This window comes from Dipodomys spectabilis, unplaced genomic scaffold (genome assembly GCF_019054845.1).
Source record: "Dipodomys spectabilis isolate Male_0828 unplaced genomic scaffold, ASM1905484v1 ptg000059l, whole genome shotgun sequence".
NCBI lineage: Eukaryota > Metazoa > Chordata > Mammalia > Rodentia > Heteromyidae > Dipodomys > Dipodomys spectabilis.
The window spans coordinates 1,786,289-2,030,081 of record NW_024870736.1 but is presented as its reverse complement, the minus strand read 5'-3'; the positions used below and the strand labels follow the sequence as shown (position 1 = coordinate 2,030,081).

Sequence of the window (243,793 nt, the reverse complement as noted above, 5' to 3'; positions counted from 1 at the left end):
CAGATGAGATTGGGGAGGATTTGGGGGAAGGAGACAAAACTGAGCTTCCCCGGGCAGTGTTAGAACCAGTGGATGGGGCCCTGGTCTCTCTTAACAATGTGTTCCTCACTTGCTAGGTACCAGTTTTGCAACACAATTGTCTTGGAGAAGTCACAACATCTGCTCAAATAAGTGACAAAGAAGGTATATGTGGCTGGGGCCTGATGTCACCAAACACATGTTCGATGCACATTTGTGTATTTACCAGTGAAGACAGCACGAGAAACCTAAGTAATGAACTGGAAAAACATTTTCAAATGTGTTAAGAAATATTAGTTTTATTTAATCAGTTTTCACAGCTGAATATTTATTCTATAAAAACTTTACAGATTGTACAGTTTATATATAGTTCAAACTACTGAACAAAAAAGTGGGTCCCACAGATGCAAAAGTACTGTACCAATCCATCCTAGCTAAAGGAAGATTTACATACTGTACAGTTCTCCATGTGGCTGGGGTGATGGTCTCAGTACAAACTTCAAAACTGTACAAAAATAAGGTCTGGTTTTATTTCATTCTTCATACATTCAATGATTGCAAACCCAGAAGCCTAACTATAGAAGAGGCTTCTTGGAGTGAGGAATCAGCTGCCGCTCCTGAGGAAGGCATAGTCCATCCACATGGGGGCGCTCTAGACACTGCACTGTACTCAGCATATGGTGAACAAGACCAGAGACCAAAACAGTAAATGGAACTGTCCTAACGAGAGTAGTTCTCTTGTTTTGAATCAGTTTTTAATAGTGTGCCAGAAGAATTTTAACTTATTAAATAAAGCATATTCTAAGTGCATCTAAAAATTGCATTTGATAAACAAAAATACTTTTTTTGGTGTAATACATCAATCATACCTGCAGACAGAAAACCAAAATTGTATACAAAAGTAGTATTTCTCACCCAGCAACAAGAAGCACGTATCTAGTTATTTTTCAAAAGGGTCAGAAAAACTACTTAAAACCCACTAAGACTAACTTATAACTTAGCTACTTATACTTAAGCTATTCAGTGATTCACTAATACTGCAAAGTAAGTTCTCTTCCAGACAGTGTTTCTTCATGTTACCTGGGTAAGACATGGACATATTTTAATCAGGAAGAACTGGCTGATGTCTTAGCATGAACACTGAATGTGTGTTGGGATTTCTCATCAGGACTTTTCACTCTGAATTTCCATAGCTGAGGTTATGTGTGCCTCTCTCCTTGGAGGTGAAGGAAATATTACAATTTTTTTTTTTGTATCTGTCTGGGGAAGGGAGGGAGGTTGTCTATACCCCTGTATATTCTGTTTCTAGAAGGAAAAGAATGAAGAAACAACGTTCCTGACTTTTCTGCCACTCAAAATGAATAAAACACAATAGAAAAAAAATTACAGTACTAGCCAAAGGAAACAAATCAGACTTCCAAGAGCAACACAGTGCTCATCACTGCGCTTTTACACTTATGTGTGTATGGGTATAAAATAATGACGTTTGGACAAAGGAGCTTTGTAGTTATTTATTTTAAAGTTACAGTACTTAAAAACTCCTTGGTAATAAATAACTTGCATGTCTCCAGCCCCGCTACCACATGGAGTATGAGTGAACTTGTTTCTGGCTGTGAGGCAGCTGGGAGCCTTGGATTTTCTGCTCACACCAGTTCCAGTATCACCAGCACTCAGCCGTCCATCAAAACTCATCAATTTTCCTCTGCAAGTATTTTAACATAGAATCCATGCCCTGAGCTGAGCCCCAGATTTTCTTCAGCACCTCACACTCCCTCTCGTTGGCCTGCTCCAGCTCTATCTTCATATTGCAGCGCACCAGGGCCTTGGACTCCTCCAGGACCTGTAGCAAACAACAAAGGGTCAGTAGCATGCCTCCCTCCCCATATGTATGGGTTGACCACAGGCATTATTTCACAATTTACACCAGGCCTAGCATTCAGAAAGTATTAGCCTATCAGCAGGCTCCACATTTGTGGATTCAATTAACCTAGGATTGCAAATGATCAGAAAACCAACACCCCCTCATGTCTATACTGGACAGTCACTCCTTAAACAGTATAATGTAACACCTAGTAACATGGCATTCATGTAGAAACAATCTGAAGCCCATAGTTGGGTAGTGTACGATGCAAACATCACACCCTTTCACAGAAGGACTGGAGCATCCCTGGAGTTTGGGGTCCATGGCAGAGGCAGCTGGAACCATCCTCATGGATTCTGTGAGATGCTGGAGGATCTCACACTACATGGTGCTGGCAGTCTCAACCTTGAAATGGCTCTTACACTATTTTCAGCAAGCTGAGTTTTAACAGCTGGCCCTCAGCTGCCACTGGATCAGGCTTCAACCCAGCATGGCTGCCATGGGCCTGTGTGGAGCAGCCTTAGGATATGTTCATCCCACTGATGCCCAATGAAACCACTCAGATCAGCGTGAGGGGGTTTCCTAAACAAGACCTAATGTTCCTTATGAAGGTTGCTCATATGACTGTTTAGAAGAGAGCTGTATGTCTTACTAAGAAACAGTATCTCACCCTATAACTTGATAAATGCAGTTTTCTCAGAAGACTGACTATTCAGCATCAAACACAGGGAATGTAAAGGGTGATTCTGCGAAGTAGAGAATGGTGCAAGCGTTGCTACTGCAGATGCTAGTGTCTACTTTAACTCTCAGGTTTGGACCTGCAGTGGTGGCACTGAGAGCAGCCTGGGTCAGCAGCTCAACCTTATGCATGGCTGTGCTCACACCAGAGTGAAGCGTGTGGCAAAATGTAGTCTGTGAGCTCTCTGGAGAAAAACATTTATTTAGCTATTTATTTTCCCGTCCTGGGGCTTGAACTCAGGGCCTGACACTGTCCCTAAGCTTCTTTTGCTCAAGGCTGGCACTCTACCACTTGAGCTACAGCGCCACTTCCAGCTTTTTCTGGGTATGTGGTAGTAAGGAATAGAACCCAAGACTTCATGCATGCTAGGCAAGAACTCTTACCACTGAGACACCTTCCCAGCCCAAGTTTTAGTTTTTAAAAAGCTAGCATGTACAAGAATCAACTAGACGTACAACTGGATTACAGGAGGCGAGCTCCTTGATTCGAACCATGACTTCCTGGGTGAAGGTCCCTGGCCAGAACACCTGGGAGACCAGGCCCTTGCCACATGCCTCCTGCGCGGTCAGCTTCCGCCCACTGAGCAACATTTCATTTGCCTGAAAGGAAGCAGAGTGATGCGATATAAAACACGATGGGAACAGATAGAGGGGGCCTTGCCCCGCAACATCCACATTGAGGACAGGTACTCAAAACCCCAGAACTTGTGGCACATGTGCGAATGCGCACTAAGAATGAATTGTATATGGGTAGATCCAATAGGCAGATGGGCTGGGTGATTAAGAGAAAGACAACCTCATTCAGAATCACATGGACTCCAATAGTATGAAGTAGGAAAGGTCTACTTTGTGTTTGAGGTTATTGGTCTAATTTCCTTTATCTGCATTGTCTGCTAAAGCCAGGTCCCATGTGTGTACTCTTCATATGCAATAAAATGAGCCACAAATAAGGACAAGTAATTAGTAATCTTATAGAAGTTAGCCAAGCATAGAATGGCAGACACGGTGGTTACTTTCCCTAACTGTGTGACGAAAAGTAACGTGCTCCTGAGACACAGAGACTATGTTCTAATGCTACTGGGCACCACCTTAGAGATCACATTTCACATGTATATACATATAAGAGACAAAGCAGCCAGCACTTTCATGATCCCAAAATTATTACCATGTTAAGTGGGTCTGACATGTGGCTTCGCATGACTGCATGGCGGAAGTCAACATACTTCTGTTTTTAAAACATGTCCTTGTGTATACATCTATACATGTGTATACACATTACACCAACATTAACTTTGTCCTAGGTTGCTTTTCAGGTTTCAGAGGAAGGTGTCTGGATTTCACCATTCCAGCAACAGGCTCACAGATGCTCAGGCAGGGTGAGAAGGGGAGAATGGGTCAAAACAATGACTTCCTTCTGTGTTTCTCTGATGGTCCCAAATACCAGACTAGAGCTTCTGGGGTTCAGGTAAACAGACTGTTGGTAGAAGACTCCTTTCTCAAGAGATGCAATCTAATGAAAAATACCCAGAGTGACTAAGTGAACACTACAGTTGCCAGTAGTTGTTTCCTTCCAGACAGTGCACAGAGCACACACGTGAGTGCTGGAGAGCACAGGTGTGGCTGACTTGCTGCCCTTCAACACAAGTAGGAGGGATGAACACAGCGGCAGGGAACCTGCTTCTCAGCAGAAGGCCTGGCAAGATTCTGAACATCACCCTAAGTGAGGCTGGCTATTTGAGCACAGTCTTGGACAAGGTCATGAGCATCTGAAGAGTGTAGAACGTTCTGATAAGCCCCAGGTTGACTAGGCAGCCTCTTCTAAGGATGGTCTATAAGTAAACACTTATTAGAAATCTCACTTCATCTTGTTCTTCATATTAAGTCAGTACTTCAAGGGAAACACGTGAGAATGGATAAAGGAGAAGGGCCCTAGGGCAACTGAATTTTCCCCTCTGAGATGATCATTTTCCTTCTCAACACACAGTAGAGAAACCACAGCCTAGTCCCTCCAGGTGAGTGGGAAGTATATTCTCAACAGAGTGCATGCCAACATGTTCAGGCCCAGAGAACCCAGTGAGTAGGGTTTCTACTCTGTTCTCCTCAGTCACTTCTCTCTTCTTTTTTGAGATAGTGTCTATTCTAACTAGGCCTTTGGTGTCAGCTACTGTGTATGGGCATCATAGGCACATACCACCATGCCCAGCCTCATTACTTCTTTTCATGCTTTCTGCCCTTTGAAGGTCAGCCAATAGCTCCAACATGTCTCTCTTCCATTCACCTCCTATTGACACCCTTTCTTGGTTCTCTCCATCTGGACTAACTGGAGCCATCTGTCTCTAGCCAGTATGCTGTCATGGTGGTCCACTTTGCTTTTTCCCAGCTATCTCCATACACATCTGCTTGTTACTAGGAAGTCTTTTCTGACTTGTGCTTTTCTCTTTTACAAATGGCTGGATGTGCAGGACATTGAAAGGAATTCTTCACACCCAAGAGTGTGAATGAGATGACGGACTCAAGGCTGTTTATGATTTCCCACTTAAACACACAAGCAGTGGGCCAGGATCAGTGGCTCCTACCTGTAATCTTAGCTACTAAGGAGGCTTAAGTCTAGAGTTTGGTGGTTCCAAGATCTGCCTAAGCAGACAAGTCTTGAGATCCCACCTTCAAAATAATCAGAAAGAAAGGGCTGGAGGTATGGCTGAAGCTGAGCATAAAATCTGAGGAAGAGCTTGTGTAGTATAGGTCTCTTTGTGCTGCTTGTAGCACAGCATCTTTACTCACAGAGGTCCTAGGGATACCTGGTACTCCCTGGTCTGTACCAATAGCATCTTTTCAGTTCCAACTTGGTGTATGGTGTGTTGAGTGCACGCGGGTGTGTGCGCACTTGCACACAATCCTTGTTGTATAGATTGATAGAATTAACCAAGGTTCAGGTGTTTATCCTGCGGAGACTTCAAACCACTTTGAATCTTTCCAAACGCAATGAACTCTTAAGAAGTCTACCACTGCTGGACGTTGGCGGCTTGTGCGTGTAATCCTAGCTACTCAAGAGGCTGAGATCTGAGGACTGAAATTCAAAGCCAGCCAAAAAGTGAAGTTGGTGACTCTTATCTCCACATAACCACCAGAAAGCCAGAAGTGGCGCTGTGGCTCAAGTGGTAGAGCGCTGGCCTGGAGCTGAGGGACAGCGCCCAGGCTGAGTTCAAACCCCACAACCGACAAGGAAAAAAAAAAATTCTACATCTGACAACATTCAGCACAAAGGCTCCACCTTCAAAATGCCGTTTGACTACAAGGTGTTTGCCTTTCCAAATTTACTTAGTATTTCCTCTAGTTGGTCCTCATCCTCCCACACCAATGCACATCTATACCTTCCCTGGATTGTCGCTTAAAATGAGCTTAACATGTTCCTGGAAATAAGGATTCTTTTTTTTTTTTTTGGGGGGGGGGGGGAGGGATACGGTCGTGAGGCCTGAACTCTGGGCCTGGAGCCCTGTCCCTCAGCTCTTCAGCTCAAGGCTAGCGCTCTACCACTTGAGCCACAGCGCCACTTCCAGCTTTTTTTCTTTTTGCTTATGTGGTGCTGAGGAATCAAACCCAGGGCCTCATGCATGCAAGGCAAGCGCTCTATCACTGAGCCACCTTCCCAGCCCGGAAATAAGGATTCTTTAGTGCCCAATTTAGCATTTAATTGTTAGCAAATCACCTTCTTTAGTAATAACTCCCGATGAGCTTAAAGATCTACCCTTAATTAGGTAGGACTAGATGGGCACAGCAGGGCAAAATGGACAATACAGCAAAGATGTGATCCTACTTCATTCTCTATCTGCAACAGATGGTGACACATAATCTACCAAACTCCACTTGCCAAAATCCATTTTGGCTTCCACGGAAATTGGTGACAGGTAGGGGTAGAAAGGGATTTGGGGCTGGAAGGCCGCTTCAAGGCCAGGTAGAGCACTATGGGACCTGGCCCAGTACTATCATGTGCTAAACTTGGTCCTCACAGGTGAGGGCAGAATACTCTCTTGTCCTTTGTGGGACTCCTGGGTATCAGAGTAGTAGGAGGTGGAGACTGTGCCCAGGTTACTGGCCAAGGTTACTTCTCAGGTTACTGGCCAAGTTTCAGAAAAACTCAATAATATGCCTGAGGATGGCTACAGGTGAAGAAAAGGCAGGAGCTTAAAACTTGGCATGGAATTTCTGGGAAGACAACTTCAGACTCACTCAGACTTGATGGGCTTACAGAAATGGCTCATGACTGGGTGTGGCTAATCAGTGTGGGGATGCAAGCCAATAAGGGGACCAGTAACTTCTCTACAGTATTATCCTGTAGTGACAAAAAGAGGAAAAGAATCCCTAATAGGGATATAATGGTCATCTACCTAATGTCAGAGTATTGGGTCTGACCAGTACTGAGTGGTAAACTGGACTACTGGTCAGAGATATGGACAAGTAGGGCTGAGGTATGTGAATTGAGGGATGAATGAAGGGATTGATGGATGGACAAGATGTGATGTAGACTGCTACATCACATTCACATCTATCAGGGAGCACTCATAAAGGGACAGGACACTCAACCATATGAACCCATTGGCACTGTCCAGTCTTGGTTGCTGGCCAATCGATTCCTGGCATAACAGACATACATGCCAAGTAGCTAGGGTTTGGTGGACACAGAGGGCTAGCATATTAAGGTCAGTGAATATCTGGCTTCTCAGGAGAGTACCAAGGTTTAGCCATCTTGCACAGCTCATTCCCAAGGTTCTCAGCCTGCTCCAATGGGAACAGCTGCTGCCACCAGGCCTGCCTGTCTTGTCCTCCAGTCCTCACAAGTCCCAGAAAGCGTGGTCTCAGGAATGGGGGCCTAATGCAGGCAAAGAGCCAGTGTTGAAGGATCCCATTCATAGCACCAATAAGGTGCTGCAGAGCTTTGCAATGTGTTGAGCCTCCAAGGGAAGGAGGCACTGTTGACACATGAGTACAGCAGAGCTTCCTGATCCTCTCTGCCCAACAGCAGGTATTTTGGCTTAAGCAGCACACAGGGATGGGGCATGCGGACTCCTGGGACAAATACCCACCAGCAGGGGATAACTAGGGGAGGTACATCTACAAAAAACAGTGGCAATACTAGGGGCTGTGATCTTTTATCAACTTCTCCACATTTCAGTTTTCAAAAGCAACTTAGAATTTAGAATAAGTTTGGACCTATGAAAAATTTACATAAAAGTGTTTCTCTGGACTGCCCCAGCTCTCCCTCGATTCACATGTTATAAAACATAGTAATCAAAGCCAGAACATTTCCACTGAAGCCATATTAGTCACTAAACACAAACCCATACCAACCTCACCAGAGCCTCCCTCTGACCTTCTCTCACTCAGGAGTCCATCTGGTCCTGCAGATGCCTACTCTCCTCCTCTTTGAGGGCCCACAGTTCCCACCACCCGTCCACCATCCTTGGCTACTGCGAGGGGTTCCGCCTAGCATTTGTTGTCTTGGTAGGTGTAGATTGAGGAATGTCGACTGACTCTTCTTCTTTGGCAGGAGCCCACACAGCAACAGATGCTACAGCTATCTCAGTGAATCACACTGGGGCACCGAGGTCAACAAGCCTTACACTTGTTGGTGGTACTGGTGTTAGAACACAGGGTCTTGTCCTTGCTAGGTAGGTGAGCTATGCTTTTTTGGGCTGGTCATTTTTCAGATATGGTCTTGCTTCCTATCAAGGGACATGCCTGAGTCAGGACTCACATATTTTAAGCTTCCTGTTGTAGTTAAGATGATGTGTCCCTAGCTTGAGAGGAGGTATCACCCACTTTTTGGCTTTGGCTGGCTCTGAAGAGTGATCATCCAAATCTCAGCCTCCTATGTAGCTAGGATTACACAAGCGGCTCCCAGATCCAATGAGCCTTCCTTCTCAACCCTACCTACTCAGCAGTGCTTGCCAATTTCTTCTCCTACAGTTAGTCTTATGCTCAGAAAATACAGAAAGATGACACACATTTTGTTCTTCATTGTACTCTAATTGTTCCCAAGATTGCCTGAAATTGTACTGTCTATCTCCCCTGTCTGTAGGCTTCTGAAGGAAGAGAGAACCCTGGATCCTAGAGGTTTCTTCATGAGAAGGTAGGTCCCAGTGACACAGAGGGTGAACTGAGCTGTGAACCCCTAAGGGAGGTCCTGCTGCTCCAGCTGTGGGCTGTCAGCTCCTTCTGCAACTCCCTAAGCTACAGTCATTGTACATGCCATAACGGTCTTCCTGCACTCCCCACACTGATGGGGAAGAAGGTAGTATCATGCCAATTGGCCAAGTCAAAATATGGACACTTAGTTTTGCTGGAAGTTGAGGATGTGCAGAAGAGGTTGACTTGTCCCTTTGTCCAATCTGACTTTCAGGCTGTCTTTTCAACATGGCTCAACCTGAGGATTCTACTCTGTGCCAAATTCTCTCAGTCTATCTCTAGAACTAAGGAACACGGTCCATATAATAGAGAAAACACAAACACAACCTCTCCTAATTTAAATCGTGTGTGTGTGTGTGTGTGTGTGTGTGTGTGTGTGTCCGCGCGCATGCGTGTGCGCGCGAGCATGGGCAGGTGTAAGTACTGGGCTTTGAATTCAGGGACTTTGTCTCTTATCCTGGCTCTTTTTGTTCAAGCCTGGCACTCTATCATTTCAGCCTCAGCTCCTGGCTTTTTCCTGGCAAAATGTAGTAAGAATCTCTTGGATTTCTCTATCTACACTGGCTTCAAACTGCAATTCTAGTATCACCCTCCCAAGTGGCTAGTATTACAGGTGTGTGTGAATGGCTGCTACATGGTCTCTCACTGCTACTTTTAAAGGGCAGCTTTTAGATTGTGAAGTAAAAGCACAATTCCTGTTTGAAAACTGGGTATCAGTGTGATTTCTGCAGATCTGGAGGCTCATCAAGGGAGGAATGGCCTTCTCCCGGGAAGGATCACAGCGCTCCATGAACCAAAGTGATTTGATGGAAGGTCCCCAGAGAACACACTGGATACATTGAGTAGAACAACATTGTCTAAAATAATTTTTTAACAAAGGTACTCACAGATGCGCCTCCCATAATCTTGGGAAACATAACAGTAGAGCAGCCATCTGGACTCTGTCCGAAGGTGGTATAGGGTGTTTGGAACCAAGCCTTTTCATTAGCCCAAACCACATCACAAAGAGGCAATATGGACGCTCCTAGTCCAATAGCTGGGCCATTTACTGCTACAATAATAGGCTTCTTAAACTGAATGAAAGTATTCACGAAGTTTCTAAAATAAAAAAAAAGGGGAGAGGGAATTACTAAAAACATTGCATGTATAAGCAGATGAGAAAAATCTATTCTAGAATGCAATTTGCCAAGAAGAAAACTGTACAAAGTAAGATGTAAAGATTCCTCCCAAAAGCTGTAGACTGTGGATCTACCTGCTACAGGTTGTAAAGGCTTAACCACAGCCTGCATCAGGGCTGGCTGCTTCCACTAGTTCTAGGTGACATAGCCAGAGTTGCTTTGGTATTTGCAGTGGATCTTGGGCTCACTGACCATTATATCCAGCACTTCCACTTTTTTCTCTTTGAACACCCAAGGATGCTGCTAACTATGGATTTCTTATGCCCAAGCAAAGAGAAAGCTTGGGAGTGAGCCTTGCACCGATATTGCCCAGTGCTGAATGAAAAGTAAGTAACAGTAAGGGATATGACCGGATAGCAGTCTTCAAGTAGTGAATCTGCAAACAATAGGTATTTTGTAAAATCATATAAACTGGACTAAATCAACTCAGGGACAGAGAATTAGGCTAAAGACATGAGGTTAGAAAGAAAGATCAGCAAACACTACAATGCCTGTATCCCATTATGTGTTGGTGGATGCTACTGCACAGGACCTTGGAGAGCAAAGCAGGCAAGGGAAGGGTGGCCTTCACAGGGGATAAGAAATTGCCATTAAACACAGCCAGTACTGTGCTGGAGTTTGTTTTACAGGCTTCAGAGTTCCAGGGAGGTTGATGCTGTACTTACTACATTGGGAATCTGCTTCTTTTTCCCCACCCCAGCTGACTCTGAGTTCAGAGGTGGTTTCTTGTACTGATTCAACACAGTGGAGAAAAGCATAAACTTACACCTACATAAATATATGGTTATTATTCTTAAGTATATTGAGTCTGACTATTACAGAATGAGTACAACTTTTCTTATGCAGAGTTCTAAACTTGGGCCTGACCAACAAAAGCCACTGAGACACTTCCTATTAGTTCCCATTATCAAGATGAGAAATAGTACCACATCTACTATCCTCCCTCCCCTCCCCCCCTAACTTGCCCCGGGGCAAATATTGGGGGGGGGGGTGACTCAGGGTCTTCTACGTAGTTGGCTAACACTTGACTACTTGAACCACACTTTCAGTCCTGTTTTCACTAGTTAGTTGGGAGGCTGAATTTTAACAAACTTGTCTGCTTGAGCTGTCTTCAACCAAGATCCTCTGGATGGATCTCAGTCTTCTGAGTAGCTAGGATTACAGCTAGATTGTATTGTAAGGAGGGAGGCTGGGAGGTGCATAAGGATCACAGGAGAACAGGGCTTGCAGACGCAGAGTCCAGCAACTGGTGTGAGGTGAAGTCTGTGAGGTGAGGCCGCCCTCACCTCAGCCTTGTCATATGCCCCCAAGGTTGGTAAGGTTTTGCACTAGGCAAGAATTAATTCTTTTAAATGAACCAGCTACACTAATATCTAAGACTTCTAAATGAGAAGGACTAAAGGCACTGTTAGAAAGATCACATTGGGGTTTAATGATAAAGCTATGGTACATGAACACAAAAGAATTAAACTGTCCTCGATATCATGTTTCTCCCATGATATATTTGTACATATATTTTTTAAAAATCTGCTCTAATAGTCTATGAGGAAAATCAACACCAGGACTTCAACAGGCTAGATACATTGTTTTATAACTAGAATTTCTATATTTACCTGGGATGAAAATAATGTCAAATGAAATTATGTCTCTATCTCAGGGATCCATGCTAAATTAACCAGCACCCCTGCTCAGAGGAAGGGGCCATGATGATGTGTGAACTCATTTATAAAATATGAGTGAACAGAAAGTCAGTTTGTTGAAACACAGCCATTCACCAAAGCTTTGTAGAAATGACCTCTCAGGAGAGACCTCCCAAGGCCACAGAGGTACAGTATCATGAGCTACAAAAGTTTACCCTAAAGCAAAGAAGCTCAGGTACTGTGCTCAGGCCCTGAGTTCAAGACCCAGGACTGGCAAAGAGGAAAAAAAAGTAAAGCCCTCAAACTTTAAAACATCTACAGTGCAGCACACTGAACTTATCATGTGTTCCCATTGGATTATCTGTGAACTAAGGTAAAGGCTGTGTTAGGTATGGTAGGAAAGAAAAGATTTGCTACAAAGTTAGTTTTTGAAGACATTATTATTCAATAGAATTTTTTTTGAGAAGAACATTTACAAGGTCAGATATCAAGTCAGACCCTCATGGAAGGGTGTAGGAATTGTCTGGGGAAACCAGACAATTAGAACCAGAACCAAATTAGGTGTTCGTTTGCTGCCTTCCTCAGTTTATTGAGCTTTAGTATCTGAAGGATCGAGTAGGACAAGGTCAAGTTCTAGGGGCAGGTTGCTGGTTAATTTTACTCTCTCTCCAAATCCTCTAATCTAGGACTGCTGAGTAATAGCCTCTTCCTTTGGAAACTCCCCAACTTATCTCCCTGCATTATGAGAGGAGACCTCCCTTCCATGGAGAGGAGCTTGCTCTTGGGTCCTTCAGACACTTAGTATGCAGACATCAAAGGCTCAATGATATAGATGGATCCCTAGCCACTCAGTTTTTATCAATGATATAATGTCCATTTCATGACAATGAATCTGTAAACTAGCCATCATCAATTCCAATAGTGGAAACAGCAGCCCTAGAGAGTGGACAATGTCAGGTGTTAGTTGGCCTCCATTTTCACTTTGCGTCTCTTTTGGATATTTGTTACATGAGGATCTTTGCCTCAAAAGGTTTAAGGAATCTGAGACATGACACCACAGAAACAAGCAAAAAATGTAGGCAGAGAAAGATTTTTTTGTGTAAAGTCCATCTTATCCATATAAAATTAATTTAAATAAACTGAGTAAGAGAAAGCTTAAGTGAAACTGCCCTAACTAATTACTTTTCTGATTCTTCCCTATTACATTAAGAAAAACTCTCTCTGGAAAAATACATTCAATCAAAGCACCAGCAACGCAGGTTTCACAGAAACAGGATGTGTCTGTTTCCTATAATATCAGCTGAGCCTTTTGTGGGGAGCCCAGAGAAGAGCAGGAAAGTGGGAGGCTGGGAGCAGAAACAGGAATGAGGAGCTGGTGAAAACAAGCATCTGTAAAGTCACCTCAAAGTGCACGAGATGAGGTTGCTACTTCAATGTCTGGATCTATCTTTTCTCTTTTTCTTATCCCAGTAGGACAAGCCTCAGCACTGTCCAGGTCAGTGACTGGACACTGGAGGGAGGAGCAGGCTGAAGAGCAGCAAGATTGGTGAGAGAAGCTCCAAGAGGCTCAGGAGAGGACTCAGGTGGTCTCATGGAAGATGTACAACGTCACCACAGAAGACAATGGTGTGTGTGTGTGTGTGTGTGTGTGTATGTGTGTGTGTGTGTAAAATGTGAGGCTTAAAATTCATGTAATTCATCCTGGTATAACAATGAGCAGTGTCCACAAACACAAACACACACATAGATACGATTTTCTGATTGTCTACAGCAAAATTCTGTCCACTGATTAAGGTTTTTAATTCCAAGTCAAGGAAGAAGTCAGTGCCTTCTGGTACCACACCACAAAACTGAAATTAAAAACCCCAGAATAATATTGGAATAATAACATTTCAAACCATAGGCATGTTATTCTGGAAGCAGAGATGGGGAAGACTGAGGTCCAAGGCTAGTCTAGGCAAAGTGTTAGCAAGAAGACCTTATCTCAACAAACACTTCTGGCTTGGTGGTTCATGCTTATAATCCCAGCTATGTGAGAGGTATAGGTGAGGGAACAGGAAAGCTCAAAAAATATTTTAAATACTTAAAGCAAGAAGAGGGACGGAAATGTGGATCAAGTGGTAAATAGATTGCTTAGCCATTATGAGGCTTTCAATTCAATGAAATCCTAGTAATACAAAAAACTCACAAAACAGATACAAGATGTGTTCATTAGTTTGATGTAGTTACTTATACAATATATACAGATTTGAAACAAATTGTGTGTATATGGTAAGCATATGGCTTCTTTCCTGTCATATAAGGAATATTTAGAATTCGGAAAAGATAGAAGTGAGCACTAGGTTCCTTGCCTAATAAATAAGAGTAGGGAGAATTTCATTCATTTGCTACTGCATATCTTCAAGTTCTCTCAGCAGTTTCTAGGCTGAACTTGAAGAAATTATACTGGATGTAATAAAAAAAAAAATAAAACTCTCTCCATATGATCTATAGTAATTGGCACAAAACCTACACAGTTTACTTTAAAGCTCAGCAACAGCAGTTACTATTTGGTAGAGAAAGCATCTCTACTTCAGGATTGAGGTCAGCAGGTACAGCACAAGTACCAGACAGCTGTACATTATCTGTAGAGCACTCTTAGCCAACATGCCTGAGCATGTGCTGGGTGTCAGCCTTAAAATCAGTTATTTGCCTCTGATAAGCAGTCATTTATGTCAGACCCGTAGAAAAGGCAAATGAGTTAGTTGAGTTAAATGATAGTCCTTGAAGCCTGTTCAGGGCTGTGCTTTTCAGAGCTAGTACTTGGAAAACCAAACCCAGCCCTGATGTAAACATACTGGCTTTACAACATACCTGATTGCATCTGCCATCTTGGTGCTTTCTCTCTTTCTGTCATCTGTGAGACGGCGTATGAAGTAAATGAAGTCCAGGCCACAACAGAAGACGCTGCCCACTGCACTGAGCAGCACCAGCTTGCTGTCATCAGCAGCGGCCGTGTTCAAGGCACTCTGGACTTCTTTCATCACCTGGAAGTCACCACAAGTTCCAGTGATAAGGAGCACTTTGGGCACAGAGTACTATAAGCAATTTACTAGTCGACAACCTCGACTACAGAAAATGCATCTCCAGCTTGATGTGCTTTGCTTCGCCTAGCACAACAATAAACTGTCTGCACATTGCTTATTTTCTGTAAGCAGAGACTGAGGTGCTGGGCACAGAGTTCACTGTAAATAGGTATCATAAAGAACAGCATAGGACTAGAAAGACCCATGCATCTCCATCACTGGAGAACCTGTGATTCTGTAAGCTACAGCACTGGGTATTTCTACAGTTTGTACAGCAGGCGGCACATTCAACCACTTTGAAAAAGTGAGTCCAGTGACACTTTTTTTCCCCTTAAACTTAGGACAGAAACCTAAATGACTTGGTGCCTAAGTACATGAAATGGAAACCCATCATGGAAAGGAAAACGTGAGAGGGCACTAAATCATTTAAAACGATCTTGGAAAAAATAAGAAAAAAATCACCAGTGAAGGGACAGAAGTCTAAAAATATACCAAGGATAAAGTCCAGAACTGCTTGTTCTGTGTGAGCATGGCTAGCACACAGACCTTCTATAGTTTGCTTTCCTTGTCTGGAAACCACCTGCTCTAACTGTGTACAAAGGAAAACAAGCAACACTAGAACTTAAAACTTTGGGGAGTCCCAGTGCAAGTGGACATGTATCCAATTCTAGAGCCTTCCTAGCACCGGCTTTTGAACAACAATCCCGTCAACAAAGAATTCCTGGCCTTTTTGCAAGCTGCCTTTTCAGGTACTAGACAATGGACATGTGTAGAAAGGCCCCTTGCTGTGTGCTCTGCCACAACACTAAGACCATCAGTGTTCTAAGATGGCAGGGAAACTCCTCACAGGACAGAACCCGGTCATTGTTATCTTGCACAAACAAGAAACATGTCAAGATGAGAGCTACAGCAAAGCTGCAGCCACTGCAGATGAAGAGCTACTGACCTGGGAGGTGGCCCGAGGACAGAGGCACTGCTGCCTCCTCCTGGTAAGAGCCAAAGTTCCCACACCAGTAGACTGAAGTAGATGCCCAGCACATGCCTACTGCCCCATGTCAGTGCAGCCAGAGTTGTTAGCAGCCAAGCTGCCAAGTCCCCTCTGCTTCCCACCTCCTGGGCACATAGTGGACTAGCTCAGAAGGAGGTTTCAGAAGAGCATAAAGAGCCACTCAGCAAAGCGGGCGTGGAGAAGCACAAAGCGCATAGCAAGGCGCATCTCTCACCTCTGGGTTTAGAGAGTTATTCTCAGATGATTTTGTGGATAACAAGATGTGGGTGAAGCCATCTTGCTTCCTGACGACAATATCTCTGTATCTGTAGGCACTCTCTGTCTGCCTCACACTGAAACGCAACCGCTTGTCAAAAGGCTGGTCTCTTCTGTCGTCAAGAAATTTCCTTTTCCCAGCCGTCACTCCTGTAACAGACGTCTGTATGTTGGTTGTTCCATTGGCTGTTAGTGCATCCATGAACGGAGATGTACCTGCCAAGAGTTTGAAATCACAGTGGTCTGTGATGTCCTATCACCAGTTCTCTCCCAGTGTCACCTCAGAATTAGACCAGAATGCTGGTCACAAACCCAGGACTTATCAACACCAGACTGTCCAAATCAGAACCTTGACAAAGGCTACTTCAAAGATACCTTTCAGTTTCAATCTATGTCTGACAGAAAATCCACCCCCTACTTATTTGGTCTAATATGTACAGCTCTAAACTTGGAGACTTTTAGAGAATGAGATTAGAGAGAAGGGGTCTCCTGTAGAGGATCTGCTGTAGGTCTGACAAGTTGGAAAGAAAAAGAAAACAGCCTAAGGAAATATGAATAGTAAGGCCAAAGTGGTCAAAAGACTTCTCTCTAATGCAAGAAGGTCCTGTGACAAACCTGTCCTTGCTGGGCCATGGCCTGCTGTGGTGCTGCTGCTTTAGATTCTGGTCTCTGTAGAGCAACATATATGTCAGGGCTTCTTCCTTCCCCTGTCCAGGAGGTGACTACCAGAGGGTCATCCCCTGTTTCTACCTCTGCTTTCGAAAAGGGTACACACACATCAAAGGGCTGTCTTCTCTCCACCCAAAAACATTCTACCAGTGATCCTCATGTCACAAAACTTCTCAATGTCAATCTGGGCACTGTTTTTCCATCAGTCCTAATATATGGTCTCCTGAGACTAACATTTGTCTCCTTTCCTTCTTTTGGTGCTGGGGACTGAACTGAGAGCCCTGTGCATGCCAGGCCTGTACTCTACCACTGAGCTGCATCTACAGCCCTCATCTTTGCTTATCATAATGGTCAAGGACTATACTAAGTAAGCGATATACAGTTACCAAGGTAGATGAGAGTAAGAGAGATGCTGCACTTAGCATTTACACAAAATAATCACCCTATCTATACGAGCCACCTCAGTGTTGGCTAGTGTGGCAATAGATGCAGAGCTCTGGCTAGGAGAAAGCAAAAGCCATGCCTGAGAAATACATGAGGGTCTACTGGTAAAATTAGCAACAGAAGTGTTCTGAGAGGGAAGGTCATGAGTCATTAATTATGAACCAAGAACTACTTCTTCAAAAGTGAAAAGCAATAAGCCAAATCCACAGAAAAGACACATAAATGGTATTTAAGAGAAAACAAAAGTGTTCCTGGTCAATCGCTGGAAAAATATTATATATTTTAATTTCTGCTATTAAAAACTCCAAGATACCAAGATGCAGAAACCACTTTGTACAACTAATGAACAAAATTTAAAAAATTAACACTGGAATTAAAAACCTAGACATAATGCCACATTTTCTCTCATATATTTTTTGCTTTGTCTATAAGAGTCGGCAGCCTGGTCGTTATGAGGGACCCTTATTTTCCTCTAGGGCTGCTGGGTGCCTGTATTAGAATTCACTTTTCCAAACCACATGGGAACCAATACTAACATTCAAGCTTTCACTACGCTGCACTTGCAAACCCGTGGCCCTTTTTAGTTCCAGTGTTGGCAAATCCACAAATGGTGCTTAGTTTTAAAATCCTTCAATGTGCAAGGATTTCAAATTGAACTTGAACATGCTGTTCATGGAAGATCAGGAGTAAAAATTTCACTCACTATGCTTAATAGATTCATAGTACAAAGGAAAAGGTTAAGGACTATTCAAAATGTTGCATCAAGAGAAAGAGAAACAACAATGAAGAGAGCCCAAGTGAGCTCTGTAGGCATAAATCAAGCAGCCTAGAGTATGTGTAACTAGAGCCCCAGAACAGAGGCATGTGTATAGTGCATAAATTATGGCATATGTTATGAAAGTCAAAAGCCTATGGCTAAAGTAATTTGACAAAGGATATAGATGTGTGTGTGTCACACACACACACACACACACACCCCTATCAAACCAAGACATATTGTGTTGAAAACCTGTAAAAGATACTACAGACAGAAAAAATGCATAATTATCTTCAGACAGTACACAGACCAAAAAAATAGAACGATAGCAAGGGAAGTATATAAGAAAACAAACTACCTGAATAGCATAAACACATCCTATATATCCTTCAATGTCAGGAGGTAAAAAGAATTCTAGACAAAAGAAAATTGAGAGAATTTGTCATCAATTGACTTGTACTAAAAAAAAATGTGAAAAGATGTTCTTCTTGGTAGAAGAAAATGAGACTACACTGAAGCCTGAATATATTAAAGGCATGAAGAACATTAGATTGGCCGGGAGCTGGTGGCTCACGCCTGTAATCCTAGCTGGTCAGGAGACTGAGATCTGAGGATTGGGATTCAAAGCCAGCCCGGGCAGGAAAGTCCGTGAAACACTTATCTCCAATAAACTACCAGAAAACCGGAAGTGGCGCTCTAGCTCACGTGGTAGAGCACTAGCCTTGAGCTGAAGAGCTGAGGGACAGCGTTCAGGCCCAGAGTTCAAGCCCCATGACCCACCAAAAAACAAAACAAAACAAAAAAAAAAAACAAACATTAGATTGGTAACTGTATGATAAAAGTGAATTCCCACATGGGCTGTATATGAATGAAATAATTAACTCCAAACAGAAAGTATTAACAACTTGGGTTAATAATGGAAAAAAAGTCTCTCTTATTTTCACATCAATTTAACAAAAATAAATTAAAGCCACTCTGAAGACACTATGCAATATAAATTATCTTCAAGAAAAGGACAATTTTGGAGAAATACTCAATTTTAAGACTGATTTCTGACATAGCAGAAAGAACAACACAGAAATCATCATCATCATTGTCAGCAATCAAGCAAGGAAGACAAACAACTAAGCTAGCAAAGATTACTTCTCTTTTGGTCAGTATTGTGTTACTACAATAAATAATTGTTAACTGACTAATAAGAAGAAAAGGTTTATTTTGGCTCACAGCTACAGAGTTCAGTCTGTGATTAATTGGCTCTGTTGCTTTTGGGTCTGCAGAAAGGCAGCACAGAATGGTGGGAATATACAGTGGAAAAAGCTACTTATCCAAAGAAAGTAAGAGATGGACATATCCCCAAAAGTTCCTGCTAGAAGCCACCTCTAAAAGACAAGGACCAAGCGAAGACTTTAGAGAACCTTCAAGATTTAACCCACAACAGCTTGCAAGCTTTTTTAGGTTGGGCTGGTTAATGAGTAGTGGACTGTAACAAATACTTCAGAGCAGAGATAAAAGCATCCACACAAGTTTTTGCAAAGATATCCCTAATGTCAAAATATGACAGAGAACAAACCATGCAATAATTTTCCTAATTGCTCAAGTTGCATAATCTCAGTTGATTAACTGTTGATAGTTTATGCTACAGGGCATTTGAGAAAATTGTGATATATTGTAGTATAAGGGCAAGAAAAACAAAAACATACTAACAATACTTTATTTACATTTGGGAAGTACTTAGAAAATATAGTCTAAAAACATATGTATAACAAAACTAAAAAATATATCTAATCTTCAAGGAATATACAGAAATGATTAGAAACACTACATTTTACTAAAAATATGAAAAAAAGAAAATCATGCTTCTGAAGAATATAAAATACTGTAAAACTACCTACTGTTACCAATTGTTAGCAATTTATACTACCATAGTATGTTTATTAGTGTACTACTAAGTCTAATAAAAATTTCTAGTTAAATCTAATAAGGAAAACAAACAAAGAGATTTTTGGAAAGAATGAATCATACTTTACAACTTATGTAAGTCAACATGAAGAACACAGGATCTACTGTGTAGAGAAAGAAAATGAGCTTGAATCAGTCTGAGAGGAGATCTTAGATGAGTACTCACATATATTACAAACCAGTATTGGCCATACCATGCATGGGAATGAAAACCTAGAAAGTTGATTTTGCTTTTCTAAAAAAGTCTTATTTACTGATGGGGCATGGTGGCTCATGAGGGGCAGAGATGTGGAAAGGAGAAATTATCGACAAATAAAAGATGGATAGATGATATATCCTAGCTATATAAGAGGCATACACAGGAGTCACTGCAGTCCAGGCTGGCTCCAGAAAAAACAAGTAAGGGGAGAGGGCCAGAGTGTGTGGCTCACTTAATAGAGTGCCTACCTAGCAAGTATGAGTTCAAAACCCAGTAGTACTGCCTGCCCCCACAAACAAGGTATTTTAAATACCTTTAGCATAGAAAAAAAAATGCTTTTTACATAGAAAACTGCAGACAGCCCCATATTCAGGGGTTTAATATTAAGGAGATGTTAAAATTCATTAGGATTTGCAAAACACAGTATTATGTAACTTATTTATGTATAAAATATGCCCATAAATGCACTGCAGCAGCTGCCATTTACTTTACCCCTGATATATGGCAGTTCTCCAACTATTTCTGGGTTTAGAATAGTTTAAATGCAAGTTTAATGTTTTGCCAAGGCAATACAAGTCTCAATGTGATGAATTCAAACTCATAACCATCTCAGACATTCATGGCCACTAAGGACTAAAGTGTCTAACAACTTAATAACCCATGCTTATAGTTTAACATTTCAAAATACTATTATTTACACCTATCTAAACTCACACAGAAAACCAATTTTGAATTATATAATCTCCAAACCAAATTTATCAAGGGACAATTTTTCTCATGAATGTGGGATTTAAGGGTAGGGTTTCAACATCTGCACTCTTTTTCTCCATTAAAGTGCTGAATGAATTTATTACAATTATAAAGAATTATAAAATGACCTTTTTCTCTAACTTCCTCAATTACTAAATTTCCTTACACAGACACAGGGATTTCCAGTGGCATTCAGCTAATGTAAACTCATCCTAAGCTCTCTTTGAGGAGATCGTACATTGCCAGAGCTACTAACCCTTTATTCCACTGCAATTGGCACACTAGGAGCAGGGTAAAGATGCACATGTCATGTTTTTATGACACATGAGAAACACAAATCTGGACAAAGTTGGTGAATGCACAGCCTGTCCAGCTGAGTGTGGCTGAGCAGGAAGTCAGAATTCACACTGCAAATCCCTCAATAGCCACACCACCCACATCAGATATGGTGGCCCTGCACAATACCCAACCCCCCAAACTTCTACAAGCAAACTCCTATTGCTTTTCAAAGTGAAGAATTATAGTTTTAATGTGCCAGTGACAAAGTTTGTCTGATAGAGCCAGAGACTGAACCCAGAGCCTTGAGCATGGTAGTAAATGCTCTACTACTGACAGTCAATCTGTAACAATGTTTTGAGTTGCTTATCCCTAAGACATTTCCCCCATAAGCTATGAAGTGTAAGTGAGACAATGTTTTGCTATATGACCCTCCTTGGCCTCAAGCTTGTGGTCTTCCTTTCTTTGAGTGCCTGCCTCACGCTGAGGGACTTTTAGGAAACAGTAACAACAAATCACACTATTAATTTCCTTCCTACTGCTCAGTATCAGCCATTTATTTTTGGCGTTAGTCAGTTTATTCATAGCTACATTTTAGACCTGGTCCTAAATATGAGACCAGCTAATCAATGATGTATTTCAAGATGGCACATACTCCAAAACCAGCAACAAGAGAAGATTGGGAAAGATCACTCTTAAATACCACATGTGCTTTCCTCTTCAGGAAGAACAAAATGCTATCAATAGGGTCAAAGCAGACACAGCTGTTCCCTCCCGCAGTGTGGAAGCCCAGGTGAAGAACTCAGGACTGAATGGCTTCCACAATAGAGGCACCAAGGCATTTCCAAGCTGAATGAACACTCTTCCAGATACTAGGGAGAGAAGGCATCACGTGTTTGCACCCTACAGAAGTGGGCATCACTGCTTTCTCTGCCCTATATCTTCCTTGGTCCTCACTGCTGTGCATAGTCTGGCCACTCCTAAGTTATACCCAAACATCAAACAGCAGGCCATTCCCCAAACTTATCTCTCTTTAGTTTCAGACTCACTTCCAAGTTATTTATATCCTTGATGCCAAGAAAAGCATCAGCCACCAGCACCAGTCTCTGCAGATTTGGCCACTCAAATATATCTCTCTCAACCTGGATGGCCTGAGGGGATTCCTACCTTAAACCCTCAAGCCTAAGTCACTGGCTGAGGACAAGTAGTTTTTGAACATCAGTTAGGGCATTATCTTGTCCCTGCCTATTCCCTAGGGTACAAACTGTCTTTAAAATCTGCCACCACTTCCTGCCTTAGGTTTCTCAGCCCACAAAGAGCCTGGTGGTTCCCTCACCATAACCAACAGTACAGTTCCCCAACTCCAATTGCATGTGCCTGAGGACCACCTATAGCTCTGGACTAGGGACTTGGAGACCAAGGAAAATTCCACCTTTACATCAGCACTGATATGGCTTGGAGATGCTCCAGCATGATATGGCTTGGAGATGCTCTATTTTCATGAAGTCTATTACAGAAAAACCATAAAATAGTCCTTTAAGATATCATACCTCTTCACATACAAAAGTAAACTGAAATGCAAATGCTCCTTAATTGTAGATGGGCAAAAGTAAAACCTGTACTTTAAATTTTGGATTTGGATCTCTTCCTGGGCTAGCTGTATGTGGTCCAATCTTGTTTCTGGATGCTGGGCAGCAGTAACCATCACAGCTCGTGTGGTCATCCCTGCATTCAAGGGGTGAAACACCAGGTGCTGCACAGTGTACTGATGGCTTAGCCAGGATGGTCAGCACATGAAGTTCAGTCAATGCATTTTGGGCTTACAGTGTTTCTGAACCTACCATTCAGTGGTTATTATTTATTATTGGGACAGAACCTCATCATTAGTAGGGGACCATGTGTGTAAGAAGCATTAAGAATGAGCCTGTCCTAATCCCTCTCCCCATTCCCAAAACTTGGCCCTCAGTGTGGAGCATTCTCTGTACCTAGTCATAGGTTCTGCCCATCAGGGCAGATACAACACAGCCAAAGGGAAGGGAGGGTGCTGGTTGGTTCTTCTGCCCGACTAGCAATTATAAATAGAAATACCAGGCAAGCTCCTTCCTGTTCCGGTTGCTACAGCCATTGGTTTCCTTGCTGGGTCCAGATTACGTCTTTTCTAATGACTGTTTCAGTGTACTTACCCCATACATTAACTATAGAGCCTGGAGGTGATAGTTTGTGGTGTAATGTTCTTTCTCCCTGGTACAGTATCTTGCAAAATGTTACGCCCAAGCAGGCCTTAAAAAATCTAACCCCCTTTCCCCAACCAGCTAGGATTACAGGCCACAATGCTTGGCTTAACTAGGCTTTTATACAGCACTTATATCATTTTGTCAAACAGTATATTAAATGATACAATCAATGCCTAATACAACAACTTTTATAGAGCTAGGAAATAAATTTCTAAGAAAGATTTTACAATTTCTCCCTTTTATACTCACTCCTATAGTCTAACTGGAGATAGGTAAAGAGTCCACCCAAGAGCTGAAGAATAATGTTGCTTTACTATCAGAATCTGTATTTCTGATAAAATAACATTCAAATACACAAAGTACATTGTGGTGGCCTATTCAGTAATAGCAAGCACTGTGTTCTAGGAATTAAAATAATGCTAGCCAATTTCAAAGGCACTTTCTCCAAGATACAATTGTTAAAAAAAAAAGGCAGGAAAACTACCATGTAGCTACCAGCACAGTAGCAGCAATGGAATATGAAAATATGTATAATACGCAAATAAAATTCTTTTATTTTTGGTGGCTATATAATTTGATCTCAGGGTCTTGTGTTTTCTTAGCTTACTTGGCTGGAGCTCTATTACTTTCACTTTCAGGCTGGAGGCATACCTCTAGCCTTTTCTATTTTTTTGCTGGTCCTGGGGCTTGAACTCTGGGCATAGGTACTGTCCCTGAGCTTCTTTTTGCTTAAGGCTAGTGCTTTACCACTTGAGCCACAGCAGCACATCCAGATTTTTTTCTGTGATTAATTAGATAAAGAGTCTTTCTGGTTTTCCTGCCCCAGCTGCTTCAAACAGTGACCCTCAGATTTCAGCCTCCTGAATAGCTAGGATTATAGGTGTGAGCCACTGGCATTGGGCAAGCCTGCCTTTCTGATGTTACTTTGATGATGGAGTCTCAAGTACTTTTCTTCCCAGTTTGGCTTAGAACCTTGATCCTCCAGATCTCAGCCTCTTGAGTAGTTAGGATACAGGCATGTGCCATTGATTCATGGCAAATAATTCACTCTCTAAAAAGCAGGACATCTAGCCGGGTGCCTATGGTTCACTCCTGTTATCCTAGCTCAAGGTTGTAGAGTGCTAACTGTAGGCAAAAAAGCTCAGGGATAGTGCCCAGGCCTTGAGTTCAAGCCCCACAACCAATAAAAACAAAAACAAAAAAAACCAAAAAACAAGCAGGACACCTGAGAATGGAGGATGTGTAAAAGCCATGTTAGTCCACGAAGCATACTAATAATTCTAATTCTAATATAACAGCTAAAACAATCCAGGAGTGCCAGAAACAGAATGAAAGCAAATGAATGGAAAATTCCAAAAGAAAGACATTAAGAGCATATAAACTCACAAACCATTACAGGAATCAATAGGAAGAATATATAAGCTGTGGTTTCTTCAATTAAAATGATCAACTTTAATAGCTAAGTTTTCAGAGAACCAATCTAAAAATATTACGTACAGAAAGCAATAAGGAAACTTAAAGGGAAAAATACTATTTTCCGACAAAAGGAAAGTACTGCTTTGCATGGTTCCTGAGGCTTATATTTCTATCTACCTGGGAGGAAGAGACTGGGGGACTGAGTTTCAAGGCTAGCCAAGACATGTTGTAAACATTCACAAGTGTCATGGAAAGCACACACAAGAGTATAGTAGTCCAGGCTGGCCTGGACTCAGAACCTACCTCAAAAATTACCAATGCAAAAAGGGCCTGGAGGTGTGGCTCATGTGGTGGTAGAGCACCTCCCTAGCAAGTGTGAGGCCTGAACTCAATCCCCAGTATCACCTATTGTCAGAAAAAGGATTATGCCCATCTTTGGCCCTCAGTTCCACCCAGACCTGAGCTCCTTCCGGCCTTGGAGTTCCTGCCTTACAGCTGGCCCCACCCTCTCTCCACCCAGAGCCAACTGAGCTACCACCTACACCTCTCACTTCCTACCCCAAGTCCCTCCTGCTACCTGGATAGGGACAGGTGCCATATGCTCCCTTCTCCAGGGGAAATATGGCTCCTCTAATAAACGTAATAATCTTACTCCTGTGCCTGCCCTCCCTGCTTCCACGTGGTCCCCTGGGATGGCTGTGACAGATCCATTCAGGAAGTACCAATCAATGAGACCACATAATCATTGGGTGGGTGGGTGGGTAGGGTTGAAAAAGGTGATCCTTGGGTTGCCTAACACCTTAGCTTTGTGGAGTGAAACGCAGGCCCCTTGCCCATTTGATGCCAAGGACCCCCATTCAGACTCATTGTGTTTAGTATCTATCACTGATAGAACATAATGAGTTCTGAAGCAGAACAGATAACAGTAACATAGATCTGTTTTTTTTACATGAGTGTCATAACAGCTTTATTCACAATAGCCAAAAAAAGTAGAAACAACCCAAATGCCAGTGACTGATAAGGAAACAAATTTTGATGCCTACATAGTAGAATATTGTTGAGCTAAAAAAGGAATAAATTACTGATTGATATATGCTATAACATGTATTAACCTTGAAAAGAAGGCAAACACAAAACCTAATATGCTATATGTTTCTACTTACATGAAAATGTTACTGAATTAGATTATTTTTGGGGAGTACTTGGTTTAACTCAGCCTACAGAATTTACTAGACAGATATTCTTTTTTTTTTTAATTTGTCAGTTGGGGGGCTTGAACTCTGGGCTTGGGTAGTGTTCTGTAGCATTTCAGCTCAAGGCTAGTGATCTACCACTTGAGCCACAGCACCACTTCTGGCTTTTTTTCTGTTTATGTGGTGCTGTGGAATCGAACCCAGAGCTTCATGCAAGTAACATAGATCTATAACAAATTAGAGATTGTTAAAACTCTTTATAATAGTTATATTAGGTAAGTAATGGGATGAAGTAAGTGGGGAGATGGACAGCTCAGGACCACTTTCTTGTTAAAACTTCTTCGCATTAGTATTCCTGGGATGGGCAGGAAGGGGAGAAAGTATTGCAAAATCCTATAAAGACTAGTGAAGGGTTACTATATAGAAAACTCGGTCTTGGGGGGGAGGGGGGGGGCGGGGCGGAGGGAGAAGGGGGTGCCAGTCCTGGGGCTTGAACCCAGGGCCTGAATGCAGTCCTGAGTTTTTTTGTTCAAGGCTAGCCCTCTACCACTTGAGCCACAGTTCCACTTTTGACTTTTTGTGGTTAACTGGAGATAAAGAGTCTCCTAGCTTTCCTATCCAAGCTGGCTTTAAAGTTTGAGCCTCAGATCTCAGTATCACATGGCTAGGATTTCAGGTATAAGCCACCTACACCTAGCCATAAACCATTTGGAAACTATCTTTTGCCTAGACAACTGAGTGTATGGAGGCCACACTCTTTCCTAAGAGGACAGTTTTGCCTCATTAAGCCTGTTCCTATCGTTTTAAAAAAGATTCAGGGGTTTACAGAATAACTCTTGACAACAGGATAAACAAGAACAGAACAAACACTCCCACTGACAATATTAGTGTGAATTACACAAAATCCTGAGTATAGCTAGAGATGACCAAATGTCATTGCCCTTGGTTTTAAGGTTTTGTAACATAAAGGTCAGTACTCTAGATATCTGGGTATCTTCTGTCCGCTTTAATCTGCATTCTGTGCTATGCTAAGCTCCTCAGAGAGAGCTAATCCCTAAGGGGATTTAGACTTCCAAATCTATCAAAGCAAGCACTCTTCAATAGCCTGAAAGACATCTAAGTGCCAATCTTTATAGTTAGCTCTTCAAATCATACACAATGAAGCAGTTACAAAGCTACTGGTTAAAAATCAACATTTCAGAATCAAAGTTAAGAATATTGAGGAAACTTAATTCCCTAAAAATGAACTGTGTTATTTTAAAAGATTAATGGAAACTTTTATTCAAGTAGGATCAGTCTTTTAATGACCGAAAAATTCAAACTATTAAGTTTAGGTATACATTTGACAACTCAAGCAAAAACATATTAGCAATATAAGCCATACCAGTCTAGCCAAGCCTTTCAGGACAAATTCCCCAAGTAAATTAAAAAAGACAATATTTTAGATTTAGCCTATTTCCTCATTAATATTTCCACAAGTAGGTCCAGAGGGAGGAACAACAACAACAACTATTTGTATATTACAACATCACCTTAAAGTACCAAAAAAAGGAACAGAAAATCAGCAGACATACACTTTTGATTAGTGTGAAAAAAGAGAAATTAAGAAGAAAAATGCAGACAACAAAAATAATAGAACATTGGTCTGGGAAGGTGGCTCAGTGGTACAGCACTTGCCTTGCATGCATGAAGCCCTGGGTTCTATTCCTCAACACCACATAAGCAAAAAGAAAAAAAGCCAGAAGTGGGGCTGTGGTTCAAGTGGTAGAGCACTAGACTTGAGCTGAAGAGCCTAGGGACAATGCCCAGGCCCAGAGTTCAGGCCCCACGACCGGACCAAAAAAAAAAAAAAAAAAAAAAAAGAACAAGAATGAGTGGCTGGGGATACAGTTAGGAGTACACATATACCCACAAGGCTCTGGGTTCCATCCACAGCACCACTAAAAAATATGGTAACAGTAAGAATTACATCAATGTAGCAGGTGCCAGTGGCTCACAACACCTTTAATCCTAGCTACTAAGGAGGTGGGGATCTGAGGATCACAGTTCAAAGCCAACTCAGGCAGGAAACTCCATGAGACTCTTAGCTCTAATAAACTACTAGAAAACTCAAAGTAGCGCTGTGGCTCAAGTGGTAGAACACTAGCTTTGGAGCTGGAGATCTGAGGGACAGCACCCAGGCCAAGTTCAAGCCCCATGACCACACCCCTCCCAAAAAAAAAAAAAAAAAAAATCAACATATAATTTCCTAGCAGTGGCATCTTACTTTAGATCACACCAGAAAATTTTATTAACTGCAGAAATGATGTTATTTGGTCATGGGATTGAATTCTCTCAACACTTTCTTTATAATGACTAACTTGACTTTTAGAACCAACTAGCTTTTGTAACTACTGCTTTTGTAAGGTAATTGACTACAATGTAGTTTCTATTTTATTAGTGGTGCATAGCCATTAGTTTCAAGTTCTAGATATTAAAGATACTATCTTGGTTAGATACATGTACATTAGCTATCATCAAACTTCTACTCCTAAGAAAATTAATTCACAATTTCTATTTACTCTGTCTGGTATATACTAGACCAATATGTTCAGTGCCATTTTCCACCCCTAGTACAAAGACATCCGTCTCAAAGGAGCAGATATTAAAATACTTCTTTTGGAAAGTAAATGGTTACACGGAATAAGAACAAGTTCATCATACTGATGATGAACCAAGTATCATACTGATACTCCCACCAAAGTTTATAAGCCTTTCAACAGGCTAGGAGTGAAGACCTGTTTTTGTTTATACTTGTGAATTGCCATTTGATAACTTCATGAGTGTTCAAACACCTGCACACCACATCATAGTATTGACTTTTTCCTTCTGTTTCTACCTCATCTCTAAATCAGAAATAGTTGACTGGAATAATGTTTATAGGTGGAATAATAACTATGCTCTCAAATGCTTTTACACTAAGCACTGTATTTCCATGTTACAGACCCCAAAAAGCTGAACGACAGGTAACCCCAACAAGAGGAAACCAGAGATGAGATCCAACACCAAAATGGCCAAATCTATAGTTAGCTACTAAAAACAAGCTCCAGGCAGCAGGCCTCTGGTGGCTCACACCTGTAATCCTAGCTATTCAGGAGGCTGAGATCTAAGGATCACCGTTCAAAGCCAGCCCGGGCAGGAAAGTCCTTGAGACTATCTCCAATAAACCAGAAAAACCGGAAGTGGCACTGTGGCTCAAGTAGTAGAGCACTTGTCTTGAGCTGAAGAGCTGAGGGATAATGCCCAAGACCAGAGTTCAAGCCCCACAACAACAACAAAAGCTCCAGAATTGCTTCTGGGGTTTCTGAGCAAAACAAAGAACTTCACATGCACACACCACCACTACTACTACCACCACCACCACCAACAACAACAACAACAAAAACCTCTTGAGATAGAAACAAGCGTAAGGCTTAAAAAGAAGCCCGATACTTAGAATATCCAAGAGAAATTCCTCCCTGAAGGTCTTTAAAAACCAAACAAAAACATGTGAATACATATAAAAGAAAGTCAGTCACTCAAACCCCAGGAGGACAAAACAGCGACAAAAGCCAAGGACTCCACTGACACAGCAGGCCACAAACTCAACAAAATCTACAAAGTTCATAAAAGCAATGATTTTCTTAGCATGTTTCACAGCAAATTCTTCCCTGGAACTTTAATGCAGCACTCAGGTGGACTTTAGGGTTAGCCTGCTGGGGCAGTGAAGGCCCGTGGAAGGGTGCTGGCGCCTAGAGCTGTGTGGGCTGCAGAACCTTCAGTAACTGGGCCAGCCCAACCTCCTTGGGTTTATAAAATACTATAAGAAAAGAAATAGTCAGAAACAGGCTTTACAGGCTGAAGAAGTTCCTGGAGTGAATCACCCTCAATATGAATGGGCAATCATTAGAAGGGGAAAGCAAGCCTGGGAAACAGGAACTGCCAACTCCAGTTCATCATTTTCAGGCATTCTTTTGCCCATCTTTCTAATAGTTTTCACATCACTGGATCAAGCCTTCACTTAATCCAGTGAAGCCATGGAGAATTATTCTTGGTTATTTGTGACATTTACTTAGTCTTTCCATCCATTTCAGGCCAGATTTTGTAACAGTATGAACACATTAAGGAATTTTACTCACAAGAACATAGATTTTATATAAAGAATACCCTCAAAGTTGTAAGTTTTACTTTATAAAAGTAAAATCTTTTGTCATTTCAGGAGAATAAAAGTAGCCCAATGAATTTGTATCATTTCAAACATGCTGGCCAAATTGTTTTCTCAAAAAGACTTTAAAGTTAAATTTTTGTGCATTCAAAGTATGAAACTATCAGTTAATCATTGTAATAGTAAAAGAAATACCCAAGCTTATCAAACCCCTAAAACAAGTCCTCTAATGTCAGGGCCACACAGCATGTGCATGCTTGTGTGTTCATAAATATTCAAAACAAATATTCAAATATTGAAAACAAAATTTTGAGAAATTCAAATCTAGGGTTTCATTCCAGAGAAATATACAAAGTTTTCCATTAGATCTGGCAAAAAGATAACTTTGTGCAGTGTGTTTGAACAGTAGGGTGTACCTGACCCATGGAGATAATACAACACTCAGCATGGTGAGATGGAGGGAGATCCTTGCACATAAACTACACACAGAGCAGTGTTAAAAGGAAAGGGCAGAAGCAAGAACCATCAGCTTCACAAACTGGCTGTCATATCCTTATTCACTCTCACCTATGGACATCTACTTCTGGTTCCCAACGCTGAGAAAATTCCTAGAAGTACATCCCCCCCCCCCCCCCCCCGAAACATATGGAGAAGTAAAAAATCAGAATGGAGTTAAGTGAAAATGATAAAGACCTCTGAAAGCTCACTCTATGGCATAATGAGAACACTGTCAAAAACAGACACAAAAAGGAATGAAGAAAACCTCAGCAATCTGAGCAAGTCATTAAGCATGTCAACATATATGTTATGGAAGCCCAGGGGAAAGAATGAAAGGAGCAGAAAAGTATTTGCAAAGATAATAGCCTAAAACTGAAAATTTGATGGAAAGCCATGAAACTGTACATCTAAGAAGCTAAAGCAAATCCAAAAAGCTATGATACTATTATCTAAGAAGCTAAAGGAATACCAAGCAAAATAGATTCAGTTTCCCTCCAAGATACAAAGACAAAGACAAGATCTTCAAAACAGCAAGACATGATGTCAAGGATTCTGGGTAAGATTAACAGCTGGTTTCTCAGAAACTACAGAAGACAAATGGTTTTGTGACAATCTACTTACAGTGCTGAAAATAGAAGAATGCCAACCAAGACTACTACATATAACATAAATATTTAACGTATTTATTCCTTAATAATGAGGGGGGAAAAAGACATTTGCAAACAAAAACAGGTAATTCATCATGGGCTTATTTTCTCTATGACTAAAAACTAAAGGGGAGTTTTTGAGCTCTTATGAGGAAGTAGATAGTAACTCAAATCCACATGAAGAAATAAGGAGCAGGAGATAAAGGAACCATAGGGCTAATTACTAAATACAGGATCTATAACATCGGTCAGTTATTCTTCTACCTGATTTTAAAGACATGATATTCAGAGTAGTCACTGAAAACAAGTAAAACTGTATACTGCAATTTAATACAAAGGCAAACACTAATGGAAGAATGGGGAGAGACATGAGACACAGAGAAAATGGTAGATATACCATTATACTACTAAGTACAGCCACAAATGACTTAATAGGGATATGTTCTGAGAAATGTATCATTTGCTGATTTCATCATAGAGCATCATAGAGCATACTTACACAAACCTGGAAGGCAAGCCTGCTACACATAAAGGTGTTCATTATATAATATACCTTTCTGTGCAATAAGCTAGACCATCCTACATGACACAGAAGCAGAAATACTTACACATATGACCATAGATTCAAAAATGCTCAACAACATACAGCAAACTGAATCTAGCAACATACAAAAATTATTATACATCTTGCAACTCATCTGCAATACAATTCCTTCATTGTCTCAGGAATTTAAGGCTAGCTTAACAGAGGGCCTGGGCTTAATTCCCAGAACCACAAATAAAAAACGCATACAAACACAGAAAAGGCAAAAACTTTAGTATAAGGGGGAAAAAGGAAATAGACAACAAACAACCCCCCCCCAAAAAAGTGGTACCCATTCTCAAGGACTACCCATGAGTGGAGAATGCTCTGGGTGAGTGGAGTAGAAAGTGACCGTGAAAGCCCAGAATACTGCAACGTACTGCTGGAAAGTTGACAAACATTCTATACTTAGGCTACACAAGTTTAAAAACAAAACAAGAAATTAACCTTAGTCTGCTGTTAACATTCTAATGTTTTTAGATTTTAAAAAATCTTTTGTAATGATATCAATCTAGAAACACAAATGTATTGTAAGCAATAGAAATTTGGGGCTCCATACACCATCATATGTGGCTCATCATGAACTGAAATGTTATGTGACAAATGTACCTCCTTTTTCAGTATGATGATGCAAGCCCTCCATTGAAAAGGCAGAGATGGGGGGAAAAATCTATGCTGACTACTAGAATAGAAAAATAGAGAGTGAAAATAATAACCAAAAATTGGAATGGCTATCTATGCGCTACATATAACAATGAGAAAGGAAATTCTGTAATAGAAGGTTAAAATACCAAGAAGACATACCAATTAAAAACACATGTGTATGTAAGAACACAGACCAAAAACAAAGCAAAACTATCAATTACTGGGGATTTCAATGATAACTAATGATTCCATAGAGTAATAAACTTCCAACAACAAGACATCTTTTCAAATGCATATTGGGAAAATCTCTAATGTGTAAAGAAGGTAAGCCTTGAAATATGTTGGAGACAACTGAAATCTACAAACAATAATATGGGAACAAAGTCAGAAATCAGTAGCAAAAGTGTTAATGTGAAAGTAATCAAAAGAGAGAGGGGGGGCCCAAAATAGCAACAGAACAGTAGGGAAACATCACAGCTCTCTCCAACCAAATAAGAGTTTGAGTCCCAAAGCTGGGGTTTCCCCAAGAGACCAACAACAGCAAAAAGGAGAACAACCACAGAAATATAGGAAGTGAAAAAAGAAAAGGAAAAAACTTCAAAACCTACACAAAGATGGAAAAGCGTGAAGAACCTTCTTCAACCCCTCCTTGGTGGAATAGCTCTGTGCCAAGTTGCCAAAGCAGCTCGGCCAGCAGCCACCAGGGACCTCAGAGCCACAGCGGTCCATAGAAGGCCAACACAGAAGACTCCCATGGACACAGACAGTATAAACAGAAACAGAAGCAAGAGATAAGGTACTGTGAAACCCAGACCTGGAGCTCCGACCAGACCAGCCCCCACTCATCTCAACAGAAATGGAACACAGTGTTGACCAGAAACCTACACAGCACTACAAACAGCAATCTGCTACAGCACCACTAACAGCCCCCCAAACAGTTCCAGTACAAAACTGAGACTGATCAGAGTCTCAGAGAACAGGCTTCAACAATTGACCCAGGAACTAACCCAGAACCAAGCAACGGCAGCCACCTATTGACCAAAACCATCAGAGTTCGGGATTTGTCTCCAATAATCCCAGAAATCTCATGCAAAAATCACAAGATTTATCAAAGCCAAGACAGCAAACCATCCCCTAAGGCCAGCAGCTACCCAGGGAAGAACACCAGTGAGAGCAAAATAAAAGTGGAAGACAAATGCTACATCCAAGAGTTGATAGAGGCAATGACTCAAGAATTAAAGTGAGAAATGGATCAGAAATTTAAAGAAAGAACAAAGAAATGAATTATCAAAAGGGATCCAGGATTTCAAACAAGAGATGCACTCAAAAATAGATTCAGTACATACCTAATTAAAAGACAAAATTACTGCTTTGAGAACCCACATAGAAATCATAAGTGGTTCAATTTCCTCCATGCAAACCACAATGCAAGCCATAGTTAATAGAGTGAATGAAATGGAAAATAGAATATCAAGTACTGAAGACAAAATGGAGCAACTGGAAGAAAAAGATATGGAAAAAACATTCAAAATATGCCAAAGAGAAAGCCAAGAACAAGCAGAGAACAAGCCAAGAAATTTAATCTTCGTATAGCTGGGGTTAATGAAGGAGAGGAATGCCAGAATAGAGGGATGCAACACTTATTCAATGAGATTATCACCCAAAATTTCCCCAATCTTAAAAGATAGAATTTTACCTACACAACAAAAGCATACAGAACACCTACCAAGAGGATCCTAGGAGGAACGCTTCTAGGCACATCATAGTAAAAACGCTAGGTTTGAACAATAAAGAAATGATCTTGCATGCGGCAAAAGCAAAGAAGAAGCTATACTATGATGGAAAAAAAAATCAGAATCACTGCAGATCACTCCATACAAACACCGAATGCAAGGAAAGCCTGGAAAAGTATGATCCAAGCCCTGAGAACTAGTAACTACCAACCCAAACTGGTATATCCAGTGAAGCTTGCATTCACATTCGACAGACAAACTAAAATTTTTAACAGTAAAGAAAAACTAAATGAATTTATAAACAATAATCAAGCACTGCAAAGAATATTAAGAGGGGAATTACAATCTAAAGAAAACAATCAAGATCGGGGATCTACACCAGACATATATCACTAGAAGAACAAATTAGTAAGCACAGGAGAAAAGGAAAAAGAAAAACCTAGGAAAACAGGAAAATGAAACATAGTATGCCTCTCTGTAATAACCGTAAATATTAATGGACACAATTCACCAATCAAAAGAAAAAGAACTGTAGATTGGATCAGAAAACAAGATGCATCCATTTGTTGTCTTCAAGAGACCCATCTTATAGCCAAAGGTTAAAAACAAACTCTAAAGAGCTGGAGGAAGATCTACCATTCAAATGCTCCCAGCAAGAAGATAGGAGTTGCCATCCTGATATCTGACAAAATAAACTTTTCACTGAAATCAATACAAAAAGACAAAGAAGGCCATTAGATATTAATACAGGAAACAATCCAAGAAGAGGCTATCACCACTATCAATTAATACTCCCCAAACATTGGTGGATCCAAATACGTTAAGCAAATATTCTCAGACTTAGAGGAAAGCACAGATCCAAATACAATAATACTAGGGGACTTCAATATTCCAAACTCACCAAACAACAGGTCCAACAACCAGAGGATTAGCAAAGACACCTCCAAATTAAATGATGCCATATCTCAAGTGGACTGAATTGACATCTACAGAGTTTTCCACCCAACAACCCAGTACACATTCTTCTCAGCAGCCCATGGAACTTTCTCCAAAATAGATCATATCATAGTTCATACAAAGAATTTAAGCAAATACAAGAGGATCAACACAATCCCTTGTATTCTATCTGACCATAGTGGAATCAAGCTAGTTCACAATAACAAAGCATACTGTAGAAATTACTCAAATACATGGAAACTGAACAGCATACTCCTCAGCAACACCTAGGTCATAGAAGAAATTAAGGAAGAAATTAAAAAGTTTCTACAATTCAATGAAAATAAAAATACATCCTAAAGAAACCTGTGGGACATGGCAGAAGCAGTCCTGAGGGGCAATTTATTGTTCTCAGTGCACACATCAAGAAAGTAGAAACAAACCAAGTAAATCATCTCATGATGCAACTAAAACGCTAGAAAAGCAAGAAAAAACTGAACCCAAAGATACTAGATGGAGCAAGATAACCAAAATAGGAGCTGAAATTAATGAGACAGAGAGTAAGAAAACTGTAAATATAATAAAACAAACAGCTGTTTTTTTTTGGGGGGGGGGGAAAGATGATAAAACTGATGGACTTCTGGCAAGATTAGCTAAAAAGAGAGGAGACCCAAATCAATAAGATCAGGGATGCCACAGGAAAAATTACAACAAACACCGAAGACATCTAAACAATTATATATATCCAGAATCCATACTCACTAAGCAAGGAAAACCTAGTAGAAATTGATGAATTTTTAGAGAAATACAAATTGCCCAAAGTGAACCAAGAAGAAAGAAAGAAATAAGATAAATCAATTAAACTTATAATGAGATAGAGGAAGCGATCAGAAGTCTTCCAACAAAGAAAAAGCTCAGGACCAGATGGCTTCACTACAGAATTCTATATGACCTTTAACAAGGAACTAATACCCATACTCCTCTCAAGCTCTTCCAAGGAATAGAAACAGAGGGAGCAATTCCAAACTCATTCTTTGAAGCCAGTATCACACATCCCCAAACTAGGCAACTCTTTGATGAACACAGATGCAAAGCACCTCCATAAAATTTTAGCCAACTGAATCCAAAAACATATAAAAAAAATCATATATTCTGATCAAGTAGGCTTCATCCCAGAGATGCAGTAATGGCTTAACATACATAAATAAATAAATGTAATCCATCACATCAACAGATCCAAGGTCAACAACCACATGATTATCTCCATTGATGCAGGAAAGGCTTTTTTTTTTTTTTTTTGGGGGGGGGGGGTGGAGGACGGTCATGGGGCTTGAACTCTAGGTCTAGGCGTTGTCCCCTGAGCTCTTCGGCTCAAGGCTAGCATCTACCATTTGGGCCACAGTGCCACTTCTGGGCTTTTCTGTTTATGTGTGCTGAGGATCAAACCCAGGGCCTCATGCATGCGAGGCAAGTGCTCAAACGCTGAGCTACCTTTCTGATAAAATGCAACATCCCATTCATGTTAAAAAGCTCTGGAGAAAATAGAGGAACATTCCTTAAAACAAGAAAAGCCATATATAACAGACCAATAGCCAATATTATTCTAAACTGGAAAAAACTACAACAAATTCTCCTAAAATCAGGAAAAAAGGCAAGGATGTCCACTTTCTCCACTCCTCTTAAATATACTTCTGGAATCCTTAGCCAGAGCACTAAGGCAAGAAAAGGACATTAAAGGGATCCACATAGGGAAGGAACAAGTTAAACTATCCCTATTTGCAGATGACATGATATTATATCTTAATGGTCCAAAAACTCTACTCCCAAACTCTTAAGAGCTTATAAACCACTTCGGCAAAGTAGCAGGATACAAAATTAATCCACAAAAATCAGTTGCCCTTCTGTACGCCAACAATTTACAAGCACAAAGGGAAATAAAGCAAACAACCCCATTCACAATAACCTCAATAAAAAATAAAATATCTAGGAATTAACCTACCTAAAGAGGTAAAGGAACTATTTAGTGAAAATTAAAAACCTAAAGAAAGAAATCAGAGGACTCCAGGAAATGGAAATACCTTCCACGTTCTTAAATAGGCAGAATTAATAGTGAAAATGGCCATACTGCCAAAAATGATATACAAATTCAATGCAATTCCCATTAAAATCCCGATGACGTTCTTTACTGAAATAGAGAAAACAATCCAAAAATTTATATGGAACAGCAAAAGACCTAAAATAGCCAAAGCAATTCTAGGCAAAAGAAAACAACATAGGGGGCTGGGAAGGTGGCTCAGTGGTAGAGCACTTGCCTTGCATGCTCGAGGCCCTGGGTTCAATTCCTCAGCACCACATAAGCAAAAAGAAAATAGCCAGAAGTGGCGCTGTGGCTCAAGTGGTAGAGCGCTAGCCTTGAGCTAAAGAGCTGAGGGACAGCGCCCAGGCCCAGAGTTCAGGCCCCACGACCGGACCCAAAAAAAAAAAACAAAAAAAAAAAAAAACCAGAAAACAACACAGGAGGGATCACAATACCAAATTTCAAGCTGTACTATAAGGCTATAATAACAAAGACTGCTTGGTATTGACACAAAAACAGACCCAAAGACCAATAGACTACATTAGAAGATCCAGAAATAAAATTCACATACCTCCAGTCAGCTGATATTTGACAAAGGAGCCAAAGACATACAGGGCAATAAGCACAGCCTCTTCAACTACTGGTGCTGGGAAAACTGGGCGGCCACATGCAAAAAAACTGTAAGTGGACCCCAGTCTGTCACTTTGCACTAACATCAACTCAAATGGATTAAAGACCTTAACATCAAAATTGAAACTCTGAAACTACTGCAAGACAGAGTAGGACAGACACTTGAACTTATAGGATTTCCTGAACATAGTCCCAGGGTGGCAACAAATTGAAGAGAGACTTGACAAATGGAGCTACCTTAAAATAAAAAAAAATTCTGCACAGCTAATGACATAGCTAACAAACTAGAAAGACAGCCAACTGATTGGGGAAAAATATTTACCAGCAATATATCAGACAAGGGCCTAATATCCATTATATATAGGGAACACAAGAAACTAATCCCTCCCAAATCAAACAAACCAATCAATCATTAAATGGGTCAGGGTGCTAAAGAGAGACTTCTCAGAAGAAGAGATAAAAATGGCAAAGAAACACACAAGGAAATGAGCATCATCCCTGGCTGTAAAGGAAATGCAAATAAAAACAACTTTGAGATACCACCTTACCTCAGTCAGAATGGGCCACATCCTAAATTCAGCCAATGACAAATGCTGGCAGGGATGTGGACAAGAGGAACCCTACTGCACTACTAGTGGGAATGTACACTAATACAACCACTTTGTAAAGCAGTCTGAGGGTATCCCAGAAAGCTAAATATATACCTCCCCTATGACCCAGCCATACAACTCCTAGGCATCTACCCTGAGCATCAGGAACCAGGATACAAGAAGGACACATGCACCTCCATGTTCATTGCAGCACTCTTCACAATCGCCAAGATAGGGAAACAACCCAGATGTCCCACTACAGATGAATGGATCCAAAAATTGTGGTGCCTATATACAATGTAATATTATACAGTCATTAGAAAGGACAAAATAATGGTATTCGCAGGGAAATGGATGGAACTAGAACAAATCATTTTGAGCAAGGTAAGCCAAAAACAGAGAAACAAATGGCATATGGTCTCCCTGATATACGGATATTAAATAGAAAATGCAAGGAGATATGAGAAAGTAAACAGGACTCGAGAAGACCTCCATTTTGTTGTATCATTACTAAATGACCCCATCTTGTTGACCACATATATAGTATATACATGCACACATCTGAAGGAAGCTAGGACAAACAGAATCAGAGGGAAACAGGGGAAAACATAGAACAGAGGGGCCGATCAGCTGCACTGGACACTGACGAAAAGGGAAACACTGGGCCAGGAGAGAATGAGAAGGAAAGAGGGAACAGCTAACACTAAGCAAAAGGGAAGAAATAGTTGTCAAAGCTCATAGAATTCACAAACGTTATAGACCATGATAATAACAATTTGCCTTATCCTACAATACTGTGAAATTTATGTAATCACTTAATCTCAATAAAAAATACTTTAAAACAGAAAGTAAACAAAAGAGCTGAATATAGAAATAAATGAACTAAGAGTGCAGGAAAATGGCAAAACAACCCCAAAAGAAACAAAAGGCTGGTTCTTTGAAAAGCTCAATAAACTCAAGAAATAGGTATACCACTCACTAAAAGAAAAGAGAGTATCTAGCAGTACTATATCAGGACTGAAGAAGGGGACACTGCCACCAATTTTACAGAAATGAAAGGATTAAGAAAAAGCCAGGAAGAACTTTACAATAATAAACTGACAATCTAGGGGAAATGTACAAATTCCTAGAAAGAAAAACTACCCAAACCAACTTTAGAATAGAAAATGGGAATATACTGAAATAGACCTATAATGCCTACAGGTTAAATAAACACAAAGCCAAACCATAATCAGATGGCTTCAGTGGTGACTACTACCAAATGTGTAAAAAAGACATAACACTAACCCTTCACAAACTCTCATATGATACAGTAGCAGAAATCCTTTTAAATTCATTACCATGATGTCAAAGCGGAAAAACAACAGAGGAACACAAGTCAATAGTCCTTATGAACACAGATTCAAAAATTCTCCACAATATACAGCAAATTGAATCCAGAAAAGTACAAAATGATTACACATCTTGAGCAACTCCTCTACAATGCAATTCTTGCACTGTGCCAGGAATGCATGGCTAGCTCAACAGACAAATAAAATGTAGGAAGTTATCTGATTCAGCTAAAAGCCACACAATCATCTTAAAAGCAACTGAAACATCCCAAACCCCCTAACTTTTATATGGACATATGGCACTGCTAGCCTTACTAAAGTACTGTGCATACAATTATATATAGTACTTAATGTGGATGAAACACATGACTGCTTCTGCTTTGTTGTTCTATGTTAAGACAGCTTTCCTTTGTCGTGACAAAATAACAGAGCTAAAATACATACACAAAGAAAGGTTTTAGGAAAGTGTTTCAGTTTATAGTCCAGTGATCCAGCCCTTATGGCCTGTGGTGGCACAGAACAGGACAGTAGTGGAAGCAAATTACAGAATATTCACCTCAAAAAGGCTGGGAAAGAGATGGGTGCTGGAGACCCAATCTTCTCCAAGGACACATGTCCAGCAACCTAACTTCCTTCCACTATGTTCTATATCTTAAAGGATCCATCACCTTCCAGCAATGCCATATGCATGCTACTAAGCCTTAGCACATGGCTCTTTGAGGACCATTTACATCCTGAACTGTAACATTTGGGAGGGGTAGTTGTTTCATTTTTGAGTCAAGGTCTCGCTGGTAGTCCAGACTCCGCTCTAACTTTCCATCTTCTTTTTCCAATCTTCCGAATGCTAGGATTACAAGGAATGTATCACTGTGCCTACTTTAATATAATTTTAAGGGATACTATACTGTATGTTTTATTGCTACAATCTGCCATCTAACACCAGCAGCAGCCTCACACATCTTATGATTACATCACCTGACTGCTTCATGAGGCCACATTGAGGGACCTAGATCTACCTATAGCATCTATGCTTATGTATCTGTGCAATGTGACTTTTATGCCACAACAGTCACCTAAAAATACATTTCCCAGGACATCTCCCTGTGTTAGTATTGTTATCCAAGGATGAATCATCCCCAGTTCAGCCATATGTATGTTGACATGTATGTGCCATTTGTACTCTGCACAGGTGCCTACCTTAGAGATAAGGTACAAGCCTCACCACAATCTCCAGCCTTCAACATCTTCCTATCCCTTCCTCACAAATTCTACCACAATTTTTCATCCATTTTAAATGTCCATTTATAAACAGTCCAGCTCTTTGAGTTATATACTTTATTGTATTTGAAATTTCAAAATAAATGTGATTAAAAACAACAGTAACTTTAGGAGAAAAAAAAAAACTCTTGAAAACCATGTAATTTCTACTTTAATCATATGATATCAGTGTGATTGTAAACCTGCTTGCTTTCCACATTTAAAACAAACTAATACCTCACCTCTATACACAGGACAGCATCACACAGGTAGTTTTCAGTCCTCACATCCTACAGTCCATTACAACTATCTTCTCACTACAGTACCTTCGAAAAAGATAGGCTTCCTGTTTGTAGAGATATATGACAACTCAAAGTAATAATTGCTTATCCTGTCATATTAACAGGCACCTCATCTTTGAAGATGCAAATCCACTGCCTGGAAAGAATAACAAAGTGTCTCTTGGATTTAAAAGAGGCTCTGCCAGATGGACTGGAAACTCACTCTTAATAGGGACTTGAAAAAAATTGGCATTCATCAACATCACAATTAACCCAGTGAGGTGTCTTTAATGCTGGCTGTAGCAAGTCCTTTGATGCAAATTTTAAAATCAGTAATTTTGATGCAGTTATATCTACAACATTGTGGGCTTGAAAATCTGATGTGATACAAGCTATTTTTATATTAAAATGCATAATTTAAACATCATTTTAAAAAATCTTGTGAACTCAAACTTTTAGTAGTTTTTTTTTTTAATGTGCCAACAACTTTAGGACCAAAAGCAAGCCAAAGGCCAGCAAGCATTTATTTCGTTCCTAAAGTTCCTCAGACTAGTGTCATAGCCTTTCCAAATTTAGGCCATGTTAATTTTTTGAAAAGAATCGCATTATTTTCATTATATAGTTCTTTAATAACTCAAGGAGCACTTAAAGAAGTGGACTTTGTGTATAAAGCATCAGAGTGGTTAACTTTTATTTTGGTGAAAATACTGGGAACTTAAACTTAGGGCCTGGTTGCTGTCTGTCCCTGAGCTTTTTCACACAAGGCTGGTACCCTACCATTCTAGTCCCAGGTTCCACTTTGTTTTGCTTGTTTGTTTAAACTTGCTAATTGGCGATAAAGAATCTCACACTTTCCTGCCTAGGCTGGCTCTAACAGTGATCCTCAGATCTCAGCTTCCTTGCTGTGGTAAACTTTTTTAAAAAAATAGTGCTAGGGATGGAACACAGAGCCTCATGTGCACCCTTCAGTTAACTTTTGGTTCTCCATAGTAACAAAGTTAGCTATGATATTTACACACTTGAAAATGGGGAAGCGGAGGCTTGCCATTCTCTCACTTCTTATTCACTGGCCATGTGATGGCAGAGCTTTTAAGGACTATCTTCCATGTTTCTATTCGGTGTGGTTTCTTTCCTAATATTTCTCATATGCCAACTCCTATTTCAAGGTTTATTCTATCAGCATGATCTTGGTAAGTTCTAGTCTCTGGCTGCTCAGTCCCCATGGCCCCAAGATCAAATGACAAACTGAGCTGTACCTTCTCCAGCACAAGGCCCTGATGGCTTCTCCAGACACCAGGTGAGTGTAGGTCACATGAACAATCCTGCCTCACTCAAGAACCTCCCTTACCTCATTTAGTTGTAGATAAACACTGGGGGGTGGGGAGGTAGGGGGAGAGGCTGGCTCTTGCTCATCTCCTCTCCCTCTTCACCTAGAAGTGAGCAGATGAGCAGCTGGCCTCTCGGCTCTGTGTGGATACCTAGGGAATAAGCAGACTTAATGGCCCTGTAATAGTGGAGATTCCTGCAGATCCCCTACTCCTAAACCATACTTAAACAGCCACTTCGGACCCTATCTGTCTTTGAACATGACCCAGTCCCACTGTCTAAACAAATACCTCTCCCTCAGCCAGTGTGGGTTGTAAGGGAGAGGGTGAGGACTGAAGATTCCCTATATGTGACTGCTGTGGAGCTTTACTTCCCAGTTCCACTACTCCAAGGCAGATTTACTGCCCCTGAAATCTTCGATAACAAGGCTTCAATTTTCTGGATTAGTAATACCTTTGAACTTACTATGTTTACATTTCTACTTGTCTTGATGTCTTCCTTAAAATAAAACACTGTACTTCCACACTGTAAGATGTCTTAAATCCTTTTTCAAGAAAGGTCTAGAGGTAGATAACTTGCCAGAAATACTTCATGATTCCCTTCTACACAGCTCATCTCTCCCAATACTGCCACCTTACAAACCCAATCAATCCTTCCCAGAACTCAACCAGACACAACTTCCTCTCCAACCACGAGACTCCTTTCTCTCCAGTTGTACTGGGGCACACACATGCTATGCTAAGTTACAGATTCTTTGTAGCTGGTTTCGACTTGGGAAGCACCAGGCTCTGGGGACAGCATACCAATGACACAGTCATATTTGTGACACCAAATGGACCTCTGGATACTTGGCACATAGTGGTCAAGAGTGTTTTGATTCAGGCACTCATTCATCAATGAGTAATTCTCCTGGCAAGGTACATAGGGATAAAACCATGGAGTTGGCTTTCTAGAAACTTAGTCCAGCAGGAAGAGAATAAGAAAATCAGCACCACAACTTAACCTGAGCAGGTAACCACAGGCTGGCATAATTCAAGATGCTGACCCTATAGGGCTGGATAGATAGTATTATTTTATGGATTACAGCTTAAATGAACAGCTTAACATGCTAGGCATGCAGATATAACCACAGGTGAATGCTGAGAAGCTGCAAGATAGAGAGGAAGAGGGGATGGAAGGGAGCAGTCAAGGGAGGCTTCTTCTAGAAAGTACCAGTGATCTGACAACAGGAATACAGAGTTAACTAACCAGATAAAAAAGAATGGGAAGGAAAATGGATATATGTGCAAAACCATAAGGAAATTAACATGTTGAATTGAAATCCTGTTGTACAACTACTTAAAGATAATACTAAAACAAAATAAAGCCAGTTGGGCTGAGGATTTAGCTGAGTGGGAGAGCAGACCCTGAGTTCAGTCCTCAGCTCTGAAAAACAAAACAACCCCATGAGGGAGGAGAAACTGGCCAATTCTAAAAAGTGAAGAAGCTGAGTAAGCAATGAAGGACCAAACCTACAGATCTATAGATTATAGTATGAAGTTTGAATTTTATCTCAAGCACATCAAAAACCCAAGGAAGAGTCTTAAGATATATATGATACATAATTTACATGTAAGGTACACTTCAGGTGGCTAACTGCAAGAATTGACTGAAAAACGGCAATTAAAAAAAGAGACATCAATTGCTTGGCCTGGAGGGTAGCAATGATTGGTCATGGGGTGGTATGAGCTTGATGATACTAAGAATTTGGGGCAAGGAGCTGGTGGCTCACACCTGTTATCCTAGCTCCTCAGGAAACTGAGATTTGAGGATCAGTTCCAAGCCAGTAAAGCATAGGAAAACCTGTGAGACTGCAATCTCCAATTAATTACCAGAAAACTGGAAGTGGCTTGAAGTAATAGAGCACTAGCCTTGGGCAAAAAAGCTCAGGGATAGTGCCCAGGCCTTGGGTTCAAGTTCCACAACTGACAGAGGGGGGAAAAAAGATTATGGGGCAAGGTAAGGATGGCTCTTGGCTTGGGTAGCTAGAGATGGAGGCAACAGTTATAGAATTGGATTAGTACTGACTACAAAGCAGTTAAGAGTTTTTCTTTTCCCCTAATGCTTATAATAATATGTATTATTTTAAAATATTAAAACAAGGCTACTGGGGTAGCTGAGATCCAGGAACTGTAATTCAAAAGCCAGTTGGGCAGAAAAGTTCACATAACTCCATCTACATCCAAAATAATCAGAAAGCAAGCCAGGCTAGAGGTATGGCTCAAGTAACTGCATGACACATATATGCATAACATGCAAATAGAGCATATATCATGTGACATACGCATGACACATACATATTTATACACAGATGAAAGGCATGAGGCATCTTATCATCCAATCCTAACCATTTGCTCGTATACTTAGCATACCATATCTGTACATGGGTAGGGGGATTTGCAAACCTGTCTTGAAACCTCTGAGAACCAGACAAATAGAACCTAGCAAAGAACACAGCCTCTACACAGATATGGAAGGGGACCACATGTCATGAAAGTTATCTCCAGTTAGTAGGTATCACAGCCTTAACCAGAAAAGGGCAGAAGAGCTGGATGTATAAACACAAAGTGGGCTGGAGGATTTGTTCCCCTAGATAGAACCAGAGAAACCACAACAAAACACAGCTTAAGGTGATTTTGCACTACTCTTCTTGGTTTGTTGCTATTAAAACTGTGGTAATCTAGGTAACCATACAAAGGGCTTCCTGTATTTTACAACGTTCATTTCATCAAGTGAGGTTTGTCTGGAAGAACTCTGAAGTCAAATTTAAGAGTAGAAATGGGAGAAATTTGCTTTCTACTTTTTCCTTCATAGTCCATAACACATTGGTTCCACCCAGAGACTGTAAACACTGTACCTCAAATGACACTGTGTGTAACATGTCACATGTACCAAGCTTTTGTGGGCTGGGTGACTTTGTACCTTCAATGTTTGTGAAAGACAGATACAAAGAAACAGCCATGCTCATAGAATACCAGCAACAGAGTAGTACACATTGTGATCTTTTGTACCACAGATAATATTCACTTTTTCACAGTTCCCCCTACAAAACCAAAATGTCATTTAACCTTTAGAAGTAATCCCAACTATGCAAACTACTAAGCTTTCCTGAAATTGTCATTCAAGAAGGAAACATTACTATTATAAATGTTAACATGGGATAATTTAAAATATTGGCAAGATGAAAAATAATCTCCATTTACTTTATGGACTTCAAGTAAGAATGTCTGCTGTTATATCCAATGAAATTCATAGCACCCTTCTACTGGGAGGCACTTTTATGACTGGAGAAAATGCAACTATCCCATTGCCAATATAACACTTAAATGAAAATTGTAGGCACCCCTCCTCATAGATTATGCTGTCTTATCATGTATAATTCTAAGTTTTTACCATAATTAAGTTTTTTTCTATCAATGTTCCAACTGCCCTAGTGACACAAGGAATTTCCAGTGATTATAGCTAGCAAGAGAAATGGTCTTGTAAAAATGAACAAAACTAGCTCATTATCCATTACTATACTAAATTATCCGAGGTTAAGTAACCCATAAAAAGGCTTATTTAGTTACTTGGCAGGCCCACAAGGGCCTGGAGTCCTCATCAGCTGATCTCTGGTTAGGAGACCATGGCATCATGGTGGGAACATGAGAATGATGAGAGGGAGACATGGGAGAAGAGACAGACCGACACCAGGGAACCAAAGCACTATGTTAATCTGTTTGAATATACCCAATACCTAATCACTTCCCTCTAGCTATTATTTCTGAGAAACAAACTCCCAACACATTAACACTTGGAGGACACAGTCAAACTACATCCAAATCATGGCCCAAATGCAAGATCTGGTTATGAGGTTACTAACAGTTAAGAAGCCAGTAGTGAGGAAGTGAAGGGTTCCTAAACATGAAAGCAGTGGGGTCTTCAGCTCTAACCCAAGCAGAGAAAACAGCTTCATGAATGTAATAATCCCATAAACACAAATTGTGTGACCATTTCCCCTTTCATTACTACTGCTCTAAAACAGCAGTCCCTCCTTTTCTACAAATTGCCTCTCAATATGCCTACCACTCAGTGTACTAAGCAAATCATCTCAGGCAAGGTACTGAAACACAGTCCTCCTAAGTGATGAAAAATACTAAAAACTGTCAAGAAGACAGTTCAGGATTGTCCCAAGAGAGATAGTGGCAGTACAAGCCCCATAAATGGTCCTTCAGATTAACCAAGAGTCCCAAGTAGGTTTAGCATTCTCATTAGGTTGAGAAGGGTGGAGAACACAGGAAAGCACAAACATACCATCAGAGTCGGGATCCTCATTGGGTAAACCCAGGTACAGTAAGACTGTGACTCTCAATCATTTTGATAGCTGTGCTGCCATAGAAAGTAGTGGCCATCTTTCTAAGATTGTGTCCAGAAAGCTTTCACCAGGAGGTCTTGCGGATGACACAGGGACGGAGGGTCTACATCTCTAAGTGCAAAGGCTGGTAACAATCACTGCAGTCTACCACTACACTATTTTTTTGGGGGGGGGGGGGGCAGTCTGGTCGTGGGGCCTGAACTCTGGGCCTGGGCGCTGTCCCTCAGTTCTTCAGCTCGAGGCTAGCACTCTACCACTTGAGCCACAGCACCACTTCCAGCTTTCTTTTTGCTTATGTGGTGCTGAGGAATCAAACCCAGGGCCTCATGCATGCAAGGCAAGCGCTCTACCACTGAGCCACCTTCCCAGCCACTACCACTACACTCTTTAATGGATAATATAGTTGGGTTCCCACACAACCATCTGTCCCAGAAACACCAGGTCATTTACCATTTCTTCCCCTTTTTCCCTTACATGCCCGTCGGCCCAAGTAAAACCTGCAATGGCAGACATATTAACATGCTTTGGGGTGATCAGGCAGAAAGGGATTACTTTACATTTAAGAACCTAGTATGGGGGCTGGGAAGGTGGCTCAGTGGTAGAGTGCTTGCCTTGCATGTATGAGGCCCTGGGTTCGATTCCTCAACACCACACAGCAGAAAAAGCCGGAAGTGGCACTGTGGCTCAAGTGGTAAAGCACTAGTCCTGAGCTGAAGAACTGAGGGACAGCACCCAGGCCCAGAGTTCAGGCGCCACGACTGACAAAAAAAAAAAAAAGAACCTAGTATGTTCCCATTTAAATTTTTTTTTTTTTTTGGTCCGGTTGTGGGCCTGAACTCTGGGCCTGGGCGCTGTCCCTCAGCTTTTCAGCTCAAGGCTAGCGCTCTACCACTTGAGCCACAGCACCACTTCTGGCTTTTTTCTTTTTGCTTATGTGGTGCTGAGGAATCAAACCCAGGGCCTCAGGAATGCAAGGCAAGCGCTCTACCGCTGAGCCACCTTCCCAGCCCCCACTTAAATTTTTAAGCACAAATAACTCTTGAATAGCAACAGTTGTGGCAGGGAACCAGATGATCATAAATAAACCTGAGTATAAAGTGTCATTGGCTGAAAGGGTAGGGGCAAGAACAAGTAAGAAACCTATTTGCTCTGAAGAGCAAACATAGAGCTCAGAAAAAATTCCAAATTTACAAATACTTTGCAGGTAAAGTTTAAATGTTTCTTAATACTCTCTATTTGGAATGCTTCAGTGGATTCTATTTATGGTCTTAGGCTGAGAGTCAGTTATATTAGATCTTTATCACCAGAGGAAATGGGTATTTACTATATTAGGGTAATTACTTTTTTATGAAGACAGTTTATCTCATTAGATGTCACCACTCCAGTAAGAGTCACCACTCCACACTGCTCCTGCCTTAAGGAATACTGCCTACAACTGTTGGCTGTAACTTTCTATACCATGGGGTGGCCTGGCCTCTGATCTGGCGATGAGTGAGGTGATTAGTGGCTCTGTCAACTACAAAGCATTCAAATGGACTCCTATGACCAGAAACATCTATCTGTTGCAGTGGGCTAGGAACTCCCAGAATCCACGGGTGGTGTCATGATCTCTGAATGCTCAGCACTCATCACAAAATCTGGCATACAAGTAGGTATGTGCTGAAGGGGCATGGAGTTTCTAGAAACTCCCCTGTGAAGAGGTAGTTGCCTGCCAGTGTATGGCATGAGATACACACATGTCAGAAACTAAAAGCAAGGTTTTTAAAAAAATGCCTTAAGACCAGAAGAAAAATTATTTCAGGAACTCAGAAACCATTAAAGATAGGTAATCAGGAGTGTGGAATTGTGCTGCAGCCAAGTCAGATTAAGCACAGCCAAATGCTGGCATGGGAGCCCAAGTCACCAAAGTCAGAGGGGAGGTACATTCAAGGTTCCCTGGGTCAGAGACTCCTAATGGCAGGTAATTAGATCTTGCTTTCCCAGTAGCACTGGGAGACTGAGACTTAAAAGCAGTAGTCTGCGTCTCCCAATTTAGATGGGAATGCTCTTTGAAACTTCCATTGTTTGTGGAAGTTGAATAAATCTTTTAACTTCAGTTTGACCATATAAAATGATATAGTATTAATTTTCATAAAAGAATAATGCAAAAACACATTAAGATGAATCATAAAAGAAGAAAATGCTAGCTGGGCTCCAGTTGCACACACCTATAGTCCTAGCTACTTGTCTGATATCTGAGGACTAGAATTTGAAGTCCATGCCATTTTAATCTCCAACTGACCACCAAAAAGCCAGAAGTGCAGCTGTGGCACAAGTGGTAGAGCCTAAAGCAAACAGCTCAGGGGCAGGCCTTGAGTTCAAGCCCTTGAACCAGCACTGTAGAACACCAGTCTTAAGCAAAAAAGGTAAGGGACAGTGCCCAGGTTGAGGAGTGGCAGGTGGGGGAGGGGGGGGGGGGAAGAGGAGGAGGAGGGGGGGGAGGGAGGACAGAGGAGGAGAAAGATGATGATGACAACAACCACAAAGAAGAAAAAGAAAAGGCAGCAGTGTCATTCCATACACTTAGTGGCCACCTACCATGTGGCATGGAATAGAAGGACAAGATTACAGAAAGTTCCCTTGTACACTTCCCATTGAAAAGGACAAGAGCACAAGCCTGTTGAGCTCATCAGCAGGAAAAGGTACTCTTAAGTTTTTGGGGTGGGGCTCAGGTAACCACTGGGCAGCTGGAATCCCACCCACAGCTATTTCCAAGCAATGCTTTGAGACTTTTCCTGATGGCCTAGTAAACTACATAGGTGTCTTCTGAATATGGATGACATAACAAGTAATGTTTTATTACTTTATGACATAGCAAGTAAGGATACAGCTGATCAGGTAAACAGTAAGGATGCAGCTGATCAGGTAAACAAAGAGCAAACAGCTAGGGAGGTAAAAGGTGAACAAAAGGTGCTCTGGGCACAAGTATTTTATAAAGATAAAACAAAGTTTGCCAAGGATATGTTGGAAGAGAATGGCAAGATCATCAACAACGGGGAAGAACACACACCAGGACAGACTCAGGTCTCAGCCAGGAAGCAGCTTTGCAGATGCACCAACCAAGGAGAAGAATTCTCTGCTTGAAGTACTAGGGGGAACAGAAATTCTTAGGGTAAGAAGGTGTGGGAAAGGACAGGAGAGTGAGCACTAGGGGAGTGAGGAAGATAGCACTATGAACATGAAAGCCGTATTCCCCAAGTTGCAAGGCAGGTAAAAAGGGATCCTACAGGGATTCAGCTTAAAATGAATGGAGCCAGAATGTTAACTGCCTCAATTACTTCCCTGAGTAACTCTGGTCTATTGCCTGCAGACTTCCACGGCATACTAGAAACAAACCAAACATTAGACTGGTATGTGAAGCTTTATGAACAGACCTTGGTGCAGTAAGCACCAGGGACACATCTGATATCTTTGATATTGAGATAAAACAGGTACATTCTGGCTTGGATAAAATAATCTTTCCAGGAACAGTTTATAAGCCCCTTTTCTTTGATCCGAATCATCATGGGGAGGCCCTGTTCTTGCTGCTACCCTTAATTACTATTCTGGAAATCCCTACAAAACTGGACTTTGTGCAGTCTGCCTACCTCCTCTGCAAACTCTCATACCTTATATGGTGGCTAGTTCTTTTATACTGGAGTTTTTTAGATAGTTCTCTAGGAAATGGGCTCTCATCCATTGACTAAATCACTTCAGTGAACATTTCTGTACCCAAAGTAAAAGAGCCTTGGGGAATTTTAAACCCTAGTATCTTCCTATCAACTATTCCTGACAATCTGTCTTTGAATAGCCTTTCTTCATTTGTTAATGTGGCTGACATGTAAAACGTGACACAGAACTGGACATAAGAAGGGAATAAACGTAACCTCTATCTCACACGGACAAGACTATAAGAGGATGAAGAACAACCAGTAGATTCAAGTGGAAAGACGAACATAAAGCTCAGTCTCCTGGTGAGCAGCATCGAGGACGGGGCTAATTTGGAGGATTTGATTCTGTTTGAACAGACTGCTCACAAGCTGAACATGACATGACTTTGAAGGTAATAATCAAGTGATTATCAGCACACAAGATATTCTCTGATATGCATTCTACTTTAATTGTACTTAGTAATTTTAATTGTGTTAAGACTGCCTAGAGTTCTGCCAGTATCTATTTCCACTGCTACTGTCACTAGCCCTGGATCTCCTTGGGAACCACCCTATCCTCCCCTGCTTAAAGTTAAAGGGTTTAAAGGTTTATCTCACAAGGAAATTTTGCAGAAGAGAAACATTTCTATCCTGACATTACTTTCCTTCTACAAAAAATGAGGCAAACACAGCCCAGAGGAGGATAACCAGCAGGCTGGGGCTTGGTAACTTGTCAGGCCCTAAGCTAGTAGTGCTTGGATCTTGGTTACATGAGCCAAGAGATATCATTTTCATTGACTTATTTGTTTCATTTGAGCTCAGTTATACATATCTGAGGAGAAAAAAGTCTTATTAATATAGTACTTACAAGAAGTGTGAATTATAAAAGTCATTTGTCCCTATCATGTGACACATTAGAAATAACAAAGTCAGAAGTTGGTTTTAGTATAGATTTTTCTCACCAAGTCTGCAGTCACTTCTATCAAAACACTTTCTCCTTTACAACCAGTCTCATCTGTAAAACAGGATTCTATGAAGCACAGTGGAGCTATGGACTTAACAAAGACAAAGGCAGAGAGTAGCATGCTCAGAAGTCAGCCTGGACAACCTGCATACTCATTCACCTAGCCATAAAAGAATGCTTCTGGAAGAACATTCCAGAAGATCAGATCCCTTCTGCAGATAATAGCAATAAAATGGAAGAATAAAATAAAATAAAATAGAATAAAAATGGGGAACAACTGGGACTCATTACAGGTATTTAGCCCCCACTAGTACTACAGCAAATATCAAAGCAATGAGAGAAAAAAAAAAAATTTTGGGGTCCGGTCGTGGGCCTGAACTCTGGGCCTGGGCGTTGTCCCTCAGCTCTTCAGGTCAAGGCTAGCGCTCCACCACTTGAGCCACAGTGCCACTTCCGGCTTTTTTCTTTTTGCTTATGTGGTGCTGAGGAATCGAACTCAGGGTCTCAGGCATGCAAGGCAAGCACTCTACCACTGAGCCACCTTCCCAGCCCCATGAGAGAAAATTTTAAAAGGAATTTAATCTAAAAAAGTAACTTTTTTATTCTTTCCTTGTACCAGTTCAAGTTACAAATATCTTGACATTTGACTTAAGAAATCAAAATTTCTTTTAAATTATACTTAGAGACTCTAAATTAAAGCAATATCCTTTCACACATTCAAAAGTGAGCAGGAACCATAAAGTTAATGCCATTTAACTTGAGGCTTTCCAGTTGCTAAAGGCAGAGGCTAATTTGCCCTACTGCATTAGTGTGAGCCTAAGAAGTATACCCTTAGGAAGTATGTATACTTCAGCTCACACTATGGTCCCTGATCAGTGTTCAATAAGAGCTTACCAACACACTCTCAATGGTACAGGAAAAATATGTATGTGCTCCTAAACAGGTATGCACAGTCATGTAAACGAGTGAGAAGGAGGAAGAGAAAGTAAGCAAAAAAGCAAACTAGTAGTGAATCTGGGTGATGAATATATAGGTGTTTTTTTGTGTTTTTGCCACTTAATAAGAAAACACATGTAAAGTTTGAAACTGAAGTGATGAGTCTTAAACCAGAAAATCCTCTAAGACACAAAGATAAATGCAAAATGAAAATGCCAGTCTTTTTTTTTTTGTTGGGGGGTGTGGGGGTGGGGGGGGGAAAGGGGGGGTGTCGGTCATGGGGCTTGAACTCTGGGCCTGGGCACTGTCCCTCAACTCTTCAGCTTAAGGCTAGTGCTCTACCACTTGAGCCACAGCATCACTTCCAGTTTTCTGGTGGTTAAATGGAGGCAAAAGTCTCACGGGCTTTCCTGCCTGGGCTGGCTTTGAACCTCGTTCCCCAGATCTCAGCCTCTTGAGTAGTTAGGATTACAGGCATGAGCCACTGGTGCCCAGCAATGCCAGTCATTTTAGCAGTATTATTTCATTTAGCAACAGACAAGTATATAAACTTTATGCTCTCTTTGGGGCACTCAGTGGAAATAATGATAAACTTTCCATTTTGCTCCAAGTATTGCTAAATTACCTGTGTAAAAACTGGTATTTATGTTACTTTTCTTGTAAGTAAGATATGTGTTAACATTTCTGCAGTTGTAACGTCATTAAAATTTATAGGGAGGAAGACCATGACAACAATGCACCCCAGTGTATACAGTCATGGTTTTCACTTAAAGGATGCATTAACACTACAGGATCTTTGTGGGATGTGTGTGGGTGAGGCTGAGGACCTTGGATACATTCCAATGCTAAGACTACTACTGTCATCTAGATGGTGGAGAGGCCCAATTCAAAGCTGCGCAAAGATGATAGGTTCAATATGGGCTAGGTCCAAGCAGTAAAAAAATAAAATAAAATAAAAACCTCAAAAAAGAAAATGTATGAAAGAAACCTGCCAACAGCAGTTATTTCTGGAGTAAGAAAAGGTAGGTTTTCCCCCCCTTTTTGGAAGGTGTAAGGGAGGACAAGAATTAAATTAGATGTTATTTTATTAAAATCTATATTAAAAAGGAATTAGAGAGCTGGAAGTATAGTGCAAGTGGAAAAGGGCTTGCCATGAGCAACAATCAAGTGAACAAGAGGTCTTAAGTTCAAGCCCAGTACCAGGGGAAAAAATTATAAAAACCTAAAGACCATCTTAAGTCAAGATACAAGTAAAGATACCCCAGCTAGGGCTGAGGTAAAGGCGGGGGGGGGGGGGGGGGGGGGGGCGCGCGCTTCAGGGGAGGAAGAGAATGATGTAGTTCAATGCTAGATCACATGTGCAAGTCTCTGAGTCCAATCTCCAGCACTGTATAACTGTTTTACAAAGATATGCTAACCTAAACAATTTCAAGAGTGTAGGGCGGAGGATGTAGAATGAATATGTATCAATATCAATATGTACCAATCTGTCTAATATACTTACTGATATTGATGTGTGTATATGTGTACACACACACACAGAGAGAGAGAGAGAGAGAGAGAGAGAGAGAGAGAGAGAGAGAGAGAGAGAGAGAGATCTCATTCTGTAAGAATTTAAAATACACTGTAAATGGGGCTGGGAATGTGACTTAAGAGGTACAGCGCTTGTCTAGTATGCATGACATTCTGGGTTCTATTCCTCAGTGAAGTGATGCTGTGGTTCAAGTGGTAGATTGCTAGCCTTGAGCAAAAGCTCAGAAACAGTGTCCAGGCCCTGAGTTCAAGCCCCAGGACTGGGGGGAAAAAAAACTGTAAATGGAATCATTTGACATCATTTTTACTGAGTTTACACAGTGTTCTACAGAGCTGAAAACTGCAATAAAAATGTAACACAGGCCAAAAACCTTGGCAAGTGCCACAATCATCTGAGTGCTTGCTAGATTGCTGAACCTCTGACTTGAGATTCCAATTTAGGAGTTAGGCACAGGGCACAGGTTCCAGGTGCTGCTGGCATGGGCCTGGGTACCATATGTGCCAAGTCAGTTTCTAGACTGGCAATGGGGCTTGGAGACTGGCTTACTGGGTAAACACTGCCTGCAGTCCTGTACAACCAACACTTGAAGGGCAGGAACGACCAAGTCTCTGAGAAGGTGCTTCCTCTCACAGTTTAAGCTGGTCAGTCCTGATGCTCCATTTTCCCTAGGCAAAGGTGGGCTAAGTTCATACCCTGACTGAATCAGAATATACTACCTCAGCCGGGCGCTGGTGGCTCACGCCTGTAATCCTAGCTACTCAGGAGGCTGAGATCTGAGGATCGCAGTTCAAAGCCAGCCCAGGCAGGAGAGACCGTGAGACTCCTATCTCCAATAAACCACCACAAAACCGGAAGTGGCGCTGTAGCTCAAGTGGTAGAGCGCTCGCCTTGAGCTGAAGAGCTGAGGGACAGAGCCCAGGCCCAGAGTTCAAGCCCCACGACCGACCAAAAAAAAAAAAAAAAAAGAATATACTACCTCAAATACACTGCTTTGACACACGGATTATTTTGAGTTGAAGGCTATAGGCTCTGCCTACTGCCTTTATACATAAATTTTCACTTGTAAAGATGCCCCTGTCTTTAACATCAGAAAAATCACCCCCATCACTGCAGAGATTCAACTGAGGTGAGCCTGCATAAATATGGCTTTCTAAAAACTGGCTTTGTCCTCTATTAGTTTGCATTTATTTTTATTTTCTTACAGCCTGCCACCCCTAGAGGCCCAAACCTTCCTGGGCCTTTTTTCTTTCTCCATAGTTTACTGGTTGTTGTTAAAACAGTGTAGCGCTGACATTTAATCCTTTTCTGATGTTTCTTCTTTCTGGCAGCACCCCTCTGAGCATATAAAATTAAAAATATTAATAAAACATGATGTCCCTTTTTCCTATTTATCTGTATTTTTATAAGTTTAATTCACAGGCCTGGCAATTACAGAATCTAAGAGAATTGGGTAACATTTCTTTTTTTTTTTCCTATACTGCTTAGGCTAGTTGAACAGGTTACATTTTAGTTCATTGTTACATAAAATTACAAAAGGGAAGATTACAAAAGGGAGATTACAAAAGGGAAGGTCATACTTCAATAAGAACTATATCAAGGGCTCAAGCAAGGTGTGAGAAAATTGAAAACATGAAAAGGAACAAAATCATAGGTCTATACACTCTGACTAATCACTTGCTCCACTTAAGAAACCAAACTGGAAATAGTGATGCATATTGGTATGCTTGTGGCAAAGATTTACTCCTGAACAAAACGCTGAAACAAGGGCAGAGGATGACCCATTACAACAATGATACCTACAAGACACTATGTTGGAAATGAACTTTACAACTTTGGGGGTGGGGGACTTAGTAGGAGAACAAAAAGAGAAAGGGGTAACAATGCTGGATAAGAAATGTACTCATTGTCTTACTCATGTAACTGTAACTCCTCTGTACAGCATCTTCACAAAATAAAATTTAAAAAAGAAAAAAAAAAAAAAAGGTTTAGTCCCCTTTGGTCTGTTTTTATTTTTTGTTTTTAGATTTCCTAAATTTAGTAACTTCAGCTCCTAAACAAAGAATTGAGGTAATACATGTGGATATATTCAGTGTGGGCCTCTTACACAGGAAGTGATATCAAATATTTGCTGTTTCCAAAATGAGATTAAAAAAAAAAGAATCAAATTTTCATACATATTTTCAATTGTTAGTCTGCTCTAACTTGGCTTCTAATGCTCCTTTCAAGTAGACATCGCCTTTGCAGCTACCTCTAGACTCAGAAGTATCCTGACATCTTTACCTTCCCCCAGGGTCAGTTTTGGAGCATTAGATACTCACTGGTCCCTTTTCTGAGAGTTCTGTTGCAGTGGTGATTATGGTTCCCTAGGAATCAAAAGACACAGAGCTAGATTATCTATGCCCATTCTCAAGATGAAGTCATACTCTGAAGAAATCAAAATGAACATCCTTAAGGAAAAAAGGTATGGAAAGGTCTTTTCAGTCACTAACTTTCTAAATTTCTTGGCTTTTACTTGGATGCTTACCAGCCACATCTACATAGTAACAATGGTAGAGTGTATTCTTTAAATTCTGTTCTTTTAATTTTGCTGCTATCATTTTTTAATTTCCTACTTGTGGAATAATGACTGATTACATAAATTCATGACAGAATAGTCATGACAACCCACAACTTAATGGGAAGGTGGCTCAGTGGTAGAGCGCTTGCCTTGCATGCATGAGGCCCTGGGTTCAAATCCTCAGTACCACATAAGCAGAAAAAGCCGGAAATGGTGCTGTGGTTCAAATGGTAGAGCACTAGCCTTGAGCTGAAGAGCTGAGGGACTGTGCCCAGGCCCAGAGTTCAGGCCCCACCACCAAGAAAAAAAAAAAAGAAATTGCTTCTTTTGTAGGACCAATTAAAGACTTTTGTAGGACTAATTAAGCAATTAGAGCAAGAAATCACCATTCACTTACTATAATGATAACTAAGAAAAAGACAAGTCATCCATTACACTTAAAAATTTCTCCCATTTTTGAGCACACACTAATTGCATAAAATTATAAATTGTATCATGTAATTTTCATACATGTATATATTTTAATCATTTTTGGGGGGTTTGTCATGGAACTTGATCTCTGAGCTTGGGCACTGTCCCTCAGCTCTCTACTGCTTGAGCCACAGCGCCACTTCCAGTTTTCTTGCCTGAGCTGGCTTTGAACCGTGATCCTCAGATCTCAGCCTCCTGAGTAGCTAGGATTACAGGCACGAACCACCAAAGCCCGGCTATTTTCATCATATTTAAGTCCCCATTTCCCCTTTCCCCCCAATTCTTGCTGGTCCTCTTCCTCTTTTCAAGTAATGCCCCTTTTACTTTCATGACTATTTTAAACTGAGAATTCACTCTGAGAGAAAATACATTATACTTGTTTTTGTGAGTGTAACTTATTTAGCATAACATGATGATTTCCATTTCCATCCATTTTCCTAAAAATGACATAATTTTTGTTTAATGGCTGAATATTCCAGTGTGTGTATACATATATATACATATACATATACATATATATATGTGTGTATATATATATATATATATATATATATATATATATTTCCTTTTCAATTCATCCATTAATGGACATGGGTTGATTCCATAGTTTGGTTATTGTTAACAGTGCTGCAATAAACATGGATGTGCAAGAATCTCTATTGTATGCTGACTCTGGTTCATTTGGAGTGGTATAGCAGCATCACATAGTACTTCCTTTTATAAAAAAACAGAGAGGGAGAGAGAGAGATAACTATAGTGGTTTCCATAGTGGCTACACTTATATTTCGATCAACAGTGATTAAGTGTGCCTTTCTTCTCCACCACACTGGCCAGCATTTATTGTGTTTTACTTTTCTTCATGATAGCCATTCTGTCTGGCATGAAATCATGAATTGTAATGCAGTTTTATCAGTTCATTTTTTAAACCTTTGTTTCATCCTCAGAAACATTCCCTCCTGTTCATAGATACTCAAATATTTGCTGTTTCTAGAGGCAAATATACCCCCCCCTCCAAAATAAATAAACCCATGATTAACGTCTGGAATAGGAGATGGTTCATTTCCCAATGATTCCACTGGTATCTGCTTCAATTAATTTTAGAAAAACAAATCTTACAAAGTGCTAAAATTAATCTGGGAAGGAAAAACAAACAATGGCTTTAAAATCTGCTATACATGGATCAACAGAACTTCAGTATGTGTTCTCTTCATTCAAGAAAGAGAAATACTTAGCTTTCTAGAAATTTGTTTCTGGCCTAGACCCCTCCTCATCTCAAGAACACCTCTTCCCAGGCGCTCTCTTTCCCATTTGCTCTGAACTAGGGCCCTGAAGGGCTCATCACAATCTTATCTTCAATGAACACTCACTCTATCGGAATCATTTCATGTACAGGCTTACACAGAATCTGCTACTTATCAGGCAGTGATGTGAAGAGGTATTCCTTCTTGGAGCTTACACATTAGTAGACAAATGATGAAGTAGCTCTCTGCCACAGGAAGGGGGAAGGCACTACAAAGCAAAGGAACTGAGCCACCATCTTTGCCATCTTGTGTATTCAGAAGAACATGTCAAGAGGCCCCCAGGGGAGAAGGTACCTATTCTTTTCCATTATAACTTAAGATTTTGTACTTAACAAGTCACTTTTGGTTTAAATTTAAAGTACTTTACGGACATTTTCACATAAGGAAGTTAACAAAATCATATTTAAATAGGAGCTATTAGCTTCCTTATATACGAAATATAAAGAAATGGGGCTTCTGCCCAGGGCAAGTTTCCTTTGTGAAAGACATTACTCAAGAGCAATGTTGTTTGCCTGGAGGACATGAGTGGAGCAAAGCAGTGTGGGAAGCAGTAATCAGTCAAAGCTGCTAGGTTTAGTGAAAAAGAACTAGAAAGCCATGTTGGCTCAAAGTTTGTGAATCTTTGCCAAAATGAGCACACACGCACACCATTTTTGTGGACCATAAAAGGGGGCCCACAGAGCTCCTGAAGCCATTTCTGCTCCTCCTAAAATAAAATAACAAAACTGAAACTACTCTCCAGCCCAGGGACCTAGCATGATTAGGCAAACACCCTGCTGCTATTCATACACAAAGGAATACAGTTACATTCCAATCAAACTTTATGTAGGACACTAATTTTTCTGTCTACCCTCCCTACTCCAACCCCCAGTACTGGAATTTGAACCTAGTGCCTTATGCTTCCTAGGCAGATACTCTACAACTTGAGCCACACCTCTGGTCCTTTTTGCTTTCATTTCTTTTCAAATGGAGTCTTGGCTTTTTGGCATGGGCCAGCCTAAACCAAAATCTTCCCATTGATGCTTCCTCCAGTAGCTGGGCTAACAGATGTGCACTACTATGCCCAGTTTTTAATTGGTTGAGATGTGGTCTCAAAGTATTTTTGCCACAGCTAGTCTCAAACTGTAAACCTCCCAGTATCAGTCTCCCAAGAAGATAGGAATACAGGTAGGAGCTACAGTACCTGGCTACGTTTTAGTTTCTTATATTTCAAATCTTGGTAAATACCCTCTTGATTTTCATTTTTTTTAAAGCCATTAGAAAATGTGAAACCCCTTCTTGGCTTATAGGCCATACAAGTCAGGCAGAGGCTCCAGGATGCCAACCCAATGCCTGCCCTGTCATCAATAAAGGTGCAGCCAGTTCTCCATCTAGGCAATAAACTAGAATGAGGAGAAATATAGGAAGAGAAACTGGGACACAACTCTGATTATCTCATTGAATTCAGCTCACTGTGCCAGAACCACCTCTCCCAGGATCAACTTCTCTGCCTGGATGACAATCTCCTCCACTTTTAAACTTCCATGGTCCTTCCCATACAAATGAGTAAGAGAGAAGAAACTGTTTATGTACACAGGCCAGCTCAAGGGCAGTTATCACACCTATAAACAAATGCACTTGTCCCAGGTGAGAGCTGACTTGAAGCAGGACGAGCAGTATTCATCATGTATTTGAAAAAATATTACTAGCAAGATGGCAATTTTCTGCCCAAAAGGAAATCCAAGATTACAGAATATACGCAGCCCTAAATGAAAACCTGTTGAATGCATAGTTAGAACAATGTTGTAGGGGAACACTTCTCTGTGGAGGAAAGTGGCTCTTCAGCAAATCAACAGCACTTCATTTTCCACTATTCTACTGGGATTGGATTGAAGGATACATATGCATATGCACATGCATGAGTGCGCAATTGAAAACTCAACATAAAGGGCCAGAGCTCTAAAGAACCACAGCTCCTGAGGTGATGGAGGAAGAAGGGGCACTCTGTCCTGGTACCAACAGAGCAGGTACAGGTCAGCCTACAGGCCTTCAGGAGCAGAGTCATTCCCTAAAGCAGTCAGGAGGGGGCTCATCAGCTTAGCTAGTGGAAACCAGCCTGTGCAATAGTGACAGGAAATGAATGGGAGCTGTCAATGGCAGGAAACAGAAGAGCTATCAGATAGCTGTGGCAAGGACTATTAGGTGATATAGCATATATGTATCATGTATGAGACCTGACCTTTGTTATCTCTAGCAGCACACCTATGGCAGTTTAAGACATAACCCAGGCCTAAAGTGAGGCATGTCCAGTGGAGCTTGGCTGAGAAAAATATGTAAATTGTGTAAAAATGGCTAGCCTATAAATTGTGGGGAAGGTCTGAGAAGGATTTATGGGCAGGTCATGTCACAACCAAGGAAGATATACATCCTAGAAGTGGGCACGGTGAGGATAACACAGGAACAGTGTTCAATGCAGTCCTACTATGAAACAAGAACAGCAAAACCTGACCACCTGAATGACACAGCAAAACAGAACTATTTTTGAACCTCCAGTAGGAAATGCTAAAACCATTTCTGGTTACTCAAATGGGCATGCTAAACAAGAGGCATAGCTTGCAAATCAATACCAGCCATACTTAACTGAAGGTAGGTTCTTAACATCAGACTCAATGTCTAAGAATATATAAAGGTAGCTACCTACTTCAAAAAACGAACAAAAAACTAAAACATATTTATTGCAAGACACTGCTTAGAGCAATTCAGTGTGCTGAGACAGTAAGGGTGGCAGAGACAGCTGGTGTTGTCTTAAAAGACAAATGCCAAAAACCAGGAGGAAAGAAATGTTAGGTTAGGTTGGTAAGATCTCCCAAAGGTCTTGCAGACACTTTCCTACTTCTGAGAAGGACCCTCAGAGTCACTGCCCATAGTTTAGAGCAACCGTTTATGGCAGCCTACCCAAGCACTCACCTTTTCCATTAACAGCCAAGCCTGTGGCCATGGCTGCGGTCACAGGGCCAGACACCTGAGGCACTAGTGGATGTATTCGGGGCCTGCTCCCCATTCTGGCTCGCTCTGCACCAGGGCCCAACAAAGCTCCAACTGGCTTCTCTGCAGCTACCTCCGGCGCTACTGTGTCCTCTGGTCCCTGCTCGACTGGGTCCAGTTTCTCAGGGCTCTCACTCTGAAAGCCGTCCACCGAGGTCCTGCTCTTAATGGGGCTCTTAGGCACAAGGATCTTGATACCTGACTTTGCGAGGTCCATGTTCTTTCGGCTTGAAAGAGATGGAGCTGTGTTTTTCCTGAACTTCTGGCTGGCAGCAAACAACTGGCTGGTTTTGGTCTCGTGGTCTTTGCCGATCACTAGTGTCTTGGGAGAGGTCTTAGAGAAGCTGCTGTTGGTGGACCTGGAGATCTGCTTCCTAGCATTGTTGGGAGAGGTCCTATTTGCACGAGCTAGGCCACTCTCTTTCTGCTTCTCACTGTGGCGGCGGTTGAAGTCATGAATGTATTCCTCACAGTTCACCAGATGTTGCTCGGGCTCCCATGTGTCGTCCTCGCTGTCATAGCCTTTCCACCGAACCAGATACTCTGTCTTCCCTTTTTTGTTTTTTCTTTTGTCAACAATCCTTTCAACCTGGATATGAGAATAGAAAAAATTTATAAAACAAAACTAACTACTACGAGAAAGATACAAGTTTAATCAGAAAACATGAAAACTAATGAAAGCTCATACAATCTTACTAGTTAGGAGGCTAAGACTGAGACTCACAGTTAGAAACCAGCTCGGGCAGACAAATCTGAGACACTTCTATCTTCAATTAACCAGCAAAATGCCAGAAATGGAGAACACAATATCATCAGCTATGAATAAAAAAAGCCAACAGAAAGAGGCTCTGAGTTCAAGCCACAGTACTGGCACAAAAGAAAACAAAAAAGCATCATGGATCATCATTAAAGTCTTTCTTCCTCAACTCTACTTATCTGAAAATAAAATAGTAATAGAACACTTGAGATTTCTTTGACTCATAGGTTCAAGTGAAAAGCTCAAAGATTCTGCTCAGAATATCTATCTATCTATCTATCTATCTATCTATCTATCTATCTATCTATCTATCTATCTATCTATCTATCTATCTATGTGTCAAAGAATTACATGAAGCCCATTTATAGGTATAATTTTTATGTTGCTATGTTTCAGATGAAATAAAAATGTTTTACCACAAGAAAATAATTTCAAACTAAATTCTTCCTTTAAGTATTAAATCAGAAATATATTTTCAGTTATCAGTTTGCGGGGGGGGGGGGGGGGGGGAGGAGGAGAGAACGCTGTGTTTTATTTCTCCACTGAACCCTTACAGCCTCAGTTGGTTCTTAAAGAGATGAGTGAAGCAGCACTAGTTATTATATCTGGGTATACTTAGATGACCAGAAGTAGGCAATAACCTAGGAGGGACTAGGAGCCTTCTCAGTTGTGCAGAAACACATCATTTACTGTATTCTTCTAAAGCACTAAGTTAAGGCTAAAAAGGTAATTTGTTGTAATAAGATGCTCTATGATGGTCAGGTTAAATTTATCTTCAAATATTGGCTTATACTTGTAACCTTCTAAAGATGCCATTGATCTTTGAATTATTATCCATAAGTCATATATGAAATTTATAAACTCACATACACAGGCTGGCTTGATTTTGATATTCAAAGTGTAAATGAGAGATCCATAATTCAAATGAAAAAATTAGTATAACACCCATGTGTTACTGAAGAAATATTTCATATTTGTTGCTACTTCTACACTTAATGTAAAAACTACCAGACTTCTCTAGTGGCCACAAGTTCTGTTTGTCACTTTGGGTGGTATCATGTCTGGGAGACAGATGCTACAGCGAGGTAGCAGCTCTTTATACACAAGGTCTAAGTACATCATTATCAAGGACATCAGTTAAACTCTAGCAAAGTTAAACACTGCTGTGCCTAGTTCTTTAATACTAAAAAATAATGTAGGCTGTTTGAACACAACTGTATGAAACTCCAGAAAATACCTGTCCTCATCACTTCCTGTAGTCAAAATCTATAACCAACACCCCAGTATATCAATGTAAGATACAGAGGATTAAAACTCCAACTACAGAACAGCCTAAAATGAAACACATACTGTCTCTATGGAGAGGATTAAGTAAGCCATGTTTGTTACAAGACAGAGTTCACACCTAACAGATCTCCTGAGCCAGAAATTAATGTCAGAACAATGTGAGCCAAGTCTACACAGTCCATAATACAAGAAGGAAAGCTTTTAAAGTGCTTTTCCTCAGCTTTTTCACTTGTGAATAGCTATGCATAAAGGTGCAAGCATTTCAATTTAACAAAAAACATGTATTTCTAGAAACTTCCACAAAAACCAATTTCATGGCAGTAGAAGTTTAAAAGTTTTAAAGGGAAGGGGTTAAGAGATCATCCATCCCTTAAGGGAAAACTATGCTTAATCCTTTTATTTGTTCCTTCCTAAATCAATTTCCATTCCAGAAACATGTACTCTCAGCCAGAGGACCCCTTTTTCCTTTCCTTCATTTCCCTGAAGCTGAGGCAGGGGTGTAGGGGGCAGAAGTAGGCTTCTTTCCCTTCCTTCCTTTATCTTGTATTCCTGGGTTTTCTCCTCTAGGCCCTTCAGCCCCTGCACATCTTCAGCTGTGCATGTGTGCACGCACTCATGCATACACACAAGCTGGTCCCTCAGATCTGATCAGTGGCTGGACTTTTTACAGATACTAAAGGAAAGCAGTAGTACACCAGAGGTTGGTACCTAGAGAATAAGGTCTCCCAGCCACTAAACTCTGCCATGGGGGCAAAAGAAACAGGTATAGATAATACATAACTACTAAGGTGGTATTATACAAGAACTCATTTATAATGAACTTTGAATTTTACAAATTTTATGCACTATAAATAATATTGTTCTTTTAATTTTCCAAGTATTTGTTTGTTTTGTTTTTGTTTTTGGGTCCGGTCGTGGGGCCTGAACTCTGGGCCTGGGCACTGTCCCTTATCTCTTCAGCTCAAGGCTAGTGCTCTACCACTTGAGCCACAGCGCCACTTCCGGCTTTTTTCTTTTTGCTTATGTGGTGCTGAGAAATTGAACCCAGGGCCTCAGGCATGCAAGGCAAGTGCTCTACCACTAAGCCACCTTCCCAGCTCCCTAAGTATTTAAATGACACATATATAAGGAAAAAGTATGCCTGTATACAATGTGAGAGGTCTACAAGACTCACACTGACCACTAGACACTAGAGCCAATACCAAATACCAAAGAGCTGGGTACATGAAGTCCATACAGCCTGATCCCCCAGAAGGATGGGTGGCTTTTGAAAAAGGAAGGTCCTAATGATCCTCCTGTCTGAGTAGCTAATGTAATCAAATCTCCTACAAATCTGGCATCATTAAGGTTCAACAAAATTTTGCTGGAATATTTAACCTAAAATTCCTTCCTGTGCATGAGAACGTAAATATTTCTTCAAGTTTCAGTCACCTTCATGGAGTTTCTCTACATCATAACTGTTTACAAGATCTTTCTCAAAGTACACGGGTAGCTCTCCTCTAGTTTTACAGAATTTCTTTACTCAAGGCTAGTGCTCTACCACTTTGAGCCACAGCGCCTCTTTAGTTTTACAGAATTTCAATGCACAGAATTCCATAAAAAATCAACACTTTGTGAAAGGATGTATAAAGTATAGAATTGTGGACGTTTTACTAACATTGTTAAAAGTGATGGAACACTGAAGAAAGAAAGGTATGAACATACATACCCAAATTATCCAGACTCTGCTTTGCTCTGCTCCACAATCACATTCAGCGTACCTTTACATATATCTAACTAAGCTGAGCAAAGTGCTTTTTAAGTTTCCTAACACTCAATCTGATACACCAAAATTCGGAACCAAATTGTTCCTTTACATTACAAAGCTCTCAGGGTTTGCAGAGTGATGAAATCAATCCAAAAAGATCCGAAGCCCTTAAGCCACCTACTTGCTGCACCTACCTTGGACCATATTTGGCATCATTGGGTCCAGAAATGTGCTGCAATGTGTTCTCAGTTACAGAGGCAGAAAGAAGAAATGGGTGAAAAGTTCAAGAACATATAAACAGAAATGAAATCTGTGAGAATACTACACAGTTTAAGGGCCAGGAGGAGAGAAAGTATGGGTAATTCAGCTACTGTTGAAATTAAAATACAAAGCAGGCCAAGGCACCCTGGCTCACAAGAAAAAGTCCATCCAAGGAGCAATCTGACACATCACTTGTCAATGGCTGTGCAGGTTGCTTCTACTTCATCTTATCCCTCCCAGAAGAGTATGAGGAGGCTGCTGGAGTAAATGTAAAATGATAGGCAAGGTTGAGAACTTTTTTCAGGTTTGAGTCTCATACTAATGACTGGATAATACGAATCAACAAAGCATCACTACAGGAATTCTGATGACTTTTAAAATGCAACAATCTCTTATATAAGGAAAACGTTTAAAAAACTAAGAACAAGAAAAATTCCCTTTTTTTTTTTTTTTTTTTTTTTTGCGGGGGAGTACTAGAGTTTGAAACTCAGGGTGTCAAGCTTACTAACCTGAGACATGCCACCAGTTTATTTGGTTTTTAGTTATCACATTTAGTGTTCAGGGCCAATCAGGTTGGGATCCTTTTACTTACATTCTAGAACAGCTGAGATGATCAGTGTACATCACTAAGCCCTATTTTTTGTTTTTGAGATGAAGGGTCTCATTAGCTTTTTGTCTGGGTAGGCCTAAACTCTGATCCTCCCAATCTCTACTTCCAAGTAACTAGGAATATAGTTGTGGGACACCATGCCCAACCAAAAACATTGCTTAAACTTTTTTTTAATGTAGTCAGTCACAGACAGGAACTTTCAGTTTTATCATGTTGTGACATGACACAGATACAGACACCAAATTCCAAATTTTGAATTGTGATCTTTTTCTGAACTAGAGACAATGCTGTGGTGGGATCCTGACTGGCAATGCTGGGCATGGACAGGAGATGATTCCTTCCAATATTTTCAACTTACAGTGGGTTAACTGGGCGGTAACCTCATCTTAAATTGAGGAGCCTCTGTATTATAAAAATAGGCTATAGGTCCAATGCCAGAAAGAAGGGCACTGGAAAGAAACCAAAACTGTGCAGAAGCAAAGAGAAGTGGATCCTGAAACAGAGAACAACTCCATGCTGGCTTTTACTTCAAGTCCATTCATTTGCCTAGGGCTGTACAAGGCTGGCAGAACTTAGGCAGAAAGCTTAGTGTTTTAGGTACAAAGTTCAGCCTAGGAGTCATAGAGTAGCCGGAAACTTAACATATGATAGCACACACCACCAAAGGCTGAGCCCAAATCAATATGCAAAACCCACTATAAATCCTGGAACGTCCTAAACATGACAGTCCAGTACATAACAGCAGTTGGTGGGCAAGGGGGTCCCTGAGACCACCTTCATGTTTAATGCCTCACACATGGGGGACTGAGAGGTCTGGCACATGGACTCACACATGGCTATGATTAACTACAGTGGAAGGATACTGCCCAAATCAGCCAAGATTAAATGGTACATGAAGCAGAAGAGATAGGAGCTTGCCAGTGTCCTCTCCCCAGGGCATCATAATTCATCCCTCCAGAAGCAAGCTGTGACCACACATGTGAGGATGTCTCCAGATAAATTTTACTGGTGGTTGCACACCTGGGCGCCCTCTGCCTAGCGGGTAACAAAATTTCAGACTTCCAGAAGGAAAACAGATACTCAGCATAAAGCACATCAAATTAAGACCACGTTTCAACCAAAAAGCAAACAATCAACTGAAATCAATGGGGGGATGGTGAGAGGTCTGACACATAAGGCCACAACTGTGGAGGCTGGGCGGAGTACATCTGAACAGCTCTGCAGACCCATGGCTCAGACCACAGTCAAAGCCACGGGTGGACCCTTAACCCAAGGAGTGGAAGGAAGCTTAGGGGCTCTACACATACTCCCCAACTATTACAGCTGATGAAAACCAAGGAGAAAAAGTTCTGGAGGGTGCCCTAAAGTCACAGAGCACACAAAGAAACTGATTCAAGAGAATCTATTGGCAAAAGAACAGTTATGACATTGGCCATGTCCTACTCCCCCACCCCCAACACACACACCCTGTCTCCACCCTCCAGTTCAGTATCTCAGCTGCTCACTTTAGGTGGGTGAGCCCAAAATCTTTTGGACCCCTTGCCTTTAGCTTCCAATGAAAGCTTACTAAATTTGTCTAGGAAAGGTAAGCCACACAGGCTTGAGCTTGGACTCACTCTTAGGGGTTACATTTCATGTGGTCAGAGATTTGTTCTGGCACCCAAAGTAGTAGTTCACAGGCTTGATCCAGAGGAGTCAACCCAAAAGAGAACTAGTCCCTCAAATAACTGACTTTATTGGAAACATAGTGTGAGTGTTCATGCCCAAAGGTACCCTTGAAAATGGTAATTAAGAGCCACAAAAGCTAAGTCACTGGACATCTAATCTGACAGAGAGAATTGGGTAAGAAAAACCCTACTGATTAAGTACAAACCTAGCTTCAAAAGCCACCCCAGCCTGAACTTAAGAGGATTAGACTAGTCAACAATGTACACACTACACAATATACAAAACAATAGTAGTCAACTAGTATGAGCTAGACGTAGCAGCAAATGGAGCCAAAAGTTTAGCAGAAATCAGGGAAAGAGACAAAGAGAACCTACTAAAACTACTGCTACCCCATTAATAGCTGTGACCTCTGAGTTGGATAGTAAAAGACAAATAATTACACTTGGACATACTTATCTAAACATTCTTAGGAGAGGATCACAAGAGCACAATAGCTAGATACATATAACATATTAAAATGATGCTAATCAACATATACTATACTAGTTATTGCAAATAAGGGAAACCATGGGACCTATGTTTCTTTGGGCCTGGCTTACTTCACTTAATATAATTTTTTCCAAGCCTTTCCATTTCCTAACACTGGGGCAATGTCATTCTTTCTGATGGAGGCATAGAATTCCATTGTGTATATATACCACATTTTCTTGATCCATTCATCTACTGAGGGGCATCTGGGTTGGTTCCATATCTTAGCTATGGTACATAATGCTGCAATAAACATAGTCATGCTGGTAGCTTTAGTGTGGTCTTATTTGTGAACATTTGGGTAAATGCCCAAAAGTGGGATTGCTGGGTCATAGAGGAGCTCTATGTGGAGTCTTTTGAGAAACCTGTCAGATAAGTTGATGTTAGGTGAAATGAACCCCAAGATAAGTATTCAAAGGTTTTTTCTTTCATGCGATTGTTTCTAACATATTTATAAGATGATTTCTTTGTTGCTTTGTATGTCCCTCCCCATGGTATAACCCCTGCTTTCACTATTTGATGTCGGTGTAATTTGTGGAGGGGAAGGGGAAAAAACAAATCGTTTAAATAGGGATACAGGTGGACCCATTACAACAATGAGATGTACAAGTTGTTATGTCGAAAACAAACTTTACAACTGTGGTGGGGGGGGGGAGGGATGGGAAGGGGAAACAAAGGAGGAGGCAACAATGCTTGATAAGAAATGTACTCATTATCTTGCCCATGTACAATTGTAACCCCTCTGTACGGTATTTTCACACACACACACAAAAAGACATCAAAACAATTGGAACAAATAGAAAATATGGTAGGTATTACTCCGACCATATCTAGGGGACATTAAATGTGACTGGTCTTAAAGAGAAAAAATAAAATACAATTGAATTGAATGAAATGAATGAAACAAGAGGTATTTTTATTGTACTGTTCCTGAGGGGTTTTTTTCCCTTTTTTTCTTTGGTTTACTCTCTTTTGTCATCATATTTAATTTCTGTTCCCTTTGTCTTGTATATAAGTCTATCTAATTTGGGGACAGGAAGAGGAAGCACAAAAACAATGGGACAAAAGGTGAGCTAATTCAGCAGTGATACTCACTAGACATTATGGTGAAAATAAACTAAACAACTTAGGTGGAAAGGGAGACAGGAGGGAAAAAACAAAGAATGAGGGAGTGGGTGACACTGTTCAGAAGGAAATGTACTCATTGCCTGACTATGTAACTGTAACCCCGGTGCACATCACCTTTCAGTGATTTAAAAGATTCACACACAAAAAAATCTTTGTGCTTCAGTCACCACTAAAAAAGTAAAAATACAATCCATATAATAGGATATTTTTCCTTCTACAAAGGACTGTATTAAGAATATATAAAATCTGTAACTCAATTTTAAAAAGACAATTCAGTTTTAATATTAGAATAGAATTTTCAAAGAAACAACTGCCCAATAAATAAGTGGGCTAAAGACTTACAGAGAAACTTCTCTGAAGAGGAAAGAAGGATGGCCAATAGACACATGAAGAAATGCTCAACCTCTCTAGCCATAAAAGAAATGCAAATCAAAACAACATTGAGATACGGCCTCACCCCAGTTAGAATGGCTATAATCAAGAACTCTAATAACAACAGATGCTGGAGGGGATGTGGACAGAAGGGAACCTTATTACATTGCTGGTGGGAGTGTAAACTTGTTCAACTACTTTGGAAAGCAGTATGGAGGTTCCTCAAAAGACTCCACACAGAGCTCCCCTATGACCCAGCAATCCCACTTTTGGGCATTTACCCAAATGTTCACAAACAAGACCACACTAAAGCTACCAGCATGACTATGTTTACTGCAGAATTATTTACCATAGCTAAGATATGGAACCAACCCAGATGCCCCTCAGTAGATGAATGGATCAAGAAAATGTGGTATATATACACAATGGAATTCTATGCCTCCATCAGAAAGAATGACATTGCCCAGTTGTTAGGTAATGGAAAGGCTTGGAAAAAATTATATTAAGTGAAGTAAGCCAGGCCCAAAGAAACATAGGTCCCATGGTTTCCCTTATTTGTAATAACTAGTATATGTCTAAGTCAAGCAGAAAAGGTCAGATAAGTTGATGTTAGGGAAATGAACCCTAAGATATGTATTCAAATGTTTTTTTCTTTCATGTGACTGTTTCTAACATATTTATAAGATGATTTCTTTGTTGCTTTGTATGTCCCTCCCCACAATATAACCCCTGCTTTCACTGTATTTGATGTCGGTATAATTTGTGGAGGGGAAGGGAAAAAACAAATCGTTTAAATAGGGATATAGGTGGACCCATTTGCAACAATGAGATGTACAAGTCGTTATGTTGAAAATGAACTTTACAACTTTGGTGGGGATGGGTGGGAGGAGGATTGGGCGGGTGGGCGGGTGGGCGGGTGGGGGGAAAGGATGGGAAGGGATGGAAAGGGGAAACAAAGGAGGAGGCTACAATGCTTGATAAGAAATGTACTCATTATCTTGCCCATATAATTGTAACCCTTCTGTACAGTATTTTCACAATAAAAATAAATAAATACATAAATAAGAATAGAATTTTCTCCAAAGATCTAGAAATAACCAGTAAGAACACGAAATTATATTCATCATCATTAGCTATAAAGGAAATACACTTTGCTAAGCATGATGGTACATGCCTTTAATCTAAGCTATGGAAAGAAAGGCTGGTGCAGGAATTAGAATCTAAGGCCAGCTCGGATTAAAGTGTCTGATACAGCTGGGCACTGACAGCTCACTTATGAAACCTATGCTACATGGGAGCCTAAAATGGGAAAGATCTCAGTTTGAAGCTAGCCTGAAAAGTTCATGAGATCTTTTCTCAATTCATAGTTGACATGATAGCATTGATCTATCATGGGAAGCTAAGATTGAATGGTCTGATATTCCAGGACAGCCTGATCAGAAAAGTCCAAGAGGCAACATCTCTACAGAGGGTAGCTGGACATGGTAGTATGTGCCTGTGATTCCAGTAACTAAAGGAAGACTAAAGTAGGCAAGATAGCAATTCAACCACGTGCCTAAGAAGGGAGATCCTATCCTAAAACCAGCCAAACATAATGCTAGAAGCACAGGTCAGTCATGTAGTGCTAGCCCAGCATACCAAGGCTCTGAGTTCAAATAATTGAGATACTATGGGGATATACATAAATACATAATACATATATACGTGTGTGTGTGTGTGTGTGTGTGTGTATCAGAAAGAGATGAAGTCATGGCTCAAGTGCTAGAGTGCTTGCTTAGTAAGCTCAAGGCCCTTCTACACTGAGGAGGAAGGAAGACAGGGAGATAGACAGGGAGGGACAGGGATAGAGAGGGATACAGACAGGGAGGGAAGAGAGGATAGGGGAAAGGGAGAGGGAGAGATTGTAACCAAAATGAGATACCACTTTCTGGAGAGCTACTACCAAAATAAATAAAAAAGGAAACAAATGCTGGCAAGAATTTGGAGGAATCACATTTCTCACATACTGCTTATGGGACTGTAGAATGGCACAGTCACTTTGGAAAAGAGTCTGGTGGTTGGTTTAACAACTAATTAATCTTTTACAAAGTCCTACCTCAAGAATCTTTAAAAATTTGAGCTGGTCCTTGGGCTTAACCATAGGGCATGGACACAGTCCTTGACTTTTGTGCTTAAAGCTAGTGCTCTACTACTTGGGCTGTATCTTCACGCACAGTGAAAATTCTCACACACTTTCCTACCTGGGATTGGCTTTGTACCAGGATCCTCAGATTTCAGCCTCTTGAGCAGGTAGGATTACAGGTGTGAGCCACTGGTGCCAGACTTGAAATATTTTTGACATTTTCATGGGTGCTGACTGTAAGTAAGATACTCCTCATCAGACAAAATATTCCATTACTTTATTAGGAGCTCTCAGCGAATCATTACCTATTTATGCTGTTGTGGGAGCTCCAATCCCTAAAAGCCAGGCATGAGTTGTATTTCAGGAAAGGAACCCTGACTTTGAGGAACCCAAAGCACAAAGCTGGGATGACTAACTACCCTACAATTTGAGGGAGACATTATCTTTGTCTCCAAGGCGTTTTGCTATACCACTATTAAAAACATAGCCCAGGATAGATAACAATCAGTGATCTCCAAAGACAGAGAAATGCAAGTGATTCCTAGTGAATTACCTCCCTTGCTTTTACAGCTTTGGCTTCTGGGAAACTTCCCTCTGAGAACCACTCCACAAACCTCTTTGATTGATCTGACCAACAGAGGCTGAATCAAGTCCATTTAATCTGTGTCACAACATTTAATAAAAACTACCATCACACCTTAGGATTCTAATATCAGAATGAGCAGACTACAATACTGAGCTTAATTGTGTTTGCCAAGGTCCTGGATGGAGCCAGTTACACAAACTCCATCAAACAACAGGGGCTACACCTCAGATGGCTAGGGTTTTTTTTTTTTTTTAAGACTGAGTTTTTCTTGTCTGGGGCCATTACTACCGGTATAACAGGAAGCATTAGCACTTGCATGAACACTTGTCTTGACCTGAAGGAGGAAGGAAATTTGGAGTATTTCTATCATCTATCCATAAAACCTGGGCCAGTGAATCACAGCTAACTTGACTATCTTCCAGGGCCAAGGTATTTCAGATTGATCATTTCAGACAAACTCCTGTACAAATTTCCTAACATCTCATCAATGACTCTCACAGCAAGTTAATGGCCTGTAGGAAAAGGTATAAATACAGAAAGTCAAACATTCCTCAAGGAGTTCGCCCTTTGAAACACTCAAAGAGAGAGAATCACAGGTTCTTTTGATAGTTTCTCTCTTTTTTGTCAGGCCTGGGGCTTGAACTCAAGACCTGGGCTGTCCCTGAGCTCTTTTGCTCAAGGCTAGTGTTCTACCACTTTGAACCACATTGCCACTTCTGGTTTTCAGGTAGTTAACTGGAGGTAAGAGTCCCAGAGAATTTCCTCTCTGGGCTGGCTTTGAACTGCAATCCTCAGATTTCAGCCTCCTGAGTAGCTTACAGGTGACAGCCACCAGTGCCCAGCTTTGATAGTTTCTCTTTGAACACTTGGGGTTCCTTTTGCTCATCTCCAAGATGCAAGTCACCATGTTTGTAGGAGGCAGATGTGTTAGTACTTGCCTTCATGTAAAGAATATAGTCCAATGGGACAAGCTGGTTCTTCGAAGTCACAGACAACACAGATTGACAATGCTTCCCAAATACTTTTTCAGCTAACTATAGAAGTTAAGGCCTACAGTTCAAATTACTGAGCCGTGTCCTTGTTTCTGGAGGGCAGGACAGGCAGCTAGGTGTTAGCAGATGGCTGTGTGGTAGATGTGGGTGTGGAACCATTCTATTGTTTCTGGCTACAGTGATGACAGAGTTCAGAAGCAGCTTGGTTCCAAGCTTTTGACACTGAAGCTCCTTATGTGCCAACTAACAGAATGTCATCCAGAAGGAAAGTTTTGGGTGCCAGGGGTAGAGGCACTCCACTAAACCCTGGCCATGCAAAAGTATTAGTAAATGGCAAGAGGTGGGGGTATGGGGTAGGTGACCTATGCACACCAATGAGTGTTATAATCCATTTACAGCTGCTTCCAATTGAAAGAATCCTCTGGTGCTTATGAAATAGGGAAGCATAAAAGCCTGTGTAAGTTCCTGCAAACTATCATGTGCACAGTAATGACAGAACATTGCATTGATTCATAGGCCCTGTCCACACATTACATGTCTTCCCCACTGGACAAAGCTGGCCAGGCCCCATCAACAGAATTCAGATACTACCTATGCTCAGTATGGGAAAGTTGGTGATCTGGGTGACTACACCCAATGGAGTCAAATATACCAAGCTCCTCCCCAGCACAAGAATTCCCTAGATTCCCTAGACTACCCTAGACTGCCTGATTTCCAAGCATCTTACTACCATGCAGTTGGGGCAGAAGCAGGGATAGAGAAAAGATCAGAGTACAGAGGGAGGGGAACACACTGCAGTACCTCCTGCTTGGTGTGGCCCAGCAGCTGCTCAACCTAACTTCCTTCACTCTGAAAAAGCTTCCTTTCAGGGGCACTATCTTCATCATGAGTCTGAGTTGGGGCCTCCTTGCTTCAGGTGGAGCTGTGAAGGTGGCATATCTTGGCTCATTCTGTCCTAACGTGCAGGAACTTTTTAAAGGTTACACCATCATTGTGGGCATTAGCTGGCCCACCATCATGGTAAACCCAGGTTTTCCTTTTAAATGCAGGTTTAAAAGGAAGGGAGAAATTTTTCCAAACAGCGGAGTGCAGTGCAAGAATCTCCTGACTTAAGGTGGGCTTTTGCTTCTCTAGTGGGTTACCTTCATCAGTGATGGAAACCACTGGGTCCCTTGGGGCAGGAAGAGCCCAAGACTAGCTAACGCCTGGTCACTGTTTTCTTACAAGTATTGGTCTATGTCAGGAGCCAGCACCTGTATCCATCCCAGACAACAAAGAGACTTTTTACTGTCATCTCCCTAAGGACCTGAGGATGGCAAGAAAGAAGGGCAGTATGGAAGACAGAACATGAAGAGCCAAGCTGTTACCACCATTGTTTAACTCCCCTACCCCTTCACCCCCACCCCCCAATCTCCCCCAAGAGTGCTGGCAATAGTCCCAATGCTTTGCCTGCATTTTACATTCTCTTGCATTCTCTTCCCTCTGATGTCAGAAAACAGCCAAAGACGCCTGTCCTGTCAAGGATATCCCCAACCACTGACACTCAAAAAGGCAATGAAGTACAGAAAGGACTGTGTCTCAGCTACTTCAATGTCAAGCACTTCCTGAGGCTCCATCATCCTATTTAAGAAAATTACATCCTTGTCAGCTTCCTGTCTTTACAATTGTCAACTGTGGTGGGTCTTCAATTCTATCTTAGGCACAGGCTGATAATGGGCCTGCACTGTTACCTGGATACCTGCAAGAGAATCTACAGCCACAGATAGAAGGGAACCAGGGACAACAGCAGAGAACCAAAACACTTGCTAATTTCATTCTGTTGAGCCCTGAAATCCCCAGGATAACACAAAGAGGGCTTAATGACTCACACCTGTAATCCTAGCTACTTGGGAGACTGAGATCTGAGGATTGCAGTTCAAAGCCAGCCCAGGCAGGAAAGTCTGAGACTCATCTCCAATTAACCACCAGAAAACCGGAGTGGTTTTGTGGTCTTGAGCTGAAGAGCTAAGGGACAGCACCCAGGCCCAGAGTTGAAGCCCCATGACCGAGGAGGGAGGGAGGGAGGGAGGGAGGGAGGGTGGGAGAGTGGGAGGGAGAGAGGGAAGGGAACACCTTGAGCTTAGAAGGCCAAATCAGTATGACAATGAGCTTGCCCCAACTTCTGGCAGAATACACTGTTTTTGCAGGTACAAACATCTTAACACAGTCTAGAAGAAACTAAGCAGCTGATGGCTGCAATGTTCATAAACACAAGAAACCAAAAGAAAACAGACAACAATCTCCATTATGATAAGTGTCAAAAGGAAATTTGTGTAGATATACCAGCTGTAACCTCAAACAGATTTACTGGGATAAAGAGAACCAGAAATGATAAATACATGACTAATCATTACTTCACTTTTATGGTTCATCTTAACTTTGTGATACACTGTAGTTTTTAATACAAAATTCCAAACAGTATTATGAGGCTTATCATATATAGGAATAAAATACATAAAAATAGCACAAATACAAAAACTTACTTGAACTATTCTGTTAAAGGTTATGTTTTACATAAAATACCAGATGAACCAGGAAACACCTCTAGAGTTTGAGTTATATTCAGGTACCAACTGGCGCTGAGCCCTGGGAACTACACAGAACTACTACTTTCAAATCTCAATAATGTTATTAATGAAAAGTAACAAAAACAAGGGATGGAGAAGCTGGGCTTTGGTGACTCATGCCTATAATCCTAACTACTTAGGAAGCTGAGATCTGAGGATAGTGGTTCAAAGCCAGTCTGGGCAAGAAAGTCCATGCAACTCTTATATCCAATTAACTACCAGAAAGCCAGAAATGACACACAGAAAAATGAAAAATGAAACATAAGAGATGGAGGGGGGAAAAAATCAATAAATTACTAGAACCAAACCAAAGGATAAAGAGTTCTAGTTAAAAGGCAGGAATTGTCACTGAGTTGAAAAACCAAAAAATACACATACACACATACTCACACACTCACACACACACACACAAAATCTACAAGTGATATAGCATAAATATAAAGAAACAGATGGCTATAAAACATACTATGTAAATAATAATTTTACAGTCTGGGTTTGAGAATGAGAAGCCAAGCCACAAACTTCCTAGCTCTCTTTGCTTCCCAGCAGCAGGGAGGTGAGCAGCTCCTCTGGCACACGCTCCTATGGCGTGCTTCCTTGTCACAAGGACCAAAGCAACCATTAACTGAAACCTCTCAGAATTTCCTTCCATATCTGGGGGCTTTGTTCAGTATTTGTTAGAATGGAAAGCTGACTGATATGCAAAACAATGCTGTTATTGCATAATAGAAACACAATGCTCAGCCAATGAACAAGATATGAATGTGTACATACCCTGTAACTGCATTGAATGGTATTAGAAAAGCCAAAAACATCCTACAGAAAAGAAATCAAAGATGTCTGTCTGTGGTGGGGAAAGGAGGTTGGTTTGGGATATACAAGGAGATGCTGAGGCAGTGAAAATGTTCTTTATCTCTCTTGGATGTTAATTATGTTAAGTGTATGCATCTATCAAAATTCATCTCTGTATATCTAAGATCCACACATTGGTTTGTTGTATGTCAACCATAGCCTCATGTAACTAATTTGGCAGTTACCTATGCAGCTCCCAAACTGGGATCAGTCATGACATGAAGAAATGTTTCTGGCTAACAATGTAAGACTGCTACTGGGTTTACAAAGTCTGTGGTTCCTCACAGATCTTTCCATGTGCAGCAGTGCATACTATAGTTCCTGCCACAAAAGTGGTGGTGAGTGCTTTTCCATCCTAATGCTAATGCTGAACACATAAAAAAGAACCACCATAAAATAAGACTGGCAAGCTGTGGATAAGAGAATAATTATTCTTGCATAAAAAGCACTTTCAAACCAGGAAGCCCAACACTGCAAACTGAGTCTAGATGAAAGAAAACCCACCACCAATAAACACATGAATAACATTTAACCTCACCCAAGTAAGATACATCTTCTGTCTGCGAAAGGCTTGCTAGGTGTGAAGGAAGACTGAGGCTGAGAATTTTGGTGGGCACTTAACAACATGAAAAGGTTTTAAGACAATCTTTAATAACAAGGACTTTAGGAAAACAAACCAAGACAATGGCATGTACACACAGGCAAGGACAAGTGGAAAGCAGAGCAGAATGAGAAATGGGTGGGTGAGGGGTGCACTCTACGTGGCTGCAGCACACTTGTCCATTCCCTATCCACTTCCTTCTCAACTGTTTCAAACTAGACACAGCCTGCGCACATCACAACGTGCAACACAGAGCCTCAAGCACACATTTCACTTTTGAGCTCCTTCAATAATGGTAGAATTCTGTACTCTTACACCTAGCAATTTATTATTGAGATAGATTAGTAAAGAGTATTTTCTTTCAATTTCTTCATGGGGGGGGGCAATAATAGTAGAGTTTGAACTCAGAGCTTTGCACACTTCCTAGACAGGTGCTCTATTATCACTTGGGCCATACTCTCAGCCCATGTTTTTCCAACAGACTCCTTTTGTGCCAGGTTAGATGCCTGGTTATGAGGACAGGTACATACCCAGTTTTTACTTGTTTGGGTTTTTTCCTGCTGAGATGGAATCATACAAGTTTTGTTGTTGTTGTTGTGTTTTTTTTTGGGGGGGGGGCTTGGAACCCCAATCCTCCTAATCACAGCCTTCTACACATCTGGGATGACAGGCTAGCACAATCATGCCCAGTTAAGCAGAGAAAATTTCAATTTTTTCCAAAGAAGGCTAAATGGCAAAATAACTTTCAGAATATAAACAAAGGAAAAACACTATGGCTTAGGCTTTTAGCAAGTGTGAATTTCAGTATACCTCATGAGAAATACATAGTATATTTTCATCACTTTTCTTTTTCTAAGATGTTACTACATACCATGGCAATCCCCATACATATTATTTTACTAGTGTATATATATATATATATATATATAAAACATAACAGTAAAAATATATAATATCAATATATTACTAAGTATATTTTATTATTTGTTAATTATATGTTATTATATGTACAAAAGGATTAACTTTCTTAGAAAAGGCCACTGAGAAAATCTAGCAGTAAGTCTCACTTCTGGGGGTTTGTGGAATGGTACCTGGTACAGACAAATCCACTTTGTTTATTATTGACAAAGGCACAAACATTTTGTAAATATGCTGTACAAGGATGTTGGATAGAACTCCCACACAGCTGCTAAAAAATAACCACAGAAAGTTACTTCATAACTGCACTCCAGATACCTCAAAAACAAATAAAGATTTTTTTCTCTCACTGGCAACACAAACAGAAATGCTGGATAGAGAGCTTGAAGAAATCATATAAAGAAATTCCTGTTTGGCATCTGAATGATTGCTACTATGTTTTCTAGGCTGGATTTATTAAATGAATGGAGACAAAGATGAAACTGTAGAGGAACTAAAAATAGATTACAATTCTGAGACTGGGAATTTTCTATTGAGTTCTGTTTTAATATGACACAGTAAAGTGAGAAACTACAAGGACATAGGCAGACTACCATATACCTTAAACTTAAAAACCAAACTATTCACTTTCTTCCTCATGTTTACAACCAACCAATCAACAATCTCTTTTGTCAAGAGATGCCAAAACTAAATTAAGTTCAAAATATGCCAACCAGTGGCTCTTAGGGAAAGAGAACATTTGTGGCAGATTTCACTGATACGATCTGATGAAATCTGAATGGACAAACAACTCCTAAGCCTTCTGCTAACAGGAGTATATTACCAGAGAATGATATCTTGGCTCCTCTGTGCAATCTTGGTTGGTATACAGTCCACAAGACGATTCAAAACTCTTGCAAACATACTTGAGACACACATACTCAGACCAAATGAAACACTTAAGAAAAAAACTCAACTTCTGTAGAGATCTTGAATGATGTTACGGAAGCTGAGCATCTTCCATTACCACAACCAAACCATTGTGGTGCTTTGAGGAATACCAGAATGTAATAGAGACTTGTTTTCCTCAGATCTGACTTAAAAGGTAGAAATGCAGGTAAGCTAAACCAGAGGTGCACAACAGCTTTTTTGAGAAAGCACTCTTTTGAACAGACTCCCAAAATCTATCTAGGGGATACTGGTATGGTTGTATACCTTTATGTAATCGTGCAATGCAGCGGTGGTTTCACAAATTAAAGCATTTGCATTATGTATCTTAAGAAATAAGTCTTGTTTCCTTTCCTGCAAGCCTCTCCTTTCTCCTTCTCTTCCTATATGTGAAAAGTTTAGCCATCATTTACCCTCTTGGTCCCTGTTAAGAGTTTTCTATTAGTGACCTGAGACAGTGTAACAAGCACATGTTAGCATATGGGTGGTGCTGAGTCTCCAGTTAGGAGCTCCTTATCAGTAGTAACAATAGTATAGAGGTGACCATAATTGACATGTTATATATTTCTGTGATGAAGAATCCTAAAAATATGGAATGTTAGAACCTAAGTGTCAATGAAAACCATAATGCTATGAGGCAAATATTCTTACTTTGTGTCTATTTTGGTTCACACAGCAATGCCTAGAAAAATCCAAGAAAGACAGGAGGCAGGTAACAGAAAACTATGCATGCCATGGACAGACAAAAATAGCATGGGAAGGAATTACAGAGATGAGCAGGTCTGAGGTTCATACTTGCTAGGTGAGGGGGAGGGCTTGTGGGCAGGTTCCATGATCCACAAGGTTCAGTTACATCACTGGACAACAGCAGTACAGAATGAGTATCCCGTATCAAAAATGCTTAAGTGTTTTACATGTCTGAGCTCTATGGATTTTGGAATATTTACACACTTGATCAGTCACTTGTATATCCCTAATCCAAAACTCTAAAATCTAAAATACTCCCTAATCCAACACTTTCTGAACATATCAGTGTTCCAAGTTTCTGATGATAGAGACCTTCAGATTAGGGATGTCAACTGCAGGGTTGGTGTGAAAAGTAACTGGGATGTTTGGGTATAAAGACTTTGGAGCCGGGCGCTGGTGGCTCACGCCTGTAATCCTAGCTACTCAGGAGGCTGAGATCTGAGGATCGCTGTTCAAAGCCAGCCTGGGCAGGAGAGAACGTGAGACTCCTATCTCCAATAAACCACCAGAAAATCGGAAGTGGCGCTGTAGCTCAAGTGGTAGAGCGCTCGCCTTGAGCTGAAGAGCTGAGGGACAGCGCCTAGGCCCAGAGTTCAAGCTCCACGACTGACAAAAAAAAAAAAAAGACTTTGGAGATTGACATCTACAATTCTTGATAATTCTGTTAACCAAATCATGACTATAAAAAAAAAGGAGATAATCTGGAGGAATGATTAATAAAACAGTGCTTTAGTTCTCATGTGTAAAAGTTTCCACAAAAACAGTTCACTTTATTGCTTGTTTTTTCCTGTTAGTATGCACTTAAAAATCATAAAGCCCTACTTGGACAAGATACATACTATGAGATCACAGAAAGAAAAGGAATGAGATTCCTACTTGAAATTCTCATGTTCAGAATTCTGAAGGGCAAGGGGAATAAGAAAAGGAAGCAAAGAGCCTTGAGCCAGTACATTGTATAGTAATAAGTAAAAAGGGGACAAGCTGAATTGTGGAAAAATCTCCCAGAGAATGGATATAATCGGGGCTGTGAAGGTGGCTCAGTAGTGCAGTGCTTGCCTTGCATGCATGAGGCCCTGGGTTCAATTCCTCAGCACCACATAAGCAGAAAAAGCCTGAAGTGGTGCTGTGGCTCAAGCGGTAGAGCTCTAGCCTTGAGCTGAAGAGCTGAAGGACAGCGCAGAGACCCCAAGACTGACAAAAACAAAAAAAAACAACAACAAAAAAAACGGATATAATCAAAAATCTGCAAAACCATTTCTCTAAACCATGCCACTTAAAGTAGCATGATGAGAAGTAAGAAGAACAAAGTTGACTTTATTTCTTAGAAAGAATTTGAGATGCTTTCCTGTAAAGTTCAATGAAGTAACTGGAATAAACTTGAATTCTGCAGGCCCTTTCCAGAAACAAATAGCAAAAAAAGAAAACTCTAGAATCCAATAGAAGAATTTATTAAAATAAGCAAAAAAAATCACTGAATGGGTAAAATTATGAGAAACCATCCTTTGGAATCTACCAATCAGGGTAATTTCATAAATGCATTTGCACATATCAAAAGGCAGCAAAAGCTAAGCACCAGTAGCTCACACACAGCTGTAAGTAAGCTACTTAGTAGGCTAATGAAGTTCCAAGTGGGCTGAGACAGGAAAGTCCTTGGGATTCTTAATCTACAATTAACCAACCAAATGCCAAAAGTGGAGGTATGGCTCAGGTGGTAGAATGCTACTCTTAAGTAAGGAAAGTTAAGGGACAGTGCCCAGGACCTAAGTTCAGGCACCAGTAGCAGCATAATAAATAAACAGGCAACTGAAATGTTCTTACACAACACAACCTACCTTCTTTGAAAGGACTCCCAAGAATAACAAAGCCACAGAGAACATCTCAGGTTTACAGAGGGGCATCAGCAAGAAAAGGTAAAGTGTCTGTTAACTTCTTTTTCAAGTATTCTCAGCAAGTTTAGCCCCACTTGGAAAAGTCTTCTACTACAGTAGCATGATAAGCATCTTCAAAATTAAGTATTTAATCTCACGCATAAGAAAATATCCTATTTTTATATATGAAAGCTTTTCATCACAAAGTTGTATAACTGAGCTATTTTGAGGAACAACATCTGAATGCAAAACTTTATTGTTTAGAGTTCTAAAGGTATCTGGGTAGTGGCTGCAGAATACTGTGGCTCTATTTAAACTGTGCACCTATGAAAGTTAACATGGTAAGTTACCACAATTAAAAAACCACTGCACTTCTCTAGTTGAAATGGTCAATACTATAGTACATGTGAGTATGCAGGTGAAGAAAGATGCCCTTCTATTTAGCTCATTTCTTTCCACATAGTAACATCATGACTTGCAAGCATACAAAAAAAGCATATGGATTACTCGTCTGAGCAGTTTAAAGTTTCTCTGTCAAAGAAAAGAGGAATTATATGAGGGAAAAGTGGGAGAGTGAGGGAAGGGGTAATACTGTCCAAAAAGAAATGTCCTTCTTACCTGACTTACATAAGTCTATACATCACCTTTATAATAACTATAAAAAAATTATGTGAAAGTAAAAATGAAGGATCCTAATATCTTCCAGGCCTTTTCTAATCAGGAACACATGGCATCCAAATTCCTGCCTATGCTGAGCCTCCATACACCTGCTTAGCATTCCAAAGAGCCAGCCTGTCTCAGCCTGCTCCTCTGCTCCCTCAGTTGTTTCTCTCCACATAGCTATGCTATGCTATGCTATACTGTCTACACAGTGAACTTCCACACATCCCTTCGTACTACTCCAAAGTTATTTCTCACCTAGGCTAAAATCCTAGAAACCCTACCTAAACTTTCAAATGTTATGCCAACACTTCACATCCCCTCTACTTTGCTTTTCTCTTTGGCACTGACTGAAATTTGAACCACTTATTTTCTCGCTAGTTTTCATCTTCTCCAATTGTCTGTTTTGATTACTGGTACATACTTAAGTTCCTAACATAGCATGCTTGCTAGATAGAGAAGGTGAGAGGTCTCAGTCTATAGGAACATCATGGGTCAGTGCTTACTACTGTTATTGTGCCAGACACTAAATTGCAATTCTTCCTTACAGCGGGACCCAAGCTATTCTTCTTAACAACAGACAGATAGGCTTAAGAACTGTGTCTGAGCATAAGACATTCTAATACTAAGTTTGACCATAGTGAGCAGGTCTCTAAAATCTGGCCTATTTATATATCAAGGTTCCATTTGTCAAACTGCAGGAGCAGACCTTTAAGTGTGCCATAAAGTCATTTTAATTGATAACATTTCATAAAATGAGCATTACAGGGTGCTGTGCATGCCAAGGTTAGTGTTCTGTGGAATGTTTCATTTTCTACACTCATAGATGTGTATAGTAGGTTGTGATGTATTATGTTTCCAACCATCTTTCCTAGGTTGAGTGTTGGAGAAAGAGGGTCCACAAATAACTTTCAGGCGAGTTTTCTACTTCCCTGGTTCTCCATTATCTGAGCTGGTAGGTCACACTTGTAATCCTAGCTACTCAGGAGGCTTAGATCTGAGGATCTGGGTTCAAAGCCTGCCAGGCAGATAGGCCCCCTGAGTGTTTTATCTCCAATTAACTATTCAAAAACTGGAAGTGGAGCCATAGATCCACTGCAAAACAGATCAGAGACAACGTCTAGGCCCAGAAGTCAAGCCCCCTCAACCTCCCCCACAAAATAAAGAAAGAAAAAGAAACAAAGAAAGAAAGAAAATCCTGAAAACATGTGTAGTTTCTAGATTGAACCTGTGGCTTTGTAGCTGATTCCAAAAGGGACCAGAGGTTAAATAGGTTAAAAACTGCTGATGTAAGAATAGTAATAGAAAAAGAAGCTCAATCCTCTCCATTTTAGGGGGTCAGATGTTGGTCTTACATTGGCTCTCTTGAGATTAGTTTATGGCTCTGTTAATTTCTATAAACCATCTTTCTATTTGTGAGAAAAACTCTTTTCTATCATAGTTTATGGATCTGTTAATTTCTATAAACCATCTTTCTATTTGTGAGAAAAACTGTCTTTTCTATCAAAGTCTGTTGCTTAAAAGTACCTGCTTTGGACTGGTGGCCTGGCTCTTGTTAAAGAAAAGAGGAACTGCTTTGGGATTTTTTTTTTTTTAATGTAAAACTTTGTCTTAAACTGGTCTCTTTTCAAGGTGGAATTATGACATGCTTCAGAATAGGTATATATTGAGATTACTTGTATACTGTTAATCTTATTTCAAAATAACCTTTTTTTTTTTGGGGTCCAGTCGTGGGGCCTGAACTCTGGGCCTGGGTGCTGTCCCTCATCTCTTCAGCTCAAGGCTAGTGCTCTACCACTTGAGCCACAGCGCCACTTCTGGCTTTTTTCTTTTTGCTTATGTGGTGCTGAGGAATCGAACCCAGGGCCTCATGCATGCAAGGCAAGCGCTCTACCATTGAGCCACCTTTCCAGCCCTTCAAAATAACCTTTTTTTTTTTTTGGGGGGGGGGGAGGGGGTCCGGTCGTGGGGTCTGAACTCAGGGTGGGCCTGGGCGCTGTACCTCAGCTCTTTAGCTCAAGGCTAGCACTCTACCACTTGAGCCACAGCGCCACTTCCAGCTTTTTTCTTTTTGCTTATATGGTGCTGAGGAATGGAACCCAGGGCCTCATGCATGCAAGACAAGCGCTCTACCACTGAGCCACCTTCCCAGCCCTCAAAATAACCTTTTGTAAATACATTTTTACCCTATTTAAACTAGCCAACTGAGAGCAAGTTGTGAACCTGAGTTCAACCAATCTAAGCAGAGGGGCAGGGCCTGCTGTATTAGGAATATGGGAGCAGATTGCCTGTTCTGTATGCTTGCTTGCCAGAGTTTTGGCTGATGGTACATCTGGATGCGCAGAAGTATATTTTGCCTTGCTGAGACAATTCTTTGTTTTCCGATCTATCACTGTGACTCTAGTAGTTCCTGTAGAACATATTTTTTTAGAACATATTTATATTATACTTATAAAGCCAATCTAAAAATCTTAAGATTACATCCATGACACCATTATCCTAAATTTATTGTAAATTTTTTTCTTTATATTATTCTGAAGCAACCTTTCCTATATACAAATTTAGGTCTAGAATTCTAGCACTGATAAATAAGCTCATGCTTACCTTTTTCACATACAACATTACAGCTGGATTTGGTCAAATTTCAACCTTAGCCCATTCAAATCTCATGATGCATAAGTGTTGGCTGATGAGCATCATAGACCTCAGTCAATTTGTCTTTTTCTCAATTTCAGCTAATAACTTCTAAGGCAAGTAGTAAAGAGCAATAGCCAAGGTAGAGTTCTTAAGGTGCCCTCAAGCCACACCTTTGAGGTGTACACAACTAAACCTCTTCACAGCTATAGGCAAGCAGAAAGCTTACTCTAAGGTACACAACCTCAGAAGGTTGTACTGGCCAATAATAGACCCACTTTTTCACCCCTGTATCTTCTCCCAGGTGACTTGGCATTCCATCACTCAAAAACAAATGTTGAGAGAGATCAGCATAGGAACAGTACTAAAAAGGAGAATTCACATACAGAGTTACCATGTGACACAAATGCACACCACTTAATGAAATGACACACTAAGAGCCTGCATAGTACACAATTCCTTGTATGGAAAATCCCTCAAGTTCAAACTTTAGAAAATACTGGAGGGCTGGGAAGGTGGCTCAGTGGTAGAGCACTTGCCTTGCATGCCTGAGGCCCTGGGTTCGATTCCTCAGCACCATATAAGCAAAAAGAAAAAAGCTGGAAGTGGTGCTGTGGCTCAAGTGGTAGAGTGCTAGCCTTGAGCTGAAGAGCTGAGGGACAGCGCCCAGGCCCATAGTTCAGGCCCCATGACCGGACCACCCCCCCCCCCAAAAAAAAGAAAAAAAGAAAATACTGGAGTAAATGTATCACTGCATAATGCAGGGAAATGTGAAAAAAGGATGCTGAGTTTTTAAGGAAACTGGGATGAGGAAAATGTTTTGAAGATAAGCTAAGTTATGCTTCAAGATAACACAATGTAGATTAAATGAGTCTAAGCAATAACTCCAGTGAAAAGAACTGGTCTGCTCGAATTCATACTAAGTGTTAGAAACTAATAGTTATTGACAGCAAAGGTGTGTCAGTTGAGGTCTTGTTCTCAGATGGCACTCTGGAGGAGGCTGGTGCAGCTGATTCCACCTTGGAGACTGGTATACAGGTATGTGCACCTCAGTGGAGTTAGTAGGAACAAGTACAGAGATTCTGCACAAAGAATAACAAAATAGCATCTAAGGAGAAGCTTGCTGCTGGGTTCCTGGGGGGGAGGGGGGAGGAGAATTTTAACAATGGAAAGAATTCAGGAAAAAGAAATGAGTGTGTGAGAGCCTACGATCAGTTAGAGTAAGTACCACTGCACCACAGTAAAGATGTTTTCAGGCTTCATGGTAACCCTGAGGGTCTGCTCTGTTCTTTTCTATAGTGATGTAGGAGGAAAAGCCTCAGCTGGGCCTGGGAACTAGTGTGAAAAGCTAGTACCACATTGGAATCTGGCCCTATTCTCTATACTGAAAAAGTGCCCTTCTGTCAGGAGGGCTTATCTCAGAAGAAGAAAGGCAGGAGGTAGAGACAACACAGAAAGAATCAGTGGGTGAAGCAAGAAAGTGGTGAGATGCCAAGTCAGGATATTCTAAGAGCTCTCCTTGGTGCTAAACGTGGAAGAAGGGTGGGGCAGTAACAGACAAGACTGTATGTCAGATTGTAAGAGGTCTTTGAAGAGTGTGGTTGGAAAAACTGTTAGCAGAAGACAGGCTCTGGCCCATTTAACAACTTATTTTTGAGAAGTTACCTTACCTTTTTCCCTCAACCTCTCTGAGCTTTGGTGTCCTCATTTTACCAGGAAAATAGAAATACCACCCTAGGTATTATCATAAGGACTGTACATCTTTCAATGTGGTACATTTACCCCTCAAACCTCTAAATACTCACTAAATGTTTGGTAATAGTCATCAACTACACAGGAAGCACAAGGCCTGGACCATCTTTCCAACCCTCAAAGCAAATAAGAACTCCAAGACCAATGAAGGATGGCAGCATAATAAAGACACCCCCAAGAAATGGTTCCTATTGACCATATATTTGTCAATTTTAAAAGATTACATTTTACCACTGAATAAAAATCATAAACCCACATATACTGAGTCAGGCTTGAACTCAAGGTCTTGTTGGCTAGACAGGTGATCTACTATTTGACTCATGCTCCTAAACCCTGTTTTACAGTAGGTTGTTTTTTTTCCCTAGAGTTACTGGGGCTTAAATTTAGGAAGGGACCCATTCTTGTTAGGCTGCCACTCAACCATTTCAGCCATGTCAACAATTCCCCTTTTTGTGGTTATTTTATAGATGGAGCATAGTGATTTTTCTGCCTGTACTGGCCTTGAACAATAATCTTCCAGACTCAGCCTCCTGAGTAGAAATTACAAGCGTAAGACACTAGCACCTACCTAGTTAAAGACTAGGATTTTGTCTCACACCCAAGAGTGCATCTGGACTGCAATCCATCTATTCTAGGCTTCCCATCATCTCTGGAATCACAGTGCATACCACCAAGATCAGTCTTCCTCTCTGCAGCTGGAGTCTCTTGAGTTTTTCTGCCTGGGTTGGACTAGCACTACAATCCTCCCAATTTCAGTTGCCCACATAGTTTGGGATGACAGGCACTTGCTACTGTACTCAGCTATACATTGAAAGGGGGTCTTGTGAACTTTTCTGCTCAGTTGGCTTTGAGCCACAATCCTTTTACCATCCGTCTAAGTAGATAAAATTACAGTGTGAACCATCAGCACCTGGCTAAAAATTACTTTGAAAAAAAAAAAAAAGCCTTGTCTTTTTGTCTTTTCAGGACAAACTACAGTTTATCCTAGTTCTTGAGAGAAACTCTTCATACAATAATTCTTCCTACTAAATACAGAATCAAAGACAAACATAGGAAATCATTTTGCAGCATTCGCCGTGCAGATTCTGTGAGGACCATCAGAGGATGCTAAATTCACATGTTTGACCAACAGTGGGAGATGGGACTTCTGTCTGGTGTCAGTGTTACCTAACAGGTCATCTGCTCTGGCAGAGACAACCTGCCACTGAGTCTAGTAGTGGGATATGTGAAGCACAAGAGCATCCCTTCACATAAAGAGGTTGAGAGGTTGATGTCTCACTAAGCATTTTAACGAAACTTCCAATTCACAGTAAGACAAGCGATAGGTAAAGTAAATTTCACAACAATATCAGGAAATCAAATGAATTCAGAACATGAAATACTCCATGAGAAACAAGTTCAGCCATGTCAAGTCAATGTCAAAATAAATGTAGAAATGAATATGAAATGCAGCACTGTTGTCAGGACCATTGTCACTAGAATTTGCATAAATCTGAATGATCTTCCCATCATAGGGCCCAGCCCAAATGTGACTATTAGTCTCTCACATTTCAATATTAAGAATGACATCACATGCTTCTGCTGACATTAGAGTGGGAGTGTCTGAACAAGCACAGCACAGTTTTGGGAGTGCAAGCTTACCAAAGATATACAGAGACAAATTGCATATACATATGTGCAGGGAAGCATATAGCAGGGATCTGGGCCCAGCCCGGTCTCCATTTGGAATCTCCTCCACAGAAAGGGGTGAGACAGGTACAGACCCTTTTTCAGTTTCTACCTTGTGGAAAAACCCTTAACTAGAGGTAGTGCAAACTCCATCTTCTTACTACTACTAACTATTCGCTAAATGTTTGGTAATGTCATCAACTACACAGGAAGCACAAGGCCTGGGTCATCTTTCCGACCCTCAAAGCAAATAAGAACTCTAAGATCAATGAAGGAGTGCAGAGGATGGCAACATAATAAAGACATCCCCAAGAAAGGGTTCCTACTGACCATATATTTATCTAGTTAAAAAGATTATCTTATACCACGGAATAAGAATCATAAACCCACAATGATGGTGGCTATATTGAGTCAGGCTTGAACTCAGGGCCTTGTGCTGAGAGGAGGTATTGCCAACACTCCATCACAGTGGAGATATGAAAGGCTCATTCCTGGCCTACACATCTCTAGCAAAGGAACTCTCAACTCAGGAAAATGCTTACACTTCCATGAAAACCCTTCACCTTTTGGCAAAGACAGCTAAAATAAGTGAGCATGGGGCTAAATCTTTAATATCATCATTCTTGATTCTCACTATCCTTCTATCTATCATACATTTCATAGATGAGAAAACTAAAGGCAACTTGCACACGGTTACAAAGTAAGCATCAGAGCTCAAATGTAGTTCCAGATGATTTCTATGAATAAGATATGCTCTGGCAACAAGATCAATCTGTACAATTTTGCCTACCTGTGCACATAAAGCATTGCAAAATGATCACCCCACTCTGAACAATAAATTGTGTTTTGAGAGGGTGAGTGGTTGAGGAGACAGTGCTGTCTACCAACCCTTTAGGGGCACAAGATTAAGTCACAGTCTTAGTTGCAGACTTTAGTACTCAGTCTTAGTTATTGCCATATTGCCCTGATATCTGCATAACCCTCCCCATCTTATTGACCAATAATAAACAATGAGCAGCATTTCTGGATTGTCCACGTGTCAGTTCAAAAAGACTTGTTTCGGTAAATAACACATATTGACAAACTTTTTCAAATAGTATTGTAACTCCTGAAGGTTTTTATTAAGTATCCAAGTTGTTTCCACCCCTCCCTTTCCAGTGTTCCAAATGGAGGAGCATTTACCTCACTATTCACCAGCCAGTACTCCATTAACTTAATTAAATGCCAGCATGGGTTTCACAATCTGACTAAATAAGCGCTTTTGATGATCTAACAACATACTATTCCCTGATCTATACTATCATCACAAAATCAGTGTTCCATATCATGTACCATTGTAAATTTTAGGACTGTAGTAGAAATCTTATAGAGAAAAGAATTTCATGAATACCTTTAAAGAAGTCACTATTTTAAATAATACCAAGAGCAAGTAATGGGAAGATAAAATCAAAGTGAGTTTCCCATCACAGCTTTATACAAGTTTTAGGAACTTCCCCAGTTAACTGATGAAAGTTCACCAAACTGAACTTTTTAATAGAATATAATGTATGGCAAAATGATAGTTACATATGTACTATATTATGTGCTTTATATTGTATAAATGTTTAACTAGTTGAAGGTGTGTGTGTGTGTGTGTGTGTGTGTGTGTGTGTGTGTGTGTGTGTGTGTGTGTGTGTGTGTGTGTGTGTGTGTGTGTGTAAGCAGAGATCTGCTTAAAACTCCAGGAATAAATGCTATACTGGCACTTGACTTGGAGCACTATTGTAAAGACTCAATAAGCTAATATTAAACAAAAGCTAATACTTATCATTATATGCACTTGTTGTGATGCCTTTTTTATTGAGAATATTCCTCTAAATCCCACATTAATAAACTGGGGTAAACTTGTGTTCTCTATCAGTTTATTCAGGAGAAAAAAAGGATTCCAATGCTAAGTGACTGACCTGAAGTCATCCAGTTCATCTGTCATTTGACTGCCACATGGGGACTGGCCTCTTCTGCCTGTGCCCCTAGTACTTCTCCCTGTCCCCTGCTTCTGTTGTGTCCTGACACTTCACACCACCTTGCTGCCTCAATTCTTGCTTATGGCCTGGTGCTTACTTCATATTAATCCAAGTGTGGCTTCATTCAGGCAGGATCAGCAGGTGTCACTCCTGCAACAGCCTCCTATGTGTATATCACTAGTACAAAAGACTCAATGATTCTCCAACATGCTTGGTGTTGGGGGAAATTTTATATTAAAAATAAACTATAGCTAGGTGACAGCATTCTAAACAATATTTATGTACAAAAGTACTAGAGAAACAACTTATTTAAATAACCTGCCTAAACGAAATAGTAATATACCACTACCACACTGAATACTTTAAAATTTTTGAAAAAACATACTCCTCCATAAATATTGTGCTGCTCAGTATTGATCACAGTGTCTGCAACTTCCTGTTTATAATTCCATTAACCTCAAAAAGCACTTGTATTTGGCAGATGATCACTAATGTACACTTCCATAAAGACTCATTTTGCCAAAAGTCAGTATTATTTATTTTCATAATTGGCTTTTTCACTCCGTATTTTTAATAAGCTTCAATACTATTATGAAACCCCTAGCCCCATAAAATGTTTTACAATTTTAATTCCATCATAATCCTTGCCTTCAAGAATTTATAAAAGTGAGATGACAAGACTAAAGTAAGAGTTTCACCAAGAGGCTCTCAAATAATCAGAATATTTTTCTTCTGAGTGTTTTGGGTTTGAGGGGTATTGGTTTGTTTTTTTCCAAACTCAGGGCCAGGGTGCTGTCCCCTGAGCCTCTCTGTGCTAAAGCACAGCACTCTACCAACTAAGCCACAATGCCACTTCCAGCTTTTTCTGAGTAGTTTTGGAAATAAAAGTCTCAGACTTTTCTGCCCAGGCTGTCTTCAAACCATGATCCTCAGATCTCCGCCTGCTGAGAAGCTAGGATTACAGGCATAAGTCACCAGACGCCCAGCTGTTTCTGCTTTTTTTTTTTTTTTTTTTGGTTGATCATGGGGCCTGAACTCTGGACTTGGGCACCGTCTCTCAGCTCTTCAGCTCAAGCCACAGCACTGCTTCCAGCTTTTTCTGCTTATCTGGTGCTGAGGGCCTCATGCATACAAGGCAAGCACTCTACCACTGAGCCAGCTTCCCAGCCTGCTTTTGTTTTGTTGTTGTTGTTGTTATTGTTGTTGTTGCTGCTGCTGCTGCTGCTGTTTTTGAGACAGGTCCTCTCTATATCTGGGCTGGCCTAAAACACGCAATCCTCCACCTTAGCCTCCCAAGTGCTACAATTACAGGCCGAGCATGTTCATAAATATGACCATTTGTCAAAGCTAAGTGTGATTAAACCTAAATTTGATTACTATCAGCATTGTAAACATGTGGAATGTCACAATGAAATACCCTTTTAAAAAAAGTTTAATGACAATTAGAACTATCTTTTAAGTCTTTGTCTTTACTCCTTTATGTAAATTAGTCATCATCAACAAATAAACAAGCTCACCTTTAAATACCCTATCTACACTTTCGACCCTTTGTTTCTATTGCCTTCACTGGCTCAATGGTGTCCCACATGCCTTCCCAGAGAAGCCACAAAGTAGGAAACTAAAAGGAATTCTGCCTCCTTCGAAGGTGCTGAGTAAGACTCTCAATCTCTTATTTACTCATCACCTTAGCATGCCCCAAACCCCAAAGAAACTACAAATAATAACACACTAAAATACCCAGTGCTCATAGTCCCTAGAAATTCCTCTCCCAGTCCAAGTATCTGCCTTTTCATCGAGTTGAACTTTCTTTAGGTCAGAGGCTACCAGTGCAATTCAGCCTTCATTGTTGACCCTAAACAAAAAATCATGTACTGAGGTCTAGTGTCTGTTCACTCATGCATTTGTCAAAAAGGGAAAAATCACAGCACTGTGAGAGGAAGCCTAACTACTCTAGCTCCAGGTGTGAGAAGATGTTTTCAATCTGAATATTTGGGAGAACACAGTACAGATAATTTTGTCTACTTTTCAAAACACTACACAGTCTCCAATTTCTGTGAAAAATGTCATAGGAAACAAAAAGAAATCACACGAAAAGTGACTTTGAGTGATCAAGTTGCTGTACTAAGTTTGTTCATTCATTCATTCATTCAACAATTATCCGACTCATGTATCAGGCACTGTTACAGAGCCTGAGACAGAAAACAACAGATGCCTCTCAAAAAGACTCCCCTTTACCCCACAAAGCATGCATTTTTCTGGATGAAGCCTACCAAATTTCAACGAACAATAGGCAACTATGGCTACATCTTTATTAAAAATTTACTATTTATAATAAGAGCATAAATAAGGAAAATAAGTTTAATGGCCAGTGTTAAAACTGGCCATTAAACAGTGAACTTCAAGTGTGAGACAGGTTATACTGGCACAAAGCTTCAGAAGAGCTTTAGCAGATCATTTTTGGAAACAACCTTACAACTATCTTGACAGAGAACTCCTGCCTTTAATTCCTGACTCACTACACCCTGGAGACTTGGAGGCTTCCAGCATCTGCCACCTTTCATTTGGTGAGTTCTGTCCAGGCTGTAAAGCTACAGCCACTGGTTTATTTTAAAACACAAAAGTTGTTAGTATTTAAGGGACATTTTTCATCTGCTCAAAAGAATTTTGAAACTTGAAATGAAAAATCACCTGCTGGCTTGTTCTTGAAGTTTCAGGGCAAAACCTGAGATATATAATGGCTGCATGAAGCAACTATGTGGATTAGACTCTACTGAGCTTCCAGCATAGGGCAAGCAGAACTATGGGAAGACTGCGCCTGGCATTTTATACAGATGATCACCACCAAAATGCCAGATGATGAATACAGACATGATCTCAGACTTATGTCCTGTTATTAGAAGATGCCTAGTTTTGAAAGAAATGGGATAAATAAGCAATAAATACAATCTCACGAGAAAAAAGTTGACTAGCAGTCCACTAGACTGATGAAAAAAAAACATGTGGGACAGTAAGGTACAGTAAGCAAGTTATTGAAACACTTCATTTCCCATGAGCCAGTACTTTCCCAAGTGTTACTGAGCCTAAAACTGAAATCAGAACCAGAATTAAACAACTGCCCTCAAATGCTGTTGACTCTAGTACATTCCATAGCTGAAAGACCACAAATAACATTTGTGGGTAATTGATGCTGGGTTTTAAGTAATGGACACAATTGACAATTGTTTTTGGGGTCTTCAGTCTCACAGTAAAATGTGCAAATGTAGCCTGTGAGACAGTGGGGCCAGCAAGCAAGTAGGTCTGCTAAAGGAACCTGATAGGAGGCTATTTGCTGACCAAACTGCAACAGGAAAAAGATCCAAATAAGGAAAGTTTAATTTTATAGGATTACATAAGAAAAACCTATGCTCTAGCCTCCTGAGAACAGACTTGGCTTAACATCTGCTTGTTTCAATAGTTAAAATGGTTTGGTCGTTGTGTTTCTCCATTTTAATTACATATCGTGACTGCATTATAGTAAGCCAAAAGCTTAATATGCCTCTATTTTATGTACAGTGTTCTCAAACGGTGTGTGAAAGATGCATATGCAGTGAACAGAGATTTCAGTTCACAATGTCAGGGCTGGAGGCATAACTCAAATGGAAAAGTACTTGCCTACAAGTGGGAGACCCTAAATTCAATCCTTAATATTACAAAATGTATTCACATTTTACCATGTCCAAAATACATTCAAGCTTGTTTTCTGGGCCTTTTCCAGGTCCCTAGGTAGTAGCCACACATTAATGGAGCAAAGCAGACTCTTGTACATGAAATACCCGGGAAACAATTTAGAGATTACTTTCATGGATAGCCATTAATGGAATAGGGTAAATCCACTTTTGTTTGAATAATTTTTATTTTGCGATAAGCCATTGTAGTGGCAATGAACTTAAAAAACTATAAGCTTAATCTTCTGAGATTCCACTGCTCAAGATCAAGAAAGCTGATGAATGTGATTTGCATTTATCCTCAGTCCTATCACTAAATCCACAAAGCCAGATAAACTCTGAACAAGTATCAATACACACTAGTTTAAGTTTTAAGAAAACAAGGCTCCCGAACAACTAATTACCAAGAGCAGTTACAAAATTTATATTCAAATAATTATAGTATTTACACTTCTTTGTAAAACATGGCTTTTTGTTTAGATAAAATGTTCAAATCACTAGTCCATGTTTCTCTCTAAATGTCCTGTGCCATAAAAAGTGGCACCATAGCCATTAAATACTGGCCCTCTAACAGTTGGTTCTAGTTGTCAAAAACAAAACTCAATTCCATTAGTGATTTTTGGGGGGTGAGGAGGGTTCCAATTCATGGACAGGAGCCAGCAAACTATGCAAATCCACTTACTACTTGTTCTGGAACATAGGTGAGGGCACAATGCTCCGCAGGGTTACTGGTGTTTAGAAAAGGCCAAAATTAGAACAACTTGTAATAAATGAAAGCTGTGTCCATCAAAGAAAATGTACTGTTACAGTCAGACTCATCTATTTGCAAGTTCTACAGCTACTCCTCAGCTACCACAGAATATTATGACTAGCTGTGACATAAGAATGGCTCACAGCAAAAGGCATTCACTATTTAGCCCATTAAGGAAAAAGGTTTTCTACATCCTTACTAAAAAGTGAAAAGCTAATAATGACTTTTGTGATTTTAATACAAATACAGATTTTCAGAGATACAAAGAAATGAAAACCAAACTAACCTTTACTAGAAACATGAACAACAGTGTGTACTCTTTTTGCCATGAGCCTTAGAGAGAATACTATGAGAATCAACCAAGTGTTGTAAAATGATTACGACTTTTTTTTTTTTTTTGGTGAAACATGTAAATCTGGGTTGTATTTCCTTTAAAATCAGACGGATTTCTTTAAAACTTGCAAATATAAGTGGTTTTTTTTCTTTCTTTTTTTTTTTTTTTTTTTTTGGGGGGGGGGGGGGGGGAAGGGCTGGTCAGGGCTGGGTCTGGGCACTCTCCCTTGAGCTTTTTTGCTCCAGGAGAGTGTTCTACCACTTGAGCCACAGTGCTACTTCTGGCTTTTTTGAGTAGTTTATTGGAGATGAGATAGTTCCCTGCATGGGCTGGCTTTGAACTGCAATCCTCAGATCTCAGCCTCCTGAGTAGCTAGGATTACAGGCGTGAGCCACTGCCACCCGGCTCTCAATAATAATTAATTGAATAATGTCTGTTTGCACAAAATAGAATACCTTTAAATATAAAAACTATTCCCTTTATTAATATGTTGATTATATGATGAATGTTATATTCAAGACCAACAAGCAATGAGTACAAATAAAATTTCATACACAATCAAAAAATAAAGATTCATGCTTGCAGTCACATGTGACACTATTTCCTTCCTTTGTAACTAGTGAATGCTTCATGTACATTCATCCACTAACAGTATCTTTACATTTTTAAAGGATATCAAACTAACCTATAAAATAGCTCTATTGCAAAAAAGCAAAAAGAAACTGCTAAAATATTTTGTATCTTAATTTTTTAAAAACAATACTAAAAATATTTCCTCTTCAGTCGAAGTTGTCCTGAACTTAAAAGCTATCCTAATACAAGACAGTAATTTTGTGTGTGTATGTGTGTGTGTAGGTACTGAGGCTTGAACGCAGGGTTTTTCACCACTCCCTCAGCATTTTTGCTCTTGGATGACATCCCTACCCCTTTAGCCATGTCTCCAGTTTTGGCTTTTTTTGCTAGTTAAATACAAATAAATCTTGAAGATCTGTCTGTCAATACTGGTTTAAACTGTGATCCTCTGACCTCAGCCTCTTGAATTGCCACCAGTGTCAAGTGAGCCACTCAAAGGTGTCAAGCAAGGGAATAGGCATGCAGAGAAAAAGAAATTCAAACCGACAAGTCTACAGTGTATTTGTGTTAAAGCAGCTTTAAAGAAGTGTGCAAAGAATTTGAAGAACAAAACCATGTTATAAGAAAAACAATCTTCAGAGCAACTAATACTACAACAAATACATGATAAATTATGTGAAATTTTTTAAGTATGTGAAAATATACCAAGAATAATTTACTCATTTTTGTAATATGTAGATAATCATTTGTTGTTCTGATGGTATGAAGAGGATAGTACTTGGGCTTAAACTCAGGGCCTGGTACATCCTAGGCAGGTGCTCTATCATTTGAGCTATATCCTCTAGTCCTTTTTTGCAGCAGTTATTTTTTCAGTCTCCTATTTTTTTAATCCAGTTTCAGACCTTGATCCTATCTATACTTTTCACCTAGCAAGGATTACAGACATGCACTACCAACATCAGGCTTACTGAGATGAAATTTTATTTGCTTTTTGCCCAGACTGACTTCTATGATCTTCTTGAACTCTTGCCTCTTGAATAGCTGGGATAACCTCAATCTATTCATTTAAATGCACAGAAGTTTACTTTAAGTTTGGGAGTTTTTGAATAGGCCCATTTGATATGGCTACAGACACAATAAAGCAAATTAATGAACAAGTATTTTAGAAAAGCATGTACCCATATTGAGTCCCCACACCCACCCCTGTTTTGCTCTCATATGTCTCCATCAGAGTGATAAAATTATAGTTCTGGATGCATGATGGTTTGGCTTATAATTTTTTTCTCATTTTGCAATGGTTTTCTATGTTTTAAAAAAAATCAGCATATGAATGAATGTGTTTTCAACTGCCTATAGATATAAACCCATGTAAATCCAGGAGAAGCATCTACACCTGGTCTACATTTTTTTCCCACCATCCCTGGGGCTTGCGAACTCAGGGAACAGGCACCGTCCCTAAGCTTCTTCTTGTTCAAGGCTAGCACTCTACCATCTGAACCACAGCACTGCTTCTGGCTTTTTCTGTTTATATGGTCCTGAGGGATTGAACCCAGGGCTTCATGCATGCTAGGCAAGCACTCTACCGCTAAGACGCCTGGTCTTTCTAAGACACCTGTAGGCTATGGTGATATCTTCACATCCTAATAAACCCACAGTAATTTGAAAATGACTATAATAACACCATAGCTCAGACTGGGGCCTGGGAGGAGATGGAGAAGATGGGATGGAAGAAAGAGAGGAAGAGGGAATGAAGAAGGGGGAAGTGGAAGGGAGAGGAGAGGAGAAGGAAAAAAGGAAAGGGGGCAGAAAGAGGAGGAGAAGGAGGGAAGGAGGGAGGGAGGGAGGGAAGAGGGCAGAGGACAGAGGACAGAGGGGAGAGGGAGACTGTAACCCAAATGAGATACCCCTTTCTGAGGAGCTTCTACAAAATGCAAGTACTAGCTAACAGGTACTGGGCAAGGATATGGGGGAATCATAATCCTCCTCACATAATCCTCACATATAGAATGGCACAGTCACTTTGTGGTGACTGGTTTAACAACTAATTAATTACCATATGACCTAGCCACTCTACTCTCAGTATCTACTCAAGAACTTGTCTTCACCAAAACATGTACAACGTTCTTTGGGGGTATGCTGGAGTTTGAACTTAGGGGATTCTACTTGCTAGGCTGGCACTCTACCAATGGAGACATACTTCAAATCAACGTAAGTGTTCAGTAACTGATAAATGGATAATCAAATGTGAAATATGTCTCTAGTTATGTTACACGAAGGGGAAAACAGACTTTATTGGGACAGTTTATACTGTAGATGGACAAGGGGCAAGTTAGCTAGAGTCCTGCTAATAATGGCACACAGACACAAGCAGGAAAAGGAACCCTGAAAGGAGGAAAAAGCCAAATTAAGCAATTGGAGAATATATCTACCAGGCAAAAATCCAAATTTTATTAGGGTTTTCGAAGTCTAAAAGCACTTGTAAGAAATTTAACAGAGGTCACTTAAAGTTTTAGAGAGCTTCTTTCTACTTTACCTAGTCATACACAACATTTATGAGTGAAACTGAAACTTTTTAAGTAACAGTGATTTAAAAATTTCCAGACTCGGTGGGGTGCTGGTGGCTCACGCCTGTAATCCTACCTACTCAAGAGGCTAAGATCTGAGGATCACGGTTCAAATCCAGCCCAGGCAGGAAAGTCCGTGAAACTCTTATCTGCAATAAACCACCAGAAAACGGGAAGTGGCCCTGTAGCTGTAGCTCAAGTGATAGAGTGCTAGCCTTGAGCTAAGGCCCAGAGTTCAAGCCCCATCGCGCGCGCGCGCGCGCGTGCGCACACACACACACACACACACACACACACACACACACACACACACACACACACACACACACACACAAATTCCAGACTGGTCACCCTGCAGGACAGCTGCATGGTACCATTAACAGAGGAAAGTGGGATCACTGTTCAAAAATACTATAAAAGGAACATCTAGAAACCTGGGATAAAAGATCTTATGGCAGACACATAACAAATTCTACAGCACATATGCAATGAAAAGCTGGAGGGGAGCCTATAGGACACCAGGACATTAAAAAAACCATTGAAGAATAAGTTGAATGACAGTAAACCACATATATATCAAGAACTCCAGTTTTTGGCCCAGCTCAGTGTAGACCTGGCAAGGTATGAAAGGAACGCCCTCCCAGAATCAACATGTAAGGAGAGGTGTTTTACTTTGTTCTATTTAGCTCTAGCACCCAAGGAAGTTTCTAAACATTAGTGGCAATAAGCTAAGAAACAGCCTTCAGTAACAACATATAACAAGGAATATACTCTGCAAAAATACTGTGGAAATACCACTAAACAGACTAGGTAGCCTTCATCAATTAAAAAAAAAAAAAGACAAAGGAAAAACTGCAAAATAGAAAAAAACTGATTTTCAAAATTAGTATACGATTTTCAAATGTCAATCTTTCAACATCACAAGGCAAATAAAGAAATCAGAAAGTATAGGCAGTCCATTTATCTAAAAACAACTGATAAAAACTAGCTACATGGAAGGCCATATAATTACTTTACAAATGAATTTTGAATATGCTTTAAAAAAAAGGCAAACGTAAAGGAGAGCTAGGCGTGCTGGTGCATCCTTTTAGTTCCAGCAAAAATAAGCTAACAGACATTAAGAATTAAAGAAAATAGGGAAATGATCTATGAACAAAATCAAGAACTAGAATTTATATAAAGAAGTACTATAGAACTGAAAGAAAGAACAGTCTGACAACAGATTTGAGTAAGAAAACAAAAGATATAGAATCAACAAATTAAAGTTATTATAACTAAAATTGAACCTATGGAGTAGAAAACAAAGAAAACTATTATTTTTGAGAATAACCTAACAAAGGCTAAATTAAAACAAAAAGTAATGAACATGATTGTGCTGGTGACTTTACTGTAATGTGTGTGTTCTCTGGGATTAAAAACCTAACAGTGGAATTGCTGAGTCATAGAGTAGCTGTATGTTTAGTTTCTTGAGGAACTTCCATACTGCTTTCCACAGTGTTTGAACAACCTTACCTTCCTACCAAAAATGTAGGATTTCCCTTTTAGTCCCATCTTCGCCTGCATTTGTTATTGTTTTCTTGACAGTGACCATTCTAACTGGGGTGAGGTAGAATTTCAGTGTCGTTTTGACTTGTATTTCCTACATGGCTAGAAATGTTCAAATGTCTGTTTCTTCATGTGTCTATTAATAGTCATTTTTATTTGTTCTGAGATGTCTCTTTAAGTCATTAGCCTATTTATTAATTGTTGTTTCTTTGAAGTTTAATTTTTTCTTTTTTATTATTACAAAGGAATATACAGAGGGGTTACAGTTACATTAGTCAGGTAATGAGTACATTTCTTCTTCGACAATATAACCCCTTCCCTCACTCTCTCTGAGGGTTTAACTTAATTATATTTAATTTACATAGATTTTGGATGTAACTTTCTCCTCTCATTCTGTAGGCTTTCTATTTAGCCTCTGAGCTATGTCCATTGCCAAGCATCAACTTTTTCAAGTTCGAGGTGATTGTATTTTTCAAGTCTCTCTTTAGTTTGTTGTATTTCTGGATCTTTACTTTCAACCTGAGCTCAGGAGCCTTAGAGTTTCCACACCCCTTACTGCAATAGTTTCATGGTTTCCAGTCTTATATTGTTCACTGCAGCATTATTCACCATAGCCAAGACATTGATTCAACTCAGATGCCCTTCAATGGATAAATGGATCAAGAAAATGTAGTACATCTTCTCAATGGAATTTTACTCATCCATTTGAAAGAATGATATTGTACTACTCGTAGGAAATGGCAAGACTGGAAAAAAATATATTAGGTAAGCCAGACCCAGAGAAACAAAGGTTGCATGGTTTCCCTAATCTGTGATAGACAGAATATGCCTATAAATCTCTAAGTAAACACGTTGGGTGGTTTGCAAGTGGTTACAAATTAATTAACTCAAGTATAATAGACTCTACAGAGAGCTCAAATAGAATAATTGTTTTAGACCAAAGCCAAACAAAATAAGCACAGGATATGGTTATTTGCAAGAGGGAGGAGGGCAAGCAGAGAGGTATAGTTTAATGAGGAGGGAAGGGGGGGGGGGGGGAGAATGCAGTCAAGAATTCATTTTATACACCAAAGAATTAAGAAAAGGAAGAGGTGGGTCAAAGGAGATGAGAATGATAAAGGGGTGACACTGATGAAGATGCACTGTATACATAAAACTGCTTTAATAAATGGTACCTCCTTATCCTCCAATTCTAACCCAAACCACAAGCTGTCCATGTTCCTTATCAAACAAGTGACAAGCTGAGAGCACATGTACTAGGCACCAAGATACATAACTGAGAAACGGGAATGAGTCTACCCTGAATATCTGTAATTTTCAAGAAAAAAATACGTCAAGTGATTAAACACTTAAAGATGGCTCATACCTTCAATCCCAACTAGTCTAAATAGGAAGATCGAATTCCAAACGAACCCAGGCAAAACTGTGAAGTCTATGGGAAAAGTAACTAAAACAAAAGGGTTGGAGGCATGGTTCAAGTACAAGGCTCTGAGTTCAAACCCCAGTACAGGAAAACAAAACAAAACAAAAACAGAGAAGCAAATATCATTTTATAGCTATTGGATGGCTCTAATCAAAAACTGAAAATAAATGTGGATAACTGTTGCTGGATAGGAATATGCAATGGGGTAGCCACTATGGAAAATACTTTAATGATTCCTCAACAAAGTTAGAAATAGAACCCAATACTGATCCACCATGACATATGATCCAATCCTAGACATACATGGAAAGTAAGGACAAGAGATTCAAACACATATTTGTATGTCAATGTTTATGGCAGTATTATTTACATGAATGAGACAAGACATGGGGGAAAAGCCACATACTTGTCCACTAAGATGAACAAATAAATAAAATGTGGTATATTCACACAATAAAATATTGTTCAGCCATAAAAAGGAACAAAGTTTTGATATATACAACACAGGCAAATCTTGAAAACATGCTAAATGAAAGAAGCCAGACACAAAAGATAAATATTGATTGTATGATTACACTTATATCAAATATCTGTAATAGGCAAATTCACTGAATCACAAAGCATAATAGAGATTTCCAGGGGATGGAATGGGAGTAGGTAGGAATCAGAATTATTGCTTAATAAGTGACAGGGTTCCTAGTCCAAGTAATCTGAAAGCTTTGGAAACAATGTTATTAATATCACTAGATCACACACTAAAAATGTTATAATGCCAGGAGTACTAGAATGGACACATTTAATCAAAGTGCATTATATGCATGTATGGAAATACAACTAATATACACTAATTTAAAAGGTAGGAAATGTTATATTGACAATTTATATAAATTGTCCTTGTGGTAAAAGGAAAGAGTAGTGGTGACACTATGGTTAACAGTACTAACTAATCAAGCCTCCTAAACAGGGATTGTCCATGTCCCTTATCAGGAACAGACCTAACAAGCTCCCAGCTTACAGTACTTTAGCTGTATTAGGTACTGAATTAGGTACTGTATTAGGTACAGAATATATAAGTAAGAAATGGGAATGGGCCTGCTCTCTGAATATGTTATTTCTGGTGAATGTATCACGGAAAAAGATCAAGTGATTAAACACTTAAAGGTAAAGTCAAACTCTAGAACGTAAGTTATGAAATGGAATTATAAAATTACCAAATTTTTAATTTTGCTCAAGAAAGCTAATAAATCTTGCACCTTTTCTCTCTACTATACAGAGTGATTTACAGTGATGGTAGCTTCTTACTATGATAAATAGATGGTCCATGCCAAGGCATAGGCATAACTGAGCATGCTTCAGCATAGGTACACTCTGTTAAGGTATTTGCTTGTTCAAGACACTGAATTTATCATTACAAGGTAGGATTCCAAATGATCTGTAAAACTGGCCAGCTGATATTTTATTAAGATCCTATCCAAAACTAAACAAAAAAAAAAAAATGTAGGATTCCATATGCAGGAAGAAATAAACTTCTTCATGAGCACTGACACAGAGATTAGGAGTTATCCCTGGATAACAGCTTTTGGGGTTCTCTCTGTTATCTGTGTGACACAGATAGGAATTTAACTGAAAATCTTACTAAAAATATTTTGTACACCATGAAAAGACATGAAATAAAAGTTTCATTTTCCATACCATATGGCAGCAACTAGCAGCTAAAGGACCCCATATCCTGTTGTAATAACTCACAATGGTAATATCTCAAAACGGTTTCTGGGGCTCCTTGAAACCCAAACCACCTTCACTGTCAATACTAAAAGTTCTTGAGGCTCAATCAAAATAAAGACAAGTACTTTCCATGGTGGACATGAAAATGAGCTTAACATAAAATTTCTTCATCAACCAATAAACATTAGAAGTGATATTTCTGAAGACACTATTGCTTTAATACTTTCTATATTTCTAGTTTAACATTTATAGCAGTGAGATTAATTTTTAAAAGGTTAAAATGGAAGCTAATTTGTTTACCGAGTATGAACAAAATGTAACTGACTGAGAACAACTGAAATTATGGCAAATTATAATGATCTAAGCGGTGTATATTTTCATCTACATAATCACACCGGAGTAGGCCTTAAATTTTCTATTCCGTAAATTTAGGAGTACATGGAAACTCCTGTACTCCCCACACACAGTAATGATAATGGCCTCCTCTCTACATTTTTTTTATCTGAAATGTCACCTAGAGCCATTAAGATAAAAAGGTGAGAAAAATATCAATAGTGGTATGATGAAAAGTGACTCTAACTTACATCATTAATACAATTAATATAATTAGGTGTAAGGCTGGAAAATCCAAAAACTGCCTCCAATGCAATTAATAGAGTCAGTGCCAAGAACAGAGCTTAAGATATAAGGCACTTCTTGACTACATTTCATTTTGGACATGAGGCAAAGCCTCTGGACTTTTTTTTACAGATTTCAAAATGTTTCATTGTTCTACCTTTCTGATCTATTCTAGGCCTGCTGCTATATCTTACTCTGATCTACATTTTAATTTTAGTTTTGAGGGAAGATTTCTATCCATGCAATTAAAATCATCTTGTGGACATCATTTCTAATCACTTCCCAGTGCATCTAGCAGGAATTGGTCTAACTTATCTCATTTTCTTTCACAGAGCTTCAGAAAGCTCCTGTCTACCTAACTTCTTCTTAAATACAACAGAATACTTGCTACTCAAGAGGCTGTCAACTGCATTGAGTGTCAGACTCTTTTATCCCATGCACTGGAGACAGTAGCTCAGAGATAAGCAGCTGAGCTTCAGGACCCTGAAAAGCCTGATGATGTCAGAAAGAAAACGAAGTGGCAGAATTCAACCAACAGAAGAACTTACCTTTTTCCCCATAGTATAAACTGGACTTAGAACATTGAACTGTTAACCAAATTAATGCCTGGGCCTGAAATGTTATACATCAAAATCACAATGCCAGCTTCAAAGCCAACCCACCAATGACCTTGTTTTTTAATGTCTCTTGTTTGATGCTACAGAAAGAGTACATTGGGTATTTTTAGTAATCACTTTGGAGTCAACGGTGTATACCAGGGCCTGAAACAACAAAGAAATGTTCCAACTACTGAAAACAAGAATGTTTTCATCTACTCTTTGGGAACATTTACACTCTTAAGGGAAAACCTAGTACTACCATGGATAGCTGTACTCCACAGGGAGCACTTGGTAGATGAACTAGGGGGTCAGTCTATAGCTCCCACCCACTGCTCCAAAATGTTCTTTCTCCCCTACCCTCTTCTAAACCTCCTCTCCCCAGCCAAACTCTCTTCCTAACCTTCTCTGGAGGGTTGCTCCACTCGCCTTATCACTTTCTTAATGTCCCTTGTCCTGCTGAAGCCACCAGCAGACTTTCCAACTGTCACTAATACCTGGCATATTCCCCGGAGCTTCTAGCATTTAAGGCCACATGAATCCCTGCTTGCTGTGGAAAGTTCAGCAGCCTCCATTCACTGTATGACAAAGGTACTCTCCACACACACACCCTAGCCTAATCCTAACAAGCAAAGTGTCTTTAGACATTGTTAAATGACCCCAGGGGTGGGGGTGGGGGTTTCAGATACCTTCCCTAAAAAAATACTGCCATAAACACCTATTAGATTACAAAGCAAATGAAAGAAAGAAAGAAAAAGAAATGTATCATAATTCACTTCTCTGATTCTGAAGTCCTGAGGGGTAAACTAAAGATGCCAGGTACTTTAGGCTGACATGATGACTGATACCTGTAAAGTAAGGCGCAGATTCCCCAAATCAGCAAGTTGTCATGGCATGAGGATTATCAACTGATCAGAAAGAGAAAGGGCACACACAAGTCACCTCTATCGCACAGGCCTGTCACATATCATGACCTATGGCTCAAATGCACCAGGCTAAGAGTGGTGGCCTCCATTTTGCCACTTGTCCATTAGTAGGCCATGAGAAGGTGAAATCATCCTCCAACCTGAGCACTGACACCATTAGACTAAAGTAGTCTAGACCCAATGACTAGTATACATGAGCAATAACTCTATATGTCCATGCACTGGTCAGTAAAAAGAACTCTCAGATCTCACAGCACAAGGGGATGCATGTGAATAATAGACCTACTCACAAAAATTGCTCCAGAGCATTACCACAACACAAACACTTTAAAAAGGCAGGCATTAATAAGTACAGTTGCCCTTTGGTTCATTGGTTCCAGGACTCCCCCAGATACTAATATTCACCAATGTTCAAATTCTTTACATAAATAATGGTTCTGTATTTATAAAGGCTGTATGCACAATCTCTCATATGTTGACATTCACCTCTATAAGGCATATTCATACAGTATAAATACCATGTAAACAGTTGAAGTTCTGTATATGTTCAGTACAGACGAACATGCTTTGCCATTTTCAATCCACAACTGGCTTCATTCAGATACATATCTGGAGACAAGAGGGCCAACTGTCACTATCAAGGAATACAGAAATTGGGATCCGTGGGCCGTACTCAAAAGTCACTGTACTCAATTCTAGCTCTGAAGCATTCTCAATCTTAAGATCTGCATTGTAGTTATGCAGACCTGCTAACTTTCATAAGAGATGTGTCCACCTAAAGGCCCAATGTCACCCATTCTTTAAAAAAGAAAAACAACAGAAAGAAGTCCTTTAACCTCTGTAACTAATTCATAGTAAACAAACAAAAAAAGACACTGTTCCCCAATCTCAATGTTTGAAAGACAGTAAGATGGCTTTCATAACTTCCCCATTTTGTGTTTTACTACAGGATACATAACTACAGTTTTGTGCTTCCCTTTTCCCTAAAGGAACAAATTAATCTGGTGACAAAATAGACAAAGCTGGATAACCAGAGCACAAGTAGTAAAAAAACATGGCATCCAAAAGAGAAAAGTCCATTTGCTCAAAATCTGGTGAGCGGGCCCGCGCACGCGCGCGCGCGCACACACACACACACACACACACGCACACACAGAACCCATCTGGTGAGCAGGCGCGCACGTGCACACACACACACACACACAGACACACACACACAGAACCTGGTCACAGATTTTTTTCCACAATCCTTTCCTTTTCTAAGAACAAGTGATTTCTTCTTACTTACTCCCCATTCTGGTGTTTTCCAATACCCTGTCACACAAGGACATAGAGAGAATGCCATCTTCAGCAGCAAGTACAGAACAAGAATTGCCAATACAGCAAACACAGTCAGTGAGAAAACCATACTTATTAAGTTTCTTTGAGGGAATGTTTGCTACAAGACATGAGACAACACAGAAAAACTTATCCAACTGTGATAGAGCAAACCAGTTTACTTTTAATATGTGGACATGGTGAATCATAAGCAGTACGGGTACTATTGGCTAGTTATGACATATAGAACCCCAAAACACAATTCTGGGTAAAATAAATGTGACTTGGATATTATAAATTTAAAAGACATGAATGAGAAAAATTCAACTTTAAATGAAGCACTGTTCATGTCCAAATTATAAATAGGAAGTCCTGTTTACTTGCTTACAAGAGGTGCAGAAATAAAGAAAATAAATTGAGAGCTATATTTGCTGTAAAGGGCTTAATGTGTAGTTAGTATTAAATGATTTTTAAAGAGAAAAGGACTAACAAAAATTTCCAACCTACTTACCTTGCTTCTGATGATCTAAAAATACAAATTAAAAGTCAGCACTTTTCTATTAAGCGAGCTCTGGATTTTATTTTCTTTGCTGGATAATACCCAGTGCTGGATGGCCTGCTCAGGTTCTCCTGTTAATAGCTGGCTTCAACAAAAGCTTGAAATGGTCCTGGCTTCTGACCTAGTAATTGCACTGTAATTCGTTTAATCCTCTCCTCAAACAGAAAGTACGATCCAAGAGCAGATCAGAGTATTACTTCTAACTGTGTACCTGCAATTAAATACCTGTTGAGAAAGAGCACTCTATTTGATGTGTGTGTGAGCATTAGAAAGGCTCTCCTGAACTTCGTTGCTTCTCAGCAGGTCCACTCTTTAGTGCTCTACAACCAGATGCCACAGCCTTTTCCATATGTCATAATTACAAAAAAAAAAAAAAAAAGTGGGGAAGAATAAAATGACTATAAGATTAAATGGATTTTTGAAACAATACAAGTAGGATTAAAATACGCATTTAGTTATGTTAAAGGTGCTTTAATGACACCAGAGAAATGCTTACAATCTGTAAAATAGAACACAAATACATAGTTCAGAGCAACCATGTTAAACATGGGAGTTTGTGAACTCCACGGCATGTATGGAGTGAGGCTAGAGCTTGAGTCTACCTCCACCTAAACTATTCACAATCTCCATGGAAATATAGTCACTGGCTACTTACTGTTCTCATTATAGTTATGCTATCAGAATAATGTTTGCTTGCTGAAAAACGAAGATGTATTCTGTAATGAAATATAACTACACAGAAATACCAATATGGGTAGCATTAACTTCTCAGACATCTTTTATATTTTATCTATGTAAAACACAAAACATAGCTACTACTCCCAAAAGTTCAAAATAAAACTCATTAAAAAAAAAACACAACAATAATCTATAATCAATAGCTATGACAATTTAGACATTGTACACTCAATTATCAAAACTCACTTTTACAGTGATATTAATGTAAATTCTGTGATACTATTACAGAATAGCTTAATTGTTGAATGAAGCTAAATATTATTTTCAGAAATATATGAAAATTGAGTATGTGCTAATAAGTAAAAAAATAAAAATAAAACCCACTAAATTCAAAAGAAGGAAAAAAATGTTAAATCTCATTATAAAGGTAATAATAAGCTAGGCACCAGTTGCCCCTGCCTGCAATTCTATCTAACTACTTAGGAGGCTGCAATTTGGAGGATGGCAGTCCAAGATCAGAAAAAAGTCCAAGAGATTCCATCTCCAAAATCCAGCAAAAACCTAAGCTGGAGGTATGGCTCAATTGACAGAGCATCAGCAGAACAGCTCTAGTAATGTGTCCTTGTCTTGTCCATTAGATTAGCAAAAAGTAAAGGCAGATTATAACCAGATCCAACATATGTGTGTGAAAGCAGACACTTCTATGAGTGTAACCATGCTATCTGGAAGGCAATCTAGCAAACCTGAATTTTTTAATATGTATACTTTATTTGACCTAGTAAGTCCATTTGAAAATATGTTAATAACCTAAAAGCCAATAGGGAAATGGATAATTGTAGTAAAACACATATGGAAAAAAGAACCATGAGGTCTTAAGTAAAATGGTTCACATATACAAAGCAATTATCTAATGATATATAACCAAAATACCTATTCTGAAGTTGCAAAGAAAAAATGAACACAGTTATATGTATGAACTTCTAGTGGGTATTTTAAAATCAGCCTATATGACACAATGTTCACAGACAAGCAAAATACAGACATATACACATGTGTGCATGCTCTGGAAGGTCAAGATAGAGGAAGGATTAGAAAATAGATGTTCTTTTTTCCCATCTATACTTGCTACTATTTAATAAGCATAATTTAATTATTAAAACTCAAGTTCCTGCTGGTGGGTTTAGAAATACACCTTTGGAAAAGAAAGCAAGTTGAAAGTTAGAACCAGGGGAAATGGGAACATTTGTGATCCATGAGTTGAGTTTATGGCCAAAGACGCAGCTGCTACATATCACCAGCTTTTCTAGCTCATATCTTCCTTCTCTCACAATTCTGTGAATTCTACACAAATCTCACTACAAGCACATCAGTGGGAGCCATTCTCAATCCTAAATGTGCTGCTTGTCCACTGTACTCTGATATAATTAAACCCCACAGGGAACTGAAGGACACTTCTCATTTTAAGTTTCTGTGATCTTAATGTACAGTAAAATTTATTCAGTTTTATTCTGGTAGGTTCAAGTTAATGACTTATAGATTCATTAGTCTTATGATTTTGATTATAAAATAAAGTTACTTATAAAGCTGGGCGCCAGTGCTTATGCCTGTAATCCTAGCTATTCAGGAGGCTAAGATCTGAGGATTACAGTTCAAAGCCAGCCTGGGCAAGAAAGTCCTTGAGATGCTTATCTCCACTAAACCACCAGAAAACCTTAAGTGGTGCTGTGGCTCAAGTGGTAAAGCGCCTGCCTTGAGCTGAAGAGCTCAGGCCCAAAGTTGAAGCCCCAGGACCGACCCAAAAAAAAAAAAAAGCTACTTATATAAAGCTTTAAAATTAAGTCTAATATTTTTAGAAAATGTTCCCAAAAGGTTGCTATGAATTTGTTGATCTTTGTTGGAGACAGGATGTTACTCCATAAGCCCAGGCTGGCCATGAATTCGCAATCCCCTTGCCTCTGCCTCCTGAATGCCAGATTACAGCTGTGTATCACTTTAGCTAGCCACTAAAAACAATTTTAACTAAATTTGGTAACTAAAGTAATTGGAATGCTACCTACTCAGATGCACCAAAATTCAATGTTCATTGTCATTTGAAAAAAAAAAAAACCATCAATTCTGTTTTTTTGTGGTTTTTTTTTTTTTTGGGGGGGGGGGGGGTCCGGTCGTGGGGCCTGAGCGCTGTCCCTCAGCTCTTCAGCTCAAGGCTAGCGCTCTACCACTTGAGCCACAACGCACTTCCGGCTTTTTTCTTTTTGCTTACATGGTGCTGAGGAATTGAACCCAGGGCCTCAGGCTTGCAAGGCAAGTGCTCTACCACTGAGCCACCTTCCCAGCCCTCAATTCTGTTTATTATTCAACCAAAGCATCAACAAGTAAATAATGCAATTCTAAGAATATCTGACAAAACAAAACCACCACAACAAACCCATACAGAAATACATGGGTCAATCTCAAAGCAGTGATGTAAGCTTCTAAACAAATAATGCAGAAGAATGAATCCATCAAGGGCGAAAGAATAATGCTTATAAAGTACAGTATGTTCCAGAACTCCTAGAAAACCGAATTATTGCTACCATCATTAGATATTTGGAAAAATAAAATGACCAATGGATGCTGCAAAAGCACATCATCAACAACAAAATTCACTCATTATTTTTAAAGTAACAAAGACCTCTTCCCTGGAAAATATGGGTAGGATGCCTATGAAATATTTGGAGGAAGTCACACTATAAATGCTGAAATAGAAGTACCCAAAGAATGAAGTAGATGGCAACTATGTTGTCTACCATGTTCCTACTGACATTTTCTTTCCTGGAATTTCCCAGTATATGCTAGACAAGAAAATGCAATGGATATAAAATATCAAGCCATAGTTCATTAGAAGATCTACAACTGCCTACACACAAAATTAAAACCATCACTGTCCAACAAAGGAACCAGATAAAATATATAATACATACAAGAGAAGTCTAGTGCTTTTCCTATGCAATGACAGCAATTCAAAAGCAGTCCTTTAAAAAAAAAAAAATCAGAAAACAGCTAATACAGGTACAGGTGAGTCACACTTGTAATACTAGCTACTCGGTAGGTTGAGATCAAAGGATCTCGGTTTGAAGCCAGCCAGGGCCGAAAAGTCTGTGAGACTCATCTTCAATTAGCTGGCAAAAAGCGAGAAGTGGAACTGTGGCTCAAGTGGCAGAATGTTATGCTTGAGGGGGAAAAAAAAGTAACAGCAGCCAGACCCTGAGTTCTAGCCCCAGGCCTGGCATAAGGGGGGGTGGGGGGTGGGGGGGAGAGCTAGAAAATTACTTAAGAATAAATCTGCCAGAAAAGAAATGCAAGTACAATATATAGCACATATAAACATGTGGGCATCAGGTCTCATGCCTATAATCCTACTGGGGAGGCTGAGATTAGGAGGATTATGATTCCACCCTGGCCAAGGCAAAAGGCTGGAGCCAATCTCAAAAATAATCACAGCAAAAACGCTCTGGATGTACAGTTCAAGAAGCAGAAAGCCTGTGCTTAAACTCTAGAAACACCAAAATAAAAATAATTTTTAAAAAGGATGGGTATCAGAGGGCTCACCAAAGGAGCATGATTACTCTTTGCTCAATTACTCTAGATTCAAAGCCATTGCCTGCCATGATGACTCCATTAGAACTTTACATAGTAAAGTTCTAAATTTTAAATTTCCTACAGAAGAATATGAATTTTCTTTAAAAGTAAAAAAATTGTGAAGACTTACAGCAAAGGGGAGAATTGAACAAGCTGATGTAAGAAATGAATACTTCTGTAATTAAAACAATATAAAGAATGTACAAAATGATCACAGAAACAAAATCAGCTCAAACGGGTATTACTTGGGAGGAGAAATGGGAAGCTCCTTAAGTGTGGAATTTTTTACACTCTTCCATACACTCTTCCTGACACAAATTTACAAGAACACTGTGGGAGTTCAATTCCACACTGGACATGGCAAACAAAACTGTAAATGACCTTAACCCTTCGGTGATATGACTAATCACTAGACAGTACCAAAAAGCCAGGAAGTAACTAAGAATCAGATAGGGCTACCAACCCACATAGAAACCTTTACAGGTTATCTTTTTGATAGAACAGTCACGTAATTGTATCCTCTGTGAGAATTTAAATTTATCCACAGTACTTTCTATTTTCCTAACACATAAATAATTATACACCCCTACTGCAGATTACCTAAGGATCTTGAAATATGCCAACCCTAATGCACTATGTTTGGGTGGTACTGAGTAGCATTTATAACCAACTCTTACTGAGAGACAAAAGTTGCTTCTGTCTTACTGAGAATGTTTTCATTTGTTGTACAAGAAATGTAATTGGTACTTGGGCAATTAAAATGTCATTTTTAAAAGCCATGCTGGAACACTTTTGGATCAGCAGTTATTAAATCCTAAATGGTGACACTCAGAAAGGGTCAGTTAATGTTAGCTACCTCTGGTCCTCCAACAGTAATTAGTAACTGCATCAAAAGAGAAATAACTGTAAAAAATACACTGCTAAGCTGAGTGACATCACAGAGTTACTTCAGAGGCTCTTTTCAAAGTACTATCTTAAAAATCAAGTATCTTATTCTCACTTAAAATTGCTTAAGTCTAGTAAATTTAAGTAAAAAATAAATGCTACTTCTATCAAGTATTATCTATACAAGTTAATTTAAAAAGTTCTACATGGCCTACTATGTTTTATCTACATCATAGTCTTGTTAATTTATCCTTCCATAGAAAATCCTGAGCTGGGATGTAGCTCAGTGGCAAAGCGCTTGCCTAGCAAGTGCCAACATCCTGGGTTCGATCCCCAGTACCAAAAAAGAAAAGACAAAAAAAAAAAAAAAAAGAAAATCCTTCTTCACTCCTAAAAGACTGGTGAGCTTGCCAACCAATGAAGTCTAGAGGGCCTTCAAGAGTGAGGACCTGGCATGGAGGTTTCCCTGGGCTGCCCTACGTTCTCTAGCCAGTTCACTATATACTAAGAATGGTATGTAGCTGCTACTCATGACCACTTCCATGGTCTGAATATCTGTATCCCCCAAAATTCATACATAGAAACCTAATCCCTGACATCACTGTATTGGGAGGGGGAGGTCTTTCTGAAGCAATCAGATCATTAGTGCCCGGGTTACAGACCCTAGGGAGCTGTGTAAGGGCACAGTGAGAAGACTCCTACTATGAATCAGACAATAAGAATCTGATGATGTCTTGACCTTGGACTTCAGCCTCCATAACAATAAAGCAATAAACTGACCTACTTATAAGCCATCTAGTTTATGGTGTGGTATTTTTTTATTGTACTTCAAATAAACTAGATACTATTCCATTTAACAGTGGAATTTGTAAATTTTTCATATTCTGGGATTATAAAACAAAGTATTGGCTGGTGATGGATTCATGAATTCATGTCTTAATTGGGAAGAAAGTCTTAAATCCAATGGGAAATTATTCCATACAGACACAGCAACTAATGAAATCTGAAACCCTGATTTAGTTAAATGGTACTAGTCATATTATCTCAGGGAATTATTATCTCAAGAACATGAAGTCCAAACTTTTCAAAGCAGCAACCTCTGAGAAGGCAGGTGTTAATTTCTCTTTCATTCTAGCTGAGAAATCACTGGAGAACTACTGCTTAGCTGACTGAGTCTGGAACTTAAGAGTGTACATACATTGGCAGTGCCAATGAGAAGAGCAGAAGATACCCAAAGGCACATTTAGAGGACTATCATTCCAGGCATTTACCTTTAGACAGCAGACAAGGGATGACCAAGACAAAACCAAACACACACGGCATAATCAAATTCAAAAGTGCAAGGAAGGCTGGGTGCCGATGGCTCACACCTATAATCCTAGCTACTTAGGAGGCTGAGATCTGAGGATCACAGTTCAAAGCAAGCCCAGGCATGAAAAGTCCGTGAGACTCATCTCTAATTAACCAACAGAAAACTGGAAGTGGAGCTATGGCTCAAGTGGTACAGCACTAGCCTTGAGCTGAAGAGCTGAGGGACAGTGTCCAGAGTTCAAGACCCATGACCAACCAAATTTAAAAAAAAAAAAAAAAGTGCAAGGAACGGCTGGAAATGTGGCTTAGTAGTACAGTGCTTGCCTAGCATGTGTGAAACTGGGTTCAATTCCTCAGTACCACATAAACAGCAAAAAGCTGGAAGTAGCATTTGGCTCAAGTGGTAGAGCACTGACCTTGAACAGAAAGGCTCATAGATAGTGACCAGGCCCTGAGTTCAAGCTCCAGGACTAGCAAACAACAGCAACAACAACAACAAAAAGAGTTCTAGCCTTGAGCTGAAGAGCTGAGGGAGAGCACCCAGGCCCAGAGTTCAGGCTCCATGACGGGGGGGGGGGGGGGGGGGGGGGGGGGGGGGGGGTGTTAGTAGAAGGAAAGCCAGGTACTAGTGGCTCATGCTTATGATCCTAGATCCTAGCTACTCAGGAGACTGAGAGCTGAGGACCATTGTTTGAAGGCAACCTGGGCAGGAAAGTCTGAGACTCATCTCCAATTAACCACCAGGAAACTGGAAGTAGCACTGTGGCTCAAAGTGGTAGAGCACTAGCCTGAGCAAAAGCCCAGGACCTGAGTTCAAGCCACACGAGTGGGGGGGGGGGGGGGGGGGGGGAAGCATGGAATTATCATCAAAGACTAATACTCTCACTACACAAGAACACAGAAATAAGAATGTGGCTAAACTCTGATAGCAAATAGAAAAAAAAAAATCAATTCATCTTCCAAAAATGAAAACAACGCCAGAAGAGAGAAAACATACCTAACACATGAAAAAGTGTTGAATGTCACTGCTAAATCACTGCTAAAGAAATTCCAAGTTAAAAACGCAAGACTGGGGAAAATCTACACTCTGCTAAGGTAAGGAAATAGGCCTTCTATACTTTGCTGTGAATGCAAACTGAGCCTACCTTTCTGGGGAACTTGAGGACTGCTGCAAACAGAATTACACCTGCAGATACCTTGTTCTGTCCCAGTAACACCACTTTTAGAATGTATCTTGAAAACAGGCCTCCAACAGTAGCAAACTACATAAACATGAGGTCACTCACTACAGCAAAACTATACAGCAAAACACTAGAGACATTCTAAATGCCACCTATGAGGGCAGTTAAACTACAGTATATCTACACAATGGAATCCAGTACAGTTATTTCTAAAAAACCAGGATAATCATCAAGAGCTGGTTTGGAGCGATTTCCAGGATGGACCGCTAAGTAAAAAAGTAGAGTGCAAAGCAGTACCTTCTAAAAATGCTACTCTTCTTCTTGTGAGAAAGATCAAAATGAGGAAAGGACATGAAGACATTTATAAAAGTCAATCCCCTGGCTACCTACCGGAGAGGGTAGAGATGGAGTGGAGAGGAAAAGCAGGCACAAAGGAGGGAGTGATGGTTCTGATGACACCTTTTTGCATAGTTCCCCCTGCTAGTGCCAGAGCAAAAGTTCATAATTACAATCAACTGGGCGGCGGGGCACCTGCTGTGCACACCGCGTGCATGTGTGCGCGTGCACCCGGCGAGGGGCTTCTCTTTCCCTGCCCGTATAAAAAAATAAAAAAATTTAAAAAAATAATTACAATCAACTGGAGCAAAAAATGAAACACAAACAGTAACAAATGAATAAGTGAACTAGGATTCTAAGACTAAAGACAAGAAATGTATACATCTGTCCTCCTAAGAGTTTAGAAATCAGCAAAAATGTTCTGTGGAGGACCAGATAGTAAATGTTTTCAGTTTTGCAGGCCAGCCACTCTCTGCTGCAACTACTCTTGATCACTACACAAAGAACTATCACAAACATTATAAGCACATAGGCAAACTGTTTCCAATAAAACTTTATTCTAAAGAGCAGCAAGTATACTGCATCTAATGATGTTTTTTATCTAGGTGGTGAGGCTGTCTGTCACAGGGAAATCTGAAACTACTTCTACGTACATACTAGAATTGAGCAAATGTGAGATAATGGGGATCAGGTTCCTCTTTAGATAAAGTTATGAATGAGGAAAGAAGAAATGTTAGGATGAACACTTGGTGTTAAGACTAGAAATGGAACTTAGAATACAAACTCTGAATTTTTAAGTACATATACAGACAGACCATAAAGATCTGTGCATATCTATGTGCACACACTTCCACAGCTCAGACCTGTGAAGGACTGTGAAGCAGTAGCACTTCAGAAGCATACCTGCCCCTTCAGTTTCTAAATACTACTCTCCAATAAAATTGAGTAAGTGCTGGGTGTGGTGACATATACCTGTAATCCTGGCACTTGGAAAGCAGAAGCAGAATCACCAGTTTGAGGTTAGCCTGAACTATGTAATAATTGGAAGGCCAGTGGTAAGATACCCTGTCTCTAAAAACAAAACAGAATAACCAAAAACTGGAACAAGTCTCATTGCAAAAATAGCTGAATTCAAGGCTGGGTCAAGGACAGCCCAAGATGAACCTTGAGTGTGCTGTGGTGGCTGAAAATAAAGGTGACCGTGAGGGAACAGAAAAGGAGGCATCAAAGGACACAGCAACCAAACTGAATGATTGACTGCTGCTGATGAGTAGCCCAATGAATCAAGTAAAAGCACTGAATTATAACAAATTGAATTTTTTAAATGTACAGCTTATAATCACATGAATGAATGAATGAATGAATGAAAAAACAAATGAATGAATGAATACAAAGCAAGACCTCACCTAAGCAAACAAAAGTGATGTGGAATATGCAATGGCACACATCTGCATTCCAAGTCATACAGGAGATAGAAAGTAGTAATAAGGCATGGTGGCACAAAACTATGGCCCCATCTACTCAAGAGGCAGTAGTAGAAGGATCATGATCTGAAACTTCCTAGACAAAAAGCACAAAAATCCTCTCTGAACAAACTAAAAGCAAAGGACTGAGGACAAGAGCCCTAGCAAAAATGAGGTACTGAGTTCCAACTCCAGTACAGCCAAAAAAAAAGGAAGACTATTTCACAAACACACCAAAGAGTAAACATGCCCAGGGGAACACCACTGAGAACACAGTGAGGGACAGCCTTCCATAAGCTTCCCAGAAAGAACACAGACCCCATACATACAAGTGGGGAAGAGAAGACTGCTTGAGGACTTCAAGCCTCCAGAGCTGTTAGAATAAACTTCTATTTTGTAAACCAGCTACAGTCTGAATTTTGTTATGATAGTTTAGCAAGCCAACACAGAACACACTTTTGTGAAGGACTTGGTTTGATCTACAAAATAACTTCAAAAATTCTTCCAAAATGTCAATGTCATGAACAGCAAGGAAGAGGAACTGTCACAGAGAAAAGCTAAATGGAAACACTAGTAAATGCAACACTGGATCCTGCAACAGAAGATACATTAATGCGAAAACAGGTGACAGGTGAATAGTCCCTGGAGCATGGAACTCATTCCAATGAACTTTCACATTGTGATAACCATGTTATGGGTACAAAAGGGATTCAGGAAGTTAGGATGAGGGTTATTTGAGAACTGTACCATTTTTACATTTGTAAGCTGAAAATTATTCAAAAATAAAAACTTAAAAATGTTTTTAAATGTGGCGAGCCACTGACATATTTTGGTAGGGGAACTCAAGGATCAAAAGGCCACACTGGGAGCAACAAGAAGAATGTATGAACAGACTGTCTTGTCTCTCTTCCTGCCTGTCTACTTTTGGATTTTATCCAAGGCCAACTCTCATGATCTATGTTTTGCCAACAGAGGGCGCTGCTGGAACACTGCATTGAAGTAGCCTTTTTTCCTTTGCAATGCGATGGTCTAGGTGGCCAGTGTCTTGTGTTTCAGCACCTGGCCAAACACAGAGGCTGCCTCCGCTATGTTCTAGTGTCTCTCTCTTCACCAGCTGCGGTCTACAGTTACCACTCCAGAATATATTAGAGACTAGACTTACCCCCTTCATGATGACTAATTTGACATGTCAACTTGCCTGGATTGGTAAGCATATTTCTGGGTGTTTCTATAAATGTATCCCTGGAAGAGATTAGCTCACTAGTGGGGGGTGAACATTTTTCCATCTATTAGGAGCACAAAAGGACAAAAAGGCAGAAGAAAAGATGATTTACCCAGGTGGGACGTTTTCTTCCAACACTGTGCACTTGTGTTTCTGGTTCTAGGCCTTTGGACTCAGAATGGGACTCACACCATTGGCTTCTACTTTTCTGGGTCTCCAGCTTGCCAACAGGAGACAGTTTTCAGAACCACCTGCCAAGGTTCTCAGCCTTCATTATGTGATCCAGTTCCTATAATCTATACACATGTGGTTCTGTTCCTCTGGAGAACCCTGATTAGCAATCTTCACAGTAGCCAACTTTCACTACTTAACAGAATTTTGTGCAAATTTTCTCCATTCAAATGACCAATGTAGCATCTGACTCCTCACTATGCCTTGCCTGATCCAAGCCTTTCATCAAACATACTTTTTTAACATCTAGGGACTAACAATCTATTAAAACTATTGAAACACTTATTAAAACATCTACGGACTAACAATCATGTCTGATTCTACAAATTTTCCAAAGGCAAAATTAGTCTTAAGTTTAGAGGAAAAAGCCTATTCTCTCACTGGCTAGTATATTAATAGCTTTAGTGTCTTGACATTGACAGTAGTTTATATATGATATACTTATATATGTAATCAGTATTCATGTATACTTTCTAGTTTACTTTTGGAGGAATGATAGTTGGAAATTTTTACTCAAATCCTTTATTTTAGCTGAAATCATCATCAACCATGGACTACCATGAATAACTTCTACCTCTTACTTTCGTCATATTCAAAACAAATGTAACCTGGAGTATATAAAAATAAAAATACAAAAAAATAGAATGGGTTTGTATGTAAAATGGGCCAATAATGCCACACAATTTACCAATTTTGTGTTTTAAGTAATGAGTTTAAAGTCATTACCACAACTGTACTTACTAGTAGGTTAACTTGTCACTGAAAAACATTTCCTCAAAGATCTAAGAGTGTCTATTAATAGCCACAGGATAAAGAATGTACCAGGGAGGACACACATTAGTTTCTTTCAATAGCAGCTAATGCTTGAGAAATGGTACAATAATATAAAAACCAATATAGAAACTACTTTGCTTTTAAAGCAGTCAGTGGTGGGATAAGTAAGTGTGGGAATAAACCCAATATTATGCAGTCCTTCCCAACAGGGATACAGGACAGGGCACTGACTTTAGAGGGATGGGCCCTGGCTCTCAACCCACTGCAAGAAGCAGTTCTACTTCAGCATCATTGAATCATGGCCTCCAGCTCTGAAAGACAGTGACTTATACCTCCCCCTAGCATCAAGAGTAGTTGATTCAGTTCTCAGTCAGTCTTGCACTTGATCATAATTCAGTAGTCACTTTTTTGTCTCAGCATCCCTAGGTATAAATCTGGAGAAGGATGACTAAAGCAAGTTCCTGCCAAGGACCTTTCTGGATGTAGCTATCTTCCCATCTGAGTAATGTAGGCATAGTCAGGGCTTTCTAGGTCTCATAAACAAGCGCCATGCTTTTGCTCACCCTACTAACTATACAGGTCAGTCTTGAGTGACTCAGAGCCCAAGTATGCCAAAAACAAAGGACTTGTACAGATTCTTATGGAGAAGGTAGCAAAACATTAGAAAATGTAAGAAAACAAAGGTATTTCAAAATCAAAAGGACTTATGATAGCAAAACATGCTGAGCCATGAGATAGATATGTCATGAGAAAAGGAAAGTTTCAAGAAACAAGTTCACTTTTGTCAATGTGGTGAACAGTAAAAGCATACACACAGAAGTGGAAAACTTTTAAATAAATACTATGCATTACTCACATCATGTTCACAAACATGGGGACAAAAATCAAAAACAGAAGCTAGCAAGGGCACAGGCTGATTCCTATAACCTAAAGGTGAGACACAAAGTGAAGGGCCTACACAAAGCTAATCTAAGACCCACACAGCTGGTTTGGTCCCAGGCTACCAAGGTCCCAGGCTACTTCTCAAGTGAAAGGTAACTAGGAGACAAAGGAGTCAGGAAATCTAAATACTGTCCAATCTTGGTTATATGGAAGGTAGGGGAGAGAATTCTCAACCACATTCCAGCTTTCAAAGCAGGACAAAACCCTAACTCCAAAGGGGAGAGAATGTGGCGGTATGGGGAGACCAGAAGCATCTTGACTCCTTCCCAAAAGCAAGTGACTTTAGACAACAGCCAAAAGAAAGGTTATGACTCCACCTACTATGAAGACAGTTGAGCTACAGGAATAAACAAGTAAAAGCTAACAATTCAGATTTATCAGGTTATGTCTAAGGAGAATGGAGAGAAAGCCAATGGCAACTAACCAAGGGGACCACAGCACCTAACACAACTGATAGGAGGGGTGGGGAGATGATGGATACACCTGCTGTAAAACACAGGGATCCATTAAGGAAAAGTGCTTAAGAAACCATATGATTAAGTAGGGAGGGACAGAGAACTGGGAAGATTGAAAGAGGAAAATGGGAGGACACACTCTCAAAACTGCTTACTGAAGGGACACAAGAGGGAGCTCTGGAGCTGTGGTTTCAGAACACCTCTCCAGACATCCTTCTTGAGAGAGTGTACAGACTTGCTTCACTCAAAAATGAACCAAAAAAAAGGAGTGGCTGAAAGTCACACAATTCTCCATTACAAAAAGTGAACAAAATAAAAGCAATGGAATCACAGAGTACTTATGAAACAGACTAAAGGTACTCTAATATTTCCAAAGGAAAAGGTCTTCTCTTAAATGGCAAATATCTGAATTTAAATAGTAGGTAGGTAGGTAGGTAGGTAGGTAGGCAGGCAGGCAGGCAGGCAGGCAGGCAGGCAGGCAGGCAGGCAGGCAGGCAGGCAGGCAAGCAGTTATATAGTGTTTCAAAAGCCTGGTAGAGGATAAAAACTACAATCAGAAAAGGGCAAAAAGGGCAAGTTTGGTTTTTTGGCTAAAAACACTGATCTATCCTGACATCTATGGCTGTAAAGCCTGGAGCTGAAAAAGATACAACCAGCTTCAAGTCATGGGAAAAAACAATTGTAGTTGAGCTCAAAACTTGTCTGCTACAGTAATGTTCATTAGAATATGTAAGTTCAAAGTCACCGCAACCTATGTTTAATTTTCAATTAGACAACAACAAAAATGGAAAATATGATCAATACACAAATGGCAGCCAATAAAATGACTCTAACTGGGCCAAGATATTGGACATAGATAGCTTTGTAAACAGAAATATTTAAAATATGCTAGGAGTTGAAACTATTCTATCAATGAATAAATAAATAAGTATCACCATCTCCACAGAGAAGTTATACTAGAATGAAAATTGTCTATCTGAACAAAACATTTACTAAAATAAACACAAGTGAACTGGTTAAAAATGAAATTGATGCTTCCTTCTACCATGTCCAATGAACTTAAATATAGAATAATGTGAAGAACAGAAAGATTAAAAAGAGAAAGATGCTGGCACTGATGGTTCACACCTATAATCCTAGCTACTCAGGATGCTGAGATCTGAAGATCAAATTTTGAAGCCAGATCAGAAAGTTATCTCTACTAAACCACCAAAACAGCCAGGAGGGGAGCTGTGTGGCTCAAGTAGCAAAGCACTAACCTCACAAAAGAAGCTCAGGGAAAGCACCCAGGATCTGAGTTAAAGCCCCAGGACCAGCGTGTAATGGCTGGGCACCAATGGCTCATGCCTGCTAATACCAGCTATTTAGGAAGCAGACATTGGGGGAACTGTAGTTCTAGAACAGCCTGGCAAAAACATTTACAAGCCTGGTATTTCAATGAAAAAGACTGGGCGTGGTGGCATGCATCTGTCATCCCAACTGTGGCAACATACCCTAATTCAAGCTATATTCAGAGCAAAGAACTGGAGGAATAATTCAAACTTAGAGCATCTGCCCAGCAAGAAAGAAGCCATGAGTTCAAGCCCCAGCACTAACCAAAAAAGAAAACAAACAAAAATCTACCAAAGTAATTGCAACAAAAGCAGTACAATCTCCAATAATACTCAGTAGTTACAATATCAGAGAAAGGAAGAAAAATGCTTGAAGCAAGAAAGCAAGAGAGGAAAGAAAGAGGGAAGAGAGAGGGAAGAGAAGAGAGAGAGAAGAGGGAAGAGGGATGAAGGATGAGGGATGAGGGAAGGGAAATCTCCTGAAAAGTTCAGTAAACTTAAGAGTAACAGAAACATAAGTACTCCCAAGAAAATACATCCTGAAAATAACCAGAGGACAATGACATATTACAGACTGGGAAAGAGAATAAAGAACAATTTTCAATAAAAACTATGGACATGGGAACACTAACTAATGTATGGACTGAACCATTTATACAAATGGCTTCAAGAAGAAAAAACTCAAGTCAAGCATCCAGTAAAACTACCACTTAAATATGAAGGTAAAAGCATTCCCAATTCAGTTTTTGTCACTGGCAAATATGTACAACATGAATTACTAAACGAAGTCCTAAGTGTGGGACATGTGGTTCAATCCCAACTACAGGGAAGGTATATGTGAGAGAATCATGTAGGCCAACCTGGGGCAAAAATTCAAGCCCCCCATCTGGAAAATAAAGCAAAGAAATATAAAGACAAGGCTCAAGTAGTACAGTGCCACCCTAGCAAGAATGAGACACTAAGAAAAAGAAAAAAGTTCTGTAGTCCAAATGTAAATTATACTATATAGCAAACCTAACCTGGAGGAGGAAATGAACAAAATCAGAAATGATAATTAAGCACAATCCTCAGATCTCAGTCCTCCTGAATAGCTATGCTTACATGTATGAGCCACTGGCACCAAGCTGAATTAAAACTTTTGATTAACACACACACACACACACACACACACACACACACACACACACACACACACACAATACAAAATAAAACTAAACTACAAATAAATAAAATTCTTTCCCTTAAAAATCACAAAATGATAGGACTAAGCATAATCATATTAGTAATTATAATATAAATATAAATAGTGGGCTAGTGATGTCACCAGTTGTAGCACAAGGCCCTGAGTTTGATCCAAGGAAAGAACAGGAAAGCAAAAGTGTTTTGAATGTAAGCGGTAAAAATTCTTATCAAAAGGCAGGAATTGTCAGACTGGATTTTTTTAATAACGAACCAACTATATTCTAGTTTCTAAAGCACTTTAAATAAAGACAAACAAACTAAAAATAACAGGCTGGATAAAGTTATACACTGAATCAGATATACTAATGCAAAACAAAGTAGACTTCCAAGAACAATCCTGTTTCATAGCGATTATACTCAGGCACTGGTAGCTCACATCTACCATCCTAGCTACTCAGGAGGTTGAGATCCGAGGATTATTGTTTGAAGCAAGTCAGTCCAGGCACAGAAGTCTAAGACCAGCCAAAGAGCTGGGCTAAAGGTTTGGGGGAGTGACTCAAGTGGCAGAGCAACAGCCATGAGTGGAAAAAGCTGAGGGAGTGCTCCGAGCCCTGAGTTCAAGCCCCAAGTTCCAACACACATAAACACCCACGGTCAAGAGAGGATATTAAAAATACACATCCATCTAATGACAGAGCTTCAAAATGTGAAACAAGGAGCTGGGAAAGTGGCACAAGGAGCTGGGAAGGTGGGCTCAGTGGTAGAGCGCTTGCCTTGCATGCCTGAGGCCCTGGGTTCAATTCCTCAGCACCACATAAGAAAAAAAGCCGGAAGTGGCACTGTGACTCAAGTGGTAGAGCGCTAGCCTTGAGCTGAAGAGCTGAGGGATAGCACCCAGGCCCAGAGTTCAGGCCCCACGACCAGACCAAAAAAAAAAAAAAAAATCAACAAAAATATCTAGGGGGGAAAAAACTTCACATATTTGAAAACTAACCCAAGTCTATAAACTATCTACATGTTAGAGAAAACAGAAGAGAAATCAGAAAATATTTTGAACTGGATTAGAATAAAACCTGGATGTGGTGGTAGGAACCCATAATCCCAGTGGCTCAGGTAGGAGAATTACTTGAAGACAGGACCAGTCCAAAGCAATATCACAAGATTTTCTAAAAAAATAATAAGAATAAAGCAAATAGAACTTTGCAGGATACACTAATATCAAGCATAGATGGTAACAAATGTATGGTAACTTTACAGAGTTAAATGTTTACATAAAAGTCTTCAACTAATGACCTAAAGTACTTTAAACTAAAAAACACAAAAGTGAAAGGCAAATAATAAAAGAGCAAAAATAATTAATTTCTAATAAATCAACTTTTCCTTTACAGACACACATCAAAACTTACTCAAGAAGAAATCTATAGTCCACATAGCCTATTTCCACTTAAAATCTAAAAACTTAACACAAAGGAAATCTTAGTCCCAAATGGTTTCATAATAAATTATAGTGAGCATTTATTGAAAAATCAAAAGTAACAAAACCAATTTCAATAAACAAGAGAAAGCTTCCTAAATACTTTAATGAGATCATTTAACTCTAACAACAAGGGAAGGAATTTGTAGATATGTCTTGAGATTCTATACACAATTCCTCAAGGATCAACATCCTCAGAGATCATCCATACACAGATCAAAAGCACTTCATGTCTGCTCTTTCACTACAGAATTACATAACTACAGACTACAGAACTGTTGAAGGTAAGAAACAGAAATGAACAGGCAATCAAATGGCTCACAGAGAAGACAGGAGTCTGATGCTATTCTCACTATCAGCACTATTAGTGGCTTTCTAGCTGGGTAGAAATTTACAATGTTTTAGACTTATAGCCAATAAAATTTAAATATTTTAGTAATTATAATAAACATTCAATTCAGAAAAGAACCACAATGAAATTTTGCTGGGTGTTCCATACAGTTGTAAAGCAAAACCATATAAACACAGAAATGCTCCCCCAAACAAACATCCTATGATTGTCAATTTTTTATACTACTTTACTTCGAAAACCACTTTTCCTATAATTATTTTATTTCATTTTTAATATTTTATTGTAAAGATACTGTTCAGAGGGGTTACAGTTACATGAGTAATGAGTACCTTTCCTATTGAGCATTGTTACACCCTCCTTTTGTTACCCCCTCCTTTGTTTTTTCCCCACCATCCCTTCCCACTCCCTCCCCAACACCTCCCTCCTCCCCCATGTTGTAAAGTTCGTTTTCAACATAGTGTCTTGTAGGTCTTATTGTTACAATGGGTCAACCTGTATCCTTGTCTCAGCATTTTATTTCCCTTCCCCTCCCCAAATTAGAAAAATGTATATACAAGATGCAAGGCACCAGAATCAAATACAATGAAAACGGGTTATACCATGGGGGAAGAACATACAAAAGAAACAGAAAAATCACAGTACATTAAAAACAGTGACAAAGATAAAACTTCTTGTGTCCCTATCCTGGGGTTCATTTTGCTCAGCATCATCTTATATGGTTATATGTATATAACTTTTGACCTTTTCTGCATGACTGGCAAAATTATCCTAGACATACACTAGTTATTGGAAGTAAGGGAAAACTATTGGACCTGTTTCTTTGGGTCTGGCTTACTTCAATTAATATAATTTTCTCCAAGTCTAGAAAACAAATTTTTATCCTAATGAAGCTAAGTAAATCTATTTTAGTTTTAAACAGATAGATCTAAAGACATTTAAGATTGAAATAATGACTCAAGCTTACGTAATTAAAGCTCTAGTAGATAATCTTTTATTTTGTTTTGTTGTTCCAGTCCTAGGGCTTCACTCAGGACCTGGGCACTGTCCCTGAGATTATTTTGCTCAAGGCTAGTGCTCTACCACTTAAGCCACAGCTCCACTTACTACTTTTAGGTGATTAAGTAGAGATAAGAATCTCCAGAACTTTCCTGCCTGGGCTGGCTTGGAACCATGGTTCTTAGATTTCAACCTCCTGAGTAGCTAGGATTATAGGAGTGAGCCTCTGGTGCCCCATCTTGTAGTAGATAATTTTATAGCCCTTTTTAGAAAACAATAGGAGCTATGCTCAATGAATGAGTAAACAAATTACCTAAAAAATTCAAAAGGAAATACAGAACAAAAAATAAGAAATCCAAAACTGACTCTTTAAAAAAACATTAGATGAGAGGCCGTGTTGGTGACTCACACCTTTAATCCTAGCTACTCAGGAGGCTGAGATATGAGGATCACAGTTCAAAGCCAGGCCAGGCAGGAAAAGTCCACGAGACTTTTATCTCCAATAAACCACTTAGAAAACTGGAAGTGGGGCTGTGGCTCTAGTGGTAGAGTGCTAGCCTTGAGCTGAGGAGCACCCATGCCAGAGTTCAAGCCCCACTACCAACAAAAAACAAAAAACTGTTAGGTGAAAGAAAATCTCTGTAAGAAAAAGGTTCACATAACACGAAGCATGCTAAACATAAATTCAGTATCTTTTTTAGAAGTTCTAAGGTACTATCACAGAACAGTTGTCTTGCATATACACAGCCTTGAGTTCAAACCCCAGCAATGAAGATGAAGTGGAAAGCACTAAAAAATCGAGACTAATTCTTTAATGAATCATCAAATCACTTCCCTTTTATAACCAAGATGATTTAAGAACACAAATCTAGAAATAGAAAATCCAAAGAATCTAAAAACTGAGAATGGAAAAAAAAAAAACACTTGTTATTTCTTTCATGAAACAACAATGACTAGGAAAAGAATGTAATGATATACATGAAACAATACACATGGACTGAAAAGTGTTCAGAAATGCAAGGATGGCTCAACAACAAAAATACATTAAAAACTGTGAGCCCAAAACTCCAAGCTGTGAAAGAGACCCTGAAAGGACTAGGAGTTTGGAAATGCCTTCTCCCAACATAGTCTCAGCACACTGAGCATTTCCTGGAAAGATCAATCAGTCCTGGCTTAGGGGAATTCGCATTTCTATCCTGAGTAGGGGCTAACTCCACCCTAAACTGTGTGGGAGCTTGAGGCTAGACTAAGATTTATACAACTTGTAAGCTGTTTATCATTTAGCTCTCCTTCCCAGAATAAGATCATCTACCACTTGTATACAAAATATTGTCAGATTTTGAAGTTTGTATCTTACTTCCTGCATAAGACCAATAAAAACTCTGGTGAATGGAACCTTGGGATCTGAAGCTGGCGGAAGGCAACAGGTCCCCTGGTACCCCAAACCTCAATTCCACATTCTGATTTCATTTACTGCCTTGCTCCCACTCGTGGTGGGTTAAGGGGTACCTGGCAGGTTGCAACAAAAAACTTTTAAAAATTAAGAGGGGGATAAGAGGTATCTCCAGGAAATGCAGAAAATACATTCAAAACAAAAACCATGATTAAAACTTCTCAGTAGAAAGTAGTACAAATTTCACTAGATTAAAAATAATGAGCATCTAGCTATTATCCCTTTAACAGTAAAAATTTACAGGACCATCCTTTAAATAAAACAAGATTGTTAGCTGTTACACTTACTCAACATTGTACACCACAGTATTAGCCAATAGTATAAAAAGAAACTGTATGTACTAGTATAAGATATCATGGACTACATATAAATCTATAAGAATCTAGAACCTTTTAAAATTCAATTTCATATGTTCCCCATCCTAATTAGAATAAAGCACCTGGAAGGAGGTTTATGGGTACTGCTGTTTCCCATGTGCTCTGGATTAGAATAGATAAACTATCTACCAATCCAACATGGTTTCCCATATAGTCAGATGGCTACAGCATGCAGACATTAAAGTACAAGAAATGTGTGGGTTAAAAGCAAGGTGCAGGTATGTGGCAGGGCAAGTTTCTGAGATGTACTGTAAAGCCACAGGAACTCAATGTCGTATGACTCAGGAAAGGACAAACATCAACTGAACATAAGACACTGACCCATGCATCATTGAAAACCTCTGTGACAAAGGTGGCAAGTGAAGGAGAGATAAACTTTTTAATAAATGTGACATGTGATCTACATTTATAAATGTGTTTTATATTATACATTAATATACAGTAATATATACTATATATTATTGGTTGGAGGCTAGTCTGGGCAAGAAAATACATAAGACTCCATCTCCAATAAAACAGCAAAATGCTGAGCTGAAGTTACGGCTTTAGTTGTAAGAAAGCTGAAGGAGAGCTCAAGACTCTGAGTTCAAACTCTAGTATTGCCAAAACAAGCTAACAAATACTGGTTATCAACTAATCAATAGGTAAAAAAATATAAACACAGTGGAGTTTTGTGCCTATGATGGAAGACAGAACAAGAACTCATCATGTTAAGTGAAATAAACAAGTATTACATGTTTTCTCTTGTAGAAGCTAGGGAAAAACAAAACCATCAAGGTCATGAAAGTAAAAGGAAGACTAGTAAAAGGAGGACTACTAGAAAAGTGAAAAGGGAAAGTGAAGGAATGGGGAGGATAGGAAAGTGTTGTAGAGAATAAAGATGATCAAAAAGCACAATGAATGCATGCATGAAAAGGTCATGATAAAACCACTCATTATATAGTTCGATATATGGCAATAAAAAAATAAATACTGGTTTATCAAAATTCATACTGTAGCCAGTTACCAGTAAAGCACGTCTGTAGTCCTAGCTACTGAGGAGGCTTAGACCTGAGGATCATGGTTTGAGGTCAGAATGGGAAGGAAAATCTGTTGATTCCTATCTGCAATTAACCAACAAAAAGCGTGAAGTGGAGCTGTAACCCAAGTGGTAGAGCCCTAGCCTTAATCAAAAAGCACAAGGACAGTGCTCAGGTCCTAGATCAAACCCCAGGATCAGCACATGTGCAAGTGCACACACACAAAGAAACACACACACAAAGTTCATACTGTAAAAGGTAATTTTAGATGAAAATACAGCAGTCACTGGGGGAAGAAAATATTTTTTTAATTTTTTAAAATTATCTTTAGTTGTAGAAAGGGATTTCAGTTCAATGCCATTTTATGAGTACAATGCATCTTAATCAAGGAAAAACCTGACTATATTAAAATCAGCATTTTCACTATAATTGTAACTTAAAGAATTTTAATAAAGTAGCATGGTGATTCATGCCTGCAGTAGGGTTTGAAGCTAGCCTGGGCAAAAAGTTCATGAGACACCCATTACAGCCAATATAAAACTAGAAGTAGTGGTTCTAGTATTCAAGTTTTGAAGGAAGGAGGATCATAGTCTAAAAGCCAGCCCAAAAAAGTAGTATCCTATTAGAAAAAGCAAATGTATGAAAGGTGGAGGATGTGACTCAACTGAAAGAGTACTTACCTAGCAAGTGCAAAGTCCTGAGATTCAAATCACAGTTATCACCACCAAGAGGGGGAGAGGGGGGGAGCTTAATAAAGAACGAAGACCGGAGACATATATCAGAAGATATTTTCAACATTTTAACAAAACTGAGAATCCATCACAAAGTAATGTGATTAATGAATAAGGGATTTTATATAAAATTCTGCAATCCCAGTTTACTTCTATTTACCTGCCTTCTGTACATATATGATTCTATTTTTATGAACTGTTGTCTGTAGGCATCCCATTTTCCCTACATAGTATGGAGTAATGTGGAGTAATTGTACTCTGCAATATGTGATACTTAAGTCTGGGCAGGGAGGCAGTAGCACATGAGGCATTTTAATGTGCTCTTTGATTTCCACCTTCTTACCTCAACAGGCACAGACAGACCTTCACACAAACTACAACTAGGGATGATCCCTCAGTTCTGCTGGGGTCATTGGGGGTGGGTTCACATAGTGATGTAACAGGGCCAAGAGGCTATATATAGCACAAAAAATTATCAAAATTTCTCTTTAGGGCTACACTTTAGTCTTTTGAATCCTCTCCATGGTGCCAAATCTTCACTTTTAAATGAAGTCCAAAATAAACTAAAGCAATCAAAAACTAAGTCTATTGAGAGAAGCCCCACGACTGACCAAAAAAATTGGAAGGGGTAGGAAAAGAGCTGTTAGGTATACAAATTCCAAAGAAACATAAGGGAACTTGGAAATATGAATTCTCCACATCTGAGTGGAGAAGAAGTCTCCCTCTAGACCCCATTTTAAACTTTTACTTTCTTGTGGTTTAAGGTATCAAATCAACTCTCATCTAAAAATACAAATGAAAGGTTCTAGAATACTTTCTAGGTTTTTAAATTGGGTACCACTGTGAACAGTATGATGAAACCTCTTACCATCCCGCCTAAGACACCATTTTGTGCCATGTGCCCATCATATATTAGCTACCTGCCATTAGGCATCTTGTCACTGTATCTTAGTGCTTCTGAAGACCCATTAGGCCCCAAGCCCTAACCAAATAAAAGGCTCCTCCAAATAAAATGTCACCAAACTAGTTTATAAACCCTAAAGTTCAACAGTAGTAATGTTGGTGAAGATAAGACAAACAAAGCTATATAGTGGACCTGCCACTGGTGAAAAGGTGAAATGATGTTTTGAGAGAATACATTCACATAACTTCTATTGTAGAATACTATTATTTTTATTTTTACTTTATTATTGTTAATCTCTTATTGTGCCTAATTTATGTGTTCACATATGTGTTAGTCACATATATGTAGTAAGCTTTCCATTCCTTAACAATATACCTGAGATAATCAATTTACACAGAGAAAAAGGTTATTGTGATTTGGAGTTTTACAGGTTTCAGAACCTGACTGACTAGCTCCCTTGCTTTAGGACTACAGTGGCACATCATGGCAGGGCACATAAGATAGAAAAGGCAAAAAGAGGAAGAAACCAGGATCTCATTATGCCTTGAAGTGCATGGCCCCAATGAGCAGAAGACCTCCTACTAGGCCCCACCCCCATCAAATAAAAGATTCCCCCAAATAAAATATCACCAAACTACTTTATAAGCCTTCAACATATGGGTCTTTGGGTACCATACGTAGCCAATTATAGCAGTGCAAATAGGAAAAGGCATAGTACAGAGATGGTTTGGATATTATCCAGTTTCTCTCATCCACTAGGGATCTCAGAACATACTTCTGGTGGTAGAGGAGACTACTATATGATGTAGAACAAAACAGATCATATTCTGCTTGAGCACCCTTCAAATACACACATCCCTTTCCAACCTTAAAAAGGGCAATAAAATAACCACTTACTCTAGCTGTGAACTTAAAAGCATACCAGAGAGAAGCAGATAGAGGTTTAGGATGGTTCCATGCTGGAGTGTTGTAGCCCACATGCTAGGGTTTAAGACATGAAGAAAACTTGCCTATAGACTGCAGATTTAAAAAAAAAAAAAAAAAAAACACTAGGTGATAAAAGTCAATCGCTGTTTTGGAGGCCCAAGTTCTACAAGATAACTAGCAAAAAAAAAAAAAAAGCAGAATTAGTGTCATGAGCCAGAACCTAACTGGAGCCTGAAAATCAAGGTACCAAAGCTGGATATGTGAACAAAACAGGAGGGAGAGAGATGATTATGTTTGTCGACTTCTCCATCATTGTAACAAAATACCTGAAATAACTTGTAAGGAGGAAAAGAGTTATTTGGCTTCAATGGTTTCAATCCATAGGTCTTGTTTCCTGGGCCTAGGACAAGCCAGAGGAGCACATGATAGATTAAAACTGCTTACCATGGCAGCCAGAAACCAGAGCCCCCATATATTCTTCAAAGGCATTTTCCTAATAACCTGATTTCCTTCCATAAGGCCACACCTCTCGAAGGTTCTATCACTGCCTAATAATGTCAAATGTTGGGGAACAACTTTTCAACACATAGGCCTTTTGGGGGAAGGGTTACTTACATCAGAAATTTGTTGTAGCTTCAAATGTAGGGAGACATTTGAAATACACACCCCTTCTAACAGAGACTCTTGAGCAGCAGATCACATGGCTGATTCCAAATGGCAGCACCATTACTCTCACAGAGAAGCAGCAGGCTGAGCTGATAAAAACAGCCAATGTATCTCTGAACACCCAGCAATAAGATGACTTTAGACAGAACAAGTATCTTTTTAAACTTTTATTAAGAAAACCATTACTGAAACAAGATTTTTAAAATCATTAAGTCTTCTCATTTTCATGTCACCACATCAGCTGATACTTCCTTTACCTAGCATTCTTCTGGAAGTTAAGTCCTATTTCTGAAGCCCAGTATGTACACAAAGTAGATCACAGATTCCAGGAAGACACTAACCCATGGCTCATTGTCCTGAAACACCAATCCGAGAACAGATTTGTGGAAAAGACTTCATAATGAACTGTCAACCTCAATCCCAAAAAGTCTACACAGTACATTATCAGCATGACAAAAAATATTAGGACACAAACACAGGCAGGCTTGTAAAGAAAAGTGTAATCCACAACTCCCACATCCATCTTCTCATAAGAATATCTGCTCACTCTCTGCTATTGAGACAACCTGGGTGGAACTATAAGTTATTAATACCAGTTTATCTTCCTTGGGCAGATGCCTGTTCTCTACCAAATATCCTTAAAATGCTAAGGAAGCCACGTAAGCCCAAGCATACTGTGTCTAAAACAAAGGTAAACAATCTCAGCACTGACCTATGTGCATGGAAAATGACATTCTTTTAAACTATGAAGAATTTTTTTTTTTGGTCCTAGTTCTCTTATGAGCTCAAAAGCTTGTTTCTCCAGATTAGTTACATGCTAAATTAAGAAATGCTTCTGTGTGCAACTAAGTGGTGCCCTGAAATTTTAAAACAGTGAAAATGGCACATTTTAACCAAAGAATATTCATGACCTGCAATCAAATTGCTGTGTGTCATCTAACAAATGGCAGGAAAGTGTCATCGTCTAGAAAACCATACACAAAGGAAACTATTAAGAATAGAAATCAGACACAGGTATAAGTACTTCCCAAACACATTCAAGCTGACTTCTTCACCTTCATGTGTTAGCTGACATCTTTTCCCCATACACACTTTTCACCAATAGATGCATAAAAACACATTTCTGTTTGTTTGTTTTTATAATCAGTTGTGGGGCTTGAACTCTGGGCCTGAGCACTGTCCCTCAGCTCTTCAGCTCAAGGCTAGAGCTCTACTTGAGCCAGGTCATCACTTCCAGTTTTCTGGTGGTTTATTGGAGATAAGAGTCTCATACTTTCCTGCCTGGCCTGGCTTTGAACTGTGATTCTCACATCTCAACCTCCTGAATAACTAGAATTACTGGTGTGAGCCAATGGCGCCCAGCTACATTTCTGTTTTTGAAACTCAAAATTCACTTCAGTATTAACACCCAAATTCTTTCTAGGAACAAAACTGCCTCCCTCAAATTTAGAGTTTCAATTTGCAACCATGTAGCCAGATCCTAAATATACAATTCTCATACATAAGGTACATATGAGTTCTATAGCATAACTCTAGTCACTAATACTTTTATTTTAGGAAAATGTCAATAATTATTGACTGTCTACCATACTCATGTCCTCAACACTAATATATGCCAAAAGTACAAAACCATTCCAGAAAAAAGTGTATAAATATTGTATCCTAAGGAAAAGATGTGTGAGCATGTGAAAATTATACTAAAGTAAAAGGTAATTCCCACAGAATCTGAATGGGAAGATTTTTTTGCTGGTTAATTCTTGTAAGGTCCTTTGGGTTCTTGTCTGTGTTTTTCTGCTGGGCAGGGGAGAGAACCCAGGAATTCAGTCATGCTAGGCGAGTCCTTTACCACTGGACCAAACTCCCAGCTCTTCTGATGGGGTTTTTGAGTGAGGAGACACAGGCTAGCAAGCTGGATCTCTTCCAAACCTGCAAGTGACAGGTGTAGAGAATGGATGTAGAGGTAGACAAGGAAAGACAAACCCAGACCAACTTAACAGGCCAACTTCAGACAAAGAAAGAGAAAATGTTTATATATCAAAACAGGCAGAACATTTTGCTTCTGAAGCAATTGATGTATAGCTACTATATCTATTTTCATGATCAGGATCCATGAAATCTAGTTTATCCTTTTATCTACATTTTCAATATCACTAGGTAAATCTCAATATTGGTTCAAACCCTTGATCCTGTTCATAATATCACAAATCCAAATCAATGTGGCGTGTTCAGATTCTGGCAGCCAGTCAATGGAAAATAAAATAAAGGATAAACAGCAGCTAAAGAGGGCCTTTCCACCACAAATAACTAGATCTCCAATACAACATAATCCTTCTTATTTCATTGGGCTCCCTAAAAGAGAAATCCAAGTACCTCCATAACTCCATGCAATACAGCCATGATGAATAAATAAATTATGGAAATAGAAAAACACCAAAGGCTAGTATTAAATAGTGAGTAGATTTGGTGGATAACAGGAAGAAAACAGGGGGGAAAAAACCCCACTAACTCAATGGATGAATTAAGTAGATTAAAGATAGCTCATCTGCTAGAAGCCAGAGTCAAGGAAATATCTATGATGCAACTCACAAAAGAAAATGAAATAACTGGAGGAGCGGCTTGAGTGGTAGAACACTAGTAAAGCTAAGCAAGAGTGAGATGTCCTGAGTTCAAAAGCTCTGATACTGGCACCAAAAGAGAGGGGGTGGGAGGGAGAGAAGAAAATGAAGAGATAAAGGAAAGAAAGTGAAAAAAGAGAAAAAAGGATCAATGAGAACTTACACAGATGCACAGAAAAGGGAATAAATTTAAAAATTAAAAAACTAAGGAGATAAAAATGAGAAGAGAAGCCGGGCGCTGGTGGCTCAACGCCTGTAATCCTAGCTACTCAGGAGGCTGAGCTCTGAGGATTGTGGTTCAAAGCCAGCCCGGGCAGGAAAGACTGTGAGACTCCTATCTCCAATAAACCACCAGAAAACGGGAAGTGGCGCTGTAGCTCAAGTGGTAGAGCGCTCGCCTTGAGCTGAAGAGCTGAGGGACAGCACTCAGGCCCAGAGTTCAAGCCCCACGACCGACAAAAAAAAAAAAAAAAAGAGAGAAGAGATATGGAAGAGAGAATGGGAAGATGCAAAATATACCTACTTAGAATTCCAGAAAGGAAGTTCAGGCACAGGGCCTGTAATCTCACCACTAAGGAGGATCACAGGTAAGCCTGACCTACATAGGAGGACGCTGGAGGACCTCAATCAGAAAAAAGAAAGAAAAAGGAACATAAAGAAAAGCAGCATTTGAAGACAGAATGATCAAGAGCTTTTTAGCACTGGACAAGCAGAAAACAACAAAAGAAATATATGCTGAGCTTGTTCATGAAAATAAAGTCACACAAAATATAATAGAACAAAACTACAGAACACCCTGGTTAAAAATTAAATCTCCAGAGACAGAAAATACATCTCCTCTACTACATCTACTCTAACCACAAGCTTTCCAGAAGACAGGGGATTAATATCTGCAAATACTGAAAGAAAACTAATTGTAAAAAAAAAAACAAAAAAACCAATTAAATGGTTTTCTGTGAAATACAATACTACTCAAAATAAAATTAATTAATAATAAAATAAAAACTTGCCAGATAATTAAAAACCTGAAGACTTTTTCCATTAAAGGAAAGGGAAACAAAAGACAAGAAAACAGGAAGAAGTTGTGAAATAGAAGGAAATAATAATGTTCTGTTTTGTTATATAATCAAACACTAGAAAATAATAGCAAGCTAAGTTTAGGGATGTATTGAAGGGAAAGAATCCTAAAGTCTTTTTTTTGTATATATATTTTTATTGTAAAAATACTGTACAGAGGGGTTACCGTTACATGAATAAGGTAATAAGTACATTTCCTATCAAACATTGTTACCCCCTCCTTTGTTTTTCCCCCTATCATCACTTCCCCCCCATCTCCCCAGCTTCTCCCTCTCCCCCAGGTTGTAAAGTTTGTTTTCAACATAGTGTCTTGTACATCTCATTGTTACAGTGGGTAAACCTATATCCTTGTTTCAGCATTTTGTTATTTCCCTTCCCCTCCCCAAATGAGGAAAATGTATATACAAGAAGCAGAGCAAATGAATCAAATACAGTGAAAACAGGGGTTATACCATGGGAGAGTAACATACAAAAGAAACAACAATAACAACAACAAAAAATCACATGGTATGTTTCTAACGCATTTATAAGATTATTTCTTTGTTGCTTTGTATGTCCCTCCCCCACAGTATAACCCCTGCTTTCACTATATTTGATGTCGGTATAATTTGTGGAGGAGATGGGGAAAAACAAGTCGTTTAAGGATACAGGTGGACCTGTTGCAACAATGAGAAGTACAAGTTGTCATGTCCAAAACGAGCTTTACAACCTAGGTTGGGGGGGGGGGGGGGAAGGATTGGGATTGGGGGGAGGGAGGGGGGAGGCTGGGAAGGGATGTGAAGGGTAAACAAAGGAGGAGGCTGCAATGCTTGGTAAGAAATATACGCATTATCTTGCCCATGTAATTGTAACCCCTCTGTACAGTATGTTCACAAATAAAATTAAATTAAATTTTAAAAAAATCACATGGTACATTATAAGAATCCTAAAGTCTTGCCAGGTGTTAGTGACTCATGCCTGTAATCCTAGTAATTCAGGAGGCTGAGATCTGAGAATCAGTTTAAAGCCAGCCCAGGTAGGAAAATCTGTGAGATGGGTATCTCCAATAAACTACCTCAAAAAAAAGCTAGAAGTGGAACTGTGGCTCGTATGGTAGGTAGCACACTAGCCTTGAGCTCAGGGCTAGTGCCTAAGTCCTCAGTTCAAGCCCAGGAACAACACAAAAAGAGAAAGAAAAAAAAAAAAATAGTGATAGCCACTGAAGTCCTTCTATTGTGTGAAGTAATGTTAAATGCTGATAAAAATTTTACTCTCCATATGTGTTTAATTCAAGAAACATCACTGTAAGACCAGAAATAGCAGACTTCCACACTCGATCCATGACATTTTAATATGTTTTAGTATAGACTGTGTGCAGTAGAAATGAGTTTAACAAAAATAATGTGCAAGTAGTCACTGAAGAACAGTGAAAGGCAAGTCTTAGTTCAGAGGTCTTAATTGCAACCTGGTATTTGCTTAAGAATCCCAGATCTCTCTACCAATCAGATAAAAGATGCTGATCCTCTCTTCCCAAAAATGCTCTTGTCTTACTTGTATGAATTTCCATACAAATGGAACAGCCCTTTCCTAAACTCCCTGGGGAACACAGAACCCAAAATTTCAATCATTTTAAAAAGCTGAAGAGAGTTAGATTGCATGGGAAAATATAAAGCTAGAAGCTAGCTCCATCCTAGAGTTGAAACCATGTAAGAGAAGATGAGAGGAAAGTGTAAAAAGACAGCACAAAAGACATTTGGAAGAGGACAACTTTGACGGGTCAGGAAGAGAATCATTCCTGTAATTGCCTATTCTACTAATGTAATCCAACAATTATTCAACTACTGCAATATTTTGAACTGCAGTAAATAACTAGAAAACCATCCCTAGCTTTAAAACACTTACAATCAGATGGACAAATATGCTACACAATGAAGATGGAAAAAGAAATCTTAATAGCCTTACCTAAATTTCTTACAGTTCTTAATATTCCCTTCCTGGAATGACTCAGTTAACTAGCCAGCAATGGTCAAGAGCCTGCAAAGGGAATTTGATCCACCCTGACCTCCTCCTCTGCTAGGCAAATCCCAACCTCTCCCATTTCCACCTATACAGTAAGAGCCTCAAAAAGAGGGGTAGGGGTGGTAATCCTTAAATTTCTAAATGTATCATCATTACAAAAAAAAGTTTGCTGAAACACAGAATCTTGTCTCAATCCAAATACTGAAAATTCAGTCTCATGAATTGAGTCTAAGAATCTGTATTTTAAACAGAACTTGAGATGATCTTGTTCCACTGATTGATATAAACTTTGAAAGTACTACTTCTCTTTGGTCATATAAAATAACATGTATCAAAATGAACTCCAGAAATGGAGGGACTAAGGGTGAACAAATGCAGTAGTAGTACATGTTGAAAATGAACTACAGAATTTGTGGGCAGAGATGGAAAGGAAAAATTGAGAGAGTGAAGGAAATGGTAACATTGTCCATTAAGAAAAGTACTCATGGCTAGGAATCGGCTTAGTGGTAGGCACAATTATTGCCTAGAGTGCATGAAGACCTAGGCTCAATTCCTCAGTACCACATAAACAGAAAAAGCCAGGCGTGGCATCGTGGCTCAAGTAGTAGAGCGCTGCTAGCCTTGAGCAGAGAGACTCAGGGTCAGAGCTTGGACCCTAAGTTCAGGCCCCAGGATGACCAAAAAAAAAAAGTACTCATTACTTGACTTAAAAACTGGTAACCCCTCTGTACATCACCTTTATAATAACAATAAAAAAATATTTTTAGAAAAGTATTCACTTTGGGATGGGGGCTGGTCTTTGTACATCACAGACATTCAAAGCTGTGAATCTAAACACTACAAATGAAGTGTTACCTACATTCCAAGAAAATATCCCCCACAGTTAAAATCACAAAGAGCATAAGGAGAAAGTCAATGATTCTTAGATATTCTAGCAAAAGAACAAGACTTTGTGACATATATAGGAACAGAAAAAAAAAAAGAAAGCTGTTCTAAGGCACTGCATATGAAATGTCTGCATACAACCGTTTGAGCAAGAGTACATGTTCTCAACAATTCACAAGATTAAAAAGCATGAAAACAGTCTATATGTTTGCAAAATACACATGAACATTTCACTGTACTGCTTCAAAATAACTTTTTTTCTTTTTTTATCAGTCATAATCATGATCAAGTAGTCATCATCATCAAGTGGATACTTGACCACTAGATATATTAAGGTTCTCTTGATCTCTTTGGTGATATAGTCAAATTTACTGTGTATTTTGAAATCTCTAACTCCTTTTGTTTTGTTTTAAAGTGTGTGAGTTGCCAAGTTTTTTCTCTTTAAGAAGAGAAGAATAACCTATCACTCAACTGGGCACAAACTACAAATTACTGGCACATGCTAATATCTTATAGGTCTTACAATTCTTCAGTTATCCAGTAAGTAAGTTCAAGAGAGACAGTCACTCAACAAGTCACATACCCATTAAACAGTGAAGGAAGGCATCCAGAACTTCCATCCATGTATTCAGAATGGAAAGAAGGCCTTTAACTGAATTACTCTACTTTACCACCTCTACATGCTCTCAATTCTAAAGTAAAACTTAGCTCTTCAACAGATCATAACAGAACATCTCAAAGAAGTTAACAACCTGGACCTAGAGACCAAAAACCAGCCCACTGTCTACGTATGAGGAACTCAAAAGTTAGGAATTTTTTTCTCACTTTTTTAAGTGACTTGAGAGGGCTCCAGGAATCATATACATAAAATGACACATAAAAATGACATAAAATTCTAACTTTACTGAGCCAGTAATCTCAGCACTCTGGAGGTAGAGGCAACAGGACTGTAAGGTCAAGACCAACCTGGGCCACATAGTGAGGTTGTCTTAAAAAAAAAGAAAGAAAGAAAGAAAAAGGTAAAACAAAAAAGCAGTTTTACTGGATCAAGAGGCTCATTCCTGAGTGTTGCATATGGCTCCTGCTTTTGCACAACAAAGCTGAGGACCTGCAATAAAACTGCATGGCCTACCACAGGGGATCTTTACATAAACAATAAGACTGAAATGATGCCTGGTAACTGATGTACAATATGAAATGACACCAATTGTGAAATAAAAAATTTAAGATATGTGAGGTGCAGAAGGATAAATGCAAATTGTTTTGTGATCAGAATTCCACTGTCAATAGCTGAAAATAATATATTATCTGTATGCTGTAACTTCAAAATGCTTTTCATAAGACTCAAGGTAACCACAAACCAACCTGAAATAAGAAGGAATCAAAACATACTTGCATCAGCCTGCCTTATTGCAGATTTATTACACATGGTTTTGACCAACCACAATCAAGTTAATTAATTAAAGAGAAACTTCAAAAACAAAAACTTATAATTCTCTCTGTACACATTACTTAGCTCAGTGGATGCAGAGAAGTCTCAGTCAGTCCCATTAGCATCAAATGGCTTTAAAAAGTGTTTCCCCTGCCCTGTATTTTTAAAAATTTGCCTCCCAAAAAGCAAAGTAAGTGTGAATGTACTTATTTGAAGTGAAGTAAAAATTCTAGATTTGTTGAAAGATATCTTTATTGGAAGCTGGGTAGCATTATGGAAAAGATGAATCAAGCATCAGAAATACAGCAGTGAACTCTAAGCATCCCGAACTCTCATAGGTTTTCCTCAATGGAGGTATGTGAGAAAAGAAGCTCCAACAGATTGCTTCCCTGTGAGAATGTTTTTTTCTGAGAAGTTCCTGCTTTGGCCAGGTGGCTTTTGGCCTTTGTTTATTACTTTTTAGTTATATCCTTTTCCTGCTGAACTGTAATTACGACATCCTGCTACAGGCTCCTTAAATTTTAGTTACATCCTGTTAATTAAAAGCCATATCCTTTTGCAGATTGTGAACCTGAGCCCAGCCAATCTGAGCAGAGGGGGAGAGACTGCTTAATTAGGGATAAGAAGGGAGCAGCTTGCCTGCAGTGTGCTTGCTTACCAAATTTTTCTGCAGAAGTTCTGGAGTTGGTGTTCTATTCCTATGTGACACCTCAACATCTTGAGCCTTTTTTTTGGGGGGGGGGGGGGCCGGTTGTGGGGCCTGAACTCTGGGCCTGGGCGCTGTCCCTCAGCTCTTCAGCTCAAGGCTAGCGCTCTACCACTTGAGCCACAGCGCCACTTCCGGCTTTTTTCTTTTTGCTTATGTGGTGCTGAGGAGTTGAACTCAGGGCCTCAGGCATGCCAGGTACGCGCTCTACCACTGAGCCACCTTCCCAGCCCGATCTTGAGTACAACTATGATGCTAAGGATCTACTTTATTAGGGAAAAAAAACCTACTCACAATGATAGTTAAGTGAAAACAATGATAATGGCAGTAAGTCTTTAGCTATCAGTAATTATCTTGAATAGTAGGTTATATTCTAGAGTGGCCAACTGGATTTAATAAAACAACTCAAGTACAAATACTCTTCAACTTAGGATAAACCAATTTTAAGAACATCCTGCCCAGTACTGGTGGCTCACACCTGTAATCCCTAACTATTCAAGAGGCTGAGATCTGAGGTTCACAGGCTAAGATCTTAGGTTCACAGTTCAAAGCCAGCCTAGGCAGGAAAGTCCATGAGACTCTTATCTCTAATTAACCACCAAAAAACAGAAAATGCGCACTATGGCTCAAGTGGTAGAGTGCTCACCTTAGCTGAAGAGCTGAGGGACAGCGCCCAGACCCAGAGAAACCCCATAACCTACCCCCCCCCAAAAATTCTAAATCAAAATGAATTTAATACTTCCAACCCACCAAATAACACAGCTCAACACCTCAGCACACTGTACTTACAGATTGTTTCCCCTCATATGACTCTGTGAATACCTAAGAGCTGCGTGCCACTGCCACAGCACAGCATCAAGAGGATCAGACCGCAGAATGCTAGTCTAGGAAAGAGTCAAAATTGAACAATTTCTAGTGAATACATATATTTTTACATCATAAAATCAAAGACCCTTAAGGCAAATTATCATAAGTAACCACTTGTATATGGTACACATAGTAACTCAATTTTACCTGTGAGGACACATACAGAATAAACAAGAACATTCCCTGCAACTGGAAACCAAACGAGAATGTGAGCAGCTATAGCTCCACCAGGTAAACTTTAACCCAGTACTGTCAAGCCAAAGGGGCACAATACAGTTTTAAAGGAGTTCATTTTACAAAAACAAAATGAACAAACAAAAGGTAGGAATATATACATATATACACACACACACACCCAGGATCAGAATGTCTACATATACAAAACAAGTATTAATAAACCCAAAAAATCAGATAGACTGCAATAGAATATTAATAAGGGATTTTTAATACCTCTACTTTCAGCAATGGACACATCATCCTGACAAGAGAATCAACAAGGAACAGTGAGTTCAACTATACTCTAGGATCAAATGGACCTAAAAGACATGCATAGAGCATTTCATTCAACAACAGCAAAATACACAATCTTCTCAACTACACACAGAACATTCTTCAGGATGGATTAGTCAGGATAGAGTAGGTTATAAAATGATTCTCAAGCCAGGTGTGATAGCCCATACCCAGAATCACAGTACTTAGGTGCCGAATTAGAAAGATCATAAATTCAAGATAAGCATGAGCTACATAGTTAAGACCATGCCTGAAAAAAACAAGGACCACCCCAGGCACTAATGGCTTACATACTAGCTAAATGGCAGACAATGATTAGAAGGATCGTAGTTCAAGGCCAGACAGGAGAAAAGATTCTGAGAGACTCCATGGTGAGGGGCCTGTCATCCAGGGTGATAGGAGGATGCATAAATAGGAGGATCGCAATTCAGGATGACCCAGGCAAAAATCAAGAGCCTATCTCAAAAAACTGAAGGCATGCTCAAGCAATAAGGCCTGCACACCAAGTTCAAACCCAAATACCACCAAAATCACTCACAACAACAGCAACAATAAAAGGCTAGGCCAGGCTACGTAAGGTGTGGAGATCATTAGTATGGAAGTTTGCAATTCATATTAGTCAGTCAGGGTAAAAAATTTGAAAGCTACCCTCTCTACCACTAAAATTAGACATGGTGAGGTATTCATGAAATAAGAAGCCAGTCCAGGTAGGTCTACAAGACACTACCCAGAAAATAACTAAAAGCAAAAAGTGCTTGGGGTATGGCTCAAGCCTGGCATCCTACTGAGATTGGAAGAATCAGAGTTCAAGAGCAGCCAGACCTGGCAGAAAAATCTGTGGGACTCCATCTTAACAGGGTTCTGGAACCTCAACACAGGGAATGTACCTGCAATCGTGTTCCAGCAATTACAGAAAGCCTACACAGGTAGATAAGAAGTAAGATCCTCTATCTCAAAAGTAACCAGTCAAAACAAGGCTGAGGTGTGCCTAGCAAGCACAAGGCTCTGAGTTCAATTCAGAGTACAAAAAAAGAAAAAGATCACCCAAACCAACAAACCATTAACTAGACAAAAATAATGCTAGAAAAAGGAGACATTACAACAGACACCACAGAAACACAAATGATCCTAAGAATGTACTTTAAACCATTATATGTTCCAAGGCTCTTACCAAGATTGGATTATGAAAAAATAAGAAAATCTAAGCAAACCAGGAATAAAGTCTTCCATCAAAGCAAGGCCTACAACTTGATAGCTTCAGAGCCAAGTTCTACCAAACATTTAAAAAGTATCACCTTCCCAAGTCCTCACTCAAGAGAATAATTCCAAACTTAAATTATAAGGGTAGCAGTATTCTGATACCAACAGACAAGGATGAAGCAACAACAATAAAAGAAAAGCAAAGTTAATGTATCTAGTAAGCATATAAGCAAACAGTTACAAACAGTATCAAGCTCAATTCAACAGGCATCATCCACCAGGATCAAAACAGATTCATCTAGAATGCAAGGAAGGTTCAATGTACATTAATAAATAAAACTGCATGAAGGTTCCCCAAAAAATTAGACACAATTACCATATAATCCAGCAATTTTACTACTGAGCCTATATATCCAAAGGAAATAAAACCAGTATGTTGAAGTTATCTGCACCATATGTTTGAGACTCTTCACAATAGCCAAGTGGAACCAGTGTGAGTCCTTCAAAGGATGTAGAGAGGAAATGTGGCATATATAAATAACAGAATAATATCTTTAGCCATTACAAAGAAGAAATACTATCATATAATAATATAGATTATTATACCAAGTGAAATAAGTCAGGCACAGAATGACAAATACTGCATGATCTTGCTATATATGATATCTAAAATGCTGATCTCACAGAAGTCCAGTAGTGGTTACTAGGAGGGCACACTGGGGAGATGTTGTACAAAGGAGGACTAAGTTCAAGAGAACCATTATTGTACAGCACTGGTGACCATAGTTAATATCATACTGTGAGACTGTTCTCACCACATAAATAATTATAACAATATAGATTTTTAACATTCCTCAATGTATAAAAACTTCAAAACATTATATTGTCCAGAATACAACTCTGTCAACTTTTAAATACAAATGTATTTTTAAATTTTTAAATAAAGGATGCTTGATCTTTTTGTGAAAGCTAAAAAGTTCTTATCTATGTTGAGTCAAAAACCTGTTTTCCCCTATAGGGCCTAGCTGCTGGAGTAAATCTATTCCTATTCCATCCTTCATGTAATGAAAGTTCTTCCTATTTTAAAAGGCTCATGTTTCATCCATCTTTTCCAAAACCCATTATTTTTTATTCACAAAGCACAGGTTCCAAGAGTACTTACACATTTACTATGGACCTGTCTCCATATACCAGGCTCCATGCTAAGTGTTGGAGATATTTATTTCCTTTTGAAGTTCAGCAGTTAGGTAATTCATTCAAGTTCATGAAGGTATTATCATCCTGTCATCCTACCATGACATTTACTTAAAGAGGCAAGACTTTGCATCCCTCTTGTTTAAGTCTCCCTAGATTCATGGAACCTTAGGCTAAACATGAAAAACTTCAACTTAGGGAAAACTGGAGAAAATGTGGCAACTAATGTCCCTTTATCTGGCCACTGAACACTGGACACTTAGGTGTTTTCTCCAGCCCATCGGACTAGTGTTTACTTACAGTTGTCTATCACTGCACAAATAAGACTGCCTTAATCAAATCAGTACAACTTCCTCTAGAAACAAAAAAAATAGGTCTCCAAAGGGCATTTTAAATCAGTTACAATGAAATAATTATCACTTACTAAGTGCTTTTGGGGGGAATTGTAGGGACATCCTTTATGTATTTTCTCATTTAAACTGTACAGCTCTATGAAAGAAGCATTGATCTCAATTTCACAGATGGGAAACTGAGCTTTCAATGCTAATTTACCCTAGGTGATAGCTCAAATTCGGTAACTAGTTATTTGTTTCTGGGTAACTGCTATGCAAAACTTTCAAGAATGAAGCCAGGCACCAGTGGTTCACGCTTGCAATCCTAGTTACTCAAGAAGTTGAGATGTGAGGATCCAGGTTCAAAGCAAATACAAGCAGGGAAGTCCATGAGACTCTTATCTCCAATTAACCACTAGAACACTGGAAGTAGAATTGTGTTTTGAAGTGGTACAGCACTAGCCTTGAGCAAAAGAGCTCAAGGATAGAGTCCAGGCCCTAAATTCAAGCCCCACAATCAACAGAAACAAAACTTTCTAATGTGAACTTTCTTTTTTATTTTTGCTTTTTGAGAAAGGGTCTCACTATGTAGGCCAGGGTGGCCTTGCTTTCCCACTCTTCTTCCCTCAACCTCTCAAGCACTGGTATTACATTACTATAGAGTATTACATTACTATATTCACAAGCCTGGCTCAAATATCAACTTTTAATTGTAATATAGTCATAGTGTTGCCTACAAGTACATAAGTTAAAAAAAAAACAGCTTGAAAAACATTGACCAGTCATTGTGTATTTACTATACACACATCATCATCTCAATGACGTTTCTTTGATTCCTTTTTATCCCCCAAATCTAAAGTAAAACCAGACTCAAAGCTCAGGAGTAAAGGCAGGTATATCATTTCTTTCAATGTACTTATTTCTCCCTAACAGATGCTCCTTGAGGGCATGAACCATTCTCATACCTTTATGCTCTCTCTATGGAACCTCCATACAAATTTACTAAGTATGCAGTTCAAACTACTACAAAGAGGATTAAAAAAAGGCACTTACATATGATTTGTGAGGAAAATGTTGAGTAGAAAACTTGAAAAAAGTCAGGCACCGGTGGCTCACGCCTGTAATCCTAGCTACTCAGGAGGCTGAGATCTGAGGATCACGGCTCAAAGCCAGCAGGGCAGGAAAGTCCATGAGACTCTTATCTCCAATAAACCAGTAGACAACCGGAAGTGGTGCTGTGGCTCAAGCAGTAGAGAGCCTTCAGCTTGCGCCTTGAGCTGAAGAGCGCAGGGACAGCACCCAAGCCCAGAGTTCAAGCCCCACCACCGAACAAAAAAAGAAAGAAAACTTGAAAGATATAGATTAAAAATAGAAGAAGAAAAAAACCTAAAATTCAATTCAATCCACTAGTGATGTGTTATCTCCAGACTCATTTTTATACATATAGGATACAACTTATGTATAACGTGCTACTCTTGTCCAAACATTAAATGGAGCAGATATGTATAATTACAAAAACAAATGCAAGACCATGACTAAACTACCCAAAAGTGAGCTAATGAAAAAGAAACCAACCAACTCCCTACCCCCAACTACCCTTTGTCTGGTGTTCTGCACTTTCCCGATGCCTGACTTTGCCAGGAAGACCAATCCTCTATTTCTGGGCCTTCCCCACACAAGCTTTCTTCTTGGAAGGAAAGCTTCTTGGGGACAGAAGATGTTTCCCCCTCCCTTTCAACATCCCCAGTGACTACGTATAATGTACGTATAATGTATGTATAATAGCTGCAATGAATGGGCTGCAATGCATTTTTAGTACCAACTAAGGCACATTAACTATCAAAAGTAGCTTCCTGAAAACTTTCTCAGACACTTAAGCAACAATAAGTTACTAGAAGACTGTCACTGTTGTCAACAACGCTCCACTTCAAGCCAATGGCAATAATACACACAGAGAAGACACTGTGGAAGATCACTTGGGGCCAACCAATGGGTTCTACTTGCTAGAGATGTTTAAGTCCTTGGACACCTAGGTCCCTAAACACACCGTAAAGATGAATCTGGAGCATAGCCAAAACCACTTAAGTCTCTTTAAAAAGATATATTTATAAATATGTGAAATCAGAGAATCGTTTCTCCATAAAACAGAAAGCCTTACACTCTTTTGTACTCCCAGAAAGTCAACTTCGAAATAATCAAGAAGTTATATCAAGACACACACAATACGTCCAAAGATTCAAATGGATAACTCTCCAAGTGGAAGTTGGAAGTTGGCAGATCCACTGCCCCCAACTTTTCTTGTCTTGATTGTACCCTTGCTTACTTTCAACGCTGCGGCGACGGTGTATCGGCGTTAAATTTAAATTTCCTGGCTCTGGCCACAATACTAACCTAATTAAAGCATGTGGTCAACGTTTAGCCCTTTCGGTGAGATATTTTGCATCCTTTGGCTAAGCAGCAGTCAAGACAGTAGCACAGATCCTCCGGTCCCCCCTCTTTCCGAACCCCTTAAGAAGCAAAAACTACTTCAAATGCTTTATTAAATGGAAAGGAAAAACAACCCCCCCCGCACCGCCCACAGACCCCGCCGAGCGCGAGCCAGGGGCTTCACTCCCACTTGCCCACGCCAACACCACTTCTTGCTCAGTGCGAGCAAGTCACTCGTGTCAGTGCTACTTCCCCCCGAGCCACAACTCCGGCAGCCCCCGCCCGCCGGCCCCTCGGAGTAGCGTGGCCCGGCTCCCCTCACACACATTTCCCGTCCAGCAAACTGCGGCCGCGGCGGGGGAGGGGCCGCGGCGGGCGCCGGCGGCGGAGCGGGGCCGTCGGGCGGGCCGGGAGGAGAGGGTGGGTGGGCAGAGCCCGGAGGGGGGGCGGCCCGGGGGCCGGGGGGGAGGGGAGGTACCTCGTACAGCTCCTCAGAAGCCATGGTGGGCGGCGGAGTTGCGGGCGGGCGCGGCGGGGTCGGGGCGCGGCGCCCGGCAGCCGACACTTTGTTTCAGTTGGGTCCCTGCGTGGCCTGCGCTTCCTGCTCCGCTCCCGGCGCCGGGCGCGGTGCACGGACGAGCCTCTCACACTCCCCGGCCAGTGCGGGCCGCCGGCGGCGGCGGGGTTGTGCGCAGGAGCAGCTGCGCAACGCGCCCTGGGCGCCCCGCGCTCACTCCCCGGCGGGCCGACTGAGGCTCGGGCACGGGCTCATCGCGCCCGGCGGGCTGGGGCGGGCACGGCGGCGGCACAGGCGGCGCCAAGGGATCCGCGGCTCCCCTCTCCGGTGAGGTGCAAAAAGCTTCCTACTTGCGACCAAAAAAACCTGCCCCGGCTACTGAGCATGCCCAGTACGGTCGCCCGGCCCGGTGGAGCCGCGCTCCCGCGCTCCGGGTTTTCGGGCCGCCCTCGCAGGAGGAGCGGGAGGAGCAGGAGGCGGCGGGGCGGGGCGGGGCGGCCGAGGGGAGCACGGGCTCCGTTCCGGGCCTGGGCGCCTGTGGTGGGTGGCCGGGAGAGAGCCGGCAGGAAGGGGAGGAGCCGGAGATCGAGTGGGCGGGGCTGTCGAGAGTAGTGGGCGGGGCAGACCGAAGTGGGCGGGGCCCCGAGTTCCCTGAGTCCTGCTCGCCAGGGTCCGCCCAACCTTGGCACCGCCCACCGGCCTGCCTAGACGTGGGCACTCGCTGCCTGGGGGAGGGCAGGACTTTGACCTCGACGACCCAGAGAAAGGCGGCAGTGCCCACTGAGGCACGTATCGGCGGGCCAGAAGTTAGCCAGGAGATCTGACAGGCTTCTCAGCCCACGTCTGGAGTCCCCGCCCCGACGGCAAGCGGCCACACTCGTTTCACTGCGGGAGAGCCCTGTGGCCTGCTCTACTCCACTGAGGGCGCGGGACCGGTCAGCCCGCCTTGGGCCCGCGGCGTGGCCAGGTGGAACCCCCTCCCTACCACGTGCCCGCCGGCCCTGCAGCCGCCGCCAAGACCCGGAGTCCGGACCACGCGCCCCACCGGGGAGCTCGGCGCACTCCGGCGGGCACGCAAGCTCCGCCAAAGACGGGAGGGGGGGGAGCCGGGGCGGGAGCCCGACACCGCGGAGGGCGGCGCGAGGGCGCGGCAGCCGTGGCGCTGCCCGCAGTCACCACACACCGGCCTCTGGTTCCTCTTGGAGATACCACCTCTCTGAAGGGATGTCGGAGGAGGTGTCGGAATCAGGGGCCTCAGAGGTCTGGGTTCTAATGGAACGGAGATGTCAGTGGTGATGCCCTTGGGGTGGGGGTGGACGGCTGCACCTCACTCTTCTTGGTCAAAGCAGTGGGCTAGCCCTTCTGGCTAAATGAGCCAGCCCAAAGGGATCACCTGCGGGGACCTGGACGTTTCCCTATCTGTGGAGAAAGGGAAATGTTGGGTTCCTGTGCCCTACTCATCCAGCCACTCAGAAGACTGCAGAGACATTTTCCCACGTTCTCCTGCAGGTCCTACATTTGGAAGATATCGCCAGTTCCTTTTCTCAGTGAAGCATCCTTTACTAAAACCCCATTCCACAGTGCTCCATTCTAATCCGCCTCCCAGCCACCAAGCTCCTTCCGCAAGTTCGTAGGTGTGCAAACAGCATTTTAACCACCACAACTCCCAGTTTCTTGCCCTTCCCGCGCCCAGGAAAACCACCTACTCTCTGCAAAACCAAGTCGTCGGATCGCTTTTCACAGGTCCCTCAACCTGTGATTCCTGCCGCCGGCAAAGCCCCCTTTGAATCTTGAACGCCTACCTCCTACACCATCCCCAAAACAAACATAACCTTCCTGACTTCCTCTCCAAGCACTCCCGACGCATGCTCGGTGGCAGCATTTAGCTCAACATAGCTTCAATGTTTATCCACTCTTCGTCTTCACGTTTTACCCTTTTGCCCCCTAGCATCATCCCCTACATACAAAGTTGTTACTCAGTGAATCTGTAGTTTGTGTCCACAAGAAAGCCCTTTATCCACAAATTCAATTCCCGCCATTGAATTCCTTCACAAGAATCACAAACCAAAGTCTCCAACTCATCTACTGTTCAAGGCCTCAAAATCTACTTTCCTGGATGGACCCGCCTCTAAAGAATGCATTACTTTGTAGCCATTTAGCATCTCCCATTGTGTACTAAACTAAATGATTTTAGACATGCCAATTGTTCAACAGAAACTAAGCTCCTGGAAAGCAAGGGCTACTGCTAGTCTCAGACATTCAACCCATTCAACCCAACAACACTACCAAAGTGTTCAAATGCTTGTAAGTGATAGTTAAAAATCAACACAAGCAAAATAGCTACCAAACCAACAACACTACCAAAGTGTTCGAATGCTTGTAAGTGATAGTTAAAAATCAACACAAGCAAAATAGCTACCAACCCCCCCCCCATACACACACACACACACACACACACACACAAAACAGGGTGGGGGGAATTCTCCTGCAGGTTCCTCTACCTGGATCAGACAGGGAAACAAGTTAATTGAAAATGTGATCAAATACTAGGTCACTAATAGGGTGCCCTGAAGACCAACTAGTTTAAGACCAGCTAGGTCTTCTTTGCTGAAAGCCAGGTTCCTGTTGGAGGAGAGAATGAACAGATTCATAGTTAACCATCTTTTTTTTCCCCCCAAGACCATCACCCTAGTTACCGGCCACTTTCAGAACAGAACTTGGTAAGTACTCACTTGGTGCTCCACCGTGTGCTTAATAGTAAAGTAATGTTAACTATATCAACTCTAAAGAGCCTCTGATACTGTCACTGTTGCCCAAGAAAAAGGGAGAGGAGGATAGGAAGAGCTTCAGCAAAAAGTCAACTTGTCAGTTTACATTAGACCTTTCACTCGAATCTCGATTATTTATGCTGCTATGGTTAATTGACCATGTTTAAACTAATGGTAGGCTGTACCAAAGCAAGGGCAATCCATTCTCCAAAACAAGTCCAATCGTCTCCACCAAAATTAAGTTGGCTTCCACTGGGACATTTGAAAGTCCCAAAGACCAAATATGGTCTTAGAGAAAATTGTTGGATCCTAAAGACCCAAGTAGTGATTGTGCATTTGGTCGTATCTTCTGCTTTGTCCCTTCTCATCTCCCTGTTGCTCTCCATTAAGGCTAAAAAAAAAATGGATTATCAAACTTCATTTTAACTACAGATATTTTTCAACCTCATCATTTCCACTTTTAAGCAAATTCTGATTTCCTCTTATTTTTTAATATGAACCACATTTTATCAGTGCTTATAACAAAAGTAAATATGCCCAAGATCAATGGATGACTTGGGATTTATACCGCCTTTTATGAAATAGTGAAGTTGTGCAGTAGTTACCATGACCACGTGTGTGGGTGCCCAGTGAAAGTACTTTCTCAGTAGATTGAGAATGAAAGCAAAATCACATCCCCTAACACCCAGAAGACTTGACCAAAAATACATACCGAACAAAGGGATAGACAAGAAAGACACATATTTTAACATATTATGGAAGAGAGCAACAAGAGACAACAGATACAAGAGTTACCAGCAATAAGCTTTAGCTCTTACCTGACCAGGGCCAGCAGTAGAAGCTCATAAAATCCATTTTACTCCTTTTCCAAATATTCCAAAACAACTAATAAACAACCAGTGTAACCCAAGTTGAGACTCTTCAAATTAGAAATTGTAGCCATTTTTACCTCAAGGGAACAAAGACTAAGTCTACTAACAGAGATCTTGTTCACTGCACTCCACAGTCAAACTGGTCCCTACTTTCACCCAGTAATCTGCATTTCATCTACATTTGAATTCCAAGAAGCAAAGCCTGCTGAGAAGATGGGGGATGGTACTTTAAAGACAAAAGAAGCCAAAATCTTGCATCCTCCTGCTCTCCAAGCCAAAGGCATTTTAAGGTTGGATGGCTGTGAAAAGCTGCTGACCAAGATTTCCTTCCACAGTTTTGACCCCAAAAGACTATACTATCCAAGGTACCTCTTCCAAAACGTAGGATTTAGTTGTGATTTTTTTATGAGGGGACCTAAGTTTATTTGCTTGTTCGTTTGTTTAAATACGCTGAGGCTAAAAGGAAATCAAATATTCTTATATAGACACTCACTCCATAAAATACAGTGCGATTCCCATCTCAATCACCTACTCAACAACAACAACAAAAAAGAACAGCTCAAATCTGAGAAGCAAAAGAGAGAAACAGAAATGTAGTCATCGGGGCTGGGAAGGTGGCTCAGTGGTAGAGCACTTGTCTTGCATGCATGAGGCCCTGGGTTCCATTCCTCAGCACCACATAAGCAAAAAGAAAAAAGCCGGAAGTGGTGCTGTGGCTCAAGTGGTAGAGCGCTAGCCTTGAGCTGAAGAGCTGAGGGACAGCGCCTAGGCCCAGAGTTCAGGCCCCACAACCGGACCAAAAAAAAAAAACAAAAAAGAAATGTAGTAATCAAGTGAATTCAGACACAAGGCTCTTTTTCTGAACTTGGAGCCAAACAGTTCCTCATTCTTGAATGCATGCATTGGTCCTCAGGTGCCTTTTTCAGGCTTTGATTCCTGGTTTTAGCCACTGGTCAAATAATCACCCTGTCTCTCTCTATCCTGGGCCTGGCTACATTGCTCTATTTCATATGGAAGCCAGTGGCCACTGCCACACTGTTGTTTCCAGGTCAAACAATCTACCCCAGGGATGTCATTTCTGAGAATCAACATTGGATTTCACCAGTTCCCTCTTAGGCTGGGATACTGCCATTAAGGGTCATTTTCTTTTTTACTAAATGTAATATTTTCAACTGTAGCTCCTTTTTTTTATTTAGCTACTGATAAGTATACCAAAAGAACACATATAATTACGTTTTTTGTTGTGCCTTTTAATTGAAGTGACTGATAAGTTTTTTTTAATTATTAATAACTTTATACATTATCCTTCCTTCTGCAAAGAGTGAAAACCAAAAGTCATAAAGAACAATAACTACAAGGCACTTGGTGACTTTTTGGTTGACTTGATGCTAGATTACTCACTAATTTTGGATTCCTGAAAACAGCAAGTATTACTTCTCTTGACTTACTGGGATTATTGATTATGTGTATTACTCAAGTGAGGCCATTCCATTCAGTAACCTCTTTACTGAATGCTCTTAGAAAGAAAGAGAGAGATAACTAGAACAAATGGGAAGATATTTGTGGACATTGCGGTTAGCAAAGAAATAGGAACAGCAGGGCCACTAAAAGCAAGGAAACCCAGAATCAGTCTAGGACTCAAGTGGGTATGGAGTCTAAAACAAAGAGTAGGTGTATTTGAATGTAAAACTGGGACCACATAGGTATATGAAGGCAAGTAATGGAGCTTAGGGTTTGGTTTGATTTTGTTTAGCTTCTAGCCCAAGTATTATGTAGTATAAAGATTGTCAAGTTGTGGTCTCTGGACCAGTACAATCAACAGCACCCTGAAACTTTATATAATTTCTCTGGGTTGGTGGTTTAGCTCAAAGGTTATTCACCTAATGTGTTCAAGGTTCTGGGTTAAATCTCTATTTCCCTTTAGCAGGTTCCAGGTTCTGATTTTTTTTAACTTCTTTAAAAAATTTTTATTTTATTGTCAAGGTAATGTGTAAAGGGTTACAATGACATAAGTAAGGTAGTGAGTCTATTTCTTGTGGAAATTGTTACTACCTCCCTCATTTTTCTCCCAATTTCCCTCTCCTCAACCCTCCCCCCCCTGCAAGTTGTACAGATTATTTCCAACATATTGTTTTGTGAGTATCACTGTTGCATTGGTTCCCTCTTTGTCCTTTGTTATGATTTTTTTAAGTGTATACTCCCCTTTCACTCTCCCACAAGACCCCCACATCTGTTCAAGAAGTCTTTCAGAGCTGGGCACCAATGACTCATGCCTGTAATCCTAGCTACTTAGGAGGCTGAGATCTGAGGATCACGGTTCAAAGCCAGCCCAGGAAGGAAAGTCCGTGAGACTCTTACCTCCAATTAACCACCAGAAAACCTGAAGTGGCTCTCTTGCTCAAATGGTAGAGTGCTAGCCTTCAGCTGAAGAGCTCAGGAACAGTGCCCAGGCACAGAGTTCAAGTCCCAGGTAATCTGAAGGTATGCTAATGCATGAGAAGATGAGACGCTGTGACAGATGGAGAGAGAGAAAGAGAGAAAACTACAGATTTCAGCCATTAGTAGATCATTGAATCATTTTAGTAGATGTTAGCATTTCTTATTTTATGTTATGTTTGTGTACTTACTTTGGTTTGGTCCTGCAGCTTAAACTGCACTGTTGCTAAGCTTTTTATGCTCAAGGCTAGCACTCTACCACTTGAGCCATAACTCCACTCTGTCTTTTTGGTGGTAAGACTCACAGACTTTTCTGTCCAGTCTGGCTCTGAACTGCAACCCTCAGATATCAGCCTCCTGAGTAGCTGGGATTATAGGTGTGAGCTGTGGACACGTTTATTTATTTATTTGTTTATTTATTTATTTATTGCCATTCTAGCATTTGAACCCAGAACCTGTGCTTACTAGTCAGGAACTCTATCACTTGAGTTATTCTTCCAGCTTTCACTTTTTAGGTTACTTTTCACTTAGAGTCTACCACTTTTTTGCCTGTGGCTGTGCTCAGGCCAACATAGCTGGGATTATAGATATGCCTAGCTTTTTGTTAAGTTGTGCTCTCTCATGGGCTAGGACGGTAGCTCAGTGGTAGAGTGCTTGCCTTGCATGCATGAGGCCCTGGGTTCGATTCCTCAGTACCATATAAGCAGAAAAAAGCTGGAAATGACGCTGTGGCTCAAGTGGTAGAGTGCTAGCCTTGAGCTAGTGCTGTGGGACAGCACCCAGGCCCAGAGTTCAGGCCCCATGACTGGCAAAAAAAAAAAAAAAAAAAATGTGCTTTCTCTAACTTTTTGTCTAAGCTATCCTCAAACTATGATCCTCTCAATCTCTACCTCCAGAGTAGCTGAGATTACAATTGTTTACCAACATGCCTGAAGAGCTTTTGTGTGTGTGTGTGTGTGTGTGTGTGTGTGTGTGTGTGTGTGTGTGAAAATACAGTACAGAGGAGTTACAATTACATGGGCAAGATAATGAGTACATTTCTTATCAAGCATTATAGCCTCCTCCTTTGTTTCCCCTTCCTATCCATTCCCATCTCCCCCGCTCCACATATCCACCCCCCTACCCCCACCCAAAGTTGTAAAGTTCATTTTTCCACATAACGCCTTGTACATCTCATTGTTGCAATGGGTCCACCTGTATCCCTATTTAAATGATTTGTTTTTGCCCTTCCCCTCCACAAATTATACCAACATCAAATACAGTGAAAGCAAGGGTTATACCGTGGGGGAAGGACATAAAAAGCAACAAAGAAATAATCTTATAAATATGTTAGAAACAATCGCATGAAAGAAAAAACATTTGAATACTTATCTTGGGGTTCATTTCACCTAACATCAACTTATCTGACCATTTCTGCTTGTCTCAGACATATACTAGTTATTGTAAATAAGGGAAACCATCGGACTTATGTTTCTTTGGGCATGGCTTACTTCACTTAATATAATTTTTTCCAAGTCTTTCCATTTCCTAACAAATGGGGCAATGTCATTCTTTCTGATGGAGGCATAGAATTCCATTGTGTATATATACCACATTTTCTTGATCCATTCATCTACTGAGGGGCATCTGGGTTGGTTCCATATCTTAGCTATGGTAAATAATGCTGCGATAAACATAGTTGTGCTGGTAGCTTTAGTATGGTCTTGTTTGTGATTATTTGGATAAATGCCCAGAAGTGAGATTGCTGGGTCATAGGGGAGCTCTACGTAGAGTCTTTTGAGGAACCTCCATACTACTTTCCAAAGTGGTTGAACAAGTTTACAGTCCCACCAGCAACGCAGTAAGGTTCCCTTCTGTCCACATCCCCTCCAGCATCTGTTCGTATGAGAGTTCTTGATTAACTGGAGTGAGGTGGTATCTCAATGTTGTTTTGATTTATATTTCTTTTATGGCTAGGGAGGTTGAGCATTTTTTCATGTGTCTATTGGCCATCCTGCTTTCCTCTTCAGAGAAGTTTCTCTGTAAGTCTTTAGCCCACTTATTTATTGGGCAGTTGTTTCTTTGAGGATCTGAAGAGCATTTTTTAAACGAGACACAATGGAATGGATACAACGGAATGAGCTTAGCATCCATTACTTCACTAAGGTTGACTATTACAGAGTGAAGTTTTGTTTCCATACACATAAGCATACGTACATTTTATATACATGTAATGTGTATATATACATGATCATATATACACTTCCAAATGCATATATATTGTGTATTAAGTCATAATGTAAAAATGTATTTGTTATATTTAAGCTAAATCAAAAGTTTTAAAGCTAAGTGCAATTTTAAAGAGGGATAGCAAAGCCCCATATTATTATTGGGTTAGGTTTATTATTATACACGAATGTTGTAATAAGTGCTTTGAAACTATTTTCTTAAATGATATAATGAGCCCTTTTGGTAGTATACATGATTTTTCACAAATACTTCAAGGGCGTTCAGACCAAGCTTCTTTCTGAATTATCACATATCCTAAAACTAGCCCTCTTCCTTTCAAAGAATACAGAATTTCTAAATATTGCTATTGAACAAAAACGTTAACTTACTCTGTGTTGGGAACTGTTCTAAACAACTTGATACATATTATGCTCTTTAATTCAACAAGTACTTAATAAAATTATAGTTAGCATTTACAAATATCTCTTAGGAAAAAAACATTCATCCACAAAGCACCTTTTGGAATAGTCATGGTGGAAGTGGTGCTGTGGCTCAAGGGGTAGAGCACTTGCTTTGAGCTGAAGAGCTCAAGGACAGCACCCAGGCCCAGAGTTCAAGCCCCACAACCAACAACAACAACAAAAAAAAAAGACATGGAATAGTCATGGTTACTGATTCCCTTTTTAGTTAAGTAAAGAAACTAAAATTCTTGCTTGGATGCAAGTAACCTAATGTCAGTATTTTGAATCACTAAATCATGCATTCATTTGATGAATATCTATTGATAAGTTGATTGCCAGGTTGCTTGTTAATCAATATATAGGCACATACTTACCCCAGATCATAGGCAGCTAACTATCTATTAGGCTAGACAGACATGTCAATAGTCTGGGAAACAACGCTTTTAATTACAAGTCAAGGAAAAATGACAAGAAGCTGTGCATTTGACCTATAGGGATAACTTATCCACTGCTTCCTCAAGGACAATGCCCATCGAACCATGCCTGAGAACTATCAAAGTAGAATCATTGAAAAACTGTCTTCAAATAATTTTATACAAAAAAATTAAGAAATCAACGTTGTTTTATTTCTGTACACCTTGCTTTACATTTAGCATTCTACAAAGCAATGAAATACTTGACATTCAAAAAGACAAAAAAGACTTGAACACTGGTAGCTCCTGACTGTAATCCCAGCTACTCAGGAGGCTGAGATCTGAGGATTGCAGAAAAGTGTATGAGATTGTATTACCGATTAACCACCAAAAAGAAATGGAGCTGAGGCTCAAGTGGTAGAATGTTACCTTTAAGCAAAAAAAAAAGCTGAGGAAAAATACTACTACTACTACTACTACTCACACACACACACACACACACACACACACACACACACACACACACACAGAATAATATAGAGCCTATGGACCAATTGCCTAGTATATTCTATATCTAGGCTATTACTTGGCAAACTTTATTCTTATTTCTAGGAAGTAAGAAATATACCATATTTAGCATGCTCATTATTTAAGGCATATTTATTATTTTTATATTTTTTTGTGCTGGTGCTGCAGCTTGAACTCAGGGTCTGGGCGCTATTCCTGAGCTTTTTTTTTTTCTTTTTTGCTTAAGGTAATGCTCTACCACTTGAGCAACAGCTCCACTTCAGGTTTTTTGGGGGGAGGGTTGTTTTTAATTAATTGGAGATAAGAGTCTCTCAGAATTTACCTTCCCAGATGCTTCCAACATGATCCTCTGATCTCAGCCTCCTTAGTAGCTAGTAGTACAGACATGAGCACAGTCACCAGCTTAAGGGCATATTTAGTTTTTTGTGGTTTTGATATACTTTTATATTTACAGGAAAATTGTAAAGATAGCACAGTTTCCACATATATCTTTTTTTCGTTTTTCCTTTTTTTTTTTTTTGTCAGTCATGGGACGAACTCTGGGCCTGGGTGCTGTCCCTCAGTTCTTCAGCTCAAGTACAGTGTCTGAGCCACAGCGCCACTTCTGGTTTTGGGTGGTTTATTGGAGATAAGAGTCTCACAGACTTTTGTGCCCAGGCTGGCTTTGAATTGTGATCCTCAGATCTCAGCCTCCTGAGTAGCTAGGATTATAGGCATGAGCCACCGGTGCCCAGCTCTTTATTTAGTTCTTTGTATTATTTTGTTTCATTTGTCACAAGATTCATTGACTGACTCTGTGTGTGTGTGTGCGTGCGCGTGTGAGAGAGAGAGAGGGGGGAGAGAGAGAAAGAGAGAGGCTGGAGATTGAACCCAAGGACTTATTCATCCTAAGCACACACTCTACCACTGATCTACATTTCTAGTCCAATATACTGTTACTTTATTCAGGTATCCTTAGTTTTTACCTAATTTTCTCTTCCTTATACTAGGGTCTTATGAAGGATACCACATTGCAATTATCCTTCCTGATTCCTTCAGCTAATCATGGTTGTAATGATTTCTTAGACTCTCCTTCTATTTGATGTCCTTGATAGTTTGGATGTGTTATTTTGTAGAATGTCTTAAATTGGAGTTTGTCTTAGGTTAGTCACTTGATTAGACTGGGGTTGGTTTTGGGGTTTGGGGAGAGAAGATCAGGTGTCATTCTGTCACATCCTACTAACTAGAATCTTTCACACTCATCTTTTCACTTTGCCATGCTGAACACTTTGGAAGGAAATAACTGTGGACCACCAACATTTGAGGAATGAGAATCTAAGATCCTCCCTTAAAGGCTCAACATTACAGAAGTATTTGAAATAATTCTGCAGAGCATAATATTCTCTCCCCCCCCCCACTTGTTAATTTATTAATTGAGATCAGTATAGACTTATGGATACTTACTACATATTTCAGATTATAATCAGTTCTATTTATTGTGTTCAGATTGTTCCAATTCTTTCAGTGGGCTTCTTTGACCTACTTCCTTCACTATGGGGTAGATGGTTTTGTTATTGTTGTGGTTCACTTTTAGCATTTGTTGGTTTTTCTGGCAATACAAAATCCTCTATTTTATGTAGTTTTTTCTAGTTTCAGAATCAGCCATTCATACAAGGAGCCCTGATTCCTTTCATGAAACAAGCATATTAAAAAGCAAGAAAGGGGTACTAGATGTATTCACTGCTGTTGGTACTTTTGAGTTTTGATTATGTCATATATAACTAAATGAATAAGCTAAAATAAATGGATGAGCTTGAATTAAGAATGTAGTCAAGGAGATGATTCCATATTGGGGAAAACTTGTACAAAAACCAAGATGTAGGACAAGACATCTCTAAAAATCTTAAAGAAATTTCAATGCAGAGAAGAGGAAGGGGATTATCAGATGGCATGAAGAGGAAGACAAGTCTGGAGAGAGGTTTCACAATAATGTCTGTGGTTTCCTAAGCAGTCACATTTTAAAGGGTTGAAAAATGAATGATTGGGTAGAGCAATTAGAGAATGACTGCCCTATTGCATTAAATTTGATTTGGGGAGAGGTTGCTTGTTCGTTTTAGATGTCTAATTATTTTAAGTTAAATGTTAAGTAGCCCTGGTTAGCAGAAGCCAAGTGCACACTACACATGCCCATGAGGAGATAGCACTGCACTGTGGACCTGCAATGTAACCCTGAACAAAACTGCCAACGGTGCTCATCTTGTCTTCGTTTATATTACAACAGGAATGATTTAACCATCAGCAATGAGATTTACTACAGGAACTTTGGAGGCATTTTTAATCAGAGTAAGGCAGTGTCTTCTTTCTTTTTTTATTTTTATTTTAAGTAGTTGTACAAAGGGGTTTCAATTCAACAAGTCAGATTATAGTCAATGTGGCAATGTCTTTTCTAAAACCAGTTTTCTAAAAGTTTTTTTTTAGTTATTAAATCATGAATGGGTGCCAGATTCTGTCATCTACTAAAAATTACTCGTGTGTGTGTGTGTGTGTGTGTGTGTGTGTGTGTGTGTGTGTGTGAGAGAGAGAGAGAGAGAGAGAGAGAGAGATCAGTGTTTGGGCTTGGGTCAGGGTCTGGGCGCTGTCCCTGAGCTTCTTTCACTCAAGGATATAGCTGTACCACAGCTCCACTTCTGGCTTTTTTGGTAGTTAACTGTAGATATGAATCACACAGACTTTCCTGCCCTGGCTGGCTTCAAACCCTGATTCTCAGATTTCAGCCTCCTGAGTAGATAAGTTTATAAGTGTGAGCCACTGGCACCTAGGGGATTATTTTGTAAGAGTGCTTCCATAATTTTTCTAGTGCCTTGAATTACTGAAGGCATCATTATTGTGTGTGTGGCAATGGTGGGGCTTGAATTCAGGGCATAGGCACTGTCCTTGAGCTTTTGTGCCCAAATCTAGCACTTTACCACTTGAGCCACAGCTCCACTTTCACCTTTTTGGCAGTTAATTGGAGATCAGAGTCTCTGGGGCTTTCTTACCTGGACTGGCTTCAAACGGCAATCCTCAGATCTCACTCTTGAATAGCAAGGAGCCACCAGCACTCTGCTTCATCATTTTTTTTTGGGGGGGGGGGTCCGGTCATGGAGCCTGAACTCTGGGCCTAGGCACTGTCCCTCAGCTCTTCAGCTCAAGGCTAGCGCTCTACCACTTGAGCCACAGCGCCACTTCCGGCTTTTTTTCTTATGTGGTGCTGAGGAATCGAACCCAGGGCCTCAGGCATGCAAGGCAAGCACTCTACCACTGAGCCACCTTCCCAGCCCCTGCTTCATCATTTTTTCTTTTTTTTTCTTTTTTTTTGTCGGTCGTGGGGCTTGAACTCTGGGCCTGGGCGCTGTCCCTCAGCTCTTCAGTTCAAGCCCAGCGTTCTACCACTTGAGCTACAGCGCCACTTCCATCATCATTTTTTATTTTTTATTTTTTTTTTTATTTTTGCTTATGTGGTGCTGAGGAATCGAACCCAGGGCCTCTGGCATGCAAGGCAAGCGCTCTACCACTGAGCCAACTTCCCAGCCCCCCATCATCATTTTTTAAATAATACTTTTAAACCAGTTTTACTTTTCTTAAATACATTGTTTTGGTGTATTAGCAATGTGTTTAGAATTTTGAATCTATGTTCATGAGAAAGCTTGGCCTGAAATGTTACTTTCTTATATCTTGGTCAGATTTGAGTATGAAAGTTATACAGACCTCACAAAATAATTAGATATGTGCTTTCTCTCATTACTACTTAGATTGTATAAAATGGCATTTTTCTTATGTATATGCCAGTACTGGGGCTTGAACTCAGGGCCAGAGCACTTTCCCTTAGCATTTTTTGTTCATGGCTAGTATTCTATCACTTAAGCCACAGTTCCACTTTTGGCTTTTTGGTGATTAATTGGAGATAAGAGTGTCATATATATCCTGGAGGCTAGCTTTAAACCTCAGTTCTCAGATTTTAACATCCTGAATAGCTAGGATTATACGCATCAACCACCAACACCTGGCATTATTTTTCTTTTAGTCTCTATGTGTGTTTGCTTGTAAACTCATCTGTTGCGTTTTAGGGGGAAGATTTTAAAGCTTCAAATGCTTTAAGAAAGACTCAGATTTTCTCTTTCTTCCTACATCAATTTGTCTATTTTATCTAAATTTTCAAATTTATAGGCAAGTTCTTTCATGACATTTTAATATTTGTGGGATCTGTAGTAATGTCTCATTTTTTATTCTTGAAAGTATGCATGATTTCTTTATATGTCTTTCCAGGCATTTATTACTAGTCTTTCAAAAAATGTTAATTTATGGCTCCTTTGATTCTTTATATTGTGAAATTTATTTTATGTTATTATGTTTCTACTGTTATTCAATTTTCTTTTGAGCTTTATTATTATTTTTAATGTTAATATGATTTGTTCATTGACATTCAGTCTTTCTTCTTTTCAAATGTATGCATCCACATTTATAAATTTTCCTGCATTCTACAAGTCTTTGTATTTTATATTTTCATTATCATTTACTTTAAATTATGTTCTAATTGCCTTTATGGTTTCTTCTTTGATGATAGGTTATTAAAAGTGTATTTCTTTTTTTTTTCTTTTTTCTTTTTTTGTTGGTCGTGGGGCTTGAACTCTGGGCCTGGGGGCTGTCCCTGAGCTCTTCAGCTCAAGGCTAGTGCTCTACCACGTTAAGCCACAGTTCTACTTCCGGTTTTCTGGTAATTAATTGGAGATAGGAGTCTCACAGATATTCTGGCCTGGGCTGCCTTTGAACCTCCATCCTCAGATCTCAGCTTCTCTCAGCCTCCTAAGTAGATAGGATTACAGAGGTGAGCCACTAGCATCATGCCTTAAAGCTTTTATTTTAAAAATAAAAATGCCCAGAAGGGATGTGAAGGGTAAACCAAAGGAGGAGGCTGCAATGCTTGGTAAGGAATGTACGCATTATCCTGCCCATGTAATTGTAACCCCTCTATACAGTATGTTCACAAATAAAATTAAATTAAATTTAAAAAAAAATGCCCAGCACGGGTGGCTCACACCTGTAATCCCAGCTACTCAGTGGCTGAGATCTGAGGATCGAGGTTCAAAGCCAGCCCAGGCAGGAAAAGCTGTGAAACTCTTATCTCCAATGAACCATCAGAAAACTGGAAGTGGCACTGTGGCTCAAGTGGTAAAGTGCTTTGCGCCTTGAGCAGAAGAGCTGAGGGACAGTGCCCAAACCCAGAGTTCAAGCCCCCATGACCAACAAGAACAAAAAAATAGCATTTGATTTCTGGTTTACTGAAGTGATGGACAAAATCATAGTCTGTAGAATTTCAGTCCTTTGAAATTTAAGAGTTGGCATACATTACAAACATGCTTAAATTTTGCAAATTTTATGGTCCTTCAAAAGACCATATTTTACAGTTGGACACAGTGAGTTATTTTTTCTTTCTCTCTCCTCCTCCCCTTCTTCTTCCTTTCCCTCCACACACACAAACATTCAGACACACACACACACACACACCCCAAACACACGCACATGCACATACATATACACTTTAACTTCACTATATTGTTCAAATCTTGCAGTTACTGGGATAAATATATTAAAAATCTTTCCTTATGTCTGTGAACTCATCTATGTTTTCTGTCTTGTTACTTTTTGTTTTATATATTTTAAGCCATAAAGTTTAAAGTTGCTATATTTACCTTATAAAGGTAGTATTTTGTCATCATAAAGACACCAGTATTGCCAGGTACAGGCGTCTTATGCTTGTAATCTTAACTACTTAGCAAGCTGAGAACCAGAGAATGAAGATTTGATACCATCCAGAGAGGAAAAGTCTATTAGACTTTATCTCTAAAATAACCAGCAAGGGGCTGGGAAGGTGGTTCAGTGGTAGAATGCTTGCCTTGCATGCATGAGGCCCTGGGTTTGATTCCTCAGCACCATATAAGCAGAAAAAGCTAGAAGTGGCACTGTGGCTAAGTGGTAGAGCACTAGCCTTAAGCTGAAGAGTTGAGGGACAGCACCCAGGCCTAGAGTTCAGGCCCCATGACCGGCAAAAAAAAAACAAAACAGCAAAAAGCCAGCCTGGAGGCATAGCTCAGTGGTAGAACACTCATTGAGCAAACAAGCCAAGCAAGCATGAGGCTCTGAGTTCAACCAAACCCCAGTACTGCCAAATAGAAAAGACTTCAGTCATATTTTTGACTTTAAATTGGTTTGATATTAAAATACATAAAACTAAGTTTCTTTGATTTATATTTCCATGAAGGAAAAGTCTGTCCATTTTTCTATTTCTAACCTTTCTGGTACCTTATATTTTACTTATCTCTTACAATTAATGATTTAAAAAAAAATTTTGTTAGTCGTGGGTCTTGAACTCTTGGCCAGAGTGCTGTCCCTGAAAACTCTTTTGCTCAAGGCTAATGCTCTGCCACTTTGAGCCACAGCTCCACTTTTGATTTTCAGGTGGTTAATTGAATCTAAGAGTCTTATGGGCTTTCCTGCCCAGGCTGTCTTGGAATCACAATCCTCAGATCTCAGCCTCCTGAGTAGCTAGGATTACAGGCATGAGTCACCAGCAACCAGCTAACAATTTTGTTTTTAAATCTCTAATAATTTGGCAATAATCACCAAAATAATTTGATAATATTTGTCCTTTAGAACATTTACTTCTATTGACAATAAAAGTAATAATTGACATGTATAGTTTCAGGATTTGTTTATTTTTATTTATTTGGCTGTACCGAGGTTTGAACCCAGGGCTTCAAGTTTGTTAGGCAGGTACCCTACTACTGAGCCATATCTCCAACACTCTTTTGCTCTGTTCGTATTGAAATAGAATCTCTCTTCCTGTCCAGGCAAGCATCCCCATCTTGATCCACTTATTATAGGCTTCCCATCGTATCTGGAATACTAGGAACACGCCACCATGCCTAGCTTCTTTCACTGAGCTGGTGTCTCACTTTTCTGCCTCGAGTTACCTGGCACTATCCCTAATCTTAGCCACCTGTGAAGCTAGGATGACAGGTACAAATGGCAGAGCTCAACTATGGGTTGAGACTGTTAATTTTCTTTTTTTTTTTTTATTGTGAAAATACTGTACAGAGGGGTTATAATTACATGGGCAAGATAGTGAGTACATTTCTTATCAAGCATTGTAGCCTCCTCCTTTGTTTACCCTTCCCATCCCTTCCCATCCCTCCCCCCCCCCCCCCCCCCCCCCGACCCAATCCTCCCCCCCCACCCCCAAGTTGTAAAGTTCGTTTTTGACATGACAACTTGTACTTCTCATTGTTGCAACAGATCCACCTGTGTCCTTATTTAAATGACTTGTTTTTCCCCTTCCCCTCCACAAATTATACCTACATCAAATACAGTGAAAGCATGGGTTATACTGTGGGGGAGGGACATACAAAGCAACAAAGAAATAATCTTATAATTGCGTTAGAAACAGATGCATGAAAGAAAAAATACATTTAAAATATATATCTTAGGGTTCATTTTCCTAACATCACCTTATCTGGCCTTTTCTGCTTGACTCATACATATACTAGATATTGCAAATAAGGGAAATCATGGGACCTATGTTTCTTTGGGCTTGGCTTACTTCACTTAATATAATTTTTTCCAAGAGACTGTGAATTTTCTACCCAGACTGGTCTCAAACTGTGATCCTTATGTTCTCAGCCTCCCAAGTAGCTGGGATGCCAGGCACTAGCCTCTAGCACCTGGCATATGTTCAATTTTCTTTTTTTTTTTGTCCCGTCGTGGGGCCTAAACTCTGGGCCTGGGCGCTGTCCCTCAGCTCTTCAGCTCAAGGCAAGCGCTCTACCACTTGAGCCACAGCACCACTTCCGGCTTGTTTTCTTTTTGCTTATGTGGTGCTGAGGAATCGAAGCCAGGGCCTCATGCATGCAAGGCAAGCGCTCTACCTCTGAGCCACCTTCCCAGCCCCTCAATTTTCATCTTACCATATTTATCAATATTTTCTATTTTATTTTTCTTTCCTTCACTGAGTAGTTGCAGATTAAGAATCTTTTAAAGAATTATTATATTGCTCTCTTTTATTACCTTGAAAGTCATATATTCCAATATGTAGTGGTAGCTGTTCTCTTTACTAAGTTAATATCAATGTTTTTATCATTTTCCTAGACAGCAGGAGAATACTATTCCACATTATATCACTTATTCTGTGTCCCGTTTTTATTATTGTTTGTATTTTTTGTTTTAAATGCCAAAAGTCATTGTAATTATGGGCTTCTACAGTCAGTATTACTTAGATTCGCATGTTTAGTCCCTTTTATTGACCTTTAAAAAAATAAAACTGAACCTCAACTTTCTATTTGGAATCATTTTCCTTCTGTTTAAAGAATAATATTTTTTTCAGTTCAGATTGATGAGGAAGGTTTCCATGTTTGTTTTTCTTAAAAAGTCCTTATTTGCTGGGTGCCAATGACTCATGCCTGTATTCCTAGCTAGTCAGGAGACTGGCAAGGATTGCAGTTTAAAGCCAGCCCAGGCAGGAAAGTACTGGAGACTCATCTCAATAAACCACCAGAAAACCGGAAGTGGTGCTGTGGTTGAGCAGTAGCCTTGAGTTGATGAGCTGAGGGACAGCACCCAGGCCCAGAGTTCAAGCCTCATGACTGACCAAAAAAAAAATAAAGTCCTTATTTTACCTTTCTATCTAAGCTTATGTTACTTGTTATACTTGGTATAGAACTGCAGGTTGGCAATTTTCTTATTTTTCTCAGTACTTTCAATGTATTTTAGTTTATTGCTTTGTACCTTTCATTGCAATATCTGCTATACTTTTGCTGCCTTGAAGATAGTTTGTCTTTTCCTCTAAGGTTTTCTCTTTGTCTTTGTCTTTTAGGAGCTTTACTGTGATGGAGCTATATCTTGGTTGCATACTTACTCTGCTTTGGGTTCATAGGACATATTGATGGTTTTAACCAGCTTGGAAAATTTCTTTGCACATCTTCTCTTAATATTAATTCTATCTCAGTGACATCTTCCATTTTATGTTTCCAATGAACACATAGTAGAGTTTTCCCCCTGTATTTCTGCATGTTTTACTATCTTTCCTGAATTTTCTCTTCACTTGTTCTTAACTTCATTCTGGGAACTTTCTTCTGAATTTTGAGTTTACTATTTCTCTTTGTAATTGTGTCTACTCTGCTCTTAAATTTATTTGTTGTGTTTTTCAATCCAGATTATGTACTTGTTATTTTTGTTGTTGGTTGAAAGTTTCAGTTTTGTTTTGTCATCATCTCCTTGACCTTAGTAATAATGCTATTTTGAAGTTCATGTCTCAAAATCTCGTATCTGGGGCTTTTGTGGGTTGATTTCTATTGCTTGCTGTTTCTATTCTTAAATTTGTGATGTTGTACTTCTGTATGTTCATATTATTTTACTCTTGTGTATCAGATTATTTTTATCATGTACTAGATAATTGCATTTGTAAAGTTGTAGAAAGTTTGAGGTCTCATATGATATTATCTTTTTCTGCAAAGTGTGTATGTTTGCTTCAATCATCTACCTAGGGGCACAAATACTTGTAAGTCACCTAAATCCAAGTTCTTAATTAAAGTAATCCAAAGCTCAGAGCTTTGAACTGTCTTTTTCTATAGGTTCTTTTGGACATCTAATCCAGTGTAGTACACTTCATTGAGTAGACCTCCTATTCCTTGATGGGCCCTGAACACCAACCTCTGTCATCCTTAGTCCTTTATAGCTTTCAAAAGCACACTCAGCCTATTGGTCTCTTAGCTTCTAGGTCTTGCTCTCAAAGAAAAAGTATAAAACATCAAGCTCACCTCCATGGGCCTGCAAACTTCCCTTTTCAGTTTTTTTGCTATCTTATTAGCTTTCTGGGCCTTTCACACTGAATATGTTAATAATTTAAGGACCAGATTCTTAAAGGTGTTATTCCTGAACCTTTCCTAATTTGACTTACTTTCTAGATTGACTCATTTAGTCTGCCATTGCTAGAAACCGGATTTAATCTTTACAACAATTTCATAAAATGGCTATTATTATCTCCATGGTACAGAGAAGAAATAGGTTGAGACTAAAACATGGGACAAGAACCATAGATACAATAAACACAGCTTATTCTGATAGAGTAGGTGGTCTCAGGGCTCTCAAATACTACCTCATAAGTAGATGCCATTTAGTCATGGTAAAAGTTTATTTGCACCAAAAATCTTTCTGCAACAGACCTACTCATGGTACTTTATATTCCTGCACTGAATTATTCCTTGAGATGCAGCTTTGAAAGGATCTATTTTAAGATCTATTTAACTTAACTATAACTGGGGAGTGCTCAATCTGGGTCGTCATCTGCCCCTAAGAGCACATCCCAAATTAGCTCTCAGGTTGTGGAAATAGTTTTGAAAAAGTGTATGAAAAATGGTAGGGAAAAAAAACACTAATTTTTTTCATGGTTATTTTGAACATTTCCAGAAAAGAGATTCTCTGCTTAATATAACAATGTAGTTGCAAGGAATGTGAAAGGATCCTGTGATGTGTAACACTTGATCTCATTGAATTTCATCATCAAGGAATGAGGAAAAGCCAGTGAGCTCTTGTTCTGTGGGGTGGGACAGAACAGAACAACTGTTGGGTTGATTGGGAGAATTCCAGAGAAGAGTATAGGGTAAAATGACTGGTTTATATAGTTTTCTTAAAGACTTATCTTTGACAGTTTCATCTACATTAAGACTACATTTCTTTCTACATTTCTTTCATTATGCTACTAATCTTTCAATCAAATATTTTTCTTTTTTGTCAGATTTCCTTCTCACTCCTTTCTTTATAGTATAGGTCCAGATTTCTCACTCCAAATAGTCGATTTCGCATCTACCTTCTCCTAGGCCAGAAACAGCCTCTCCTTCTTCTTGGCTGAAGATTCCTCTCCTTCCTCTGGCTCACTGCCAACTTCATGAATATTCCTCTAAGTAAAACTAACTTTTCTGACCAGTCTATAAAGAGTCAATGCCTTTAGCACTTAGCACTAAGCTCATCAACACTGCACAATCTGACAGCCGCCTAAGCATTTATTATTCTTGGATATTTTCTACTTAGATTTTTTTTTTTGTATTGCTGTGCTGTTTATTTTGTTTTTGTCTTTGAGTGTGTTTGAATGTATCACCACTTTGTTTTAGAGAGGGGCTTCAAAGGGGTCTTAAACAACAGTACTTGGATTCTATGCTCCAGGACAGATCAATGATGATGAGGTCAACCTACTATCCACTCTGTCCTGTAATTCTACAGTAAATGTTTATGGAACACTGAGCAAGGGGACATCCTTTCTTTTCTTTTCTTTTTTGTCATCCGTGGACTTGAACTCTGGGCCTGAGTGCTTTCCCTCAGCAATTCAGCTCAAGGCTAGCACTCTACCACTTGAGCTACAGCGCCACTTCTGGTTTTCTGGTGGCTTATTGGAGTTAAGAGTTTCATGGACTTTCATGCCCCTGCTGGCTTTGAACTGTGATCCTCAGATCTCAGCCTCCTGAGTAGCTAGGATTACAGGCATGAGTCACTGGCGCCCGGTTGGGACATCCTTTCTTGACTATGATAGAATGGGATCATCCAGTTGAAGTTATTTCATGGAAAGAAAGAACTGTTTCAACCTCAGGTGACTATCTAGCTACAGCTGCAGAAACAATAGACTTGCTTTTGGGAATCCAGAAAAACAAAGCAGCAGCAATCTGCAAGGAAAGTTATTGTGAGCATCCTACAATTTCTAAAAATAAAAAGATCAATGTGCTTTTTTAATGTAAGCACTAGAATTGTCAAAGTTATTAAAAATGAAAATATGGAACATTTTCAATATCATACAGATAAACACAACTAAATATCAATATAACAAAATATTAAGCAGCCCTTAAAATGTTTAATAAACATTTATAGGACTATGTTTGTATAAATACACTCAAACTGACAAAGTAAGTATGAATTCCCATAGTATAATCTCTTTGAACAACTGACATTTTAATTAAATGAATACCAGGAAGCTGAAACATCTTTTTGAGAGGTGGGGGGGGGGGGGTGGAACTTCATGGGGGTGGGTGGAGGCAGAAGAAGGATGAGTGAATATAATCGTAAAACTCAAATGTACATATATGAAAATGGAGCTAGGAAACTTGAGTGGGTAGTTAGGGGAGGATGGGAGGAGTGACAATGATCAAGATGTATTTATAAACTGACATGTTGAATAGAAATACCTTTGTACAACTAATTTTTTTGCCAGTCCTGGGGTTTGAACTCAGGGTCTGGACACTGTCATTGAGTTTCTTTTGCTCAAGGCTAGCACTCTACCACTTGAGCCACAACACCACTTCCTGCTTTTTCTGTTTTTGTGGTACTGAGGAATTGAACCCAGGGCTTCATGCATGCTAGGCAAGCACTCTACCACTAAGCCATATTCTCAATCAACAAAAATTAGTTTTTAAAAATTATATAAAAATATGTTTACAAATTTAGAAAACCTATTCTTAAATTTAAAAAAGATAGTTATAATCTTAAATTTCTCTTATTAAATGATAAGTATTTAGGAGGATTTAAGTAAATTCATTATTACAATGCATTTTCTTTAAATGTATTGAAAGTAATTTCCCCATTCTAAAAGACAAATTTTTCATTTAAACACTGAGGCACACGAAGTTAATAGGTTGAATACTCATACTAGTTCTAAAGTAACTTCCACTAGGAGTTTTCTTTCCTTTTCTTTGTTTCTTTCTTTTTTTTTTTTTGGTTCTAGAGATTGAATCTAGAGTCTTGTTCATGGTTAGCCAAGCACTTCATCACTGAATTACAATCCTTGATCCTTGGTCATTTGGTATTTTTGATGGGAGAATAGGTTGAACTTAAGGCCTCTTTGTTTTAGGCAAGCATTCCTCCACTTGAGCTGTCACACCTCAACCCCCTGGTCATTTGAGACAAGGTCTTACTATGTAGTCCAGATTGGCTTCAAATTCCAGATCCTCTTGTCTCTGCTTCCTGAGTGCTTACTGGCATGTACAACCACACCTGACCATTTAACGCTGTAGGACAAATAATTCTCAACTCCAGAGCAAACTACATAGGCTCAATTAGGGTTTCCAAATACCTGTGGTAACATGAGCATGTAAAGTTTTCTCAGTAAATACGGGAGCCAGGCATTAGTTCAATGCTATCTCAGTAGGCCACGAATATCACCATAGGCCATGAGCATCACCATAAGCCATGAAATCACCATAGATCATAAATATCACAATAATCCCTGAACATCACAATAGGCCATGAACATCACCATAGAACATCACCATAAGCCATTAATCACAATAGCCATAAGCATCAACACAGGCCACGAGTATCACCACAAACTATGAACATCACAATAATCAATGCCCATTACCATAGGTCATGAGCAATATCCTAAGCTATGAGTATTACCATCATCTATGGGTCTCATAATAGGCCATGTACATCATCTCAGGCTATAAACATTACAGTAAGCCAAGAGTATCACCATTGTCCATAAGCCATGAGGCAACAGAAGGAAACCTATGTTATAAAATAATGACTAAATTCATGAAAGCAGATTATATTTGTGTTTAGGTGTTCTTAATTCTAAAACCATTTATGATCCCCTATTGCCACTGTCAAAGTAATCTGCTTTCTTTTAATGAGTATTATGTTCTTTGTAGAATAATTGATGTGATAAATAATTTCAAATATCTAAAGGTTATACATGTTGCAAATGCATGTTGCAATTCCTAGAAGAATTAAAAACCTGGCCATAGGGACCACACACACACAAGAATTTTAATTACAACCCAAGACAACATATAATTGTGCTGAGCAATACAATTAACACAGTAGAGGAGCTTCAAAAAAAGGTAAAGAACAAAAATCAAGTCAGAGAAATTTGAATTGCACACTTAGAGGGACAGAAGCAAAAGAATATTTAATTCAAGTCAATGAAGTCAATAAAAATAAAAATTTGGAAGACAGGAAATGAGATGTGTATCCAGCGTTGGGAAGAATGTGAATGTGGAAGAGTTATGTGAGGTATAGGTCCTGGGCTCTAGTCACTGATAAAACTGGAAAACAGTTGCTTTAGACTGTCAGGCGAAGAATCTATGGTCAGCAGAAGCTAAGCCATGGTGCCAATGATACCTTCTGGGAGGTTACTTAGCAGTCATCAGAAAAGGAGGTTGTGCATAGATACTAAAGGCAGACACATTAATAAGGTATGAACTAAGGGAAGAAAACTAGGAAGAAACAATATTACAGGACTTAGTGATTTAATTGATATGAAAGGAAATATGAAGGAGAGAAAATCTAAGAAAAACCCAAAGTCTTAAGCTTCAATATTTAGGAGAATAGGCCAAAAAAATGGAGAGGAGAAAAGAATTTCATTTTAGATTTTTGGGAGGTAGCTTAATTTGCCAGACGTATATTTCATTTTACTTTTTACAATCTAATCTTAGTGAGACCCAGGACAATTTGTTTTTCACTTCTCCTATTTCCAGTTTCTGAATACTGAAATGAAGGTGGTAGAACTCATTTATATTATGTTTCAGAGGATTAAATGAGATATGTCTTAAAAGCACACGATGTAGCTCTTAGTAAAACAGATATATTTCTTGTTAGTACTACATTTCATGAGACTTAGCAGTTATTACTGATAATTGACACGATTTATTTGAGATGTCAGTGGAAGTATTTAACAGGAAATCTAAGATAATCGAAACTCAAGAGCATATTCAGAACAGGAGAATCATTTGTTAAGGCTGATAATTTGTTATGTTTTGTGCCAGTACTGGACTTGACCTCAGGACCTGTACACTCTCCCTTAGCTTTTGCATTTAAGGCTGGTGCTCTATCACTTGAGCCACACCTCCACTTTTGGCTTTTTGGAGGTAAATTGGAGATAGTCTAAGGGCCTTTCCTGCCTGGGTTGTTTTTTGACCAGGATGCTTAGATCTCAGCCTCCTGAGTAGTGAGGATTACAGGCTTGGGCCCATGGCACTAGCAAGGCTGACAAGGCTGAGAATTGATTCATCAAAAGGATTAGTGATTCTAGGAAGCACAGGGGAGAATCCCACCAGCCTTGGTGTTGTAACTGGGAATAGCCACCATAAGGGACTGGGAAGAAGAGCAGAAAATATTACCAACACAAAAGCTTCAGCAGAAAGAGAGAGAGAGGAAAATGTTACAGAATTCAAGAGTAAGATGATTTCAAGAAAAGAGCAAGCAAGTATTTCCAAATGTTGCAAAAAAACATATTATTTACCATAAATCTCAGAGTAATTTCAGGAATTTGGAAGGACACCTAAAAGGGTGTTTTTTGGGAGCACAAATTTATCACCTTCAGAAATAGGCTTCCTTGGAAACCAGAGTAATCATCCATTAATTTTACAAATAGGATTCATTTTTCAGCCCATAATAGATAATGAAAGTAATATGATGCCATTTGAATGTGTAAATAAGAGTCAAAGTTGTTGGGAAACAGCTCTTTAAAGTTCAAATATTTTTCTGGAAATTGAAATTATTTGTTGGTGTATCCTGAAAACAAAGAGCAAACTTCAATCTTTGTCTAAATTGTCACAAAATCCAAGTCAACTGGTTGACATTATACTTTGCTGCATGTTGGTGAAACAAAGAACTAAATATCAAAGATCAAGTACCTTATCCACCAATCAGTGTGTCTGGCTGTATGTTTAAGAAACAGATAGAACTAAAGGGATCTTCTGTTATGAAAACTTGTCAACTTCTGGATTTGGCAATATCATTTATCTCTTAAGTATGCCTCTAAGAAGTCACTTCTGAGTGGCATGCCCAAGACCCTGTGGCTAGAAATACTTAGGTTAAGGTCTGAATCAAGTTGTCACTGGAGCCTGGGACTCAATTCAACTGAAATTTGAAAAGTTACCAATATATTTATGTTTGGGGGCACAGGGTTCTGTGATCCTCTTGCCTCAGAATCTACCACAATGCCAGGCTTCACACTTTGTTTTCAAGAAAAAAAAAATTGTGTGGAGCTCACACCTGTAATCCTAGCCACTGAAGAGATGGAGATCTGAGAGTCCCCATTCAATGCTACCCCATCAGACAAATCAGAGAGATTCTTATCTCCAAAACCAGTAAAAAGCCAGAAGTGGAGATGCAGCTCAAGTGGTAGAGCATCATCAGCCTTGAGCTGATATATGTATGTACTAGTACATACAAAAGAGCAAATTGTCTTAACAACATATAGGCAACTAGAAAGATATAGAGTAATATAACCCATTTGCTAAATAAGTTTGGCTTTTGTTTTCTAGTGGTGAAAACAAAAATATTCCCAGTGCTAGAGTTTGAATCTTAATTATCCCCCAAGTCCTGTGTGCTTAGGATTGGTACCCAGCTTAGCTCTAGTGGAAAATGGTAAAGATGGAGCCCAGTGAGAAGTTTTTGTTTTGTTTTGTTTTGTTTTTGCTGGTACTGAGACTTGAACTCAGGGACTGGACACTGTCCCTTAGCTTTTTTTGCTCAAGACTGGCACTCTATCACTGAGCCACACTTTTTCTTCAGGCTTAACTTGCTGGTTCATTGGAGATAAAAGTCTCATGAACTTTCCTGCCAGATGGCTTTAAACAAAAATCCTTAGATATCAGCCTCCAAATTAGCTAGGATTACAGACATGAGCCACTGGCACCTGGCACCTAGTTGAAGAATTTAGATCACCAAACAATGGAGCACCCAAATTTATCAAAGAAACACTACTTTCCTTCAAATCCCATATAGATGTAAAGACATTAAATGTTGGGTGCTGTACTATATGCTTCCTGTCCTGACATGCCACTTCACTCCAGGCTCAAATGACTATGGACTGAAACCTCTGAAACCAGGAGCCAAAAAAAGCCTTTCCGCTCTTAAGTTTACTGCCTCAGATATCTGCTAGCAAATCAAATTAGCAGATTGATGCTGTTATTAATAAGACAAAGTTGTTTAGAGGAGTCAGCTTTGCAACCCAGGAAAGTTTCTTCTATGGGGTTTCACAAAGAGAAAACTGGCACTCTATCAGATTGGGCTTCCAATAAAATCCCCATTAAACACAAGAACATATTTCTTAGACTTGAATGTGATTAGCTCCCCCACATGTAAACACAAAAAATTCAGTCAAATCAGTTCTGCAAGGAGGTAAATACCTATAATCTAAATCCACAGAGCTCTGATGATCATGTTTGATCCAAAGGTAAATTTTAGGATATCCAACAGACTGAAGAATTTGCCTACACTTCCATAAACATTTTTTCTCAAAATTTAGTGTTTTACCAAAGCACTAGAAAGCAAGAGAGTTCAGGGCTGTATTCTCTAGGGATAGCGTAGGGTGTAGATACTCTTTATTAATAGGTTGGAAATGGGCACAAGGGAAAAGGATGAAGTTTTCTTAGGGAAATTACTGTTAGGATTTAGGTGTCTCCCAGAGGCCTACATGTTAAAGGCTTGATTTCCAGTCTGTGGTATCACTGGAAGGTGACCTTTAAGAATTTTAATCCAGTGAGAGGTCTTCTGCTCACTGGGGCATGCCCTGAAGGGAATAGTTGGACTATCTGTATCTTCTCTTTCTTTTGCTTCCTTGCCATCCTGAGGTGAGTAGCCTTCTTGGCTATAGGCCTTATTGTTATGCTGTCATGTTTTGTCATAGACCTAAAGATAATAGTTCAAGCAAAGATGGACTGAAACCTCTAAAGTATAAAACAAAATAAACCTGTCCTCTTTTTAAATTGGTCATGTCAAATATTTTGTCACAGTGAAAGAAAACTGACTAACACAATTGCCTAATCCAGTTTAGTACGCAGGTGGGTGAGCACTCCTCCCAGAGAGTTTCTGTTTCATAATTACAGGACTTCTTGGAATCTATTTTCTCAGTTTAATAATGAAAGATCATTAAGACTATATGTATCATTTTTATTTGAAGACCTAAAAGTGTGTGTGTGTGTGTGTGTGTGTGTGTGTGTTGGTGTTGTTGTTACTTAAGATTCTGAACCCAGGGCCACATGAATGCTAGAGTAATGTTCTACTCCTGAGTTGTACCTCTAGCCCCAAAGAGGTTTGTTTTTGCTTTCTAGTGCAGGTATTGACTCTTGACCTGAGGGCCAAGGCACTGTCCCTGACTTTTGTTCAAGGCTAGCACTCTACCAATTAAGCTCCACTTCTTTTGTTGTTGTTGTTGTTGTTGTTTGTTTGTCTTGAATGGTTAATAAATCTCATGGAGTTTCCTGCCCAGGATGATTTTAAACCTTGATCCTCTATCCTAGGACTATAGGCATGAGCTATCAGCACCTGATTTCCAAAAAAAAAAAATTTCTTTTTGGGGAGGAAGGCCAGTTGTGGGGCCTGAACTCTGGGCTTGGGCGCTGTCCCTCAGCTTTTCAGCTCAAGGCTAGCACTCTACCACCTGAGCCACAGCGCCACTTCCAGCTTTTTTTTCTGCTCATGTGGTGCTGAGAAATCGAACCCAGGGCCTCATGCATGCAAGGCAAGCACTCTACCACTGAGCCACCTTCCCAGCCCCTCCAAAGAATTTTTAAACAGAGACTCCCATTTTGTCCTTACTGATTTGGTCCTTAGTGCCATGAGATGAAGCAGAGCAAGTAAAACCCTCAGTATCCACACAATTCTGAGAACTGGGCCCTAACTCCATGCCAGTGGCTCATGCCTATATCCTAGCTACTCAGGAGACTGAGATCTGAGGATCATGGTTTGAAGCCAGCCAGGGTAGGAAAAGTCTGTGAGACTCTAATCTTCCAAAACCTACTCAGAAAAAGCCAACTCTGGTTCAAGTGGTAGAGTGCTAACCTTGAACACAAAAAGGCTCAGAGACAGCACCCAAGACCAGAGTTCAAGCCTCAGGACCAGCAAAAAACAAACAAAACAAAAACAAAAAACCCTGGTTCCTAACACCTCTCTGAGGGCTAAGATCCATAGTTAGTACTGTGAAATACATTGCCTGTCTGGCTTTTCAGGAAAATGGATTCAGTTATTGTAGCATTCACCTATCCTTTTTGGAATTTGAACTCTTAGGAGGCAGGGTAATTGTTTCTGTTAGGAGAGGCCTAGGAGGGTGTTTAGTCAATATTATCCTGATTTCAGCCCAGACTGTACATTTAAATCTTCCCCAAAGTAATGATGAAATCCTGTTAAAGTATAAGTTCAGAAATGTAAATTTTTAAAGTTGTCATGCCAGCAGGCAAAAGAGACTATGACTGAATGACTTACAGCCTTAAACAGCCATAAAATACCTTTATTTGAAGGCACTTACAACCCTCTCATTGCTCTTCTCAACATTCATCTTAGGAAGGAAGGTAATGGTGTACCCTGAGCTGCTATTCTTGCTATTTCCAGCCTTGTCAACGGTAATAGGGCAGGAGTAGAATTCTCAAGAGTACCCACCCAGGAGATACTGCAAATACTAACACAAGCAAGAGCTTGCTAGGAAGATCTACTGTCCCTGTGCTAATTGCTCTAAAGTCATTATTGTTGCTTCATTCTGCAGGGGATTGATTCATCAGGTCACCTGTGTAGCAATACATGTTAGAGAATGGAAAGCTATTTAATGGCTGCAAAATTAGAAAGGCAGCTGGTACTGGTGGCTCATGCCTATAACCCTAACTACTCAGAAGGCTGAGATCTGAGGATTGTGGTTCAAAACCAGCCTGTGAAGAAAAGTTTCATTGAGACTCTTATCTCGTATTAACCACTCAAAAATTGGAAGCAGAGCTGTCGCTTAAAGTGGTAGAGCCAAAGCACTCAGGGATAGTGCCCTGGGCCAGAGTTCAAGCCCCACAACTGACAAAAAAAACAAAAAAAAGACTCAAGTCAGTTGCTGGCAATTCACACCTATACTCCTATCTGCTCAGGAGGCTGAGATATGACAAGGCTCTAAGCCAGCCTGGGCAAACAAATCCAAGAAACTCTGTCTCCAAAAAATCAGTAAAATGCTGAACTGGAGGCATGACTCAAGTTGTAGAGTACAGCCTTGAGCAAAGAAGCTGAATGAGAACTCCAGGCCCAGAGTTCACAAGCTTTGGTATATGCAAATAAGTAAATAGATACATAAATAAATAGGGATACAATACAGACTAGCTTGCAGCTATGTCCTTGCTCATATTACCAAGTTTATGCTGGACCTAGAGCCAGCAAAGCAGGCATAGGAAAGACAAGCAAGGACCCTCATTACATGTTAATGGTCCTCCATTTTTATGACAGTTTGTAATGTGAATGTGATTCTGTATTTCAACCTTATTCCTGAACAGACTACAAATGTAAGAATATAGGGTATCTATCCAGTTTTACTCTTTGTAAACAACAGTTCTCCTCATTTTTGTCATTAAAGTTCTACACATTTAAATGGTCAAAAATCAAAGGAAGTATGGCACTGGTGGCTCATACCTGTAATCCTACCCTTTTTTTTTTTCACTTTTTTTATTGTGAAAATACTGTACAGAGGGGTTACACATATATGAGCAAGATGAGTACATTTTTTATCAAGCATTGTAGCCTCCTCCTTTGTTTCCCCTTATTTTAGCAGCATTTCTATAACTTAAAAATAGCATTTGTAGCCAGAAAACAGTGGCTGATGCCTGTAATTGCTACTCAGGAGGCTGAGATCTTAGGATTCCAGTTCAAAGCCAGCCTGGGAAGACAAATTTAGGAGCCTGTTACTTTTCTATTTATAAACAAAAAAAAGAAGTGGAGAGATGTGGATCAAGTGGTAAAGCACTAGATATAAGCACAAAATGCTACACATCAGTATGAGGTCCTGAGTTCAAGCCCCAGTACTTGCACAAAAAATGTGAAAAAGCAAGGCAAGACCAGGTACAGTGGTACATGTCTGTCATCCCAGCTACTCAAAAAGTGCAGGTAGGAAGATAGAGGTCCAAAGAATCCAGGAAAAAAAGTAGGAGACCTTATCTGAAAGACAACTAACATCCAAAACAGACTGGAAATATGGCCAAAGCAAGTGTGAGGCCCTAAGTTCAAGCCAAAAAACAACCAAACAAAAACTCACTTGAGGGACTTTGTGTCTAATTCTGACACAAAATTCTGCATAGGTCTGTGCAACTGTATTTCTAAGGTTCCCAGATGATGTTGGTGCTATGGGTTTATACTTATGGACCACAATTTTGTAGCAAGTGTGTAAACCTACCATCTTATCCTTTTTAGCAACATTTCTATAACTTAAAAATAAATTGTAGCCAGGTAACAGTGGCTGATGCCTGTAATCATAGCTACTTAGGAGGCTGATTCAAAGCCAGCCTAGACTAACAAATCTCTAAGACTTATCTCCAATTAACTTCCACAAAGCCAGAAATAGAGCTGTGGCTCAAGTGGTAGAACATTATCCTTGAGGGAAAAAGCTGAAGGACAGTGTCCAGGCCCTAAATTCAAGCCCAAATATGAGCACGCACACACACACACACACACACACACACACACACACACACACACACACACACACAAAATGTTTGTTCAAAACCAATTAGCTATCATTAAGAACTCTGAAAAGAGCTGGGCTTCCATGAGCAAGTGAGCATGAAGCCCTTAATTCAAGCCCCACTACCAGTATGCAAAAAGTTCTAAAAAGACATGTTTCAGTTGAAAACAACTTATTGTTTCTTATATCTACAAATCTTTCTCTGAGCGCCATTGGCTCACACCTGTAATACTAGCTTCTTGGGAGACTGAAATCTGATGATTGCAGTTTGAAGCCAACCTGGGCAGAAAAGTCCTTGTGACTCTTATCTCCAATGAACCATCAAAAAGTGGAATTGTGGCTCAAGTGGTAGGATCACTAGCTTTGAACCAAAAATCTCAGAGGTAGTATCCAGGCCCTTAGTTCAAGCCCCAGTACAAGCACAAGAAAAAAAGGATCTTTTTCTAAACTTTATCATTTATATACACTTTTAATCTTCATGTTAATATATCATATTTATTAATCTTAAGGAGATTAGTTATTAGAAATGAGAAGAAAATGGTTTTAGGGCATGAGGACAAGCTTGCGCAAAGGTGACAATTCTTCCCTGAGAATATTGAACAAGTATCTTTAATTTGAACTCTTTTATACCTACATTGACTACAAAGCCCAGTTGATTTCTATAGTTTTGATATATTAGCAAAACCCCTTTACTCTCATCAGAGACCTAGTTTATAAAATAAATTGTATAATCATGCTACAAATAGCTTATAATGTATTTATGCATTTAACACATCACTTTCCTGTATTGTTAATTATTCCTTCTTGTGCCCATGTTTCAATGATATTATAAGTTACTTGAGAACATCACTATTCTAATTTATCCATTAGATCAATATTTACTGACTATTCTTTAAAACAATCTGGGATCTTTGCCCATATGGAGATGGAAGTTGTATTCAAATAACAGTGAAGGTCAGAAAGCAAATTCATTTAAGAAATATCTAGGTACTAATGGCACAGTAATACAGTAATCCATCCTTCCACTCACCCACCTATCCACCACATCTAACCCATCCATCTACCCATCTATTCCACACTTATACACCCATCCAACCACTCACCAGCCCATCTATCCATTTCCCAATCATCCATCCACCCACTCACTCATATCCATCTATCTATCCATCTATTCATCTGTCCATCTATGTATCTATCCATTCCATTTATTAAATACCTACTGCTTATTTATTGACTAACTTAAATAAATAAATATATATATATATATATATATATATTCAGGTATGTATTACAGTTTCAGTATTGCCATTTCAGTGGAAGGTATCTGGAGAAATAGGAATAGGAAACAAATATCTATAGAAATGAATATAGTTCTGGGAATTCAGACTGATTTTGGCTTAGCTTCAAAAATGACCTGACAGTGTATCTGCAGGGAAGTAACTTCTGTTCTCTGGCTCTCAATTTTCTCCTTTAAAAAGACAGGAGGGCTTGATGATGGCTATGATTCTATTGTAGGAGTTAAAATGTTTTCTTCTGCACTAGAAGTGTTGCTCAGTGGTGATTATATGCAAGATCCTGGTGTCATCCCCAGCACTTCCAAGGAGAAGAAAGATATAAAAAGAAGAAAAAGAAAAAGAAGGAAGGAAGGAAGAAAAGAAAGTAGGAAAGGATGGAAGAGATGTTTCTTTTCCTGAGACTTTAGGAAAGCTTTAAATAGTAGAGAGGACATGACTGTAGAAGACTATTGAGATGATTATTTATTCTTGTACTGAGGTAGGGGGCTTGAACTCAGGGACTCACACTATCAGTTTTTTTCTCTCATTGCTAGGGCTCTGCCACTTGAGACATGCTTTCATTTCTGGCTTTTTCCCCATTAATTGAAGATAAAAGTCTCATGGATTTGTTAACCTGAGCTGGCTTTGAACCATGGTCGTTAGATCTCAGTCTCCTGAATAGATAGGATTATAGGCCTGAGCCTCAAACCCAGCTGAGATGGTTATAAGGTTTTTGCACATTTAAAAAAAATATTTGTCTTATCTTCACTTTTTCATTTGCCAAGATTTTTCTTCTCCACTTTTTCTTTTATTAATATTTATTTTTCTAGTTGGATGCCTCATCTGAAGATTGAGATTTGAAGCCAGACTGGACAGAAAAATCCATGAGACCAATAACTACCAAAAAGCTGGAAGCAGGCTCAAGTGTCACGCTTGAGTACAAATGCTAAGAGATAGCACCTAGGTCCTGAGTTCAAGTTCCAGGACTGGCATGCGTGTGTGCGCGCACGCGCACACACACACACACACACACACACACACAATTACCGTCTTTACCATCAGTCACTCCATCCAATCATACATGATTCCTTGGCTGCCCACAATACCACCACACTTTATTTATACCCCTGGGTCTGGTTCTTAGTACCAGCTTTCCATTCCTGTGTCCTCAAAACTCTCCAGAACCCAATTGTCATGTGGACAATTGCCACATGACCTGCGCTATTAACAAGTATTTCTTATGCCTTTTCCTGGGTAAAAAACCCAGAGCAGCAGAAATTCCATGCTTCCTAACAATCAGACTTGGTGACCAGAGGTCCCTGACAGTCTCGCCCAATGGCTTCTACCTCCCAAAGCCCTCCAGTCAGTCATTTTCTCAACAGATATTAAACTCATACTACATACTCCCTGAAAACACACAAATATGAGGAGTAAAGCAGTATACTTCTTTTTTGTGAACTTGCAATATAGAAGGAAAGGCAGATTGAAAACAAAAGAACTAAAACACTACCACAAATGCCACAGTGCCATAGGAACATGGCAAAGAAGCTCTAATGACTCCCAAGGGAAGTACCACCTGGGGTCTTGGTATTTGACTTAGGCACAGTCCTTTCTTCCTTGCCTCTCCCCAACTCCCACCACTGCTTGGTGGCCCTAATATGGAGGCCTCTCAATTCTGTTTTGTCAGTATCTGGCCTAATCTGAATTGTTCATTCCTGCAAATGAATGAATGCCCTTAGTGTATATATGGGTTCTTTAAGACAAAAAGGATTAGACTTGGAAAATCAATTTGGATCCATGCTTTCAAACCAAAACAACAATAACAAAAAGTACATAGATTTTGGGAAAATCCATGATTGATGAAATAAGGGTTATAGTGTTAAGGTTTACCACAAATAAAAGAAAGTAAAACTTCTGGGATTTTGTTTTGAACTCAGGGCCTTGTGTTTTCTAGGTAGGCATTGTACTATTTGAACCATGTCCTGAGCTCTTTTGACAGTAGTTATTTCTTGGATAGGGTCTTGTGCCTGGAATGGATTCTCCACTTCCAGCATACTATGATTATAGACATGTACCACCATGGTTGGACACATTTTAGATTTCTATGGATCCAAGTCCTATCTCTTAGACTAAAATTCAGAAATGATTTAGGTATTAATCTATTAGTAGCAATAAATTTGTATCATTAAGTCATTTGCTAGAGTCAGTAGGAGAAAGATCCAGAGAGAAAGAGACTCAGGACTGTGTTTGGATGAGGACTGAGGCAACCATCCTACGCAGGAGGCAAAACCCACAAGAGGAGGGTGGGTGAGAGGCCAGCAGGCAGGAAAACCTGGCTCGGTGTACACCAGGTGCAGGAAGGAGCTTACTCGCACACTTCCAGGATGACCTCATCCTTCCCTTGCTCCAATTACTCTGTGTACCAACAACTCCATGCCTTCCCTTCAGATCCCTCCTGTGAACTCTGGACTCCTACGAGTTCTACTTGACATGAACCTGTCTCAAATTCTGCTCCTTTCTTATCTGTTTATCTTCCATGTGCCCAATTTTCCAAGTCAGAAACATGAGCACTGGACTTGATTCCTCATTCTCTTGTTCATCAGGCCTGTCCTTTTCTGTCCCTTAGTTCTGGCTATTAACCTCCAGAAAAACAGCATTTCCTTGACTGGCATTCCACCTGTAGATCATCTTTCAATACCCTCTGCCCTGCATCTAGAATGAATTTTCTTTTTCTGTACCAGGGTTTGAACTCAGGGTCTTGAGCTCACTTAAGCTTGTTTGCTCAGGTAGCACTCGACCATTTGAATTATATCTTCAGCTTGGCTTTTTAACAGTTATTTTGGAAAAAGAGTCTTAAGGACTTTTCTACCTTGATGATCCTCTATGTCTCAGCCTCCTGAGTTGCTAGAATTACAGATGTGAGCCACCAGCACCCATCTTAGAATGAACTTTCTGAAGTTCAATGTTGATGTGTCCTTCTTATATTTATTATTCCATCCTTTTTAAGATGAAGTCTATTCTGGTTCATATGCATATAAAGACCTTCATGATTTGACCTGTAGGCTGATTCTTGTTACACCAATAAGCTCCCAAATTTGGGTTATAGAGTTCTAAGCTAGCTGTTCTGCAATTTTGCACACTACTCCCTCTTTTGGAATTGCCTGGCTGTACCCTCCCTCTCCCCCACCCCCATCACACACACACACACACACACACACACACACACACACACACACACACACGGTTTGGATAAGCTTCTATTTATCCATCTAGGTCTTTGGTTGGGCACATATAAAGGAAGGCTTTTCTATGTCTGTTTTTCCTGGGTCTGACATGGCTCTCCTAAACCCAGCACCTGAGCTCACAGAACCTGATATACTTTTCTCTGAGAGAATATCTAGACTTTGTGGTCATATATTCTCAATAAAGGGGAGACAGTACTTAATAACAAGGAGGGAGGGGGTAAGGGAATCTTCTAAGAAAAGAGTGACAGATCTTAAGATCATACTTCATCTATTTTTCATTTCCCTAAGTGCTACTCTTCCTTATCCCTCATTTCTTCCCACAGGTTCATATTATGTAAATACCAATTATGAATATGTGGCTGACTTTCTTCATGATGAACAGAAGTCAATTATGCAGATGATTGGTGATTGTCTACTATTAAACAATTAACATAATTGGGAGTCATTTCTCTGAAAAACAAAACAAAATCACCAAATAGTTAAGAGATTTGATCTCTGAGACCTAAGTTCCTGTAGTGGTTCTTTCCACTTGCTATAATGTTGAATGAATTGTTTTAAACTCTTCCAGCTTCATTTTCCTTATCTGTAAAATGTTGATCATATTAGTATCTACTTTATAAGGTTTTAGGACACTAATGTACATAAAGAATTTAGGGCACTGGGTAGCTCATGACTGTAATCTTAGTTACTCAGGAGGCTGAGATTTGAGGATCAAAGTTCAGAGTCAGCCCAGGCAGAAAAAGTCTGTGAGATTCATCTTTACTAAATCAGCAGAAATTGAAAGTGGAGGTGTGACTCAAGTGCTATAGTGCCAGTTTTGAGTGAAAAAGTTAAGGGAGGGTGGCTTGACTCTGTGTTCATGCCTCCGTACCAGCATTTAAAAAAGAATGAAAGAAAAAAGAAAATGGAGGGGAAAAAAGAGAAAAAAACAATTTATGGTATTAGGGGCTTATAGTGTTAATAATATTGGGTTTACTAGTGGAATAAGAATTCTAAATTCCTCTTTGATGTCAACAAGCATCTCTCTCTCTCCGCCTCTGTCTCTGTCTCTGTCTCTTTCTCCTTCTCTGTCTCTGTCTGTCTGTCTGTCTGTCTGTCTCTGTCTCTCTCTCTCTATCATAACTTAGCAATTTTATTGTTAGATTCTAGGCTAATGTGCTTCTAATGATCTTTCCTGTCATGACCTTCTTCCCAGTTCTCATCTGGCCTTTGCCTTGCTTGTAAGTGATTAAACTTCATATCCCTGTCTCTCCAGATTGTTGTCCTTCTTGGTTGGGAACTAGTCATCATTATTATGAAATATATTATCTTAGATTTTGTTGCAACTTGAGAAAAGGTTTAAAAGTTACATAGGAAAAAGAGCATGTTACTCCATTACTCGAGTGTCTTATATAAATAAAAATCTTTTGGGTAGAAGGTATTACTAGGTACTGTTATAATTAAACAGATATGAGTTCAGAACAGTGTCTCATGCCTTTAATCGTAGTTATTTGGAAGGCTAAGATCAGGAGAATTATGATTTGAGGCCAGCCCTAACAAAAAGTTTGTGAGACTCCATCTCAACCAATAAAAAGGTGGGCATGGTGGTGTGGTGGTGTGTGTCTGTCATTGTAGCTACATGGAAAGTATAAATAGAAGGATGGCAATCCATGCCTGCCCAGGCATAACTGTGAGACTCTAGTCAAAAAAGAAAGCAGCCCAACACTGGTGGCTCATACCCGCAACCCTAGCTACTCAGGAGGCTGAGATCTGAGGATCATGGTTCAAAGCCAGCCTGGGCAGAAAAAGTCCATGAGATTCTTTTTTTGTTTTAATTAACTTTTTTGGGGGGGGTCTGGTCGTGGGGCCTGAACTCTGGGCCTGGGCGCTGTCCCTCAGCTCTTCAGCTCAAGGCTAGCACTCTGCCACTTGATCTACACACCACTTCCGGTTTTTTTTTTTCTGTTTATGTGGTGCTGAGGAATTGAACCCAGGGCCTCATGCATGCAAGGCAAGTGCTCTACCACTGAACCACCTGCCCAGCCCCCCATGAGACTCTTATCTCTAATAAACCACCAGAAAACTGGAAGTGGTGCTTTGTCTCAAGGTAGAACACTCACCGTGAGCTGAAGAGCTGAGGGACAGTGCCCAGGCCAGAGTTCAAGCCCTACTACCGACAAAATAAATAAATACATACATACATACATACATACATACATAACATAAATACATAAAGCACTGGAGGCATGGCTCAAGTGATATAGAGTGCCTAAGTTCAAATCTCTGTACTGTATAAAAGAGCTTCATACTTTTGATCTTTGTAAGTACCAGGGTTTGAACTCAGGGCCTCATATTTGTTCAGCTTGCTTGCTAGGTTGGCACTTTACCATGTCAGCCAAGTTTCTAGCCCTTCTTTTTGTTGATTTTTTTTGGGGGGTCTACCACTGAGCCACCTTCCCACCCCTGTTGATTATTTTTAGGATAGAATCTTATGGGATTTTCCGCCCCATCTGTCTTCAAACCATAGTCCTCGGTATCTCCATTTCCTGAGTAGCTAGGATTGTAGGTGTGAGCCAGCTAGAGTTTGTATCTTGGTGTGTGTGTGTGTGTGTGTGTGTGTGTGTGTGTGTGTGTGTGTGTGTGTGTGTGTGTGTGCATGCGTGCCTGCATACTCATGCCAGAACTTGAACAACTCAGGATCTGACCACTTAACCTTTTCTCTCAAGACTGTTGCAATACCACTTGAGCCATAGCTTCACTTCCCACTTTTTTTGGTGGTTTATTGTAGGTAAGGGTCTCACAGACTTTTATGCCTAGGTTGGCTTTGAACTGTGATCCTCTTATCTCAGCCTCCTGAGTAGCTAAGATTACAGGTAGGAGCCATTGGCACCCAGCTTATAGTTTGAATTTAAATAAACTCCCAAGGCCCATATGTTGAAAATTTGATCCTTAGCTTGGTACTCTTAGGAAGTAGTAGAAGCTTTAAGGAGTAGGATTGAGGAGGTCTTCAGTGGTTGGGGCGTGGCCTCGATGGCAACTGTGGAACTCTGGTCTTTTTCTCCCTGGCTTTCACTTCCTAGCCAGGAAATGAGTGGATTTGTTCTATTCTACATTCCTGATATGATGTGCTGCTTCACTCAGGCTCAAAGCAATGGAACTAAACTGAAGCCTCCCAAACTTTGGGCCCAAACAAACTTTTCCTTTTTGTAAATTGATGATCGCAAGTCTTTGTTACAGTAATAGAAACTAATAATATATTTCTGACCATATCACACATTTGACAAGTCACATTTGCAGGGTTAGCACCTTGTTCTGTTTTAAATCACCCTTATTTTGCATTTTCCTGTTCCAAATAGCTAAACCTTATCCTAATCAATATGCAATTTGATACCTGGGATTTGGATGATATGTATAATATCCAGAAAAATGTGTTATTTTCTCCATGGAGAAGCAGGTTATGTAGCAGTGATTTGAGTAGATGATTATTTTTTTGGTTGGTTATTTTATTTTATTTTTATTTTTCCACTTTAGTAATTTATTTTTTTAATTGTGAAGGTGATATACAGAGGGGTGTCAGTTACGTAAGTAAGGTAATGAGTACATTTCTTATCAAGCATTGTTGCCTCCTCCTTTGTTTCCCCTTCCCATTCCTTCCCATCTCCCCTTCCTCCCCCTTGACCCCCCTTGCCAAAGTTGTAAAGTTCGTTTTTTGACATAACGACTTGTACATCTCATTGTTGCAATGGGTCCACCTGTATCCCTATTTAAATGATTTGTTTTTGTCCTTCCCCTCCACAAATTATACCACCATCAAATACAGTGAAAGCAGGGGTTATACCGTAGGGGAGGGACATACAAAGCAACAAAAAAATCATCTTATAAATATGTTAGAAACAATTGCATGAAAGAAAAAACCTTTGAATACTTATCTTGGGGTTCATTTCACCTAACATCAACTTATTTGACCTTTTCTGCTTGTCTCAGACATAATTGAGTAGATACTGTTGATTGGATAGTTGGTATGACTGTTTTTTTTTTTCCTTGCCAGAACTGGGACTTAAATTTGGGACATTATGCACTTATTTGGCTTTTTTGTTCAAGGCTGTCATTCAACCACTTGAGCTACATCTCCACTTCTGGCTTTCTGTCACAAAGTTGTTTGAAAATTAGAGTCTCACAGACATCTCTTTGCTGGCTGGTTTGAACCATAATCCTCACATCTCAGCTTCCTGAGTAGAATTATGCCTAGAATTATAGGCATGAGACACTAGCACCCAGTTTAGTGTGACATTCTGGTGGTCACAAGATGAGTCATATAAAGCAAGCTACCTGCCTACTGAAAGTGTTAAGGGCTGGAGGTAGAAAACAAAGTTTTGGTGTGTATTGTTGGCTTCCAATGAAGCTCTATGACAACTTCTTTCTGGGTTTCAAACTGGCTCAAGGTAGCCAGCATCTATTTGAGAGGGAAGAGAAGGGGTAAGGCACAAAGAGCTATAAATAAAAGATCAGCCCTTCAGGCTGAAGAGTACTTTTGGACCCTGTCATAAACACTCTTATAACCACCTGGAAACCAATAGACTCCACAGGAGCTGACAATATGTGAACAGAAACTTCAAGTTTGGACTGAAAAAATTTCTGATTGCTCAATTCTCAAAATGATCTTTGGAAACTGATACCTGCAAAAGCAAGAGGTGACTGTGGAAACCATATAGCCTCAAAGTGATCCTATCTTCCAGTGCTCCTGACATGCCCACTTATCTCCATAGGGAAAGACCTCCTAGAGGGGAAGGCCGGAGATCATGGGGACCAATGGGCAGAGTTCCTCCAAGGCCCAAAGCAGCATCTGCCAGAGAAGCCAATCAAGGTACACTCTCCATGGCAGCAAGGGAAACTACCATTTCTCCTTGTCAGTAGTGTTGCGACGTAGTTTCAGCATAGAAACTACTAAAATGTTTTTATTTCCTTCCTTTTCTAGTGTGATTTTTTTCTTTTTTCCATACTGCAGTTTGAACTCAAAGCCTTGCACTTAGCTCATTTTCTCATACCTAGTACTCTACCACTTGCTCCATGTCTCCAGCCCTACTTTTTGCTGGTTAATTTGAAACAAACTCTCAAATACTTTTCGGTCCAGGGTGGCTTCAAATCACCATCTCACAATCTTACAGGCCTCCTGAACTGAGCTAGGATTTATAAGAGTGTGCCACCAGCACATGGCTAGTATGAACGTTTTGTTTTGTTTAGTTTTAAGAGAGTCTTTAGCTATATAATCCATGCTGGTTCTAATATCATGGGTTCAGGCAATCTTCCTGCCTCAGCTTTCTAAGCTTCTGGGACTGAAGTCATACATTACCATCTATTTTGATGTGTTTGGTTTTTGTTGTTGTTGTAGTTTTTTGCTGGTCCTGGGGCTTGATCTCAAGGCCTACCATTCTATCACTTGAGCTACAGCTCTACTTCTAACTGGTTTTAGTAGTTTATTGAAGGTAAGAGCCTCATGGACTTTCCTGCCCTGGCTGGCTTCAAATGGTGATACTCAAATCTCAGCCTTCTGAATAGGTAGGATTTATAAGGGTGAACCACCAGTACCTGGCTTTGGTGTGGACTATTATATTTCTGCTTCTACTTGAGCAATTATATTGCATATAGATGGAGCTAACTTATTTTTGGTTTACAAATTAACAGACGATGAGGAACCACATCAAGTAATAATGGAGATGACTGTACCTCATCTAGAGTGAGGTATAACAAACTAGATGGAATTTTGAGCTTGTCTCCTTTGCAGAGGGATTGTATGTAGAAGAGGGTATTCATGTTTATTTAGGGAGACAAAGGAACAGATGACAGTAAAAGATGCTAGCTGTCTTTCTGCTTTTCTAACTCTACTCTTTTCTTATTTAATAAAAGAATCCTGATTTTGACAAGTAGATCGCTGTCCAGCTGGAAAAAAAATCTGTTCAATTGGCCCACTGTATTTTCAGGTCTCGTTATCTTCTGATTCAAGCATGGGTCAAAAATGTTCCAAAAACTTGTATCAGTACCAAATGTGCACAGATTTTGGACTGCTATCTTGTGCGGTGAGAATGGGGCCATACCACAGACAGCACAAAGAAACCTGTCAGTACCATGGAGCTACCAAAACCAGCCCTGGTTTGCCTACATTTGGTTTCAACTAATTGAAGCAGAAAGAAATTCATTTTACTCAAGGTGGGAAGTTGGAGGTTGTGGTATGAAATGGTATCTAATCATTAAGATGCACTCTTCGTGCTGACTGAACTTTAAGAATATGGAGCAGATGATGTAGTGCTGTGAATTTGGGATCTGATCACAACATCAGCTGGACTATTTGGGGCTGAAAAGATATAAGCTATAGTGCATTTCCTTTAGCTTTGAAAACAGCCAATGTTAGAATGAGTTATACAAGTAAGATAAATTTTCAGGGCTAAATTTTCAAGTAAATATTTTCCCCCTAGTTAAATGGTTAGTATGTGTGCTCTTAACAAGTGGTACTCAGCTGCTGTGGGCATTGAGAAAGGAACTGGAGACAATTGTTTGGGCAGGAGCTGCTCTATCCTGGGTCTACCTCAGGGTATAGAAATGAGTGATTTTCCAAATTTAAGCAAAATAAAACATCAGAAGTGGCTACTCAAAGGTGGTAGGATGGGGTCAAGGGGAAAGGAGTGGACAAATGAAGAGGAGAAGAAGGGAAGAATACAGTCAAGAATCCAACATATATTCTACAAAATTAAGAAGAGTGAGGAAACAGGTGGGCAGGGGAGGGATGAGTGAAAATGTTGAAAGGGTTAACATGGTCAAGATGTATTGTATTCATAAACTGCTTTGTTAAATGGCAACTCCTTTGTACAACTAAAAATAATTTTAAAAACTAAGTATCTTTTTTTTTTTTAAAAAAAGGAGTGGTTTCCCCTGATCTGGTGATTTAGTCAAAGTTAGTATATTTCATCCAGTTCAAGGAGAATATGTTTAATTTTCTGTGGGCTTACACTGGTATTCGCAACTTCAGCAATATTGACTTATATTTTTATTTTTTGGCATTGCAGAGGATGGAACGTAGGTCCTTAAGTATGTCAACAAGGACTGTACTCAGAGCCATATCCTTATATTTTGTACCTGATGATTCATTGTGGTGGAAACATAGTGCTTTGGAGGCTATTCAGTAGAGCCCTGGGTTCTACCCTCTATATTCTAGTAGCTGCTTCCTCCTTCTCCATTCTCTTCCTCTTTCTCTTTCTTTTTCCTTTCAGTACTGGTGATTGAACTCAGGGTCTACCACTTGAGCCACACCTCACAATCCTTTTTCTTTTTTTAGCTTGCTTTTCAGATAGGGTCTCATAATTTTCCCTGGGCTAGCTTCAGACTATGATCCTATCCCCTCCTCCCATGTAGCTGGGAGTACAGGTGTGCACCACCATGCTTTACATAGCAGCAAATCTTCTGCTCCAATTTTGACAACCAAAATGTCTTCAGACATTGCTAAGTATCCTGTGGGGGTGACAGTTGCCCTAGTTGATAACCATTGGTCTAGCATGTGGCTAAATATTGATTTTATGTTGTTTTATGATACATGGAGTCTGTTAGCTGGAAGAGCTAGGTGGGGAGAAGCTACCTACTTGGAGTAGTTAAAATATATATTTATTGGGCTGGGAAGGTGGCGCACTTGCCTTGCATTCATGAGGCCCTGGGTTTGATTCCTCAGCACCACATAAGCAGAAAAAAAAAAAAGCCAGAAGTGGCGCTGTGCCTCAAGTAGTAGAGCTCTAGCCTTGAACTGAAGAGCTGAGGGACAGCGCCCAGGCCCACGAGTGGACCCCCTCCCCACAAAAATATATTTATCTATAATTGGCAGATAACTTAAAAGGTAGTTAATAGACATGTAATCAACTTAGTTTTTCACATTTCCAATTTTATTTTTGGTAAAGATTTTTAAAAGCATCAAAAAGTAAGTAATTGCAGGTGCATGTAGCTCACATCTATAATCTTTTTATTTTTTTAATTTTTTAATTTTTTTTGTTTGTGTGGTGCTGAGGAATCGAACCCAGGGCCTCTGCCTGCTAGGCAAACACTTTACCACTGAGCCACCTTCCCAGCTCCTCACATCTATAATCTTAGCTACTCAGAAGGCTGAGATCTAAAGAGTTGCAGTTTGGAGCCAGACTTGGGAGACATATTTGAGATATTCTTATCTACAATTAACTAGAAAAAAAAATGCCAGAAATGAAGGTGTGGCTCAAGTGATAAAGAGTTAGCCAGCCAAGCTAAGAATATGAGGTTCTGAGTTCAAGACTCAGTACTGACACACACACACACACACACACACACACACACACATACACACCACACATGTAATACTTCTATTTCCTTCCTAACTTCCTTTTTTTCTTTTCCATCAGTAATTTGGTGTGTATACAAGTCCACGTATTCATATTTTACAACATGGATATTGTGTTAATCAACTTTTCACTGCTCTGATAAAATACACAAGAGAATTAACTTAAATAAAGCAAAGGTCCATGGTCACTTGCCCTGTTACTTTGGGTTTGTGGCAGCACAGCACATCATAGGGGGGAATGTGTTGTAAGGAAGGACTTTTTACCCCATGGTTTGGGGGTGGAGGGGAGGGAATATCAATAACCCTTCAAAAGCACTTCCCCAATTACTTAACTTCCTTTTACTAGGCTCTACCTCCTAAAAATTCCAACAACCTTTATACAGTATGTTATCATGTTAAAAGTATATACTTTTTTGTTGTTGTTGGTGGTCGTGGGGCTTGAACTCTGGACCTGGGTGCTGTCCTGAGCTCTTCAGCTCAAGGCAAGCACTCTACCACTTGAGCCATGGCATCACTTCTGGTTTTCTGGTTAATTTGAGATAAGAGTCTGATGGACTTTCCCGCACGACTAACAACTGTTTCTTAAGAACTGTTGGATCAGAGATTGGGCCCAGTTTTAACTTGGATAGTGCCCAATTATTCTCCAACATGATTTGAAACAATTTATATTTCCACTACTAATGCATACAAATCTTTGATTTCCCATAATCCTTACCAATACTTGGTTCTATCAGAATTTTAAAGTTTTTCTGTTATGGGAGTTTTTCCTACTCTTATGTTTCCTGAGAGTGTAGTGTGGATTGATTTGCATTTCTATGTTTATAGTGAAGTTTGGCTTCTTTTCTTATATTTGCTTACTGTACTTGTTTCTTTTGTGAATTATTATACACATCATTTGCTCATTTGTCTATGGGCTTAAGTTCATTTTTAAATTGTCAGTATGTTCCATACAAGAATGCTTTTCAAAATTTTCTTGCAGTGCTAAAGATCAGACCTCAAACCTTATACATGCTAACTGGTGCTCCACCATTGTGATACATCTCCAGCCCTGCTTTTTCTTTTCATAATATGCGACAAGTAACTTATTGTAGTTTTTTTTTAAACTCTGTGTAGAGGTATACGTGTATGCTGGTACTGGGGCTTGAACTCATCAGTTCCTCAGGTTCTCCCCTTGTTTTTCATTCAAGGCTGGCACTTTACCTCCACTTTTAGCTTTGGGCTGGTTAATTGGAGGTAAGTGTCCAATTTCTGGCTTGGAATCATCATGATCCTTAGATCTCAGACTCCTGAGTATCTAGGATTGCAGTGTGAGCCAACAGAATCCAGCTGTGTTTTTATTTCTAACATGTTTTGTGTAGAAGTTTTAAACTTTGATATAGTTCATTTTCCATATCTTTATTTTAAATCATTTATCCTTTGGGAACATTATTTAAGAAATCCTTTCTTATTCTAAAGTCATTAGCATATTCTCTTACATTTCTAAAACTTTAATATTAAACATTAAAACAATCCTTCTGGACTCTATGGTGTGAGGTAAGGATCTTATCTCCTACCTCTTGACCTCACAGCTATTCTGTGAGAAAGATATTCTTGCTTCAAAGATCAAGAAGTCAAGATTTAGACTGTTGTATGGATAATAAGTAGACAGAGCCAGGATTTGGATCAAGTTTGTTTGATTTCAAAGCCTATGTATGCTCTTTTCCCTGCAGTACAATGCTGTTCCAGAAGGCAAGGTACATAAGCATAATATTTATTTCTAGAGACATTTTTTACATTCTTATTGTAGGGTCTCCTCATGCCTAGGTGGATGCTAGGACAGAGAATGAGATTAGCTCATTCTCATTCCATTGTAGGAATTCAGATCCCTTTGCTGTAGGGTCTCCCAGAGGTCTTATCTGTCTTACAGCAGATTACCAGTGGCTAATACCAAACCCTGAACTGAACTGGGATCAAAGTGTGGTGAACATGGCATCAGCCTTCACTGATTTCAGAGATTCAATCTCTGTATTTAGGATTCTCTTTGTCCAGAGATGGATATGGTAAAATCTGAGCAGAAAGGACTGTACAAAATAGTCTAAAACAGTTGCTTACAGCATCTTGCTATTTTCCTTACTCATTGGTAAAATTATCTAATAATATATAACTCTTAGCTCTTTGTGTGTGTGTCTGTGTGTGTGCACACACTCGTGTGTGCTTGTGTGCGTGCCCCAGTCCTGAGGTTTGACCTTAGGGCCTAGGCACTGTCCTTGAGCATTTGTGTTCAAGGCTAGCGCTCTACCACTTGACTCAGACCTCTACTTCCAGCTTTTTTAGGGTTTAATTGGAGATAAGCGTCTCATGGACTTTTCTGCCTGGGCTGACTAACTGTGATCCTCAGATCTCAGCTTCCTGAATAGGATTATAGGCACGAGCCATTGGCACACAGCTTCTGAGCTGTTTTTCTACAGTTTTTCTTGCAAGTATTTCTTCTAGTTTGTTATTTTTCTTTTAGTTTGTCTGTGACATTATTGTGTTTTGACATATTTTCTTGTGTAATCCAATCTGTCAAATTCTTCCCATCATTTCTTCAGTTACCTTATGCTTAGAGAGTCCGTATTAGCCTCAGATGAGTTACAGTCACATTTTGGTTTCCTCTAGTAAAAAGTTTAGATTCATTTTTCATCACTTAAACATGATACATCTTTATTAATTTTTTCATGAAATGAGTTCAATATGGCAAATTACTTCCCTCTCCTCTTTCCAACCTTTCCAGAGGTAAATACTGATAGCAGTTCTGAAATATTGTCACAAGCCTGGAGCATAGAACTTACAGCAAATGGTCATTTAGAAGGTTCCCCTTCCTTTCACCTCAGTGTCCTCGTTCAAGATTTTGGCTTTAACTTCTTTCCATTCCTGAAGGAGTTGCTAGGTGACCCTGCAAACCTTACCAACAGGCCATCAAACCGGCCTTGCAGCCACCTCCCCTCCACCCACACTGACCTATATATAAGCAGAGCAGAAAGGATGTGGGAGGATCCCTTGAGCAGGTAGTCTTGGTGTTAGAGCAAGGCATTTTTATTAGTCCTCAGGGGTTTGTGAGTAGAATTAAGAGGGTCCATTGAACAAGATGAGGAAATAAACCATTCTTATCCCTCTAGCTGAAAATTTGCATTTCCTTCCATTACTAATTAGGGCCCTATCAGCCACAATTGTAACTTTATTGCCACTAGAAACCACAGGTGTTTTCACATCACATGCAGGTGTGGGTTTCTCAAAATGCCATTTTTGTTTGTTCCTACTTAGAAATTACTGCTAGAACTTCCTACATCATGTGTTGATAAAGCAGTATTTAAGTGAAATAAACTAGACACAGAAGGACAATACGATGCCACTTATTTGAGGAATGTAAGATAGTTAAACTCAAGAGTCAGAGAGTGGAAGCAGGGACTGGGCCGGGGCAGGAGGTCAAAAGGATAAAAGAGAACCAAGTTTAATGATGGAAGATGAGGAAATCTTAGAGCTCTTTTGTTCTGTATTCTCATAAGAAGTCAAAAAGTGAATGAATGAATGAATGAATGAATGAGGCAGGAGGAAACTTTTGAAAGCATATTTGTGGTATGGGTCATAGTGATGGTTCCACAGGTACATACTTATCTCCATACTCATTAAGTTGCATATATTAACTATAGACAGCTTTTTATATGCCACTTATACTTCAGAAAAGTAGTTTAATAAAAACATTATTAAGGTCTGGGAAGGTGGCTCAGTGGTAGAGTGCTTGCTTCGCATGCATGAGGCCCTGGGTTCGATTCCTCAGCACCACATAAGCAGAAAAAAAAAAAGCCAGAAGTGGTGCTGTGACTCAAGTGGTAGAGTGCTACCCTTGAGCTGAAGAGCTGAGGTACAGTGCCCAGGCCCAGAGTCCAGGCCCCACGACCGGACCAAAAAAAATTATTAATAGAGTCCAATTTTTCCCCCTAGTACCAGGATATGAACTCAGGGCTTTCTCAGTTTGCTTTTTTGGCTGGTGTTCTGCCACTTGAATGATGTCTTCTGCATTGCTTTTTGCTTTTTTTTTCCTGGTGGATAGAACCTCACTAACTTTTCTGCCAAGGTTGGCTTAAAACTATCATCTTCTTGATCTCAGCTTCCTGGGTCACTAGGATTACAGACAAATAAGCCTCCAGCACTGTGCATACAGTCCAAATCAAAATGATTTGATACTTGCATGTCAGTAGCATCATGTCTTTTGTAATCCTATATATTGTTTTATAAACGTAAAACTATTATCGTGGAATCGGTCTACAAATTCCACCTGACTGCAAGAAATCCAAGCACAGGAAAGATCTAAAGGGGTAGCGTGTAGTGTTCCCTACGGCTCCTTCATGAACAGTGATGGCCTCCAATGTTACCACTACAGACCACCTAAAACTTAGGGATGTTCAAATTGATTGTTTTTGACTTTACAATCTAGTGAAAGTGATAGACATTCAGTAGAAACTCTATTTGAGAGTTTGAACCCCTGTCCATTATGCCCACCCCAGGGACTAGAGATATGTGGGCCAGTGCTGTGGCCGTGCTGGGCAGTGACTGCAAGCCGCAGCCCTGCCAGCCCTGTGATCATGAGACAGTCAACTGACACTGCAGTGTGCTAGGTTGCTAAGCTAGGATTTGCTTAGGTAGGTGCATTAGGTGCATTTTCTACCTACTATGAATTTGCAGAGAGAGTGTAACTGCATTAGAAGTCAAAGAACACCTCTAGAGCAAAAAGCAAGGCTTCACCATGGACAAGGAGGTAACAGCTTTCCTCCCTTGCTACTTGCTAAGGCTGCTGCCACTCACACAGGGCAGTAAGATGTGCCTGAGAGGCAATTCTGTGTCTTTTACACCTAGAGTTCTGGAGCTTGTGTGAACATAAAAGTTCATCCCTACTTTTCATCTAGAGAATTCAGAATGACAGGCTTGCTGCCACAACCCATCCCAGAAAGGAGAAGATGGGAGTCCCCTTCCCCAAACCCCAGGTTGTGATAGCCATAGGTGGGCAGAAGCCTGGGAGTGGGTTGTGACAGTAAACACACACAGAACATCAGACAACAGGATGTACAGTAATGAGGCATCATAGGTCTCCTGAAGAACCTACATGGGGGGTCTCCCGGAGAGAGGATCTGGCTACCAAGACAGGACTGCGGTGGTGCAATGCCTAACCCTTCTACCTTCCTTTCCTCCAACCCAATAGGGGCTGGGAGCCACAGCGAGAGGAAGGTTAGTAAAATTACTAACCTTCCAAATATGATTCTTTGGATCACAGGTAGGACCTGAGCTGGAGACAGAGGGAAAAGTCCCCCAATGGATGTAAAATTAATTTCTGACTTACCCTACTCAATTTCTAAACAATGGAAATGCACTTTCAGGGACCAGAATACAGCTGATTTTACTGTTCAACCCAAAACATCAAGAAGGGATCAGAAGTTTGGAAGTTGGAGAAAGGAGTTACAAAAAAAACTTGTAAAATCAGTTTGCTCTGTTTGCCAAACAGTTTAGATAATTCATTTGTTCATTGCACTGTGTCATCTGCATTTAATTTTTTGTTTTAATACAACTTTGTGTACATAGGCATTAAGGTTTGAACTCAGGACCTGGATATTGTCTCTTAGTTTTTTTGTTAAGGTTAGCACTCTATGGGTTGAGCCATACCTCCAGTTCAAGCCTTTTTGTTGGATAATTGGAGGTAACAGTTTCAGACTTTTCTGCTTGGGATGGCTTCAAACCATAATCCTCAGACCTCAGCCTACTGAGTAGCTAGGATTACAGATGTGTATCACTGGTACTCAACACTTAAGAAAACTATTATTATCCACCTCACATATTTTTATGCTTCCAATTATAAAAAATATGTAATTCAAACCCCACTGAATTGATTTGGCCATGCTGTGTGAGCAGAGGTCATCTTTGCCTTTACCCTTAGGACTGCCAGTGTGACCAGGAAAGTCCTGAACTGCCCCTGTGCACCTACCTGACAGGTTTTAGTGGGAAGAAGTTGCCATGGTTCTTGAAGCTTGCAGGGTTGTGCTGGCTCCTGGTTAGGCTGGCTACTACTCAGGCCCTGGGGAAGAGAAGGAAGGAGAGCATACTGAGTCACCTGGCAGACACCTGTGTGTATGGAAAATCTGTACTCACATCTGGGAGGAAATGCCAGGATAAATGCGTTAGCAGATTCTAGTACATACACTTCCTGGCTTTGGGCCACACAGTCTGGATCACAACAGAAGACTGACTCCCTCAGATGCCCAAGGCCTATGGTCAAAAAGAAGGATGGATATGCTTAATGGCTTTTCTGAGGGTTAAGACAATTTTCCCTCATCCCATCCTCTTCTCCATCACTCTACAGTGTTGGAGGCATTTAACCATGGTGATACATCCTCATTTTCACTTCCATCACTCTCATCCAACCAAATCCTCCTGCCAGTCCTTCTATTCCTGCCAGTAGTCTAGATCCATGTCTTACTCTTTCTTTCCTTTTCCTTTTCTATCTTTCCTGCTTTTTTCTTCCTTACCTTTTTTGTATATAATACTTTTCTCATTTTTTAATTATCTTTTTTACTTAAAATTGAAGGGATACTGAATTTTTTCTTACCATTTTGAATGAGCCTCTACATATATTACTTTTAATTTCTTATTTTTCTCTTCTTTCCTTCTCTTCCTTTCTTGTTTTATTTCTTTCTCCTTCTTGTTCTTTCTTTTCTTCTTTCTTCATTTCTTCCTTCTGTCCTTCCTTCCTCTTTCTTTGCTTCCCTGACTACCTGCCTTCCTTCTTTTCTTTCTTCTTTCTTTCTTCTCTTCTTTCTCTTCTCTTTCCTTTCTTTCTTCTTCCTTTTCTTTCTTTCCTTCTTCCTTTCTTTCTTTCTTTTCTTCCTTCCTCTTTCTTCTTTCCTTCCTTCCTTTCCTTCCTTCTTCCTTCCTTTCTTTCTTCTTTCTTCCTTCCTTTCTTTCTTTCTTTCCTTTCTTTCTTTCTTTCTCTTTTTCTTCTTAATGTGTACCAGGCTTTAATGCAGGGTCTACATTCTCTCTCTTGGTTTTCTTGCTCACTGTTGTCCAGTGAGGTATTATGCTAAGTAATTGGAGATACAATCTTGAGGCCTTTTCTGCCAGGGTTAGCTTTGAACCTGGATCTTCATATTTCAGCTGCCTGAGTATTTAAGACTACAGATGGGAGCCACAAGTACCCAATTTCCTTGATCTTTTCTTTCTTTCTTTTTTGTGTGCTAGTTCTGGGACTTGAACTCAGGGCCCTGGTCCTGTCCCTGACCATTTGTGCTCAAGGGTAGCTCTCAACCATTTGAAACACAGCTTTATTTTTGGCTTTTAGGCCATTAATTTGAGATAAGAGTATCATGGACTTTTCTGCTCCGACTGACTTTGAACTGTGATCCCCAGATCTCTGCCTCATGAATACAGGCAATAGCCACCAGCACCCAGATGATTTTTTAAAAATTATTGTTTTTGTAGAAGTGAATAATTGAAGGAATATTTTATGGTTCCATGGAGGCATTTGACCCTGGAATTCTCACCATTTGGATTAGTGAGGTTCCCTGTTGAAGCCATGCTGGCTATTTAGGTAATTTAATACACTAGCTTCCTTTAATACTATAAGAAGGATTTATATCTTTAACTACTCATAAAGATGAGAATGGGATGGGAGAGCCATGATTTATATGAACACTCATGTGAAAAAGACCTGGAGGCTTTAGTTAACTACAAGATTTATGTAAGCCAAACGTGTTAAGTGGCTTTGAAAAAGACAAATATAGTCATAGAATGTATTATCAGAAGTGTAACCTTCCAAACACAGGCAATACTAGCAAGGCAGTATTTTCCCTACAGTTAAGTAGTATACTTGACATTGAAGACCACAAAATGACCAAAGCAATATTGTTTTACACACAAGTAGGAGAAAACCACAGGGATGAAGAAAACAATATTATAGATGATTTCATCACTCCAAATAATCATATTTAACCATTTTTGGCTAGTTTACTAAGAGTGAAAAATTGTTAGGGTGAGTGACACAGCATGTAAAGGAAGACAATCAGAATGGATCGGACCGGAGGTGTTTGACCTCAACTGTACGAAGGCTTTTGTCAAAAGGCCTTTGTCAAGGGTACCATTGATGCTATGTAGTTTCAGGAAATACTTTTAGTCTCAGAAGGAAGGGACCTAAAGAAGGAATGGGAAGGGGTGGAGGAGGTTCTTAAATTTATTTGATGCCTTCTAGTGTCATTTTCCTTGTCTCCTCACATGTAGCTCTTCTCCATTCCAATCCTTCTGTAATACAGCAGAGGTCTTCTTCTGAAATGTTATCGTTTTTAAAAGCAAGTGGCAGGTCACAGTCTTAAGGATGCCCACAAAGCTTTTTAGTATGGCACTCAAAGATCTGCATGACCAGCATCGGGTTTCATGGCTCCAACTCCAATGCTAATTGTGACACCCTGTCCTGTGTACACATGCTCTACTTTTCTTCCTACACAGAACATACCCTTCACAACTCTGCTCTGTAAGGAGGCTTTTCAGTTGGTCTCTGTTGATTTGTTATTATTGTTATTATTATTCAGCACTAACTGTGTAGACAAGTCCTGCATAGAGTCATCTGGCTCAGTAGGCAACTCTTTTCTCTGAGCTCTCCCAGTAGTCTCCTGGGTTTTACAGCTCTGTCTGGACTTTAAACTCTTAGTAGTTTGAACTCTTTTTTCAAACTCTTCTCTATCCTAAAGCAGACACAGACATACGCTGTAAATACATGCTGGCAGACCTGATTACCAGTGATCAATGACAGGGAATTATCTACAGGAAATACAAACTATGCTTTCCCTTGTTCTTCATTTTCTGCCCCTCTAGCTGAGTTCAGTTTAGCTTATGAGTAGTGCTTGGAGATGGGCTAGTAGAGTAAGAAGATATTTATTTGGTGCCAGCACTGAAGCCACTAAGCCATGTTTCCCAAAGATCGTCCTTTCTTCTTATAGGGACGTGTTGGTTCCATTACCTGGGTATAAAACCTTATGTTGAATTGAGTCCTCGGGGTCAATTGTTTACTTTCAGCAATGCTTTAAACCACAGACTGGTTGTACAGTGCTAAACCAATCATACCTTTCCCAGGCTACAGGCAACCAGTGATTATGGCACATGACATCACTTTGGTAACATCTTAAAGCATCAACAGACAAATGAATTTACTAGAAGATTTTGGCATATTTCACATTGCCTGTAATATGGTCTCTGCCCTTTAATCCAAATAGCTCAGTGGCACAGCATTTGACTAGCATGCATGAAGGTTTTATCTCTAGCATCGCAAACATAAACAAAAAGTGCTTGGACCATTACTATTATTATTTTTATGATAGATTTCTAATTACTTGAGGGATAGGTCCTTGGTATTTGGACATGTAAGAAGAGTTGTCAGATCCATGTCTAACAAATATTTCATCCTCGAAAACAGTGAATAATTGGGGGTACGTCCAGCCTAGGTAGGCTTTAGATGTGCCAAAGGTCTGGGGAGGTAACAGGGTCTGGAAACATGAAGGTTGTTTTGTATTTCCAGGGAGACATAGTGATTCTGGAGTATGTGCATGGGTGTGTATAAAGAGCAAGCCTTGAAGATGAGAGGTATAAACAGGCTATGTCTTTTTTTTTTTTTTGTCAGTCGTGGTTCTTGAACTCTGGGCTTGAGCACTCTTCAGCTCAAGGTGAGTACTCTACCACTTGAGCCACAGTGCCACTTCCGGCTTTCTAGTGGTTTTATTGGAGATAAGACTTTCATGGACTTTCCTGCCTGGGATGGCTTTGAACCATGAACCTCAGATCTCAGCCTCCTGAGTAGCTAGGATTACAGGTGTGAGCCACTGGCATCCGGCCAGACTGTGACCTTTCATCTCAGAGAGTCTAGGAGGGAAATTCTAAGTGTAGAGATCAAGTTGTTGGAGAGGTAAGCATTGGGGATTTTATCACCCTTATGTTAGGATTCTGCTCATTCTGTGTTGTCATTTTGAGGGAAGAGGTAGGCCCTTGGATAGGTAGAAAGGAATTTTCAAAAATGGAGGGTATAACACTTGACGGCTAATATTTAGGCTATCATGGTGCTTCTTACCATAATGCTCTTGGTACCCACCAAAAAGCTTCTTCTTCCCATAATGCCTTGTTACGTTCACAAGCCACCAAGCATTCCGGGCCATGCCTAGAGGAGGATCCCCTGGATTACAACAACTCCCCTCCTAGGAAACTCCATTGGATTCCCAGTTCTGGGGCCCATCTATATGGAGAATGTTTCAATTTTTCCTTTCACTTTTAAATAAACACGCTCTGTCTGCTTTAAACACTTCCTTGCCTTTTAATTCATTAATCAGCAAAGAAACAAACCCTTACCTCTAGACAGCATCAATTAGTGAGTGCCTGACTAGCAAACGGGATTGAGGAGGCCCATAGGAAGTATTCATAAGCTCCTGACACAGAAACTGGGAAACTGGGGGGTAAGAAGAGGAGTGTGTGTGTGTGTGTGTGTGTGTGTGTGTGTGTGTGTGTGAGTGAGTGTGTGTGTGTGTACATGTGCTGGTCCTAGGCTTAGCAAACATCACTGAAACAAGGCTGAAGACTGAGGATAGGTAGAGTTGTACTAAATTGTATGGCTGGTATGAAACTTTATAAAAGTTCAAAGTTGCCTATAGATTACCCCCCCAAATTTTGGATTATAGAAACATTTTTTTATACTTCAAATGGCTGTCTGACCTTGAATCCTGAATTAGACACCATACGAAGAAGTGTACAAAAAGGACCTCCAATCCATGACATCTTTCTGAAGAAGAAATGCTCTCTGGTCTCTACAATTGGAATCTGAAATCTTCTTGGGAGCTGAAGCCTTTTAGAATTCTTTGACAAACCTTCAGTGAAATTGACTTGTTTTTCTTTGAATAAGATGCCGAGATTTGTCATCAGAAGTGGATGAAAACTGTCTACTTGAGATCTTAGAACAATTTAATTCATTGGCCAATTGTCTGGCCTCAGAACCCTGCAGTGGGAATAATTGGAAATGTTCTAGAACCAAGAAGGATGAAGGAGGAAGGCTGTTCAAAAGGAGGGAGGTGAAAAGCAGGAAGCTGAGACGTTTGAGTCTGTGGCCACAGCCAGCGAAGGTGCTCCAGGAATAGTAGCCAAAGGGGCTGAGTCTAAGACAAAGTCGAAGCCAGGATCCAAGCCTAAGCAGATGTTTGGTTCTAAGGTAGTTGAGGCTAAAGCTAATCATATTCAAACAAGCCTAATTTTATTAGGTATGGCCAGAGATTAAAAAAAAAAAAGGAACAGTTTCATTTTGTGTGAACGCAGTGATAACACTGTAAAGATGAAAAACGGTTCAAGTTAGTTGAAGAAAGACTTCTTTAAATATATGTATATAAATGCCAAAGCACAGAGTCTAAAATCATATTTGCCCATAGTCTCAAGTGTAAACCATCTCGCCAATAAACGGTTTTTGTGGACATTCCAAAGCTTGCTGCCAGAAGCCAGCAAGAGAGGCAGGATCAGGCTTCAAATGTGGAAAAGCTTAGTAAGTAACACTGAAGAAAGAGCCAGCAAGACGGAAACCAACCCATCCTGAAACCACAGACCCAGAAAAAAGTCAACAGACCATTTGTCACTGCTTCACTCCTAGCCTTGCTAAATAGCATTCATTGAGTCCACCCAGCCCCCAGGTGGCAGCTGAAATTCTCTGCAAACACTGTGTTTTATTGTGGTGGAGTCCCACCCCCACTCCCCAGGGCAGCTGGAAGCAGTTTGTCAATGAAAATTTAAGAATCTGTGTCTATACAGGGCTTAAGCTTAACATGATATCAAATGGGGGTACTTAAAAATTTTCATTTTCAATGCAAATAGAGCTGGAAGAAAGATGATGGAATTGGAATGGAGAGAGAAAGAAGAAATCATGAAGTCTAACATAGCAAGTTAACTTGTATAGAGAGGTGACTTGCTAATAGCCTGAACTATGCTAATGCAGTAATACACACACCTTTGCAACGTGTTCCCAGGCCTTGGAAGGGCTGTACACTGCAAACTTACTGTGTGTATGAGCAAGTTCTTTATATGGAATTTGAGAGGAGTCCTTAAGTTTCTTTTCTAGTAACATGTAAGATCTTTCCTTTCAAATTTCCTTTCTTTCTTTCCTTCTTTCTTCCCTTTCTTTCTTTCTTTCTTTTCTTTCTCTCTCTTTCTTTCTCTCTCTCTTTCTTTGTCGGTTGTGGGGCTTGAACTCTGGACCTGAGTGCTGTCCCTCAGCTCTTCAGCTCAAAGCTAGATCTTTACCACTTGAGCTACAGCGCCACTTCTGGTTTTCTGGTGGTTTATTGGAGATAAGAGTTTCATGGACTTTCCTGCCTGGGCTGGCTTTGAACTGCGATCCTCAGATCTCAGCCTCCTGAGTGGCTAGGATTACAGGCTTGAGCCACTGCTGCCAGGTTCTATTCATCTTTCTAACCTGTATGTGTTTCATTTGAATACACATTGTTACCTATTGATTTGCACTGTCTATCAATAGAATGAAACAAAGTAAATTCATGCTTCTGTGGAAACCTTTGTCTATTGGAATGCTGTATTAATCTCACTTGATTCAAAGTGCAAATGGCTACTGGTATTGAGGAAGTGAAGACCTGAATAGATCTGTGTTCTTCTTTTTTTTTGGGGGGGGGGTCCAGTCGTGGGGCCTGAACTCTGGGCCTGGGCGCTGTCCCTTAGCTCTTCAGCTCAAGGCTAGCGCTCTACCACTTGAGCCACAGCGCCACTTCTGGCTTTTTTCTTTTTGCTTATGTGGTGCTGAGGAATCGAACCCAGGGCCTCTGGCATGCAAGGCATGCGCTCTACCCCTTCCCAGCCCCTCTGTGTGGAAGTTCTATATTTCCTTCCTTCCTCCCTCCCTCCCTCCCTTCCTTCCTCCCTCCTTCCTTCCTCCCTCCCTCCCTCCCTCCCTCCCTTTCTTCCTTCCTCCTTCCTTCCTTCCTTCCTCTTCTTTTCCTCTTCCCTTTCCCTTTCCTCCCCTTCCCTGCCTGTTTTCTTCTTTCTTCTCCCTATCTTGTATTTATTTATTTTTTGTATAGTTGGGGTTTGAACTCAAGGCCTTGCACTGGCTAAGCAGTTCTTTACCATTTGAGCCACTCCCTTACCTCTACCTTTTAAAAATGTTATGAGGAAGGACAAGGCTTAATGACTACAAGACTAATATAAGTTGAATGTGTTAAGTGGTTTCAAGAAAACATGAACAAAATTATAGAATTATCAGAAGTGAAAAGTTTCAAACCCAAGTGGCACCGGCAAGGCGGTATTCTCAAACAGATAAACAGCATATTCAACATTGAACATCATGATTAACTGACCAAAGTAATTCTTGTTCCACATCCAGATGTTGAATACCCATAGTGAAGAACATCGTAATGCCACTCATAATTTTGTCATCATTACAGTGGCCCATGGGAACATTTCTAAACATTCCTGTCAGGCTTCTGTATTTGTGTTCCTGCAGATCATCACAACCTTGCATTATAGTGTTGGATGCTGACAGATGGGGACCCATCGCCACCCATCTTCTGTCTTCTGGTTGGGTTTCCAGTGGAAGGCAGTGGGGTAGGGTTCGGGCTCCCTCTCCATTGGCTTTTGACAAGTTCAGGGTTGGTACCCTGCACTGATTCAGGTGCACAGGACTCTTCACCTTTGCCATCCAGGGTGTTTCCCTTTCTCTCTGTTCCTCAAACTCTGCTCACAGCTCTGCAAATGCATCTTCACAAATGATCAGTTTGACCAAACTGTCCCCTGCCTGGACCCTGACTAGTGCCTGTTCATCCCTGTTCATCACAGTCCTTTATACACAGTAACTTGGAAGGGCTTGGTTAACTCCACTAAATAGGGCCCTCAGACTCTCCTGATTCTTTCATAATGACTGCTGACACTAGGGTGACCAGTTGCCTCATGTGAGTCTGTGTGGTGGGGAATCTCAGAACTTGAGACTTTAGTTTACTGCAGCATGCACTGTGTGTGTAATAAAAATTATATATATATATATATATATATTTTTTTTTTTGTGGCTAGCCACTGGTGGCTCATGCCTGTAATCATAGCAACTCAAGAGATCTAAGGATGACAGTTTGAAGCTACCCCAGCCAACAAGGTCTGTGAGACTTTTATCTCCAGTTAAACATCTAAAAAGCCAGAAATGGAGCTGTGGCTCAAGTGGTAGAACACTAGCCTTGAGCAAAAAAAATTACAGGGACAGTGCACAGGTGCTGAGTTCAAGCCCTAGGACTGGCACCAAAACCAAATAAATGACTTTTTTCCCCCAGAACTTATCTTTCAAAAGAACTCTGTGATTGTATTTAAAGTAAAGCTGTTTGATGAAATGGTAACAGAATATTCCCCCTTTATTATGAAATTTAGGTTTGCAAGTTTTTTTTTTAAGGTAAATTGCCACAAAGTGAACTGAGCAGGTGGTGTTTCAGAATCTGTTCACTCTTTGGGGAAGTGACCAATGAACACATTTAACAGCAAAATGTCATGTAGATATGCTTGTTAGGAAGTTTTGAATGACGAAAGTAGCAAAGTACCTCACAGTGAAAAAACAGAGCTGCTTGAATATTGTTATTTTAAAAAATGGATATATTAAATGATAGTTTCTTGTTTCTTTGCTCAGCCTACATGCTGTGATCTTGAAAAGAGAGAAGACATTTACCTGTCACAAAGAGCCTTTCTGCCTTGTTACTAATTCTGTTTATTATATATTTTAATACCTGGGAGATAGGCCAATTGGATAGGTTAAAGGAGCAATAAAGCTAATATTTTGAAATCTTTATTTACATTGAAGTAACAGTTGGAATATAGCTTATTTTGCTCCCTTTCTCCCCTCTCATTTATATATGTTTATCAAATGAAGTATTACATCTTTCTTACTGTGTTAGTAAATGGCTGGTTAGGAGGAGAGAATTTAATTGGGTTAGAAATCTTCCTTGATCTGAATGCTTTTTAATTCAATATATTATTTTCCAGTAAGAGAGCTTTTGACTATTCACTCCAGGAAGCCAGAATTTCAAATACACATCACTTTACCCTCACCATTTAATAGCAATTTTCCTGATCTACTTCTGCTCCCTAAATCATTGCTATTGCCTATGAGTTGGGCAAATTGTTTAAAACAAATTAGCAGTTTGGGCTGAGGTTATGGTAGGATTGCTCTCTTCTTCCCTCCCTGCCTCTCTCCCTCCTTCCCCTGCCCCTCTTCCTCCTTCCCCTCTTTTTTACTTACTTTCTCCCTGCCTCCCTTCCTCTTTCCCTCTTTACCTTTCTTTTTCCTTTTTTATTTTAGGTTTTTTTTTGTGATAGTCTTGCTATGTAGCCTAGGCTGCCTCAAACTCTTGATACTCCTGCTTCTACCTCTCAAGTGTTATGATTACAGGTGTGTACAACAATGCCCATTTTCCTTTCTTCCTTCTTCTTTCTCTTCTTTTTATTTTATTGTTTCCAATCCTGGGGCTTTAACTCAGAGCCTGGGCACTGTCCCTGAGCTTTTTTTGCTTAAGGCTAGCACTCTACCTTTTGAGCCACAGCACCACTTCTGGCCTTTTCTGTTTATGTGGTACTGAGTAATTGAACCCAAGGCTTCATGTATGCTAGGCAAGCAATCTACCACTAAGCCACATGCCCAGCCCCTCTTCTTTCCTTCCTTTCTTTTTCCCCTTTTATCTTCTTATTTATTTATTTGGGTCCGGTCGTGGGGCCTGAACTCTGGGCCTGGGCGCTGTCCCTTAGCTCTTCAGCTCAAGGCTAGCGCTCTACCACTTGAGCCACAGTGCCACTTCCGGCTTTTTTCTTTTTGCTTATGTTGTGCTGAAGAATCGAACCCAGGGCCTCATGCATGCAAGGCAAGCGCTCTACCACTGAGCCACCTTCCCAGCCCTATCTTCTTTTTTAATCTTCTCTCTTCTATCCTTCCTTCCTTCCTTCCTTCCTTCCTTCCTTCCTTCCTTCCTTCCTTCCTTCCTTCCTTCCTTCTTCCCTTCCTTCCTTCCTTCCTTCCTCCCTCCTTCCTTCCTTCCCCTCTAGATTTAATAATTTATCTCACTCACCTAAACTCTTCACTTTGACATTATTTTCATATTCTCCATAGATGAAGAGAATGTTTATCTCAGAAATGGCTGTTAGAAGTAACATTTTCCAACTAGAAGATATGACATAAAGATATATGGAATAAATTGATCTAAGTGCATGGAATTTAGTCCATTTGACATTTATTGAATGCCTGTCTGTAAGAAAATCAAATTTCACAATAAAGTTTCAATGAAGCCGGGTACTGGTGACTCACACCTGTAATCCTAGCTACTCAGGAGGCTGAGATCTGAGGATCATGGTTCAAAGCCAGCCTGGTCAGGAAAGTCCTCATGAGACTCATTTCCAATTAGCCACCACAAAACTGGAAGTGGTGCTGTGGCTCAAGTGGTAGAGTGCTAGTCTTGAGCTGAAGAGCTCAGGGACAGTGCCCAGGCCCAGAGTTCAAGCCCCAAGACTGACAAAAAAAAAAGTTCTAATGAAAATATCAAACTATTGGAAAGAAATATCATATATTTTCATTTTGGTTATGTTAAAAAAATTCTGTCGCATGTACTCCATTTGACTCCATTTTCAAAACATGATTATTTCTCTTCAAATAAATGTGAGGCCCTGGAATAAGAAAGATTCCACTATCCCATGGTAAAAATTCAGTGACTTCCTCACAGGTGTACTCTTCAATCTTAGACTATGATGATTGGGGTTGATAATCCAGTAAATTTATGATGAAGGAACTTAATAATTGTTGGGTCATAATCCTGAGCAGCAATAGCCACGAAAATGGATTGCTGAAAGGAATTTAGAAGCCAAAAGATCATCAACACATTATTTTACACAAAATGGGAAGAACTTGGGCCAAATATGAGTTTCATTTGTTAACAGACAATTTTCTTTCTCTGTACTGGAGATAGGAGTCATTTTGATTTAAAAAAAAAGTGACAAGACTTGTCAGAAATGAAGATTCTGGTGACCACGTCAACAAAGAGATTGTGCCCATAAAAGATTCGTATTTTTTTGCCGGGCACCGGTGGCTCATGCCTGTAATCCTAGCTACTCAGGAGGCTGAGATCTGAAGATCGTGGTTCAAAGCCAGCCTGGGCAGGAAAGTCTGTGAAACTCTTATCTCCAATAAACCACCAGAAAACCGGAAGTGGTGCCATAGCTCAAGTGGTACAGTGCTCGCCTTGAGCTTAAGAGCTGAGGGACAACGCCTCAAGCCCAGAGTTCAAGCCCCACGACTGACAAAAAATAAAAATAAAAAAAATTAGTATTTTCCACAGCAGGTGAACAGATTAACTGGTCTTAATAAGTACCGATCGCTAACCAATTGCGCCACTGTAGCTCAAGATTAACTAGTCTTAATTCACAATCTTCTGGGTAATAATGTTCTGCTTTGAAATGCACCGGTCAAGGATCTCCACCATGATAGTTCTCCTGCTTGTCTTCATTATAGCTTTACTGTTTTGGCTCTACAAATACATTTAATCTTCATAAAAGTAAATCATAATTTTAAAAACTATAAAAAGTGAATACTCTAATGACTTAAGTGATCTCAGACTTCCCAAGAATAGGGGCCAAGATAAGGGAATAGTACTTAATGGGTGGTAAAAGTTTAAATGATGATGTTAAATTTTATCAAGAGACACCATGTTTCAATGCAGATAAACAGTTCTTTTACCTGTAACCCTACTTCTATAGATTTGTACTAAAGATAAATGCCTTGGCACATGCACAGAGTACATATAAAGGGTTTTTTTCTATAATATTATTTAATGGCAGGGCACTGGTGGCTTATGCCTGTAAACTTAGCCACCAGCATCTGGCTTGAATTTCCATTTTTAAAAAGAAAGAAATAAAAACAGAATTAAAATGAAATTATTAATTTGCATTAATAGTAAAGATTGGTACATTTATTATATTATCTCTAGTTGATGAGAATATGGACTTTTAAAATATACTTTTGTGTATTTGTTTATTTCATGGAGCTGGAGGTGGAACATAGGGCTCATACATATTAATGAAGCACTCTACTGCCAAGCTGAACCTAATCTCATTATTTGTGCTTTTAAGATTTAAGAACAAGAAAAATTAAAAAAGTAAAAACAAAACAAAAAAATCCCTTTCCTTTTAAACACTAAGACAACTTTGACTAAGCAGAAATTTCCTGCAGTCCATTGGTTGCAAGAGAATATCTCTGCTGGATCTTAGTGGTGGAAAAGAGGTATCAGGGGAAGGAGAGCAACTTCTCTTAAATGGAGCTGCGGTCCCTTTCCTGCTGCCCCACCCCTATCCACATCCTGGTCTTTCTGAGTTCTGTCCCAAGCTCTTCCATACCTGCTTGTGCTTACACTTGAAAGCCTTACCGAATTCAAACCCCATTCCTAGAACCAACCTGGACCTCTACCAAGTGGAATATACACTTCTCCTCATTTTACCTCGGGTAGCACTTTGTCCCTCCCTTTGGACACTGCATAGTATTGCTTGGAATGCCTAATTCTACAGAATAGCAGCTCTTGATGGCGGTGCCTTACTCACTGCTGTCCATCCTGCTCAGAACTCTCAGCCTCTTTGATGGGAGAAACCAAAAACATACACAACAAACAAGTTAAAAAAGGGATGGATGAGCTGGGCACTGGTGGCTCATGCCTGTAATCCTACTCAGGAAGCTGAGGTCTGAGGATTGAGGTTCAAAGCCAGCCCGGGCAGGAAAGTCTGTGAAACTCTTATCTCTAGTAAACTACCAGGAAACCAGAAGTGGTGATGTGGCTCAAGTGGTAAAGCGCTAGCTTTGAGCTGAAGAGCTGAGGTGCAGAGCCTAGGCCCAGAGTTCAAGCCCCATGACTGACCAAAAAAAAAAAAAATAAGGCATGGATGAGTTCTTCAGGGTGCCAGCTCTGCTGACATCCTGACTTGCTCATTATTTCTCAGCAAGGTAGTTAGCCTCTTTCACATTCTATCCAGTGTGTGAGAAATCCAAACCTCCCTTAGTGCAGATAAGGCAAAAAGAATTAGCGTTGTCTTCTTTGATACTAGTAAACACTGGGTGTAGGATGTGCTACCATATGACTTGGAGGAAGTGGACAATGGAAACCAGCCAAGTATTTCTTAGGTCATTAAACTTATTAAAGAAAGCAATAGGAGGAGATCCAAAAGCAACCACTGCCCTAAACCAGCAGCTCTGGTTTCAAAAATTAATTTAGAGAAGCCAGGTGGGAGAAGATTCAGAGGAAGGGAGGGGAGCTTCCAAGAGAGACGGCATGGTGAAAACAGTGACAGTGTTAATGACTGTGGCTTGTAGGATGCTTATGTTGTACAAGTTCTAAAAACCATACCAATAAATCTTTTTCTTTTCCCCCCACTTCAATCCTGAGGGTTGAGCTCAAAGGCCTCCTACTTGTAAGGCAGATGGCCTACTTTGTTATGTTTGAGGTGGTGTCTGCCTTTATGCCTAGGGTCAGCCTGGGCTGTGGTCCTCCTACTTGTGCTTCCTAGGTAGTTGGGAATGACAGATGTGCAGCATTGTGCCCAAGACATGATGCTTTATCCAGGTGCGTGCCACCACTTCAAGCCATTGCTTTTACAAACTTTTTTTGTAAGTATTTTTAAAATTGTTATTATAAAGGTGGTATACAGAGGGGTTATAGTCACATAAATCAGGTAGAGTACATTTCTTTTTGGACAATGTCACCCCTTCTCTCTCTCTCTCTCTCTCTCTCTCTCTCTCTCTCTCTCTCTCTCTCTCTCTCTCCTAGTTTTTCCCTCCCATCCTCACCTGCAAGTCTCGTAGTTAATTTTCAACATAATGTCTAGTAAATACCACTGCTGCATTTGTTCACTATGTGTTCTTTAATTTCTGTGAAGTCTTGCAAACTTTTATGCCTAGACTGGTCTTGAATTGCTATCCTCAGATCTCTGCCTCCAAAGTGGCTATGATTACAGGTTTGAGGTACTGTATCTGGATAAAATTACTTTTCAGTTAGTGGGAGGACCCTCTAAAACTTTTGGTGGAAGGTCTTACCATTGTCTCTCTTCAGGAATAACTTTCCAGTAGGGCACTCTGTGTTTCTGGTTCTTCTTGCTTTCCCCTGGCTGGTCTGTGTTTGGTCTGGAATGCCATAAAATTCTCCTGGGCTTTCTTAAGTTCTCTGATTACCACCTGCAATTACAATTCCAAAAAGAGAAGATATTACAGTAAGCATGAAAAAGAAGGCTCATGACGGTTAATAGCTTATCTACCTTCACATTGAATCTGAGAGTGAGCCAGTGTTTTGTGCTTTGCAGAGGATGCAATAAATATCACTAGGGACCATGTCAAAAAGTAATAATGCATTCAACCTGATAAAGAATAAAACCGTTTGAAATTGTCAAACGTGCTCCTATTCATCATGCATGTCAATGTCTTGGTTGCTTGCAATTCACAATGATGTAATATATAAAAACATAAAAGAGTAAAATAAACCAAGTAGCTAGCATGAAAATGTTTCCACCTTCTTTAACAGATGGGGAGACACCAAGGTGACAAGGAAGTGCTTCTGTCTTCAAGTGGCCTATAGTCTAGCTGAGAGATACACATATAAACCATAGCTTATCCACAAGAACCAGAAGTGGAAAAGTGAGAAGGTTTTCTCACTGAAATGAGGAAGCAACGCAATAAGAATAGAGGAGCCAGGTGCTGGTATGCTGTGCCTATTATTCAAGTTACTCAGGAAGCTGAGAGCTGTGAAACACTGCTTGGAGCCAGCCTGGGCAGATCAAAGAGACTCCTATCTCCAATTAGAAAACATATATGGAGGTGTAGCTCAAGATGGTGCTGTGGAGTTCACCCACTTCTTTTATGTCAGATAAATAAAAACAATGGAGATCATTCAGTTCCATTGGTTTTTAAGGCACAAAGATTGAAAAATGTCATTTATCTTTAAAACTATTTTAACTCAAGGCATACACAGCTGGTAGAACCCCAACTTAGTACATTTGGATCACTGGGGTCAACACAGGTAAATAGGGCAAGTAAGGTCTTTCTAAGCAAATTAGAGGATGGAATTCACTGAGGGAATCAGCATTCAAGGTCTATTGGGGAACACACAATGTGACTGAAAGGGCCACAGCCTTTAGGTTGGCATCACTTCCCAGTTTGTCTATGTGCCCACCTCCGTGGCATGTAGGTAGTAGCTGGTCTTTTACATCAATGTATCTTGGGATTGTGTTTGCTTTTCCAGGAAGCTAAGGGAATATTCTGGAGGGCTAAGAGCTAAAAAAGCCAGCAATTGGCTGGTGCTCACCACAGCCATGCTGTTCAACTATTACCACAATGGTAATTGTTATTGAGATTATTTATTACAAAGTTTGCATGACATTGAGCACTTCACATGGATTCTCTAATGTTTATAACCTTGTGAACAATATTCTATAATACTTTCTAGATAAGGATGGCCATGCTTATAGTTAACTTCCCCAATATTCTATAATACTTTCTAGATAATAAGGCATGGTCATGCATATAGTTAACTTCCCCAAAGTCAACTAGTAAATGTTGGAGCTAGGTCTTGAATCTTGGCACTGGGATATTCTCTCTTATCCTTCTGTCACTGGGAAACCTTACTTCAGAGAAGACATTAGAGACAAGGACATCAGGTCTAACTATCACTGAAAGGCATCTGGGATGGCATCAGGATATTGATTAGATGCTGGCTGTATCCCTCCCCTGGGTGCCCAGACATGTGACCTCTCTACTCTGTCTACATCTGTAAGAGTCTGGTCATAACTGTACATACCTCCTAGGCTACTGTAATTATGGCATGAAAATGACACATACAAAACCCTAGACCACAGTGTGCCACATTGATAGAGATGACTCTCAGAAAATGAGAAGATTCAAGATTGGGTTTGTAAGTTTTGTTTTGTTTTGTAGTATTAGTGCTTGAACTCAGGGCTTTGCATTTACTCAGCTGTCTTGATCATGGCTGGAGCTCTACCACTTGAGCCATGACTCTAGCCTAGACTTTTCTGCCTAAGTTGACTTCAAACCATGATTCTCCAGATGTCAGCCTCCTGAGAGGCTACAATTATAGGTGTGAACCACTGATGCCAGGCTAATCTGGGCTGTTTTTTTTTTGATTAAATTATTCTGAAAGATCTACTCATTTGTTCGAAGTTACATAAAGTCAAGTTGCCTAATCATTCTCATGATGATGTATTTTGACTCACTGTTTATGGGGCCTTGATAAGAGAGTAGAGATTTCTTGTTGGGGTTTGAAAGTCACCTATGAAGCCTGCCATTTTTTTTTTGGGGGGGTGGACTTTCGCTGGATCCTTTTCTGAGGATTCTTAGTAAGAGCACGGCTGGAACTCATGAGTCCCCGGACTAGGGTGCTGGTAGGGCAAAGCAGCACCAGATTTTAGGAGGGAATTTTCAGTTCCGCTCTGCATCTGACAGCTATGTGATTTTTACCCTCAATTCTGTGATTGTAAAATGAAAATTTGAATTTAGAGAATTATCAGGGTCATGTTCAAGGGCCATTTTGTGTGACTTCCTCATTTGATGTAAAGATGTAAAAGATGAAAATATCTATGGAATCCAAGGTCACAGGCTTTGTAAATGGCAGAGCTAAGCAGAAGTCCTCAGCCCTAGTTCTTGTGGCTTGGATGGAAAGCTATAACAGTGAGTTGTGAATGGTTTTTTTCCCCCTCTCATCCAATTTTTCTGAATGGGAATCATTTTAAATTCTAAAATCCTCTGCCGACTCTCACAGATCTTTTCCTCTTGGGGTCAAGCAACTCTGTATGAGAGGGAGGATCCCAGGGTGACAGGACACAGGGTACGAGGGAACCCACAATCTGCAGCTGTTAGTCACAAGTGTCCTTCAGCTGTGCCTGGGAAAGAGTCTGGCCTTGCAACTCATGACTTCCCTGGGCCACCAACTGCTGCAAATGGAGATAGCAGCCACCTGCGTGGCTCGTCCTGGTTGCTTTCCCTCACTTTCCTTCCTTCACTGGGGCCTTTGCCAACAATCTTACCCAGGAAGAAATTCAGGGGAATTCCTGCCATCTCAGTAGCCAAGGGAAAGGAAATCACTTCCAAACCTGCCAAGGACATGGGACAACAACGCCTTATGGCTGGAGTACAGGATTCTAATCCTCTCGTTGCCACTGTTCCTAGCCTAAATTCTCAGGGCCCCTGTTGTTGTGAGCTGCTCTGGCAGGAACAGACAGCCTCTGCGGGAGCCATTTCCCTGCCAGTCCTGGCTTCAGACTATTCATAGAGCTTGCAGGGTTTCTTTTCTGCTTATCTGTCATTTTTTCTTTTCTATTGCACTGATGGCCTGCCTTCCTACAGCCCCTGCTGAAGCCTATCCATGCCCAGTTTAAGATGGGTGCTTTTCTTTATTCAAATGGAACACAACAAACTCCATGTTTGATGTGTATGTCAATGACAAGGAGGAAATGCTGTTCTCTGTCCATATACACAAAGAACAACTCCAGGAGAAGATTGTTAGAAAACAATCCCAGCATCTGAATTTGCCTGACTCCTGAGTCCTATGCTCTTTGCTGGGTTTTGCCACCCAATGCAGCAGGTAATGAGCTATCACAGTAAAGGTATGTCATTGTGCTTAAGACAAGAGCAAAGGGCCTCTGCCCCTCTTGGGGTGGAATCCAAGGAGAAGGAGGAAGGCAGACCATCATGACCAAGCATTCTGACAAGAGCTTTCAAGATCTGAATCTGTTCTTAGCTCTGACATTTACAAGCTGCTCCATCTTCAGTAAATAACTCCTACTTTCTTAAAAATTTTCTAGATTCTAAATAATGTTTATTTAAACCTCAGACAAAGAGAAGAGCAGAAGATTAGGATACTTCTGAAGGATGTAAAACATGAGAAGGACCCTGAAGAATAGCTAGTGTTTATGAGTAGGGGAAGCAGTAAGGGAAATTACAGGTCCAAGGAACAAAGAAAAAAGAGTGCAAGGCATCTGTGGGAAGACATCTTACAGCACAGGTGCCTACTGGAAGAAACAGCTGAGCTTATTGAATAGGGCCTGTGGTGCAAAGCTTCTAGGGATTCAGTCTCTCTATTCATCTTGTTCTGAGTATCTATTATATTGATCATGTGGATTCTCTGGATGATGTGATTTAAGAATAAGCATGCGCCGGGTACCGGTGGCTCACACTTGCAATCCTAGCTACTCAGGAGGCTGAAATCTGAGGATCGAAGTTCAAAGCCAGCCTGGGCAGGAAAGTCTGTGAAACTCTTATCTCCAATAAACCACCAGAAAACTGGAAGTAGTGCTGTGGCTCAAGTGGTAGAGTGCTTGCCTTGAGCTGAAAAGCTGAGGGACAGTGCCCAGGCCCAGAGTTCAAGCCCCATGACCAATAACAACAACAAAAAGAGTAAACATGCACTGAAGCTTGTGTTTGAAAAGATGAATTGGATTTTTTTTTGGGGTGGGGGGAGTCGTGGGGCTTGAACTCTGGGCCTGGGCGCTGTCCTTAAGCTCTTCAGCTCAAGGCTAGCACTCTACCACTTGAACCACAGCGCCATTTCCAGCTTTTTTTTTTCTGCTTATGTGGTGCTGAGGAATTGAACCCAGGGCCTCATGCATACAAGGCAAGTGGTCTACCGCTGAGCCACCTTCCCTGCCCCTGAATTGGATTTTTTGTGTTAAGGTTTAGACATAAGATTGATCAGGTTAAGGGCATGAAACAGGCAGTGTTTCTCAACTTTGGTGGCAAACTGAAAAACTCTGGGTATCTTTGTTTTATATGTTTTTTTATTGTAAAAATACTGTACAGAGGGATTACAGTTACATGAGTAAGGTAATGAGTACATTTCCTGTGGAGTGTTACCTCCTTCTTTGTTTTTCCCCTACTACGCCTTCCCTCCCCATATCCCTAACTCCCCAACCCCCAGCCCCCTGCCGAAGTTGTAAAGTTTGTTTTCAACATAGTGTCTTGTACATTTCATTGTTACAATGGGTCAACCTGTACACTTATTTAATTACTTTGTTATTTCCCTTCTCCTCCCCAAATTAGAAAAATGTGTATACAAGATGCAGGACATTGGAATCAAATACAGTGAAAACAGAGGTTATACTATGGGAGAGGAACATACCAAAGAAACAAAAAAAATCATATAGTACATTATAAATACGTTAAAAACAATAGCAAGAGAGAAAAAAAACCACTTGTGTTCTATCTTGAGGTTCATTTCACTTAAATCATCTTATATGGTCATATGTACATCGCTTTTGACCTTTTCTGCTTGTCCTGGGGATGTACTAGTTATTGCAAATAAGAGAAACCATGGGACCTATGTTTCCTTAGGCCTGGCTTACTTCACTTCATATAATTTTTTCCAAGTCTTTCCATTTCCTAAGAAATAGGGCAATATCATTCTTTCTGATGGAGGCATAGAATTCCATTATATATATATATATATATATATATATATATCACATTTTCTTGATCCATTCACCTGCTGAGGAGCATCTGGGTTGGTTCCATATCTTAGCTATGGTAAATAATGCTGCAATAAACATAGTTGTGCTGGTAGCTTTTGTATGGTCTTGTTTGTGATCACTTGGGTAAATGCCCAAAAGTGGGATTGCTGGGTCATAGGAGAGCTCTATATGGAGTCTTTTGAAGAACCTCCATACTACTTTCCAAAGTGGTTGAACAAGTTTAGACTCCCACTAGCAATGCAGTAGGGTTCCCTTTTGGCCACATCCCCTCCAGCATCTGTTGTTATTAGATTTCTTGATTATAGCCATTCTAATTGGGGTAAGGTAGACTCTCAATGTTGTTTTGATTTGCATTTCTTTTATGGCTAGAGAAGTTGAGCATTTCTTCATGTGTCTATTGGCCATTCTTGTTTCCTCTTCAGAGAAGTTTCTCCGTAAGTCTTTAGCCCACTTATTTAATGGGCAGTTGTTTTTTTTGAGGATTTGTTGTTGGGGGATTTAATTTTTTGAGTTCTAAGTATATTTTAGATATGAGACTCTTATTCATTGTATGGCTAGTGAAGATCTTCTCCCAATCCATGGGCTTTCTATTGATCTTGCTAGCTATGTCCTTTGCCATGCAGAAGCTCTGCAGTTTCATGCAATCTCCTTTGTCCAACCTTTCTTGCTCTGGGTATCTTGACTCCTTCTCTAGAAATTGATTTAGTTTGTCTGGGAGGAGATGTGAGCATAGCACCATTCCGTCTGCTTGTCCTTTCCCTTTCCCTTCTCTTTCTTTTCCTCTTTTTCCTTCCTTCCTTCCCTTCTTCCTTCCTTCCTTCCTTCCCTCCTTCCTTCCTTCCTTCCTTTCTTCTTTCCTTTCCTTCTTTCTCACTTCCTTACTCCCTGTCTCTTTCTGCCACTATTTCAATGTGATCAGGCCCTGAAACAAGATGGCACTACTCAAAAATGAAAAAGAAATTAATTTGAAACAAACAAACAAAAATCTCAGCTATCTTGATTGATGAAACATAGATAGCATAAAGGGAGATTATGTTCATTTCTTTAAATGATTGAGTGTTTACTATTTGTCTCATATCCAGTCAGCAGTTATGGGAAATCTAGAGTGTAATCTGGACCAACTTTCAAGAAGCCTAAACTCAACAGATAAAATAATTACCATATGAAGAGGATATGGAAACTAGCTTAAGGTAAATATGTTTTTAAAGATGCAGCGATACAAAGAGGAGAGCTGCAGAGGTTATTTTCAGGAGTGAAGGGAGGTTCAGAAGATACATGAATTATTGTCATTTGAAGCCTGGGGAGGTTTTTTGGTAGATATAAGTGACAAGGGAATCTCAAAGGAAGAGTAATGAAGTGCAAGGCAAGGGCTGCAGATGAGCAAGTGTAACGGATGGCAGCAGTAACACATGACAATGAGCCTCCCAATCCCTAAGAAGCACAAAGTATATGGAAGGCTTAGCGGAAAAGGTAGATTGCTCAGGAAAGCTTGAAATTTGGTTAGAGTCAAAAAATCTTTGGTATGTGCTGGTGCTGGGGTTTGAACTCTGGGCCTTGGCACTGTCCCTGAGTTTTTTGGCTCAAGGCTGGTATTCTTTGAGCCACAACTCCACTTCTGGAACTGCCCGGGTGACTTTGAACTGCAGTTGTCAGTTCAGACTCCTGAGCAGCTAGGATTATAGACATGAGCCAAGCTTGGAGTCAGATTTTTTTGAATGCTAACTTAAAAAATATTAACGTATTTTATTTCTTGACCTTAGTACCTTAGTAGTGATTATATAAGTATATATTTAAATATATTTGTAAGCTTCACACACTTTTGTTGAAATAGAAATATGTATGTTATATTATATAACTACAATACATATCTTGTAATGTGTATATTATATTTTAGAATTTAAGTGTTTAAAGACCAGTAGAAAATAGGTACATTCATCACAAACATGCATCAAACACGCACACACATGCATCAAAAAATATAATATTCAACTCTTATTAAATAAGTAGGAAAAATGAATTCACTTTTTTTTTGTCTTAATGTGGGGCTTGGAGCTTAGAGCCTAGGCACTGTCTCTGAGCTCTCTTGCTCAAGGCTAGTGCTCTGTCACTTTGAGACATAGTGCCACTTCCAGTTTTCTGGTGGTTGATTAGAGATAAAGAATCTCCTGGGCTTTCCTGCGTGGGCTGGCTTCGAACTGTGATCCTCAGATCTCAGACTCCTAAGTAGCAAGAATTATAGGCATGAGCCTCCAGGGCCCACCTGCAAATGTTTTAACATGCATTTCTACTAAAAATCAAATAGAGATAAAAACAGCATGATCATGAGCTGAAAATACAACACATATATATTACTCAAAATAAACAGAAAACAAGCAGGGTGCCCACTGGCTCATGCCTGTAATCCTAGCTAGTCAGGAGGCTGAGATCTAGGGATCACAGTTCAAAGCCAGACTGGGCAGGAAAGTCTGTGAAACTCAATTCCAATTAACTACCAGAAAGTTGGAAGTGGTACTGTAGCTCAAAGACGTAGTGTGTTAGGCTTGCGCAAAAGAGCTGAGGGAGAGTGCCCAGGCCCTGAATTCAAGCCCCACCGCGAGCAAAAGTACAAAAACAAACACCCCGCTCCCGAACAGACTTTCCCCCCCACAGCAGATCATAAAGAAAGATTCAATGAATACGACTCCATCCCATGTTTTGCATGTACAATCTCATCATAGCCTTACTATCTTAAAAGAATTGACAAAATGAAGTCCTACTTGTTTAAAAGAAGATAATCCATTATTAAGTAATGTTTACTTAAAAACATACTTAGACCAGAATAAGACAATACATCTTAGAATTAGGGTAAATAGAGCTAAAGAGTAAGTAATTCCCTATCCTGCCCTCAATTTGATAATAAAAATAATTTATGAGATCTAAGAGTATTAGAGAAAGGAAATAAAATCCCTAATACCACAAAAACAGTACTTAAAAGCCAATGTATAACTTTAAATACATTAATGAACAAGAAAAAAAAAAAACTGCTATAGTCAATTCTCCCTCATATCCATTAGGGTCACCCTACTGAAAACCCCAGAGACAACAAGTGTTTCAACAGTCACCTTAACATTAAGATTTTTTGTTGGTCGTGGGGCTTGAACTCTAGGCTTGGGCGCTATCCCTGCGCTCTTCAACTCAAGGTGAGCGCTCTACCGCCTGAGCCACAGCACCACTTCCAGTTTTCTAGTGGCTAATTGGAGATGAGAGTCTCACAGACTTTTCTGCTGGCTTTGAACCATGATCCTCAGATCTCAGACTCCTGAGTAGCTAGGATTACAAGTATGAGCCACGGGCACCCGGCTAAGATATTTTCCTATAATAAAATGCACCCATTTTGGATATTTGATTTTTTTTTTAACCAGTCCTGGCACCTGAATTCAGGACCTGGACACCATCCCTGAGCTTCTTTTGCTCAAGTCTAGCACTTGAGCTACAGTGCTACTTCTGGCATTTCCTGTTTATGTGGTGCTGAGGAATCGAACCCAGGGCTTCATGCATGCAAGGCAAGTGCTCTACCACTGAGCCACCTTCCCAGCCCTGGATATCTGATTTTTTTTTGGGGGGTCTTAAAGCCATAGATGAAAGACTTGGAAGGTCAGAAGACATGATACAATAAACAAATTTTAAATCTTGTGAGGTTTAAGGTGATCTTGGACACATTATTTGTAACTCAGGGCTTCATTTCCTTACTTTCATTGATGATGAGAATATATCCCTGAGAAATGTGAGGAGAATAGAATAAAGCACTGTATATAAAATGTATATGGAGAAATTCAACTAGACAAGTTAGTCAAAGACGATGCTTACAAAGGGATTATGATGTAATGTTGAAAGGAAGAGTAGCTGGAGGATGCTGACCAGGGGAGGATGGATGACTCACAATTGGAGGAAGCAGGATGGGTGCAGTCCCAGAGTGTGGGACATCTCAAAACACAAATGACACTATGTAAGATAAAGGTGGAAAGTTAGGTAAGGAAAGCACTAAGGCTATGCAGCCAGTGTGACATCATCTTTATCCTAAAATCAGTGACAGTGACACCAGAACCTTTTTATAGCAAGGAGGTAAAACATTTTCACTGTATAAATATCATGTGGCTGAGTGCAAAGACAAAATGAGAGAAGGTATGAGAGTAGTTAAGAGATGGTAGTAGCTTGAGGATTGTCATTTACCAGACAGGGAAACGAACCAAAGGCAGAGGCTTGGGAAGCAGATCAATAGCCCTTGGTGATAGAACAGAAATGATGGTAAAAATCACTCACTTGACTTGAAACTTGACTCCTAGAATTCTGGGATTCTGGGGGGTGAATGAATGGGATGCCATCTACTATACTGGAAAAGTAATAGGAGACATTTTAGTGGATATATTGTGTAGCTAAGTGGCTATATGAACCTAACATTGGGATGAGAGATCAAATCATGTCAATTTGTAAGTCACCACTAACCTATAGGTGTCCTGCTCTAGGGACCAAAAATAGGATGTGTAGTCATGGGGCCTGAACTCAGGGCCTGGGCACTGTCCCTGAGCTCTTCCACTCAAGGCTAGCACTCTACCACTTTGAGCCACAGCGCTCTTGTATCACTTCTTGTTTTCTGGTGGTTAACTGGAGATAAGAGTCTCACCAACTTTGCTGCCAAGGTTGGCTTTGAACAGCAATCCTCAGCTCTCAGCCTCCTGAGTAGTTAGGATTATAGGCATGAGCCAAAGTCACCCAGATCCCAAATCTTATTACTGACAAAACCTAGCATTTTCTCCTTTTGAAATATTTTTTGTATTTTTCCTTTTTAAAAAGAATTCGACTTCTCTGCTGGGCTCCAGTGGCTCATGCCTGTAATCCTAGTTACTCAGGAGGCTGAGATCTGAGGATCCTGGTTCATAGTCAGCTTGGGCAGAAACTTCCATGAGACTCTTATCTCCAATAAACCACCAGAAAACCCGAAGTAGCACTGTGGCTCAAGTGGTCGAGTGCTTGCCTTGAGCTGAAGAGGTCAGGGACAGCATCCAGGCCCAGAGTTCAAGCCCCACGACCTTCAAAAAAAAAAAAAAAAAGAATTCCAATTCAAAGCTTTATTATCTAATATACTTGGCTGTTGGTGCTTCTACTTTATTTCCCAACTGTAGTCTTCATCTGGAATACTGGAACCAAGTAAGTCTTAAACATTGCTTCTACCATCCTATTCATTTCACAAAAGCTATTGGTAGCTCCCATAGCCTGACATGAAAATCTGTTTTCATTTACAACTCAAGGCCTTCTTCAGTCTGTCCTCAATTTAATGTTGACACTCTAGTGTTCTTAGTAGACTTTATCTCCAATTAACCAGCAAAATAGAAATGGGAGTGTGTGGCTCAAGAAATAGAGTGCCAACCTTTTGTGAAAAAGCCAAGCAAGAGCTCAAAATTCTGGATTCAAACCCTGGTATTGACATACATACAAAACAATAAGGTACAGAAACTATGTGTTCACTTGGAATTTTTTTTGTTGCAAACATGATCAGTCCATGAGCAGAGCATTTGAAAATGGAGCATTTGGTTGAGGCAGGAATGGGCCTCTGGATTGGTTTCCTCTTCCCTTACTTCCTCTTCCTGTTCCTACCTGCTTTGCCTCCTGAGATGAGTTTTCCAGAACGTTGTTGTTTGAGCATCTCCTTCAGGGAAGTGCTGTAGGAACAGATGTTTTCCTCAAGGAAGCAGTGGGTCACTATACCACTGGATCTTGAGGCTGCCTCTCTCCTGGTTTTGGGTCATCAGACAGTCTCTGCCTCATAAAAGACCCCACCCCCACCCCTTGTGATGCCATGAGAACACAATCAGCCACACCTTACCTTTGGAGCTAGTGAAATAGTGGTGGATGAGTCACACTGCTTCTTGTAACATCCTTGGAAGCTAAGAGTCACACGTACACACATATGTGTACACACAGAGAGAAAAAACCCAGCCCCTTTTTACATGTCTTTGGTCTGATCCCATTGGAAGATGTAAAAACAGTAGTTTCTAAATCTAGGGCTGAGCATCTGCTCCTGTGTTTACAGATCATTCCCAGGTTCAGAACTGGTGAAAGGAGCACTGAGAAGGAGGAGAGGTGGAGGGCTGGGGTTCATGATTCCTGGGAGGATGGTGAGTCTGCTTGATAATAAGATGCGTGTGCCCTCTATGATGTCATAAAATACAGAAGAGCAGTTCAAATCATCTGCATATGACTGAGGTGATTTCCAGCAGGAGGCTGAACAAGCAGCAGAGATCTCTTTTTTAGGGCTCCACAGAGATCACTTCTGAAAAGCCTCAGGTCACATTCTTCCTCTTTTTTTTTTTTTGTACTGGTCTTGGGGCTTGAACTCAGGGTCCTGGGCACTGCACTACTTGAGTTACAGCTCCACTTCTGGCTTTTTTGGTGTTTAATTGGAGATAACAGCCTCAAGACTTTCTATTCAGCCTCCTGAATAAATAGGATTATATGTGTGAGCCACTGTCACCCAGCTCTTCCTCTTCTTTTATAAGGAAAATATCATCTTTAAAGGTATCTGATTGTCCAAAAAGATGATTATTAAGTCCAGAAGCACTGATGATTTTAATTCTGAAAGTTGAGGTCCTTCACAGTGAGATTTGACTGTTCGGGAGAAAATTGGTGATTCTCCAGTTATTTAAACTCTTCCATGTATTTGAGTTTTTGAGTCTGCCATTATGAAATTCCCGAGGAATAGCATCTTTGGAATATCATGTTTTTCAGTATATGCTTGCTAGAAAAAGGTGGAGAATCTCTAGGAAGACAAGAATCTGGTTGGCTGTTACAACCAGCTTACCAAGGTCTCTAAAATGGCTGAGTCTGTGGTAAGAACATGAACCGATCTATTTAGGAATCAATATCATGTTCTAATTATTGGTAAGTTTATCTCCTCCTTCCTATTTTCTTTTGGCAGTACTGGAGTTTGAACTCAGGGCCTCCCACTTTCTAGGCAGGTGCTCTACCACCTCAGCTCCTTTTTGCATTGGTTATGTTAGAGATAGGGCATTATACCTGGGTTGACTTGGACTGTGGTCCTTTTATTTGTGCTTCTCTGTACAACTGGGAATGACAGGCATGCACCACTATGCCCAGCCATTGGTTAAGTTGGAGTCTTGTTTCTTTTTCTGTTTTTGCCTTGTAGCTGAGTCTCCACCTCCCAAGCAATTAAGATTACAGTTTAAATCATTGTACCTGGCTCCCCCTTGCATTCTCTACTTAGTATACTTAATCTATACTGGGAATTCTCTAGGAAAAAATCATTTTTATTTGAATATATTATGCATATTTATGTGTCAACAAATATCTGTGGAATCAGTTGCTGATTTTTTAGTACTATATAATTTAGTACTATATTATTTAGTACTATAATATATTCTTTCTGCAATTTTAACTTCATTTTAAAAGTTTGCACTTATATTGTGAAATATTTCAACTAATACAGAAATAGAAAATAGAGTATCAAGAACTGACATATAGGGCTGGGAAGGTGGCTCAGTGGTAGAGTGCTTGCCTTGCATGCATGAAGCCCTAGGGTCGATTCCTTAGCACCACATAAGCAGAAAAAGCCGGAAGTGGTGCTGTCACTCAAATGGTAGAGTGCTAGCCTTGAGCTGAAGAGCTGAGGGACAGCGCCCAGGCCCAGGGTTCAGGCCCCACGACCAGCAAAAAAAAAACAAAAACAAAAAAACCCTGACATATATTTCAAAATTTTAAAACTTTCCCATATTTGCTTCATATAAATATATGTAAATGTGTGTATATATGTATATATATATGTATATACACACACATACCTATGCATTCCTTCCTTGGTATCTGAAAGGTTTGGCTCCAGATTCCCTCTCCCCTGAATACTAAAATCTATGAATGCTCAAGTCTCTGAAATAAAATAGTGCAGTATTTTCATAGAACTTTCAACCTTCACACACTTGAAATCTTCTCTAGACAACGTCTAATAGTTAATGTGGTGTAAATGCTGAGTGAATCATTTTATCACATTGTCTAAAGAATAGTATCAGGAAAAAGCCATAGTATATGCTCAGTAGAGATGAAATTCTTCTTGAATTTTTGGGTGCCGTTCTTAGAGGTTGAAGTCAGGGCTTTGGCTCTGTTCCTGAGCATTTGTGTTCAAGGCTAGCACTCTACCTCTTGAGCTTTTTAGTGGTTAACTGGAGATGAGAATCTCACAGACTTTCCTGCCTGTGCTGGCTTTGAACCTCTATCCTCAGATCCCAGTCTCCTGAGTAGCTAGGATTACAGGTGTGAGCCACTGGTCTGTAACCTTCGTTTAGATCCATGGTTGTTTGACTTTGTAGATATAGAACTGAAGAATACAGAAGTCAACTACACCTATACACACATGCACACAAATACGCACACCTGCACACTCAAAACCATTTAGAAGTTACATTACATCCTCAAGAAACTGCCTTCATCTCTAAATACTTTAACACACATCCTTAAAAATGACAAAACCACAATATCTCTAATGCAACTAATAATTCTCCTGTCTATGTTTGAAGTTCCTTATTTGGTCCCCAAATGTCTTCTTCTCTAATTTGTGTAAAGATCCAGTTTTTTTCCAAATCCAGTTAAGAATTTCCTTTTCTAGAACAGCCATTTCTCTTCTTCCCTTCTCCCAAGTATATTTGTAGCAGAGGCGATCATGCTACTTAAAAACCTCTTGTATTCTGGATTTGTCTGATGGTTTCCTCTTAGTGTCTCTTGGCTTGGTCTCTGTCTCCTGCACCTGGAAGTTGTAAAGAACTTAAGGCTTGATTAAACTGAAATGAAACCTGTTTGGTGAGAAACTTCACAGGTAGTGCTGTGGGCTTCATGTATTACCATGAAGGAGGCATGAATTGACAGATAATCTGTGAGATGATTCCTAGCTACCATATGAAAATCAAGTTTACAAAATTTATTTTTATTTTTCAAAGTTTTTTTTCATTTGTGGTGATCCTGGGACTTGAATTCAGGACCTGGGTTGTGTCTCTGCGCTTTTGTGTTCAAGGCTAGAACTCAACCACTTGAGCCACAACTTCACTTCCAACTCAACCACTTGAGCCACAACTTCACTTCCAGCCTTTTTGGTTAATTGAAGATGAGTCTCATTGACTTTCCTACCCAGGCTGGCTTTGAATCTCAATCCTCAGATCTCAGCCTCCTGAGTAACTAGGATTACAAGTGTAAGCCACTAATACCTGGCTTATTTTTGTTTTCAATTGACAATAATTCCATATATTTATGGGATATATTGTGATGTCTCCATACATGTGTACATTGTGGAATGATAAAATCAGGCAATAAGCAACTATTTTTCTTTTCTTCTCTTTCCTTTATTCCTTTATTGTGTGTATGTATGTGTGTATGTATGCATGTATGTTGTATGTTTATGCATGTGTATATGCATGTGTGTTTTTTTGTATGCGTGTGTGCGTTTATGTGAGTACTGTGAATACTGGGGCTTGAATCCAGGGCTTGGGCACTCTCCCTGAATTTTTTTGCTCAGGTTGAAACTCTGCCACTCAAGCCACAGCCCCACTTCCAGCTTTTTTGCTAGTTTATTGGAGATAAGAATCTTATGGACTTTCTTGCCTGTCTGGCTTCAAACCATAATCTTCACATCACAGATCTCAGCCTCCTGAGTAATTAGGATTACTGGCATGAGCCACTGGTGTCTCCTATTTGCCTTTTTTGTGTGGAGACTTTAAAAATTCTTTGAGCTATTTTGGAAGCTACCATGTCAAATAGCAGAACATCAGAACTTACTTTCCTTTGTCAGTGAAATTTTTTTTTTGCCAGTACTGGGTACCTCTTATTGTTACTCAGCTTTTTTGCTCACAGCTGGTGTTTTATGTCTGGTTATTTGTTGGTCAGAGAAAAGAGTTGGTTTTATCTATATGGGCTTGCTTCAAACTATGAGTCTTAGATCTTGGCCTCCTGAGTAGTTAGAATAATAGGTATGGGCTACTGGAGTCTGCTGAAACTTTTTCCCCCCTAGTTCTAGGGCTTGAAATCAATTAGCTTACTTGCTAATGGCTGGCACTCTACCACTTTGAGCAACATGTCTAGCTCAGCATTTTGCTAGCTGTTTTGAGATGGAGTGTTTTGGACTTTACTGCCCAATCTGGCTTCAAACTTCATTTGGCTTGAACCATTCATAGCAGCAACTGAAACTTTTTATCCAATGACCAATGTCTCTCTTTTGTTGAGTGATTTTTAGCCTCCATTGATTATCTTTGCTTTGGTCAGTTATTTCATGAAAAATGCCAAATGATAATTCTCTCTCTCTCTCTCTCTTTCGTCTATCATGGGGCTTGAACTCTGGGGCTGGGCAATGTCCCTCAGCTCTTCAGCACAAAGATAGCACTCTATCACTTGAGTTACAGTGCCACTTCCAGCTTTTTCTGTTTATGTGGTGCTGAGGAACTGAACCCAGGGCCTTACGCATGCAAGGCAAGCACTCTATCAATGAGCTACCTTCCCAGCTCTAAATGGTAACTTTATAATTTTACCTTTCCACTTATGTTTATCATCCAGCATTTGCCTATCAACACAAAACAAATCCTTCCTTTTCACTCACTTCAATTTTCAGAGCTAGAAGTTGTAGCTGATTTTTTTTTTTTAAAGCTGGCTTCTGGAATTTTGACATGCCCCCATTACTTTGTTCTGTTTGAGCCTCGTTATGTATTCCAGATTGGCCTCAAATTCTTCTGCTTTAGCCTCCTGAGGGCTGGGCTTATAGGAATATCCCACTAGGCAATACCTTAAGCTTTTGAACATCATCTTAGTTTCTACTTCAAGATGTCTTAGACTCTTCTGTTTCTTGCCTCCAGCTTAGATTAGCCATTTTCCCAAGGAATTCTGGCTTCTTGGAGTGGAAAATGTTATTTAGTAACCCAAATCTGAGTTTTGTGGGTGCATATATGTGCCGAATTTTCACATGGCAAAACTTAGGCCCTTCTGGTGGGCAGAATGAGGAAATTTATGTTTTAAAGATTAGCCAGAGCATGTGACTCATGTGGGAGGGACCTGAGGGATCATGTTTCTAAACCAGCCTGGGCAGAAAAGTCTGTGAGGCTTCATCTTCAAAATAAACAACAAAAGCCAGGCTAAGATCTGACTTAAATGATAGAGCTCCATATGAGCAAATAGATTAAGTGCAAAGCCTTTGAGTTCAAATTCTAGTACCAGCCCTCCCCCAAATTTCCAAGTATGAAAATTTTCATTAGTATGGGCTGCTGTTCCCACTGTTTGGAACACTGAAATATGAGCCTCAGTCTGGGCAACTTGGTGAAAAAAAATGTGAATTTACTAATGCTAAATGATTGCACTGTTTAGCACCACATTGTTTACTTTCAAATTTAACATTGAATTATGAGATCTAACCTACTTGATTTTATTATTATAATTTCTCTTCATACTGGTAATTCCCAATAACCTTATTGTATTTAGCTATCATCCTGTAGCATTCATAGATTCAAAAATAATGTACCATTTTTTTCTACTAGTGATAGACTGCTAAATGAAATTTGGTTTTGTAGAAGGTGTCACCAAACATGAATTGTCATGAAGCTGGTATTTTTACTAGGTCCCTTGAGATCATGCCTTAGGATGGTTGTTTGCAATATGGCTAGCTTATTTTAATTTAGTTTTCAATTCTAATTACCGAACTTGCTTTTTGTTTTTGTTTTTTCTTTAGGATTTAGGTTTATTATTTGAGAATGTAATGTAATTCCATAGATCAAAAGTTAAAAAGTGTGAAAATATATATTTAGAGAATCTTATTTATTTATTTATTGACAGTACTAAGGATCACACCCATAGCCTCCTGTGTCTCAGGTAAGCTTTCTGCCACTATGCTATACTTCCTACTCCTTGTTTCTAATCCTTTCCTTTCAATTTGGCCTTCCTTCATGGGTAGTCATTTTCATTAGTTTATAATTTATTTTTATAATGTTTCAATTTTGAAATAAAGGTTTTTCAGATGTATGCACAAATACTGTAGTACAGTATCAGTATAGTATTATAAGTTTCATCTCTTTGTTTTTAATCCAAAAGCTATTATTCTCATTGTTGTTCATGCTGAAGTTTTAAAAAAATTTGTGGTTCAGGAAATTGAAGCCAAGGGCTATTGCATGCTAAATACATGCTTTACCACTGAACTATCTATCAAGGCCTACTATATATTTTTCATTGAAAACATACTGGAGATTGTATTATATCCATAAATAAAACTCTTTCCTATACTTTACAGCAGAATTCAACTTTATTATGTTGAATTTACCATTGCCTCCAACATACACTATTTGTTTCTCTTTATAATAGGACTGAGGTTGTACTCCAGGTCTCATACTTGATAGGCTTTATTCTACCAATTGAGCATGACCAAAGCCCTTAGACTAAACAGCTATTTGTGTTATTTTCAACCTTTTTACAGTTTAATGTCACAAAAATAATCTTTTTTTTTTTTTTTTGTCAATATTACTGTTGTTGTTGGTCGTGGGCTTGAACTCTGGGCCTGAGCGCTGTCCCTCAGTTCTTCAGGTCAAGGCTAGCATTCTACCACATGAGCTACAGCACCACTTCCGGTTTTCTGGAGGTTTATTGGAGGTAAGAGTTTCACAGACTTTCCTGCCCAGGCAGGCTTTGAACCATGATCCTCAGATCTCAGCCTCCTGAATAGCTAGGATTACAGGCATGAGCCACCAGTGCCCATCACAATAATATTCTTATACTTGTCTCATTTCATTTTTATCTTTTTTGTTGTTGTTGATCATGGGGCTTGAACTCTGTCTGGGCTTGGGCGCTGTCCCTGTGCTCTTCAGCTCAAGGCCAGCGCTCTACCGCTTGAGCCACAATGCCCCCTCTTCATTTCATTTTTTATGCGGGTACATCTTTAGGACAGAATTTAATTGGATGGTTGGTTCTGTTGACACCTTTATTTTTACTTTCTTATTCTTTTTTTAATATTAAAAAAGTTTTATCTTCTAGTAACTGTACAAAGGAGGTGCCATATAACAAAGCATCTTCATCAGGGTCACCCCCTTCCAACATTCTCATCCCCCCATTTGACTCACCCTTCTCCTTTTCTTAATTTTGCTGTAATACAATGAATTCTTGACTACATTCTCCCCCCTTTCCCTACTTTATTCATCTACATCTCTCCTCTTACCCCCCATTTGGCTGACCCCATTTCCTGGTACTGATTTTGTTGAGCTTTGACCTAGTCTTTCTGAAAGATTATACTACTTAAGCTCTCCATAGAGTCTCACACTTCAGTTAATTCATTTGTAATCACTCGCATACCACCCAATGTATTTACTTATAGATTTATAGGTGTATTCTTTATTGTTGTTTGGGTTTTTTTTTTAACTGTATTTTTTTGTCTTTTCTTTTTTGGTACTGGGGATCGAACCCAGGATGTTGCACTTGCTAGGCAAGCGCTTTGCCACTGAGCTACATCCCAGCCCAGGTGTATTCTTTATTATCTGTAACATTAGGATGATCAAATACATTATACAGATGACTGTGTAACAAAAATGTAAAGTGAGTACCAGCATGTTTCCAACTTCAAAATAACACACTATCTGTTGAAATATCCTGCATATCTGTTTCTAGTGATTATCCTGAACCCTGTGATTAATACTTCTGCATTTTTCTACAGTTTTATTACATGCTTATCTATGTATCTCCAAATAATACATTAGTTTTGATATGATTAATTATTATTTTGTTTTAAACTTACATATAGCCATATACTATGTAATGATGTTTTGACCAATGAAAGATTTCATATATGGAGAATGATCCCATATGATTATGTTGCCTAGCAACTCATAGCCTTCTTAGTTTGTATAAGTATACACTGATGTTCACACAAGGATGAAATTGTTTAATAATGCATCTATTAGAATATATCCCTATTAACTGATGCATAACTGTAAATAAAATCACACACACATATAGTATTGTGAATTTTCATTCAACATAATCTCTTAATTATATCACAACCTATTATCCATCCTATTCTCAATGGTCATTGGATTGGTTCCATTTAAAAAAATTATTACAAATCAGGCTGCAATAAATTCTTTGTGCATCTGGATTGTTAACACACCTAATAGTTTCTTTAGGGTATATATTTGGGATTTTAAGAACTGTGCTGTGGGGCACATGTAAGTATATCTTTGTTAGATGTAATGATTAACATGTAGTTACAAAGAAAAGGATACATCCATGGATCATTGAATCAGGAGGAATTTATTATAGGTGATTGATTTTTGTTGGGAGTGTTGAAAGAACAGACTCTAAACTGAACTCTAGGAATGACTCCCAAAGCCACACCAAAGGACTGGTTCACCAAGAAAGCCACTACTTTTCCCTTCAAAGGAAGCTATGTTTTAAAACCAAAAGCTGCCAATTCAGTTCTGGCCCTAAATCACACTGCCTTAGGGACAATTAAGGAGTTATTTAGCCAGATCAGGAAGCCCTGGTTAGACCTGTCAGTTCTGAAAACCAAGCCTGTGCGCTGTGAGATTGGGAAACAGCCATTATAATCCCTACCTGCAGAATGAACACCTTCAGCCCTTGCTAATCCATCTCCTTAGCTCAGTTCAGGTCTCATTGAGAGCACTGAATGGATCAAACACTAATACTAGAACCTTCACTCTATGGGTGTCTTGGGAATGTAGATTTTAGTGTTCCACTTTCTGTGAAATATAGAGGGTGGCTGGAATGACAGTTGAGCATACCAGTTTCAATGCCAAATTTCTTTCTCTTGTGGTTGAACCAATCTATACTCTTGGCAACAATGTATGAGAATACTTGTGGTTCTATATCCTGTGCCAATGCTTGATTTTGTTGGGATTTTGTTTTTGAAAGTCTATTTTAGTATCATTTTAATATGTAGTTCCATGATTAATAATGAAGTGGAGTATCTCTTGGCCATTCATGTCTTTTACAGAATATGCCTGCAGTACATTGTTCTTTTGCTTTTATGTTCTTTGGATTCTATAAATATTCTGCATAGAATTTTTATTTTAAGCTGGCATTGGGGCTTGAACTCAGAGCCTTAAGCTGTCTATTAGCTTTTTCTGTTCATAGCTAGCTCTCTATCAACTTAAGGCATACCTCCACTTCTGGCTTTTTGCATGTTATTAGGAAATAAAAGTATCAAAGTTTTGTCTTGCCCAGCTGGGTCCAATCTTCAGTTCTCAAATCTCAGCCACCTGAGTGGCAGGATCATAGGTGTGAGCCTGTAATACAAACATTCCTTTCTTTTTCCTGTTGGAATATATGTTTTGCTTTTGGTCTCGTGCATACTGGTTGGAATTTTATTAAATGCTTTTCCACATTAATTCATGTTACAATATGTTTTTCTACTGATGAGATTAAAGTATATTAATATATGCTCTAATATGAACCTGATCTTTAATTCTTGGAATCAATCCAACTTGGTCATGGTGTTTCTTTTTGCATTATATTCAATTACCAGGTTCAGTATGCCAATATTTTGTTTGCTAATATTTTGTTCAGGAGTTTTACATCTATGGTTACGAATGAGACTGTACTTCAGTTTTCATTTCCAGGGCTATTCTTGCCCAGGTTTTTTTTATACCCAGCTTGAAAATTTCTCAGGAAATGGTCTGGGAGAATTATCCTTCCATCTTGATTCTCTTTAGAGCTTTGGAAAAATTGTTTTTGTGATGGGAACACTTAAGGTCTCAAATTTTAAGCAAGAGCCAAGCCTCCAAAGCGATGTTGTTGAGTCTTTGTTCTGTAAAGTATGATCACCAGAAGTTTCTCATCCTGACTATCTAAACTTTCTATCCTTTGACCAACATCTCCATTTCTCCTCCCCTAGCCTGGGGTAACCACCATTTTACTTTTCTGCCTCCATGAGTTTGACTATTTTAGATCCCATTTCTAAGTTAGCTCACACAGTATTTGTTTTCCTCTGTTCTATTCCATTTAGCATAATGTCTTCTAGTTTCATCCATGGCACAAATGGCATTCCCTTTTTTATTTTTTCTTTATCTTTTTCTTTTTTTAAAGCTAAGCCATATTCCATTGTGTGTCTGTTTTCTTTATCCATTCTGTTGTTGATGCTTGGTTTGATTTCATACCTTAGCTATTATGAATAATAGCAATGGGCAGCAGAGCAAGGGTATTTCTTCAATGTCATTTCATTTAATTTCTTTAGGGTATATCCTCGGAAGTCAGATTGCTGGATCATATGGTAGATCTAATTTTAATTTTTTGAGATACAACCTCACTCTTCCATAATGACTGTACCAGTTTACATGCTCACCCATGGGTGCAAGGATTCTATGTATTCCTGATAATGCTTATTATCTTTGTATGCTTGGGTTTTGTGTGTGTGTGTGTGTGTGTGTGTGTGTGTGTGTGTGTGTGTGTGTGTATGTGCTGGTATTGGGGCTTGAACTCAGGGCTTAGGTGCTGTCCCTAAGTTTTACTTTATCATTTTACTAGTTAATTGATAAGAGTCTCATGGATTTTTTTGCTCAGGGTGGCTTTGAATTTCAATACTCAGATCTCAGACTCATGAGTAGCTAGGATTACAGATGTGAGCCACCAGTGCCCAATTCTTTTGTGTTTGTTAGCCAACAAAGACTGAGATGATATCATTCTGGCTTTGATTTCAATCTTTGCAATGATTAGGGATGTTGAACTTTTTTTTTTCTTCTCTTCCCATTCTGGGGTTTGAACTCAGGGCCTCGGCTCTGTCTCAAGCTTTTCTTCTTTAGGCTAGTACTCTACCACTTAAGCCACATTTCTACTTTCAGCTTTTTGTTTGTTTTGGTTATTAATCGAAGGTAAAAGTCTCATGGATTTTCCTGCCCAGGCTAGCTTTGAAATGTGATCCACAGATCCCAGTCTCCTGAAAGTAGTTAGGTTTACAGGTGTGAATCACCAGCACCTGGCGTGAAGACTTTTTAATATACTGTTGACCACTGACATGTCTTTGAATCACTTGGAATTTTAAGACATTGGAAGCAGCCAGGTTAGTGGAGAGATCAGTATTTGTACTCAGCAACGATTCTGAGCTCTGATTTTCATTATTTAGTAGTGAGAGTTCTTGGGCTGGTGACATGCATCTCTGGAACTCAGGGTCCTCATAAGTTAGATGCTGTCTTTACTGCGAAGAGTGTGAGAATTAAGTAGAGTACTTCCATTAGTGTGAGAATTAAGTAGAGTACTTCAGAAAAAGTACAGTGTCAATTCTATAAGAAAAATAGTCATGGCTAAAGCTAGCCTTCAGGAAGATACTGTGCTGTAGTTTGTTTCCAAAATAGCTTCTCCCTTGATATTATAAATGAAATGAAAAGCACAGAAATGTTCTTGCAGGCTTCCCCTACTTATATGGTTGGAATAGAAACATGGACAATGTACTTCCAGTAGAGATGATGTTGGCAGTGTCTGAAGTCAAATTCTAGGTCACTGGATCATTGAATATTAGATGTGGAGAGATTTTACAGATCACTCAGCCATTGGGGACTACAGCCAAGAAGGTATTTAATCCTATTTGGAGCTTTCATTTCTGGAATTTAAATCGTGTGCCAATTTTAATTTTGAAATCTAAATATTTCTTTTTTTATTTTCTTGTTCCAGGGTTTTAACTCAGAATCTCAAGCTCCTCCTTGGCTTTATTTGCTCAAGGCCAGTGCTCTACCACTTGAACCATACCACCACCTCTGGCTTTTTGCTGAGTAATTGGAGAAATAAGTCTCACAGACTTTTCTGCCTGGATTGGGTTCAAACCTTGATTCTTAGATCTTTGTCTCCTGAGTACCTACAACTACAGGCATGAGCCAACAATGCCCAGCTCCTAAATACCCTCTTACAACAATCATACAGAACATATTTTAAATATCATGAGAGTTAGAAGTGAAAAGTCAGTTTTCTTTTCCCACCTAAACCTTGGCCTGTTTTACACCTTAGAGATAAAATATTTTATACATTCTCTTTTTAGTTTTTGGTAATTATTGTCATATTTCTAAATAATATGATTTTATTTCTATTTCTTGATGTGTACGTTTTTTTTTAGAAAGCATCCATTATTTTCTCATCATGTCACTGATGAATTCTCTTTCCTTCCTCTGCTTGTCACTTTTTATTTTTAGTTCCTCTTGTGGTTATCATTACAGCTTTAAATAATATCTTGAACTTTTATATTTTGACCTATCAACTAAAGTTTCTCTTGAATTCTGTGTATCAATAAAAAATCAGTTACTACACATATAGCTTTTCTGCTTCATTCATCCAATTTTAGCTCTTATCATTTGTGTGTATATTTCAAGGTCTAGTTTTATAACTTGTTCTGTTTTATACCCATCTATGGCTTTAATGCTTTGCCATGGTTGATTCAAAACACTAAAGCCAATATGAAGAGTATAATGTGTTGGTTACATAAATATTTGTTCAGTGACTAACCATGTGACATAACTGCATAACTAACTAGAAGTGGGATGAGATCCTAAATTGTGTTCAGGGTTTTAATCCTAAATTAAATCTTAAATTATATTCATGTATCCAAGGGAAAAAGGAAACTCTCAAAATCTGGTAGGAAGAGATTTTTTTTTCTAGAAGAGAAGAAGGTTATTGTAACTGAAGTTGTCCTTGGGTATCTATGTGGGACTACTTCCTAGACCCTCATTATACCAAAATCCTCAGATGCTTATCTTGTACATATAATTTGGTGTAGCATTTACATATTGCATAAGTACATTCTTCATCCTCCCATATATGTTAACATATCTTCTCGATTACTTACAATATGGACTACAACATAAATTCCATATAAATGTCACTTTATATTGTGTACAGAATGAGGAGGAAAACAAAGTTTGTATGTGTTCAGTACAGATACACTTTTTTTCTGAATATTTTAATTCATGCTTGGTTAAATCTATAGATGCTAAACCCTTGAGTATGGGGTGGTGATTATAAATGCTTTTTTTTAGCTTTTAAAACTATCATTAAGTAGTTGTACAAAGGAATTGCCATTCAACAAAGTAGTTCACAAATATAATGCGTGCTGATCTATGTCACTCCTTCCATGGTTCTCCCTGTCTCTCCTATAAATACTTTTTTGTTAATTGTTCTATAAGACCATGTTACACTAAAATTATCCCACTGATACATTATAACATTTATTGTGGAGAATTCATTTTCCTTATAAATACTCTTTCAGAATTTGTGTGAGTTTTCTAAATTTTCCTGGTTTTAATTTGCTTCCTAAACTTGCCACTTTGATTACCAACCTAGAGACTTTTCATTCTCTTTTGGATAGACTAGGGTGCCTGTTACTTTCTTGTACTCCTTTCTTTTTTTTGCTGTGGTACATACTTGAATAATGTTTTCAGAAAAGATCACTAAGTGAAAACTATCACAATATAATTCTGGTTCCTTTGTTGACAACTTATTTTTTCTATAACCTTTAAGTTTGGCATTGTAAACTTTCATTATTATAATGGTGATACAGATGATGGTGATGTGTTTTAATCTGTTTTCCTTATGCTTGATTTCTCTGGCAGAGTTTCTTTTTTTCGTTGTGGTACTGGTGTTTGAACTTGGGACTTTGCTAGGCAGATGCTCTACACTGGAATCATGCTCCCAGCACTCCTGGCATTTTTCAGATAAGATCTTGCCTATTTGAAAATAGGCAACCTCCTATCTTATCTTTCTTCCTTCCTTTCTTTCTTCCTTCCTTCCTTCCTTCTTTCCTTCCTTCCTTCCTTCCTTCCTTCCTTCCTTCCTTCCTTCCTTCCTTCCTTCCTTCCTTCCTTCCTTCCTTTCATTCTTTCTTCCTTTCTTCCTTTCTTTCTGTCCTGGGGCTTGAACTCAGGGCCTGGACACTGTTCCTGAGCTTCTTTTGCACAAGGCTAGCACTCTACCACTTGAGCCACAGCAGCACTTCTGGCATTTTCTGTGTATGTGGTACTGAGGAATTGAACCCAGGGCTTCATGCATGCTAGGCAAGCACTGTACCACTAAGCCACATTCCCAGACCAATCCTCCTATTTATGATTCATGGTTAGTTGGGATAATAGGCATACACTGCTGAACCCAAAAAAATTTTGGTCATGGGGCTTGAACTTGGGACCAAGGCACTGTTCCTGAACTCTTGTACTCAAGGCTAGTGCTCTTCCACTTTGAGCCTCAGTGCTACTTCCCAAGATTTTCTTTTTTTGGTCAGTCATGGTGCTTGAACTCAGGGCCTGGGCACAGTCCCTGAGTTTTTTTATTCAAGGCTAACACCACAACAGCTCTACTAACTACTTCCTGGTGGTTAATTGGAGATAAGAGTCTCATGACTTTCCTGTCCCAGCTAACTTTGAAGCATGCCCCTCAGATCTTAGCCTCCTAAGTAGCTAGGATTAGAGGCATGAGCCACTGATGCCTGACTGAACCCAGATTTTTTTTATTTGTTTGTTCGTTTTTTTTTGGGGTCCGGTCATGGGGCCTGAACTCTGGGCCTGGGCGCTGTCCCTCAGCTCTTCAGCTCAAGGCTAGCGCTTTACCACTTGAGCCACAGAGCCACTTCTGGCTTCTTTTTCTTTTTGCTTATGTGGTGCTGAGGAATCGAACTCAGGGCCTCTGGCATGCAAGGCATGCGCTCTACCACTGAGCCACCTTCCCAGCCCCATGAACCCAGATTTTTTTTTTAACTGAATGTTTAATGCATTTGTAGGAACAGAAGGAATACAACAGGATTATAATTTATATATTAGATGTATATGTAAAAGATGTTTCATTTATCAAGGAATTTTTCCTATTTCCACATTTTTCATCTTCATCAGAGCCATAAGCAGCAGGTACTACTCTTATGAACTACTGCATTGCATCTTTTCACATCATTATCATTGTACTATTTCACAGTAAAATTATTCAAATTAGAACCCTTTAAGTTACAGCAAATGGCAAATTCTTTTGAACAAGTGCTAAAGGACCAAGGATTTTAAGTAGAGGGTCTACTGGCACAAATCTCCTACTTATTCATATTATTAAAACAGTAATAAGGGAATGAGAACTACTTTAATGGAAAAGGAACTCAGAAATGAGGTCATTAAATACAACTAAGCTCATTTTAAATATAAATACCATGTATTTCCTGATTAGTACCAGGTAATATCTAAAGTGTCTATCCAGAATTCTGGTCTTAGAGAAAAAGGTCAGATACAACTACAAAGAAGGTGCTTCATATCATCAGGTCCATTTTTCAAACAACTAAGATCCTTTGGGGAAAATCACATTAGTCTTTCTTTTTATCAGAGATTTCTATTGGTCCTTTTGTTGGTAATCCATTTGTGTCTGCATTCTTGTAGCCTACTATGCTTTTATTTTTATTGTTGGCTTCTTGTACAGCTTTTCTAGGCCATATACGGCCAACAAAAGGGGAGACCAGAGGGTACAAGTATGGTTCCAGGAAGTTTTTGAAGATCCAGAACAGAACTGGAATGATGATTCAAGGAATGCACACCATTGTCCCAGGCTTGAGCTCCTAAACGCAAACCCACTTTGTGATCTGGAAGCCCCCAGGCCAAATCTGAACCCAGATTTTTTTATTGTGTGTTGGACCTAAGGCCTGAGCTCAGGGCCTGGGCACTGTTCCTGAGGTTTTGCTCAAGGTTGGCACTCTAGCATTTGAGCCACAGCTCCACTTCCCGCATTTTTGATGGTTAACAGTAGATCAGAGTCTCATGGATATTGCTTTGAACTGCAATCCTCAGATCTCAGTCTCCTCCGTAGATAGGAGTAGAGGTATGAGCCACTGGAGCCCAGCTTTTTAAAAAATTTTGTGCTTGTCTTGGGACTTGAACTAAGCTTCTTTTGCACAAAGCTAGTGCTCTACCACTGGAGCTACAGCTCCACTTTTGGTAAAGTCTCAAGAACTTTATTCCCATGGCTGGCTCTGAGCTGTGATCCTCAGCTCTCAGCCTTCTGAATAGCTAGGATTATAGGCCTGAGCCACCTGCACCTTGCCAAGTCTTTATTTTCTTTTATTTTAACAGCCTACTTCCAGCAGAACTCACTGAGACCAGTGTTAATTTGTTCCACCAGTGATATCTTAATCACTAACCATAGGCCTCACCTCTTGAAGATACATGTCATTTTCACACTGGAAACAAAGTGACCAGCATCAGGACTAAAGTGACCAGCAGCAGGACTCATGTGTCAATCCCTAACAATAACCTGTTTTGTCTGAGATACTGATTAGAAGTTTTAAAGGTCTCTACTGGTGTCTAGATTGTGTTTTCTCCAGGATCTTCTGTTGTATTCTTTTTATTACATTTTTCTTAGGCTGGTATTTCCCCCTCTGATTATATACTAATTGATTAAAATGAATATTCATTTAGTCCTTACTGCGATCTAAACACTGTTCCAGACAAGTTCCTGTCCTCAGGGAGCTTGGTTGTAGGGATGAAGTTGCAATTGTCATGTAAATCAATGGACAAGGGGCAATTTTACTTCGAAGCAACTGTCACGAAGGAAATGAATAAGGTGACTGACAGTGCGTGAGAGGGAGCAATCTCTTTAGACTGACTGACAGAAAGGCATAGGACCTGACACTGGAAGTCAGACTGAACAGCCAGCAAGATGACAACTGAAAGTCACCATTCCAGAAGACCACATGGACATAATCATGTACAGCAAAGGAGGTTATTCTCAGCAGTGGTTGACAAAGCCACCTCTCTCACGGGAGAGGGAGAAATGGTGCCCATTCTTTGTTCAGGGTCAAATTTATAGTCAGGGGGCTAGGAGTGGGAAGTATGAGAAGCAGCTGAATGCTAAAGATAATATATAGCCTGGGCAGTGTTTTCTGATTGTAATAGTTAACAGTTAGGTAGCATTTTGCTGATGCAGCTGGGGGATAGGGGTAAAATGGTAGTCCAGGAAGTGAAGTGTGAGGAACAGCCTATGGCCAGGGCTGGAGGTCAGTTGCAGTTAGGTCTGGCCAGATCAACTGGTTTTGTGGGAGGGGCTGAGGACCTGAAATGGAGGGCATGCTAAAGACAACCATTTGGTGGTGTTTCGAGAGGAACAGAAGGTTAGATTACAACTCTAGTGGGGGACCTGATGTAAAGAGTTGACTTTCATTTAACTGCAGCTGGAAGCCTCTAAGGCTTCATGCTCTCCCTTTGCTTTTTTTATGCAAAGCCAGTGTTGGGCCACTTGAACTACATCTCCACCAGGCAATTTGCTCATTAAGTGGAGGTAAAAGTCTCTTGGATTTGTCTCTTGTCTGCTCAGGCTGGCTTTGAACTGAGATCTTCAGATCTTAGCCTTCTAAGTACTTAGGATTACAGTACCAGCCACGAGCATTGGTTATATTCTTAATGAATAGCTTCTGAGTGTTCCATGTTCCAACATCAATCAGCAAGAATGAGCAGCAAGGAAGCCATGAACAGGTGTAGCAATTGTCTAAACTAAGAGGAAGGTCAGGACAACTGGGAGGGTGTTTAGGAATAGTCACCAGGGTTATAATGTGTCACAAAGGCAGAAAAGAAAGTGTTCTACTCAGAAGAGAATAGTTATCTGTCAGCCACTGCTGAAGGACCACAGATTAGGACAAATCAGTGGGCATCAGGTGTGGCTGGTGAGGGTTGATGACAGCTTAGCCATCTTAGGAGAGGAGTGAGGTGGGGCTCCGAGGGGTGATGCCGAGGATCTGGATATGGTAATTGCATAGGAAGTTCCTATGGGGCTGAATTAGCTACTAAGGACTGGTAGCTTGGAACTGGAAATTACTTGAACATTTGTCTCACTTTCAAATATGTTTAATGTCCATATTTCTTCCGGAGCTCCTCCTTTCTGTATATTCTCCTCTGCTTGTCAGAAAGCACCCCAGTAAAGGACAAATGGCTTTGAAATCATTTTTTCTTCTATATTATTTCTGATTATCTACCAGAAAAAAAGAGTTTTTGAATTCTGTGTTAATGGGTTTACATGTGGGATTGGAGTTCTGTTTTGATGGCTGGTGCTTAAATGCAGAGGAAGCTGGGGAACTGGGGGTGGCTAGAGCAGGTGTGGGGGAATTATCCAAAAATGAGTGAATGGAATGATTGAAACTGTGACATGCTGCCTGAGTGCATTCAATATTTGAAACAAGACATTAAACCATGAGCTTGAAAAATATCCTTTATAGCATAAAAAGCAACAAGCACGGTCAATCTCCAAGTACCTAACAATCATACACACACACACACACACACACACACACACACACACACACACACACTGCATCCCCAATTTTTTAATCTTTATTGAAAAGGTGGTGAATTGGGGGGGGGTTACAGTTATATTGAAAGACCCCAGACTCACTGGGATGCTTTCTTCAATGGGAGGGCACCCCAAGAACCAAGACTCCAAACCAGCAGATGCAACAAGCAAGAGGAGTTTATTAGGCATTTGCGCAAATGGGCTATCTGGGCTTTGTAACTTTTTACTTATTTCTGGGAGGGGAAGAGTCAGTGTTAGCGCAAGCAGGTTTACAGAAGCAGAATTAGCAGTTAGCATATTGTAAAATGGACATAGCCCCAATTTCAATCTTTCAACATAAGTAAGGAGTACATTTGTTTTTAAACACTTGCCCCATCCCTCATTTTCTCCAACTTACCTCTCCTTATTCCCCTCCCCACCAAGTTGTAAAGTTCATTTCTAACATAGTGTCATGTGAGTATCAATGTTGCTCTAGTTCATCCTTTGTTCTGCTGTTTCTATAATTTTCTTTCTCTTCCACAGATCAAATAAACTTATATACAAGACACAAGGTACCGACAACTAAAAGAGAAAAAAAGTAAATAACTACATACAGGATATAGTAAGAATCTCTTGTTTCCAATTCTTGGAGTTCATGTCACACTGCATTACATATGGTCCTATAGACTTAGCAATTGGGTTATTGAGGTCCCCTGTTAAGAATATCATAGACATAATCTAGTTATTACAAATTAGGGAAACTATGCAACCTACTTTTATTTAGCTCTGGCATACTTCGCTTAATATAATTTTTTCCATGTCTTTCTATTTCCTTATGAATGGGGCAATGTCATTCTTTCTGATAGAAGCATAGAACTCCATTGTGCATATATATCACATTTTCTTGATCCATTCATCTACTGAGAGTCATCTGGGTTGGTTCCATAGCTATGGTAAATAATGCTGCAATGAACATGGTTGTGCTAGTAGCTTTAATATGGCCTTTTTGTGGTCATTTAGGTAAATGCCCAGGAGTAGTATTGCTGGGCCATAGGGGAGCTCTATGTTTAGCCTTTTGAGGAACCTCCATACTGCTTTCCAGAGTGGCTGAACATGTTTGCACTCCCACTAACAGTGTAGTAGTGTTCACTTTTGGCCACATCCCCACCAGCATCTGTTATTATTAGATTTCTCAATAATGGCCATTTTAACTGGGCTAAGGTGGAAGCACAATCCCATTTCTTTAAAACTGGTAATGAGCTTGAACTCAGTGATCATTTGGTACTTAGTTTAAAAGATACTAATGGTGATCAGTTGATACTTAGTTTAAAAGATACTATCTGTTAAGTTTCCCACCTCCCTGGGCAGTACTGGGTTTTGAATTCAGGACCTTACTAAGCAGGCAGTCTACCACTTGAGTCACTCTGACAGTCCCTGTAAACCTCTTTGATGATAAAGATCAGATGCAGGGATGTGGAGATTTAAAGTGTTAAAGTACCAGCCAGTCCTATGGTCTTCCCTTTTCAGCCTCATCATAGCCTTGTGCAGTAAGTAGGTTACTTAGGTCTAGAGAACTACTACTTTTCTATCAAGGTAATTTGCTTGTTTTCTGTTAATCTTTAAAGTATGATTTTTCTTAAGGGTTCCTGCTTTGGCCAGGTGGACTGCCCTCCTTGTTAATTGCATTTTAGTTACAAACATCCTTTTCCTGAGCACTTTAATTAAAACATCTTGTTAGAAGCCCCTTGAATTTTAGTTACATCCTGTTAATTAAGCCACAACTGTGAACCTGAGGTCAGCCAATGTGAGCAGGGGGTGGGGTGGGGAGGTGAGGCCTGCTGGGTTAGGGATAAAAAGGGAGCTGTCTACCTGTACTGCGCTTGCTTGCCATATTTTTGGCTAATGGGGTCCTCTTCTGCAGAAGTAAATTTTGCTTTGCTGAGTTCCTTTCTAGTTGGTGTCTTTATTACTATGTGACACCCCAAGATCCTGAGCTATTTCTAACATACAGCCGTATTTCCTGTGGGTAACACACTTAAGAGACCCATCTGCTCTCCACACTAATGCTTACTCACTATTATTGAAAAAAGATTTTTTGTTATAGCAATATATGAATGAACTACAATATTAAGATGATACATGGCTGATTAAAAAAATTAAAGCAGCAACTAGTCTCAATATTCAGAAGCATCTATTTACAACTTTCCTGTTGTTTTTTTTTTTTGGTTTGGATAGCCACTTCTGTATTTTTGAGATACATAAATCTATTTAAAATGTAATATTTAAAAAATATGAAAATCAAGCCAGGTGCCGTGGCTCATGCCAGCTACTCCAGGGGCTAGATCTGAGGATTGTGG

The 243,793-nt window shown here is 39.9% G+C and overlaps 1 protein-coding gene and 1 pseudogene across 2 annotated transcripts; both read right to left on the bottom strand.

The window, feature by feature from the left end:
- Nucleotides 1-297: 297 nt before the first annotated feature.
- Nucleotides 298-147,780, bottom strand: Cdyl (chromodomain Y like). 2 transcript variants are annotated; one of them, XM_042680352.1, is made up of 7 exons: nucleotides 147,568-147,757; nucleotides 61,332-61,998; nucleotides 15,907-16,163; nucleotides 14,472-14,644; nucleotides 9,688-9,898; nucleotides 3,074-3,217; nucleotides 298-1,858 (listed from the first exon to the last, which is right to left on the bottom strand). In XM_042680352.1, exons 1-7 carry the CDS (start codon nucleotides 147,589-147,591, stop codon nucleotides 1,700-1,702), a joined length of 1,635 nt encoding a protein of 544 aa, XP_042536286.1. In that variant the 5' UTR covers nucleotides 147,592-147,757; the 3' UTR covers nucleotides 298-1,699. The 2 variants fall into 2 exon arrangements, with proteins under 2 accessions (XP_042536286.1, XP_042536287.1); XM_042680353.1 differs by lacking the exon at nucleotides 3,074-3,217 and having other exon boundaries at nucleotides 147,568-147,780.
- A 90,163-nt stretch (nucleotides 147,781-237,943) lies between these two features.
- Nucleotides 237,944-238,745, bottom strand: LOC122108404 (annotated as a pseudogene).
- Nucleotides 238,746-243,793: the final 5,048 nt, after the last annotated feature.

Bases quoted from the DNA above. Each gene is read 5' to 3' on its own strand.
- Cdyl (XM_042680352.1), bottom strand. From the start codon at position 147,591: ATGGCTTCTGAGGAGCTGTACGAG. The intron at 14,645-15,906 runs GTGAGAGATGCG...GGTGACTTCCAG, and splicing joins ATAACTCTCTAAACCCAGAG to GTGATGAAAGAAGTCCAGAG. The intron at 9,899-14,471 runs GTATGTTGTAAA...TTTTTATTTTAG, and splicing joins AAGATGGCAGATGCAATCAG to AAACTTCGTGAATACTTTCA.